This window comes from Prionailurus viverrinus, chromosome E3 (assembly GCF_022837055.1).
Source record: "Prionailurus viverrinus isolate Anna chromosome E3, UM_Priviv_1.0, whole genome shotgun sequence".
Lineage (NCBI taxonomy): Eukaryota > Metazoa > Chordata > Mammalia > Carnivora > Felidae > Prionailurus > Prionailurus viverrinus.
This window is the reverse complement of record NC_062576.1, coordinates 41,712,121-41,987,740: the sequence shown is the minus strand read 5'-3', so window position 1 is coordinate 41,987,740 and position 275,620 is coordinate 41,712,121. Positions and strand designations below refer to the sequence as shown.

General features: G+C 53.4%; 16 protein-coding genes across 44 annotated transcripts in view; 11 read left to right on the top strand and 5 right to left on the bottom strand.

The window, feature by feature from the left end:
- Positions 1-3,441, top strand: part of SNRNP25 (small nuclear ribonucleoprotein U11/U12 subunit 25) — a 3,553-nt gene extending 112 nt beyond the window's left edge. Inside the window, exons 1-5 of the mRNA XM_047837477.1 lie at positions 1-282; positions 1,485-1,575; positions 1,815-1,920; positions 2,472-2,546; positions 3,001-3,441. The exon at positions 1-282 is cut by the window's left edge and continues 112 nt beyond it. Coding sequence (XP_047693433.1) covers positions 241-282; positions 1,485-1,575; positions 1,815-1,920; positions 2,472-2,546; positions 3,001-3,058 — 372 coding nt within the window. The 5' untranslated portion in view covers positions 1-240 and the 3' untranslated portion in view covers positions 3,059-3,441. The remainder of the gene's footprint in view (positions 283-1,484; positions 1,576-1,814; positions 1,921-2,471; positions 2,547-3,000) is intronic.
- Positions 3,442-3,887: 446 nt separating this feature from the next.
- RHBDF1 (rhomboid 5 homolog 1) lies at positions 3,888-18,330 on the bottom strand. Of its 3 annotated transcripts, XM_047837464.1 has the most exons (18): positions 18,113-18,317; positions 10,889-11,029; positions 10,689-10,819; positions 9,527-9,740; positions 8,887-9,096; positions 8,691-8,813; positions 8,461-8,618; positions 7,708-7,965; positions 7,482-7,593; positions 7,284-7,358; positions 7,031-7,192; positions 6,328-6,428; positions 6,102-6,165; positions 5,602-5,696; positions 5,271-5,346; positions 5,097-5,197; positions 4,827-4,980; positions 3,888-4,589 (listed from the first exon to the last, which is right to left on the bottom strand). In XM_047837464.1, the coding sequence occupies exons 2-18, from the start codon at positions 11,003-11,005 to the stop codon at positions 4,170-4,172; spliced, it is 2,571 nt and encodes an 856-aa protein (XP_047693420.1). In that variant the 5' UTR covers positions 11,006-11,029; positions 18,113-18,317; the 3' UTR covers positions 3,888-4,169. The 3 variants fall into 3 exon arrangements, with proteins under 3 accessions (XP_047693420.1, XP_047693419.1, XP_047693421.1); XM_047837463.1 differs by having other exon boundaries at positions 10,689-11,029; positions 18,113-18,325; XM_047837465.1 differs by having other exon boundaries at positions 4,218-4,365; positions 10,689-11,029; positions 18,113-18,330.
- On the top strand, positions 17,711-30,734 carry MPG (N-methylpurine DNA glycosylase). 3 transcript variants are annotated; one of them, XM_047837474.1, is made up of 4 exons: positions 17,711-17,892; positions 26,297-26,530; positions 27,381-27,585; positions 30,302-30,734. In XM_047837474.1, exons 2-4 carry the CDS (start codon positions 26,309-26,311, stop codon positions 30,694-30,696), a joined length of 822 nt encoding a protein of 273 aa, XP_047693430.1. In that variant the 5' UTR covers positions 17,711-17,892; positions 26,297-26,308; the 3' UTR covers positions 30,697-30,734. The 3 variants fall into 3 exon arrangements, with proteins under 3 accessions (XP_047693430.1, XP_047693429.1, XP_047693431.1); XM_047837473.1 differs by lacking the exon at positions 17,711-17,892 and adding an exon at positions 23,570-23,726; XM_047837475.1 differs by lacking the exon at positions 17,711-17,892 and adding an exon at positions 23,823-23,919.
- NPRL3 (NPR3 like, GATOR1 complex subunit) lies at positions 30,679-73,828 on the bottom strand. Of its 7 annotated transcripts, XM_047837466.1 has the most exons (14): positions 73,316-73,828; positions 68,048-68,117; positions 62,969-63,007; positions 59,513-59,642; positions 57,462-57,536; positions 50,826-50,979; positions 48,744-48,825; positions 41,315-41,452; positions 40,187-40,343; positions 36,343-36,449; positions 35,747-35,876; positions 33,279-33,468; positions 32,386-32,578; positions 30,679-31,620 (listed from the first exon to the last, which is right to left on the bottom strand). In XM_047837466.1, the coding sequence occupies exons 1-14, from the start codon at positions 73,431-73,433 to the stop codon at positions 31,455-31,457; spliced, it is 1,749 nt and encodes a 582-aa protein (XP_047693422.1). In that variant the 5' UTR covers positions 73,434-73,828; the 3' UTR covers positions 30,679-31,454. The 7 variants fall into 7 exon arrangements, with proteins under 7 accessions (XP_047693422.1, XP_047693423.1, XP_047693424.1 ...); XM_047837467.1 differs by lacking the exon at positions 62,969-63,007; XM_047837469.1 differs by lacking the exon at positions 30,679-31,620 and having other exon boundaries at positions 32,411-32,574.
- A 7,492-nt stretch (positions 73,829-81,320) lies between these two features.
- LOC125154424 (hemoglobin subunit zeta) lies at positions 81,321-82,788 on the top strand. The gene is made up of 3 exons (XM_047838735.1): positions 81,321-81,478; positions 82,265-82,469; positions 82,632-82,788. Exons 1-3 carry the CDS (start codon positions 81,384-81,386, stop codon positions 82,758-82,760), a joined length of 429 nt encoding a protein of 142 aa, XP_047694691.1. The 5' UTR covers positions 81,321-81,383; the 3' UTR covers positions 82,761-82,788.
- An 8,371-nt stretch (positions 82,789-91,159) lies between these two features.
- LOC125154773 (hemoglobin subunit zeta) lies at positions 91,160-92,688 on the top strand. Its single transcript, XM_047839387.1, has 3 exons — positions 91,160-91,317; positions 92,104-92,308; positions 92,468-92,688. Exons 1-3 carry the CDS (start codon positions 91,223-91,225, stop codon positions 92,594-92,596), a joined length of 429 nt encoding a protein of 142 aa, XP_047695343.1. The 5' UTR covers positions 91,160-91,222; the 3' UTR covers positions 92,597-92,688.
- Positions 92,689-93,330: 642 nt separating this feature from the next.
- HBM (hemoglobin subunit mu) lies at positions 93,331-94,156 on the top strand. Its single transcript, XM_047839388.1, has 3 exons — positions 93,331-93,491; positions 93,652-93,856; positions 93,963-94,156. The coding sequence occupies exons 1-3, from the start codon at positions 93,400-93,402 to the stop codon at positions 94,089-94,091; spliced, it is 426 nt and encodes a 141-aa protein (XP_047695344.1). The 5' UTR covers positions 93,331-93,399; the 3' UTR covers positions 94,092-94,156.
- Positions 94,157-95,741: 1,585 nt separating this feature from the next.
- Positions 95,742-96,583, top strand: LOC125154772 (hemoglobin subunit alpha). Its single transcript, XM_047839385.1, has 3 exons — positions 95,742-95,902; positions 96,013-96,217; positions 96,361-96,583. The coding sequence occupies exons 1-3, from the start codon at positions 95,808-95,810 to the stop codon at positions 96,487-96,489; spliced, it is 429 nt and encodes a 142-aa protein (XP_047695341.1). The 5' UTR covers positions 95,742-95,807; the 3' UTR covers positions 96,490-96,583.
- Positions 96,584-100,200: 3,617 nt separating this feature from the next.
- On the top strand, positions 100,201-101,042 carry HBA1 (hemoglobin subunit alpha 1). The gene is made up of 3 exons (XM_047837390.1): positions 100,201-100,361; positions 100,472-100,676; positions 100,820-101,042. The coding sequence occupies exons 1-3, from the start codon at positions 100,267-100,269 to the stop codon at positions 100,946-100,948; spliced, it is 429 nt and encodes a 142-aa protein (XP_047693346.1). The 5' UTR covers positions 100,201-100,266; the 3' UTR covers positions 100,949-101,042.
- Positions 101,043-102,777: 1,735 nt separating this feature from the next.
- HBQ1 (hemoglobin subunit theta 1) lies at positions 102,778-103,938 on the top strand. 2 transcript variants are annotated; one of them, XM_047837709.1, is made up of 4 exons: positions 102,778-103,052; positions 103,215-103,419; positions 103,510-103,676; positions 103,903-103,938. In XM_047837709.1, exons 1-3 carry the CDS (start codon positions 102,958-102,960, stop codon positions 103,636-103,638), a joined length of 429 nt encoding a protein of 142 aa, XP_047693665.1. In that variant the 5' UTR covers positions 102,778-102,957; the 3' UTR covers positions 103,639-103,676; positions 103,903-103,938. The 2 variants fall into 2 exon arrangements, with proteins under 2 accessions (XP_047693665.1, XP_047693664.1); XM_047837708.1 differs by lacking the exon at positions 103,903-103,938 and having other exon boundaries at positions 102,781-103,052; positions 103,510-103,713.
- Positions 103,939-114,976: 11,038 nt separating this feature from the next.
- Positions 114,977-161,306, bottom strand: LUC7L (LUC7 like). 4 transcript variants are annotated; one of them, XM_047837703.1, is made up of 11 exons: positions 161,007-161,304; positions 151,992-152,217; positions 149,983-150,077; positions 143,558-143,656; positions 128,869-128,979; positions 128,020-128,163; positions 122,327-122,503; positions 119,052-119,140; positions 116,977-117,006; positions 116,354-116,521; positions 114,977-115,327 (listed from the first exon to the last, which is right to left on the bottom strand). In XM_047837703.1, the coding sequence occupies exons 2-11, from the start codon at positions 152,050-152,052 to the stop codon at positions 115,186-115,188; spliced, it is 1,116 nt and encodes a 371-aa protein (XP_047693659.1). In that variant the 5' UTR covers positions 152,053-152,217; positions 161,007-161,304; the 3' UTR covers positions 114,977-115,185. The 4 variants fall into 4 exon arrangements, with proteins under 4 accessions (XP_047693659.1, XP_047693661.1, XP_047693662.1 ...); XM_047837705.1 differs by having other exon boundaries at positions 149,983-151,127; positions 161,007-161,303; XM_047837706.1 differs by lacking the exon at positions 161,007-161,304 and adding an exon at positions 151,057-151,127 and having other exon boundaries at positions 151,992-152,152.
- Positions 161,307-161,620: 314 nt separating this feature from the next.
- Positions 161,621-183,900, top strand: FAM234A (family with sequence similarity 234 member A). Of its 7 annotated transcripts, XM_047837693.1 has the most exons (15): positions 161,639-161,756; positions 161,995-162,106; positions 166,630-166,729; positions 167,270-168,031; positions 174,476-174,776; positions 178,009-178,125; positions 178,429-178,620; positions 179,622-179,752; positions 180,313-180,445; positions 180,715-180,844; positions 181,199-181,339; positions 181,669-181,744; positions 181,972-182,133; positions 182,610-182,712; positions 182,804-183,900. In XM_047837693.1, exons 5-15 carry the CDS (start codon positions 174,509-174,511, stop codon positions 183,013-183,015), a joined length of 1,665 nt encoding a protein of 554 aa, XP_047693649.1. In that variant the 5' UTR covers positions 161,639-161,756; positions 161,995-162,106; positions 166,630-166,729; positions 167,270-168,031; positions 174,476-174,508; the 3' UTR covers positions 183,016-183,900. The 7 variants fall into 7 exon arrangements, with proteins under 7 accessions (XP_047693646.1, XP_047693650.1, XP_047693647.1 ...); XM_047837694.1 differs by lacking the exon at positions 161,995-162,106 and having other exon boundaries at positions 161,625-161,756; XM_047837689.1 differs by lacking the exon at positions 167,270-168,031.
- RGS11 (regulator of G protein signaling 11) lies at positions 166,113-196,619 on the bottom strand. Of its 8 annotated transcripts, XR_007147656.1 has the most exons (18): positions 196,504-196,619; positions 196,041-196,137; positions 195,911-195,961; positions 195,607-195,713; positions 194,885-194,936; positions 194,417-194,771; positions 194,163-194,244; positions 192,463-192,531; positions 191,388-191,465; positions 191,241-191,302; positions 191,005-191,118; positions 190,779-190,894; positions 190,545-190,632; positions 190,310-190,448; positions 186,321-186,403; positions 179,155-179,373; positions 173,432-173,575; positions 166,113-167,174 (listed from the first exon to the last, which is right to left on the bottom strand). XR_007147656.1 is itself a non-coding variant. In XM_047837699.1 (17 exons), exons 1-17 carry the CDS (start codon positions 196,546-196,548, stop codon positions 186,104-186,106), a joined length of 1,443 nt encoding a protein of 480 aa, XP_047693655.1. In that variant the 5' UTR covers positions 196,549-196,619; the 3' UTR covers positions 185,431-186,103. The 8 variants fall into 8 exon arrangements, 5 of the variants coding, with proteins under 5 accessions (XP_047693655.1, XP_047693652.1, XP_047693653.1 ...); XR_007147655.1 differs by lacking the exon at positions 166,113-167,174 and having other exon boundaries at positions 172,621-173,575; XM_047837699.1 differs by lacking the exons at positions 166,113-167,174; positions 173,432-173,575; positions 179,155-179,373 and adding an exon at positions 185,431-186,227 and having other exon boundaries at positions 194,417-194,493; positions 194,713-194,771.
- Positions 196,620-199,212: 2,593 nt separating this feature from the next.
- Positions 199,213-201,889, top strand: ARHGDIG (Rho GDP dissociation inhibitor gamma). The gene is made up of 6 exons (XM_047837707.1): positions 199,213-199,643; positions 200,751-200,930; positions 201,040-201,123; positions 201,210-201,286; positions 201,369-201,432; positions 201,522-201,889. The coding sequence occupies exons 1-6, from the start codon at positions 199,571-199,573 to the stop codon at positions 201,719-201,721; spliced, it is 678 nt and encodes a 225-aa protein (XP_047693663.1). The 5' UTR covers positions 199,213-199,570; the 3' UTR covers positions 201,722-201,889.
- Positions 201,890-202,036: 147 nt separating this feature from the next.
- PDIA2 (protein disulfide isomerase family A member 2) lies at positions 202,037-205,726 on the top strand. Its single transcript, XM_047837702.1, has 11 exons — positions 202,037-202,244; positions 203,416-203,622; positions 203,691-203,824; positions 203,906-204,043; positions 204,115-204,231; positions 204,315-204,440; positions 204,512-204,709; positions 204,815-204,935; positions 205,016-205,197; positions 205,375-205,485; positions 205,598-205,726. The coding sequence occupies exons 1-11, from the start codon at positions 202,046-202,048 to the stop codon at positions 205,640-205,642; spliced, it is 1,578 nt and encodes a 525-aa protein (XP_047693658.1). The 5' UTR covers positions 202,037-202,045; the 3' UTR covers positions 205,643-205,726.
- Positions 205,727-206,010: 284 nt separating this feature from the next.
- AXIN1 (axin 1) lies at positions 206,011-270,128 on the bottom strand. 2 transcript variants are annotated; one of them, XM_047837686.1, is made up of 11 exons: positions 270,069-270,128; positions 265,266-266,223; positions 230,466-230,606; positions 226,175-226,271; positions 219,428-219,565; positions 214,352-214,881; positions 213,571-213,741; positions 210,746-210,991; positions 208,816-208,923; positions 207,052-207,219; positions 206,011-206,885 (listed from the first exon to the last, which is right to left on the bottom strand). In XM_047837686.1, exons 2-11 carry the CDS (start codon positions 266,141-266,143, stop codon positions 206,759-206,761), a joined length of 2,604 nt encoding a protein of 867 aa, XP_047693642.1. In that variant the 5' UTR covers positions 266,144-266,223; positions 270,069-270,128; the 3' UTR covers positions 206,011-206,758. The 2 variants fall into 2 exon arrangements, with proteins under 2 accessions (XP_047693642.1, XP_047693643.1); XM_047837687.1 differs by lacking the exon at positions 208,816-208,923.
- Between the last annotated feature and the right edge of the window lie 5,492 nt (positions 270,129-275,620).

The window sequence follows — 275,620 nt, the reverse complement described above, 5'->3', positions numbered from 1 at the left end:
CTCGTGGCGGCCCCGCCCCTCGCAAACCCCGTGACTGGGCTGCTGTCCCCGCGGGTGCGCGCCCCGCCTCCGTCGCGTACCCCAACAGGTAGTGCGGGCCGTGCCTGGGGACTAAGAGGCGCCCTGGAGCAGGCGGGGGAGGAGGTGGCTGTGCGGCCCGAGACGCCCGAGGACGATGAGGACGAAGAGGAGGCGCTGCCACACTCCGAGGCGGTAGACGTGTTCCAGGAGGGTCTCGCCATGGTCGTGCAGGACCCGCTGCTATGCGATCTACCGATCCAGGTGTGCGCGGGCGGGGAGCCGCCGGGGGTCGTTCCCCGCCGCGCGGTGCTCCCGCTGACGGACCTCTGGAGGCCCTGATGGGGAGCTAGGGGAAGGCGCCTCTGGGCTCAAACGAAGGTCTTAACCGGGGCGGGGATGGAGGTGGGGGTTGGGTGGGCGAACGAGGCTCTCACCTGGCGAGCAGAATTTAAAGGGGTCAAACAAACCACAAAAAAAAAAAAAAAAAAAAAAAAAAAAAAAGTCAGGCTATATGACCTTTTAATACACTGTTTCAAAAACTCGAAGGTCATGTGAATAAGTCTGTGATAAACAAAACAGTGAAATTTTATGCAAAGACCAGATCAGCATTGATGGGTTTTCACTTATCAGCCTTCAGTGTGCCTCAGGACGGTCCTGTCTTTAAATCCTTGTAGCAGGAAGAACAATGTCAGTTGAGTCTGAGAGCCCCTAATTACCAGGATTCAGGCCAGGGCCCAGGACAATGTAGACATGAGTCAAGTGTGCAGGATTTACCAGGACACCACAACACGGTAATGATAAAACATTGTAATACAACTAAAGAATAATACAATTAAAAAATAAAACTCCAATATGAGCAAAATAACAAGGATGCTAAAGGTAAAGGTAGACTCACATCTACGCTGTCCTGGGCCCTGGCCTGAATCCTGGTAATTAGGGGCTCTCAGACTCAGCTGACATTGTTCTTCCTGCTACCCAGCCCCAGAACCCGGATCTGATCCTCATCCTCCTGTTTCTGCACTCCTCTTTCTCCCGAGATCCTACCCACTTTGCACATCAAATACAAACACGTGGGTGGAACTGGGGAAAACCCTACCATACAAGCAGGAAATTTTGTTTCTTGTTCTTCATAAAATATGGTACTGCTGGGGCGCCTGGGTGGCTCAGTCGGTTGAGCGTCCGATTTCAGCTCAGGTCACAATCTCGCGGTCCGTGAGTTCGAGCCCCGCGTCGGGCTCTGGGCTGATGGCTCAGAGCCTGGAGCCTGCTTCCGATTCTGTGTCTCCCTCTCTCTCTGACCCTCCCCCGTTCATGCTCTGTCTCTCTCTGTCCCAAAAATAAATAAACGTTGAAAAAAATATATGGTACTGCTTTTTGGACACTATCAGCTTGCTTTCTTTTGTTGTTGTTTGGGATGGTAAAGAGAGGCAGGGATCCCACTTCCACCCTTGGTCTTTTTGTAGGTTACTTTAGAAGAGGTCAATTCACAAATAGCACTAGAATATGGCCAAGCAATGACAGTCCGAGTGTGCAAGATGGATGGAGAAATAATGCGTAAGTGCTCCCTTCTCCTTTTGGACCATGCAGTCTGAGTTTTCACACAGGTAAGATGCTAACATGGCTGCTCAGTGGGAGACTCAAGGGCCACGTCCAAGGATACTGGGGCAAGCACAAGCCTACCCTACCCAGATCTGAATCTCCATCCAAAACCATCTGGACAGAGCTTCTGGGTTCCTTTCCTGCCATCCGAGGCCGTGGCTCCCCGCCATGGCTGTTCTCCTTTTGTGTTGCAGCTGTGGTTGTGGTACAGAATGCTACGGTCCTGGACCTGAAGAAGGCCATTCAGAGATACGTGCAGCTCAGGCAGGAGCGGGAAGGAGGCATTCAGCACATCAGCTGGTAAGTGGAGCCACAGGAAGGGCTGGTGCCGCACGAGCACCTGCTGCCTGTATGCTGCAAAGTGCCAACGGGGTCTGAGCTCCCTGTCCCAAGCATGGAGATGTGGTGGCTGCCTCCATGCCTGGGAGTCCTGCCTCAGCTGCTCTTTCACGCTCTTTCACCTCACCTAGATAGCATTTCCAGTGGCCGGAAGTGGTCTCTCTGGTTACGGATGGGGCAGCTTTCAGCAGCCCCACCCCATCTTTACGTGGGTGCTCTCCTCACTCCCACTAGGTCAGATGTCTTGTTGCCTGTGTGTTGGTATTGCCGCCTGTTTTGTTAATAAGGTGTGTTTGGCTCCCAGCCACCCCACACAGCCCGTTGAGAGCAGTGCTTCCTTAGAGCTACCTCATGCGCGGTGCATACGTGGTGCAGGAAAGGCCAAGAAGAGGCCACCTGCCCTGGGCCCCCATGACTGAGCACCTTGAGCTCATCTCACACACAGCCCCTGCATCCCAGCTGGCCAGTCACCGTGCTTGTGGTCTACCTGAATCCCCATCTGAATCTTGCAGGTCCTATGTGTGGAGGACATACTACCTGACCTCTGCAGGAGAGAAGCTCACTGAGGACAGGAAGAAGCTTCGAGAGTAAGTTGGGGCCACATTTTGAGCTGCATCTAGTGTGTTGCCCTCTTGTTCCCCAAGCCCTGCCAGAGGGCCGGGGCCTCTTCCCCGGAAGGAGGAGTCTTAAATCACTTACCGGGGAATAACCAAGACCAGCACAGTCCCTGGATGGACTGACTCCTTCCTGCAAGGAGCTTCCTGGGGGCCCTTCCTACCGGAACGGGAGGCATAAGCACGGTGTGAGCACTGCTCACTAGTGGCAGGGTGGGGCTTCCCACAGCCAGAGGAGGGCAGTGAGAGCATGTGTGCAGGAGAAAGGCTGCCCGCTGGCACAGTGTGGGCTATGGGGCGATGGCCACTGCCACTTCCTCACCTTCCTGGACACGGTGCTCTTCCTATTTGTCCTTTCTTGGTCCCTGACATGAGTCTCTGGTGAGGAGTCACAAACAGACCTCACACTACAGCCCTCCTCTTTCAGTTACGGTATCCGGAATCGGGATGAGGTGTCCTTCATCAAAAAGCTGAGGCAAAAATGAACCTCCAGACAAGGACAACTGTGCTACTGGCCAAGCTCTCCCCACCCCCAGGAGGAAGCCTTCGACAACTGTTCCCTTTTTGCAGAAGAGTGTTGAGGTGGCCTGCACCTAGCTGGAACACCCTAATCATGTGGCAGATGGGCCTGGCCCTCTGTACAGGATTCATCCATTTGCTTCTTAGTTTGAAAAGTAAAAAAGCCACAGTACTTGGGGCAGGAGGGACTGGTGCTGCCGAGTCCCAGAGGGGAAGCAAGGGCAGAGAATAGTGCAAGTGAGTGCTAAGGTGGAGGACGCTTCACCTGAGCCCTGTGGCCACCCCCTGGCCCTAGGACCCTTTTACTGTGATCTCTACAGCAAGGGGAAATAAAGGCAGAGTGGCTGGCTTTCTGTTTGTGCTTATGGGGAAACAGGGCCTGGGATCAAGAGTATGTGGATGGGGCCCCCAGCCTCGGCTCACAGGGTTCACCAGTAGCAACACCTTCACCCTTTGGCTTCCGGAAAGGGAGGTAGCCTGGGGCTGAACTTTGAGCTGCCGGCTGGGTAGGTGGTATTGGGGTCGGAGATGCTTCTCATTGGTTCGGGGGGTGGGAGGGTGGGGAGGAGGGCAGGGGTGACCGCACAGCTATGGGTTCTTCTTTCATTATCAGCTGCCAGTTACTGTAAGGAAGGGGGACAGTGTACTCCCATCCATCTGACTGAGAGACTTCACTGGAAGGTATATTTGACACTTAGTTCCCTGTTGTGGGGAACTGTAAGCAAGGTGGCCAGTGGCCTGAAGGATCTCCCGCCACAGCCCCCAGCCAGAAGCCAGAAAGACGAGGCAGCTCCGGTAAGTTAGTGGCAGCTAAAACGCTCCCGGTCCATTTATTGGCCACATGAGGTGGTCGTCAAGAGACTAGTTAGAAGGTAATCGCGGGAACTAGTGTAATAAATGCCCTGAAGTACGAGAGGTTCACCGCTGGTGAACAAGGCACGAGAGGTCAGTGTTCAGGAAACAGGCAGGGCAGCACACAGGGCTCGAGACTCGCGTCCTGTGGCCTGTGAGGCCTAGGGGAGACCATGTGCCTGGCTCTGGCCTGCTGGAGCGCGTGGCCCCAGCGCCCCAGCCAGCTCAGTGGAGCTGAGCATCCAGCTCGTACTTCTCACAGAACTTGTCAGTGAAGGGGATGCAGGTGAGGAACTCACACCACTCACAGCGGACGGGGTAGAAGTAGAAGAGGACCACCAGGCCGGCCAGGAGGCCCAGGAAGACCACCTGAAAGACGATGATCTGGCAGCGCTTGCGGTACAGGTCAAACTTGCCGAAGCTGATGTAGGGCAGGAAGGCAAAGGAGAGGAAGAGGCCGCTGATGAAGCCCGAGATGTGAGCGAAGTTGTCGATCCAGGGCAGCAGCCCAAAGGTGAACAGGAAGAGGACCACAGCCGACAGCTTGAAGAAGGCACGCCAGGGCCTCGCCAGGACCTGCCAGCTCTGGAAGAGCTCCACGAACAGGCAGGCCAGGATGCCAAACTGCGAGCCGGCTGGGCCCACCTGGCGGCAGTGTGGGTGGCTGTGAGCTGGTGGGGCTGAGCAGACCCGCCCCAACCCAGAGCCGCATCTCCCCGTCCTGCCTCCCGTGGCCTGCAGCACACTGAGATTAAGGAGCCAAAAGGAGATGCTCCCAGTCTGGACTCTCCAGGGCCCCAGACTCCGTGCTGGACGTGGACTCGGTTTACGACAGGCGGCAGGTGCACATGGGGGAGTCCCCACTCTGGGTGACAGTCTTACCTCTGCCCGGTATGGCAGGAAAATGGCACTGGCCAGGTTACCAGTGACACCGCTCAGCAGGTAGATGATGGCTATTCGGTGCCAGCCTGCCAACTTCTCCAGGTCCCGCAGGACAGTCATCTGGAAGCAGACTGACACCAGGCAGTGCAGGATCCTGTGGGGTGGGGGTGAGGGGGTACTCAGCAAGGAGGCCGCCCCCTTCACCATCTCTGGCCATCCTGGGGTACCTGGGACCAGCCCCCCCTGCTCAGCCCACATGGTATCACTTGCCCAGCGTGCAAGAAGAGGGACAGCCACAGGCGGTAGAACTGGTCAGGCACCTCAGGGTTGAGAAAGGGCAGGAGCCCACACACGTCATCCATGCAGTGCACCTGTGCAGAGTGGCCCGTCAGCACCCACAGTGGCTGGGGGGAGAGGGGAGGGACACTCACCCTGGAGGCCTACCTGGGAGCACAGTGTGGCCTCCTCGTGGAAGTAGCCCCTCATGAAGTCACAGTACTCCCGGGAGGTAATCTCACACCTGGAAGGTCAGGCCAGGATTGCAAGGACTTGTAGGGTGGCCCAAGGGCAGAGGCACCCGACTATGCCAGCCAGGCCCAGCTTTCAGCCCTACTTGCCCACCATTGTTGGCTCTGGACAAGTCCAGGCAGACCCCTTCTCACCCCAGGCCCCTCGGAATCTTGGGTTATTTTGGAACTTGGTGAGGGAGAAGGGCACAGCCCCAGGGCAATCTGCACCCAGGACTGGCTGCACACACAAGCACAGGCACACCCACCTGCCCTTTGTGCCGATGCAGCAGGGCCGGCCCGTGATGACACAGTCCATGTGAGGGTGGTTGGTGTGGTTCCCGGCGCTGTTTTTGGTGCAGATCTGGGTCACAAATGGGGGTGAGTTGGGTCAAGGCCTCCCCCAACCCTGGGACCCACAACCATGCTTGGAGAATGGGGCAAGGATGGACAGGCTCCTAAGGTAGGAAGCCAGCCTCCCTGGACTTCAAGCTGGCTACCACACCCCGAGACACAGATGAGCCCTCTGTCAGGTTGGAGTAACGTCCCTTGACCTCCTAGGCTTCCACCTGGTTCTCCTGTTCTGGCTACCTGCTCAGAGAGGCAGGTGTTTGGTAGGTAGACAGGCTGAGCAAAGGCCAGAGGCACAGCGTCTGAACACCCAGGGTGGTCCCATGATGGGGATCTCTGGCATCACTAACGGGTGGAATGTGGGTTCCTCCTTCACAAAACAGGGCGACTCACAAACAACCCCTCCACTCTGGCTCACCGGCCACTTGGTGATGTCATCTGGCCACTCGTGGGGGTCCTCGGAGGAAGGCTCATCACACACCCTGCATGAACCCAGGATGTGGTCAGACCCTGCCTTGCACCCTTGGTATCCATGCCTCCCCGTCCGACTCAACGACATGTGGGGCAGCTATACCCTCTCCCCCCCACACACACCCCATGGAGCCATTGACAAAGGAAGTAAGGGAGGGTCTGGCAGGACTGACCTGGGGTCCTGGTGGCAGACAGAGCCAAACTGCCTCTTGCGGCCCGCAAGATCTGGGGCACTGGGGTGGAAGGGCCACTTCACCCACACTGCCAGCGTGGACTGTGGGAGGACACAGGGTCAGGCCCTGGTCAGAGCCCACCCCTTAGCCAGTGCAGTCTCCAGGAGGCAGGAATCAAAAGTAAAGTCACTGAGTCCCTCACACCGACCCACGACGCAATTTCAATGAAATTACGCTCCACAAATGCGCAGGCGTGTTGGGAGACTATTAAAAGCTCAGCAGCATAATTCCTGTTAGCTTAACAATAGAAACAACCCGTGTCCAAAACCAGAACTGGTATAAACGCCAGCACCTCCACATGAGATGATGTGATGTAAACTTGCGTGAATCTTTTTTGGTTTTTTCTTGAATTGTTTGGTGGAAAGAATAAGGCAACACCACTTGTGTAAACTTAGGACGTGTGCCCAAAAACAGGACCGACGTGCAAAAAGAGCACACCCAAATCAAAGACTTGCTACAACTGTCCTCTGTGACAGGAGGAGCAGGAAATGGGGGGAGCAGGGGATACAAGGAATAAATGCGAGCGGAGGGCCCTCGCACGGAGGGACGCCAAAATATGCACGGAACTAGGGTAGTGATGACTCAACCGGCTCTATCTGAAGTCCCAAGGTAACCGCAAGCACACGGTGGTGGGGGCACAAACCGAGCACTCCTCCTCCGAGGTCTGCACACAGCCCGACCGGTCATTGCGCACGCAGCAGGCCGAGTGCTTCTCACGCTCACGCGCAGCGCGGATGAAACTGTGTACCTGCGGGTCCTGGCGCATGCAGGGCGAGAACTTGGCACCCAGGTGAATGAGAGCCTCCTGCGGAGGATTGGGATGTGCAGCTGCAGAATCCGGCCCCCTGCGAGCCCAGGGTTCCCACCCTCCGGCACCCACAAGGCCCTGCCCTCACCGAGCTGGGCCCGATCCAGAAGTTCTCCTGCTGCACGTACTTGACGTTCTCATAGACCCCGCGGTTCCGCAGTACCTGCAAGGTTGGGGAGAGAGATCAGACAGAACCCGCTCCAGTCCTCTCCTCACAGAGTGAGGAAAGACGGAGTCCAGAGCCCAGACTCCACAGATCCGGGCCGGGCAGGGTGCCAGGGCTCACCGAGTCCACAGTCTCATGCTGCGAGAAGCCCACAGGCGCGATGCCGTAGATGCACACGGCTAGAATGGTGACGAGTGAGTGCACGAAGGTGAGCCAGTAGGTGAAGAAGGGCCTGCAGGGCAGAGCGTCAGCAGAGACCGCGTCTCCAACCCAGAGGACCCACCCCCAACCTGGAGCCTTGCCTGCTGGAAGCTGCATCCCCCCCACACTCCCACCCCATGCCTACCTGTGGTCGTCCATGTCCTCAATCTGGCGCTTGACATAACTGTCGATACGCTTGCGGTAAGTGCGGTTGGTCAGCCGGCCCACCATGCCCAGCCCATACGGCCGCTTCTCCCTGGCAAAGAACTTGCGCACGGGCATCGCGATGCGCTGGCCCCGCCGCTGACCCGCCGTGCTCACTACCTCCTGCCGCAGCCGCACCTTGGGCTGTGGGGCCGCTGCGCCACCCTCCTTCTGCTTCCTCCAGCCTCGTTCCAGGGGCCTGGGGGAAGGGGCACAGTCACCTCCCGCCCTAGACTCCCAGCCCGCCTCAATCCCTCCCAGCAGGACCAGGATGGCCTCTCCTCTCTGGCTCCCATCTAACACTGAAAGCGCTGTGCAGTCATCCACCATCAGCCTCCTCCTCACCAGAAAAAGAGCAATCCTGAGCCCCCCTGGGGATTGCAGAGGTGGAACCTGACCTATGTGAGGCTCCCTGGACGATCTACAAGTATGCATTACAACACCCTCCATCTCCCCGCTAGATTCTGTCCAGCCTGTGGACCCTGGGATTCCGTTCCTGTCCCACAGGTGGGCAGCCAAGACCTGAATGGTGCCCAGCCCTGGGGTCCCACAGCCATAGTGACCAGGCTGGGCTCACAATCCACAAGATGACTCCTTCCCCCGGCCCTCCATGGCATCAGTGCCCTAGGGCCCAGATGCTCCGGACAGCCGTAGATCCCGCCCTCCCCCCTCCCCACTGTCTGGTGGCACTCACAGCATCAGGTGGCTGCGCTCCAGCTCACTGCGGTCCAGGGCCCCACCCGTGAGGTCTGCCTGCTCTGTGGCTTTCTCCCAGTCTTTGAGTGCTGCCTCCGAAGGGGACTCAAACACCTCGTCTGGGTACGTGGACAGCTCCTCGTGGAGGACTCCTTCCTGAGCAAATACGCACGGTCAGGGCGGGATACGTAGGCGGAGGGGTCTCAGGTGATGCCCCTGTGCTCTTACCCGGGCAAAGAAGGACGTGTCCAACTCGTCGGGGAAGTCAGCTGTGTCCTCCTCCAGGAAGCTGGCGGGAGTGAAGCTTCGGCGCTGCACCCGGCGCAATGTGCCATCCCTAACAGAGCGGCCCTACCAGCGAGGAGGTGAGCGTGCGGTGTGGTGGCCAACTTAGTTCCCACCTCACCCCAGCCCCTGCACCCACCTTCACCAGGGCTGCAGCTGCCCGGAAGCTCATCTTGGCCACCGATTCACGCTTGCGTCGCCGCGGGAGCCGGTTGAAGCCCGAGCGGGAGCTGGAGAAGGAGCAGAGGGAAGCAGCACCAGGCGTGACAGGTGTGTGTGGGGTACTCAGGCCGTCAGCCGTGTCATCTGCCACTCGGAAGGCCCGGCCCCGGGCCAGAGGATCTATGATCTGGCAGAGGGAAGGAGATGTAAGAGTCAGGGACTGGGTCATCGCTATGGGGGGGGAGGGGGGGGATCCTTTTCCACCCTATACTCCACTGCAGAGAACACAGCTGCTGGTCTTCCCACTCCCCAATGGGTCCCTGGACAGCTGTGTGGGTGCCCAAAGAGGCCCCCATCCTCGCCTGTAGTGCCTTCACACTGCTGTTCACCCTGCGATACTCTCCCACCTAGAGACTGGCCCATGGTACAATCCCAGGACCTTGTCCCTTGCCCCTGGCCCCCATTCCCAGAGTATCTTGGGTGCCTCTATGGAACCATCTGACCACCCTCCCACACCATGAGCTCTGAGGAACCTCCTCTGCTCAGGCTGGCTGTGTCCCCGGTCCCAGTCCAGGGAGCAGAGTGAGAAGCTGGTACGAGGCAGAAGGTGGGCATACCTTCTGCATGCCCAGCTGGCATGGCCCCACGTACAGTGGCGGGGGCGTCTCAGTGCTGGTCAGAGACACGTTGTCCTGGCTAGGCAGGTCTAGCTCCCGGATGACCTGCGGCTTCAGCTTTCCATAGCGCTGGCTGCAGTGGCGGATGCTCTTGCGCTGCCATTTCTGGGTGCTGTCGCTGTCCTTGCTCACTCCGAACCAGTCAGCTGTGCCCCTGCCATAGGAGGGTCTCAGCAGGGTAACGCCAGGTCTTCCGCCCACCCCAGCAGGGGCCTCAGAGGCTCTCCTCTTGTGCAGCATGCCCCAACCCAAGCCTCCAATCACTCTAGGGTCCAGGGTCCAGGTGGGCTTGGTGTAATTAAGGGGATGAGTGGGTTCCAGCCCTGGCCACCCCCTAAACAATTAGCCAACTCCAAATTCCTACTAGAACCGCAGACAGTAGGCCTTGCCCAAGTGAGTATTTTACACAGATCCTCAACCCATCATGGAGGGGGGGGGGTCCATGGGGGAGACATCGAGTCCACAGATGGCACTCAGAGCTCAGCCCTTAGCCACAGAGCTCGGCCCCAGGTAGCAGCCTGATCTTGGACACCACAGAACTCAGGCAGTGGGCACTGCAAGCCCAGGAAAGCTGCCCATAGCTCTTAGACATGCAAGGAAAAACACTACCGGCACCTGCTGTTAGGAACCCCAGGGAACACCAACTGCACTGGCAACTCCCGAGAGGCCACAAGCCATGCACACGCCAGCTAAAGTCAACATACTCATGCCCTGCCCCAGGTACCTGAGCAGGGACCGAGAGAGAGACCGGCGCTGTGGGAGGGCCCTGCGGGCACCAGGGGGACCCAAGAGGGGCAGAGTGTGGACACGCCCAAAGCGCACCTGTCGGCTGTTCAGGGGCCAGAGCATTGGGATGGGGGAGACAGAGAAGGAGAGAGCGAGTGCTGGAGGGGAGCAGAGAAGGCAGTAGGTGAGAGCAGTTGGTCCCCAGAGCGGGAGGAGGACAGGGTGATGTGGGGAACAAGATCGAGGAGAAAGCCAAGACAGGAAGGACCCTTGCTCCGTTCCCAGCCCTAGTATCCAGAGGGGACCCTGTATGATTGCCTCTGTCCCCCCAGCCCCCCAGCCCCCCACCGGCGGAGCAGCCGAGGCAATACAGTACCTGCGGATGGTCTGGGTGATGGACGTCTGGCGCTGCAAAACTGGCCGCCGGACCTCATGGTGGGGCGAGGGGATATGGGCTGTCTCAGCCGGCATACTCACACTCCGCAAGAAAGCCTGGCGTCTCAGGGGCTGGACAGTGGGGTCACGGTGAGGAGGCTGGATGGAGTATACCCACAGCCTCTCCTGGCCAGGGCCTACCTGTAAGAAGCTGGGTTCCTCGGTCACTGGGGGCGCTACAGCTGGTATGTCCAGCTTCAGCCAGGGTGGCTTCTTGCGCTGCAGGCTGCTCGTGCTGTCCCTGCGGGCCTCACTCATGGTTCCAGGTGGGGCAAGGCAGGCCTGGGGGGTGTCATGTGCTACTCAGTAACGGTGCTGACAGAACTCTGAAGTATCGCTGGGCCCAGGGATGGTCCTGGTCCCTGATGCTGAAGTCCTACTCCATGCTCAGCACTAATCTGCTGAGTGCCTGCTTCACTCATCCCTAGAGACGTTGCAGGCATGAACTAGGTCCTCAGACAATATACATGCATTCATGTCGAAAGATATAAATTCGTAACAGATATTTGAGCATCTACTATGAGTCACTCCTAGGTGCTCAGGGACACATTGGTGGGGAAACAAGGAAACAAACACGGACAAAATCCCTGACTTCCTGGAGCTTAGAGTCCAGACAAACAATAAACCTATAGATACGATGTGTTAAAACATGGGAAGTACGATAGGGAAAACAGCACATTCCAGTTGCCGGGGCACTGATGCCTCCCTGTAAGGTGACATCTGCCAAAGACATGAAGGTTGTGATGAGGTGAACGAGGCCAGTGGTTGGCGGGCAAGGCTGTTCCTCACACAGGGAACAGCCAGGCTGGGGGCTCACTCCAGTCTGTACGCAGGGCACGTCTCACGTCTGCCTGACCCATACCTCACCGTCCTACCATCTGCTACAAAGACAAAGGGCCCACTGCATCCACAACAGGGGTGCGTGATCCCTCCATCTCAAAGAGGAACGGCCACATGGCTTGCAGCGGGCCACGGATGCCCCCACCAGCAGGGGACCTACTGAAAACCAGTGGCATGCGGATGCTGCCATGACCACCAGGGGCCGCTATGCGCCCAAAAACCAGATGCACTGCAGTGCGGAGGACTTCCCTCAGCATTTGAGACCCTGCCACAGCAGGAGGGCCCAAGCAGAGTAGGGAGGACCCAGAGCAGAGGCCACGGCTTGATCAGGGTCTCCGCTGCGTGGCCAGGTGACAGTGAGGCAACGACCATGTGACCATTGGCCTCTTGGGCACTCTATTCCCCCCTTACAAAATAGGTCAATTTCAGGGCAGATCTGGTTGTCCCTCCCCAAAGGACCACAAGGTGTCTGGAAGCAGGACATCCAAGTTTGGAAGGGTTCCCCAAGCACACTGTGGGGCATGGATAGCAGGCGAGTGGCCAAGCAATACTGAGAGGGCGGAGACTCCAAACTCCCTCCGCTACATCAAAGAGCTTCAGACCCAAACAGACTCTGAAATGTGGGCTTGGGAATCCACCCACGAACGCCTCTAGAAATAGCCTCCCTTGCAATCCCCTGAAGGAGATATAGAGAAAGCCCCGTCTGTACTTTACAAATAGGAAGACTGAGCCCTGGGGAACAGGGGCTTGACTTGCCCAAGGTCACATATTCAGGGAGCGTAACTACAGACAGCCCCAGGATGCTGCCCACAGCTCCCACTGGACTCACACAGAACACGGAAGGTAGGAACTCTGTTCAGAGCAACTCCCAGCTGTATACCGACCCGGGAAAGTCGAAGGATGTTGTTCTCACCCCTACACAGACCAGGAAGGGCATGGGATGCTGAGCACTGCCCCTCCTGCCCCTCTGCAAAACAGGGGTAGCCCCAGGTACTGCTCACAGATCCTTGTGGCCCTGGACCAACCGCTGGGAATCCACAGGCCTCTCCAGGAGCCTCCCTATACTTTGCCAGCACCTCCAGCTGATATGAGCCAGTTCTCCACTTAGGAGCACAAGGAACCTCTGCCAGCCGATTGGCTTACACCACCACACACATCCATGACCCTCCCAGCTCCCACTGCCCCCATGGCCTCTCCTCACACCCAGCGGCCTCCCATCTCAGCACTCTAGTCACGCCCCAGCCTTGCACATGCATTCTGCCCCAATCCCCACATGTTCAAGGACCCACAGCCTTAGTCAGGCTGGCCCCACCCCTGAGAGGTGCTCCCAGACCTGGATTCCCCCGGCACGGCTCAGGAGTTCACCCACGTGTATGCTCTCCTGTTACCACCGGGTCTGCACTGGCAAGACAGGCCTGCTCCAGAGCCACTGCTCGGTCAACACTGGCCATTTCTGAGCATGGACTGGCAAGGGCCCATCCTCATGATCTGGAGGGAGGAGGGGCTCCTGAAAAAGACCCTTCAATTGCGTCTGGGAGGAGGAGCTGACCACAAGGCCGGGTCAGGGCAGCCATAGCACAAGCAAAGAAGTGGGAAAAGGGTGGTAAGGTACACAGGAAATCTGGCATTCCCCAGCCGCTGCTAGCCTGGGCGGACAGTCAGCCCCAGGAACACAACAGCCGTTAAGTTCACGAGGGAGGTACCAGGGCCCTGCCTGTACGCCCAGATCTCCCAGTGTCCCTCACCTCCACACAAACCCCTCCTGTGTTTGGGGCAGAACCTGGAGGGTGCTCTGTAACCCACAGGGTTCCAGGATCCCCACCCTGCCCCCAGTGCTGTGGGTTCCTGGTCTGCCCCACCCCTCTGTGCACAGTTCCCCATCTGGGCCTCAAGTGGGTGGGATTCACAAGGGGGGGGAGTGCTCCATAGTGGGCCCCAGGGGTGTGGAGGAGAGGCAGGCCCAGAAGACAAAGAGTCTGGGCTGGGGAGGGGCACAGTGCCTACGCAGAGGACACAGTGGTTCTGTGTCCAGGCCTCCCCCAGGCACACAGTGGGCTCTTGTTCCCAGACAGCCCCTCAGGGGGGAATCCCGACAGCATCTCTGCTCTGCTGACCCCCTCAGTGCAGGAAGAGACCGCAGCCCAGGGAGGGCCTGATTGCATGGGGCCACATATTATCTGAGTCACTCTGGCAACAATCAAGACTGCCCACCCGGGGCCCAGCCCCACCAGGAGACCCCCAAATGGGCATCCAGAAGTGGAGTAGAAAGTGCTGGCAATGGCTTACCAAATGCTAAGGGTGGGGGCCGAGCCCAGCAAGGGGACACGAAACAGGGGTGCACATCAGGTGCTACACCTCCAGGCAGCGCAGGACAAGTGCAGGGCCCGTGATGAGGGCCCGAGATGGGGCTGAGGCACAAAGGCCCCACAGGGTCACAGGACCACTAGGGCTGATTCTTTTTTCTTTTTTTTTTTTTAAGTTTATTTATCTATTTTAGAGAGACAGGGAGGGAAAGTCGTCTTCTTTTTTTTTTTTTTAAAGTTACCACTGGGGCTGCTTTAAGTGCAGGGAGAGGGGTGGGAGTAGCTGCAGCCTCATGGCAGAGGGCTGGGTAGGGAGCCGGGCCAGGTCCTACTGAAGCAGGTTCCTGCTCTGGGGATGAGTGGGGACCCTCATCACGGTGCACAGGTACAAGAGGGGCCAGGAAGCCAATGGAGGGAGGCCCGTGGGGGACAGCCTGGCCTGAGACACCGGACAGACCCTTCTCACCTTCACCACCTGCAACCCTCTGCAAGCATCAATTTTTTCATCTGAAAATCAGGGGCTGTAGCAGTGCCTGGCACACAGCTGGTGCTTGAGAAGCAGCAGCTAACGCAAACACCAGGCTGAAAAAGACCCTGCAATTGAGTCTGGGAGGAGGAGCTGCCTGCTGGCTCTGTGGAGCCCCCTGAGGACAGCCAAAGGAAGGGGCGGGGGGGGGGGGGGGGGGGGGAGTAGGTGGGCCACAGAGCATGCACCACCAGAACAGCAGTGCAGGGCATGGGGCGGGGCGGGGGGGGGGGGGGCACCTGGGGATAGGACCCTTCAGAGATGCCCAATTTAGTAAGGTGTAACCAAGAGGCAGGAGGAGACTGGGGAGCAGTTCTGGCCTGCCCTGGCCTGGGCAGTGGCCAGAGCCATTGTGAGGCTGGATCCTCAGGTGTGAGCAGCAGCCACCAATCCACTCAGGCCCGCTCAGCCACATGGCAGGACGATGCCAACAGGGGCGGCTGGAGGCCTAGTGGATAGCCCGAATGGCCCAGCCCCAGGACAAGACCCGCCAAGCCCTGGCCCCACCCTGCCCAGGGGACCGCCCACTGCCAAGGTCAGCTGGAGCAATGGGCCCCACCCCAGGACACCTGCCCAGACGTGTCCCCAGCTCACCTGAGCATGATCCCAGGAGGGGCCAGATCCTCCAACCTCCACACTAGTGCCCTGATCTCTGACCCTCGGTCTTCTGTTTGACTCCTAATCTGATGCTCATCCCCAGAAATCCCTTGGGAACAGGGATCACCAGCTGTCTGGCATCCATGCCAGAATCCAATCCTTCAAACAGGCTACTGTGTGGCAAAGCAGAATTCACCTGGCCTCTCTGTGCCTCTTTGTCTCCTGTATAAATGGCATAATGCTAAGTAATGGTAATGGCCAGGCCCGCCCCCCTCCTCAACCCTCCCAAATCTCACCACTTTTCTGTGCAGGAAATAAGGTCAGAGAGGAACAGGGCAGGCCTGAGACCCAGCTAATAGCCTGCACAGTGCTCTCTGCCCATCCCCAGGAGGATACATCAATCCCTCCTTCCCCTTGTCACCCATCACCGGGCAGATGTCACCCCAGACATGTATGTGGAGGGCCCATAACAGAACAACAGAAGGCTCCCTGCTACAGGAGGCCCCCAAAGGCACAGGAATCCCCAGTAATAATCATACTCTGGGACCTAACCAGGGAGCGTGGTGCACAGGGAGCACCAGCCCTGGGGAGAAGTACTGCCCAAAGTTTCAGCAGGCGTATATGACAACCAAAGCCCGAGCCCCTGACCCCACTGGCTCTGACAAGGGCTGACAGGGTGGATACACCCCGGGCTGGGGAGCCCCAAGGCTCAGAGAGGTTGAAGGTCCATGCCACACAGTCAGTCAGCAAGGGCGCAAGGGAACAGACTGAGCTATAGCAGATTCTGGCTGAGACTTAGGTGAAAGCATCCCTCAACCTGCAGACGGGAAAGGCCCACATCCTACCAACCTGCCTGGCTCTAGGGCAGATGAGTCGCCTGACCACCGATCAGAGCCCCCAGAAGCTCCCCCCTGAGACGCAGGCGCTCCCTGGTGCCTTGACACCCTCGGGCTTAGTGACCTCCTCCCAGGACAGGCCAACCGCTGGATAGTACTAGAGAGGCCCCAGGAGGGGAAACCAAGTCCCAAAGTCTGTTCGAAGAGCAGAAATGGCCTGTCATCAGAAGCCTGGCACACCTGCTGACCTATCACAACCCGTAGGAAAGGGTCCTCTGTATTCATCTTACAGATAAGAAAACTGAGGCTCAGAGAGGCCGGTCACCACCTGAGGTCACTGAGCCTCCAAGGGAGTTCAAAGCCTTGGGCAATGTCTGCCCAGGAGCTGGGGTGCAAGAGACCCGTGTGCCTGCCTAGCTGGCCCTGGCCAAAGTCCCCCAGGGGTAGGGACAGACCATGTGGGTCCCTCAGGCTGTGGAGGGCTGTCAAACCCATCCCCCAACTTCACGCTATCCTGACCCGGAGCATCTCCGTTCAGGGAGAAGGGGTTCACCTTCAAACACATCCAACCCAGAAAATAGGCAGGAGCCAAGGAATATGATCCTTGGGCAGAAAGTGGATCCTGTCACAGACACCGAGGTGGGGGAGCTGGGGCTGGCAAGGGGAGCACCTCATCCAGAGAAAGGAGCAGAGGGGTGTGCCCTGAGCAGTAGCTGGGAGCTGAGAAGACCCCGAGGGAGGGCCCCAAAAGGCAGGGGAGAACTGGCTGATCCCCTCTGAACAAAGGATATGACTTCCCAAGGGCAGCAACTTGGCCACTAATGCTGGATGAGGAACGTTGGTCACAGCAATGCTCCAGCTCCGCTGCCCTCACTTGGGCCGTCTGCACAGCGGGAGGCTGGGCGGCTGCTTGGAAGGGTTGGAAAGGGGCCTGGGGCCTGGTACCTTCAATTTAGGGCCAATCAACTGTTGTGCCCACCTACTAGCCTCTGTCCCGTTCTCAGGGTAAAGGACCCAGCTTGCCCAGAATGACCCCTGGTGACAGGGGGGGGGGGTGTAGCCTTAGGGACCTCTGGGACCCCAGCCAGGTGGCGGGTTCCTCACCTTCCTCCTAATCTCTGGGGACTCTCTAGGGGCCTGGGACTGGCTCCCGGTGGGGGGGGAGTGGGGGGTGATGGGGGAGAATCCAGCTTCTAGCTGGGCCAAACCTGAAAAGCTGGTTTCATCCTTGAATCTTCTCAGCTGGGAAGTCCCAGGGTTGGGGAGGGGGGCTCCCAGCACAAGGTTAGGGCCTTCAGACCCAGGACCCCCGCCCACCCAAACAGACACAGAGACACAGGACCCAAGCTGCACAGAAGGAACTCTGCTCAGGAACCAGCTGAGCCTTGGGCAGGCATGACTGTGGGATCCCCTGCCCATTCCCCACCCAGCCCCACAGACTTGCCCCCAGCAGGACAGACAGCCAGGCCCTCCCCCAGTCCCCTGAGCCCCTGGGGTCCTGCCATCTTCCCTGGAATAGAAAGCCAGCCTCTAGGCACGCCCCCACTCCCCCACCCCACCCCCTGCTGCTCTTGGTCACTAAGCACAAGATAGGGGGTGTCTTTGGGAGTAGATCCCAGGGCCCCGCAGCTCCAGTATTTACAGATTAGGGAGACAAAGGTTGTGAAGCGGGAAGTAGGGTCAGTCCCCCGCCCCCACCTCCCCAGCTACTGCTATTATTGGTGATATTATTCCCATTCACAGTGACGACGGCTGCGACAGGGATGATTCCCGAGGAGTCCCACCCTCGGAGCTGGAGTTTCGACTTGGAGCACCACCCACCGGTGGCGGCCGGGAAGGAAAACGTCAGGGGGGGAGGGTTACAGCTTGGAGGAGCCTGGGGACACCCCCAGACTCCGAGCCCTCCCCAGGACCCTCAGCTGTTGGGCGGGGGCTGGAGCCGCGCTGTCCGGCCGGATCAGGCCGCTGGGACGTGCTAATCCGGCCATGGGCTATTTTTGCGCCGCGCCGGGTTAGGAATCCCGGGCTGGGCCGCCTCCGCGGGTGAGTCGGGAAACTCCGGGAAGGGAAGTCCGGCCGACCGGGGCGGGTACTCGCCGGACCCGGGACCCAGACCTGGAGCCCTCAGCCAGCCCGACTCCGGTCGCTCCCGGCGGCTCCGGCCACGGCTGGCTGAGGACGGGCCCCGGGGGCGGCGGACGCGAGCCCCGGAACCCGCCCGGCCCGCGGAGCCCTGCGCCCCGCTCCCGGCGCGCTCACTCACCGCAGCCGCCGCTGGCACCGAGGGTCCTCGGGGGGTCCTGAGGGCTCCGGGGAGGGGCTGCCACCGCCGGCCCGGAGGGCGCCCGCGCCGAGTCCCCGCCCGCGCGCCTGTCCGGCCCGCCCGCCCGGGAATGCCATGGAGCGAGGGGCGTGCGCGCCGGGGGCGGGCCCGGCCGGAGGGGGCGGCCGCGCTGACTAAGGGCTCAGGAATGCGTGCGGCCCGCCCGGCTCGAGTCACCTCCTCCGGGAAGGCCCCTGGGCTCCGCTCTCTCCGTGTCCGGCCGCTCGGACACCTGTGGCCTGGGGGGAGGGCCGGAGGGGGGGATGGGTTTGGACGCCTCGGCCGGGGAGGGAGGGCCTAGGGGCCCAACCGGACAGAGCCTCAGCGTCAAGGGCAGTCCTGTGTTCCTCAGCCTCTCCCAGACTCTAGAGTGAATCCTGACCTTATTCCTCCTTGACTTGTGCTTGAGAAAGGGGGGAAGGGGCGGTGTGGGACAGTGTCCCTGGGTCTCCTGTAAAGCGAACCACCAACCTCCTCCAAAGGCCCACACTAAATCCCTCTATGTTCACCCAGACCCATGTGAGCACTCACACTTACCCACGTTCCCGCTCGTGCATTCAAGCACGTACACACCCACGCGCTCTAACCACTCTCCCTGACTCACATATTCACACACACCTGTTTACAGACTCACACACACACCTTCACACACACACACAAAACTGTACACACCATATCAACTTGCACATATTACACACATGCACACAACCACAATTGTACACTCCCATCTGTGTGTTTACACACTGATGCACACCCTCACATCAAAGGATTAGAGCAGTTACCCCCTCCCTGGACCCCTGTGCTCTCCAGCAGGCACTCCCAGGCCAGGCTGGACCTACGACCCCAGAAACATTCAGAGCAGAGGCGACACTGTGGCATCCACTCCTTGCTCTTCCCTCTTTCAGAGCCTGCCCACTGCCCCTGATAGGCTCATCTCTGCATTGTCTGAGTTGGATCCAAAATGACCCATCTGCTTGAGGCTGACGGGAATTTCCCAGAGTCCCTCTCCCTCGACATCCCAGGAGTATGTGGGGTCGAGAAAGACCTGGAAATGGGGGGGGGGGGGGGAGTTCCAACAGCAGGGCATAGATAGGGCTGACCAGGTCCTGTGAGTGGTGGACGAGCCTAGGCTTCCTTGGGGTGGTCTCTCTTACTGCCTCAGAGAAGACATAACTGGGACCACAGGTCTCCTAAGGACCCTTTCACCAGATGCCAGAACACCTTGGGGCACATCTGGCCCAGCACATCAAGCCTCACAGTGTCCTACAAATATGTCCTCAGGCCCTTTGCTGGTCTGGGACCAGGTGGCACTGGCCTGCCCCAAACAGAGCTGCTGCCACCAGTGGCCAACCATGCTGGGCCTGACCGCAGACTTGGTTCCTGACCACACAGAAAAGAGAGTTGGCAGCTTGAGGCGGCAACCAATGTACGGGCTCTGGAAACTGGGCAAGGGACAGAACCCCTTGATCATGGCCTCACCTGTACCAGGGAACAAAGTGGTGCCGGCACATACTGGGACCTCTACGAACACAGGCGTGTCAACACAATTCCTAGGTAGAGGGAGACAATGAAAGCTTTGGAAGGGCTACAGGAGGACTCCTCCATGGGGTGAGGGTTGGGGGGGTGACTACAGGTGCACTGGGGACACAAGGCAGGAGGGAGGCTGCCTGGTGCCCGATGCTCATGGCTCCTGCAGCCTACACGTGCCACTCCTCTCATGCCAGGCTCTCAGCCAAACAGGACAGTCTCTCCATACCAGGCATTCTCGACCCCTGCCAGGGGTAAGCAGGCCCCGCCCACCTGGATGCCCAGACTGGGCTGGCAGGGCCAGCAGCGGTGTCAGTTCTGGAGGCCGGGGCCCGGGCTCACGTCCAAAGCATGCCACGGCTGGGCATCCGGTGTTGGCAGGTCCCCCTCCTGCAGTGGATGCTTCAGGGTGCCACTCCATGACCCGCTCCGTGACCCAGACACTCATTCCCAGCTGCCAGGAGTACTGGCCATGGCTGACCCACAGCTGAAATCCCCCTCCAAGGAGTCACCTTCAGTGGACAAGAGCCGCCTTGCCAAAAATCATACTCTTTCCCCAGAGAGGGTGGTCTATGTGTTCAGTGACAGGTAAATGGCCTCCCCCTGTGTTCATTTAAGCTGTCTCCGAAGGGCCCTCTCAGCACTGGGCTTCAGTGGGAGCCCCAGCAGTCTCTGTTGCAAACCCTCGCCCCTCACAGGTGTTGATCCCAAGGCATGTCTCCGTATACCCTGGCAGGCCAATCCAGGACCCCCCATGATCTCAACCCAGCTCAGCATCCTGAACAAGGACCTTGGAATCAAAGGGTGGTGCGAGCAGAGGCCTGGACACATGAGTGCTCAGGCCTGGACCTAGCCCACAGGGACCCATGTATTCACGTCTGTATGTTCTGCTTCGTGTCTGTCCCACTGCCCTGTGCTCTGGGGAAGGAGCCCCTACAGGGAAAGCCGGCTGCCAGTCCTTCTCTTTCCTCCTCGTCCGAGCCCTAGAGAAATGGAAACCAACTGCAACTGTGGACAGGTGACTAGGTGTGGATGGATATCTGGACCACCCCCATGGCTGTGGACCTCACTCTAGGACCTGAGGGGGTAAGATCCTGACCGACAGCAGGAGTCCCCATCAGCTACCCTGGAATCCTCAACTCAGCAGGCCAGTTCCTGGGCTTTGGGGAGCCTGTATGGGCCTGGCACCGGCCCCTGGCTATTTGGGGAGGAGACGGAAGTGGGCCAGGCCGGCCGGGGGCCTGAAGTCACTAGCTATTTCCAAGGCAGCTGCCTGTCCCTGTGTCTCAGTGCGTGGCAAGGGGTCCTGTAAAGTGCCTCGGGCCAAGGCTCAGCAGCATTGGCGGCACAGCCCCAGAAAGGGAGGATGCAGCCCCCATACATCTCCTTGGGCTGCCTTCTCTTCCCAAGGGGGCTCTGATCCCTCTGCCCTGCCCAGAACCCGTCAGATTCAGAGCGCCTCGGAGGCCACTTGGGATGCCAGAACCGCTAAGAAGCTGCCAGGGGGCTGGCCCTCTGCTATCTGCCGTGGAGTCCACTGGGCCCTGACCCAACTCTCCCTTCAACAGTGTCAGCATCCCTCCATCAGAGAAAAGGACACTGAGCTAGTGTGCTGGGTGCTCTGCAAGAGTGCTGCTGCTGGAACTGTGGCCTCTGTGCTGTCCCTTCAGGGCTTTAGTCACGGCCCCTCCGTGGGCTGGCCCAGCCCCAGCACCGACTCCTTTCAAAGCATGGAGGGTGTCCTCAACTCCATCTCGCACTGACAGCCTCCAGCACGTCTACCGGCCCAGCAGCAAGGCACACTGAGGACAGAGAAGGCCCTAGGACCCTCCTCCCACCGGGACCACCTTCTCTGACCCCCAGCCAGCCTGCCCAGCAGGCCACAGTGGGAATGCTCAGCCCACCACTTCCAGCCTGCGGTGGGGCCTCAGACCACTAACCAGGAAATGGGGGCGGGCCGGTGGAGGGCCCACCCTGGAGAGGTTTCGCAAGCCCCTGCACTCAGGCTGAAACATCTGGAGAAGTACATTGCTGGCACCGGCCCTGCCTCCTCCTCCTGGGGGCCAGGGCTGCGCTCGAGCCTCTCTCTCCTCATCCTCAAGGTGGGGATAAAACACCCCTCGGGGAACAAGCAGGCTCCTCCCCGGTTTCTATAAGGACCATGAGCCATTTGTAAAATGAGAATAAAAATTAATACAAATGGCATCCACCCTGCCCCGGCCCTCACCAGGAGGAGGGGGCCCAACTGAGGCCTCACTTTCCCTCCTGGAGAGAGGGAGGTTGGAAAGGGAGGAGAGAAGGGGGGCTGGACACAAAGGAGGGCAGGAAGGGGGAGTTATTGTTTGGGCAGAACGGCTGCAGGGGGTAAGGAGGAAAGAAACGGGTGGGAGTCACATCTAAGCCTGCCTTACAAGCATGGATTTATGACACATTGCCCACCCCCGGAAGGAAGCGGCACATAGTGCCACAAACAGCTGGGTGGCTTCCAGCAGGCAGCTGGAAGGCTGCAGCCCTTCCCTCCCCAGGAAGTCCTGATGGGAGCCCTGAGGGGAGGGGGCCAGCAGTACTGCTGGCCCAGGGCCCAGGCTGAAGTTCAGCTCCTGGGCTGTTCAGAGGAGGGGCCTAGCTGGAGACCAGAGTCCTCCCAGCTGGACTGACCCTGTGCTCATCCAAGGCCTATTCACATTCACATGGCCCATCCGGGCACTTCCCACCTGACATCATCCTATGCCCAGTCGCTGAGGCCCCATAGGTACCCCCTTCCAGGGCCAGGGTCACAGAAATCAAAGCGTAGAGGGCGCTCCTCAAGGGTTTTTCCAGAGTGGGTGGTACAGGAGGGTGGGACTGTGCCAGCCACAGCAAAGGGGACCTGCAGGGGAAGAGACCCTAGAGCTACAGAGTGTGTGTGTGGGGGGGGTATTCTGCTGGGTGTTGAAGCCCGTACCCTCCTGGTCCACTGAGCCACAGGAGCCAGCGGCAGTGTGCCCCTCCCCGCCATGGTTGTCCCCAGCCAACAGCCCCTGTGCTTGAACACTTCCCACTCATGGCCCTTCCTTCCTCTGGATCAGGCACTGCCCTCCCCAGATTCCCCTCCCCTCCTCTTCTGGACTCCAATCCGACTTGAAAGGTTACAGGCAGGGTGAGCAACATCAGAGGTGGAGGGCCGCACGTTCCCCATACGGCCCCCAGCCGCCGCCCTTCCCGGCTGCAGGCTGCAAGCGCAAGCCGGGTGTTCCCGGGTCCCCAAAGTCCTAGTCCCGGCCTCAGCCTCTAGAGGATACTGGCCGAGATCCAGCAAGCCCGTTCCAGGGCGTGGGCAGGCTCCTCTGGGCATCTTTGGGCAGCAGAAGGGTTGGAGGCTACACTGCAGACAGTATTCTCAGACCCGCTAGCGATGATGACCCCGGCAGGGGCTTCCGGATACGCCTGGCGTCCGCTTCCTGGACAGTCTTCCTGGCCCACTCCCCATGTCCTCTCCCCACAAATGCCCCCCGGAGGTCTGGAGCAAGTAACACCCCTCCCCCGTCCAGGAAGCGCATTCCGAGGACCGGGACTCAGCCACCACCTCCCTAAGGCGCACTCCGCATCACCCCACCCCCTAACCGGGGCCCCTCGAGGGCCAGGAAGACACAGGATGGACCAGTCCTCTTGGGAGTCTGACTACTGGCTGGCGGCCGTGCACGGACCACGGTGCACACGGGGGCGGGAGGCCGGTCACTGGGAGAGGCACCAGGCTGCGGGGGTGCTCGCCCCAACCCCAGACGCCTTCTCCCGGGTCTCACGCCACGAGAGTCCCAGCCGCCCCGGGCCTATGTCCAGAATGGGCGGAGGCCCCCTGGCTCCTCCTCCGCGGGCGGATCCGCGCCGCGCTCGCCGCCACTGCGCCGGGCTTCCGTCCTCCCGCGCGCAGGCGCCGGTGGCACTTCCGGGGTCGGGTCGGCGGGGCGGGTGGGCTCCACGCGCTGGGGGTCCCCACGCCCGGAACCCCGGCCCCAGCCGCGGGATGCCCGCGCGCGGGGCGGGCCAGGTGAGTGTGCGCCCACGTGAGCGCGCTTCTCGCTCCGCGCGCGGCTGCCCCGCGCTACGGCCGAGCAACGGTCTCCGGGGCGATCATCCCCCCCCCCCCCCGCCCCCTGGAGTCGTTCATCCGGCGGACCGCTGAGCGAGAACCCGGGGGAAACCAGTAACGCGGGCCTCACTTCCCACACAGGCGCCCACCGGTGTGTTGGCCCTGGCTTGGCTGCTCCATCTGCCAGTAGAAAAGCTGAGGCCCGGCCGAGGTCGCCAGTGAAGTCTGGGAGGAGACCCCGACACCGGTTTCTTGGTTAAATGTTGTGCACTCAGACCCAGCTCAGACATTCCCTCCCCAGGGGCCGGCCTGCTACAGAAATGACCCTGGCTTGGCCCAGGGGGCCACTTTCTCACGCTCCTCGCTTCAGTGCCCGTCACAGCCGGATAAATGGTCTCTATACTTACTAACCTCGTGTTTGCCCACGTTGTGATGGAGGGCTGGTGGGCACCCACATCCAGGCCAGGCTGTTTCCTGCCCTCCGCCGGGCGGACCTACTGTGTGACAAGAGACCCTTGTCCCCAGGTTTTGCCTGGAGACATCCCAGGTGGAGGGTGTTTCTTTTTAATCTTTTAAAGTAGATTTATTTATTTTGAGAGAGAGAGAGTGAGAGCGAGCCGGGGAGGGGCGGAGAGAAGGAGAGGGAGGCATGCAAGCAGGCTCCAGGGTGTCAGCTCTGAGCCTGCGGGGGCGGGGGGGGGGGGGGGTCGATCTCATGGAACCGTGAGATCCTGACCTGAGCCACCCAGGCGCCCGAGGGCGTTTCTTCCTAACATTCTTTGAGTGCTCGCTGTATGCCAGCCGACTGCATACCTGACTTCTCTCATTTTATCCTTGTAACTTTGTGTGGCAGATATTGGTTACTTTTCTACAGATGAGGAAACAGAAGCACAGCCACTTTAGGTGATTTTCTGGGGCCCCTTGTTCAGGGAACCGTCATTTCTAACCGGTGCCAGGGAAGCATGTGAGGTGCCCACGTACAAAGTTTGAGGCAGTGCTCACTCTTGGGTGCAACAGCAGGGGCACCCCGCTACTTAGCCCTGGGCCAGTCCATCACCACAGAGGCCTGTGAGGCAGGTTCAGGTTCTAGGTCTCTGATGGGGAAACCGAGGCCTCTCTCTCAGCCTCTGTCCCTGTGCAGCTTTATGAGTCCCTCCCCACCCAGGGTGGACCAGTGCTGACCCAGAATGACCCAAGTGCCATGAGGCAGGCAGGGGGCCAAACTCCCAAGTGGCAGCGTCCCAGCGCCTGAGCCCATGGCGGGTATTGGCAGATGGGCTGGGCTGCAAAGACGGTCACGTCAGTGTCCACTCTCAGTAGACTGGCGGTCTCCTTTTGCCGTGGAGCGTCAGCACTTATGTTAAAAATAATGGGTCTGTCACATGCCAAGGAGATGTGGGTACTACTGAAGACCAGCGCTTGAGCAGGGTGTTTCCCAGGCCCCCGTGCTCACCTGCTCCCTTCATCTTATCCCACTTGCTGGAGAGCAGCTGGTCTCAGAACAGCTGAGCATGTGTGGTCGGGTTTCTCAGGCTGTGTGGCAGCAGGTGGGAGGCTGGGTCTCGTCCCTTGAGAGACCTCACCTTTGCCCCGCTTGCTCCTTATCATTATGATATCCCGGGTCATGAGAGGGGGTAGTTGGGGACTCACCAGGGGTCATGCCTCAGCCCTTGGGGTGGAGCAGAGAAGACAGTCAGCAGGTGCGCATCCACCTGTGTGTGGCCTTCTGAGCCATTCTGAGGAGGGGATGGTACAGTGGGAGCCCTGCCAACGTGTCAACAGGGTGGGAGGGGAGTGTGGATGACACAGCAACACAAAACCCATTCCTTGGCCAGGCCCCATCAAGGTCATGGCTGTGCTTTTAAACTCCTGGTTAGGGTCAGTGCAAAGGGCTGGGTTCAAGAAATAAGATCAAAAGTTCGTTTGGGGGTGGGGTGGGGAGGGGGCGCCTGGGTGGCTCAGTCGGTTAGGCGTCCGACTTCAGCTCAGGTCATGATCTCACGGTCCTCGCGATCGAGCCCGTGTCAGGCTCTGTGCTTAACAGCTTGGAGCCTGGAACCTGCTTCGGATTCTGTGTCTTCCTCTCTCTCTGTTCTGCCTCCGTTCGCCCTCTCTCCTTTTCTCAAAAATAAATAAACATTAATAAAAAAAAGTTTGGGGTCCACATGATGAGTGGGAATAAGGGTACCAGCCCTCCTGTCCTAGGCTCAGATGCCCACTCTCCCCTCCCCAGGCCCTGCAGCCCTTTGCCACCAGGCTGTGCATCCGCAGCACGTGGAGGGCGTGTGGATTAGAATGGCTACCCTGACCCTGCCACCGACCGCCTGTCCTCACTTCCCAAGGCTTCCTGGGGCCCAGCATGGGGCTGAGTATAGCATTCTGCTTGCACTTTGCAACAACCCACCAGGTGGCTGCCTGCCTCCATTTTGCAGGTGAAGCAGGCAGTCAAATATGGTCCTGGAACTCCACCAGCCTGACTTCACCACAGAACCTATTCAGAATATTTATTTTGTCTGTTTTCATCACAGCTTTCCCGAAGAATGGGGCAAAAAAAGCAGCGACTGTTGGAGGCACGACGGCGTCAGAGCCTAACAGACGGAGCCCAGATGCCTTCCACCATGGAGCCCTGCTTGGGGCCACCTGCAACCCTGGGACCCCAGCGCAGCATCTATTTTTCAAGCCCCAAAAGCCACTCTGCACAACTGGGATCTGAGTTTTTCGACCAGCCTGCAGTCCCTCTGGCTCGGGCATTTCTGGGACAGGTAATATAATGTGGCCAAGGAATAGGTGGAAAGGCTTCAGGCTGAGAACTCCGTTCCCTGGCACATTCAGCACTTCACAGGCCCTCCCTGGTTCCACTGCGGCCTGAGCTCCTCTCCTAGGTGCTCTGTTGACCTGAAAGCACCGCCCCTCCAGTGATAGCCCCTGGAAACTGCCCCCTGCCCTGTCCTCAGCCGGCGCCCCTGTCCCCTCTGGGTGCCACCCCTGGCCCAGGGTACTGTCTGAGCCAACCACAGCCAGCGCATCTTCCTGGCATAACGCCTACACTGACCCCCTCCTTGTGGAGCTGACTACACCCAGGGCTGTGGTCCAGGCCAGGGGTGCTACGGGCACCTGTCTTGCTGCTCAGAAATGCCTATCAGAGCTAGGTGGGTGGGAGCGAAGTAGGGTGGTCCTTTGTGGGTTAGTCCAGGTGGAGGGGGCTACACAGGCTCTGGGGGTCCAGCTGTGTGGGAAGAGCATGGGGGCCCTGTGCCCCCCACGCTGCCCTGCACTAGGCTAAGCATTTCAGTCCAAGGGGGACTTGGAGGGGGGAGGAGGCAAAGAGATGGAGGCCTTACCAAGAAGACTTGGAAGTGTGTGGTTGCAGTGGTGCCGACTTTCCAGCCCAACCCCGGGCCGGAGCTTGAGATTGCTGCTAGCTGTGGCCAGGACACTTACTGAGCAGGGCCTGTGGTCCGGGGGGTTGAGCAGGACAGAGGGGACAGCAGGGGACCCGGCTGGACCTGGGTGCCCTGGTGCATCCTGAACCGGGGCGATGAGGCCCAGGCTGTGAGCTATCACAGTTGAGTCTCTGCTGCTTGCTGCTCTAAGCAGACTGACTGCCCACAGGTCTTGGTTCGGCGACTTGATGATGGCACAGAGCTCCGCGGCCGCATTGTGGAGACGGAGGCATACTTGGGGCCCGAGGATGCAGCTGCTCATTCGAGGGGTGGCCGGCAGACCCCCCGCAACCGTGGCATGTTCATGAAGCCAGGAACCCTGTACGTGTACATCATCTATGGCATGTACTTCTGCATGAACGTCTCCAGCCGAGGTGAGCAGAGTCCCCTTAGCTGGCAGCTGGGAGACCCATGGGAACACCAGGCTGGGGCAGGTACCTGAGCAAGGAGGTGTCAGTGCTAAACTAGGGTGCAGTTTTAGGAATCCTGGCTACACTGACAGGATGGTTAGAGGTGCCAGAGGCCCCCACGGGATGGAGGTCATCGGTTGACCTGAACACAGAGCAGACAGGTTCCACAAGGCCGCCCGTGGTCACAGAGCTCAAAGGTGGCGTCCCCTGTGGCCCAGAGTAGACCTGTGGGGGGCCGGTTGTGGGCAAACAAGGGTGAGATCAATTTGGGTTGAGTTGGGCTCAGGTCAGAGCCTCGCCAGAGGTCAGTTACAGGGTCTGAACCTGTCGTTCTCAACGTGCTACTGGCGTCTAGTGGGTGAGGCCAGGCATGATGCTGGATAGCTCACAGGCACACGTTGGCCCCCGTCACACAGAATCACCTGGCCGCAAACATCAGTAGTGCCCAGAGATGCTGGTCTAGAGCACCCAGGAGAACCCATTCACCCTGTGGGACCTGCCCTGGGGCGGCTTCTGTTCTTCCTGAGCAGGTGGCTGCTTTCTGGAAGGCCTGTGCTCTGAAGGAAGAACCCACAGCGTCGTCCTGCCAGAGGCACCACCGACCAGGAGCAGGGTCTGCCTGGCCCACTCTGACTAGCCAGTCTCAACATCTGTATGTGTGTTGAGCTTCCTCCCTGACCATCCCAAGAAAGCAAATGCTTGAGGAGACCACAGAGAGGCGTGGGGTCTGGTATGCTGTGTGTTACACATGATTCCAGTGGCCTGGAAGTTGTGATTGCGCAGAGTGGACAGCTGGGCCTGTCCACTGTCAGAGCCACATGGGCCCCAAGATTGGTCCCATGCCCGGCACAAAGCAGGTGTTGAGCGAAGCTGAGTGACTGGAGATGAGAGGGTGGTGGGGACCACCCCAGAGGGTCGGTCCTCTTACCACCCTGGAAAACCTATCTTGGCTGTCTGGCTTTTCTTTGGCAGTAGAACCGACCCTCTCTTGTGAAGTGGGACTGAACTCGGACAAGCAGAGACATTGAGTCTGGTGATGCCTGGGGCTATGGTCAACAAAGAAGGGGAGAAGCCTGGAATTTCTAGGGTCGGGGGGCAGGGGGAGGGTGGGTACAGTGGACAAGGCAGACACGGGAGGTAGCACATTACTTCCTGGACACATGACCAAGATGCCCCGGAAACATCCAGGTCAGGGGGGCAGGAAACCACATGGGTGCAGACAGGGCCAAGGGTCATCCAGCTAGAGGGAGGAAGAGGGGAGGCCAAGGACATGGTCGTTGCCTGCCTGCCATCAGTGTGAAGGTGCCACAGAAATGACCAGGAAGGCAGGTGGTATAGACAGAGGACTAGCGGGTGAGGACGGGTAGACTTGGTGGGAAGAGGTCATGCTTTCATCAGGACGTGGGACTCAGATGCATTCCAGGAAAGGGGCGTGGGGACAGAGGGATAGGGTCCTCCTTCACCCCGTGTGCAGGGGCTCATTGAGACACTGAGGGACATGTGAGGCATCCATGGGGCACCCTGAGGATGGTGGGCTAAGAAGGGCCCAGGAAAAACAGAGGCTCAGGAACTTGAGGTTTCGCTTGCTCCCAAGAGATACTTTAAAAAATCGGTTGGTTAAGGGACATCTGGTCACAAAACCCCCAACACTTGCCAGGTGCTGGCTACAAGGGAGAGCATGGCTGCTGTAACCACTCAGGGCTCCCAGGTGCCGATGGGAAGAACCTTGTGGCCAAGGTCCAAGAGTGGAAACTGGCCTGGCCACCTGAGCCTCTTCAGACCCCCTGGTGGTGGGGGTGGGCCAAGTCGCTAGAACAGCCTTGCTGGAGGGTCAGGGCTCCTCTGGCCAGGGTCATCACTGTCCCCAGCCATGCAGGACTGAAGGAATTTGGGGAGATGCATCTTCCCGAGTGAGCCCCTGGGCCCAGGGTATCCATTTGCGGTCTCCGGTCTCTAAAGTAGCTTCGCCTGAGCACCTCGCTGGCTGGAGAATTTGACTCTTGCTCTCAGGGTTGTGAGTTTTGAGTCCCATGTTGGATATAGAGATTACTTAAAAATTAAAAAAATAATAAATCTTCAAGTAGCTTGGACTGCTACACGAAGAGCCAGGGCTGGAAGGAGGTGAGGGGCTATGTTGGCATCTCTTCCCACATGGTCTCCTGTGTTGCTGGGTGGGGCTCCCCCAACATCACGAGCACACTGGTGGCTGCTCTGAGCCAACCTTTCAGCTTGCCCAACAGATTCCAAGTAGGTGAGGTGAATGGGGTGCCCTGGGACCTGGTCAGAATCTGCCAGGTCTGAGGCTTCCTGCTTCCTGGTGGGTTGGCCATGCTCACAGACACCTGGCTCTCTGCGGTTTCCTTTGCCAGCCTCACAATTGCTGCCAATCACCAAGCCAGAGGAAGCCAGAGAGGAGGCGGACTACCAGCACCCTCCGGGCTTTTTTTGAGATAGGTTCTCCCTAACTGGTGCTCAGGCATTCAGGCTGCATGGGGGAAGCCCCCACCTGGTGACACAGGTCATGTGTGCAGAAGGTGGAGGTAGCCGAGTCTGGACACCGAGTGCAGGGGCGCCCAGGAAGGCAGCTGCGTCACACCCGTAGCGCTGCACGCACCCTGGGGTAAGGAGGGCAACCGGCCTGGGGAGACCTGGCTTTCTAGGCTGTCTGTCTGTCCCACAGGGGATGGGGCATGCGTCCTGCTGCGAGCGCTGGAGCCCCTGGGGGGCCTGGAGACCATGCGGCAGCTTCGCAGCACCCTCCGCAAGGGCGCCGCGGGCCGAGCCCTCAGAGACCGTGAGCTGTGCAGCGGCCCCTCCAAGCTGTGCCAGGCCATGGCCATCGACAAGAGCTTCGACCAGCGGGACCTGGCCAAGGACGAGGCTGTGTGGCTGGAGCGCAGCCCCCCGGGCTCCAGGGAGCCGGCTGTGGTGGCAGCAGCCCGAGTGGGCATTGGCCAAGCAGGAGAGTGGGCCCAGAAGCCCCTGCGCTTCTACGTCCAGGGCAGCCCCTGGGTCAGTGTGGTAGACCGAGCAGCCGAACAGAACTCACAGGCCTGCTCGGACAAGGCTTTTTAATTGTTCAAAGACCAAATAAATGCTTTATGTCTGGAAAAGGGTACTGCTTGTATCTCTGCCAGAGCTCCTCTCGGTAGCCAGCATAAGCTTACAGTCCTTCCTCCAGGACGGGACACTGGGGGCCGTGTGTGGGCAGGAGGCTGAACGCATCATTCCTCAGGCCTGCACGAGGGAGGGGAGCGTGTACCAGCGCAGACTCACCTTGAGGATGGGGATCAGCCCAGTCCCTTGTGTATCATCAGGTGTCAGAGAGGGAGTGACAGCTTGGTCATGAGCCTGCTGGCGGTTAACGCAAGGGCTGTGGTGAGGGCAGGGCCACTCAGGTGTTCCTGGCCCCCGGAAGGGCGGAGGGGTGGGGGCAGACGTGTTTCCGTGTATCCCCCAGGGTGACCAAGGGAAGGCAGCAGTGGAGGGGGTCAGGGGATGAGGACGGGGTTGGGAGGAGGGTCCGACAGAAACGCACGGCCCGAGTTTGCGTGTGGAACGAAGGCAGCAGGCCTCCCTCTGAGGCATGAGTCCTGCACACTCCCTCCAGCTGGAAGCCTCACCTCAGCTCGGATACTGAGGCTGCCTCCAGGACCAGACGAGACCGAGAACCTGGAGTACAGCAGGCCCAAGGCTGCCGGTGGACTGTAGTCCGGCTTCAGGCACCAGAGGGCTCCGCCCGGTGTGGGGGTGGGAAGCCCAGGGCTGGGGAGAGCCCAGCAGCCCCGCCACGGGCAGCACCCTCTCTCCGCCTCCTCGTCTTCGGTCTGGTCTCAAGGGAGCAGTGCCTGGAACACCGCGATGACTGGGTCCTCATGGGTGGTCACCACCAGCACACTGCGGAACTTGTCAAAGAGCATGAGCAGCTGGGAGCGCCGTGTGTTCTCATTGTACATGATCTCCTCCAGGTGGTGGCGGCCCCGGAAGTAGTGCAGGAGCCTGGGGGGTGGGGGAAGGACAGCATGAGCCCAGGTGGCCTTTGGCCTCACAGCCGCTGGTGGGGATCTCAGGGTCTCGGGGAGGCAGCCACCCACACCTCCATCCCCAGCAGAGGCAGGAAAGGTCCCCTCAAGTGGGTCCGTGAGGACACACGGCTACTCAAACCCTGGAGCCACACGAGCCTGAGGGCCATTCCCGCCCTCGGCATCCTGACGTGGGTGGGGAAGTCCCATATGGCTACGGACCCAAACAGGATCAGTGCTCTAGGGGCCATCTGTGGCAGGGCTGGCGTAGGAGGCCTGGACGTGGCTGCTTCAAAGAGTTGCCTGGCATGCGGTTCGTGACTGAGGGTTTCCTCACCTCACCCAGAAAACCATCCACCTGCAGAGCCCCCCACCCATCCCAAGTCAAAGCCGGGTCTGACAAAGCGTGTCACCAATGATCCAGGGAGGCCTGGAACCCCTTCCCCCCACTGCCTGGGCCAAGAGCTTTCCCACGTGGGAAAAATCCCTGCCAACCCCCGTGAGGAGGAGAACGTGCTGCTGCTTCCAGAGAGGTGACAAGAGACACTCAGGAAGTCCTGGAGGGACCCCAACGTCAGAGGCACCCCAGGTGGGGACACCACAGTGCCTGAGACGCCACCTCAACCAGCAACTGCCATTTGTCATCGATGGATTTCAGTTGGGATTGTGTTGGTTAAGTCCCCATCCACTTTCTGTTCCGACCCTAGAACTGAGCCAGCCCCACTGGTCACCGCGCCCCCACCTGGCAAACATGCGGAGGTCCTCGGGGTTCTGGGCTGCAGGCACGCTGAGGATGGCCGCCCGCTCGTGCTCCGAAAGGCTGGCCAGCAGGCTCTCCGTCATCCTCTTGTTCAGCGGGGAGTCCCCACTGGGGAGAAGCTCTGCACTGGAGTTGTCCATGCTGGGGCTCGTGAGGGTCATGTCGTCACTGCTGGCTGTGGGTGGCCATAGGTCAGGGAGCAGCCAACCCCCCACACATGCCCCTGTTGCGCCATCTGTGCCCACCGGGAATCCACTGCCACGCCCTCTGGTCAGGCCCCCCCCCCCCCCCCCCCCCCCAGCACAAGGCAGGCCTGCCCATCCCACCCCTCCTACCCGACATGGACAGGGTTCTCGGACTGAACCTGAAGACCAAGGTCAGGCCTGAGTTGAGGGAGCCTTCCAGCCCTTCATCTGCCCCGAGCCTGGGAACCTGGGGCACGCTGTGGCCACAATGGCTCTTTAAAGAAGGGGCTGTGACAGTCACTTTCTCTTCACAGGCCCTGGACACAGCAGTCTCAACTGTGACCTAGTGATGGTGTGAAATCTGCTCTGATCCCAGGCTGCTCTTGACTCGAGCTCAGGAGCCCAGAGGCACGGCTTTCTCCTCAGAGCCACAGAAGTACAGGGAGGTCAGGGAGAGAGGTCTCCTGTCCTCCTTCAAGGGAGAGCCGCTCAGCAGGGGGCAGGGGCTCTCCGTGCGAGGACCCAATTGCCCACACAAGGTGTGGGTGTGCGCGCGCACGTATGGCCATGCGCAGGTGCTCCAGTCACTCCCAGCCGTGCCTATGTCGGGATCCTGGCCGCCACTCCCAAGCACCCTCCTAAAGGCTACCCCCACCCACCAGACACATGCCCTGGGCAGGGGGTTCCTACTTGGGGAACCAAAGCTGAGGGCGTTGGGTGTGCTGAGGCTGCGGCCGCTGACCCTGGTGGTGAAGGGGACATCGTCCTCTCGAGGGTGGGGCTCATCCTCATTGGGCGAGGCCATCAGGCACACGTATGTGTGCAGCTGGACAAGGAGCCTGTGCTGCAGCATCCACACGACCATCTGAATGAGCTGGGTCTGCACAAGACACAGTGTGAGACCCAGGGTGGTAGGCGGGGTGGGGGGAAGGCTGGTCCCCCACCACCGCCCTGCTCCCCTCTGGGGAGGATCCGGGAGCCACGACCTGAGACACGGTCCCCACAAGTCATCCCAGACGTAAGGGCCACATGAGCTTCAGGGGCCCAACCCTAGAATACAAGGCTCCACATCTCAGAAAAGGAGCTCTTGGCTGCTGGCCGGCCTGCAAGCCCAACTCCCTGCTCCAGGGAAGGCGGCAGGGCCACAAGGGCACTGGGCTTACACCTGCACTGCTCCCACCACACACCTGGGTTTTCGTGCCCAGAGCCGAGGAACAGGACTGATTACATGGAGGCCCTTGCTCTGCCTTGTCTCCCCCAGGCCACTCAGGCCTGTCGCCCAAGCCCCCTACCGCACAGAGCCGGGCCCACTGTGGCCTGGACACCGTTCACAAAAAGGCTGCTGCTCTGAGAGCAGGAAGTCCTCTCCTTGGGTCAACCTGGAAGCCTGCCCAAGGACAGGGAGCTGTAATGCAGTGTGCAGTCCTAGGGCGTGGAGTCCACCCCTCCCTCGGGGGCTGCCACCTGACCGGGGGCAGCGAGGAGGCCTGTGCAGGCATGGCTCGCGCATGCCTGAGCAGGAAGGTGCATGTTCGCAGACACACACATCTGCCTGATCAGATCTGCGGGGGTCCCCTCCCGGGAGGGGATGGCTGCCCAGGCATGAAAATAGGGACCTGGTCAAACCAAATAAAATTGAAAAGGACTGTAACATAACTAAACTTAAAGTTAACAAGTAAAACAAAGAGGCTTCTTAAGACCTCAAGAACACACTCCAGGCCCCGAAACCGGAGGTGTGACAAGAAGGCGGACTCAGGGGCACCTGGGTGGCTCAGGCGGTTAAGCATCCAACTTTGAGTCAGGTCGTGATCTCACGGTCTGTGAGTTCGAGCCCCATATGGGGCTCTGTGCTGACAGCTCGGGGCCTGGAGCCTGCTTCACATTCTGTGTTTCCCTCTCTCTCTGCCCCTCCCCTGCTCACACTTTTGTCTCCCTCTCTCTCTCTATAAAACATAAATAAACAACAATAAAAAGAAGCAACAGAAGAAGGAGGAAGAGGAGGGGAGGGGGAGGAAGAAGAGGGGGAGGAGGAGAAGCAGCAGAAGCAGCAGAAGCAGAAGGAGAAGCAGAAGGAGAAAAAAAAGGCCTCAGCCCGGGACTCTGCAGGACCAAACCCAGCTCCATCTGGGCCCTTGACAAGGGACAGGGTGGCCCCCCCAGGCATGGCTTGGAAAATCCACCCACCATCCAGACCATTAGGAAGCTTCTGCTGGGTACAGATGCAAAGCGTGTCTTTTATTCGGCTGGCATGGCCTGGCACAGTTCCCGGAAACCAAAGGCCCCATGAAAGGCGGCCTTTAGAACTGTCACACTCAGCATCTAAATGAACTCAAGAACCTGGATCTCCATCTCATTCACAACTTGAGAAGGGAAAGAATTTGCTTTTAAGGACTGGTTTAACAGATCTGTCGCTTATTAAAACAAATACTTTGGAAGACAAAGCCTTGAGAACACCCAGCCCCATCTCCAACACCTGCCTCATCTTGGCCCTGTGCTGGGTCCCTGCCCAGAATTCCAAAGCTCCAGGCATTCAGCGGAGAGGAGGCAGGCAGAGCCTTGTTCTTGGGTCTAGGCTGCACCTGGACCACAAGCCCCATACCTCCCTGGATGAGCCCTTGCCACACCCAGCAATCCCACCTGGCCCTCACTTTGCCCCAGGCCTAGTGGGGCCTGTTCCAGGCCTGTCCTCTCCAAATCCTCTTGGATGAGGAGATTCTGGGGACCAATGAGCCCAGAACTTAGACCTATATACCCTGTGGCCACCTGAACTGTGGAAGGGGAGAGAGCAGGAGGGCAGGGCCCAAGTTCAATGAAAACAAAGCCGATTCTACACACACACACCCAAACCCAGGAAAGGTCACCACTCTCCTGCCATCTGGGCCTCTTAATTCTGTTCTACCCCAAGAACCACTCACCATAGCCAGGGTGGGCTCCACTGGACTGGGGGTGGGGGGACTTGGGACTGCCCAAGTGTCTGCAGGTGGCCTGGCTGGGGAGCTAGCTTTTGACCACCTTGGCACAATATGTGCCATCTACTCCCCAAAGGAAGCCCCCTCCTCCCCAAAACCAAGGCTAAGGGTATAGCACTGAGGACTCTGGGATGAGAAACTGACACCAGAGGAGTGGTTCCTGGGCTCCCCAAGACTCCTGTGACTTACCTCCTGTACCGGCGGGGCGAGGGGGTTTCTGAATTCTGACAAGGAGACGGGCAAGGAGAACTTAGCAAGGACAGATGGCAGGTCGTGAGCTGGAAACTGACGGGAGAACTGCTCAGCCAGTGGAGAGTACCTGGGGATGGGTAAGGTGGGCGTGCCCGTGAGCTCAGCAGGCTTCTCCATCATCTCATGACATCTGTGCCCTCACCATGAGCCCAGGGTGGGAAGCAGGAAGGCTCAGCATAGCTGGTGGCCGAGGATGGGTGCAATGAGGACAGAGCCCAGATGCCCTCCCTCGAGGGGCAGAAGGAACAATGGGCACAGGCCACAGCCCCTCTGCGCCCCCAAGTCTAGACCAAGGCTCCCAGCCCCCACCAGGCACCCCGTCCAGACCCCACTGGCCCGCAGACACGGGGGAGCACAGACCCTGTATGGAAACTTTGAATGCCAGAAGAGCACACGCCCAGGGCAGGCCACGTGGTCCTGGACCAGGCCAGAATAAGAACCTGGACAGAGCAGAGGCCAGTAACCAACTCCAAGTGAGGTCCTGGCTGAGCAGAGGAGCACGGCCCTGGGCTCTGGCAGCCAGAGGTACTCACAGACACACGCTGGCGTTGGGAGAAAGCATGTAGACGTTGTTCTCACACAGCGGGTAGATGATGATGGCCTTGCCCCAGTACACCAGGTGAGCCGCGAGCTGGAAAACCTGTAGGCAGAGGGAGCTGACGGCAACCCCCCACCCGGGGGCTTGGCACGGCAAGCACACAAGCCTTTGTATCACCGGTCACTGTGTGGTTTGGGACAGTCACTTCCCACGGGACCCGGTGTTGTCCAGGCTGGCAGTAAGGAAAAGTCCCACGAGCATGGGGACATATGAGGTGCTCAGGACCATGGGGTCAGCTCAGCTGAACAAGGGCCTTGTCTGAACAAGCTGGCAGAGGCCAGCACCCTGCTCCCACCAGGAGCCCAGCATGGGGATGGGTTTCCACATGGTAATGGATGTGGGTCAAATGAACCTGTCCTACACCTCTTGCACTCATCCCTGTGTGCCCCAGTATCCCGGGACCACATTCCACTGCCCGGCTCTCCTGGACGCTCAGACAAGACGGGCCAGAGACAGACTAAGATGCCAGAAATTCCTTCCAACTTCAAGAGGGGAGCCCAGGTCTGAGGGTACGGCACTGGACACTTCCTTTTTTTGTTTGTTTTGTTTTAGTTTTTTTTAACGTCTATTTATTTTTGAGACCTAGAGAGAGACACACACAGTAGGGGAGAGGCAGCGAGAAGGGGAGACACAGAATCCAAAGCAGGCTCCAGGCTCTGAGCTGACAGAGCCCGATGTGGGGCTTGAACTCACGAACTGTGAGATCGTGACCCGAGCCAAAGTCGGACGCCTAACCGACTGAGCCACCCAGGCGCCCTGGCACTGGGCATTTCTAATTCTGCATCACCCAGGTGAGCCTGCTGCCCCTCCGTGCCATCACTATGTGTCCCCAAGTGGGCAAGACACCCCGACCCACATGCAAGGCCAGGGACACTGCTGAGTCCACCTCTACCTCATCTCGGCAAACAGGACCTCCAGTGGCACCACCAGTGCCAACGTAGCAGCAACTTCAGTTCCTTCACTGCCACTCTTCTCTCTCATCCCAAGTCCTACTGAAGCTCACTCCAAAGCAAGGACACACCCACTTTCCTCCACCTGTCATCACCCTCACCCGTGGCGTCCACCCCCCACCACTCCCTGCAGCCCGAGCACCGTCCTGGGGACCAGAGGTCTGAACTCGGATCCCAGGCTGCAGTGTCTGTCAGCAGGACGACTCTCTCCAGAGTCTCCGCCTCCTGTAGTGGCAGCCTTCCTTGGCCTGTGCGTGTGGCCACATCCCTCCAGTCTCTGCCTCCAGGGTCACATCCCCTGCCCACTTCTTACAAGGACAATCCAGGGTCACCGCCCATCTCAAGATCCTTTATCGCCTCTGCAAAGTCCCACGGGAGGTTGCATCCACAGGACCTGAGGGTTAGGTTGCAAAGGTCTGTGGAGCCATTACTAAGCCAATCATAAGGAATGGACACTGTGAGCAAAGATACTGTCCTAATTTATACATACAGAAAATCTGGAGGAATCTACTGTGTTTACCTCTGAAATACAGGATTGCAGGCACTCTCTGTGCCTACGATTTGTGAGACATATCAATTTGTATATGAAAGAGCATATCGACTTTATCACGACAAAAAAAGCCCCAAACAGGGGAGGTAGGTGGGGTGAAATAGTGAAGGAGATTCAAACTACACTTATCTTGATACGGAACTGCTGACTCCGTATACAGCACGCCTGAAACTGTCGCTGTGTCTTATTTATAAAAACAAAGGGGGCCTGGGGGGCTCAGTCAGTTAACCATCTGACTCGATTTCAGCTCGGGTCATGATCTCACGGTTCCTGAGATCGAACGCCATGTCTGGCTCTGTGCTGACAAGAGTGGAGCCTGCTCGGGATTCTCTGTCTCCCTCTCTCTCTGCCCCTCCCCCGCTCGCCCTCTCTCAAAATAAATAAATTAAATAAAAATAGATTAGATTAAAACAAAGCCCGGGGTGCCTGGATGGCTCAGTCGGTTAAGCGACAGACTTTGGCTCAGGTCAAGATCTCACGGTTTGTGAGGTGACAGCTCGGAGCCTGGAGCATGCTTCCGATTCTGTGTCTCCTTCCCTCTCTGCCCCTCCCCCACTTGTGCTCTGTCTCTATAAAAAATAAATAAATCTAAAAAAAAAATTTTTTTAATAAAAAATAAGAAATAAATTAAACAAGGCCCAAAATATTTACTTTGCCTGGGATGGAACAGGAGTTATTTAAGATTTTATTTTTTCTTCAGTAATCTCTATACCCAACACGGGGCTCAAACTCATGACCCCAAGACCAAGATTCACACGCTCTTCTGACTGAGCCAGCCAGGTGCCTCAGGAACATGAGGTAAGCTGACATCTCTCTAGTGGGGCCATCCACGCTTGAGGGTCCAACTAGGCTCAGCCAGACTCTGCTCCCCTGCTCTCCCAGGGGCCTCCACTGGGCCACCTGACCTGCCACAGGCAGCAGCAGTCCCAGAGGCCAGGGAGGCTGGCCACGCCAGCAGGAAACCCTGATTTGAAGTGAGCTCAGTGGGGAGGGTTATGGAAGGAAATAACAGCCTCCCCATGGCAAGGTGGGGGGCGGGGTGCGTGAAGGGGTTATCATCAAAGCTTTGTCTTTGCCCAAAGAGACCGAGAAACTTGAAAGCTTTCACAGCTCAGTCTGTATTGATCAGAACACAAGCTCTGCAGTGTATACAAAATAGCCAGAACATTTAAGGTTCTGTCTTGTGGATGCTACGAAGGTGACTAGGATGTGGTCCTCATTGGGTCCCATCTAGTCCGTGAGCCCATATGACACACAAAGGCAGATCGGATAAACTCTCTGGCCAGGTAAATGAAGGTCATGGGGAAGGACTTATTCTGGATGGCAGAATCTGAAACGGCTGCTTTGGGAAACAGAGGCCTCAGAGTCAAGCTCCTGCACCTTGCCAAGGACCACAGGCCAAAGACGTGCCTCCCAGCGGGCCCAGGTAGGCTCGCGTCACACCTGGGATCCTCTTCCTCAGCCCATCTGAGAAAGCGGCTGCTCTGCAGCCAGGTCCTGCTGCCCCCTGGTGGCCACATGGTGCCCACCGTTCTCGCCCTGGGGCTGTCACCTGGAAGGCACCCTGTCCCAGGGCCTCCAACTTCTCTTTATGCTTCTCTTCACTCCCTGGCCCCCACCCAGACTCCAACCAGATCGCAGCCAGGGCTGAGATCATCTCATCTCAGAGATGATCATCTCAGATCATCTCTACCCCATCAGAAACTGCAGCCCACAAGCACGTGGCTTGGCAAGAGGATGGCACCTCACACAGAACATAGGCCTGGGTGCACATGCAAGGTCGAGGTCAAGGCCACGAAGCTAGGTCCTGGTTCCGCACACAGGCAGGCTCTCAACCCAACTTCCCGCCCTCACCTCCCACACTGGCAAAGCGGAGCTGTGGTACTGGCTGCTCACACGACGACACTCTGCGTGCCCCTGCAAGCCCCTAGCCCTGCCACCCCATCCTTCAGAGCCCAGTAACCCAGCACCCGGAGGGCCTCATGCCTCACAATCCTTGGACACAGGGGTTAGTACAACGTTAGTCCCAAAGCCAGTTCACAAAGCCCGCCCCGAAGCCAGGCCTGACTCGGATTCCAGAACTTGGAGCCGACCCAGGGACTACCCATCCCACCACGGCAGGCCACGTAGTGGACCTGGGTACATGGCACACAGGCAGCCTGCTTTCCTGACACCCTGACCTCCCACCTTCAACCAAGGGCGGCCTGCTTTGACGTGCCCACCCCTCCCTCCCCCATTCCCCCCTATTTGGGGTGTCTCCCCAGGCCCCCCGGGGTTACCTGAAGCAAGGCCAGATCTGCATCCTGGGCCAGCTGCTGTAGGTTCTTCACGGCAGACGTGGTCTTGATCACGCGCACCAGGGCCGGGGAGCAGTCGAGCGGGAGCTCGCCCAGCAGGGACTTCTCATCACTGAGAAGCAGCAGGGCGTGGTAGGGGCTGCGGAGTAGAGTCACGGGTCACCAGAGCATGCGAGCCACAGGCCTCCCCAACCAGGCACACGCCTCGAGCACACAGACACTGAACCCCGGAGAAGAGGCCGCCGGAAGGATGAGAGAGGCCCAGGGGCCTTTAAGAAGCCACCAGGATTGCAGTCACCTTCAGAAGAAACTAATTAGAACAAAGCTGAAGAAGGCCCAAGGACCCGACTCCATCCCCACCTCTGGGATTGCCCTGCAAATGTTTGCTGACTGAAAAAATGCGTGACTCTTTTCTAAGGAAAGAGTCCCAAATGCGGGAAAAGCAAAATCCTCACCACAGACTATGAACAGAACCACATTAAAACGTACTCAGCAAGGAAACCCAGGAGGAAGGACGTGGACTTGAAGGCAAGGACTAGGCGAAGGAGGGAGGGAGGGCGGGCCAGGGGGTGCCTTGCTTTCTCTCACCCCCAAATTTGCTGTCATGTGCCCACATTTCTTTTTTTAGTTATAAAAGTCTCCAGGGAAACGGGAGACTTGGTGGGATGTGTGTGTGAAAACTGAGCTTAGCTCTTTCCTTGCAGGAAATCAGTTAAGTAACTGAGTTCCCACAAGCTCTGATTCAAATGCAGGAGGTCTGGTGAACAAACACTGTAAATAAAGACAAAATCCCTCCTGTACCCTGGCTTCCCGCCAGGATGTCTGACCCCTACAGCCCTGCCCAGGCCTGAGGTGAAGACCCTTGGCGCAGGACCCCAGGCCGTGCCCGAGAAGGCCCAGGGGAATCCTGGGGTTGGTAATTTCTGGACCAAACCAGACCCCAAAATGTGTGTTTTTACTTCTATCAACAGTAGAGCCTTACCTGCCAGTTTCTGTAGCAGGAAGAGGAAAAGACAGTTCTTGGGAAGAAGTAATTGGTAAAACCTCAGACAGAAGCTAAAGAGAAGAGCCCCCGAGGGGCGAGGGGTGTGTGCAAGGGCAGGTGCTCACCGGATGGCTTTCAGGCTCCGCTCGATGGCCTCGGGGGGGATGAGGCTCGCAGCAGCGTAGTGGATCTTATGCGGCAGGCAGAAGCCCACCTCCAGCCAGCTGTTGATGTGGAGCCGCACCACGCCGGACGTGCAGAGGCTGCAGAGAGCAGGCGCGGCGACTGTCAGGTGCTACTGAGAATCCACACGGTAACTTGTGACCAGACACACAGATCACACAAAAACCCCTGAGGGTGCTTCTTCCAGGCACACTGCCAGTCAGAGGAAACTGCAAGCGAAGCCCTCCGGGGCAAGCAATCATCTTTGCACATCTCAGTATATTCAAGAGAAGAAAATGCATTAGGAACGCAGAACTGTATCCCTGGGTAGCCCTGGAATCTGCAGTCCAAACAGAGTGCCAGGGCTCTGTGAAGGCCTCCTGTGCAGAGGGGAGAGAGCCAGGCCCCCTGCACACCTGCCGAAGACCCCACCACACATGAGCAGCCAGGCAGGGCAAGGCCTGTCTCCAAAAAGGAGAGGTAGGCAGGACAGGAAGGGCGGGGGGGTGCCAAGTCCCCCCGAAGCGTCTTGTTCGGGAGGAGCACACGGCGCCCACCTTGCTGTGGATGCCAGCACCGCCCAGGTGTACTGCGGCAATGGCCTGAGCTGGCCTCGGCCTCACCTCATCAGTGACGGCAATCTGGTTCTTTCAGGGCCGAACACCGCAACCCTGTCCCTGACTCCTCCTTTCTCTTATATCCCGCCTCAACCATCCCACCTGCAGGGAAGTACAAAGTCCAGACCTTCCCTGCACCAGCCCCCATCTGCCCTCCGCACTCAGACCCCCACGGCTCCCATCCCATCTCGGCAGTCCCAGCCTGAAGCCCCACGTGACCTGCTCACTTTTCTCTGATGCCCTCTCCTACCGGAGGCCATCTGGTCCCCCGCCCTGCAACCGTCCCCACAACTCCGCTGTTCTCTGACTCAAGCGCTCCCTCCAGGTGACCCGGCTCCTTCCCTGTCTCAGGTTTCAACTCAAGCACTACCTTCTCCGGGAGGTGAGCTCTGACCTGGCCCTAGCCCCAGATTCGTGTGTCTTGAGCACCTGACCACAGGATGCAGTTTCCCTGACCAGAATTCAGTCACCAGGTGTGCCCGTGTTGCACTAACTGCTCCTCACACGGCTGGCAAAGTGTGGGGTACTTGGGGGGCACTGAGAACCATTTCGTGAACGGAGGAAGGAAAGGGGCCCAAGGAACATGCTACTGACTCTGGGTGGACTATCTCTCAGTGAGCCCCTGCCGGGAGAACACGCTCATGGGGGCCCCACGGCAGGCACGTGGCCCCATACGCCCTGCACCAGAGAACCACACACAAAAGACTTGTTTTCAGCAGGGGTTTCTGAAACCCTCCAGCGAGAAGCCAGCCGGAATGCGCCCACAGCCCAGTGCACAGCCCCGGGGCTAAGTGCCAACAGCACTCGGTGTCTGACACGGAGAGAAAGTGGCTGCTTGGGCAAAGCCCCCGTGGCTGGTGCTCACCACGCCCCTGGCAGGTGGACAAGAGAGGGGATGTGTCCCCACTGCCAAGGCCTGTACTGTTCTGACCCAGCTCTTCCCATCACATTCCAACCGCACTCTGCCATTCCCAACTGGCCGGAGAGGCCACGATGCCCACATCTGGCCCAGTGTGGGGAGGCCGTGGCTCAGGGGGAGCCCTGCGTGGTCTTACACCTCCCTCGGGGGCACCAAACGCACAGTGCCGGCAGGAGGCGCTATGGCCCTCGCTGCCCGCACCCACAGGCTGTTCTTACCATCTCTTTCCCGAAACGTCAAGCAGCAGACCAACTACCACGAGCTTCCCCGTGGGTCCGCCCAAAGAGCCAGGAGCATCGTGGCCATCAGGTTTCTCAAACAGGGAATGTGCAGTGAGAAAAAAGTGTGAAGAATGCAGAGCACATCTGTGACCTCCACAACCCCTAGGATTCCTGCCAACACCACTGTCTGCTCACTGCCAACCACCCCAGAGCTCCAGAACACCCTCAGCTTGCCCTGCCTGGAGGTGTCAGGAAGACCCACGCCACACTCCCAGGACACCTGCGCCACCGAGTGGTCCCCGGAGGGAGGGTCAGAGCACCCCTGGCAGCAGGGGTGGGGGCCACAGGCTGTGGCTGAGTGTGGAAGGTGAAGGTTGGGTCACTGCTGATGCCACACTCCCTCAGGGTGAACCCTGTGTCAGGATCTAGGGAAGAGACCCAGGGTCCCTCCCCAAGGTCCCAGAGGAGGATACTACTCTTGGGTTCTTCGAGAACGGAGTGCTAATAAGTAAATATGAACAGATGGAGACTCCCAGAGCCTCACCAAGTTTTGGGCAAGGGTCTTTGCAGGTGGACAGCTCCCATCAACCTCTGAAAAACAGCCTCTTACAGAATCCAAGCTCACACGATGAGAGAGCGCTCCAGTGGATGAGAGTCTCAGCATCCATGAACAAAAGGGAAGAGAAGAGTGAGGAAAAGCAGGGCTTGCAGGGAGAATGAACTGACAAAGCTACATGTGCAGACCCCTCCTCCGTTTCACTATGTACCTGGACAAAAAGGCTGGTGGACTGAAAATAGAGTCTTTTTATTTCTGAGCTGTCCTCTTTAGGATGTGGCTCAAAGTAGCAGTTGGAACACCACAGAATCAGAATTCAACACTGAGATTCCTACCATTTCAAAGGTAGCTGTTTTTGCTCCCCCAGGAGCTTGGCAAGGCCATGTACATGCCCACACTGGCGTGGGGTCCTCTTCTCCGGGTGGGAGAGACGCTCCCGTGTTGGTTCCCTGGTTTTCATGTGGATTTTACTCCACTTTTCCAGGCATCTGTTCACCCACTGGCAACTTCCATCCATGGAGTACTTCGCACTGGGACGCAGTGTGAAGAATCCCTGGAACGAGTCGGGAGGAGGAGCACACCCACCCACCCGGAGCCCCCAGGGAAGCCCCGCAAGTGCCCCTGCAGCAAGACAAGAGCCAGGAGCGGCACTGAAGTCTGCCAAGAGGAGGGAAGAGAAGGTCGGGCTGTTTTCAAAGCACCCTTTGTTTTTTTCCTAAAGCCTCCAGGGTAGAGGGAGCCCACCCTCTGAAAATCTCTGAGGCTACAGTTCATTTATTTATTTCTTGACTTTGAAATAGAGTTGACGCACATTGCTGTATCAGGTTCAGGTGTTTGAAGGTTCTCTTTATCACTCAGTGTTCACCAGCACAAGAGCAGTCACCACCGTCTGTCACCAAATAACATGATTCCATTATTAACGAGTATATTTCCTATGCTGTATAAAGTACAATTTCAAGACAAGCGTTTAGCAGAGCAGGGGTCTGGGTTCCTGCTATGCTTGTACTTCTATTTCCAGGGCAGTCATGTTTGGTCCGGAAACACCGTGCAAAAAGCACCCCCCTCCCCCCAAGCAAGGCTTATCCAGCCCGTCCCACAGCTCTGGGCCAGATAGGGTCGCCTAGCCCCATCTGCCACGCGAGATAGATGCTCTTACCAGAGCCCCGAGTCCTAAAGCGATGACTGTGCATATCCTTTAAGGCACGCTCTTATCTTTCCTATCCCAGGTGGAAATGTACTGTGTACAAGCTTGCTCCATTACCCTCACACCTCACTGTCCGAGGACAAACTTTAGCCAAAACACCCTTGTTTGGTCTCGCAGGCAACCTTCACCCTGCCAGCCCAGCACCTGCTGGCCACTCTGGTCCCAGACACAGCCAGGCTTCCTAGTCCACGGAGCGGATGCTGCTCACAATCCAAGAGGTGCAAGCAGGCACCAAGTGGCCCGCCGTGACCCTTCAAACAGAAGTTTTTATGTATGTGCTTTTTACAGGCAAAGGGAGTAAAACTCCCGGGACATTAGCAGAGGTGTCTGGGGGCCAATCTCTGCTCTGGAGGGGCAGCAGTGGGAGGCAGCAAGGAACAAACTCAGAGTCCCCAGTGCCACCTGCCTGGCCAGGGCCCGGACAGCTCCTCCAAGCTCTGAGGACTCTTGGCCCCACCACAGGCCCCATTAACTCTGAAAACGGTGCAACAAACACTTCATCAAAGCACGGAATCCACAATCACACGACTCCTGTTTGTTCATTCCTTTGACCACCAGTGGACAAGCCGTGCTTCCCCATGCGCCAACCACAAGGTCTGTGTTACAGAAAGTGAAGGGGTATCCCTGACCTCATGTCATGGGACACACCACCTAACAGTCACACAAAAGAGTGGGACACTGTCACTGAGATCACCAAGCTCCATGGAGAGACACAGGTGCTAGAACAGTCAGGGTAGGCTCCTGAGGGATTCATGCTGCCAGCCTATACTCATGGACACTTGGGTCCCAGGGCACAAGGCCACCAGGCTAGTCGGCCACACCACAACCCTGGATTTTAATTAAAACAGCAAATCCAGAACCACTCCTTTGAGAAGTTTCACCCCAACCTCTAGCCTCCATATCTCACATCTTCCGGCCTCTCACTTCTGCTTGGAGAAAACCCTCCCTGGGGTTTTCTGGAAATCTGTTGGGAAGTTGACAACAGGAGAAGGTGGCTCTGTGATCTGTTCTACCAGATCAGTCATGTAAACTCAAGTCTCCCTTCTTAGCTCCAAAGTAAGCCTACCCTACAGCAACAGGCCAGGCCATACCTCAAGGCAAAGGGAAGGCCGCAGGCCAGGGGGGCTCCTGGGTAGTCACAGAGCCACTGCTGTTGCCAGGCTGGGACAGGGTGCAGGGGGAGTGCACCACTGTCCCTGGGACCCCCTCCAGACAGGCACTGTTGCCAGCTTACCTGAGGTGGGCCCCAGGACCCACAACCTGAGCAGGGTGGGGTCTGAGAACAGAAAGGGTACATGGGGGTTCACCCCGAGAAAACAAGATCCTGAACACTAACACACCAGGGTGCCTGGGCTAGAGGAAGGAGGGCAACTGCTCAACAGTGGGACCCTGGGAGCCTTTTCTTCCCCAGAACAGATTCCTTTAAAGGGAATCCGGTCCAGAAGGACCTTTACAGGGGCCTTCTCCTTTAAAGTAATGTCCACCAGGGGGCGCTGTGCCACCTCAAGCTCTGAGTCGCTTCAGGCGGGCCAACTACCCAGGACTTCATTCCCTCCAACTTGCGGTTTAAACATCAGAAATTGCAGTCCGTTCTTTCTTTAGACATAGTAAGTGTGGTTCTGGTTTGACGTTTACTTTACCTCCAGGTTAGGCTGAATTTTGCTTGTGGTCTAACCCTAGCTGAGGTGTAGAGAGTCCCACTCAGAAGGCAACACTTCTCACAGAAGGGGTTTCTGGCACCAGCCAACCCAAGGCCAGAGAGCAGCACTTCTCCTACTGCAGAGACAGCTTCAACGTGATCATGAGCGGTGTCATGAGAGAAAGGGACGGGGTGGCTACGACATTAGAGACCCCACTTCCTAACGCCCCGAGGCCCACACCCAGCGGTCACCAAAATCAGGACAAAGGAACTGACTGTGTCACAGAGGACAGCTCTGCCTCCTTTATGAGGGCACCCTTCCTCCCAAGAGAGAGATGAGCTGGGATCTGGGCAGAGCTCAGAGAGAAAAGGGAGATGTGCGAACTTGTGAAGACGCAGACAGCTGTGCCAGGACACCATTCTCCACCCACTACGCCGGTACGGTCCAAAAGTTCACCAAGACTCTGTGCCGGCAAAGCCAGAGAAGAGGTATCTCCTGTGTTGCTAGTGGGGGGAGGGTACAGCCTGAGGCACAAGCCCCAACGGGGAAATACACCAAAATTACAAGTGCATTTTACCTCTTCAGCCCGGCCATTCTACTCTCGGGAATTTACCTCGTAGATACATAGGCACACGTACACAGTGACATGTGCACGGAGCCGACCAGCAGGTCTTATGGCACCAGAGGCTGGTACCAACTAAATGCCCAAGGGAAGGGCTGGCTGGCTATGCAGAAAAAAAAAAAAAAAAAAAGAGTCCCTGAGTGACTCAGTTGGCAGAGCGTCTGACTATCGATTTCAGCTCAGGTCACGATCCCAGAGTCGTGGGATCGAGCCCCACACCGGGCTCCACGCTGAACATGGAGCCTGCTTGGGATTCTCTCTCCCTCTCCCTCCGCCCCTCCCCGACTCATGCGTATGCTTGCTTGCGCTCGCTCTCTCCCTGTCTAAAATAAAAAAATTAAATTAAAAAAAAGAAAAATGAAAAAGTCCTTCTTGGCCAATACAGAGAGAGTCTAAGCTACATGGTTCAACTACGAAGGCAAAAGGCAGGCCGCACGTACAGCGTGAAAGGAGAAAGGCTGTCTGTGCCCACCTGTGTGTGCCTCAGGCCCACCTGTGAGGGACGGCACAGGACACACGGCTGTCTGCTTAAATGCATCCTGCCACCAGAACGGGAACTGGTGGTGGTACAGCAGGAAAGAAACTCAACACTCTGATTTTCAAACTTGATGGATAGGTGGCCTTTCAAAAGCTTTGGTTAAAACGGCAAAAAGAATGAACATTTCCAAAATGCTCATAACAAGTATCATTGGGTATGGGACTACAGACGGGCTTTGTTTTCTCTTTATTTTTCTATATTTCCTAAGTATCTACGATGAACACGTATTATTGGTAAGATCGGGAAAATTATTAACATCAAAAAAAAGGAGAGGATGCTGGACAAGCCACCTTTTCTGCGCTCCAATAACATGTGGTATCGCCGGCCACACTCTTAGATCCAGCACACCTCCGGGGGGTGGCATGGAGCCTACCAGGATGGAACGAAGCCCCAAGAAGGCCAGGAGAGGGCACTGGGCTGCATGCAAGGACACGGCCCAGAGAAGACTGCACCTCCATGCCGTCTGTGCAGCAACATGCCTGGCACTAAGCGGTCCCCTCGGGTGTGAGTGATGGCTCCTCGTGAACCAACAGTCCTGGAGTAGAGGGGGAAGGCAAAGCTTTCAGGGGAACTGTCACTTGGACACCTGCCCAACCCCCACTCTCCACCTCCCACCTGCATTGCAGACCCAGGGTCAAGGAGTGGTGGACCCTCGTTAAAAAGAGGTTCTTTGCTTGTCCACAAAGAGACTGCTGCGAACACCAATATAATTGGAACTGTTACCTTCTGCTGTGTCTGCAAATGTCTGCTGCTCTCCTACACTCAGGCCCCAAGCCCCAAGTCCCTCAGAGCCAGGAGGAGCACCCTCTGACCTTCAGTTTCCTCGTGGGTGAGGAGGTGACAGTGACACCGTCTTAGAGGACAGACCCAGAACTTGGCACTGTGTCATGCTGACCCTGCATCTAATGATGCAAAACACTTTCAGGCTCTCCCACGTGACTTCAGGTTCAGTTCTGGGAGGGACTGTCCCAGCAGAAGGGCTCTCTCACCCCCATCTCAGTGGCACCACAGGACAACGGCTCAGGCAACAAGGCCCACAGGGAGATGCACCAAGCATGCCACCCACCTGTCTTACCTGTCATAAGCTTCCTTAAGGTCCCTGGCCAGCTTGCACTTGGGCAGAATGTGATGGAACGGGGACTGAGGACCATCGTTTGCTGCAAAAATCGTAACACGGAGAATTCAGAGACTCCAAAGCAAGAAAACTTGCCAAGGTTGGAATGGAAAATACCTTTAAAAACAAATTTAACTGAAAATAAATTGTAAGTCATTTTAAACCAAATATCACACCATTCCCTACTGCTTTTTATAAAATCTGTGCATCCAGTTGAATGAAGATGAGACTCAGGCTGCTTTGTTTGCAGTCTTTATATGGAACTTTTGTGTTTAAACGTCACCACTGGTGCCCCCTGAGCCTGCAGCACTGGAACAGTCCAGGTCACTGGCAGCCCCCAAAGCGTCCCCTGAGACCACCAGAGCCACCTTCCACTTGGTGAGTGGGGGCTGCCACAACTCATCCTCCTCACTCACACTAACGCAATTTTTTAAAGTTTACTTATTTTGGAGGGGCCAGAGAAGGAGAGAGAGAATCCCAACTTGGTTTCAGGCTCCATGCAGAGCCCAACATGGGGCTCGATCTCACAAATCGTGACACCATGACCTGAGCTGAAATCAAGAGTCAGACATTTAACCAACTGAGCAACCCACGCACCCCTAATGCAATTTATTTTTATGATCAAAAGTCTTTCATTAATCCTTTCTCATAAATGCCTTAAAAATATGTAGTTAAATTGAATTTTTACAAAATTTCCTGTGATAGGGACGTCTAGGTGGCTGAATTGGTTAAGTGTCCGACTTTGGCTCAGGTCATGATCTCACAGTTTGTGAGTTCGAGCCCCGCGTTGGGCTCTGTGCTGACAGAGCCTGGAGGCTGCTTCGGATTCTGTGTCTCCCTCTCTCTCTGCCCCTCCCCACTCATGCTTCGTCTCTCAAAAATGAATAAACGTTAAAATTTCCTGTGATAAAGTCGCAGACCCTAAAGAGAATGTTCTTTTAAAAACAGAACTTCTAGGAGCGTGTGGGAGGCCCAGTCGGTTAAGCATCCAACTCCTGATTTTGGATCACCTCATGATCTCATGGTTTGAGAGTTTGAGCCCTGAGGTGAGCTCCACACTGTTAGTGCAGAGCCTGCTTGGGATTCTCTCTCCTTCTCTCTTGCCCCTTCCCCACTCATGCTTGCTCGCTCTCTCTCTCTCTCTCAAAATAAATAAGTAAACTAAAAAAAAAAAAACCCTTCTGGATTGTTATTAACATATAACTGCCAAAACATAATTATACATTTTGATAGCTATCAAATATAAAAAGCAAATTTTCACTGAAAATGCATGTGAGCTGGACACTTCACGTATGGTGATCGTTACTTTTACTTATTGCTAAAATTAGACTGGGTTCACCTTCAAATCTATTTCTACTTTCTCTCTTTATACAGGCGCTGACCTGAGATGGACGTGGCATGTGTAACAGGTAGGCCTTTCTCTGTGCTTTGAGGTATTTACAAAATACCAAAATCCACAAAAAGATCTACTGGCAAAAAAAATTTTTTTTGAACTTTTTAAAGATTTTTCTTTCGAACCCCAATGTGGGGCTCAAAGTCACAACCCCGAGATCAAGATTCACGTGCTCTACCAACTGAGCCAGCCAGAAGCCCCTGGCAATTATTATTTTTAATTGGTCAGCTGATAACTCAATCAGGTCCTTCATCAATTTAGTTGAAAGCAAAGAACTGGAAACCACCCTCTTTGCCAGCTCGATGATCCCGCTGGCCCCTCTGCGTGTCCTCCCACCACAGGCGAACATGGCCAGCGAGAGCAGGGCTGGGTGGGCAAGGCCCAGTCTGCACGAAGAGCCATCCCGCAGCAGCTGGGGCAAGGGAGGGAGGCAGTGGAGGCTGGGAAATCCATTTAAGTGCATCAGGTCAGGAGAGCTGCTTTCCAACTGTGATCCTTGGGGCACCCTCCTGTGCACCCCAGGAAGATCACGTGAAGGTCACATAACCTCCTGGTGCCTCAGTTTCCACATCCGCAAACCTGGGTCAGGGTCCCTGCCTCAGAAGGCTGCCTGCTCTGCTGTGTGGGGGAGAGACTCCTGTCACACTCACCATCAGCTACCGCGGACACCTCATCCTGCAGCGCCAGGATCAGCTTGGCCTCTCTTGTGAGATACTGGCAGCGGCGCTCCTCGTGCTGCAGCACGGTGGCGATGCGTCGGGAAAGGCTGTGCAGGCAGTTTATCACTGATGGGTCCGCGTTGGCCTGCAAGAGAGGGCGCACGTGACTCAAACGTAGCACACGTGCACAGCCGACTCAAACCATTAAGAACTCTGTCCAGGTTCACTGCTGTCCCCGGTTTCCCGTGTCCCCTCTAGGGTCTGTCCCCAGGAACACCAGTGCTCTGAGCACCCTATCCTGGGGATCGATGCCCGGATGGTAACGCAGAGACGGTTCTGTGGGGTCCCCCGGCTGGTGGGGCGGGGGAACGCGGGCATTTCCTATAAGCAGAGAAAGGCTCCAGTGCTACAGGGCCCCACACCAGGGCCATCCAGGACGGCACAGTACGGATCAGGCAGCCACTCCAGGCCGGACAGAGGTAGCCCACTGGGGCAGCGGAAGGCGCAGATCCACTACCCACCTGCTGCGGCATTCTCTCGAGTGGGATTCTCTCGGGTTAGAGACAATGCCCGACAGCGGTACCTCCCTCTCCACTTAGTTTGAGAGAGCCTACCCAGAGCACAAGCCCTGGCAGCGTGTGGTCACCAGTGTGCTGCTGACTGTTGGTAGACGGGACCAGGCTACGTGATCACACAGGTGACATGGGGTGTACTAGACAGAAGCACTACACCGACTGTTCACTAACCACGCTGTCTGCAGGAAAAGAGGCTCTTTCCAGCAGAAATAAGCATGGCTCACAGAAGTCGTCGGCAGGATCCAGGCCACCCATTCCCCACAAGCTCCCCTGGCACCCCTGTGCTAACTCTGGAACCTATCAGACACGGCAGCCAGGCCAGGCAGGCACACCCACCCGGGCCAGGGGTGGAGCAGGCAGCTGTAGGGTCTCTGAAGATGCTCCACAGAGCAGATAACTGGCCAACCATGACTCAGTGTTTCAGGAGGCCGAGAGGGCGGCTGAGTCATCTTAGGGGTGGAGGTGGGAGAAGGGACGCGTGGTACTGCTGATTAAAACCTCTGGAACTGCCTCCCCTCCTGTTTATCTGGCAGGCAGGGCCCTGCCCTCAGGGTGTTCACAGCCTGCCTTCTGGACCAAAACCCAACCCAGACTCATCACCTGGACTTGGAGAGATTTTCGAAACTCCTGGCAGATTTCACGCTCGCAAAGAGAACGCACACCTGGCAGCACACCTGTGATGGAGAGAGGACTGGACACTGCTTTCAATGCTGGGCAGAAGCCCTGCCCCTTCGTGTCAAGGACAGCCCCTCAACAATGTTCCCCCACAAGATTACGGAACTGGAGGGCCTAGGTTATAAAGTATGTACACAGGCTTTAAAACAACATAGACTTTTAGAAAAATCCATGTCAAAATACTCTTAGCGGCACAAGAGAAGAAGGGGAATGATCCTGAGCGCACGGCTGTTCCCTTGAAGAGTAATCAACTCACACCTAAGAGCCTGACCCTATGCTCAAGATCCCACTGGCTGGGACAGGACCGTGTTTTAAGTCAGATGTCCAAGCCCACCTGTGCCATATTCCCAGGCGTGCGAGGGGGTGTGTTCACCCAGGCGAGGCCGGATGACCTACACTGACAGCGTGTGCTGGGGGGTCCTGTTTGGCTTCACAGGCCGGGTACCACTCCAGGTACCTGCACAGCCCAAGGCTATGTGGCCACAATGGGAAAGCGAGCACCTCGGAATTGCCCGGTCTTGAGTGGGAGCTCTGAGAAATGCCACATTTGCCCCACAGGTGATGTGAAACAGCAGGAAATTTAGGGTATCGCCTGTGAGACTTTCTTGCTCCCCAAAACATGTACCCAAATGTAATGAGGCCTTCGGAGCAAATGTCCAATTTGCAAGCAATACATGAAATGAAGACGAAGCAGGATGAGATGAAGATGAATCCCAACATGGAACATTCAGTGGGACAATGTGAGAGGAGAGTCCTAGGCTGGCAGAGACCTACAGGTTCTCATCCTGGTCCAGGCCCACTGGAAAAATATGGCAACTGAAGAAAGTTTCGATAGACTAGGCACCAGGTGACAACAAACGATGGCCAATTTTGTCAGGTGTGAGAGGGTATCGTGTTATAAAATAAATGTCCGTACTTTACAGAGATGTTGTCCGAAGTACATAGAAGTGAACAGACATGAAGTCTAGGACTTGAAACACATGAGCAACAGGCGGGGTAGAGAAGCCAGGGTGGCCGGGTGACAGCTGTGGGACAGCAGAGACGGGTGTAAGAGGGTTATCAAACTACTGTCACCGATCTGGGGTTTGTTTAAAACTTTTCAAAGTAAAAAACAAAAGTATACATTTTTATAAGACTACTAAAAAGGAGGAAAAAAACCTGTCTACCCTACAATACCAAACCTTTACATTACTGAAATTTCCTCCCATTCTTCGACATCATGGCCTAGGCTACATGAAGCCCTGCACCGCCTCGTTTCCTGCTGCTTCTACCCGGCAGCAGTCCTCTCTACTCCTCCAGGCTCGGGCCTCCCCTACTCCTCGACTCTAACAGCCCAGCATTGCCAGGAAAATAATCGCCACTTTGTCGAACCCTTCCCAACTACCGGACATCAGAATGAACCTCCGGCCTCGTTTTTATTACAAAAGCCTTCACACAACTTTAAAACCGGCTTGTTTTCTTGACTGCTATATCCAAGGGTGTCACACATTCTGCTAGCACGGGCTGTTCCCCAGAGAGGAGGGCCCGCCTGCCCCTGTCCAGGGCGGGGCCGTGGCTGCTTCTCACCACCCATTTCACAGAGGCTGCCGGTACTGACGTGTGCAGAGCATTCGCCAGGATTTTTGGTCTTTGGTTTCTTACTTGAATTCTCTCTCTGGATGTCTGCATTATGTCATTTCGCAAGGCAGACCCTTGTACTACTTACACTGTGAAAATGCCAAAACTATAAAAATGAAAGTCTCCTCTTAGCACCTCACACCTCAGGGACAGCCACTGTTAAGCAATCATTTTGTCTTAACATGCAGGTTTTTTTTTCTTTTTTTAGTGTTTTATTTTGAAAAGAGAGAGACAGACAGACAGACAGACAGACAGTGCAAGTGGGGGAGGGGCAGAGAGAGAGGGAGACACAGAATCTGAAGCAGGCTCCAGGCTCTGAGCTGTCAGCACAGAGCCCCATGCAGGGCTCAAACTCACAAGTGGTGAAATCATGACCTGAGCCAAAGTCGGATGCTTAACCAACTGAGCCACCCAGGCGCCCCAGAAGGCCTGTTTTAAAAATTAAGCTCCGGGACGCCTGGGTGGCTCAGCCGGTTAAGTGTCGACTTCGGCTCAGGTCATGATCTCGTGGTTTGTGGGTTCGAGCCCCGCATCGGGTTCTGTGCAGACAGCTCGGAGCCTGGAGCCTGCTTCAGATTCCGTGTCTCCCCTCTCTCTGCCCCTCCCATGCTCATGCTCTGCCTCTGTGTCTCAATAATAAATAAATGTTAACAAAAAAAAATTTTTTAATTAAGCTCCATTATAAAGGAGCTTTTCTCTGACATTATTTTGGTTTTGAGCCATTCATGCAGTGAATGTGGTATGGGCTACACACACAAAAACTCTCAACATAAAAAAGCACCTCGAGACTTAGAATGATACCCAATTTTACAGGTGCCCTCTCTGCTCAGCCTCATTTCTGCCACTCTGAAGGTTTTCTGTTTTCTTTGTCACTGAGAACCAGTCACTTTGGTCTGGGACACTTCTGTAAAAAGCCATCATGCAGATTACATGGGCCCAGACAGAAAGAACTACTGAATATTTTGGTGAAAACAGATAGTGAGATATTTCAGAGAAATTCCATTATCTAATAGTTACTAAATATAAATAAATTTTCTAGGTAATTCAAAGTCCTTTCATAATATTAGCCAGTTTCTACCCAGGAATGCTTTTTATGCTTATTTGGATCCCTTATATTTTGACAGCTTTATTGAAAAGAAATTTCCTCTGACACAACTTCAGACAGCACTGGCAACTGCCTTAAGAAACTATCAGTTTCGGGACGCCTGGGGGGCTCAGTCAGTTGAGCATCTGACTTTGGCTCAGGTTACGATCTCACGGTTCACGGGTTCGAGCTCCCACATCAGGAGCTGTACCCTGGCAGGGGAGGAAACCCAAACACCACAGCCCAGGGACTCAGTTGGGAAGAACTTCTAGGTTCTTCTGTTCAGGTGAAGCTGACCGCTTGGGTGAGCTGACTGGCCATCCCTCCCTCCATCACAGTGAAGCCAAAGAACAGCAGGTTAAGGAGGCACCAGCAGGGCGAGGAGAGGCACTAATGCACAAGACCAGCGATCTCAGGCCTTCCCCTTCCCTCCTCCCCATCCACTCCGCAAAGGGGAAGCAACTACATGGGACAAAGGAAGACGGAAAGGTAGAAAGAAGGGAGCAAGGCAAGAGAGGGAGGAAGCAGACAGAAGCCGCACAGGATGGTTACCTGAGGGCAAGCTCACCTGTATGGGAGGTGAGCTGGGGGCAGCACACAAGGACTAAAGGAAAGGTCCTGCATCTTGTGATGAGATGTCCTCATCACAGGGTCCACCAGCCCCCGCACAAGTGCCAGACGAGGACTCACAAATGGTGAAGGAACTCATCACCAGCAGACCGCCACCGCAAGAAGTGTAGTCTTTCGGGCAGAAGGAAAATGACAGCAAACGGAAATGTGGATCTGGAATGTGGATCTGGAATGTGGATCTGGAATGTGGATCTGGAATGTGGATCTGGAATGTGGATCTGGAATGTGGATCTGGAATGTGGATCTGGAATGTGGATCTGGAATGTGGATCTGGAATGTGGATCTGGAAATGTGGAAGCGAATGAGCAGCGCAAATAGTGACTGCACGGGTGAACACGTGATTCTCTTTCTTGTTACGTATGTCTCTCAACAGTTAATGCCAGTATCCGGTGGGGTTTACAATACAGGCAAAGTAAAACGCAGGACAAGGTAGCACAGAGAGCAGAGAGGAGAAACGTGCGAATACTGTTGTAAGGTTCTTATGTTACATGTGAAGTTATAGATGGACCTCTGAAAAGGTGATCTTGGTAAACTGAAGATGTTTACTAAAACGTTAATTAAAGGGGTGGCTCAGTCGGTTAAGCATCCGACTTCGGCTCAGGTCATGATCTCGCAGTCTGTGAGTTCGAGCCCCGCGTCGGGCTCTGTGCGGACAGCTCAGAGCCTGGAGCCTGCTTCGGATTCTGTGTCTCCCTCTCTCTCTGCCCCTACCCTGCTCATGCTTTCTCTCTCAAAAATAAATAAACATTAAAAAAATTTTTTTAAAGAAACTATCAGCTTACATATATATATATATATATATACACACACACACACACAAATACATATATACAGATACATATATACATATACATATGTGTATACATATACATATACACACACACACACACACACACACATATATATATATATACACACACACATAAACATATATACACATAAAGGAAAATAACAATGTTGGTGAGGAGGTCGGTAAGTTGGAATGCTCACACATTGCTGGTGGGATTAAAACAGGACCACCCCGGTGGAAAACAGTCTGGTGCTTCCTCCAAAGGCTATCATATGACCCTGGAATCCCACTCCCAGGTGTGCACGGTATACCGAGGAGAAATGAAAACATGTCCACGCAAACATTTGGATACAAATGTCTATAACAGCACTGTTCACAATACTGTATTGTTGAACATATATTATTCTTTTATTTACTTATTTGAGAGACACAGAGAGAGAGAAAGAAAGAGAAAAAGAGAGAGAACGAGCGGGGAAGGTGCAGAGAGAGAGAGGGACAGAGGATACGAAGTGGGCTCTGTGCTGACAAGAGAAAGTCCGATGCGGGGCTCGAACTCACAAACCACGAGATCATGACCTGAGCTGAAGTCAGATGCTTATCAACTGAGCCACCCAGGCACCCTGAACATATATTGTTCTTAATGGCTAAAAAGCAGAGACAACATAAACATTCATTAACAGATGAATGAGTAAACTGTGGTTCATCCATATAACACAATACGATTTGGCCATAAAAAGGAAGAAAGTCCTGATACATGGTACCACATGGGTGAAGCTCAAAATCATTATGCTAAGTGAAAGAAGCCAGATACCAAAGGTCACGTATTATAGGACCCAATTTATATGAAAATGCAGAATAGGAAAATCCACAGACAGGAAGTAAACTGGTGGTTTCTAGGGGCTGAGAGAGGAGGGAAAATGAGATATAAGTGTTCTCCTTTTAGGGCAATGAAAACGTGCTGGCACTGACAGTGGTTACAAAACGTGGTTACTAGATGCCACCAAACCACACTTTAAAATGGTCAAAATGGTAAATTTTTGTTATGTGTATTTTATCCAGAAAAAAAAAAAGGGGGGGCAGCATACTAAGGGTAAACTCTTCCAGCAGCTCAGGAGGAGCTTGGCAGTAGCTGGATCAGCTCAGCAGTCTGAGCTCGGAGCCAACCACTCACCAGAAGTGAGCTGCTGCTACTCTTCCCTGACCCTCCTCCCTGATCTACCCACCTGTGCTCTTCAGCCATTTGCACACTCACTCACCCTCAGGGCAAACACCACATTAAAAAGAATCATGGTGGGAGCTTCCCTCTTTGGAGATGGATCTGTTTTTGAGACCTGTAGAAGAAACGTAATTCTAATGAATGAGAGTTACCATGTTCCAAGAAATATCTTGTTTAGTGCTATTCTTCAGGCATGGGAAAAGGTTCCAGAATATACCCAACCCTGAGAAAAACAGAGCCCTAGGGTCTTGGAGAAGTGATCAGCATCCCTGTAGAGGCAAGCACTGGCGGCATAGACAGACTGAGACACAGGTGAGACAAGAGTGGGAAGGTCAGTGCTATGACCCAAAGTGACAAGACCACCCCAGTCAATGGAGGTGAGCTGAGGTGTCCACACGAGACAAGATGGGGAGAGGCTCAAGCAAACGGGGTGTTCTCTGCCAAGACTCTCCGTCACTCAGTGGTGTTTCCAGTGTCAACCCGGGTCCTCCCAGGCTGTCTCGGCCCGGTATGGCAACCACTCAGGACAATTAAGAGACAAGATAATGCTCAGAGCCAGCAAAGACCAAGCTGCCGCTCTGTCATCCAGCCAGCCAGCCCAGTTCACAAACACCAAGGTGAATACCAGTGTTGCCACCAGGGGGCATAGGAGTTCGGGCGGGGGAGGGGAGGGAGTGCACATCCCCCTGGGTCATCCCAAATGGGCTCTTCATCCCTGCTTGCCACTCCAGTTCTGTAGGGTATAACACCTGACAAGCTGTCAGATCTCCCCTCTGTCACTCACAGGTCATCAGTGGGGACTGAGCCCTGTCTCCAGGGGCCTCGGTAAAGAGGAAGGATGCCACCCGTGGGGCCTGGTGCATGGCCCCACATCCCGGCACCCCCAACTGCCTCAGAAGCTCCTTCCATGGGCTGATTCATGGAAAAGATTTGAGGACTGCAATTTCTGGGTCATATAAATGGAGCTAAATCTTATACTGTCTTATCAAAGACCTGATTCTGCCTGAGTGCAAAGGACCGACTGGCAGGTTCTGGTGTGCAAATTCCCTTGGGTGATGGTACATTGGATCTTGTTAAAACCCCTCAGTACTGTACCATTTCATTCATCACAGAATGCACATAGAGGGTTTAGCACAAGAGAAAGAACTAAACTAATAATATTTGCTATGGTATCATCTAAGAGTAAGAAAAAATACTTGCACCACTTTAGAAACAGACATCTGAGATATAAAAGGGAAGGCCACATTCAGGAGAGACCCCGAATGGGGCAAGAACTGAAACCACAGGAGGCCTGTGAGAGTGTGCAGCGGACAGCAAGCAACAGGTCAGGTCTGCCGCACAAAGGCTGCCTTCACCGGAGCCAGCGTGGGCCACAGGCTCCCCAAGGGCCTCAGAAACAGTGTGGGCCATGTCTGCCCGGGGAGAACCTTACCTGCCCAGGTAGGGCCATACCTGCCTGGGAAGGCCATACCTGTCCGGGGAGGGCCATACCTGACCGGGGAGAATCCTACCTGCCTGGGGAGGGCCACACCTGCCCGGGGAGAACCCTACCTGTCCGGGGAGAGCCATACCTGCCCGGGGAGAACCCTACCTGCCCAGAAAGGACCATACCTTCCCGGGGAGAACCCTACCTGCCCGGGGAGGGCCGTACCTGCCCAGGCAGAACCCTACTTGCCTGGAGAGGGCCATACCTGCCCAGGGAGAACCCTACTGGCCCGGGGAGAGCCACACCTGCACAGGGAGAACCCTACCTGTCCAGGGAGGGCGATACCTGCCAGGGGAGAACCCTACCTGCCCAGAAAGGACCATACCTTCCCGGGGAGAACCCTACCTGCCCGGGGAGGGCCGTACCTGCCCAGGCAGAACCCTACTTGCCTGGAGAGGGCCATACCTGCCAGGGGAGAACCCTACCTGCCCAGAAAGGACCATACCTTCCCGGGGAGAACCCTACCTGCCCGGGGAGGGCCATACCTGCCCGGGGAGAACCCTACCTGCCCGGGGAGGGCCATACCTGCACAGGGAGAACCCTACCTGCCCAGGGAGGGCGACACCTGCCCGGGGAGAACCCTACCTGCCCAGGGAGGACCATACCTGCCCCAGAGCATGCTGCAGCAGTGTCGGGTGCCCAACAAACCGCACGTTATCAATCTTCAGTTCAAATTTTTGGCCACACATTTCAGACTTGGTTGCCAAAATTGTTGCCAGAATGACATCCGAAAACCTTAAAATTATAAAAGGGTAGAGTGGAAATAAGTAAACAAAGCGTCACAGCACCACACCCACCTGCCCTCAGAGAGGAAAGGTCTCAGGACATGGCAGCTTCGTGCGTGGAGTGGTCAACCCCCACTGCTGACTGGGAGATTTCTATCAGTTTCCCTTTTGAAGCAATCCCCAAGATCAGGGACATAAAATCACCAGAATTACAAGGTAAAAGGCATGAGAAGCATAGGCTGAAGGCACATGCTGTCATTTCTCGGCATGCTCTATGAAATTCAGGACAGAAACGAGTTGCAGTTTGCTTTTAAAGGGAGGACAACAGCTGGAGCTGGCACTGCCCTGAGAAGCCACTCACTGAGGCTCACAGTCGTATTGGGGGGTTCCCCCAACTGGCCCAGGTTTGCCAGGCTGCACCCCACAACCCCCAGGACCTCCCATCCCCAGGTGTGTGAAGGGCGAGGGGACAACACTAACTGCAGTGTGTTAATCACCTTCCTCACAGCACGGCTGTCTGGCTGTTTCCTCATCTGGGTTCTTACTAGGGATGAAACTTCTAAGATATGCAAAATATGCAGAACCAACAATATGATAGAAATGTGGGGGCACACAGGACTGGATGCCATGGAAAAGGAGGAATGGCTGCAGTGCGACAGCAGCTCTGGATACAATCTCTGTAAAACTGCAGAGCTCACTCCTTTTCAAGATGCATCTGCACCCTTGTGTCTCCCCACCAGCGGCCCTGTTCCTTCCTGCCCCAAGCGGTCCAGATAAGGGAAAGGCACCACAGGGAGGAGACTGCTGGGGGGTGCAGTGTCGAGTCTTATCTCAGAGCCCAGGCTGCAGGGGCCTGCACTCTAGAAACAGTGATGAACCATATATGATCTGGAGCCAGAAGGGAGACAAGACTGGTGCTCATTTCTCCACCTGGAAAAAGCATTTCTAACATCCAGGTCAGAAGGGCACACTGTGTTGGGGAAGGAGGCTCCACCTCCCCCAAGGCCACACTCTACCCCTGGGCAGGGAGACCCCTAAAGTCCCGAATAGGGCAACGAGGACAGACACGCAATGTGCATCCTGGACCTTCAGAGGAGCTACGGTGAATCAGGGACTGCACCAGATGTCTCTCTCCTGGAGGAACCACAATGGGGGGAAGAGACTAACACCTTAACACTCCAAAGGGGAAGGTCTGCTGTGGACTGCTGCTGCAGTTCAGCCCTGAAAGAGCAAATGACTTTGATATAAAATGATCTAGGAAGGGGGGGCGCTGCCTCGGGCTCTTTACACTCGGCAGGCCTCAATGTCTAACACTAGAGGCTAACTTGGAACCAGCCTGGAGCAAGAACCTTGTGGTGCTCAACCACCACGCGGACAAAAGCAAGACAGGCAGCACCTCCGCAGCAGGCAGGCCGGGGCTAGCACTGCCAAGGGGGGCTGGTCACGGTGGCTTCCAGCCTTCCTCCAGGACCAACACGGTCCTCCAGGTACCCACACAAACCAGATGCAGGGGGGTTGGTCAGAACGGGCTGCCTTGCCTCTTGCACAGTCAGGACTGCAGCTGGACCTCCTGACACCGATGTTGTCAGAAACATTCTGGCAAACTTGGAACCCAGAGCCCAAGCCCTTGGCTGCCCAGCGTGCGTCGCTCCTTCCCAGGAATACCGCTCTCTGGAGTGAATAAACCAGAGACGGCAGATTCCAGAGCATTAGACCAAAGGCATTATTACATGCTTTCTTCAAAAACTCTAAATGGGTCACTCTGCCCTGTAACTCCCACCTGAGGGTTACAGTGACGGTGAGGGAGGGCTTCAGAATGATAAACCCCTAACAAATACTTCTGCTCTCGTAACTGATTCAGTGCCAACACTGCACACCCTATGTGAACAAACACTACCCCTCCACGGACAGTGATAACGGATAGGAAAACAACCTCCTGCCATTCCAGAAGGTTCGCTTTTTCTTGTGATACCCACAATCTCCACTAAAAACCTCTGCTCTGTCACAAAGAGCCACAGACAGGCCTCAGCCCTGGCCTTCAGCCACCAAACCAGGAACCTAAGTTTGGCTGTGAGGTGAGTCCCGAGATTCAGAGGCAAACAGTAGTGGCCCAGTTCACATTTATAAATATCCAAATCCAAAATGTGTCTTTCCAGGAGCCAAATAAAAAGCACTTCCCCCTCTAGATTCAGAAAGGACAGAACAGAGGGAACCAACTGGAGAGCCACGTACTGCTGAAGTTAAAAGCCACACTGCGCTGAGTGGCCCTTCGAGGAGGCTTCTCTAGGGTGGCGCGTGAGAGGGTGTTAGGCTGCTCTGCCTGACTGAGCTAGTCTGGACCACACAAGGATCCGCTCACTACAGCCTAACATTACACATTTATGATTTTAGCAAATGCTTGAGGGGCTTACACTTTCTGTACTGTGTGTGCTGACATAACATGCCCAAAGTCACAGAGTCTGTCATGAGATTTAGGGGAAGGGGACACAACTGACATAAATAGCAAAGTAAAACAAAAACAAGTGACAATATTTGTTTCCAAAAATAAAAGCACTTAACATGAATTAGCCCAGCTGGAAAACAGGGAAAACCTTCTATTTCTGCCGGAATATTCAGGAGCAGGACTTTTTCTCTGCCTTGGCAAAAAAAAAAAAAAAAAAAGAGAAAAAGAAAAAGGGCCAGGGGGCGGGAGAGGCAGCATAGAAGGGAACTCAACTCTGCCTCCTCCTGTCTTGGGGGGCTCACGGATATTCTATGCACCTCCAACACCCAGGGGGATGCCCCATCAAGGGGACAGAGGGACCCACTTACCCACACCATCCTGGAGAAGTGCCATATAAACTCCACAGGAACATTTTTGCCTCTAATGGGCACACACAACAGCATCTAAGCCCAAGGACCACATTTAGCACCCAGCCCTTGAGAGAGGCCTCCTGTAACTCCTCTGAGAAATGAAGGGAAGAAGCAACGATCAGAGGTCTCTCTTGGAGGCTGGCTAGGGAGAGGAGGAGCCTGTTCCTGCTTGCCTACCACCTTCCTGGGGCCACTGGTGCCTGCCTGGAGGAGGGGAGGTCTACGTGCATGCCTGGTCCCAGAAGTCTCCCTGGTACCAGCCAAACTCGCCTTGGCCTCTCACGTAATGTGGAATAGCTAAATAACTCCAGGTGGAGAAAGGGCAGGGGCACTCATGGGGGATCAGGCAGTGAGGTCCAAGCCAGAGCCTGTGTGCCTCGTTAGTCATTTTTCAACACTGAGGGCAATCAGTTAAGCACAATTATAAGAAGAGAAGGCAGCAAGAATCAAGACAGAAAGGTGGCGGAGAAGTCTTGGGCTTACCCTGCAACCAATCGCTCATCGGTTGGAGGACATGGCTCGCTGGAATGGGAACAGGACCATCAAGACCAAACAAACACACTGATTTTAAAAATCACGAATAGTTACAAGGCTGTTTTATTAAAACAAGTGTTAAAGTCTAGCAAAAGTACCACCATAAGCATTAACTGCTGAAGGCAAGGCTAAGCAACTTACCGGACAAGAAAAAAGACACAGACACTCGCCAAGTTGAAGACTTACCACAGTTTTCTCACAAAAGCTCAAACTCCCACGTGTAAACAGAGCCTGGGCACAAGTGAGTGTCTGTCTTCAGAAGCAAGAGCAAGGCTGGAAGACCCGGGTCAGAGCCCAACACCACACGTATTCACTTGACACCCATGCGCGAGCATTTAATCTTTCTGATGAAACCATCTCAGTAAGATCCAGGGAGATCGCCACAGGGAAAAGCCTTATAAACACTGTAGAATGCAGTGAACATCGCAGCCCCACGTCTTGAGATGCCATAACTGTCTGCAAAACCAAACTCAGCATGCCTCTGCACAGCACAGGACGGCAGGCCCTTCGGCAGCAAATCTGTACATGATGGATGAGGCCTCTGTGCTATGAACTTTAGTTTTTCAGAGAGTATGTTTAAAAGAGTCAAGTTCGTCTGCAGAGGCCTGTGTTCTGGGACATGCTGCTTTCCCAGTACCCTGCAAACAGAGAGTAGGCCAGACCCCAGAGTGGACACAACACTGGAGGGACAAGAGCCTGCCACAGTGCTGTGCCACCCTGCTGGGCCTGCTGCTCCCCACGGCTCTCACTGAGAAACGCCTAAGACCCACACCACAGAAACACACAACCAAGAGCCCCTTTTTTCAACAGCTCCCAAACTTCAGCTCATCAGTTTACATAGTAAGAAAGGGGTAAGATGTTTTGTAGACTTTCCAAGATCGCCCAGCAAGTCAGAAGCCCTAGAAGCCCTAGTGCAACTCCTACCACCTTTATCTTCGACGATCAAACAGGTCACAACGAAATCCCTCTAGTTTCAAAAGAGAAGAAGCATCTGGGGCTTCCAAGTGTCAGCAGTGCTCTATTTCCACCCTGGGCTGTGGAGGTGACAGGTCAGACCCCGCTGGCATGTTTCGTTTTGTTTTTTTTAAGTTCATTTATTTATCTTTGAGAGAGAAAGGAACGTGACCAGGGAAGGGGCAGAGAGAGAGGGAGAGAGAATCCCAAGCAGGCTCCACACTCAATACAGAGCCCGACGTGGGGCTCGATCCCACAAACTGTGAGATCATGACTTGTGCCGAAATCAAGAGTCAGACACTCAAACTGAGCCACCCGGGTGCCGCCCTCCCCCCGCCTCCCCCCTTCAGTGGCGTATCTTATGAACTTGTGTCTGCACCTCTGAGGGAGGCAGAGCCACCAACAAGTACTCTCCCCAAGGCACAGATGTTCCCATGATACCCAGACCTGGGAGGGGGAGGCAGAGGTGCCCTGCCACCCTCAGCATCTTACAAAGAGGCAAAACTGAGGCTCCTGGTCTAAGAAACATGCCCAAGATCATACCGTAGGATGCAAAATGAGAGTCACACCTGGAACCCAGAACCTGCACTTGTCCCAACACGTTGCCTGCAGGCATGTGCCAGTGTGGACACACCAGTGTAGACTCAGTGACTGGGTCAGGAAAGGGGTGGGGGATGCCCAAGCTTGGGGACAACACTGCTTATCCACATTCCGTACACTGACCTCAGCTCTAGGAAAGAGGGGCACCTTTTTTACTTACTTACTTACTTACTTACTTATTTATTTATTTATTTCGGGGGGGTGGGGGAGAAAGCAAGAGCAAGGGAGGACAGAGAGAGAGAGAGGGAGGGAGAATCCCAAGCAGGCTCTGTACTGCCAGCACCAGAGCCCAATGCGGGACTCGAACCCATAAAACCTAAGACCATGATCTGAGCGGAAATCAAGAGTCGGACGGTTAACCGACTGAGCCGCCAGTCCACCTGCACAAGGGGCTTCCAAGCGTCAGCAGTGCTCTAACACATGTCCAGCTGCACACTAGTAGAAGCAAAGCTGTCGAGAGGGGCCCGGTGGAGCCCCGTGTGCACCTGGTGTAGAGGACCCAGCTTGCCTGGCTGAGGTCCTCATCCAGCTGAGGGTGCGAACATGCCAAAAAGCTGGACCCACTGCTTAGAGAAAGGTGGCCAAGGCTGAGGAGGGCAGCAGTGCCATCCGATCCCACCACTCCCTCAAGGCCAACCGAGAATCAAAAGGTTTTACAGTTCCGAGGTCTTCTGGATGATGTCTAAAGTAAAATGATTTCTGGGGCGCCTGGGTGGCTCCGTCGGTTGGGCGTCTGACTTCGGCTCAGGTCATGATCTCATGGTTTGTGAGTGTGAGCCCCGCGTTGGGCTCTGTGCTGACAGCTCAGAGCCTGGAACCTGCCTCAGATTCTGTGTCTTCCTCTCTCTCTGCCCCTCCCCTGCTCACGCTCTGTCTCTCTCTCACACACAAACACACACACACACACACACACACACACACACACACACACAGACAAACCATTTTAAAGTAAAATGATTTCTGAGTGTTCTGAAATAAAGTCAACTCTTCTCCAAGCTACCAGCTTCCCCTTCTAAGACGGTGCCCAGAACACTGCACGTTGGGAGGGATCGTGCCTTTGTGACAGACTCCAGGCTTTCTCCAAGACCTCTCTTGATGGTTTTTGCCCTGCCAAGGTCGGGGCTGCATAATGCAATGAAGCATGACCTCCGTGGTCCCTAACTCTCATCCAACAGAAACACTACAACGTTTCTAAATCTGAATTTCAAACCTTAAAGATAATGAACAATATCCATTTTATTCTTCTCTTCCTACTGAAGTCTATATAAGTTTTTGTTAACCTGACAATTAATTTTTATATCCTGAAACACATCTTTTTTTTTTTTTTCTTAACGTTTATTCATTTTTGAGAGACAGAGAGAGAGCATGAGCAGGGAAGGGCAGAGGGAGGGAGACACAGAATCTGAAGCAGGCTCCAGGCTCTGAGCTGTCAGCACAGAGCCCAATGCGGGGCTTGAACTCACAAACTGTGAGATCATGACCTGAGCTGAAGTCAGACACTCAACTGACTGAGCCACCCAGGCGCCCCTGAAACACATCATCTTAATGATTCACCTTATAAAACCAGCACACACTCTAAGCCAGTGCGGTCCAACAGAAGTTTCTACAGTGGTGGAGATACTCTAAATCTGAACCATTCAGTACAGTAGCCATGAGTTGCCTGTGGCCCCGGAGAATTAAAACGCAGCTAGTATAATGGAGGAACTAAATTTCATTTCATTTCAATTTAAATGATGACTTTAACACAGGGCACCAAAGGTCTACATTCTCACTTCTCTGAGGCCGTGGACGTCTTCCACCACATGCACACATCACACAAGTGGCCTGTTAACATCGTTTCAATCTAGCAAAACAATGCTCAGGACCATTCTCATGGTTTCAGAAGAAAAGCCCCTTCAAGAAGACAATCAAGGAGAACACAGACAAAAGGTACGATGCACCTTAATTGTACTGCTTTGGAAGATGTGTGAGCCACAGCAGGGTTCCCCCAGGTGTCAGGGTCCCATTGGCTTTGGCAGGCCAATGGGACAAAAAAAAGCTGGGTATTAACCAGTATCTCTGAAAACACAGCAGGTGGGAAGTGCTGTCATGTGCTAAAATCACCAAATGAAGTAATTCTTAAGTTTAATCAGACAGAGTATAAGGAACCAGCTCTTCTTACTGAACAAGCTTATCAGAGAATTCTGATAGACCCACAATGCCTCACTCCCTTCCTATGGTTTTTCCCCTTCTGTATGCTACATATGAAAATAATTCCCTAAAAAACATCTTCTTAGTCTTTTATTACAGGCCTCCGAGAGCTAACTCCAGGGCTCAGGGGCTGCCAGCCTCCTAGGAAAGCCACACAGACTGCTCCAACGGCACTTTCTGCTTCAGCAGCCCAAGCCTCAAACCTATGGAGCTTGGAGGGAGAAGGGCAGGCCAGCCCTGCTCTAAATGAATCTATGCTGCAAGCAGAAGACAAAATGCACCACGAGAAGGAGCAAAGTGCTTTCTACGCACCTGTAACAAACCAGAGTTTGTTCCAAGTGGCCGACCTCAGAGGACAAGAAGACCACAGCCTTCTACATCAAGCAGAACATGGGATGTCCAATAATCCCCCACACCCCCTGCCCTCTCCTGCTGGTCTCTCTTCCAAAGCTTGCTCCCCTCAGAGACAGTCACTGGCCACGCCAGAGGCCCCATATACCCTCACAAAAAAGGGTAAACACCACAATTGTGGAACTGCGGATATGGTGTCTTGTCAAGAGGCCTGAGGGAGATAGCGCTAGCTCACTCCATGGCAAAGGCCGAGGAAGGGACCTCAGCTATTCTGCCATGGAACAGTTGAGGCTGAGTCCTTTACTGCATGCAGGCCCCAGCTGTGTTTAGAGGCATTGAGGGCAGGCAATTTATAACCCTCCTTTAGCTGGTAGTACCATTTACTAAGCCTTAAAATGAATGTAAAGCAGACGTGGTCATTTCTTAGGTTTGCCACCCTGACGGCATCTCCAGGACAAGCAGGGGAGCACACACAGGAAGGACCAGCACCTGCCTTTCATCCGTGCCCTAAAAGAGCAAGGGTCACATCAGCCCTGGCTCTCAGCCCACATCACCCCATGAGCAGGCTGGGCTGCCCCAAGCACCTACATGTGCCCTCTGGGAACATGCTTGAGAAGTCAAGTCTGAGGACAGCACTGGGGACTGATTTTCTCCATCTTCCTCTCATGGTAGATAAAGTTCCCTCTAGCCTCATCTGTTTTCCAATCTCCTTGAGCAACCAACCAGTCCACAGCTGGAACATGGAACAAACTACGCAGCAAGACCGAGACTGGCAACACAATCCCAGTTCTGCACAACCTGAAACCCCCGCAAATGGAATAAAAGGACACCAGCTTTGTCACAGGAGAAAACCTCTGGGTCAACAGGAGGTAGGGCTTTGCCCAGGCCAAGGGGCACGACAGCCCCATCACGGAGTGACTGTAAAGCCCTTACCTGGAATCACCATCCTGGTCGTCGGCATGGTCTCCAGTGTTGTTGACGGCATATCTGCTACGAGGCTTATCTGAGGGCAAAAGGGGGAGAGTGGCTAAGAAAAGAGGATCCATCCACACGCAGGTTTGTGGATACATTAAAAGTAATGGTCTCTAACTACTGGGACCTCATCAAAATAAAAAACTGCACAGCGAAGGAAACAATCAGCAAAACTAAAAGGCAACCGACAGAATGGGAGAAGATATTTGCAAATGACGTATTAGATGAAGGGTTAGTATCCAAAATCTATAAAGAACTTATCAAACTCAACAGCCAAAAAACAAATAATCCAGTGAAGAAAAGAGCAAAAGACATGAACAGGCACTTCTCCAAAGAAGACATCCAGATGGCCAAGTGACACATGAAAAAATGCTCAACATCGCTCATCATCAGGGAAATACAAATCAAAACCACAATGAGATACCACCTCACACCTGTCAGAATGGCTAACATTAACAACTCAGGCAACAACAGATGTTGGCGAGGATGTGGAGAAAGAGGATCTCTTTTGCACTGCTGGTGGGAATGCAAGCTGGTGCAGCCACTCTGGAAAACAGTATGGAGGTTCCTCAAAAAACTAAAAACAGAACTACCCTACGACCCAGCAATGGCACTGCTAGGCGTTTATCCAAGGGATACAGGTGTGCTGTTTCAAAGGGACACATGCACCCCCATGTTTATAGCAGCACGATCGACAACAGCCAAAGTATGGAAAGAGCCCAAATGTCCAACGATGGATGAATGGATAAAGAAGATGTGGTATATATACATACAATGGAATAATACTCGGCAATCAAAAAGAATGAAATCTGGCCATTTGCAACTACGTGGATGGAACTGGAGGGTATTATGTTAAGTGAAATTAGTCAGTCAGAGAAAGACAAAAATCATATGACTTCACTCCTATGAGGACTTTAAGAGACAAAACAGATGAACATAAGGTAAGGGAGACAAAAATAATATAGAAACAGGGAGGGGGACAAAACAGAAGAGACTCATAAATGTGGAGAACAAACTGAGGGTTACTGGAGGGGTTGAGGGAGGGGGATGGGCTAAATGGGGAAGGGGCACTAAGGAATCTACTCTGAAATCACTGTTGCACTAAATGCTAACTAATTTGGATGTAAATTTAAGAAAATAAAAAATAAAACAAGTAAAAAAAAAAAGTGATGCCTTCAAAAACGTGGCATATATACACACAATGGCCATAAAAAAGAATGGAGTTTTGATAATCTTAAAACATGGAAGAACAAGGGGCGCCTGGGTGGCACAGTCGGTTAAGCGTCCGACTTCAGCCAGGTCACGATCTCGCGGCCCGTGAGTTCGAGCCCCGCGTCAGGCTCTGGGCTGATGGCTCAGAGCCTGGAGCCTGTTTCCGATTCTGTGTCTCCCTCTCTCTCTGCCCCTCCCCCGTTCATGCTCTGTCTCTCTCTGTCCCAAAAATAAATAAATGTTGAAAAGAAAAAAAAATTAAAAAAAAAAAACATGGAAGAACTTGAAAACATTATGCTAAGTAAAAGAAATCAGACACAAAAGGACAAATACTACACTTATATGAAATACCTACAGTGGGCAAAACTCAAGAGAGACAGAAAGTAGTGTAGAGATTACCAGAGGCTGAGGGCAGAGGAAATTGGATTATTGCTAAATGGTTACATATTTCAGTTTGAGGTGAGGAAAATTCTGGAAATACACAGTGGTGATAGGTGCATAATGCAGTGAATTAATCATGGTGAATGAAACTAATGCCACCAAACTGTAAACTTAAAAATGGTTAAAATGGCAACTTTTATAATATGTATATACACTTGTATTTTAATATATTACCCCTTTTGTGTGTGTGTGTCTATTTATTTATTTTGAGAAAAAGAGAGACACTGTGAGCAAGGGCAGGGACAGAGAATCCCAAGCAGACTCCATGCTATCAGTGCAGAGCCAACTGTGGGGCTTGATCTCACAAACCCTGAGATCATGACCTGAGCCAAAATCAAGAGTCGGATGCTTAACCAACTGAGCCATCCAGGTGCCCCACATATATATTTTTTACCATAACAAACATTTTTTTTTCCAAAAGTTACGGTTTCCAAGGAATTATAACATAGGAAATGTTTTTGCTACCACTACGTTTAGTTTAAAAAAAAAAAAAAAAGAATCTCACACATACACACACCCTCTCAGTATACGATGACAACTAGGTTGGAAAAAGCACAGGCTAAAGAAAAAATTTTTCAATGTCCACATACCAATATCCTTCACATACCTTACCAGAGTAATACAGTTTAAAGAACTTGGGATGAACTTAAGAAGTTCCTTATAGGCAGGGCACCTGGGTGGCTCAATGGGTTAAGCAACTGGCTTTGGCTCAGGTCATGATTTCCTGGTTTGTGAGTTCGAGCCCCGTGTTGGGCTCTGTGATGACAGCTCAGAGCCTGAAGCCTGCTTCGGATTCTGTGTCTCCCTCTCTCTCTGGCCCTCTCCTGCTCACACTCTTGTCTGTCTGTCTCTCTCTCTAAAATAAAATAAACATTAAAAAAAATTTTTTTTTATTATTTGAAAGTGGATCTTTAGGGGTTTTTTTTTGCATTTTTTAATTTTTTTTTAATATATGAAATTGTCAAATTAGTTTCCATACAACACCCAGTGCTCATCCCAAAAGAAGCCCTCTTCAATGCCCATCACCTACCCTTCCCTCCCTCTAAAAAAAATTTTTTTAAGTTCATTATGGGCAAGTGGTCCATGAGGAAATCAGAAATGCTAGCAAGGGAGAGAAGAATGAAAGCAAACATGCTATGCTCTTGAGTAGGGGGACTCAACACAAAGATGTCATTTTTTTGCAGTTAACCCATACATTTGAAACGATTCCCACAACACCACCAACAGTCTGGGAGAAGGGCCCAGTATATTCGGTACTCATGTTCACCGGGAACAGTAAGCAAGAACAGCCAGGATAGTGCTGAAAAAGAGAAGTAACGATAAGCGACTAATCCTATCTGAAAGTATAACACAGTGTAAAGTTACAGTAATGCAGCAGTGTGGAACCCACATCGCTGGGAAAGATGAAAGGTCAAAAATAGACAGGGAATTCAGTATGCAAGAAAGGCAGCAGAACCAGTCACTGAGAGAAGAGACAATTATGCTGGCTCTTGAAGCAACCACTCTGCAGCCCCAGGTTCCCACATCCTTCCTCACCCATCATAGCACCTGCTTCAGAAGGCTCCGGGAGGTGCACACACAACTCACTCTCGGCAAGTGTGCAGAAGACACCAACTCCTACCAGGAGCGTCCAACTTACACCAAGAGAAACACATTAAAAAATACATATATAGTAAATATGAGATAGGAAAACACGAGACAGGTCTTGTTTCTTTCCATTAACCTTGAGGAACAGAACGCCTTTCTACATTTAACAAAACTCAGAAACTCCAAAAGAACAGACTGAAAACCTGACTCCATAAAAATCAAAATTCTATACAGCAAGAACCACACAGAAGCAAACTGGCTACGAATGTGTGGCTTTGTCGCAGAAAAAGGCCTATTTTATCCTAAATATTTAAAGACCTCCTTCAAATCTATAAGGAAAAAATAAACCCAAGATGAAATTAGGCAAAGGTTATGAGTAAGTCATTCACTAAAAAGGAAATCCAAATGGCTGTGAAAAGAGGAAAACATGCTGTCATTAAGACAAAAGCACATGTAAATCACGATCAGACACTTCACCCATCTCACTAACAATGACAGAAAAATCTGATCTACTGAAGATCAATATGTTCATTTTTCCCTAGATCCAACCATCCCACTGTGGGGAATTGACCCTATATTCTGAAAAATGATAATGTATACAGAAAAGACACTCACACTGTTTGTATTAGCCAAAAGCCTATCAACAGAGGCCTAAATGAATAAATCACAGTGTGTTCATCCCATGATTCTGATCATTCTGAACCTAAATCCAAGATGTAAAGTGAACATGAAAACAACATGGCAGAAAAGTGTGCACAGTGTGTTCACTTCTGCTTAGAAAATACAACATGTAGGAGCACCCAGGTGGCTGAGTCAGTTAAGCACCCATCGCTTGCTTTCGGCTCAGGTCATGATCTCATGGTTCATGAGATCAAGCCCCACACCAGGCTCCACGCTGACAGTGCAGAGCCTGCTTGGGATTCTCACTCTCCCTCTGTCCCTCTCTCTCAAAAATAAAATAATATCAACTTTAAAAAATAAAATAAGATAAAAATAAAATAAAATAAAATAAAATAAAATAAAATAAAATGTGTGGGTACACCTGGCTGGCTCACTCTGAAGAACATGGGACTCTCGATCTCGGCGTCCTGAGTTCCAGCCCAACATTGGGTTTAAAGATTACTACAAAAAATAAATAAATAAAACAAAGAAAAGAAAATGTGTGTATATGCTTATATTCACACAGAAGGTTCTGGAAAAATACACAGGAAAATGGAAATAGCAGCTGCCCCTATAAGGGGAAATGAGTGGCTAGGGATCGATGGTGGGAAAGAACTTTCTTTTCATCATCTATACCCCTCTGTACCTTTAAAACTGTGTACCATGTTAACAAATTTAAAAGTAAACTTAAAACAAAATATAAATCAGGAACTGCACATTCATGATAGTGAAAAATTGCAAGTAACCTAAATGTCTATTATGTTCTTATGTGCAGCTCTATGAGTGAGGGTGATCTCTTTTTAAACTGGAAAAGTGCTCCAAGGAAGATGGTTTAGTGGAAAAAAGACCAACTGCAGAACAATGTATCATGCGGGGGGAAAGTCCCCAAGACAAGGCACTGTTTTTCTCTGCATACATATCTGTACAGGAGGGACAACCGCCAAAATGGCAGGTGGTTATCCCTGCGATAGGGAAGGAACAGAACTGGGGAAACGTCAGATGTACCTGTCATTTCGTGTTTGTTCCAAGCTGAATACATGCATACAGTACTTCTACATATTCTTAAAAGGCTGGAGGTACTGACGAACGTTAGCAATAATGCCTTTGGCATGTTGAACTGAGTGAGTTTTCTCTGCTTTTACTCTTCCGTACTTTTCAAATACTCTAATGAGTAGGCACTGAATACATGATCAGGAAAACAAAAAGATCAACGACTTCAGTGTCAACGTGCGAGGCGGGGAGGGAAGGGAGCCGCCTCCGAGCGCTGCTCCGATCCTGCCGCCGGGCGCACGCCCGGGAGCGCCAGTCCCTCTGCCGGCGCTCACTTACTTGTCTGGGACGCCGGGTGCTCCTGGCTTCTCTGGAAGGGATACCTGAACAGCAGTTTATTGCCCCTGCTGCCCGAGCTCACCAGAATCACGCTGATGGGGCTGGTGTTGTCGCCCATCCTGCGGTGGGCGGAGACGGGGTGGGGGCTCCGAGGAGGACTGGCTGGGACCGGGATGGGGGCCGGGGTGGGGGAGGGGCCAGAGGGCCCGGGGCGGAGGCGGGGAGCGGGCTCCGAGGAGGACGGGCCGGGCCCGGGATGGAGGCCGGGGTGGGGGAGGGGCCACAGGGCCCAGGGCAGAGGCGAGGTGGGGGCTCCCAGGAGGACCGGCTGGGACCAGGTAAGGGTGCTTGAGGAGGAGGCTCCCAGGACGGGGCTGAGGGGGCTTGAGCAGGACGCGCCCGAGGTCGCAGAAATGCGGGGCGCCGGGAGCTTCCACACCCACGAACCACCCGGCGCGTCTCCCGAAGCTCGCAAGGCCTCGGAGTCAGGGCCAAGGAACAGCTCAAAAGGAGCCTGCGCGCAGATGGGTGCTGAGTGCGCAGGCGCAGGCGACCTTTGCGCAGGCGCGAGGCCTTCTAGGGAAGCAGGGCGCACCCTGCAGGCCGTCTGTTTGTCCAGAGTGCGGACGGGGCCCGCCCACCAGCGTGAAAGGGAAGGTGTGGCTGGGGTGTGCCTTTGGGGTTCAAGCAGGCTGTATCAAAATGTTGCATTCTTTTTTTTTTAATGTATGTTTGTTTGTTTGTTTGTTTGTTTGTTTGTTTGTTTAGAGAGAGAGAGGGAGGGGGAAAAGGGCAGAGGGAGGCAGAATTCCCAAGCAGGCTCTATGCTGAGAGTAGCTCCTCTGACCACAGGGAGACCACACCTGAAGTGATAATTAGAGTCGGATGCTCAACGGATTGAGCCACCCAGGGCCCTAAAATGTTGCTTTCTTCACTCTAACACTTGCTTTGGACAGAAAGTTCAGACTTAAGACTTGTAAAGTAGTAAAGTCCGAAAGTAAAAAAATCTCTCACAAGGATCATAGACCTAAGTTAAGAGCTAACAGCATAAAACTCTTACCAGAAAACATGGGAGTAAACCCTCTTGTCCTTGGACTAGGCAAGAGTTTCTTAGATAAGACACCAAATGCACAAGTGGCTAAAGAAAAAATTAATTGGAGTTAGCAAATTAAAAACGTTTATGCCTCAAAGAGCACCACCAAAGAAAGTAAAAAGAGCACCCACAGAATGAGAGAAAATATTTGCAAATCATATAAGGGAATTGTATCCAGAATGTTACAAAAAAAAAACAAACAACTTACAACTCAAAATAAAGACAACCAGAGAGGTGCCCGGCTGGCTCAGCAGGTAGTGTGTGACTTGATCTCCAGAGTCCTGAGTTTGAGACCCATGCTGGGTGTAGATATTACTAAAATTAAATAAACTTAAGAAAAATGGGCAAAGGATGTGAAAGGACATTTATCCAAAGAATACAGAAAAATGGCCAGTGAATTCATGAAAAGATGCTCAACATCATTACTCATGAGGGAAATGCAAATCAAAACCAAAAACAGGTTCCACTTCACACCCCCGAGGATGGCTATGATCAGAAAGACGAAATGCCAAGTGCGGACCAGGATGTGGAATTGGGATCTCTACGTGCTGTTGGTAAGAATGTTCCCACATGACCAAACTGACTCTTCTACTCCGAGGTACATCCCCAAGAGAAATGAAAACATAAGATCACACAAGAGCTTGTATGTTCATAGCAACATCATTCGTAGTAGCCAAAAAGTGGCTCAGTTGGCTCCTGGGTGGCTCAGTCGGTTAGGTGACTGACTTCGGATTGGGTCATGATCTCGCAGTTTGTGGTTTCGGGCCCCGCGTCGGGCTCTGTGCTGACAGCTCAGAGTCTGGAGCCTGCTTCAGATTCTGTGTCTCCCTCTCTCTCTACCCCTCCCCTAGGGGCTCACGCTCTGTGTCTCTGTGTCTGTCTCTCAGTAATAAATAAACGTTAAAAAATTTTTTTAAAAGTGCGAACGACCCAAATGTCCATTAGCTGATGTGGGATAATCCACGCAAAGAAATAGCGTTCAGTTACAAAAGAGAATGAATTACTGATACGTGAACGAACCTTGAAAACACACAAGTTGTATGATTCCATTCATATGAAATGTCCAGAACAGGGATATCGATAGAGAAGGAAAGTAGCTTAGGTAGTTTAGACACGGGGACTTGGAGGGTGTGGCTGCTAGGGTATGGAGTTTCTTTGGGGGTGATGAAAACATTCTAAAATTGATTGTGGTAATGGTTGCACAATCCTCTGAATATACGAAAACTGCACACCTCTCCTGCTCACAGTCTCTCTCTCTCTCAAAAAAAAAAGGCTTCTGAGTTCTCTCACAGTTCCCAGGAATGGCCCTGAAATGGGAATAAGGGCACAGAAGCAGGAGGCGAGGCTGAGGAAAGGAAAGGGATTTGTGTCTGGGGGAGTGGCCAGCTGTGGTCATGGGGGCCTGTCCACAGGGGCCCTTGGACTCTGCCCAGTACTCACATGTGAGGTCTAGGACTCTGTCACAGGCCCCCTTCCTCCAATTTCCCTAGCCGTGTTGCTGCCCCCATTGGGCAGTCTCTTGACCCCAGAACTCTGGGGGAAGTCCCAGATTTGGAGGAAACTACCCTTCTCCAATCACCCCCTCGGGGCCTGCTTCCTGCTAGCAGCTTTCACAAGAGCATTTGTTGTTTATTTTTCTGGCTATATAGTTAGTGTCTTATCAAGTAATGAGTACTGGGATCCATGAAAGGTAAAGGGGGACCACTAGGACCCAGGCCACAGAGGTCCTGCATGGATGCCTTCCCAGGCTGCCCTAGCAGGGCTCGGGTGCAAGGCTATCCAGGGCTGGACTGGAGAGAGCAGAGGTCCGAATTGCACACCACCCTCACTGGCAGCATCTCAGAGTCCACATTGGCCTGCCTCATTGGGCTGTTACAGAAACCAGAGCTCATTGTCACTTCCTGGACAATCCGGCAGGTGCCAGCAGCTGCAGGGACCCGGGGGTAGGCTGGCCCTGCTTTGGGCCTCCGCACCTGTAACAGGATTGGGAGCAGGTGGTCTCTAAGTGGGGTCCTACCTCAAAGCCCTCACAGTTTCCTGGACAATGATGTGCCCAGGGCCAACCTTTGCTCACATCTCCCAACTCTTCCCTGCTAACACCCCACACCTCTGTGCCCTCATTATACATTTAAATAATTCTGTTTAGGGGCGCCTGGGTGGCGCAGTCGGTTGGGCGTCTGACTTCAGCCAGGTCACGATCTCGCGGTCCGTGAGTTCGAGCCCCGCGTCAGGCTCTGGGCTGATGGCTCAGAGCCTGGAGCCTGTTTCCGATTCTGTGTCTCCCTCTCTCTCTGCCCCTCCCCCGTTCATGCTCTGTCTCTCTCTGTCCCAAAAATAAATAAACGTTGAAAAAAAAATTTTTTAAATAAATAAATAAATAAATAAATAAATAAATAAATAAATAATTCTGTTTAGTAACCTAATTTTTGAAGACAACTCGATTCTTGGAAATGAAAATTCCAAACCCGTACACCCAACCTGGGTCCCCTCTGGCCAGGGCCAGGAGGCCTTATCAGTCCTGCCACTTGTTCTGGGCCCAGTGGAGCCGCCACTGTCTGTCAGAGAGCCAGGCAGGGCTCACACACCCTATCTCAGACCCGCCTCGACCCCTCCACCTTCTCGGCAGCAGTGTTCCTGCCCAGAAAGAATCACCCACTCACAGTAGTAGCTACGAGAACCTTGAATTCACGCTGCCGCGTTCTGCGGTCCTATGGTGACAGATTATCCCTCCTAGCAGTGAGGTGGGGGCTATTCATATCCCACCTGAGAGGTTGCAAATGTAGAACTGGGGTTTACAAGGTTAATTACCCTGCTCAGGGCCAGCCAGGGGCTACTCTCGGGAAGGGTCTGTGGACCCCATCGCGGCCTTCGGCTGAGTGACCAGGATCCTCTGAGCTCAGCCCCAACTACACAAGCTCTGAGTGAGCCCAGGGCTTGGAGTTCAGCCAATTCCAGCAGGTCTCAGCGTCCAGCAGGAGCACTGCCCAAGCTCGGGCTCCTTGTGTCACAGGCAGGGGAACCGAGGCCCAGAGACAGAAGAGACTTGCCTGAGCCCCAAAGAGCCTGCAGTCTGGCCCGCACAAAACTTAGGTCTCGTCTACCCATTGGGGTGTTTCCCTCCTTCCCTGAAACTTTAACATTTCGTAACTCTCCTGTGCCTCGATTTCCTTATCTTAAAACATGTAACGATAATAAAAGAAAGCTTCTCCCACAGAGACCTGTGAGGGCAAACACACATGGAGAGTGTCTGGTGCTGTATCCAGAACGCAGAAGGCAGGTGATCAATGTCAGTGAGAACCACGGCACTTCTCATGTCCCAGGTCGACTGTTGCCTGACTTAAAAGACTAAATGGTGAAGTTCTTAGAAAGCTAGCACGGAAGTTTCTCTTCACCTTTGCCCAACACTTATTTCACTTTGTAGAAAACTGGAGCAAAATTCACACAATGCAAAATTAACCATCTCACAGTGAACAATTTGGTGCCATTTTTTATGTTCACAATGGCATGCGACCATCATCACTGTCTGGTTCTGGAGTATGTCCATTATCCCAAAAGGAAACTTAGTACCCTTTATGAATTGCCCCCCCCCCCAGCCCCTGGCACCCGCTCATCTGCTTTCCTGGCATTCCACGCAGATGGAATCACACAGTATGTGGTCTTTGCTGTTTGGCTTTTCACTGAGTATCATGTTTTCAAGGTTCACCCACATTGTAGCAGGTGTCAGTGCCTCATTTTTATGGCTGAGTAATATCTCATCGAATGGAAATATCAGAATTCGTTTACCCATTCATCCATTGATGGACACTTGGCTTTTCTAAATAGAAAGATGCAACATTTTTCTTTTACAAGAGAATCTCTCTTCTATTTTAAGTTTATTTATTTATTTTGAGGGAGAGAGAGAAAGCACGAGCCAGGGAGGGGCAGAGAGAGAGAGGGAGAGAGAGAGAATCTCAAGCAGGCTCCACACTGTGAGCACAGAGACCAATTTGGGGCTCGAACTCATGAACCGTGAGATCATGACCTGAGCTGAAGTTGGACACTTAACCGACTGAGCCACCTAGGTACCCCGAAAGGTACATTTTTTTAAAAGTTTGTTTGTTGGGGCGCCTGGGTGGCACAGTCGGTTAAGCGTCCGACTTCAGCCAGGTCACGATCTCGCAGGTCTGTGAGTTCGAGCCCCGCGTCGGGCTCTGGGCTGATGGCTCGGAGCCTGGAGCCTGTTTCCGATTCTGTGTCTCCCTCTGCCTCTGCCCCTTGCCCGTTCATGCTCTCTCTCTGTCCCAAAAATAAATAAACGTTAAAAGTTTGTTTGTTTATTTAAATGTTTATTTATTTTTGAAATAGAGCACATGAGTGGGGAAGGGACACACACACACACACACACACACACACACACACACAGAGACAGAAGATCCGAAGCTGGCTCTGCACTGACAGCAGAGAGCACGATTTGGGGTTCAAACTCACCAACCGCAAGGTCGTGGTGCTGAAGTCAGATGCCTAACTGACTGAGCTAGCCAGGCACCCCGAATTCATTTATTTTGAAAGGCAGAGGGTGAGAGCATGAGGAAGGGAGGGGCAGAGAGAGAGAGAGGGCGAGAGAGAATCCCAAGAAGGCTCTGCACCGACAGCCGGGGAGCCCAACATGGGGCTTGGACTCACAAACCGTGAGATCATGACCCAAGCCGACATCAAGAGTCAGATGCTTAAGTGACTGAGCCACTCAGGTGCCCTAGGTACAGCATTTTATTTATTTATTTATTTATTTTAAATGTTTATTTATTTTTGAGAGGGAGAGACAGAGCCTAAACAGGAAAGGGGCAGAGAGAGGGGTAAGATACAGAATCTGGAGCAGGCTCCAGGATCTGAGCTGACAGCACAGGGCCTGATGTGGGGATCGAACTCAGGAGCTGTGAGATCATGACCTGAGTGGGTCTGCCACCCAATCGACTGAGCCACCCAGGTGCCCCCCAGCATTTTTAAATAGGACCAAAAGATAACGAAATTTGACTGCTAACTAAATAAATGATACACTTGGGGCACCTGGGTGGCGCAGTCGGTTAAGCGTCTGACTTCGGCTCAGGTCATGATCTCACGGTCCGTGAGTTTGAGCTCCGCGTCGGGCTCTGTGCTGACCGCTCAGAGCCTGGAGCCTGTTTCAGATTCTGTGTCTCCCTCTCTCTCTGCCCCTCCCCCGTTCATGCTCTGTCTCTCTCTGTCCCAAAAATAAATAAACGTTGAAAAAAAAATTAAATAAATGATACACTTCTGTTCAACCAAGAACAGTATTAAGAGAGTGGAGGCAAACAGCAGAGTTGAGGAAGATAATGACAGAAAACTGACCAGGAACTTACATCCAGAATATATTTTAAATTCCTATAAATCAGTAAAACTAGCAACACAGTAGACAAACAGGCATGACTTGGATACTGCAAAAAACAAAACAAAACAAAACAAAAAACAACAGGGAAATCTTATGCCTGGAACTAATGCAATATTGTGTGTCAACTACACTCAAATTAAAAAAAATTTTTTTTTTTTTTAAGAGGAAATTCAATTGAACTGCAAATGTGTGAACAGGGGCCCAACCTCACTGGTCACCAGGAAAATGCAAGTTAAGACCACAGGAGACACTACTACACACCCATCAGAAAAGCCAAAAGCTAAGGAGAGCGGCAGACCAACCACAGGAAATGCTTGGAAGGGTAGCCCATTCCACAGAGCATGACTCAGCGATAAATAGAACTATTGGCACACGTAACAACACGGAGAGGTATAAAGGGTATCACGCTGCGTAAGAGAAGCCAGTCCTAAAAGATAACGCGCTATAGACTTCAATCATATGTTATTCTTGAAAAGACAAAATTATAGAGTTCAGGTGTAAGGGGGGTGAGATGGCAAAGGCCCCCAGCATGTGGGAGTTTCTTGCGGGGGGGATAGAGCTGTTGTATGTCCCGATTGTGGCGGGGGTTGAATGAACTTACGCATGTCAAAACTCACAGAGCAGTATACTAAAAAAAGTCAATTTTGTTTGATGTTAAAATAAAGTAAAAAACGGGGCGCCTGGGTGGCACAGTCGGTTAAGCGTCCGACTTCAGCCAGGTCACGATCTCGCGGTCCGTGAGTTCGAGCCCCGCGTCGGGCTCTGGGCTGATGGCTCAGAGCCTGGAGCCTGTTTCCGATTCTGTGTCTCCCTCTCTCTCTGCCCCTCCCCCATTCATGCTCTGTCTCTCTCTGTCCCAAAAATAAATAAACGTTGAAAAAAAAATTTAAAAAAATAAAGTAAACAACTATTTGCCTCATTATGTCACAACGATGATATGGTGAGCAGGACGGCAACCCCTATGAGCACAGATTACAAGAATTCTCTTTTATTAATCTGATACTTCATCCAGCTCTTCAGAGGGGGTCAGTCCATCTCTCCTCAGCAACACGTGGACAAAACCATTGCTTTCTCAGAGGCAACCCAGGGATCACAGAGCCAGAGGGAGAGGAGACTGACATGTGGCCAGGCTGGGCTAGCCACAGAATCCCACTAAGGAGCCCGGCAGGCAGAAATGGGGCCTGCTCCAGCCCAAGGACAGTGTGTTGAGCTAACGCTCTGGTTTGCCCCATTCTGTGACTCTGAAGTGCAAGAGGATGGTCAGAGCTGGGCTATAAACCCAGGCATGGCCTCCTGGGCTGGCTGGGCCCCTATCTCTCCAGGACTCTGGTCAGGCTGTGGCCAACATCCCCTCTAAGGCCGAAGGGGAGGGTGGAGTGATAGCCCCTCACCCCACCAGTCCCACCAGGGACTGGTGACCACCCATCCTCACTGGGCCTGATAAGAGACCCCACCCCCACAGTCCTCTCCCCTCTCCAGACCAATGGCCACAGCCTGGCCCCCACCCCGGCTCTGTGTATATAAAGGGATCCCGGGGGGTGAGCACACAGAGGCCAGTCCTGGGCACACCCGGCTCCAGCTCAGCCACCACCATGTCTCTGACCAAGGCTGAGAAGACCATCATCCTGTCCATGTGGGGCAAGATCTCCACTCAGGCGGATGCCATTGGCACCCAGGCCCTGGAGAGGTGAGTGCCAGATGGGCTGGGGTGGAGCCCCGTAGGTGACAGTGTGGAGTTGGTGAGGACAGGGGCCAGTGAGGAGAGGGCTCTCTGCGGAAAGGGTCCCTAAGGAGGGGTCAGCGAGGTGGGGGTTCTCTGAGAAAGGGGTCAGTGAGGGGGGCAGATGACTTGCACAGACTTCTGATGGACCCTATGCTCACTGAGTCCTGAACAAGCACAGGCCCAGCATCTCACCAGAGGGGTGTGGATGTGTTTCCCCCAACACCTGACATGCCTAAGGAGGCAGTCAAGCATCTACAAGCACCAGGGTCTCTAATCCTGGGGCAAGGTGGTCCCAGGTGGTTTCCCTTCGAGCTCTCCCTTGCAATGTGCCTGCAGGTGGCATTATTTCTGGCAGACGGTAGGTACCGCAGGAGCCCGGTCAGGGGTTGGGAAGGAGGTTTTTGTGGCCGGAGGAGAGGCGAAAACGGGCTGGAGGCCTACGGTGGGTGTGCAGGGCCAGCTGGGAGCAAGGAGACCCTGGAAGAGGGCTGAGGTGGGGAGCAGGGGCGAGCCTGGGTGCTGGGAGGGTGTGGAGGCAGAAGGCCTTGGGACCATGGGGTGCAGCTTGGGGGAGGGGCAGCAGTCAGAGCACAGCACACCTCAGGAGGTGGTGCACCTGCTGAGCTGGAAGGCCCCAGGGCGGTGGTGAGGTCGCACTTGGGTCCTCGAGCTCGGAGAAGGACGCAGGGGTCGTAGAGAGGTGGACGGGGGCCCACGTTCCTCCAATGCTCAGGTCCCGCCCTCCCGCAGGCTCTTCGCCAGCTACCCCCAGACCAAGACCTACTTCCCGCACTTCGACCTGCGCCCGGGCTCCGCGCACCTGCGCACGCACGGCGCCAAGGTGGCGGCCGCCCTGGGCGATGCGGTCAAGAGCATCGACAACATCGCGGGCGCCCTGTCCAAGCTGAGTGAGATGCACGCCTACGTTCTGCGCGTGGACCCGGTCAACTTCAAGGTGCGCGCGGGGGCCGGGGTCCTGGCGGGGACCAGGCGGGGGGGGGGGGGGGGCGGGGGGGCGGGACGGGGCGGGGTCTCGGCCGCCGAAGGTGCTCCGCCCACCCCAGAGCCCCCGCAGAGCACGCCGGCCTCGCGCTGAGCCGCCCTCCGGGCCCCCCAGCTCCTGTCCCACTGTCTGCTGGTCACGGTGGCCTCGCACTTCCCCGCTGACTTCACGGCCGACGCCCATACCGCCTGGGACAAGTTCCTGTCCATCGTGTCCTGCGTCCTGACCGAGAAGTACCGCTGAGTGCCGCCGCCAGGCCGGGGGCCGGCTGCGACCTCTCCGCGGCTCCAGGCTTCTCCAAACCCTCTAGCTTCCCCCTGAGACGCCAATAAACGAATGCACGCCCACCTCGCCTCTTGTCACTGGGGCCATCAAGGGGGCGGCAGAGGTGGAGGGGGGTGGCGGGGAGGCACAGGGACACCTGGAGGGCTGCGGGAACACTGCGCACTAACCCGAGGGTCTCTCCGACCGCAGAGGGCACTCCGGGGGCGTGGTGTGTGGGGCTAGGGCACTCGGGGTCCGGATGGGGTGACAGAAAGTGCACCCCTCGGCCTTTATTTCTGGGGTCAGCGCCGAGCCCACCTGGCCGCACTGACTCTGCTGGGGCGCACCATGGGATTCCTCTGGGATTGATCCTATTTCCTAGTTTATGCTTGATCTTAGCAAGAAAGGAGGAATGAGTGTACCTAGTCCCTCATTTATTCTTCCACCCTTCCACTAAACACACACACACACACACACACACACACACACACACACACACACATTTTTGATGCACAGGACGCCCAAGCATTTTTGTAGACTCTAATACAACAGCCAGAAAAAGCAAAGCCCCCTGCCCCATGGAACTGACAGTCTAGTCCCGGATACAGATGTGATATTCAGTCAGATCGCAGCTCACAGAAAGAAAAAAAATCATTTTGCTCATTCTTAGAGAAATACAAATTAACACTACTAAAAATGAAACCTCACTGATATCCAGACTTTGACCACACTGTACTGATGGTCCCTGCTACAATGCAGTCCCTTCTACCACAGAGACTACACAAGCTTAGCTTTCTCAGCACTAGAAAACCCCAGTCCATCATCAGGCATTGACTGAATGTAGCACGAAAGGTCACACAGCAGAGAACTGTGACCTGAAAAAAGAATGGAGACAATTTGTAATAGTGGCCGTGATGTCCAGGATTTATCAGGTAAAAAGGAAAAGAAAAAAGAAAGACGCAGAAGTGTGTGTGTGTGTGTGCGCGCGTGCGTGTATCATGGTGGCTTTTCTGTTTTTCTGTAAGAAAGGAGTGGAGGGGGAGTCTGTAGAGCATGTGACTCTTGACCTCTGGGTGGTGTGTTGGAGTCCCACACTGGACATAGAGTTTACTTTAAGAAAAGAAAAGAAAAGAAAAGAAAAACAGTGAGAGGAGATACAAATGCGTGTGTGCATTTGTGTGTACTCACAGGTGTGAGTATGTGTACATTTTGACACACATGTATGATTACGATCATAGCTCTTGTGTGTGCACTTGTGAGTGTCTATAAGTTTGTGTGCATTTGCTCTTTTTTTTTTTTTTTAAGTAAGTGCTATGCCCTGCATGGGACTTAAACTCAGGACCCTGAGATCAAGAGTCACACGCTCTACTGACTGAGCCAGCTAGGCACCCCTTGTGTTTGCTTAGTTTTGCAAAAGGAAATCCTTCAAGGATGAAGTGGAAATGATTGCAAATAATAACACGGATGGAGATAAAGAAGGGGTGAAGGGGCTCCCCCAAGTCTAACTCTCTGGATGGTGTTACTTTTCAATCATGTAAATCTTTTACATCACCAAAAATAGAATTAAAAAAAGCAAAAAATGACAACTTGAAAAACCCTGCTCGTTTTCCACGGCAGCTGCTCCAACCCACGTTTCCAGCTGCAGTGCGTGACGCGCTAGTCTCTCCACTGCCTCACCGATCCTTGTTCCTGTTTTTTTTATAGTATGTATCCCGTTGAGTGTGAAGCGGTACTTCCCTGTGGTTTTCAGTTTCGTTCCTCTAACGAGTAATGAGGTTGAGCATCTTCTCATGTGCTTTCTGTGTATCTTTTTTTAGAGAAAAATCTATTAAAGTCCTTTGTCCATTTTTAAATCGGGTTGTGTTTCACCCTTTCCATTGCCAATAATTTTTTTTTAATTTTTTTTCAACGTTTATTTTTTTTGGGACAGAGAGAGACAGAGCATGAACGGGGGAGGGGCAGAGAGAGAGGGACACACAGAATCGGAAACAGGCTCCAGGCTCTGAGCCATCAGCCCAGACCCTCACGCGGGGCTCAAACTCACGGACCGTGAGATCGTGACCTGGCTGAAGTCGGACGCTTAACCAACTGCGCCACCCAGGCGCCCCATTGCCAATAATTTTTAACCTGACTCTAACCAAGCCTTTAGATCTGACTTCCAGTGCACAGGAAATGCATGGATAAAGGCACTGTCTTAAAACAAACAAACAAACAACAACAACAAAAAAGCCTTCAAGTAAAACCATCAGACCAATGCAAAATGTAGAACATTCTGTAAGACAGCTTGTCTGGACTATCCAAAAAGTCACTGATATGGAGAAAAGGTGGGTGTGGGGTGGAAAGTTTCTGGAATAAGAGAATAAAGAGACAACTGAAAGCTATGTGTGAGCCTGGGTCAGATCTAAATTTGAATGATTGAACAAATTTTGGTGATGAGTGAGGACATGTGATGCGAAAGAATGTTAATTCACTTAGATTGGCGATAAACCTGGGGTTATTTATGCAGGAAAACCTTAGTCTAGGAGATGCGTGCTGAAGTGTAGACACAGAGCTTCAGGAGGACTGCTACACAATTCCATATTTTTGGAAGAAACGTAAAGCACACCCAGATATATTCCTACATGTGCTGATAATGCAAACATGGCAAATGTTCACAACTGTGGGACCCCAGTGGTGACAGTGAAGGGGACCATCGTTCCATACTGGGACACACTGGGATATAAAGGGGACCTAAAGGGGAGCCTGGGTGGCTCAGTCGGTTGAGCGTCTGCCTTCGGCTCAGGTCATGATCTCGCAGTTTGTGAGTTCGAGCCCCGAGTCGGGCTCTGTTCTGAGCGCTCGGAGCCTGGAGCCTGCTTCAGATTCTGTCTCTCTCCTCTCTCTCTCTCTCTCTCTCTCTCTCTCTCTCTCTCTCTGTCCCTCCCCCACTCACACTCTGTCTTGCTCTCCTTCAAGAATAAACATAAAAAAAAATTTTTAAGGGGCCCTATGGGATACTGTAAGATCTGACTGCTCCTGTCACCCTCACTCCGCCCAGTCATCGGCCTCCTGGTTTCTCTTGAACAATGGAGGCACAGCCCCCTCTCAGGGCCTTTGGGCTTGCCAACCCCCTCTATGTGCTGCGCACTCTTCCCCTGAATGTCGCATGAATTACTCTCTGAACTACTCAATACTTGCTTACGTTTGCCACCTCAGTGACGTCTCCCCAGGCCACCTCATCTACAACTGCACCCCCTCTCAGCACTACCCACCATGCTTCGCTGTCATTTTCTTTCTATGGTCAATGCCATCCAGCCAAAGAGACCACTGGGAACACTCCTGTAGTCAGAGTTGGCTTTGTCAACTCATTGCCACGGAGGAGGCCGCCCACCACAGGGAACTGTGGTTCTGTGGGGCCGGCATTTAGCAACTTGGGCTCGAGGAAGCAGGACTTTGCCCTGGATTGGATGCTGCCAAGAGGTGGGAGTAGCCCTAGGATCTAGTAGCTTCATAATTACTCTCTAGAAGGTGAGAAGAGCAAAAGGAGGCTGGAGCCACCGTTGCCAAAGCAGCAGTCGCCCTCAGCAGCCAGGATGGGGGTGTTGGGCACTCCCGTGGCTTCTCTGTGTTCACACGGGGTTCCTCTTTGTCTCAAGCTCACAGTCCGAGGAGAAACGCGGGCTTTGCAGCAACAGCCCAGGTACCGGGGGCTGCTTTCCTCTTTCTCACTGCTGTGCTCACCTCCTGCACTCACTCTGTCTTGCAGACCTTCCACACCAGAACATCAGTTCCAGAGAGGAGGCATTTCTGGGTGTCCCCTGCTGTGTCTCCAGCAGTTAAAGCTGGCCTGGCCGGGGATAGGCGGTCACATGTAATCCATGAAGAGTGCACGGAGCTTCTGGGGGGTTTCAGGAGCCTGCCTGAGATTGCTCCTGCTACTTGCCTGACATTAGGGTCTAGGGTTCTCGGTGCAGGAGAGACTCTGCCCTGGAGGAGGAGCCCAAGTTGGGACCCCCTTCTCCAGCGAGGACTCTGACTCAGAAGGACTCCTGCCCAGGAGCGTGGGTGTGGGACACGAGGTGTGGTCACGCGTGCCTGTCTGCCAGGAGCTGGGTCTTTGGCATCAGCCTCGGAGGTGCCCAGGGAGAGACGTGAATCTGAGGAGTCTCCTGAGGCCCTCACCCCGCCTCCAATGGGCTTTGTGACTGTGGCCAACCTCTCCTCCACTCTGGGCCTCGGCTACCCCAAGGCCCCAGATGACACCAGGGATCCTTCACGTTCCAAAAAACCAGTGCCCATCTGTTCTGGTGGATCTGAAGCCTCGAGCGTGTTGTCAGCTCCATGAAGACAGGAAGCCAGCCTCCTCGTCCACCATCGGGCAGGTAGTGGCCGAGCGTTTCTGCTGCTCCCAGCCCCGGGCTCTGCATCCGGGAGGCAGGGCCACCGGCTCAGGGGGTTGAGGACCATTAATGCACTCAAGTACTTTTGGGGAGCTTGCTCTGGGAAGTCCTGGTTGTTTAAGAAGCTTGGAGTAGACCAGGAAACAAAACTAAAACAAAAATTCTCTGCCTTCCTGATCTCATAGTCCACTGAAAAATGAATAAAAATGTTCTTTCTGAGGGGGAAAAAAGTAGAGCAGGCAAGATAGTGCACAGGCAGGGGTGGGGGGTTGCAATTTTTAACGGGGTGGTCAATTTGGACCTATTAGTAAGGTGACACTTAAGGGAGTGACCAAATTGGGGAAGGGCCTTCCGGGGAGAGGCCCCAGTCAGGACTGAGGAGGACAGAAAGTGGGGAGCAGGGCTGGGATGGCAGGGAGCGGGATGGGGGCAGGAGACTTCGGCTCACTCGCAGAGGATCAGAGACCACAGCAGTTTTCAGGGATGAGAGAGGAACGTCCAAGAGGACTGTGGTTTCTGGCCCGAGCCTTGGCAAGAGAGGATGGTGCTGCTTGTCACCAGGCCCCGGGGAAGGGCAGGAGCAGGGAGGAAGAGGCTTTGAGGGAAGATCGGGGCCTCATGCGAGATGCACGGGTGAGGCCGCGAAATACTCCCTGGGTACAAGTCTGAGCTCAGAAAGGACATGTGCACGGATGCCAGCAGGAGTCCCAGGTCACAGATGGAAGTTAAGGCCATGAGGTGGACGGAGGGCTGGCAGAGAGGGGGACAGGATGGGGGCTGCAGCACAAGTTTGAGGGCTGAGGACACAAGCCTATCCAAAAGAAGAAAGGAAGGGTAGAAAATGTTGGGGGGGGGCAAAGTGTACTCCCAGCTGCACTAACCACTCGGGTAAAGACTGGGAGGTGTGTCTGGGACGGGCTTGGGCATCCGAGGCCCCAGCCCGCAGGAGGAGGGGATTCTGTGGATGCCCTGGGGACTAGGAAAGAGTCCCTGTGCTCTGCCCTCAGGCCCTCCCTGGCTTCTCCCCTGCTCCTCTCAGCAATGCTCTCTTGGGTCAAGGGCCGGTCTCATCTGCAGTCCCCGCCTCTGCCTGAGCCTCTGGGGATTCGAGGTTGGAAGGAGGTCAGGGCTGGAAGCCTAAGACCAGTTTTGAACCAAGGCTGATTCCGTCCCAGGCCTGGTGCACTGAGAGTTCCTCCAATCCTCTCCCCACCCTCCATTTCGCTGGAGACCCTCTCCTGGGAGGAGTTTCCAAGGTAAGGGGCTGGCAGTCTCCTGTGGGTCCCTTTCTCACCCCAGATTTGGGCCCGAATACCGTCCCCATCTTCTGTCAAGACGTGGACAGGGAAATCATTTCTGCCGAACTTCAGACTTGCTTAGTGACAGTGATAGCACCCAGCCAGCAAGGGCACCCCCAGGGAGCCTCAAATGGCGACTTTTGGAATCATAGGTCAAGGCTTCCCAGGTGACTGGTTCAAATTCACCCAGAGCTGTGACAGGTACACCCGTGCTGAGTTGTAGGACGTAAAGATGCAATTTCGAGGGAGTTCGGCTAAGCAAGGAAAACAACCTTAAAACGTTAGTGTCAAGATACTCGTGATGTCCATCCACCTCCATAGTCTGTAGACTCCTTCAAAAGGTCTCAAGAACCACGTATTGTTTTACGAACAGGAAGGGTGGCTTTTAGGATCCCTTCGAGGACAGATGCTAACTGCCCCCCTCTAGAGCTGGAGGGGAGGACCCTGGCAGCCCTGGATTGGGAACAGGGAGAACCTCCCCCCACGTGAGTTCTCACAGGCTGGGTTATTACACACACGTGCACACACACTAGGAATCTCTATGCCCAGTGTGGGGTCTAAACTCAGGACCCGAGATGAGGCATCGCATGCTCTCAGCTGAGCCGCCAGGCACCCCTTATATGCATGTTCGTAACTTATCACAGAGTCCTAGGAAAATAATTAAAGGGTTATCTCTGAAGACAAGCAGGTGGGAAGAGACCATATTTTTGGAGAGAGAAAGAGGGAGAGAGAGAGAGAGAGATAAGCGGGGGAGGAGCAGAGAGAGATGGAGGGAGAATCCCAAAAAGGCTCTGCACTGACAGCACAGAGCCGCACTTGGGGCTCAAATTCACAAACCATTAGACCATGACCTGAGCCGAAATCAGGAGTCAGGCACTCCACCGACTGAGCCACCCAAGCGCCTCTTATGATTTTTAAGTGATCTCTACATCCAATGTGGCACTTGAACTCACAACCCCGAGATCAAGAGTCTCACACTCTACCAACTGAGCCAGCCAAGTGCCCCAAGTTTAATTTTTTAATTAACTCTTTAAAGGGGCACCTGGGTGTGGAGCCTGCTTAAGATTCTCTCTCCTGGGGCACCTGGGTGGCTCAGTCAGTTGAGTGTCCGACTTTGGCTCAAGTTATGGTCTCATGGTTCATGAGTTCGAGCCCCACATTGGGCTCTGTGTGAATAGCTCAGAGCCTGGAGCCTTCTTCTGATTCTGTCTCCCTCTCTCTCTGCCCCTCTCCAGCTTGTGCGCTCTCTCTCTCTCTCTCAAAAATAAATAAAAATGTTTTTTTAAAGTTAAATTATAACTTGATTTTAAAAGTTTAACATAATAAACATTTCCTCATAAGCACAGCTTTTTTGGAAATACAGGAATTTTTAATAGGAAGGGGAAAAAAGCAGGACATACCATCTGATCATGTTTTTTCTCTTTTGTTTGCTTGTGCCCATGTTCTCACTGGGCTCCCACACTGAGTACATGTCACTAAAACCATTATGTGCTGTGAGGTGGCAGCTGAGCTGGGCCATCCTGGACCTTGCCATCTTTGGATGAGCAAGGGGTTTCTCAGGGAGTGGGGGGAGGGCGCGCCGAGCTTCCTCAGTGGCTCTTCCTGTCACACTTTCCCTCACAGGGGCTTGAACGGTGCACTGTGGGCCTCAGCCGAAGTGGGACGATTAACCGACTGAGCCGCCCAGATGCCCCTAGCTATAATTTTATTTTTTTTTTAATTTTTTTTTCAACATTTATTTATTTTTGGGACAGAGAGAGACAGAGCATGAACGGGGGAGGGGCAGAGAGAGAGGGAGACACAGAATCGGAAACAGGCTCCAGGTTCTGAGCCATCAGCCCAGAGCCTGACGCGGGGCTCGAACTCACGGGCCGCGAGATCGTGACCTGGCTGAAGTCGGACGCTTAACCGACTGCGCCACCCAGGCGCCCCCCTAGCTATAATTTAACTCAAAATACATGCACCCTTTGCAAGAACACATACTAACTAAAGGCACATATTAAGCACATTAAAATGGTTGCCTTATGGTAGAGAGGGGAAAGGGAATAAGGTAAGAGGCAAAGAGATGTAAATAGTACAGGCTGTGACGGGATGTGACAGGTAGGAATGTAGGCTCGGGTGACCCCAGACTCTGTGTGAAGAGTCCAGCCTCCTCCCAGCCTGGGTGCCCAGCTTGGAGAATCCTCCCAGTCAAGCTGCTGAGGGACTTGGCCTGTGGGGGAGAAGAACCTTATCCAGGTGAGGAAGGCGCTATACACAGAGGCAAGAGCATCTGAAGCCAAGACTGTCACTCACACCCTGTGACACCTGGCCTCAGGTTCCCTCTGTGGACCTCCATTCACTCATCTGTAAGGTGATGCTACAGAAGCTTAAATAAAAGAAGGAGGAGAGAGTGCTTCTGTGAAAGCCTGCTACCTTCTAGATCATCCTAATATCACAAGGACAGGGAACTCGGAGACCATGATTATAGAGGTCAGTCACTGGACTGGGCCCCTACCTCCCTGGAACCTGGACTCAGGCAGTGGCCCAGTGCGGGCAGGGGGGAATGTTAGCCCTTCTTCACCCCACCAGTCCCACCAGGGACTGGTGACCACCCATCCTCACTGGGCCTGATAAGAGACCCCACCCCCACAGTCCTCTCCCCTCTCCAGACCAATGGCCACAGCCTGGCCCCCACCCCGGCTCTGTGTATATAAAGGGATCCCGGGGGGTGAGCACACAGAGGCCAGTCCTGGGCACACCCGGCTCCAGCTCAGCCACCACCATGTCTCTGACCAAGGCTGAGAAGACCATCATCCTGTCCATGTGGGGCAAGATCTCCACTCAGGCGGATGCCATTGGCACCCAGGCCCTGGAGAGGTGAGTGCCAGATGGGCTGGGGTGGAGCCCCGTAGGTGACAGTGTGGAGTTGGTGAGGACAGGGGCCAGTGAGGAGAGGGCTCTCTGCGGAAAGGGTCCCTAAGGAGGGGTCAGCGAGGTGGGGGTTCTCTGAGAAAGGGGTCAGTGAGGGGGGCAGATGACTTGCACAGACTTCTGATGGACCCTATGCTCACTGAGTCCTGAACAAGCACAGGCCCAGCATCTCACCAGAGGGGTGTGGATGTGTTTCCCCCAACACCTGACATGCCTAAGGAGGCAGTCAAGCATCTACAAGCACCAGGGTCTCTAATCCTGGGGCAAGGTGGTCCCAGGTGGTTTCCCTTCGAGCTCTCCCTTGCAATGTGCCTGCAGGTGGCATTATTTCTGGCAGACGGTAGGTACCGCAGGAGCCCGGTCAGGGGTTGGGAAGGAGGTTTTTGTGGCCGGAGGAGAGGCGAAAACGGGCTGGAGGCCTACGGTGGGTGTGCAGGGCCAGCTGGGAGCAAGGAGACCCTGGAAGAGGGCTGAGGTGGGGAGCAGGGGCGAGCCTGGGTGCTGGGAGGGTGTGGAGGCAGAAGGCCTTGGGACCATGGGGTGCAGCTTGGGGGAGGGGCAGCAGTCAGAGCACAGCACACCTCAGGAGGTGGTGCACCTGCTGAGCTGGAAGGCCCCAGGGCGGTGGTGAGGTCGCACTTGGGTCCTCGAGCTCGGAGAAGGACGCAGGGGTCGTAGAGAGGTGGACGGGGGCCCACGTTCCTCCAATGCTCAGGTCCCGCCCTCCCGCAGGCTCTTCGCCAGCTACCCCCAGACCAAGACCTACTTCCCGCACTTCGACCTGCGCCCGGGCTCCGCGCACCTGCGCACGCACGGCGCCAAGGTGGCGGCCGCCCTGGGCGATGCGGTCAAGAGCATCGACAACATCGCGGGCGCCCTGTCCAAGCTGAGTGAGATGCACGCCTACGTTCTGCGCGTGGACCCGGTCAACTTCAAGGTGCGCGCGGGGGCCGGGGTCCTGGCGGGGACCAGGCGGGGGGGGGGGGGCGGGGGGGCGGGACGGGGCGGGGTCTCGGCCGCCGAAGGTGCTCCGCCCACCCCAGAGCCCCCGCAGAGCACGCCGGCCTCGCGCTGAGCCGCCCTCCGGGCCCCCCAGCTCCTGTCCCACTGTCTGCTGGTCACGGTGGCCTCGCACTTCCCCGCTGACTTCACGGCCGACGCCCATACCGCCTGGGACAAGTTCCTGTCCATCGTGTCCTGCGTCCTGACCGAGAAGTACCGCTGAGCGCCGCCGCCAGGCCGGGGGCCGGCTGCGACCCCGCCCCTGCCCCTGCAACTTCCCTCAATTTTGCCCCCAATAAATGGATGCGGATGGAATGGGTCCTGCGTTCTCAGTATTGGCCGAAGGAGGGGAGAAAGTGAGGCATAGAAAGCGTAAGCCACAGGAACGCGGTGGACCCCAGCGTCACCACCGGCCTGGAGGCCACCCCGAGGGCGCTGTGGCTCGATCCCTGCGCCTGCGGACCCCAGAATCGGGAGAGAGTAGATCGGCCCCAGGCTGGTTCTCCAGGGTCCGAGGTGCGTTTGCTCCTGTCCTGCTTCCCAAATCGCCCAAAGATCGTCGCTTTACTCAGCGTGTCGCGTGCGTGTGGGGTGCGTGTCGGCACTCAGGGGGCTTTTCCTCAAAGCCTGACACCATAGGTCCCGCACTGCGGGGACCCACGATACGCTTCCCGTGTCCCTAGCGGAAAAGAAGCGTCCCTGCCCAGCGCTCTTTCTCCCAGTCCCTCCACTGGCTCCCTCCTGCAGAGGCTCTGACGCTGCCCGCAGGGGAGGCTCTCCCGATTTCGCGCAAGTCTGCAGCAAAAGCACGCACACACAGCGGCGTGAGTCGGTGCCGGTAACCCCCGGCCCCGCCCGCCCCAGGCCGTGGCCTCTGCAGCGATCGGGACCTGGGCTGGAGGCATTTCCCCGAGCTGGCCGAGGGTCCCGCAGATAAGGGCGGGTGGGGCGTCTGGAAGGCGTGGGGGCTGCTATAAGGAGGCGGGAGCGGCGGGTGGGGCCGCCAGCGCACGCCCGGCAGGCGCCATGCTCAGCGCCCAAGAGCGCGCCCACGTAGCGCAGGTCTGGGACCTGATCGCCGGCCACGAGGCGGCCTTCGGGGCGGAGCTGTTGCTCAGGTGGGTTGAGGCGGGGTTTCCAGGGTCACAGGGAGGCGGACACAGGGGTTGGGGGCCCGAGTCAGAGGGGCGGGCCAGGCTGGGGTTCCGGGTGTCTGGGAGGTGCCGGCGCCGGAAGGACCCCACGCGGCCACCCTCACTCACCGACCTGCTCCACCAGGCTCTTCACGGTCTATCCCAGCACCAAGATCTACTTCAAGCACCTGGGCGTCTGCCCCGACGAGGCTCAGCTGCTGACCCACGGACAACGCGTGCTCGAGGCGGTGGGCGTGGCCGTGCAACACACCGACCACCTGCGCGCCGCCCTGAGCCCGCTCGCCGACCTGCACGCGCAAGTGCTACGCGTGGACCCCGCCAACTTCCCTGTGAGCCCGCCCCCGCCGCGGTAGAGTTGGCGCCGACAGCCGGGGTTGGGGTTAAAGGAGAAAGTGGCTGCAGCAGACCCCCTCTCATCCGCCCCTCCTCCCACAGCTGCTGATCCAGTGTTTCCATGTGATGCTGGCCTCCCACCTGCAGGGCGAGTTCACCGTGCAGATGCAGGCGGCGTGGGACAAGTTCTTGACAGAAGTAGCCATGGTGCTGACTGAGAAGTACCGATGAGTCCCCTGCCCCACCGGCTTAGGTCTGTGCGTCTCAATAAACAGGCCTCAAATGGCCAGACCCTGCACGTGTGTGTTCTTTGGGGAGCAGGTGGGCCGAGAAGCTGGGCAGAAACTCTGGGTCCCACGCGCAGACTCCTGGAATCTTAGGGCGCCATCACGAACCCTTGCAGACCAAGAACCAGGGGCCCAGGAGCCGGTCCTTGGATCTCTCCAAACTCTGAAATGAGGGCGGTTGCTGGGCTGAGGGTGCTGGATCTTGGGCAGGGTGTGGACCCCTAAAGGCTTGAACAGAACAATTGCCCTCCTCTGCCGAGGAAATGGGAGGGGCAAAGTGGGTGCCAGGATGACAGGGGTCTTTGGGAGCAGTTCTCACCCAGCTCCAAAGCACGTCTGCACTCACCCACTCCTGTACTTACTCCTTCATTCTTCCTCCAACCCTCCCACTGGGAGCTGGGAGCCAGAATTCAGAATTCGCAGCTCTTTTGCAGACAAACATGGGCACCAGGCCCAAGGGTCAGGTTTCTGGCCTGAGGTCAAACAGACTTAGGGGTCAGGCCTCCTCTGACCCTCGGCGCCTTCTCCCCTCCCCGCGACTCTCAATCTGCAGCAAACCTTGCCCTGGCCAAGTTGGGTCCTTTCTCTGAAGTTCGTGGGGGGGGGGGGGGAGAGACTGGGGGGGGATGTCCCGATGGCCACGACCAGGCACACACAGCAGGGTTCCGACCCGGTTCACAGGATAAGCTCTGTGACACTGGACATGTCCCTGGGCCGTAGGAGCCTAACGCATCAATGTAAAAGCAAAGGAAGAGCAGACGACCAACAAAAAGCCCTACCTCGCTGGGTCTTTTGAAATAAGTTAAAAGATCATGAGGCAGGCTCAGTGCCTGGCAGGCACTTGGCCATCCAGCCCCACCTATGCCTTTCAGTATCTGCAAGTCTCCCAGCCAAGCCGTTCCTTGCCTGCTCTCCCCACCCCCGCCCTCGCCAGGGTCAATCTCTCCCCTCAGCAGCAACAGGGCAGGAATCTTAGCTCTCTGCTCAGAACCTTGGTGGACCAGGGAATAAGGCCAGGGCCCCTGGAAACTCTCCCAACTCGGAATGAGGAAGGTTCCCCAGATAGCAGTCTCGGCGGGTGCGGGGACCCGCTCCTGCAGGGAGCCCTGAGCCCCAGTGGCAGTCCACACTCAAGTCCGAAGGGTGCTGGAGCCTAAGCCGAACTACCCACCCCCATCCACGGTCTGCGCCTTCACCTGTTAACCCCGCGCTGCCTAGGAGCGCCGGCCCAACAGTGGCGGCAGGAGGGTGTCAACCCTCATTATCTCCTTCACCTTCACGTTAACACGGACAATCTACAGTCCTTGGTCCTCGGGAAAGTCTGGTGCGAAAGCAGCTCGTTTTACTTTAGAAAATAGCCGTGCTCCCCTTCTCGAGCGGCAAACAGCCCAGGTTGGGGCCGAACGTGGGTGCGCGACAGATGGGTGGGGAACCTGTGTAGCCTTCCCAGAATCACGGGGGCCGGATAGGAGAAGGCACCTCTGCCTGCGCGGAACCGGGAGAGGGAGGGCTGCCGCCGGCCCAGCGCACCTCCTGGCCCCGCGCCAGCCAATGAGCGCAGCCCGGGCAGGCGCGCCCCGCGCGCCCGGGGGCATAAAGGCTCCGCGCCCTCGCGGCCCCGCACCTTCTGGTCCCGACACAGACTCAGAGAGAACCAACCATGGTGCTGTCTGCCGCCGACAAGAGCAACGTCAAGGCCTGCTGGGGTAAGATTGGGTCCCATGCTGGCGAATATGGCGCAGAGGCCCTGGAGAGGTGAGCACCCAACTTGCCCCTGTGGGCACCCGGCACCCAGCGACCCCTCGCGGTCCTTGTCCTGCGCCGCCCCGCCTAACCGCGGCTCGCCCACCTCTTCCTCCCGGCAGGACCTTCTGCTGCTTCCCCACCACCAAGACCTACTTCCCCCACTTCGACCTGAGCCACGGCTCCGCCCAGGTCCAGGCCCACGGCCAGAAGGTGGCCGACGCGCTGACGCAGGCCGTGGCCCACATAGACGACCTGCCTAACGCCCTGTCGTCTCTGAGCGACCTGCACGCGTACAAGCTGCGTGTGGACCCCGTCAACTTCAAGGTGAGCACCGGGCTGGGGGACATCTGGGGTGGAGGGCTCGCCGGGCCCTGCTGGCAGGAGGGCAGAGAGTCCCCTGGGTTCCAGAAGGTGGAGTGCGGGCAGCCGCGTCCCCCGACGCCCCCTGACGTCCCCCCTCCCCGCAGTTCCTGAGCCACTGCCTGCTGGTGACCCTGGCCTGCCACCACCCCGCGGAATTCACCCCCGCCGTCCACGCCTCCCTGGACAAGTTCTTCAGCGCTGTGAGCACCGTGCTGACCTCCAAATACCGTTGAGTGAAGCCGGGGCGATCGTCCTGAGGGCCCGGGGCCTCTTGGGCTCCGGGCACCCGAACTTCCTGATCTTTGAATAAAGTCTGAGTGGGCTGCAGCCTCTGTCCGCCTCTGTCTTCTTTGTCGCTGGCCTTCGTGTGTCGTGTCGTGGAGGGGGGTGAGGTTGGGGGGGTGGGGGAGCGGTGATTCTCCTCCACTGGTACCAGGGACCTCTCTGACTTCGGAGGGAGAAGGCAGGGGAGTAAGGCTGATGCTTCCAGGAATGTGCTGAACCGTGTTCAGGCCTGGGAAGGGCCAGACTTCCAAGGGTCCCTTTCTGGGGTAAGAGGTAGGGGAGTCTTAAGATTGCAACCTTCTTTTGAAGTCTAACTCCCATTAAACAGTCTAGATCAAAACAAACCACAAAAACACAGCACTCCTGGTGCAAATGCGGGTGCTGGACAGTTTCTTGGAGATTCCCACCTCCTTCCTATCAGAGGCAAGGTGGGCTGGAAAGGGGGTTGCAGACCCTCCCACCCTTCCTGGGTCACAGTAACCCTCCAGGGGACGGCAGGGGTGGGGTAGAGTCGGGGAAGAAAAGTGGGGCAATGAGCTGGGGGAATGGTCAAGGTGCACTTGGGGAAGCCCTTTAGCAGAGCGCCTTGCTCCCTTGTCCTGCAGGTTGTGAGGCACACTAACAGCTCACTGTTTGTGCAGCCAGGTGTCCCCCAGCTCATTGCTCCCCCTATTCAAACGGCCAAGGCTCCTGGGGCCTCCCAGAAGTTCTGCCTCGGTGCTGTGAACAATATTTGGAAAGTCCCCTGGCGGCAGTGCTGAAGCCCTGGGCTCAACTTCACACACCCCACCTGGGCTCTGCAACCGTCTTAGGGACCCCACCAGGGCCTCCAGCCCAGTCTGAGCTCAGGGCAGCCCGCAGTCCTGGGTTGTCTCAGGACAGTGACAGAGCCCCTTGCTCCACACTCTGGACAGTGGGGGTTGCCTCTCCTCCTGCACTGCACACCCTTCCTTCGCCCCAGAGCCCAATTCACTTTTACTTAAATATAGAAAACACTTAAGAAGTAAACTAAGGGGGCACCTGGGTAGCTCAGTAGATTGAGCGTCGAACTCTTTATCTCAACTCAGGTCTTGATCTCAGTGTCATGGTTGTGAGTTCAAGCACCCTGTTGGGCTCTGTGCTGGGCATGGAGCCTACTATAAACAAATAAACTAAAATTCGCCCATGCTTTCACACACAAGCCACGTGCACATGCACACCCACATACACCATTTTTGTGTTATTCAAAGTTGGGAAAGAGAGTCGCTGTGCCCTGTCCCACACCTCTGCAGAAGTAACACAGTTATCAGTTTGGGACTGAGCCCACTGGCTTCTATCCTGTGCTGAGGGGACACAGCTACATCTATGACTACATTCTTCTTTTTGGTTACAAGTATCGTCATACCCTAGATATTTTTCTGCAACCTGCTTTTCTCATGGAACTGTGTCTCCACTACATCTCTTCCAGCAGCGTATCCAGCTCTTTCTCATGTCACAGATTTATTGGTCATTTCTCCATTTCTTTTTTTTTAATGCCTATTTATTTATTTTGAGACAGAGAGTGAGAGAGAAAGAGTGTGTGTGGGGGGGGGGTTGGGTGTGGGTGTGGGTGGAGGAGGAGGAGAGAGAGGGGGAGACAGAGAATCCCAAGCAGGCTCCTTGCCATCAGAGCAAAGTCTGACATGGAGCTTAATCCCATGCAACGTGAGATCATGACCTGAGCTGAAATAAAGAGTTGGTGGCTCAACAAACTGAGCCATCCAGGCGCCCGGTCATTTCTACATTTCTGTTAATTTCCTGTTAATATGCTTTGTCCATTGTTCCCATTAGTCATTTGTTTCTCCCTTTTATATATATGTGGGAGCTCTGGCCATGTTAAGAATGTAAGCCATTAGCTGAGATATGTTCCTCAGTCTTGCCTTAGAAGGACTCAGTGGCAGAGGGATTGGAACAAGATGAAGAAGGGGGGATTGTCCCTGGCCTGGGAGGTGGGTCTTGTATGCCTCTAAGCCCCCAGTGTCTTATCCTTTTTGGGGGGCCAGGAGAGGGCCTCTGGCTCTGACAGAATCGGGAAAAGCGTGGAGGTAGGAAGGGAAAGTGGACTGAGCTAGGGGGAGGGTCCTGTGTAAACAAAATTAGAGGAACAGACACCAGGAGGTGGAGCAGAAGGGGGAATTGCTGAGACTTGTCCAGAGCTTCTTTCTTCCCAGTCTGACCATTACTTCCTCCTGGACACACAGGGAAGGTCTTGCGGGAGGGCCCTAGGAGAGGGATGGGGGCAGAGGGTGGTGCCCCCCCACCCGTCCCCAAAGGGAAGTCTTCTTCCCAGGAAAGGACGTAGCGGTGGCCCCTCCCTCCCTTTTCCCCTGGCCAAGCTCTGATGTTCCGCCTCATCGTGCCCATCACACCACCTACTAGCCCAAGGGACTTGTCACCAGCTGGAGTTCCTGCCCCTTCTTACCACCCCACCGGAAGCTCCTCCCTTGCCCCATGCTGTGGGGTCTGACCAGCCTTATCACCCCCGCATCTCCCACCCCCATTCTGCGGCCACGGAGGCCTTCTCTCCCCTTCCCCTCCACCAAGTGATGGGTAGCTCCCCCTGAACTCTACTCTGCCTGTTACTGACTCATCTTCCAGTCTTACTTCCTCAGGGAAGCCCACCATGATCCCCAGACTAACCCTGATGTCCCTGAAAGCCTCATCCACTCTCTCCATGCTTCCTTGGGTCCTTTAACAAGGTTTTCCATTGTATGTGTACTTGTGTGATGATTTGGTCACTGTCCCTAACTAGGCTGGAAACTCAGGTCTTGTCCAGCCATTCGCTTTGTTTATCAGTTCAACTACTATTTGCCTCATGAGTCTTGTGTCAGGCACAATTTACAGCACTGGATGTGTCATCATGACCCAGGACAGCAGGGGAGAGAGACAGCCGTTCACGCAAGGTCTCAGATAGGAGAGGCCTGCCTCTGTGAGTCCCTGACTTGGGGTGCAGCAGCCACCACCCTGGAGGAAGGAGCCTGAGCCTGGAACTCTCCTACCCAGCCCTGCAAACTCTGCCCCTTGGTATTTGCTCCTTCTGCGATCGGCACTCAGTGGCAGTCGATGGCTGTTTGTGTAAAGAAAGGGGGTTGGGAGAACCAAGTCTGAGGGGAGCAGAAGGGCTATTGTTGGGAATTCTCGAGTACATGTGAGGAAGGACCCCCTCGTGTGCACATCTCTTTCCGCCCTGGGCTAGGAGAGGCCTTTCTTTCCACGACGAACCGCCCATTCTTTCACTGATTCCGCCCAAGTTAATACACGTCCGGGGAGTGCCAAGCCTAGATCAGGGTAGGTGGCACAAACTGACTACTCCCTTCCTATCCTCAGGAGAGCACAGCCTGGGGATAGGGGCGCTCGGGGACCCTGAAGGATGTCACTGAGCTCACGTGTTGGAAGAACGGGCATCGAGCCACCTCAGCAAACCGACCCCCACTAGCTGGGGTCTAGGATACCACTGCCATGGCTGTGAAGAGGCGGATGGGAGGAAGACACCCGAACCCTCTACAAAGCCTGGAGCAAAGCCCCCACCGCGCCAGGCTGGCGCTGGCCGCTCGCTGGCGCCCCCTGCCGTCCGGCCGAGTCGGCCCCGCGCCAGCCAATGAGCGCAGCCCGGGCAGGCGCGCCCCGCGCGCCCGGGGGCATAAAGGCTCCGCGCCCTCGCGGCCCCGCACCTTCTGGTCCCGACACAGACTCAGAGAGAACCAACCATGGTGCTGTCTGCCGCCGACAAGAGCAACGTCAAGGCCTGCTGGGGTAAGATTGGGTCCCATGCTGGCGAATATGGCGCAGAGGCCCTGGAGAGGTGAGCACCCAACTTGCCCCTGTGGGCACCCGGCACCCAGCGACCCCTCGCGGTCCTTGTCCTGCGCCGCCCCGCCTAACCGCGGCTCGCCCACCTCTTCCTCCCGGCAGGACCTTCTGCTGCTTCCCCACCACCAAGACCTACTTCCCCCACTTCGACCTGAGCCACGGCTCCGCCCAGGTCCAGGCCCACGGCCAGAAGGTGGCCGACGCGCTGACGCAGGCCGTGGCCCACATAGACGACCTGCCTAACGCCCTGTCGTCTCTGAGCGACCTGCACGCGTACAAGCTGCGTGTGGACCCCGTCAACTTCAAGGTGAGCACCGGGCTGGGGGACATCTGGGGTGGAGGGCTCGCCGGGCCCTGCTGGCAGGAGGGCAGAGAGTCCCCTGGGTTCCAGAAGGTGGAGTGCGGGCAGCCGCGTCCCCCGACGCCCCCTGACGTCCCCCCTCCCCGCAGTTCCTGAGCCACTGCCTGCTGGTGACCCTGGCCTGCCACCACCCCGCGGAATTCACCCCCGCCGTCCACGCCTCCCTGGACAAGTTCTTCAGCGCTGTGAGCACCGTGCTGACCTCCAAATACCGTTGAGTGAAGCCGGGGCGATCGTCCTGAGGGCCCGGGGCCTCTTGGGCTCCGGGCACCCGAACTTCCTGATCTTTGAATAAAGTCTGAGTGGGCTGCAGCCTCTGTCCGCCTCTGTCTTCTTTGTCGCTGGCCTTCGTGTGTCGTGTCGTGGAGGGGGGTGAGGTTGGGGGGGTGGGGGAGCGGTGATTCTCCTCCACTGGTACCAGGGACCTCTCTGACTCCGCGGGAGGTGACGGAAGGGGAAGGGAGTGGGGCCGGACCTGCTGCCAGTAGGGATTTGCAGGCCACCCTCCATCCCTCTCTCTGGAATGAGTGCCATTTCCTGCGTTTCACTTCAGACCTTTCCATTGGAGCTCGGATTTGCTCGAATGATCAACTGATTTTCCATCTTTACGTTTTATGGCACACACTTGGGCTGAGAGCTGGTGGGCCTCCAGCCTGGACCTCTGAGCTCTCCGTGGCTCTTCCTGAAGTTGGGCGGTGGGGAAGACCAGAAGTTACGCTCCTCAGAGTCCCCCGCAGTGCCCCCACACCTGTCAAGCGCTTACAAAACACACATGCAATGCCGATGACATTGTGGCAGGCAAACAGTGCAATGGCAGTTGGCAGGCAATTTCCTGGAGGCATCTCTTTCACTGGTGTCACTTCCAGGACATTCACTCTGCAGATGATGACGGCCTGGGGCACCATGGATCCAGAGGCCTGGTTTTGGGCCCAGCTCAGCATTTACTTCAATGCCCAAAGGCTGGCCCTCCTGAGGCCCACCGACTCCCCCTGGCAGGGCACAAAGAGAAAAGCCAGGGCCTGGGAGCCTGCACTCTCACACTCTTCCCCCCCTCACGGCAAGCCGCTAGTGCTTAGGGGTCTGGTCCTGGCAGCCATCCAGGCCTGAGCCCCCAACTAACAGCAGTGTCCTTTCTTTCCAGTCTAAGAGTCATCCTTGGAAAATGATATGGCAGGTCTCTGCCTCAGTTTGTGCTACTTTTAACAGAGCTGGTGGCACAGTGTGAGCTCCCAGTAAGAGGCAGTCTCCTTCTTTTATTATTAGGGAAAAACGAGGGCCTGGGCTAAAGGTGGAAACAACCCAAATGTCCATAACGGGATGAATGGAGGAATCAAGTGGAGTCTCTCCATACAGTGGAATATTATTCAGCCATTAAGAGCTATGGAGCACTGACACAGGCTACAACGTGAGCGAAAACATGCTAAATGAAAGAAGCCAGACACAAAAGAATATACAGTGTGTGATTCCACATAGAGGAAATATCCAGAATAGGCAAATCCATAGAGACAGAGAGCAGACTGGTGGTTGCCAGGGACTGAGGGGAAGGGTTGTGGAGCGACTGCTAATGGGCACAAAGTTTCCATTTCGGATGATGAAGTTCAAGAACTAGATAGTTGTGGTTGCACAACATTGTGTGAATGTGGTTAAAGACACTGAATTGTACACTTTAAAAATGGCTACTATGGTAAATTTTATGTTATATGAATTTTCCAAAAAAAATTTTTTTAATGCGTAGAGTGGTGCCTGGCAGGTATCATCACTGAGATACAGTGGAGGAACTTAATAAATGTTCACTACCCTGAAAGGAACATATGCCATGAGCTTGACAGTTGTTATCTGCTTAATTCTCACAGCAACCTTGGGAAGAGGACATTTTTATGTTCCTTTTTTACAATCAGTGCGAAAATAGACTCAGAGAGATGTCATAATAGGCTGGGGAGGAAGGGAGGGAGAATAAAATTCAGTGTCCCCTGATGATAATAATAACAAATATTTAGTTTCCATGTAATAAACAGTACAAAAATGGGGCCGCGGGGTTCATGGCAATAGGGCAGGTCCCAGACTCTGGGACCCCTCAGCACCGGGGCCGGGACCCCTCAGGACTATTCTACGAGCAGAAGCGGGGCGCGGCCGCGGCGTGGCGCCCCCTGGAGGCCGCGGGGACGCACCAATCGCGTCCGTGCTGCCATCTGGCGCGGAGCGCTCGCCGCTCAACGCCGGATCCGCTATGGTGCTGTCCGCCGCGGAGAGGGCGGCAGTGCGCGCGCTGTGGACGAAGCTGGGGAGCAACGTTGGGGTCTACGCGACCGAGGCCCTGGAGAGGTGCGGGCGAACAGGTCCCGGCGCCCCTCCGGCTCCCCGCCTTGGCGCCTGCCGCGCGGATGCCGTCCCCCGCCGCTCCTGGTGCCCTTCCTCCCCAAGCCCCCGCCCCCCCCCCCCCCCCCCCGCCCTCGGATCGCACCTCACTAGCCATTCCTCCCGCAGGACCTTCCTGGCCTTCCCGACCACCAAGACCTACTTCCCCCACTTCGACCTGACCCCCGGCTCCGCCCAGGTCAAGGCCCACGGCCAGAAGGTGGCCGACGCGCTGACGCGGGCCGTGGCCCACCTGGACGACCTGCCTACCGCCCTGTGGGCCCTGAGCGACCTGCACGTGCGCCAGCTGCGTGTGGACCCCGTCAACTTCAAGGTGAGCACCGAGCCAGCGCTGGGTCAGCGGTCGCCGAGAAAGGGGGTGGAGAAGGACGGCCCTGGGCGGGACGACTGCCTTTCTCCGCAGCTCCTGGGCCACTGCCTGCTGGTGACCCTCGCCCGGCACTACCCTGGAGACTTCAGCCCGGCCATGCACGCCTCGCTGGAAAAGTTTCTGAGCCACGTGATCTCGGCGCTGGCCTCCAGCTACGGCTAAACTCGGAGAGGGGCGCCCGCCGCCCAGCCGCCCCTCCCGTGAGTTCCAGAGTTTGAGTAAAGTCCCCGCAAGAAAGCCTCAGCCTGCATGCGCGTGTTCTCTCTGGGGGCGTGCGCGGGTCTGCGGAGTGGGGGGGGGGGGGGGGGGGTGTCTCGGAGACGCCGGAGTCGCACCCCACCGTCGTTAGACCCGGGCGCCCTGGGCGATCGAGGGAAGGTTTAGGTCGCCCCCACCCTCAGCGGGCGAGACCCGGACTCCTTCCAGGTGCAGGAGAGCCGGCCCGGACCCGCCGCGTGGCCCCTGACCCAACCAGGACCGCGGCCCGTCCCGGCCTCTGGGAACGTGAGGGAGCGGCGCCCCCTGCCGGCAGAACCTGCGCAGATCCCGACCCGTGGGCTGCTGGAGGGGCCTGGGGGCCTGGGGGTCCCGGGGGCCTCGGGGGCCCCGGCAGGAAAGCCCCTCCTCCAGACTCTGGACCTGGTGGGAGGAGGCGGGTCCTGCCCCAGCACCGGTGAACTGCCCATTTGTGTCCGTCCCTATTTTCCTGCTGTGGTATCCGTCATCAGATTAGCCCACAGAAGCCTTCCTCTGGAGATCTGTAGACGACTTTTAGTTCATCTTATGCACTGAAATTACTTGCCCATTTTTTCCGTCTTTATCTGGGGGGGTGGAGGGGAGAGCGGGATACTTCTTCCAGACACGCTCAGCTCCTCCTTCAGGGCTGTGGGCCTTGTCAGTGCTCCAACACAGACTGCTCTGAGCAGGCATTTCCAACCTGGAACAGAGGCCACAGTTTCACTTCAGCTAACTACAAATACTGGACAAATGGTTTCAATGGGTTTTTTTTTGTTTTTGTTTTTGTTTTAACGCTCTATATCCAGGGGCGCCTGGGTGTCTCAGTTGGTTGAGCCACCGACTTCGGCTCAGGTCATGATCTCACAGTTCCTGAGTTCCAGCCCCGCGTTGGGCTCTGTGCTGATAGCTCAGAGCCTGGAGCCTGCTTCAGATTGTGTCTCCCCCTCTCTCTGCCCCTCCCATGCTCATGCTCTGCCTCTGTCTCTCAATAACAAATAAACATTAAACAAATAAAAAAAAATAATAAAGCTCTATACCCAATGTGGGGTTTCAACTTACAACCCTGAGATCAAGTGTCATATGCTCTATTGACTGAACCAGTCAGACATCCAGATTAAATAGTCCTAAAAGCATCAAAGAGCAAAGAAGAGGATAAGGAACCTTCTGGCCAGAAACCAAGTAAAGGCGAGGACTCAGAGAGGGAGAGGTTATCACAGCACCTAGACTACTTGGGCCCTGAGGTATTTGCCAAAACTAGCAACATTGGGCTAGAATTTTCTTCTTCATAGGTAAAAAAGGGGGCAGTATAAGGTGATGTGCTCCATAGGTGACTCTTCCCCATAAAGCTCGGGCCCCAAAAGGCTACACCTACTGGAGAATTCTCTCCTTTCCCCAAAAAGGGGGCCTAAAAAAAAATACCTTGGTGGTAAGCAGAAAAGGGAACATCTTTTCCTGATAAATCGAAATTTGATGTTGACACTCCATGGCTCTGCAGCCCAAGTTTGTATCACCTGAATGGTCCCCCAAAATCTCAGTCTATGGATCTCATTTAAAACGATCCTGGACTCCCTCATAGGCACCTGGCAGTAGGAAGTAAGTCCTTCCTAGATAAAGGCACTTTACTATAGGCCACAAAGGGCAGGGCACCTGGGTGGCTCGGTTGGTTAAGCATCTAACTTGGGCTCCGGTCATGTTCTCACGGTTCGCGGGTTCAAGCCCCGGATTGGGCTCTGTGCTAATAGCTTGGACCCTGGGCCTACTTCAGATTTCTGTGTCTCCCTCTATCCCAGCCCCTCCTTGGCTCACACTCTCTCTCTCTCAAAAGTAAACATTAAAAAACATTAAAAAAAAAAACCCAAAATCCCAGGGTGCCTGGGTGGCTCAGTTGGTTGAGAATCTGACTCTTGATTTTGGCTCAGGTCATGATCCCACGGTTGTGGAATGGAGCCCTGCATCAGCCTCCATGCTGAGTGTGGAGCCTGCTTGGGATTCTCTCTCTCTCCTCCCCCCCCCCCCCCCCCGTACATGTTCTCTCTAAAATAAAATTTTATTATTTTGAAAAGTTTATTTTTGAGAGAGAGAGAGAGAGAGAGAGTGCATGGGGGGGGGGGAGGGGCAGAGAGATTGGGAGACAGAGCACCTGAATGGGGCTCTACTCTGACAGTAGAGAGCCCGATGAGGGGGCTCAAACTCATGAACCACAAGATCATGACATGAGCCAAAGTTGGCCACTTAACCAACTGAGCCACCCAGGAGCCCCTAAAATAAATTTTTAAAAATTTAAACATTAAATAAATATTCAATGGCTAAGTTTAACAGATAAAACATAGTCACAGAGAGAAATAGTGAACTTAAAAATAGATCTGAATTAAATTCTCCGGATCCCGCCTCACCCTATCCTGACTCTATTAAAGGATGCACTTCAGGCAGAAGGACAGTGAGCCTGGGGAGAAGCCTGAGATGTAAGAAGGAATGAATAACAAACAACGTGCTAACACAAACACTGATTGTATATAAAATCACATGAGATTTAAAAAAAAAAAAAATCACATGAGATTAGAAAGGAAAAAAAAAAAACCCTACAGACATAAAACACCAGATATTAATAACTAAGTCAGAAGTGAGTCATGACTCAATGGCAGTTAAGTGCTCTTAAGTCCTTATGTCATCTGGGAGGGAAACATGTTATTAACTTTAGATTTTGCTAGTTGTATTACTTTCCTATTGCTGGCTAACAAACTTAGTGACTTAAAAGAACACAAATTTGGGGCGCCTGGGTCACTCAGTCGGTTAAGTGTCCAACTTTTTTTTTTTTTAAGTCTTTTTATTTGTTTATTTTGAGATACAGAGAGAGTGCATATGGGGAAGGGGCAGAGAGAGGAGAGAGAATCCCAAGCAGGCTCCGCACTGACAGTGCAGAGCCCGATGTGGGGCTCAAACCCACAAACCATGAGATCATGACCTGAGCCAAAGTTGGACGCTTAACCGACTGAGCCACCCAGGTACCCCAAGTGTCCAACTCTTGATTTCAGCTCAGGCCATGATGTCACAGTTCCTGAGTTCGAGCTCTACACCCAGCTCCGTGCTGACAGGAGCCTGCTTGGGATTCTGCCTCTGCCCCTTTCTCCTCCTCCCCTGCCTGTGCTCTCTTCCTCCTAAAAATAAACAATGGGGCGCCTGGGTGGCTCAGTCGGTTAGACGTCCGACTTCAGCCCAGGTCACGATCTCGCGGTCTGTGAGTTCGAGCCCCGCCTCGGGCTCTGGGCTGATGGCTCAGAGCCTGGAGCCTGCTTCTCCCTCTCTCTCTCTCTGCCCCTCCCCCGTTCATGCTCTCTCTGTCTCAAAAATAAATGTTAAAAAAATTTTTTTTTAATAATAAAAATAAACATTAAAACAACAACACAAATCCATTCTCGTATTACAGTTTGGGAGGGCAGAAGTCCAAACTCAGTCTCACTATGCTGAAGTCAATATGTCAGATGGATTGTGCTCCTCCTTCAGGAAGCTCTGGGGGGAAACCAATTTCCTTGCTTTTCCAGCTCCTAGAATTGCATTCCTTGGTTCTGGGCCTCTTCCTCCATCCGTAAAGCTAGGAGTATCTTGCTTTCTTCTGTAGTCACATATCCCCTTGCCTGCCTCTAATAAGGACCCATGTGATCACAGTAGGCCTATCTGGATAATCCAAAATAATTTCTCCATCTCAAAAATTTAAAATTTTTTTTTTCATGCTTACTTCTGAGAAAGAGAGAGAAAATGAGATGGGGCAGGGGCAGAGAGAGAGGGAGACACAGAATCCAAAGCAGGCTCCAGGCTCCCAGTTGTCAGAAGAGCCCAACATACAGCTCGAACCCATGAACCGTGAGATCATGACCTGAGCCAAAGTCAGACGTTTAGCCGATTGAGCCACCCAGGTGCCCCTCCCCATCTCAAAATTCTTAATCACGCCTTCCAAAGCCTTTTGCCATATAAAGCCACATTCACAGGTTCCAGGGATTAGGACCTGGATACCTTTGGTGGCTATTATTCAGCTAGCATACCACAATACACTAAGCACGTACGTTGTCAATTCTGGAGCAACCATGAAATAGAAATGGAATGTCTGACTTCCAAAGTAACGGAGAGAAAAAAGTAGGAAGTTAAAATACTCTAAAACAGGGGCACCTGGATGGCTCAGTTAAGGTCCAATTCTTGGTTTCAGCTCAGGTCACGATCTCAGTTTATGGAATCAAGTCCCATGTTGGGCTTTTTGCTGACGGCACAGAGCCTGCTTGGGATTTTCTCTCTCCCTCTCTCTCTGCCCCTCTCTTGCTCACACACACACACACACACACACACACACACACACACACACACTCTAAAAATAAATTTTAAAAATAAAAAAATAAAACACTGAAGCACATGGGCGACTCAATTGGTTAAGCATCTGACTTCAGCTCAGGTCACAATCTCACAGTCCTTGAGTTCTAACCCTGTGTCGGGGTCTGCGCTGGGGCCTGCTTTGGATTCTGTGTCTCTGCCCCTCCCCTGCTTTTGTTCTCTCTCTTTCAAAAATAAGTAAACATTTGTTTAAAAATTAATAAAATGATTAAAAACTATTCTAAAACAATCCCCTCAAAAAGGGGCAAAAATGGGGGCACCTGGGTGGCGCAGTCGGTTAAGCGTCCGACTTCAGCCAGGTCACGATCTCCGGGTCCGGGAGTTCGAGCCCCGCGTCTGGGCTCTGGGCTGATGGCTCAGAGCCTGGAGCCTGTTTCAGATTCTGTGTCTCCCTCTCTCTCTGCCCCTCCCCCGTTCATGCTCTGTCTCTCTCTGTCCCAAAAATAAATAAACGTTGAAAAAAAAATTAAAAAAAAAAAGGGGGGGCAAAAATGGAAATAGAATGGGCATGGCAAGGGGAAAGCTCAAAATAAGATGGTGTCAACAAGACCAAATATGTTAACTATATTGACCATAAGTGACTTCACTGATCCCGGCAAAGGATAAAGACTGGACACATGGACAGAGACAAAAAGCACAGACTCAAAAAGTGTCAGTGAGAAAAGTACCTCAGGATCCCCACCTCCTGGTGTTCATACCCTTCTGTAGTCTCTCCACCTCCTTCTGAATGTGGGTTTTGCTGTTTTTAATATAAACAATAAATAAAACAAAGTTAACCTTTAAACCACTTTAGGGCATACAATTCGGTGGCATTTAGCACATTCATACTATGCAACCAACACCACTGTCTAGTTACAAACCTTTTCATCGCCCCAGAAGCCCTGTGCCCCATTCCTGCCCCAGAACCTCTGAAGATCATTTATCTACTGTCTGTACGGAACTGATGCTAGATAGCTCATATATGTGATCTGTTGTCTCTGGCTTCGTTTTCACTTAACATAATGTTCTCAAGGTTCATCCATGCTATAGTATGCATCAGAATTTCAGTCATCTTTATGGCTGAATAATATTTCATTGCATGAAGAGACCACATTTTGTTCGTATATAATGCTGCAAAAAACACTGGAGTGCAGAGAGCTCTTCAAATCAGTGTTTTCACTTCCCCTGGATAAACACACACTAGTGGAATTATTGGATCACATGGTATTTAATTTTTGGAGGAACCTCCATACCGTTTTCTATATTTTGTCTTCTGTCTATCCATCCAGCTGCTGATGGATATTTGGTTGTTTTCACCCTCTGGCTATTGTGAAAAATGCAGCTATAAACGTGTGTACACAAGTATCGGAGTTCTTGCTTTCAGTTCTCTTGGGTGTGTATCTAGGAATGTAGTCGTTGGGTTACAGAATTCTAACGCGTTGAGGAACTCATTGCCGGACTCTTCTCCACAGTAGCTGACCTATTCTCTGTTCCACCAGCAGTATTTAGGGTTCCAGTTCCTCCACATCTTCACCGGCAATTATATTTTCTTTCTTCCTTTTCCCCTTTTTTTCTTTTTTGAACTGTGGCAATGCTAGTGGATGCTACGGCTTGCTTTTAACCCACAAAATTCTGAAAGGGGACTGGATGTCGCTTCCATGATTAATAACGCCTCTCTTGCTTGGAGACGGTCTTCCTTGCTGGCTTGAAGCAGCAAGCTGCCATGCTGTGGCTGCCCCATGGAGTGGACCTCTTGTTGACGCCCAGAAGGTAGCTAAATGCTGCCAGCAACCATGTGAGTGGGGACCCTTCTCCAGAACAGCCCCAGAGGAGACCCCTCGATTGCAGCCTGTGAGGGAGAACTTGGTTGAGCTGTGTCTTGACTCCTGGTCTTCAGAGACCAATGAAATAACGAATGTGTCAAAGACTGCCACATGTCGGGAGGCTGTGACCTCTGGGAAGACAGAGGGGCCGCGAAGGAAAGACGGGGGTTTCCCAGGAGCTGAGACACCGTTCCATTTCCTGACCCAGGGGGACATGCAGAGCTTGCTTCTTATTCTCTAAACTCTTCCGTGCCCTCTTCTGTAGGGAGAGAGGCTGGGCCCAGCCAGTAGCTGACTCGTCTGGAGTCCCAGGCACGCTGGACCTTCAGAGCTCCAAAGAAGGTTCCGGCAGCCTCAGAAAAAGGCCTAGGAATATGTAATACTGCATTGTGTATTATTACATAATTACATACACAGTATTCCACATACAGTAAGCATACTGTATTATATATTACATAATATACAGTATTATAGTTATATTTATATATAATTGCGTCATATATTTACATGCATCTATTACAAATATATATACTTCACTGTATTATAGGTTATGTAATTACATATACAATATTATGTATAATGCTATCCTGTATTGTTCCATAATTACATGCATAGTATTACATATATAATACTGCACTGTATTATATGTTACCTAATTATATATATACACAGTATTCCATATATAGTAATTACATATGGCATTTTATACAGAACACTTCATTGTATTACATATCATTACATTACATATACAGTATTATATATAATACTGCACTGTATTATACTACATAATTACATACAGTATTATGCAAATAACACACTATATTATTACCTAATTATATATACCAAATTATATATACAGTAACATGGCACCATATTACATATTATTAGTTACATATACAGCATTATATATACAATACTGCACCTTATTACATAGTTACATTATTACATATACAATAACACCATAGTGTATATTTGAAAGCTGCTCAGAGTACAGCTTAGCGGTCTTCACCACCAGAAAACAATTTGTGAAGACATGTTAAGCAGACTTCCCGTGGTGACCATTTTGCAACATATATGTGTGTTGTTGAAATTAACAGAACACCATTTATCAATTATATCTCCATAAAAACAAAAAGAAGGTGTCTGGGTCCAGTGGTGGGGGCAGTCTTCTTCACCAGCTCTCACCAGTGCTCCTCCCCTGGCAGTGACCCCTGCACAACTGCCTTGGGAGGGTAGCCCCAGCCCACAGGCTCAGCTGTATTAGCCCCAGGGAGGGAAAAGAGTGAAGGGCAGGAACAAAGGGCCAGAAAGCGCTAGAGAGCTTCAGGTGCGCAGGAAATCCGGTGACCCCCAGGGTTTCCCCTCAGCCTTCCCTGTGGATCTGTGTTATGCAGGGAGCACTGGCACTCCTGTGAGGACGGTCAGTCCTCCTGCATGGGCTGGGTCAGGGACCATGGCCACCCACCAGACCTTGTGCCCATCCATTAAGTAGCCATCAGCTTTGTCAGCAGTGACAGAACATGCAGGGCGACGTGGCACCACATAGCCTCATGTGCCAGAGGATGCCCAGGGCATGTGCGGAAAGTAGGGGAGGGATTGTCTGGGGTGCTGGCATACAGACTGTGCAGTGGACAGAGGATTTAACTGTGTCATCAACTGAGGACATGACTCCTCAACCCCCCTTTCCTAAGGTCCAAGTATTACCTTTGGCGTGTGCCCTGATGCCAAGAGCTGGGGCCCCTCTTTGAGTCAGCATCTCACTTCACATCCCAGAGAGGTCATTCAGGGTTTGAAGCTGGTGCCACTCCTGGCCCCCAACACTCTGCTGCCCCCATTCCAGCTCTCGAGGGTTACGTTTATGGTACGGTGCGGACCATCTTGCAAAACACTATGCTCAGTGAAAGAAGCTAGTCACAGGTCACTTACCGTGCTTTCACTTACAGAAAACGTTCACAACAGGTAAATCGACAGACATGGCAAGTAGAGGAGCGATGGTCTAGGGCTGGGTCAGAGAGAGTGACTGCCTACTGGTAACTAGGTCTCCTTTTGGGGTGATGAAAATGTTCTGCAACTACATAGGGCTAGATAGCATAACATTGGGAATAGATTATAAACCACTTTCAAGCGGTCAAAACGTTGAATTTTATGTTAACTAAAAAAAAAAAAAAAATTGACCTACAAAATAATGAAAATACATTCTTTCTGGGGCCCCTCCCCAGAAAATCGAAGCGGGGAGGCAGGGTAGCAACCTGTTTTAAGGTACCTGTTAAAGTCTAAGAACCACTCAACTGTCCCAAGCTTACCAGAGCGTAACCATATGCGGATCCCAGCCCTCACTGTGGCCACCATCCCATTTCTAGGTTAAGGGTCCCTTCCAAGGCACTCTGGTGCACAGCCCCTCTCCCCCTTACGCCAATCACAGATGGGTACCACCTTGCCCAGGGAGCTCTCCTAGCTCCCAGGCCCAGCCAAGTGCACCTCATTACCCTAAGGGAGGATCTCCACATATCCACAGAATGCAGTGAGAGCCCAGGACCTGCCAGTGAACCCTGGGGTGGGTGCTCCCCAAGGCTGGGCCCTGCTGTGGATCCTATGGGCTCCCATGCAGGGAACAAGGCCAACAGATTCTCTCCAACCCTCCCCTCATCAGATGGCAGCCCTCGACCTGGCTAGAGACCCCCATTTTGAGTTTGGAAGGTAGCCCCAGACCTCTACGCAGTAAGGTGCCACAACCCACACTAGGTACTGGTCACTCTGTCCTCCGCCAATCGACAGGACTGTGTGTGTAGTGGGGAAATCCTCAAGGAACAGCAACTGGGAGGGGCTGAGGGCACCACACAGCCCTGGGGTGGTCCCAAGGAACATGGATTCCACTATGACCTTGGGGTCCTGGAGGCCCTGCACCTGCTGGCCTGGCCCACCCAAATCTCCTCAGGGACTGCAACTACCCCCTGACCTGCATCCCTGCTTCTCCATAAACATTTCCCACATTTTTGTATTCTTAGCAAGGACTCAAGGTGGGGTGGTGAACTCTGGTCCCAGCCACTTCATGATTTATGGGTGACTTTCTCTAGGCACCCTCCACATCCCCCCGACCAGGAGCTCACCTCTGTTGAAACCCACCTGGGATGAGCTGTGGAGCTCTGGGAGTGTCGTGCGTGGCCTCCATCAATATCACCTCCTCCTCTCCACCCACCTGGAACACAGGACGGTGTGTCCGCTGCACTCCTGCACACGGGAGCTTGGTGAACCCTTGAAAGCCACGAGGCTCAGGGGCCTGGGGTGCACCAGAGGCAGTGGGCGCCTCCAATAACGAGGTTGGAAAGTCAAGCATAAGAGCTCCAGACTCCTTGCTCCGCTACAGACTGGTGAGCGCCCACACGTGAAGGGAGCAGCTGCAGCCTTGACCTCAGCCTCATGCTCGTGGCTGAGATCTCACTAAGTCCAGGGATGCCCTTTCAAAACCACCCCTCCATGGATGGTGACACACTCAATACCACTCAAATGCACACTTCAAAATGGTTGAAATGGGGCACCTGGGTGGCTTAGTCGGTTAAGCATCTGACTTCGGCTCAGGTCATCATCTGGTGGTTCCTGAGTTCGAACTCTGCATCAGGCTCTGTGCTGACAGCTTGGAGCCTGAAGCCTGCTTCGGATTCTGTGTCTCCCTCTCTCTGCCCTCACCCCTCTCGTACTCTCTCTCAAAAGTAAACAAACAAACCAACAAAAAAGGTTAAAAAGGTAAATTGCGTGTATTTTACTACTGTTCTACAGTTTTGTTTTTCTTTTGTTTTCTAAAGCCTAACCCTCCAGGAGATGGGGGGTGTAGGCAGGAGGTCCTTCTGACACTCTGCCTCCTAGCAGCACACCCTCACGCTGTCTGAGCTAGGGTGTCCCTGCCTGCTTCAGACCATTCTCTGCATTCCCCACACGGGACTGCAGAGCCGAGTCAGGCACCCAGGACCCCAGCCCTCATTCCCTCCGCCCCTCCCCTCCTAGGACCACCCTTAACCCATTCGTGGCTTTGCACCAATCTGCCTCTACTTCCCAAACCCAAGACGCACCTCCACCACCCAGCCTGCTTGGTGTCTACGCCACCTACCAAGCCGACGTTTACCCCTTGCTCTCTGGCAGCCTCCCACTGGATGTTCCAGCAAGGCCCCTTCTTCCTGGCTCAGCCTGGGCCCCAGACAAGTGCAGGACACGGACACCCTACTGACACTGCCCTTCCTCCCTGTGGAGACAGGGGGCCAGGGAAAACCTATGCTGCAGGAGTACCCACCTATCCACACATCTTCCTAGAAGGGGACAGACTGCGATACCAGAGCCCACAGCACGGCTACCAGTCACTTCCCGGTGCTGGTGGCACAAGATCCAGACCCAGTGACCATGTGCCCACTGGGCCAACCTCTGCACTAAGGGGGTGGGGATGACAGTTTTCACAACTTGGCCATCAGAAGCTCCCTCCTAGAATAAACCAACCCAAAGGGCTGATGGGCTGATTTTGGTCTCTGAGTTCGTGTGACAGAGCAGCTGAGAGCATGAGAACACCACTAGCCTCTCCTGAGTGTGAGTCGAACTACAACCTGATCCCAAATCAGTAACCCCTGCCTCTGAGGACCCTGTGGCTGCCACGTGGATGCCGTCCAAAGGCCTTTCTTTGTCCTTAAGTAACTCCTGAAGAGGGAACTGCAGTGTGGTTCACTGGAGCCAGGCAGGCTGAGGCTATGCTAACAGCACACTAGACCGGCAGTCCTTCCAGAGAAGTGGATGCAGGATGGGGCACCTCCCTCCTCCCCCGCAGAGCCTGCTGTGGTCTGCACTGAGGGGCGGGGCCGGGCAGCTCAGACCCTCAGAAAGGACACATCCAGCCCAGCAGGCAGACAACTCTGCACACCTCGCTCTGCTTGGTCAGGGCGGCAAGGCATGTCAGATGCCAACACTCAAAGCGATGTCTAACAGTAGGTCAGCATTTCTGAGGGTGAATAAAGCTCACGGAGAACATCCAGCGTGTCATCAACCATGGAAGGCCATGGTGAAGTCTCTAGAGCACAGGAGGGACAGCAGAGACCCCACCGCAGCAGTAAGGAGGCCGTCTGTCAGATTTATTTATTCCTACTCAACATAACCCCAGAACACAGGAGCAACTCTGTACATCTCTAGAAACTCACAGCTAGCTCCAAAACAATAGAAATTGTAAACTACAAAAGATGAGGTGTATTCAGCAAATATAAAGGGGTACTTTAGGCTGTGTCAAACGTTTAACAGACTATTTACAGGCCCAGATGTAGGCTCAGATCTCGCCAGCCTCCTTCTCCTCCGATCTCCGTGAAGCTGTCTTCCCGTTGGAGCTCTCCAGCCTCCAGTCAGCGGCCCCTCGCTCACTGCGTCCATGCTCCCAAGACTCCTCCCTTGACACCCGCTCTCTGGAGAACCTGGGAAAAGAGAACCAGAGGCTCAGAGGAGGCTGGCATCCCCCTTCAGGCTGGCTCCTGGGGCGCTGACAACTCGGATCCTCAACACCAGGTTAGGGAAGGCCAAGACCCAGCACACCCGGGGAGGCCCACAGAAGGCCAGAGGGCAGCCGTCTAGTGCCCACGCCACAAAGGAGTGTTAGGCAGCCATGAAAAAGTAACATGTGCAGAGGTTTCTCCCAATAGGGTAAGCTTTCGCTTGAGTGTAAATGGAGCAAAAAACAAGAGTGCATATGAGAAATATGACCCGTTATGTAAACGTGATGGAAAAAAGGCTACAATCAAGCACACACAGTGCTTATCTTGAAGTGTGAGTATGAATGGTTTTTAATTTGTTTTTCCTTGGGGTGCCTTGGTGGCTCAGTTGGTTAAGCGTCTGACTTCTCTCAGGTCGCTATCCTGTGGTTCTTGAGTTCAAACCCCACGTCGGGCTCTGTACTCACAGGGAAGAGCCTGCTTGGGACTCTCTCTCCCCTACTTGCCCCTTCTGTACTTGTGCATGTACACGTACATGCTCTCTCTCTCTCTCTCTCTCTCAAGTAAACTTAAAAAAAAAAAAAAAAACCTTAATTTGTTTTTCCTCAAACAAACAACAACAAAAACAAAATAAAACAGAGGCAAGAGGCACCTGGTCAGGACACAAATCTCAGGGGTTCTGTGTATGGAGGTGACACTGAGTGTGCAGCAGGTCACAAGAGGGAGCCATACCCATGTAACCACCCCCACAGCCTCTCAACTGTCCTGGCCCTGAATCTACCCGCTGCTCTCTGCTTAGAGCTCCCTGTTCCGTGGGCCCCATTCACAATTCTCAAGGCTCCAACACTCAGTCCCACAGATGCCCAGCCAGGCTCCTGAGGCAAAAGCCTCAGACCCATCCCTACCGGGTATGGCCAACGGGCCCCGATGACAGACCCCCAGCAGACCCTGGGAACACAAAGAGAAGGGGCTCACTCCGGTTGCAGCTACTGAAGGAGTCAGAGTAGTTACTTGTATTTCGCACTCCGGTCCCTGGAAGCCCGGCGGTGGCCCCGGCTGTGGCTCCGGGAACGGCTGCGGTGGCGCCGGTGTCTGTCTCGGGACCGGGACCGGGATGACTTCCGTCTCTCTCTGGAGGTAGATCTTGACCTCCTCCGACGCCGGTCCCGGGAGCGCGACCTGCAGCAGACACCCAGACGGCTCTGAAGGCTGTGATGGCCCCATCCCAACAGCCCTTCTCTCTCAGCAGGTCCGACCTGATGCTTCCCTGTCATCTCCCCTTCCCTCCTACAAACATACAACTGGGGTTCACAAGAGTCCCCCCAATCAATCTCCGGTCAAAGAGAATTATGGCCTGATGCTCCCACTGATGCTTCCCGAAAACATCTTGCCAAGAAACACTCACTGCCCATAGGCCTCAGCAATCCCACCTGACTTCTCTCATTGACAGTGGGTCCCTCTGCTGCACTAAGCCCCAACCAACCTGACGAAGACAGACAGGGTTTGAGTGTGTCCCCAACCAGCCCTGCCCACCAGGTAACAACTGTGAAGCTATAATGGTTAACTATTAAGGAAAAAATGCACATGGAAAAGGACATTTGACTGAGAACACATTAATGGATCTGCAAACCTACCTCCTGCGATCTCTGGTTCTTGAACCAGACCTGAAAGAAAAAAAAAAGATGAACAATTTCCCCCAAACTGCTCCACCCCTCACATATGTATGAGGAGAGGTGCCCCTGGTCTACAAGGTGAAGGAGAGTCAGCTTCTCGGAGACTTGGTATTTTCTAGTTCTCAGGCCTTAGCTCCAAGTGCCCCTTGTATTTCAGTTCAGTGCCTTGATTTCAGTTCAGGTCACAATTCCAGGGTTGTGTGGGAATAAGCCCCGCGTCAGGCTCCGCACTGAGCGTGAAGTCTGCTTCAGATTCCTTCTCTCTCTTTCTCTCTTCCTCTGCCCCTCTCAACAACAGGAACAAAGAAACTGAAATCACTATCTTTTTTTTTTTTTAATTTTTTTTTTCCAACATTTATTATTTTGGGGACAGAGAGAGACAGAGCATGAACGGGGGAGGGGCAGAGAGAGGGGGAGACACAGAATCGGAAACAGGCTCCAGGCTCTGAGCCATCAGCCCAGAGCCTGACGTGGGGCTTGAACTCACGGACCACGAGATCGTGACCTGGCTGAAGTCAGACGCTTAACCGACTGCGCCACCCAGGCGCCCCTGAAATCACTATCTTGAAAAGACCCCTGTGCCTCTACGTTCATCACATCGTTATTTACAAGGGCCAAGACATGGAGACCGACATATGGACGGATAAACAAGTAAATACACAACGAAACACTACTCAGCCACAAAAAGGAAGGAAATGCCGCCATCTGTGACAACATGGACGGACCGTCAAGGCATGATGCTAGGTAAAATAAGTCAGACAGAGACAAATACTGGACGATCTCAGTTATCTGTGGAACCTAAAAAAAACCCCAAACCTCACAGATACAGAGATCAGACTGGTGGCTGCCAGAGGCAGGGGGTGGGAAGTGCAAAAAGTGTGAAGGTGGGGGAGGAAAAAAGGGTAGTTAACCTTGCCACATCACTATAAGAGCACTGTGTATCTGTCAGGAGCACCCGTGCTGGGGGAAGATCTCAGAGGTGAGGCAAGGGTCCCACGTGCTTCCGCACACACAGACACACCCCACCGGAGTAGTGGTCACCTTCAGGTAAAAAGAGACTTACATGTTTTGCTTAATACATTTTTATACTAAGTGAGTCTCTTTACAATCACAACCTGTTAGATGATTAAAGTAATGAAAAGAAACACAGAGAAAACTATAAACGTGATCTGTCCTTTCTGAATTACAAACTAAGAAATTCCTCCAGGAATCCCAGCATCCAGGCCTTTCAAGGAACAGCGAGCTGTGCCCCACGAGAGCGTGGTCTGGCCTCTGGCCTCTTCCCTGAACTCTGACCAGATGTCTCCTAAGCATCTCAAAGTGAATACAGTCAAAGCCAAGTCCTATTCCCCGCAGCGCCTTCTCACCCCATACACCGGTCCCAGTCTTCTCCATTTTCCTAAGTGGCCACGCCAGGCCAGAAAGCAGTGAGGCCGACTTCAATCCCCCTCTGCTTGCCTCGCCACCTCGTACCAGCAAACCTTATCAGCTCTACCCCCACAACACACCCACACCCTTCCCACTCGCACCCGTCAACCAGCAGCTCCTTCGCCTGGTTCTCCTAGGTGGCTCCTCACAGTTCTCACTGCTTCCGCCCCTGTCCACTGGCCCCACAACCCTCAGTCAACACTGGAGTCTACTCAGCCCTAAGGCCCTTTGGCGGATTCCCCCTAGGGCAGCACGGCTGTGTGACAGAACACGCTCCAGCTCCACAAAGTCTCTGCTCCTGCCCTACCGGTCCGCCCTGACCTCGTGGGGGCGCGGCAGGTGCCTCTCCCATTGCCACCGCTCAGCCCTCCCTCACACCTTTCCAGGTACAAATGAGGTTGTCACAACTGCTCCTGCAGCTCAGGGTGGCCGTGTACGCACCGCAAGGCTCCTACCACGCCAGCCCAAACCCTGCTCTCCGAAACATGTTGCACATTGCTTATTTTGCTTTTAAGGGCCACTGAGATCCGTAGCTGAGCTCAAGTGCTATGAGCCAGACTGAAGGAAGGAGCAGGGTCTCCCTGGGTGTGGATCCGCCGTGGACTCACCTCCTGCTCAGCCGCTCCTCCCGCTCCCTCTCCTCTCTCCTCCTCAGTCGATCCTGATTCCTCTTCTCCTGCTTTTCAGCCACAGTTTTCTAAATAAACAAGAAATTGGAAAATGAGAGAAGAGCAAGTTACACCAACTAGAGTGTGAATGCTGTTTAACAAAGCACTTTTACGTAATCTCAATATTGATAATTTAGAAATCCAATAGAAACTCGTAAGAAACAGGAACACAATCACCATTAAAGCTTCTTAATGGGAAACACGTGAAAATAACGCTTTTATCATTATATCTTACAAATTCAGTGACGTGTATATTCCAAAAGATGCTACAGTTCTAAGTCACAGAAATCTATCTTTTGCCTCACACCAATCCAGAAAGTTATTTTTTTACCCAAAGGAGACTCCACAAACTTTATGGTAAAAAAGAACACGTCTCTAACCAAACATATCCTGCTGCTGGTCCCTGGGGTGCTGCATGCTACACTGGCTTTAGACCCAGCCTCATGGCGACAGTAGGCCAGGGGAGGTAGACCCTGAACCCTCAATACTTGGCCCATCAGGCTGGATTGTAAACACGGAGCAAAGGCAATGCACAGACAGGAGGAGACCTTGAGAAACGTTACTACCCGAACACAACTGACACAGCTTAGCTCAAAGCCCTGGGATCAGTCTGCATACTCCCCCCCAAGGTCAACTCAAAGCCTTTTGGTGCCCCCACCTCTCTGCTGAGTGGAACGAAGCCCTGTGTAGAGTGGAGTAGGGAGACAAAGGGTCATCAGTGTTTTCGTGCTCATGATGGCACAAAGGATGGTCCCACCTTGCTACAGACTACAGCCAGACACTGCATGAGAGGCGTAGCAAGGACTGAGAGAGAGGGGCCAGCTGTCCTCAAAGCACTCCCAAGGCACGAGAGCCTTCCTGTCTGGTTGCTTCTGGCCCTCCACCCCTGGTTTCACTTGTCCTACACTTGAGCAGGCACACAACGATGGACAGGTTACGGTTAGGGTTAAGGATGGGAGTTTCAGCCCCTTAACTTCCTAAAGGGGATGTGACCGAGCATAGGCCTATGGTCTGGCATTAACTCCTTTCCACATCTCCCTACTTCCTAGACACTATGCTTCCACCCCTAACAAAGAAGGTCTTGCCTCGCTCTTACCCTCAGTGTGTGGCACACCTCTGGGACCAATGCAAGAGACGCCATCTCTGATTAGGGCCCAGAACTCCACCCCTCCCTACTGTTAGGAGGTGCACTTACAAATAAATTTTCTGTTGTTAGTCTAACAGCTATTATCAAAATACATTTATGTTGCTTTGGTCAACGACATGCCACTTGTAACTTCAATGATAAAACATGCTTTCTAGATCAAGTTAATACTTAAGTTCTTAAGGTTTTAGGGGGAAAATTTTCAATATACTCTCATCTCCGTTGGAGAAATATGTGTTAAGAAAAAAATAAAAAGTTTTCAGGTATTAAAAAAAAAAAAAAAAAAAAAAAAAACCAGGACAGGGGCACCTGGGTGGCTCAGTCAGTTAAGCGTCCAACTGTTGATTCTAGCTCAGGTCATGATGTCATGGTTTGGGAGATCGAGCCTCATGTGGGGCTCTCTCTGTGTTGAGCCTGCCTGGGATTCTTTCTCTCTCTCTCTCTCTCTCTCTCTCTCTCTCTCTGCTGCTCCCTTGCTCACGCTCTCTCTCAATATAAATAAATAAACTTAAAAAAAAAAATACCAGGACAAAATTATGGGATGATAGAAAATGGAAACGTAATTTAAAGGAGAAATGTAAAAGTGCCATTTCCAACTGCTAAGTAGTACATTTTTAGCGGGCATGGTAGTGGACACCAAACTGCTATTTATGTTCTATTGGCGGGGCACCTGGGTGGCTCAGTCAGTTAGGCGTCCGACTTCGGCTCAGGTCATGATCTCACAGTCGTGGGTTCAAGCCCTCTGTCCGGCTCTGTGCTGACAGCTCAGAGTCTGGAGTGTGCTTCAGATTCTGTGTCTCCCTCTCTCTCTGCCCCTCTCCCGCTCATACTCTGTCTCTCAAAAATAGACAAACATTAAAAAAAGTTTTATATTCTATTGGCGACACAAATATTTTTACACCTTTCATATCCATCAACTTGCAAGGACAAAATTCCAACTTAATAATATGTGACAGAGTGTATCACTTTTCAAAATTCTATTGGGGGGCGCCTGGGTGGCTCAGTCGGTTGGGCGGCCGACTTCGGCTCAGGCCATGATCCCGTGGTCTGTGGGTTCGAGCCCCGCGTCGGGTTCTGTGCTGACCGCTCAGAGCCCGGAGCCTGTTTCGGATTCTGTGTCTCCCTCTCTCTGACCCTCCCCCGTTCATGCTCTGTCTCTCTCTGTCTCAAAAATAAATAAACGTTAAAAAAAAAAAAAAATTCTATTGGGAGCACAGAGCTGAATGTTTCAAGAGCAGAGGCTGCCACCCCAGCCCCACCTCTGCTGGTGAGTTCACACCGCACCTGCTGGCAACCCCTCTTCAGGGGCAGAGCTCTGTCCCCCCTGCTCCTTCTGGGGACACACAAGGCTCTCTACCCCGATGGTCACAGGGTCCCAATCAGGGGCCATATGTCTGTCCCTCTATACCGAATTTCACGTGCGTGGAGGGAAGGCCTGCATAGGAGGCCTAGTATCCCATCCCAAAGGTCTCCATACGCAGCAGGGAGGACTCCACCAGTCTGAAAAACAGTTCAAAGTATCTAAAACACGCTCATCCCTACTTCTGAATGTTCTGCACCCATGATATGTTTTAGAGCCTAACCTAGGAAAATGAGGAGTCTTGGAGAAGAGACAAAGGTGGACAGTGGTGCAGCAGCACCATCCAAAAAAGCCCCACCACATCCGCATCCTCCAGAGAAGGCTCAAAGGCAAGGGCCGGGAAATGTGATCTTCTGTCTAGCCTAACCACTCTCCACACATCCACCTCTGCCCAAGGAGAAAAACAAGACTACTGGCTCTTCCGATCTCTAACCAGAAGTTACTTCAGAGGTGGGCAAGAGCGGTCTGTACCTGGGGACGAGACTCTTTGTTTCCTGTAAACAAGTGCAGACTAAATAAATATCCAAGGTCCCTCTGGATTCTAAGACCTTAGATCTCTTGTGTGAACAAAGTGATGAAATCAGAATACTTCACTATAAAACTCAAGGCACGTTCTTGAGAGAGGATAAAAACGCAAGGTTTTCTAGAAGTCAAGAAACATGAGGACAGTCAAGAGACTTGTTTCTCCAGAAACACAACACATTAACGTACCCTCAATTGATCAAGCTTCTCTCGAATCTGAATGAACCCCAAGTGTAACTTGCCCCCGAAGTGGTCTGCAAGGCGACGGTCATTGTCGTGGAGACCAAGGTAGGCTGAACAGACCTCACAGACGCGCAGCTTCTGCTGTTGAAAACTGGAAGCGGGCATGGAATTTCTGTATTCTTCCTGGACAACAGGAACAGATCAAGGACAGTGAGGTACCCAGCACCACAACCAAATATTCAACCCCAAAATGGATACATTTCAAGGGACTATAGGGATGACTTTTAAATAAATAAAAACTACACCACTTACAAGCCTCAGATATTTGTAACCAACTCAATTTTCATCGTTTATTTACAAAATGAACTAACCAATTCAATTTTCGTTTATTTACAAAATGAACTAACAGTCATGATTCCAAAACAGTAAGAACATTTAAATCTCTGACAAGCAGGGTGCTGGTCTCAGAGGCCAGCAGAGAAGGGGTTTCAGCTACGCACAGAGGAGAGTCTAGGAGGGCCAGAGAAGCCAGAAGGGAGAACCTTCAAAAGGGGCCTTTGAAAAAACAAAGCACAAAACCCAAACCAAATAAACCAGCAAAACATACAAGAGCCACTCATAGAGACTGTGTCCCAACATCCAGAAAACTGTATACCAATGCAACCCCAAAAACTAAAATGTGGAAGGACAAATACATTAGACCCTCTCTTCAAAGAAGGAAGTATATAATAGAACAGAGCAAACTACACCACCTAGTGCAGCCACTCCAGTCCGAATCCTATTATAAGGAGTAACTCACTCAGCTTCAAGGTGGAATGCATGAAATATAAAAGAAAAAAAAAAAAAAGAAAAGAAAAGAGGGACATGGCTCCTGCCGCTTGTGCCAAAGCTAAAACACTCTTTCCAAACCCAGGTTTAAGAAATGCATTCCAACAGTCACTGACCCTTACTTATGGGATCTTCCATTAATTCACACGTTCAAAATTCCCTGGCAAATGGAGATTAACGTAAGTTACCATGTCATTCATTCAACTGGTGGGCACTCTCATACGCTGGCGGGGAGGAGACTAGGTTGGTGCAACTAACAGGTGGTGCAATTGAATAATCTGAGAGCAAGACAGTGCATGCCATTACCAGAAATTCTTCCAGGCGTACGTCCTAGAACACGCTCATACACGTGCCAGCAAACAAGTGCAAGGGCACTTGCTGTGGAGCTGTCTGTAAGATGAGAAACCGCCAACGGACAGTAACACGTCTGTGAAGCGGAAGCCTTACAGCAATAACCTGAAGGAAGTTGTATGTAGCAACAAGGAGAGACCTTACAAATAGTGCTAAGTGAGGAATGCATGTGAGAGATGTGTATAGAATGGCAGCATTCAGGGGCGCCTGGGCGGCTCGGTTGGGCAGCCGACTTCGGCTCAGGTCATGTTCTCAAGGCCCGTGAGTCCATGAGTTAAAGCCCCACATCAGGCTCTGTGCTGACAGCTCAGGGCCTGGAGCCTGCTTTGAGTTCTGTGTCTCCCTCTCTCTCTGCACCTCCCCCATTCGCGCCCTTGTTCTCAAAAATAAGCAAACATTAAAAATATTTAAAAAAAAAAAAAAGGCAGCATTTATTTGGGACTTTTTATTTTTATTTTTTTTAACCTTTATTTATTTTTGAGACAGAGAGAGACAGAGCATGAACAGGGGAGGGGCAGAGAGAGAGGGAGACAGAGAAGCTGAAACAGGCTCCAGGCTCTGAGCTGTCAGCACAGAGCCCGACACAGGGCTCAAACTCACGGACCGTGAGATCATGACCTGAGCCGAAGTCAGACGCTTAACCGACCGAGCCACCCAGGCGCCCCTATTTGGGACTTTTTAAACGCACAAAGCACACAACGCAGACACACACACACACACACACACACACACACACACACACACACACACACACACACAGAGTTTACAGGCGGTACACATGCGTAATACCAGACAAAGACAAAACTGAATGCACAGTAATGTCTGCCTCTGAGGAGGGAGAGAATGGGACTAGAGGGGGAAGGACTGGGAACCTGAATTTCCATTATGATGTGCTATAACTTTTTTTTTTTAATGTTTTTATTTATTTTTGAAGGAGAGAGACAGAGAATAAGTGGGGGAGGAGCAGGGAGAGAAGGAGACACAAAATCCGAAGCAGGCTCCAGGCTCTGAGCTGTCCGCACAGAGCCCGACGCGGGGCTCGAACTCGCAAGCTGTGAGATCATGACCCAAGTTGAAGTTGGACGCTAAAATGACTGAGCCACACAGGTGCCCCATTGCTAAACAAAACCAAAAACCTTACTCAAAAACATAAATATGCTGGGCATATCACAGAATATCTGTGATATTCTGTCCCTTTCTAGTTTCAAAACTTTGAATACCACCGCCTCATATCTTTCAAAATAAACTCTATGCCTAGTTAAAAAAAAAAAAAAGCCAATCTCAAAAGGTTATGCACTGTATGACTCCATCTACATAAGATTCTTGAAATAACCAGAATATACAGATAGAGGACAGATTGGTGGTTGCCAGGGGTCAGAGAAGTGGGTGTGGCTACAGAAGGATCGTGGGAGGGATCTCAGTGGTGATGGACTTTTGACTATCAACATCCTTTGTGATACTGTACTACAGTTTTTCAACATGTTACCACTGGGGGAAACTGGCTAAAGGGTACATGGGATCTCTCTGCATAATTTCTTGAGACTACCCAACACACCCACCCTTGTCCACTACTAAAAGCAGAAAGGAACCCACAGGTGCCTTATTACCTTAGGTCAGCACTGCCCAGACCTGCCCAACACCACCCTGTCTTTCCCAGTGGTTTTAAGAAAGTGGTGCTGCCTCCTGGAGGCACCCTCAGTGATGCGGATGGAGGACAAATGGCCAGGGCAAGGATGCTAGGAGTCCTGGGCTCGAAGAGCCACGCATGCTACATTCTGCTCCTGTGTGGGCTGTCTGCAGACATGCACACGATGAACCCCACATCTACAATTTTTTATGCCTACATACAAATCTCTGAGCCATCCCAAGGATTTCTGGTGTTTGCTCGGCTCTTAGAAGCTGAAAGAGCTGGGCCACAGGACGTACCAACAGGCGACAGAGCTTCCCACTGGACAGAGCTGTCAGGACTCTCCTATATGTACACAAAAATTTCCCATTTCAATATACATCGGTTTAGATCCTACGTAAGGACGTATATACGTGATTTACATTTGTATAGATACTCAGGGACTTAAATCCTGTGCAGAATGCAAGATTTAAATATACATGCAATTTCCTGGATATGGATCTACTCTGTAAACCAGGAAAGACTGTTTGGAACTCTACCAACTCATACTAACATGGCAATGCCACTCAAGGTAACACCTGCAACTGTCACATTCGCAACCCATCCATCTTTTACCTTGAATACATCTAAGCATTTACATACAAAACATCCATCTGGGGTGGGGGGTGGGGGAGAACGCCTGGATGGCTCAGTCAGTTGAGCATCTGACTCTTGGTTTCAGCTCAGGTCATGATCTCACGGCTGGTGAGCTTGAGCCCCATGTCGGGCTCCGTGCTGACAGTGCAGAACCTACTTGGGATTCTCTCTGCCTCTCCTCTTCTCAATCTGTCTCCCTTAAAATAAATAAAAATGCTGGGGAAAAAAAATTGTTTACAAAACATCCATCTGGGGGTACCTGGGTGGATCAGCTGGCTAAGTGTTCAACTTTGGCTCAGGTCATGACCTGGCAGTTCAGGAGTTCAAGCCCGAAATTGTACTGCGCACTAACACTGCAGAGCCTGCTTGGGATTCAGTCTCTCTCTGTGCCCCTCCCTCACTTGTGGTCTCTTTCTCTCAAAAGAAACAAACTTAAAAGAAAATCCCTCTGTATTGTGAATTTTCTCCCTCTCATGTTCAAGAATGGACCATATCAGCTATGTATGTCACTAAGCAGGTGCTGTCCTGCCAGGGGTATGAGGCATTATCTTGGCACCACCTTCCAGGAGATACCTTAAAAGTTGGAGATGACCCCAACCCCAGGACAGCCCTGTCCTGAGTAATCCTTCTGCTCCCTGTACTGACTACTGCCTCAGTGGGCATCGCTCTAACACCAACAGGTCCCTGGCACTATCCATGCATTCAGTTAGTTAGTCATTACCGAGCTCCTACTGCGTGTTCATCACCATGCTGAGCCAGGGGTGTAGAGAGATAACCAAAGGGGACCTGACAACTACATGCCATCTGCTCACCTCTACCGGCCCCCACCACTCTAAGAACCGTCTCAGTTCATAGGTCTCCACTAAGGGGACTCCCAGGACCAAATTACTCTACCTGGAGACCCTTGGCAACACAAAGTCACTCTCAAACTCAGACCCCATTTCTTTTTTTCTTCTTTAAAGAATTCTTTTATTTATTCTAATTTTTATTTATTTGTTTTTTGAGAGAGAGATGGACAATCTCAAGCAAGCTCCATGCCCAATATAAAGCCCAACACGGGGCTCGAGCTCACAACCCTGGGATCACCACGTGAGTTGAAGTCAAGAGTTGGACCCTCAATGGACTGAGCCACACAGGTGCCCCCAGACCCCACTGCTTCTAAGCACCAGATTTCCTCAGAATGAAACGTATCCATCTGTTCACATACTCTTCTCTCTGCACCCCCTCCCGCCTCCAGCACTGTCTCCACAAGAAGGGCATCCTCTGACATGTTCACAACCAGAAAGTATCTGGCACAGAGCTGGAGCTTAATGAGCATGTGTTACAGGAACACAACCATCCCACCTCCCTCTGACTCTACTGTTCCCACCATTCTCAAAGCCGACATGAGCCATTTCCCATTCCGGGGGTAAGGACTTGAGATCCAAAGCATATCTGATGGATATAATAATCTAGGAAGAACACGGTTGTCAGTGATACAAACAATGAGTCCCTGACTCATTTTTTCCACCGCACATCCTGGCCTGGCATCCCAGCCAACACCACTTGGATGCTACCCTCAGTCTGCACAGGTTCTCCCTACGAGAGATGTACTGTCGCCAAGGACACCCAGTTTTCATTCTCCAGTATAACTCTGACCCGCTCATGCCAGCTGAGTAACCACCACAGCCCAGCAACCTCCTAGGGAGCCAGAGGATCAGAGAGTAAAATGACACCACTCTGGGGGTGCCTGGGTGGCTCAGTCGGTTAAGCGTCCTACTCTTGGTTTTGGCTGAGATCTGAGATCATGATCCCATGGTTGTGGGATCGAGCCCCACAATGGGCTATGCATTTACCATGCAGAGTACAGCTGGGACTCTCTGTCCCTCCCCACTTATGCTCGAGGACTCTCTCTCTCTCTCTCAAAATAAATAAATGAACATTATAAAAAAAAAAAAAAAAAAAAAAAAAAAAAAAAAAAAAAAAAAAAAAAAAAGAAGACACCACTCCAGTGACTTCACTCTCAGGACTGCATTCTGCATATAGGTGTTATGCTCAGGGCTGGTAAGGGACTGGTCTGATGTCAAACGAGTGTCACAGGGGGGCAGAGCAAAGGCACAAACCCAACTGTGCACAGACTCTAAATCTACAATCCTATCCATACAGCATCTTATTTCCAACTTCTTTCCAATATTCAAAAAATTGAATGCTTTAGCCCAAATGGTGAATCTTCTGGGGTTACTAAGCTTCCTCTTTCTTAAAGACATTTCCTACTAACCTCAGCTTCTTTTTTCTTTGCACGGACTTTTTCCACTTCCATAAGAATTTTCTGGGATTCATCAACATTTCCTTCAGCTCCCAGCTGCTCAGCTTTAGCAAGAAGTTTTCCGATTTCTTCATTCAACTCATGTACTTTTTCTGCCTAAGGGAAGACAGAAATAATCAGGTAAGCAGACATCTAAAACCAAAAGACTAGAACAAAGAGAAAGTGAGTGGTTGTCTCGCTGTTCTTCTGTTCCGTTCCACTGGAATTAAAGAGAACAGCAAGGATCCTCACTGAACGCATGCAAAATATAGAAATTTTGACATCCTTATTAGCACTGTTGTGACCCTGACCTTAAACTAAACCTGGCCACTGCATCCCAGTAAGAGCATGTAAGACAGTAAGAGCATGTCTGTCACTTCCAACGTGGTGGTCAGGGTCATCACGGTGGTCATTTTCTGGGCTGTCTCTTCTTACTTCTATCACAACTCAACCTTCTGGGTAAAGGCCATAAAACATCCAGGTTTAAAGGTATAAATTTGTACTGTAAGCAAAATGCCTAATCATTTGGAATTTAATTTTAGAAATAAAGTAGCACCTTTGGTCCAGTTATCAACTGCATGTATCTTAAGTGATGCCTTTACAAAACTGAAAGTAAAGGACACCACAGAGACTTAGTTGTGCTGAGAGAGGGGGAGCAGAGGAGGGATGAACCGATAGGCCAGTTACACAAAGATCTACCTTCTTTATTCTGCGGTATAGGTGCCCCACAAACTAACCATTTCTCAACTAGCTTTCCCCCGTTTCCTATTTTACGTGGTGATGTTAAAAAAAAAACCAAATGTTAATGTCTCCCAGGCATACCTTCGCAGAAACTTCTGCACTGATCTCCTCCTGCGTCTCTGCCAGTCGCTTCTTGGCAAGCTCAGTTCTCCGATCACACTCGGCAATAAAGGACTCCAAGTGATCCATTGCCTAGCTCAGGAGAAGCAGTGAGCTATGATCAGTTACATGTAGGGCCTTGGAACCCATTTATTCAATAGGACATACACTCCTGGGTTGGTTTCTTAAAAGCCTGTAAGTTCAGCGGGAAGATCTTAAACTACAGTATAGCCAGCACGTCCATAATCACATTAAACCAAGGGGCTTTGTTAAACCAAGACTCAGAAGCATGGTCTTCTCATCTGTTTATTTCTAAAATTTGTAAAAGGACCCCCATCCCTCAATAACATTTCCAGGAATTTTTTTAATTAAAACACTTGGCCATAATTAACAGCGTTCTCTGAGGGGCAGGAAGGGTGGACTGAGACTAGTAACAGAGGCCCTCTGCTGGTGAGCTGTGGGGGATGCAGATGATGTACTCACTGGTCTGTGTGAGCCACGTAAATATTATTCCCTCATGTTCTGAGGGTAGAGTTCCCCCTTCCACCTCAAAACAAAACAATAGAACAAATATTACTGAGAGCTGTGAGTATGGTTAGTTATTGCCTACGGTCTAAAGTAGCAGGAAAACTGGTTACTACTTACCCAAAGAGATAAAGGAAAAGAAACTCTAGATACCTAATTGCTCACTCTGAAGAGTTTGTGGGAAACACTAAAATACACTAATTAATAAGCTGCTTCGTAGGTTTTAGGCAGTTAATCTGTCATGACCAGTCAAAGGCTCCAGCGTAACTTCAGATAAACACACAAACAGATGTGTCAGGCTATGACCAGTGATTAGCACCTCCTAACTCACACCCACAAGTCAACTTGCAAATGTCAGCATTGTGTTAAATATGACAGCAACAGAGTTTAGAACAGGATGACATGACTAGACCATGTGAACTATCACCAAAAAATACAGGAGAACAAACTCTGGGTAGAGTTCCTAGAAAGCAGATGGAAGGCCAACAGACCAAGTGGTGAGAATCTATATCCCTCTGCCCAAAGATGGCCAGGGGAGAGTAGGTCAGCTGTCAAGAAACCACTGTACAAGGATCAGTGCCACAGTGGGATGGATAAAAGGGACACTGGAGAGGGTTACTGTCTCCTCTAGAAATCTTAAATACTCTTTTCAAACAAATGCTTACTTGGAAGTAGGTCAAGACAGAGAAGAGGCTCTGTGACGATGCCAAGCCCCCCCAGGTGCTGAAGAAAAGTTAAAGCCTAATCATCCACTGAGGCCAATTCCCAATTTCACTCCATGATTTTGGAATTCAGGACCTCTTTCGTGTTGTTGGCCATCCAAATATTCCCCGATGTTTCGCTACATTTCAATCTAACAATCAGGAAAGCAAATGATCATCATGTGTCTGCATGCAGTGTACTTCCTGGAAAGATGTAGAGTTGACCAACTCTGCTGACAGGGTGGTAACTTACCAGGATCAAAGTGCCAGCAATCTGATACAAGTCCCATGCCACCTGTGCTCACATGGGATAATGGATCCCAGTAGACCATCCTGAATCGCCCCAGGTTCACCCACACAGAGGTGTCAAGTCTGTGGTGTAGTGTCCCTCTGTTATATACCCAAAAAGAGCAATCTCCCCTGAAACAGACCCACGAATCTACACATCAGGGGTCAAATGGGCAAGAGACATCTAATAACCCTGCCAAGGCCTTACCAATTAAAGCAACCAACTGCAGCTTCAGCAGAACCTCAATTAGCTACAGACTCAGACATCTGATAAGCTAAAAACTATATAGGAAACCTCACAACCCAAAATAGGCAGACCACAGGGACATTCTTTAACTGCCACATTCTTTAAAAGACGATGCTTTGTTCTACTGCTTCTCCTCTTCAAAGTGCTTGTCAAATTCAGATTGATTCCTAAAATATATCAAAGAGGAGATTTAAATAATTTTTCTTAAAAAAAAAACAAAAAAAAAGGTACCCAAGTCTAAAAATTAAGTCCTAATCACAGCCCACCATCGACCAGAACGTGACCCAACCTCTGTGGCTTAGGAATGGTACGAGGAAATATGAACTACTGAGGGTACCTGAGCACAGGGCTGGTGTACTATTGGCACACAAGTCTGACTGCTGCTGAAGGCTATTTGCTGCTCCCAGCCCAGCAGAAATGACAGTGGCCAGAAACAAGCATGTGCCATCAAGGAGACAGGTCACAGCACACATGTGCCCCTGTACTGTGTGACATGTCCACACATGCCTTTAAAGAGCTGGACAGAAACTCTGAAAGTCTCCATTTCCCAGGTGAAAAAAACTGAGGTACAGTTTCCAAACTACTAAGTAATGGCATCAGGGTGCAAGAACCCTTGTGGCTTGGCTCCAAAGTCCTTACACCCAATCTGCACAACTGTGAGGTGGTCAGTACCAGCCCAGTTCACAGGTGAATAGAAAAAGTTAAAAGAACTTGCCCAAGGTCACAAAGGGATTCTAATCCAGAATATCTGACTTAGCAAATACAACTGTTACACTGTCATCTGTAGCTAGAAAAAGTAGGTATAATCACAACTGGTCTCCTATGGGATATTAAAGATAGCTTGGAAATTTAGTTGATATGGTGTGTAGTTTTTGGAAACCTGTGAAGTAAAACATCAAAAAGCAAGACAAAGGCGCCTGGGTGGCTCAGTCAGTTAAGCATCCGACTCCTGAGGTCGGCTCAGGTAGTGGTCTTGAAGTCATGAGATGGAGCCCTGTGTCAGGCTTTGCACCGGTAGTGTGGAGGCTCCCTGGGATTCTTCGTCCCTCTCCCTCTGCCCCTCCCCTGCCCCTCTCCCACTTGCATGCATACACTATCCCTCTCAAAATAAATAAACTTAAAAAAATTTTTTTTTAAATAGGAAACAATTTGGGGAAAAAATGATCTCTACTGAATTTAAAAAATAAAATTTTTTGTTTTTTCAATATACGTATGCTAAAGGAAAGTGTTGCTCTGTAACTTTTTCATCGGTGAATATGTTAATATTGCGGTTTATTTGCCAGTGTTCAAGTTGAGAAATGTTATTTATAGAGATGACCTAGTAGCAAACATATTATATACCCATTTCCTAGGAAATTTCTGAATAAAACACTTTCAAGAAGTCAAGGCCTGGCCCTGGCATGTCAGGCTGAGGCTGTGGTAGGCTGCGAGCCTGTGGTGAGAATGGGGAGGCACCTTCTCCCAGATAAACTCCCAGAGGCTCCAGCCATCAAGCTCAAGCTGAGGGTCTAGGCAGGATATACCTACACAAAGAAATGCTTTTACAACAACCCCATCAGGACCACAAATAAATACCTTTTTATACCTCTGACTGGCAAAGTCCCCAAAATTTGGCCACTCACTGTTGGCAAAGATGTGAAATGGAACTCTTCTACACTGCTGGTGGGAATATTCATCCCTCCGGAGAACACTATGGCACCATCAAAATGAAAGATACCCTTCTGATCCAACAGTTCTGCATCTAGGAATCTCTCCCAGATACATGTATACAATGCCAATGTGTAGTGCAGCACCATGATCATCAATAAGGGACTGGTCACATAATGTAGATATCCATGCTTTGGAATACTACGTACCCACAAAAAGGAATAAGGAACTCTATACAAAGAAACACTAACAAGGAGAACAAAAAAAAAGGGGTAAGGATAGAATAAGTGTATAGTAGACTGCTATTTGTGTAAAAACAAAACAAAACAAAACAAAAGAAAAAAACAATGGAATACAGACATACTATCTGCCTCAGGTATGCACATAAACTCTAAAGGAAACAGAACACTTAACTGGTTACTTCTAGAAGCAACCAGGTGACTGAAGAACTGAGCAGGAGAGCGGTTTCACAATGTACCTTCTATACTTTAAATTTTTGAACATTATGAGAGTTCTACATGTTTTTACATTGCTAAGAGATGCTGCACCTTAGTGAAGTAACTGATCTAGGCAACTATCCTCAACTGTGCTTAAAGCATCAGGCTAAAGGCTGAAGGGGACCTTCACGACCAAGAGATAAAGGGTGTCTGTACCGACCAAGCCCACAGATCACTGTGCCAGCTGAGGTGATACAACAGGAAGGGCAAAGCTCTACCTCTGAAATCCTCCAGTCACAAAAGAAAGTAAATCTGATTATCAAGCCTCCAGATCTAACTCCTAGGGTACAGGAATTTCAAAGATAACATGTTTTAAAACATGTTAAAAAAACATCATGAGGATACAATCACCAAAGTTCAGGAGGAGACTTTAAGAAAATTAATTTCTTCAAAAAGATTTAAAAAGACTTAGAAAAAGAAGTAAAAAGACTTACAAAGCACTCTAATGTGTAGCCCTTATTCTGAATCCTAAATCAAACAAATAAAACTGTAAAAGAATCCTTTCTGAAGCAATCTGGGAAATTTGAACACTATCAAATGGTATATTATTTTTTAAAATGACTGTTTTTAATAAAGTCTTCAACTTCTAGATATATTCTTGCAGTATTTACAAATGAAATTCCATGTCTAGGAGTTACTATAAAATAATCCAGTGGGGGCACCTGGCCGGCTCAGTTGGTGGAGTGTGCAACTCCTGATCTCAGGCTTCTGGGTTCAAGCCCTATGGTGGCGGTAGATATTACTTAAAAAATAAAATCTTGGTGTGCCTGTGTGGCTCAGTCAGAGAGTGTCCAACTTTGGCTCAGGTCATAATCTTGCAATTCGTGGGTTCGAGCCGTGTGCTGGGCTCTGTTCTGACAGCTCAGAGCATGGAGCCTGCTTCTGATTCTGTGTCTCCCTCTGAATCTGCCCCTACCCCACTTGTGCGGTCTCTCTCTCTCTCTCTCTCTCTCAAAAGTAAACATTCAAGGGGCGCCTGGGTGACTCAGTCGGTTAAGCGTCCGACTTCAACTCAGATCACGATCTCGTGGTCCGTGAGTTCGAGCCCCATGTGGGGCTCTGGGCTGATGGCTCAGAGCCTGGAGCCTGCTTCTGATTCTGTGTCTCCCTCTCTCTCTGCCCCTCCCCCGTTCATGTTCTGTCTCTCTCTGTCTCAAAAATAAATAAAACGTTAAAAAAAAAATTTAAAAAAAATAAACATTAAAAAATAAATAAATAAATAAAATCAAATAAATAAAACCTTACAGGCATCTGGGTGGCTCAGGCGGTTAAGCGTCTGATTCTTGGTTTTGGCTCAGGTCATAATTTGTTCGTGAGTTTGGGCTCCATATCAGGCTCTACACTGACAGCGCGGAGCCTGGTTGGGATTCTGTCTCCCTGTCTCTGCCCCTCCCCTGCTCACTGGCTCACTCTCTCTCTCTCTAAAAAAAAAAAAAAAAAAAAAAAAAAATTAAAAAAATAAAATCTTTAAAAAAATCCAGTGGGGAACACAAGAAAAAAGATGAAACAAGAATCTTCATATCAATAATCACTGAAAGAATTGTTGCACAGGAGCTGCACTGGGAGACAGAACCCAGAAATTTCATTATAATATTCTGTTCAGTTCTGTATCTTTAGAACGTTCCCTTACCACATTTTAATTTTTATTATTTAAAAAAATTTTTTTAAGTTTATTTATTTTGAGAAATACAGAGACAGCGTGAATAGGGAGGGGCAGAGAGAGAGAGAGAGGGAGGGAGGGAGATTTGGAAGAAAAGTTAAGGCAAGATGAAACAGCTGGCAGTGAACACACCATTCCCAAGGCTTAGTGAGGGGTACAAGAAAATTCACTATATGATTACATCTACTTTTGATAATTGAGATTCTCCGCAGAAGTTTAAAAAAAATTCCCTGGTAAATCAACCTTTGACTTTTTTTGGTAGAGAAATAATCCATTTAATCATAACTTTAAACTGTTAGAAGTTCGATGAGCAGGACTCACTACCTCCTTTTGGCCAGCAGAGCCTCAGAATTCTGACCCACAGCAAACCCTTGACACACAGTCTTCCAGCAAATGCTCCGAAACAGTCTGCTAAAAACCTAACCCACCAAGGTCAACTTGTGCCAGTTAACCAGCAAGCTGTCCCTTTTGAGGCGCCTGGCTAGATTAGTCAGAAGAGCATGCGACTGAAGTAGGGTATAGAGATCATTTAAATCAAAACAAGAAACGAAAGAACCAAGTTGTTGCTTTTAAAGTGTTTGCCTCCCCGCATTTTGACAGATAAGAGACTTGAGAGGCAGAGAGAGAGGGGGAGAGAGAATTGACAGTGTGGAGCCTGATGCAGGGCTTGATCTCAAGATCAAGGATCAGGACCTGAACCAAAATCGAGTCAATGATTAACCAACTGAGCCACCCAGGTGCCCCTGCTTCCCTGCATTTTAAATTTTTTTTTTTTTTCAACGTTTATTTATTTTTGGGACAGAGAGAGACAGAGCATGAACGGGGGAGGGGCAGAGAGAGAGGGAGACACAGAATCGGAAACAGGCTCCAGGCTCTGAGCCATCAGCCCAGAGCCTGACGCGGGGCTCGAACTCACGGACCGCGAGATCGTGACCTGGCTGAAGTCGGACGCTTAACCGACTGCGCCACCCAGGCGCCCCTTCCCTGCATTTTAAAGCAGTACTAAGTGACTGCCTCCAGGGAGGGGAGGGCACACTCTGTGTTTTAAAAGCCAGATCTACCAATTCTCTGATTAAGCAGTATGTGTTCAATGAGACCACAAAAAAAAAAAAACAAAAAACAAATCAAACAACCCCCCCCGGCCCCCCCCAAAAAACTATAGATGAACTCTCTAGTATACACAATTTTGTACCTTTGTCTTGCTCGTGACATCATAGCAATTCTAAGTCATTAAATAGATTTTATACAATTTCGAGGGCAGTCTATGACATGAGTTCTGTGTCCAATTTTCCAATCTTATAAACAATCCTACCATATTTGTTTACCAATGCCTGCCTATATTTCTAATTACTTCCTAAGAATGGAGATTTGTAAAACTAAGTCACAAGGTAGAAATACACACACACACACACACACACACACACACACACACACACACACACATTTTGTTAAGATCTTCGTTTTGAGGGGTGCCTGGGTGGCTCATTCAGTTGAGTGTCTGACCACTGATTCTGACTCAGGTCATGATCTCACGGTTAGTGAGACTGAGCACGGAGCCTGCTTGGGATTCTCTCTCCCCGCTCTCTCTCTCTGCCCCTCCTCTGCTCACAGATGCTTGTGCTTTCTTTCTCAAAATAAATAAATAAACTTAAAAAAAAAAAAAAGATTTTATCTTTGGGGGGCCTGGGTAACTCAGGTGAGCGTCTAACTCTTGATTTCAACTCAGGTCATGATCCCTGGATGGTGGGATAGAGCCCTGCATCAGGCTCTGTGCTGAGTGTGGAGCCTGCTTGAGAGTCTCTCTCTCCCTCTTACCCTCCCCCCACTTACTTAAAAAAAAAAAAAAAAAAAAAAAGATTTTATTCTTAAGTAATCTCTATATCCAATGTGGGGCTTGAACCCACAACCCCAAGACCGAGCTGCACACTCCACCAACTGAGCCAACCAGACACCCCAAGATAAAAATAGTTTTATTTATTTATTAACGTTTATTTATTTTTTTGAGACAGAAAGACAGAGCATGAACAAGGGAGGGTCAGAGAAAGGGAGACACAGAATCCAAAACAGGCTCCAGGCTCTGAGCTGTCAGCACAGAGCCTGATTCCGGGCTCAAACTCACGGACCGCGAGATCATGACCTGAGCCGAAGTCGGCTGCCCAACTGACTGAGCCACCCAGGCGCCCCTAAAAATAGTTCTAACTTTTCATTTCTGCCTATTATTGTGTTAGCTAACTGGACCTAATTACTATATGTGACACCGAAAATGTAATTTTTTCTTCTCTCCTCCCACAAGAAATAATCACTTAAGAATTTGGTATATACTGGGATGCCTGGGTGGTTCAGTTGGTTAAGCATCAGACTCGATTTCTGTTCAGGTCATGATCTCATGGTTCATGGGATCGAGCCCTGTGTCAGGCTCTGTGCTGACAGCAGAGCCTGCTTGGGATTCTCCCTCCCTCTCTGCCCCTCCTCCACTCGTGAACATGCTTGCCCTTTCAAAATAAACAAACATTAAAAAAAAATCTGGTGGGGTGTCTGGGTGGCTCAGTCAGTTAAGTATCCGACTTTGGCTCAGGTCATGATCTCACTGTGAGTTTGAGCTGTACTGACAGCTCAGAGCCTGGAGCCTGCTTTGGATTCTGTGTCTCCCTCTCTCTCTGCCTCTCCCCCACTCACACTCTGTCTCTCTCTCAAAGATAAACATTAAAAAAAATTTTTTTTTCTTAAAAACTGGTATATACTTTTATTTAAAAAAAATTTTTTTTAAACTTCATTCATTTTTGAGAGTGAGACAGAGCATGAGTGGGGGAGGGGCAGAAAAAGAAGGAGACAGAATCAGAAGCAGGCTCCAGGCTCTGAGCTGTCTGCACAGGGCCCTATACCAGGCTCGAACCCACGGACTGTGAGATCATGACCTGAGCCGAAGTCACACGCTCAACCAACTGAGCCACCCAGGCACCCCAAAAACTGGGATATACTTTTAAAAATTGCATTAAGATGCATATACAAGAACACAATTTTCATTCCCACCAAACAGGACAATTTGGTAAGTTTCCATTTTCTTCTTCACATCATGTATCTTCTATGATCTACAACTGTGCAGTATTTCACTTTATTGTGACACAACTACTTTAGCCCCTCCAAAAGCATCCATGTTTGGATATCTCCATTTTTCCACTAACTCAAAATGATGCAATGAACACCTTCCATCTTCTCATACACACGCAATGTTCTTGTAGGACAACTTGCTACAAATTGCTTAGAGGTGACTCAAATCTCTAAGCGCTTTAGTTTAATTATTTTTAAGGTGTCTTTATTTTTGAGAGCGAGACAGCGTGAGCAGGGGAGGGGCAAAAAGAGAGGGAGACACACACACACACTCCTTACATAACAAAAATCGTTTAAAATAGAACTCAAACACCTGTTATCTTTAATATATTTGATAAAGTTTTCAACATTAAAACAAAACACATGTTCTGAGTTTGTGGTCAGTTTTCCCCCAACAGGCCTACTGCAGGGAGTCTGACCCCTCTGCCAGCACCATTAATTCTGGCAAATAACAGTGGGCTTCAGACACTTCCAGAGATTTTGGTAAATGGTTGGCCTATCTAATTATTGCCAACATGGAGATTCTACCAAAACACTGGATGAGGTACACAAAAATATAAGTTACTAAGAAAAAGCAGAATAAAGGATGCCTGGGTGGCTGAGTTGGTTGAGCATGTGACTCTTGATTTTGGCTCAGGTCATGATCCCAGGATTGTGAGATCGACCTGCACATCAGGCTCTGCGCTTAAAATTCTCTCTCCCTCTGTCCTGTTTCCCACTCTTGCACACACACATTCTCTCTCTCTCAAAAAGAAAAGAAAAAAAAAAAAAGAAAAATCAGAACAAATCATGGATTAGAGGTGGTTTACAACCTATGACAATGAAACCCGTATTCATCTCCTAACAGTGATGACCACACCACACTGCAGCCTTTCCAGAAACCAACCTCAAGATGGGCACCTGGGAGCCATTGGTCCCAGGCCTCCGGCTCAGATAGTGCAGGGGCCGAAAGACAGGCTCGGAGGCCAGCACCACCATCAGGTCTTCAGAGGGCAGCAGCAGAACAGGGACAGCAAGAATTAGCATACTGACCATATTTGGCCAAAAAGCTTCTGAGGGGTTCTGCTTCTCAAAATTGCAATTCTGACAAGAAGTACCACAACTAGCCTTTCTGATAAATCTATCTGTTCATCTTGAATCAACTATCTTTAAAAGATCAAAGTGACCTCCGGAGAGAGCTACTGGATGGCTGGTCACAGAAAGGGGAGACTTTTCACCAGAGCCTTTTAGACTTCTGGAATCTCCCACAGTAAACATGTATTACCTACCAAAGAGATTTAAAAATTGGTTTTCATCAAATTAACGTAATAAATCTGTATTTTGAGAAAAGCCTTTATCTTCCCTAAAAAGTTTATACTATAAAACTAAGGAGATGAGAAGTTATTTTAGGGGCGAGGCGCCTCTGTGGATAAGTTGAGCATCCGACTTCGGCTCAGATCATGATCTCACAGCTCGTGGGTTTGAGCCCCGCATTGAGCTGTGTGCTGACAGCTCAGAGCCTGGAGCCTGCTTCGGATTCCGTGTCTCCCTTTCTCTCTGCCCCTCTCTTGCTCACGCTCTGTCTCTCAAAAATGAATAAATGCTAAAAAAAAAAAAAAAAAAAAAAAGTCATTTTACAGGCACCTGGGTGGCTTAGTCAGTTAAGCATCAGACTTTGGCTTAGATCATGACCTCACAGTTTTCAGTTTCATGAATTCAAGCCCTACGTCGGGCTCTCTGCTGGAAATGCAGAGCCCACTTTGGATCCTGTCTCCCTCTCTCTGCCCTTCCCGCTCCTCAAAAGGAAAAAACATTTTTAAAAAAGTTATTTTAGCTTGGTATCGTAAAATTAGGCCACTTTTAATTACTTTACTTAGAGTAATCCGTTTACATCCAGTGTTGATATGTATAAATTAAAAACTCAAAAGGTGGGGCATAGGCATCATTATCTTAAAACTAATGAAGAAACTTTTAAGGTAAAATCTCCCTCTTCTCCCTAACACCTAGAGGTGTCTTCTTAGCTTCACAGAACAACAGTCCACTGTGTGACAGAACAATATATTTATTTTTTTCTTTTTTAAGAAGATTTTATTTTTGTGGGGCGCCTGGGTGGCTAAGTTAAGCGTCCAACTCTTGGTTTTGGCTTAGGTCATGATTGCGCAGTTTGTGGGTTCGAGCCCCATGTCAGGCAGGCTCTGTGCTGAGAGCGCAGAGCCCCTTGGGATCCTCTCTCTCTCTCTCTCTCTCTCTCTCTCTCTCACAAAATATATACATAAATAGATTAAATAAATACACACACACACATATCCAATGTGGGGCTTGAACTAACAACCCAGAGACCAAGAGGTGCACACTGTATGGACTTAAGCCACCCAGGCACTTCGTGACAATTTATATAACTAATTCTCCATTAATAGTTGCATTACTGCCTCTTTTTTTCCCTTTAAAAAAAAAAGTTGCAGTGAGCATCTTTTGCGTATAAATTTGCACGTATCCCTAAGATATGTTCCCAAGAGCATAGTTTTTTAAAGTTTTTTATTTTGAGAGAGAGAGAAATCACACATGTGTGCATGGGGGAGGGGTAGAGAGAGGGGGAGAGAATCCCAAGCAGGTCCGCACTGTCGGCGCAAAGCCCGATGCAGGGCTTGATCCCACGAACCATGAGATCATGACCTGAGCCAAAATCAAGAGTCAAACGCTTAACCGACTGAGCCACCCAGGCATCCCCTGGCTATCAAACATTTTATTTATTTATTTAAAAAAAATTTTTTTTTCCAATGTTTATTTATTTTTGGGGCAGAGAGAGACAGAGCATGAATGGGGGAGGGGCAGAGAGAGAGGGAGACACAGAATCGGAAACAGGCTCCAGGCTCTGAGCCATCAGCCCAGAGCCTGACGTGGGGCTCGATATCACGGATCGCGAGATCATGACCTGGTAGAAGTCGGACGCTTAACCGACTGCGCCACCCAGGCGCCCCATCAAACATTTTAATTTGAGCCACCTGTAAAATCAAAAATTATTTTTAAGGAGTTGGGGGGAGGGGTAGTTTCCTTTTTCACTGAAAAATTCCTATGTGTGATAAATTTTCTCATAGCACAAAAAAGTCTCTTGACCCACTCTAGCCCTCCAAGCAAGTTACGAGTGTTCATAATCTCTAAAACACCTCTCTGCACATCTAAACATGTCAACAAGTGTACACCACCCTTCCCTGTTAAAAAAAAAAAAATACACACTATGGAGGGGTGCCTGGCTGGCTCGGTCAGTAGAGCATGCAACTCTTAATCTCAGGGTCATGAGTTCACGCCCCATATTAGGCACAGAGCTCACAAACAACTAAATACTGTATGCGATTTACAACAGCGTTTAAAAAAAAAAAAAAACCACACTATGGAAGCATCGTATCACACTTTGCTTATCCACTTAATCTACCTTGCAGATAAATTCACTTCAGTGATACAGTGAACTAACTCAATTCTCTTTTCACAGCTCTACTTCATTCCATCCTAAAGAGCAACTATGATTTAGCCAGTCCCTTATTGAGGAAGTCTACTTGGTTCCTGTTTTCTACAGTTACAAATGCTGTAGGAATATTCCAGAACAAATTTATCTTTGTACGTATGGGAAGTATTACCAGTGAGATATAATCTTAGAACTGGCCATCCTGGGATGTGCTTTCACATCTTCAGATGTTGAATTACCCACGAGGTGTATTATCAGGATTACTTAATTCTTCATCTCTTCAGTTCTGAATGAGGGAGAGCACCTACCACAGGATTAGATGCCCGCTAGGAAATGTCCTTTTCCATTCTTTACCCATTTTCTATTGAGCCACTAATACCATTCTAGTCAATTACGATGAATTTTAACATAGAACTAGCTTGTTGTCATCCACACTGCAAATATTCTATCCCAGCTTATTCTCACTGTATGTAAGGCAATTTTTTTTAGTAACCTCTACAACCAACGTGGGGCTGAAACTCATGACTCAGATCAGCAGTCAGATGCTCTTCCAAGTGAGCAGGCCAGGCACCTCACATATGGGTATTTTTGATACACTAAATTTTTACGTTTTTACACAAATGCACACATCTTTCTCTTATAGCTTCTAGACTTTATAGCACCGAGATGACAAAACAAAATCCATTTTGGGGGATCCTCCTGGGATGTACTGGTTGGTACATAGTTTACTGTTCGTTAAAAACAAATCCAGTTTCTCCATACTGGCGGAACACACCTCCTTCAAAATACACTACATGACTACGTGTTTCAGCCTGTTTCCAGTTCTTCTACTAATCTATTTCGTAGTTGTAAATTCATCAGGTCATTTAAAAAAATGCATGGACATTCTGATCTAGCAGAAATGCTGAGACTTATGATCCAGAAAACATTGCTGAAACTGAGATTTCAAACAGACACTGGTGTACATACCAGTTTCTGAAACCTGACATCCCAAGATAATGGCCTCTTCACATAAGCATTTGCAGTTTACTGAAGAATGAAACTCACAATACAGAAAAATTCCCTTTCTGAGCCTCTTCTGTTAGGTGAGCTGTTGCTAAAGGCATTTTTATTTTTAGTTAATTCCAAGATTCAACACTGAGAACACGCTGTGGCTAAAGAATGAATCCGAAAAAGAATTGTTGATTTTCATCACTTTAAAAGCTACTGGATTAAATAGAATTTACTCAAGTTATAATACATCCTTCAAAATGGCCTTTGGTGAGGAGGAAATGCCTTTCCTTGGGTTTTATTTTTCCCTGACTCCCTCACACCAAGTTCTGTCCCTTCCCAGTCTTCACTCAGAAACCATTCTGAATGGCATCAACGCCACCCCACCCTTTAGTTATTTAGAGACAGACAGTGTATGAGTGGGACAGGGGCAAAGATAAAGGGAGGCGCCAGTGCAAAGCCCAAAGCAGGGCTCGAACTCACAAAACTGTGAGATCATGACCCGAGCTGAAGCCAAGAGTTGGCTGCTCAACCGACTGAGCCCCTCAGAGGCCCCTACATCAAACCCCTTCATTGACCTCTAGTCATACTAGCGATGGATGATTAGAGAGAAGAAAAAACTTAAATAGAGTGACTCTAAATCCTGCATTCTCAATGGAGAAAGGGGTGAAAACGGCTTAAAGGATGAAAAAAAAATCTTAGATATCACAATGGTTTGTGGCCTGGAAATGACCACAGCACGTAAGCTAATATGCAGGGTATCTATGGTAACAAAATTTCATGGAGGGAAGGGACAGACAAATTAGGAATAAAGGTCTAAAAGGGCTCCTTTGGGAGGCAACATTTTTTTTTAAAGTTGCAAAGTTCCATTTTATTACCACCAATTGCAAAAATTTAACACTAAAGGGGTATAAACTGGTATCATGGCTTCATCAACAACAGAGTAACAATAAAAACAACATACAGAAAAAGGACATTACAGAACTATCCTGCAAGGATCAACACATGTATCCCCTACAAGCCAGCAATTTCCTTCCTCGGAATAGACCCTAGATAAATCCTAATACGTGTGCACCAAAAAGATATTCAAGAACATTCATAATACTGTTTGTAACAGCAAAAAAAACCTAGAATCAACCTGTCTGTGAATAATGAATGGAGTTTGGGGAATAGTCAAGCAGCAATGAAAATAAACCATATCCAACAAAATGGGTAAAAAGAGACATACTAAATGAAAAAATAAGATTACCAAGTATCTATATTACGAAACAATTTTTCTAAAGCTTAAAAACAGGCAAAAATATAATGTTCAAAGAATCATAATAATACGTAATAAAAAACACTTTGAAAAGGAAAGGATACATATGAAACGCACAACAGTGTCGGGGTGGCAGACATACAGGTAGAGACCAAATGATACTGGCCATGTTCTAACTCTAAGGGAGAGTGGTGGCATAGTAAGTATCTCTTCGATTATTTTGCTTCATAACTTACAAATCTCACGTTATTCTCATTAGTTGATATTTGGCTCTTCACAGTAGGGATGAATTAACACCAAAAAAAACTTACATCTAATTCAAAAAACAGGTCCCTTTCTTTACTTGCAATCTCATAGTCTGCTCGGAGGGCCAAGTCGTGGATTTTGGTACATTCTCCTAAATCCATGCGCTGTAAGAAAGAAACAAAAATTTACACATGAGCATCTACTCATTGTAGAAAGCACATGACCTGGTGTTTCAACTGTCACCAAAACAAACAATACCTCTTTGAATACTAAACTAGAATAAATAAATTAAGAAACCATACGTAGCCAAGAAGCCTTACTTTTCTTTCACCACGATTATGTGACACTTGTATGCATTTAAGTGTGAAGGTTTGTATCTCTTTCAAAGCCAGAAACAGAGTAACAATGAAAACCATATTAATTAGCTTTTGCTAGTTTTATTTTTGCATCAGTCATAGAAGAAACGTCTATTCAGTGAATATCAGCATGGGGGAGGGGAAGGTGGCAAGGAAAAGGCCAGAAAACAAGATGCCATCAATACAAATTTCTAGACATTCCTTCCTATAATCCTCACTACTCAAGATGATCAATGCTTCGGGTGCAGAGATAAGGAAAAGGCAAGAGCAGATAGCAATCAGGTTTTGGCAATTCTAACAGAACCTAACGCTTAGTTTTGTGTAGCTCTTTGTATACCAGAAGGCATAAAGCAGAATAGGCCAATTCAGAGCCAAAAGAATCCTCCAAACATTCTCCTAACCTAGTAAATGACCCTTGACATAACTGGGGACATAGATTGCGCCACAAAAGGCTCTTTTACTAAAACAAATGATTTGTGTTACCGGTAACATTAGCCTGACGTGACATGCTATCATGTGTTGTACACATATGTAAAACAAACAACAGGGCACACTCCTTAACTAAATTCGGAGTGTGGGACTCTGTGATGGCACCCTCCACCTCTGGCCATCACGAGAGCACAAGGAAAGTTTGTATGCTGAGGATCATGCTATCAAGTCAGACAGGGCAAGTTAACAAAAGCCAATACCACAATGAGGAGACATCTCTGAAATCCAAGCACTTGGGACAAAAGCACAGGTATACATAACTAGCAAACAAAGAATGATGGGAGTCCGGGACCTCCTGTAAGCTCAAACTACAACTATGTCCAAAATGAGTTCAAAACCTTCGTGGATTATAAAGTCCTTAACGTCTTAGGCAAATTAGGGAGTCTCGCGGTACCTAACTCTTGAACCGCAGTCTCACAGAAGGTGCGTGCCATGCTCACTAACGAAACGTCCTTTAGAATCAACAGTGAGAACCAACAGTGGGCTCCCTGGTGTAGAGCTTATCTTCATTTGATCTTCATTTTGATCATTTAAATGCTGATGACCTTTTTTCTCCTTCATTGTTATTATCGTGAAGTCATATGTAGCTCACGTATGTTGGTTCACAGGGGCATCTAGAGGCAGGGCAATAGTAGTTCTAGAAGCCAAAGTTGCAAATAGAATTGCTGTCCCTGTACTGCAGACAACTTTTGCTTCACTCACTCTTACGTATCAATCCGATTTTTTAAAATATAGTCTCCACAAGAGAAGGTAAGCACTATAGCTGCCAAATAACTGGCAAACACGAGGAATACTTAAAAGCTAATGCAAGTTCTGTATCTCAAAGAAAACCTACCATCAGAGGAAACACTAAAACCTGAAGTACTAAGCCTTCAGTACATGTAATGTAATATAATTTCAGGAATAGAATTTACTCATTCTACTTATGTAGAACACCCAGCGCTCATCCCAGTAAGTGCCCTCCTTAATGCACATTGGCCATTTCGCCCATCCCTCCAACCAACACCCCAGGCAGCAACCCAGTTTGTTCTCTGTATTTAAGAGTCTCTTATGGTTTGTCTCCCTCTCTGTCTGTTTTAATCTTTTTAAAAATTTTTTTTAATGTTTATTTATTTTTGAGAGAGAGAGAGAGAGAGAGAGAGAGAGAGAGAGAGAGAGAGAGAGAGAGAGAAAGACACAGAGTGTGAGCAAGGGAAGGGCACAGAGAGAGAGGGAGACACAGAATCCGAAGCAGGCTCCAAAGCAGAATCTGAAGCTGTCAGCACAGAGCCCGATGCCAGGCTCGAACCCACGAGCTCTGAGATCATGACCGGAGCCGAAGTCAAACACCCAACCGACTGAGCCACCCAGGCGCCCTCTCTCTGTTTTTATCTTATTTTTGTTTCCCCTCTCCTATGTTCATCTGTTTTCTTTCTTCAATTACACATAGGAACGAAACCATACAGTATTTGTCTCTGACTTATTTTGCTTAGCATAATACACTCTGGTTCCATCCACATTGTTGCAAATGGCAAGATCTCATTCTTTTTGATCATCCGATGACATTCCGTTGTATGTACACCACAGCTTCCTTATCCATTCATCAGTAGATGGACACTTCGGCTCTTTCCATATTTTGGCTATCGTCATTAGTGCCGCTATAAACATTGGGGTGCATGTGCCCCTTCGAATAAGCATTTTTGTATCCTGTGGATAAATACCTAGCAGTGCAATTGCTGGGTCGTAGGATTAAGTACTAAGCATCTTAAGTACAAATCAACCTCCATTCTAAAAATTTAAATTGTCACGGGGTGCGTGGGTGGCTCAGCTGGTTAAGCCTCTGACTTCCGCTCAGGTCACAATCTCACAGTTCATGAGTTCGAACCCCACAATGGGCTCTGCGTGAACAGTGCAGAGCCTACTTGGGATTCTCTCTTTCTTTCTCTCTCTCTCAAAAAATAAAAAATAATTTAAGAAAACAAAAATTTTAATTGTCAGGAAAATTTTGACATTTGTGAACCACACAGGAAGAAATTCACTGCTGTCTTCCTTTGGGTGAGAACTCTCAGGCAGCCACTGCTAATGCAAGCAGTGGACAGGGCTGGGTTCCATGGTTACTCCCTGTCTATATATTTTCAGCTTTGCCAAGGAGGGAACAAAGTACTGGCTAATTTCCCTGGCAGCTGAACACCAAGCAGAGCTGCAATGTCACATTAGGCCCTTCCAGAAGATTTCAAATGGCTGTTAAATCCAGCTTGTCAGATCTTTTTTACTGAACAAATATCTGTGTTCGCTACCTCCTAGTGGTCTCACACTGGGCAGGGAACTAAACACACAGGGCAGGGAACTAAAGGCTCTTTCCAGAACATGTGGAAAACAAGTTCTTCCACTGAAGCAAGTTACACTACCTTCCCTCCAGTTATCTTACTCTCCCAAACTTAACAACCAATACTGTATTTTCCCATTAAGCTGTTTTTTTCAAGTTTATTTATTTTGAGGTGCCTGGGTGGCTCAGTCAATTAAGCGTCAACTCTTGGTTTTCACTCAGGTCATAATCTCACGGTTTCATGGGGTCGAGCCCTGCGTTGGGCTCTGCGCTGGTGGCATGGAGCCTGCTTGGGATTCTCCCTCTCCCTCTCTGCCCCTCCCCCATTTGCACTGTCTCAACCTCTCTCAAAATAAATAAACTTAAAAATTGGAGGGATTGCTCTTGCTGCTTGGGATTGGAACAGAGGGAGAGAGGGAAAATTTATTTATTTTGAGAAAGAGAGCACGAGCAAGTGCACGCACACACTAGAGGGAGAGAGGGAAAAAGAGAATCCCAAGCAGGCTCCATACTGTCAGCACCAAGCCTGATGCGGGGTTTGAACTCATGAACTGTGAGATCATGACCTGAGCTGAGATCGAGTCAGACACTTAACTGATTGAGCCATCCAAGGGCCCAATAGCCTTAACAAAACTGTAACATCCATTCCACCTTGCCTCAGGCCTACTAATGACAGGAGATGGTTCTGAGCAACAACTTGGGCCTGGAGCAGCCCATGGAAGACTGAAGGTTATAACCACCTTCATTCAGCCACTCTAATTTTTTTTTTTACATGTTTTATTTTTGAGAGGGAGAGGATATGAGCGGAGAAGGTGCAAAGAGACAGAATCCCAAGCAGGCTTGGGAACTGTGAGATCAAGACCTGAACCAGAGTCGGATGCTTAACTGACTGAGCCACCCAGGCACCTCTAGCCACTATATTTTAAATAATCACATTCATTCCATTATAATTTGACACAAAACACAAACTCCTCAGAAGACCCATCATTCACCTCTACCCCTCACTTCCCACTCCGATACAGTCCACACCAGTGAGGCCCAACCTTTACAACCACTTTCATCCGATTTTCCAACCCTCATCCTAGTCGTCCCTCAGCAGCCCCTGACATTTGTTTATTTGCATTTTCACAGTACCATGGATTCTCCTGGGTTTTCTCCTCCTCCTTAGTCTGCTGCTTCTTAGACTCCCCTTGCAGAGCCGCCCTTGGCCAACTCCACCCAGGAGTGACCCTGCTCATTCCATGCCTTCTCATAACTCATCTGATTCGACAGTCTCTGCCTGCCTCTCCCCCTCACTCCCACCTCAGACACACCAGCAGCATTCCCACTGTCCTTCAGTTCCAACTTCCACCCAGAGCATTATAACCCCCAACTGTGCAGGTGTTCCTTCTCACCATTCAATGTCCGGAGAAGCCTTTCTTATCACTCTACCTAAAACCATCCATTATCCATTTAATGTCTGTCCTCTTCCTCCACTGGAATAAAGACCCTGTCTTACTGGTACCATTTCCCCAGTGCCTGGCACACAGCTGGTGTCCAATAAATACCTGGTGAGTTAATCTGTACCTACCACGATAAACACTTGTAAGAAACGTGCTCATTCTCACTATTTTTCTCACTGGCATTCAGGAACAATGCTACCCAGGGATCTGACCTCCCTGCTCAAAGTTACTCATGCACATCCATCCCCCTCTGCTCCTTCTGGCTTCTCCCACTAAGATCAGTCAACAACTCCAGGTTGTGATGCCCCCCCCCCCCCCAACAGGATTTTCCTTCAGCTGAACTACTTTTAACTACTGGAAACCATTAATCTACACTGACGGTACCCAAAACAATTAGCAGAAAAAGGTATCTCTACCCAGGTCAAACTACAGGTAAAACCTCAGATAACAAAAGCACAGGGTTTGACATTCATTTCTTCTCTGTTCTCTGAAGAGTGAGCTTGAGAATTTAATACATGAGTGGTTTTCCACAGGCTGCTCCCCCCACAAGTGTAATAACAAAAGTAATCATGAAGAAAATGTTCCCTAGTGGATGCACATTTGACCCTTAAAATGAAAAAATAATATAAAATGAGTACAGTTTTTATATTCCATAAAGTAGCTATGCAATCTAAAAATGGTGGTCGTCGGGGCGCCTGGGTGGCTCAGTCGGTTAAGCATCTGACTTCAGCCCAGGTCATGACCTCACAGTCTGTGAGTTCGAGCCCCGAGTCGGGCTCCGCACTGACAGCTCGGGAGCCTGGAGCCTGCTTCCGATTCTGTGTCTCCCTCTCTCCCCGCCCCTCCCATGCTCACACTCTGTCTCTGTCTCTCTCTCTCAAAAATAAACAAACATTAAAAAAAAATTGAAAAAAAATAATAGTAATAAAATAAAATAAATAAAAAATAAAAATGGTGGTCATCTTTATCGGACTCCTTTTCTGTAAGTAGCTGAATCACGGCAGGTAATTGTCCACTCTTTAGTCTTTTTCGATCCTATCTGACTCTGAAGAAACATACATTCCGTAACACTAGCATTTATTTGTTTGGGTTGTCTCAAGTGCACATAAAACTTTAGGGTTTATATTCACTGGAGCATGCACTGATTTCTTGAGAGGGTAGCATAACACAAGCCTAAAACTCATATTCAAACAAAACGCTAAAACCTCAGTGTTAAACCAACTGATTTTTTAAAAATCTAAAAATTTGGGGGGTACCTGGGTGGCTCAGGGGGTTAAGTATCCTGCTCTTGATTTCAGCTCAGGTCATGATCTCAGCGGTTTGTGAGTTCAAGACCCACATCGGGCTCTTTGCTGACATCACAGAGCCTGCTTGGGATTCTGTCTCTCTCCCTCTCTCTCTCTGCCCCTTCCCCACTTGCTATCTCTCAAAAAAACAAAACAACAACAACAACAACAACAACAACAAAAAACAAAAAACAACACACACACACACACACACCTAAAAACTTGGGGGAAGAAATGTACCTTGTTGTACCAAAAATTTACCAGATGTCTGATGTGAAAACAAACCAACCCAGAATTTTCCAAGTATAGGCTGACCTGAAGCATACTTTCAGGTTTGGCCAAATGACACTAGTCACAGTACTTAGTTATGAATATCTCCATATAAATGATTGTATGAAAATCTGCTAACTTACAAAATGAACTTTATAGCAATAACATATGTCTCATAACATCAAATGTCACCAAACTAATGCCACGAGTCTATCATTTGAAGGACAATAGATGATTTCTGCCTGGTAAAGGAAAAGAGAATTCAAGCTGTAAGCCCTTCGCTGCCTGCACAGCCCTCATCTGAGTGTTTGATGATATTCTCCCAAACCCAAATACACCTACCGTCCCAGCCAGGATATCATGGGGGCAGCAGTCCAGAAGGTGACTCTTGCAGACACGGTCATCTGTAAACTTGACCCTCTGTCTGGTTTCGTCTCCTGAAATTCATTTGTGGTTTTAAATAAGACAATATTATCACGTTAAACACAAAAGCATATCTGGTACAACAATTCACCTGGATGATTGGCAGACTACCAAATATAATGAAAAGCTGATCTAGAGATAATTTACAACTGGAGCGGAATACAGATGTTTTTTGATGCTGAATGTATCATGAAGAATCACACTTAATGAGATCTGACTCCATCATTGTGCCAAAGAAGTCAAGGAATCTGAAGTAAGAGACTGAGCACCAAAAGGCCATTAACCCCGCACATACATGTGGGGAATGATACCAAAACCCATGCTACTCAGAGGGCCATGAATCACCACATATGACTTATAGCTGGTAGTTTCTCCACCAACAGAAGCTACATATTAGTCTTATCGTTTTGCTATGGACAAATGCATAGGCAGTATTTTGCCCAAAGTCACATGAAGGAGAAAGCTTTCAAACTCTACCACTGACTGATAAATAACCTAGACCTAGTCTTCCTATGCCCCGTCACCCCCACCCTTAAAAAAGAGAGTTGGCACCTGGGAGTCACTTTTAACAAGACAATACCGAAAAAAAAAAAAAAAAAAAAAGGAACTAGGTTAGTCAATACACACTGTGAGTTCCAACACATACTGTACCCATCTGCATTCTTCAAGACCTCAGCTGCAGAATTTTATGCCCGCTGTTGAAAAGTTTTAAAGGAAAAGTTTTCTTGCCCAACCTGCAGTAAGGAAGTCAGGGGAATGATACATAAAAGTAAAGGCAAAGTGGAATGTGACAAATTTTAAAGCTAATCTGTGTATCCACAGAGCTGTGTAATACTAAAGGAGGAATATATTTTAGGATTTGCAAGCATCCAGGATTAATGTTGTGTCTTTTTATTGAAAATGTTTTCTTTCTAAACTACACTTTTAAAGTTATTTGTGAAAAAAAGCAAACACTTTTTTGTTATAACAGCTTAGAAATTGGTTGTGACTCACGGCTCGATGAACATGAGGCTTTTCTGCAACTCCCTTGCAGATTGATGTAGGCAGGCAAAGATACACTGAACCTTTATAAATAAAATAGAGGGGCCACAATTGTTCAGTTTGTATGAAATAAAAATATGGGAAGCAATTCAAAAGCAACTCAATATACAAAGAAAGCTAAAAGAGCACTTATTCACCTATGAAATAAAGTGCAAAGAATCTGCACAGCCCTGCGAATGTGTCCATGTGAACTTACAACTTCATTACTTCAGTAGAAAAGAAAACACAAACCACAGCAGGTATACACCTTTGCGAGGTGCAACCCCTTTCTCCTGAAGACAACCATCATGATCTTTCACTCCTCCCTACGACAATCATTGCAAGACCTACCTAACGACTGCCAAGCGCTGGCTGAACAGAGGCTCTCCTGTGTGACTAGGGGGAAAGGGGGCTGGAAAAGCACTCGGCAGGAACCCACGTTAGAAAAGCTCAATTCACAGCTCCCCTTGGTACAGAAGAGGAACGGCGGGGGTTTCAAGGCCCATCCGGCTCGCTCGGGTGTATGTAGCTTCTTCCCCGAGGAGCCTCGGAGGAGCTCCACCACCCGGCTGTCAGCGACCTGGAGCCCACGCTGGCGCCAGCCCTCCGCCGACTCCCCGGTTCGCGGCGCGGGGCCGCGGGAGCGGGAAGGAGTCGCGCGGCGCCGGCCAGGGAGAAAGTCGCAACCGCAAATGGGGAGGGGACCCATCGCCAGCCAGGGAAGGCCCGGCCGCGGCCGCCTCCAAGGCGAACCGGCTCAGACAAAGGCCCGGCGCCGGCGGTCGGCGCGCGGGGGAGGGAAGGGTGCCCGGCGCAGGCGCAGACGGTCGCGGCCCCCGCCTCAGGCCGCCCGGCGGCCTCGCCTCACTCCTGCCCAGCCCCTCGCCAGGCCTGTCGCCCGGACTCACCGTCCCGGGCCGTGCCCATGAGCTGGTCCAGCAGGGCCCGCATCTGCGCCTGGGCGGACATGATGGCCGGCGAGGGCGGCAGGGATGGCCGCGACGACTCCTCTCAGCGCACGGGCAGCGGTGGCGGCAGCGGCGACGAACGCTGGTCGCGTCGGCCTCGAGCCCACTTAGCTCCTTCCCGCCGCGGGGGACGCCGGGAGGAAGTGCGTCAGTGCCGGTGTTGAGCCTGCTGGGAAATGTAGTTTCTAAGGCGGGATAAGGAAGGAAACTCCGCCCCGTAAGAGACAGGTGGGAGGGGTCCAAACAAGTTGCCCAAAAGGGGAAGCCAAAAAAGTCCCCACCCTGATTTTATTCTAGGGCCCAAGACCTATATGTTCTACTGGGACTAAACTGCAATAAAATAATATGAATATGGACAATACAAAACGAAAAAATACATCTTATGTGTTTTCTTGCTGGCGATGAAACCCTTTTACTCCCAGACTCCAGTTTTTCTCTACTGTGAAATGGGGATTCTAATGGTGCCTGTCCTATGACTTGTGAGAGTTAAGTCAAGCCTGGTATTAAATGTTAGATTCTGTGATTACAATTTTATGGCAGTCTATCTGTGAGGTCAGTCGGCCATCCACCAAGGCTATTCTATTCTAGCTCCAGCCACACCAGAGATTGGCCATGAGGTACTATTCCTTGAGTAGAACAGCCAGTCACATGAAGGTAGGTTGATTACATTGGATCCTTTTTACTCTAGGCGGACAGTGATTCATCCCTATGGAACTGTCAACTTACACAGATACGTGTTTGTTTTAACAGACAACAGTGCCTCTACACTAGCACACACATCCAAAAGCTTGCAGAATGCCTGATTCATTGACATGGGATCCTGCACAACACTGCCTCATATCAAGAAATATGTTTCATGGTAAAGCAGATCAGGTATTTATTTCTGTATAGCAAGCCACTTAAAAAACTTAGTGGTGGGGGCGCCTGGGTGGCGCAGTCGGTTAAGCGTCCGACTTCAGCCAGGTCACGATCTCGCGGTCCGTGAGTTCGAGCCCCGCGTCAGGCTCTGGGCTGATGGCTCAGAGCCTGGAGCCTGCTTCCAATTCTGTGTCTCCCTCTCTCTCTGCCCCTCCCCCGTTCATGCTCTCTCTCTGTCCCAAAAATAAATAAACGTTGAAAAAAAAAAAAAACCTTAAAATAAAAACTTAGTGGTGTAAAAGAGATGATTTATTATTTCTCATCATTCTGTGGAATTCAGGCAGGGCTTAGCTGGGCCTAGGTTCTACTACTCTAGGTGGTGTTGGCCGAATTCACAAAATTGCTTGTATGGAACTGGGCTAAGGTCCAAAGCTTCATTGATATGTCTGGTTCCTCTGTAATGCTCCACATGGCCTCTCTCTCTGTACAGAGATCACGTCACTCAAAAGTCTAGCACAAGCTGCTTTATAGTATGGCAGATGGGAAACAAAAAAGCGAACATGTAAAAATTGAAAAAACACTGCCTGTATAAAATGATAATGATAATATTAGTTTGTGGGATTTAGCAAAAGAGTAATAGGGGCACCTGGCTGGCTCAGTCAGTGGAGCATGCAACTCTTGAACTTGCAGTTATGAATTCGAGCCCCACATCAGTGTAGGGATTACTTAAAAATAAAACCTTGGGGTGCCTGCATGGCTCAGCCCAGTAAGTGTCCCAACGCTTGATTTCAGCTTGGGTCCTGATCCAAGGGTCCTGGGATCGAGTCCCATGTCAGGCTCTGGGCTGAGCAGGAGCTTGCTTACGATTCTCTCTCGGGGCACCTGGGTGGCTCAGGTGGTTAGGCCTCCATCTCTTGATTTCAGCTCGTGTCATGACCTCACGGTTTGTGAGTTCAAGCCTCGTGCTGGTCTCTGTACTGGCAGCATGGAGCCTGCTTGAGATTCTCCCTCTTTCTCTGTCCCCCCCCCCCCCACTCACACTCTCTCTGTCTCTCCCAAAATATATACACTTAAAACAAAAAGATTCCTTCTCTAAAAAAATTAAAATAACTAAATCTTTAAAAATAAATATTTATTTAAAAAATGTTGTAATGTTTATTTATTTTTGAGAGGGAGAGAAGAGAGAGCTCAAGCAGGGGAGGGGCAAAGAGAGAAGGAGACACAGAATCTGAAGCAGGCTCCAGGCTCTGAGTTGACAGCACAGAGCCTGATGGGGGGGCTTGAACCCAAGAACCAGGAGATTATGACCTGAGCCCAAGTCAGAAGCTTAACCAACTGAGCCACCCAGGTACCCCTCCAACTCTTGGCTTCGACTCGGGTCATGATCTCAGCGTTCGTGGGATCAAGGCCCCCAGTTCGGCTCTCTCTCTGCCTCGCTCCCATGTATGCACACACTGTCTCTCTCTCTCCAAATAAATAAATAAACTTAAAAAAATTGTTTAAATTTAGATTTGGTTAAATTAAATATTCATTGTAAAATTTCAAGGATAATCACTTTAAAAATATAAGTGGATTATAAAAATTGCAGGCAGGTAGATGGGAAAAAATGGAACAAGAACATTAACAAAGTTAATCAACCTGAAGCATGCAAGAGGTATTGAAAAGTGAGACAAATAAAAATTAAAAATGAGGGACGCCTGGGTGGCTCAGTCAGTTAAGCGCCCAATTTCAGCCCAGGTCATAATCTCACTGTTCCTGAGTGTGTGCCCGGCATTGGACTCTCCGCTGTCACCACAGAGCCTGCTTCACATCCTTTGTCTCCCTCTCTCTGCCCCTCCCCACCCCTGCAGGCACCATCTCTTGTCTCCCTTTCGAAAATAAGAAAGAAAAAAATTAAAAATGAAATGGCTAGGGGTGTCTGGCTGGCTCCGTTGGTAGAGTATGGGAGTCTTGATCTCAGGGTTGTAAATTCAATCCCTATGTTGGATGTACAGATTACTTACGAATAAAATCTCAAAAAAATCTTCCTTAAAAAAGGTAGTAAGGGCACCTGCATGGCTCAGTTGGTTGAGTGCCCAACCGTTGACTTCGGCTTCGGTCATGATCCCAGGGTTTGGAATCAATCAATACCCTGTTGGGCTCAGTGCTGAGCATGAAGCCTGCTTGAGATTCTCTCTCTCCCCCCTCCCTCTCTCCCCCTCAGCCCCTCTCTACCACTTGCTTTCTCTTTCTCTAAAATAATAATAATGATAATAATAACAATAATAAGGCTAAATGCAAATTGGCAGCCTGGATTAGATCCTTGAACAGAGAAGGGACAGTAGTGGGGTGCCTAGGCGGCTCAGTTGGCTAAGTGTTCAACTTCGGCTCAGGTCATGACCTTGTGGCTTGTGGGTTCAAGCCCATGTTAGGCTCTGTGCTGACAGCTCGGAGCCTGGAGCCTGCTTCAGATTCTGTGCCTCCCTCTCTATCTGCTCCCTCCTTGCTCATACCCTGCCTGTCTCTGTGAACAATAAATAAACATGAAAAAAAAGGGGGGGACAGTAGTGGCAAAACTGGTGAAACTGAATAAAGTCTGTGATTTAGTTCATCATGAAGTACTAATATTAATTTCTTAGTTTTGACAAATGTACCATAGTTATGGAAGCTGTTAATCTTAGCGGAAACTGACTGAAAGGTATACAGGAACTCTTTTATTGTCTTTGCAAGTTTTCTGTCAAATTATTCCAAAATATAAAGTTTATTTAAGAAGCAGTATGGTGGGGCACCTGAGTGGCTCACTTGGTTGTGTGTCCAGCTCTTGGTTTTGGCTCACATCATGATCTCACGGTTTTGCAATTTCAAGCCCCATGTCGGGCTCTGTGCTGAGAGTCTGCTTGGGACTCTCCCTCTCTTTCTGCCCTTCCCCCTCTCAAGGTCTGTCTCTCACAAAATAAATAAATAAAGGTAAAAAAAGAAAAAGGCAATACAGTATAGGGTGTCTGGCTGGCTCAGTGAGTACAGCATGTGACTCTTGATCTCAGGGTCCTGAGTTCAAGCCCCTCAAGCCCCACATTGGGCTCGGATAAATGTAAATAAATAAATAAACAAACAAATAAATAAAAATAGCTAAATAAAAATAAGAAGTAGAGGCGCACCTGGATAGTATAGTTAACTGTCTGACTGTTGATCTCAGCTCAAGCCTTGATCATAAGTTCAAGCCCTATGTTGGGCTCTGTGCTCGGCGTAGAGCCCACTTATAAAATAAAAAACGCACAAACCTCGAGATCATGACCTGAGCAGAAGTTGGACTTTTAACCAAGTGAGCCACTCAGGCATCCCTAAGCTTTTTTTTTTTTAATGTTTATTTATTTATTTTGAAAGGGAAAGAGAGAGAGCACGCGCGCCCACACGTATGAGTGGGGGTAGGGCAGAGAGAGAGAGTCTCCAGAAGGCTCTGCAATATCAGATATCATGAGTCAGATGATTAACCAACTGACCCACTCAGGCACCTCTAAAGGGAATACTTTCGGGGCGCCTGGGTGGCGCAGTCGGTTGAGCGTCCGACTTCAGCCAGGTCACGATCTCGCGGTCCGTGAGTTCGAGCCCCGCGTCGGGCTCTGGGCTGATGGCTCGGAGCCTGGAGCCTGTTTCCGATTCTGTGTCTCCCTCTCTCTCTGCCCTTCCCCAGTTCATGCTCTGTCTCTCTCTGTCCCAAAAATAAATAAATGTTAAAAAAAAAAAAAAAAAAAAAAAAGCTTTAAAGGGAATACTTTCAATTCCTGCCTATTTTTGCTCCTGTAGGATTTTTTGGTAGTTATTTTAACAAGCTAGCAATGTTACCTCCTATTCTTTTTTTTTTTTTTTGAGAAAGAGACAGAATGTGAGTTGGGAGGGATAGAGAGGGAGACACAATCCGAATCAGGCTCCAGGCTCTGAGCTGTCAGCACAGAGCCCCACATGGGGCTTGAACTTGTGAGCCAGGAGATCATGACCTGAGCTGAAGTCGGACGCTTAACTGACTGATCCACCCAGGTGCCTGTTTCCTTGTATTCATAATCTCCTAAAACTTTTTACATCAATGTGCATTGAATTTTATTGACTGATTTTTCAGCATATCTTGAGATGGTTTTGTTTTTTTCCTTTAAGCTTTTAATGTAGTAAATGCCATGAACTTTCTAATGATAAATGGTCTTTATATTCCTGGAATAAAACAATTTGCTCATGGCTTGTTTCCTTTGTGCATATTGCTAGATTCCATTTGCTGATATTGTTTGGGATGTTTGCCTCTGTGTTTATAATTGGATTATAAGGTCACTTTATTTTACTAATCTCTTCTAGTTTTGATATCAAGGTTAAATTGACCTCAAATTTAATCTTTCCCTATTTTTTGGATGTTTGTATAACATTGGAATGATCTGTTTCTTTAAAAGTTGGTACAATTCACCAGTAAAACTATGTGGGCCTGATGTATTCTTTGAGGAAGAAATTTAAAGTAAGATTTATCGTGGTGCCTGGATGGCTCAGTCGGTTGAGTGTCCAACTTTTGATTTCAGTTCAGGTCATGATCCCAGGGTCATGGGATTGAGCCTTCAGTCAAGGCTTGGCTCAGAGCCTGCTTAAGATTCTCTTTCTCTCCTTCTGCCCCTACTCCTGTGAGCATGCACATGTTTTCTCTCTCAAATAAAATAATCAATTAAAGTAAGATTTATGATGATCTTAAAGCTGGTGCATAAAAAATTAGCTTGGAGCGCCTGGGTGGCTCAGTCAGTGAAGCGTTGTACTTTTGATTTTGGTCAGGTCATCATCTCACGGTTCACGTGATCAAGGCCCGGGTCAGGCTCTGAGCTGGTACTTAAGAGTGTGCTTCGGATCCTCTCTCTCAAAATTAATAAACTTAAAAAAGTATTCCCTTTAAAACTAGAAACAACGATGCCCACAATTGCTTCTATTTCACAGTCAGCTCGGAAGAGCAAGAAAAAGAAATTAGAGACACAAGAATTGAGGAGGAAAAAACAAAATCGTCTTTTTTCAGACGATGGTTATGTTGATAGAGAACTCAAAAGAATCCACCAAAAGACGTTAAAAATGAATTTAACATGGTTGCTGGTTAAAAAACAATGTATGGAGGGGCGCCTGGGTGGCGCAGTTGGTGAAGGTCCGACTTTGGCTCAGGCAATGACCTCACAATTCGTGAGTTCCAGCACTGTGTGGGGCTCTGCACGGACAGCTCAGAGCCTGGAACCTGCTTCAGGTTCTGTGTCTCCCTCTCCCTTTGCCCCTCCTCCACTTATGTGTACACACTCTTTCTCTCTCTCTCTCAAAAATAAACATTTAAACATTTAAATAAACATTATTTAAATAAACACTTAAGTAAATAAATACACAAACCAATGTATGGACCCAATGTGGGGTCTCCTGATCAGACGGGGCCACCACAAGTGGGGCATCCCAATAAGGTAGGGGCCGGTAGCACAGGCAGTGAAAGAATTCACCCAAGGGGCCCCTGCGTGACTCTGTAGGTTAAGGGTCTGACTCTCGATCTCAGCTCAGGTCATGATATCATGATCATGAGATGGAGCCCCGAGTCAGGCACCACACTGGGCCTGGAGCCTGCGTGAGATTCTCTCTCTCCTTCTCCCCCTGCCCCTTGCACACGCCCTTTCTATGTCTCAAAAAAATAAAAGATTCACCCAAAGCAGAACAAAAGAGATAGAAGTTTATTGAATTTGTTGAATACACCACAAGGGAGCAACAGGTGGGACAGCAGAGGAGAGACTGTCTTCAAGGGAGGTGGTGGAGGCCACAGGTGGAGTGAGAGTATGGGAATGTGTGGAATTTTCCCTTTTTGGGTAATCTTAGGAACTGTGCCTGGTTGTTATTGGTCAGTTAGGGCCTAAGGCAATTTCAAGGTGGGTTGCATTATTAACAAGACTGTTTGCATGGTCTGTTTGCAATCAACTTGGTGGTGGTCGCAGTGGGCCCTTTCACCTTGATCAAGTTTCCACTGCTCAAGCCTGTTGACTAAAAGCATCCTCTACAGAAAGGTATACACTATTTCCATGTGACAACTACAATGAAAAACATTATTTTTTTAAAGACATCATTTTCTTCTTTTTTTTTTTTAAGATTTTAAGTAATCACTACACCCAACATGAGGCCTGAACTCAAAACCCTGAAATCCAGAGTCCCATGCTCTACTTGTGACCGAGTCAGCCAAGTGCCCCTAAAGACACCATTTTCAATAGTACTGAGAACCACAAAATGCCTACGAGTAAATCTAACAAAAGATTCAAAAGACTTGTATGCTGGAAATAAAATATCTTACTGGAAGGCATCACAGAGAGCTTAAATTAAGTGGATGGTCAGTCTGTGCTCTTGCTTAAAAATACACTATCTAGGGGTGCTCGGGGTGGCTCGGTCGGTTGAGGATCCGACTTCGGCTCAGGTCATGATCTTGAGGTTCATGAGTTTGAGCCCTACACTGGGCTCTGTGCTGACAGCATGGAGCCTGCTTTGGATCCTCTGTTCCCCTCTCTCTTTGCTTCCTCTGCTCGCACTCTCTGTCTCAAAAACAAATAAACATTAAAAAAAAAAAAAAAACCCTAGGGGCGCCTGGGTGGCGCAGTCGGTTAAGCGTCCGACTTCAGCCAGGTCACGATCTCACGGTCCGTGAGTTCGAGCCCCGCGTCAGGCTCTGGGCTGATGGCTCAGAGCCTGGAGCCTGTTTCCGATTCTGTGTCTCCCTCTCTCTCTGCCCCTCCCCCGTTCATGCTCTGTCTCTCTCTGTCCCAAAAATAAATAAAAACGTTGAAAAAAAAAATCCCCCCAAAAAACATATTAAAAAAAAAAAAAAAGACGAAAACAAAAAACAAACCCTGTGGAGTTATTTTGTTAAACTTGCCTGATTGTAAAATTTTCCTCAAGAATGGCTAAAGCTCGTTAACATAAGAAAAAGGTGGAGGTATCTGTCCAACTAAATATCACGAGTTATTATAAGGACACTGTAACTGAAATTGTATAACTGAGATTCTCTTTAGCACAAAGATGGAGAGAACACTAACAGAGTAAAGGTCCCAGAAAGAAGCTATGGGGAAACTCCCTCGAGTTCCCAGTGCTCCTGTAAAAAGCCCTGGTCTCCTTAGACCCTTCACCTACATGAGAATTGAGAATTCGATCTGCAAGCATTTACTTGTCCAGTTAATTACTCTGCTCCAGAAGTATAACTTCCTGTATCTCTCTGAGAGAGCCAAGTGGCTAAACCTTGGATTAGGTGCCTAGGTACTGGGGGGAACAGAGTGTCCTCTTTCCAGTTATTTACATTTCAAGGAATGAGAACCAGGAACTTGGAGACAGCTCCAGGTCCTAAAAGTCTAGACAAGAGACAGTAGGGCTCTCTGGCCCCTGGAGAAACTCATTTACATGGATTTACAAGGACTGGAGGAGGGAGGAGACCCCTTTCTAGAGGGGAGGAGGGCATCTACCTCTTCCCCTTAATAAAAGCAGAAGAGTTACTTTTCCTCATCCCTCACCTATGTTGCAGGGCCACTCCTGTAAGAAAAAATTCCATTGGTTATCCTTGTATTTCCCTGGGGGGGTAAGGCTTGGAAGGAGGAGGTGTGAGGGACTCAACATGCTTATTATTACAAGGGGGTAAGTAGTAAGAAATCTTATCTGATCCAGAACACCTCCTGTGAGCATTAGGATGAAATTAATTAATAAAGACACTCGTGCATATCCAGATTTTTAAAAAATATGGCCGGTGCCTCTGCACATTGCTGGGGAAAAGAGACACTAACTCAATAAATGTCACTAGAACTCCAAGTTATCCAAATGATGAAGAAAATGAAATTACCTCCTTACACCACACTAAATCTATTCTAAATCGAGTTTAAAACTTAAATGTTAAAATGAATACTTTAAAACCATTAGAAAAAACGGGGAGACTTATTGGGGGTAGGGAAGGGCTCCTTAAACAAGGCACAAAAAGCACTAATCATAAAAGATTGACACATTTTTCTATATTAAAATAGAAACTTGTGGCCACCAAAGGCACCATAAACACCAAGACGCCAACGGCGACATTCACCACGCGCATCAAGGGCGGAGGCTTCTTACCCTAAACCCAGCGCAACGAAACCACAGAGGAAGCCGCACAAAAAGTGCAGCAACGGCAAGAGCAGGCGCTGCAGGGGAAACGTCGTGGCCAGCAGAACGTGTGCACAGATACTCAAACCCGACGAGGCAGAATAAAGCCACGGGAGGTCCCACCTCAAAGCCAGGGACCCACGAGGCCCGCGCGGCCGCGGCGCCCGACCCCCACGCGAGCCGGCTCCACGCGCGGCCCCAGGCCCACTCGACTCGGCCGGGCCGCGGCCATGACCCGTTGCTCCTCCACAGCGGCCCGCCGCAGCGTCGGAAGCCGGTCGACGCACTTCCGCCTCCGCTCCGGCCGGCCGGCCGGAAGTGACGTCAGGGGGCGGGACTGAGGAGTGCGCCAGCAGGTGAGTGAGCGCGGCCTCGTCCTCCTCGCGCGTGCGCGCGGTGGGGCTCGCGCGGGGCCCCGCCTCTTCGCTGGCGATCGCACCTCTCCGCCTCGGCGATCGGGCCCCGAGAGACTGCAGCCCAAAGGGACCCTGCCCACGCTGTGGCCCGCCTCTCTCAGCATCGGGCCCACGCGTGTTCGTGCAGCGGTGTGGGTGGAAAGGCTGCCGCCGGAGCCAGCCAGCCCTCCAGTCCTCCCCCCAGCGGGTCAGCAGGTCCGACTCCCGCAGCCCGGGCTTCAGTGGCCGTCAGCTCAAGCCCCAGTTTTCCTAAAGACAAGATTTGCTCCCAGTAAGAAACTGCCCGTCCCACGTTGGCGGCACAGTAAGTAAGCCAGCCTTTACTGTTTGCGTTACTGAGGGTGCTGCATCGGTTGCCTGAATATAATTAAAAATACGAAAACAGAATGGGCGTGAGAATTCTCTCACCAGAGTCAGAAATCCCCTAGGTCCTCTCATCAGGACCTGCCTGTTAGACCGGCAAAGTAACCCAAAGCTTAGCTGACATCTACCCTTGTATGGGGGAGGTCACTCACCCAGACCCCATCTGTCTTACTGAACAGAAGAAGCAAAGCACAGTTTGAAACGGAAAAGGGCACTGCGGCTGTGAAAGAGTTCCTTGCTGCCCTGTGAACCGACTGGCGGTGACAGTCTGACCTTGAGCACACTGATCAGGTATCAGAATAGGTCATTGCAATTACTTTCGGGTGCTGTTAGAAATCGTGTGATTTCAGCTAAGGAGCTTGTGTTATGCGCTCACCTCCACGCAGTGGCTGGCAATGTCTTTTCGACGCCACCACCGGATTGCCCCACTTCCTTCATTGGAAGGATCTCACGGGGAGCATGCAGTTAGAGCAGCTTCTATTAACAAATACTGAGTGCCTGTTGGGTGCCCGGCATTGTTCTAGGTGCTGAGGGTGTAGCCCTCAACGAAACAGAATTCCTGCCCTCAATGAGCTCCATTTCTACGGAAGGATACAGATAATAAGCGAAATATAGAGCATGCTAAAGACAAAATACAGAGCAGAGAAGGATGAAATGGAAATGCCCCGACTATCGAGTGGATGTTTGTGTGTTTTACCCGTTCTCTGGTCCTTTTCTGCACTGGTTAGAATGCTTGTCCTGCCTGGTGCGGCAGTCAAAGGAAATAAAATCCACCTTAGAGTTCGGGAAAAAGGCTGCTCTGTGCTATTTTCCGGACAAACTATAAAAATTATTTTGTGTAATGGTTACTTGTCCGAAATGCAGAGAGGTGTTGACCCTTAACTTATACTTAGGAGGCACTGTGAACTGTGCTGAATCACTTTAAAAATCTGTGCGGTTGTGAAGGAAGGGACCTGTGTGTGGAGGCTTGTGCGCGCTGACCGCATATGCTGTGATACATTTGCCTTTATCCGGGAACTGTGACCTTAAAATTTGTTCTCATTATAAGATGAGTGAGGGCCTGTTCTGGGTTTTCAGATTGCTTACTTGGTGAAGAGAGGAAATACTTGTTCATCTGTAAACAACAGAACACTGGAGCTGTCATTGTCTCCCTTCTGCTTGGCTCAGCCAAACATTCCATGCTGCCTGGCTGGATATTGTGGGTGCCTCTCAAATGCCTCATGCTGAACTGCTGCCAGAATATTTGGCCCACTCTTGGCCATGACACAGGCTCCCTAATGGGAAAGACGTTCGTAAACGACTTGTGTGTCTAACAAGCAGCTTTACGGACACTTGGCTATAGAGTTGGTTAGCGATCACAGCCCCTGAAGCCTCTGCAGAGATGGTCCCTGAAATACAGAAGACAGTCGTGCTGCATTACCGCCTCTTCTGGCCCAGGGACGGGGCCCACAAAGAGCTCCCATCCCATCTAACTGACCTTTGCTGCATCTACCGTGTGTTTGTACGGCGAGTGCCACAGAGCCTTCCGGCCCTAGAAGGTTCTCCGTCTGCCCTGGGGGCATCGTGAGTGCTCTGGGGTGGAAGGCGGCTAACCCGGATCAGTGGTGCTCACATAGAACTTCCTAAGGCTAGACGCTGGTCTAGCTGGGGCTTGGAGAGAGAGGGCTTCCCAGGCAGGAGGACCAGTGCATGGGAAGTGTTGACAATCAGTAACCCTTCCTGGTCAAGTCACAGCACAAGCCAAGAGGGCAAAGGCAGTTCACAAGCCAGACAGCACAAAGGCGCAGTGAATATGTGACGAGATACAGAATATTCTGTTCTGTATGATTCTTACCTTTAAGATAATCGAACGGAGGGTGTTTGGGTGGCTCAGTCGGTTAAGTGTCCGAATTTGGCTCAGGTCATGATCTCATGGTTTGTGAGTTCGAGCCCCACGTCGGGCTCTGTGCTGACAGCTCGGAGCCTGGAGCCTGCTTCGGATTCTGTGTCTCCCTCTCTCTCTGCCCCTCCCTGCTTGCACTCTGTGTCTCTCTCTCAGAAATAAACATTAAAAAGAAAAAAAATTTAAGATAATCTAATGGAGCGTGAATTAGGGCAAGAGGGCCCTAGCAGAAAGACATGAATGTACTATACTCCCACCCAGACTTTAAGAGCAAAAAATCCCAGTGATACAGTGGTGGGTGATCTTTCAGTTTCTTTTAAGCCATCCATTTTACAGATCCTTTCAGTTTCTGTGACTGGTGAAGCTAGATGGTAAAGTCAATCTATAATCAGAGCTTTTCCCCAAGTTTTCCCTACATGCTTTCTTCATTTAAAAAGCTCATCTGAGGTGCCTGAGTGGCTCAGTCAGTTGAGCATCCAACTCTTAATTTCGACTCAGGTCATGATCCCAGGGTCATGGGATCAAGCCCCTCATTGGGCTCGGCACTGACAGTGTGGAGCCTGCTTAGGAATCTCTCTCTCCCTCTCTCTCTGCTCCTCTCCCACACGGGGGGCTCATTCTTGCTCTCTTTCTCTCTCAAATTAAAAAAAAAAAACAAAACAGAACAGAACAAAAACTTATCTGTTCCCTCGAAGCCTCTCCTCTGCTCTCTGAAATGCATTTCTGTCTCTCTCTTTCTCTCTCATTGTTTAATGTGCCAGGACACTTTCTTCCTTTTGTTTTATTTATTTAAGTTTGCAGATGCCCTTGATTAAAATAATGTCCCCTTTGTAAAATTGTCACCCTAGTGAGGCTGAGTAATGGCAGAAGGAGATACTCTTCTGAGTGATGGGCGGCATGCGTTTGGCTGTGCTAAGTTATGGCAAATGGAAGTGGCCCTCACTCTTCCTTATTCCCTCGCAGAGACAAAACTGTAGTACCAAGTTATTCTCAAAATTCTCCTATAAAACCAAAGTTATGACTTTAAGACATGCAGTTAAAACTAAACAAAAATTTTACTTAGTTTAAAACGATTTTTTAAGTGCACCAACTACCTTTTAGACCTGAAGCAGAAATCAAGAGTTGGCCGCTTAACCTACAGAGCCACCCAGGCGCCCACGCCCTTGCCAGAATTTTACTGCTTTCTTTGTCCATTAAAAAAACAATTAGGGTGAGACTTTTCTAATTTAAGTTTTCTTTTCTCTCTGACTCAGCAAACTGTTCCTAGAGAAAGAGCCTTTGCAGGATAAGGAGGCGCCTTTTCTGCAAATACTGTAGTTTTCCTGCCCCCTTGAAATGTTGATGATCTGCCTGGACTGTTGTTTGACTTCATTCTTCCCTGTGATCAGAGTTTCCACCTGGATGGAAAGCCCGTGTTCAGGTGGAGGACAGGGGTGGCGGCCACGGTGGCCTTAAACAGACACACCCACAGTGGCTCCCTGGAGCCACGAAAGTGATGTGTGGGAGAAACCAGACATGTTCATGTCACTCCAGGCTGTCCTAGAGTACCTTCTTCCTTGATGTGTCTCATATTGATACATTTTCTTTTTTATCTCTCACATTTCTCTTCGTTGCTTTGCTTTTTACTTGAAATTAAATTAAAAAGTAGGATTCTAGTTACCATGGATAACTCAGAATTTATGGGAGAAAATTCCAGTCAATGACAGTCTCAAAAATACTGTGAGTCATTTTCTGTTTTCTGTCCTCAGGATCAGCAACTTGTTAGAAGTAGCAGAAAAGAATATTGGATGCAAATGAGATAAAGATTCAGATCTCTTCTTGTGTTTTTAATGTTTATTTATTTTTGAAAGAGAGAGACAAAGTGTAAACAGGGGAGGGGCAGAGAGAGAGGGAGACAGACTCCGAAGCAGGCCCCAGGCTCTGAGCTGTCAGCACAGAGCCTCCGACGCGGGGCTTGAATCCACGAACCGTGAGATCATGACCTGAGCCGAAGTCGGACGCTTAACCGACTGAGCCACCCAGGTGCCCAACAGCTTTTATTTTAGATAAAAGGGTCTTAATTCCATTTTGGTAGCTGGAAAGTGTTCATTTCATTTCTCTCTCTCACACATACGCACACAAACATGGAATGTTTTCCTTTTGAATTTATTGAATCGGTGCTAACATATGTTAACAGTCCCCAAGGACTTCCCTTCTGCTTCTCACATTTAATTTCACTAGCATATAGATGAACATTTTGACCCCAGGTGGGACTTGGCAGAGGCCTCTGCTAAGTGGGTGTGGTTATTTAAAACCCATCAGTCTGTGCTAGCAAATGAGAAAGAGAGAGGGGCGGGGAGAGAGAGAGAATCCCAAGCAGGCTCCATGCTGTCAGCACATAGCCCAACACCGGGCTCAGACTCACAAACCGTGAGATCATGACCTGAGCCGAAATCAAGAGTTGGACACTCAAATGACTGACCACCCAGGCACCCCTCTTATTCTCTCTTTATGCGGAATTTAACAACAGAGGTTGCATTTTGAAAAAGGGAAAAAAACCTGGAGTTCATAGACATACACAGTTTGGGGAGAAATCTTGGGCGCTTTATTTTTCAGTCTGTTCCGATCAGGGTGGCACTTTGAGCCACTTCTCCTACTTAGGTCGTGACCAGGTGTCCCACAGTGCCCCAGACTCCGAGCTGGGAGGGAGGAGGTTTGTCCTTCTAAGTGGGCCTCTCGGCTCCAGCGTTGTCCTCGGCGCTCCACAGGTGACACGCAGACCCCGCCCGGCACTGCCTGCCGGTGCTTTGAGACTTCTCTGCTGACCCTGCTCCTAAAGGCAGGCCAGAGTGAGTACACGCGCTGCGGAGTCCGGAAGCTTCTCTGCTTCCAGCAGAGAAGAATCTTGTATCGTATTCCCGGATCCTCCACCAGATCTCTGTTCGCCCTGCAGGTTCTCCAGGTGGCGGAGGGCTGAAGGCACGGCTGTGTCAGGGAAGGGTGCAGGTATGCAGTAAGACGAGGCTGAAAACCAGGCGGGGCGTCCGGTTGGGGTAAGACTGCATCGAGAAACATTATGTTCTTTCCTTTGAAAGTTTTCTCCTTCTGCACAAGAAAGACTGAGAAGTGTACAGAAGTCATAGGAATGTGCAAAGTACTCACTCTGGGACCCCACCCATACGTCATGTTAGGATTACACTGGGATTGAGAAACCTTTTGGCTATTGGCTTATGCCTGATTTTAATCTTCCAGAGTGCACACACTCTTTCTTTCTTTTCTTTTCCACACCTCCTTTCTGAAGCAAGCCTTCGTGTGCTGGGTAGAGGATGCAGGATACTCAGCAGCGAAATCTCGCGTCCTTTGGGCACTTACATTGTCACTATGTTGTTGGGCTTTCATGACCCTTACGAACTCCGGCATTTGCTTTGTGCTCTGCGTGTTTTGGGGAACCTCTGTAAGCGAGTTAGGCTGTAGAACTACACGTATCTTCCTTTGCCACTGTGGGAAGGGAGAGGGTTGCTTGCGGTGGTTTTCAGAAAGCTGGGCATTATTTTGTTTTGTTTTTGTTTTTGTTTTTGTTTTTGTTTTTTTAGGGCATTGTCTTGAAATAGAGAACTGTGGCAGGTCAGAGATTCCGCTCTTGGATCAGAAGCACCGCAGAACTCCACTGCTGTTGACATTCCACCAAAACCAAACCAAACAAAGCACAGAGACTTCCCTGGCGTTAGAACAAAAGAGCTCCACATAAGGGAGCTTAGAGGCGTCACCACTGCCGCCTGTGGGGAAGCTGGCTCTTCCTCTTGGCCTGTATGATGCTCTGACCCCCGCCCTCTTGCCAAAGGCTTTCTTTTTTTTAACTGTTTGTTTTGAACTAATTATAGACGCACAAAATGTTACAAAAATCATGCAGAGTCGTCCTCATGCCCTCCAAAGGTCTTACATAACTGAACAGTTATCAAAAGCAGGAAATTGACCTTGGCACAAAGCACTTAGCTAGGGTGCAGACCTCCCTCCCTCCCATCTCACCAGTTTTTACATGCACTCATTTGTATGTGTGTCTGTGCGAATTTTTATCACCAGTAGGTATCTGTGCAGCCAGCAGGACAATCCAGATACAGAACTGACCCATCAGGACAAAAGACTCCCAGACCACTGCTCCATACCGGCTCCCCCATCCCTTCCTAGTCAGCCAATTTCTGCACGAGGCGGCTGTGCCTGTGCTGTGCCCTAGAGACCCCAGCTCAGCTCCAGGGTTCTAGAGGCGAAGAGCTGCTGGATGTAATTTACTGTCATTTCCTGAAAGAGTCGATAGTGGGGTTATCCTCTCTCCATCTGTCCACCTCAGCTGTTTTTAGGTAAATAAACTTACATTATTGGGTTGGGTGTGTGGTCCCTACTTAGTTTTCTCTCAAAGAATGGAAACCTTCAGAGAAGGATCACAGTATCTTTTATTTGTTAATGAAGTGGTTTTTTTTTTTTTTTAATTTATTTATGTAGAGAGAGAGAATGTGTGTGTCTGCAACCGGGGGAGGGGCGGAGAGGGAGTGGAGGGGTGCCAGGAGAGAGAGAAAGAGAATCCCAAGCTGACTCAGCACTATCAACACAGAGCCCGACATGGGGCTCTATCTCACAAACTATGAGATCATGACCCTAGCCGAATTCAACAGTAGGACACTTAACCCACTGAGCCACCCAGGTGCTCTTGTTATAAAGTATCTTTAATTTCACTGGGACAAAGTCTTGGAACTCTATTAATGATTAAGAAAAGAAGAAGAAAGAAATTGTTCAGAGTAATCCAAGGGAGCCGGTGGTTGATATAGGAACATCCAGCGACTGCTTGCTCTTAAAGAGATGGCAGCTGGAGCCGGTTCAGCCTCGAGTCATAAAGGATTGGGGTTGGAATGTCCCGGGACATTCCAGCCAGGTGGTCCCGTCACCCTGCACTTGAACCCTCCATTCATAGCTGCTTGTGTTTCCTCTGCATTGGCCCCAGCCCTACCGACACCCGTTCCATACGAAGCCTTTTGAATTTTCAAAGATGTCACAAGGCGCATTTAAATCTCACTTTTCAGGACTGTTTGTTATTGATATCAGTATAAACATAACCCTGGTAACCCTTTGCTCAAGGTGAGGCCTTGGTGTTGCTCACAGTGTAACAATGTCGTCAGGCAATGAGGTGGCTCAGCCTAGGACTAGGTAGCCCACATGTAACATTTTTGTGTTACTTCTCCACATTTGAAAGAAGTTTTTCCTTCCGGATACCAGATAGGGTTTGTTCTCTTTTTCTGTAGGACTTTGTGCTGTGTGTGCCTGCTGCCGGGCCTCACTGGGGCCCAGGTGAAGGCATGGGGGGAGGGGAAGGGCACCTGCGATGCTGGAAAGCCCAGCCTGAGACGTGCAGAGCCGATGGTTTGAGGGGTGCCCAGCCTGTCTTGGGAGGAGCCCACAGTGAGGGGCCATGCAGTGTCCGGGGGCCAGGGAGCCTTTTCCCAGCTGGACCGCTCCCGTGGCCGTGGTCTCATTGTGGTCTTGGGCACCTGGTGTCCCTGGATGTCCACTCATGTCCTGAACGTGGTTCTCCAGTCTTCCCATCAATCTGGGTACAGTCCAGTCTCTTTTCAACAAAGTGCCTTTCTATCTAAATTTGCTAAGATCTCTTGAGCAAGGAAGAAGCTTGCAGACACAGAGGCTAGGTAATATGCCCCAGATAGGGGGTGAACCTCCAGGTCCAGCCGCCCCGCTGGACTGTGCCCTTCCTCGTGACTTAAATTAAGAAGAAAGAAATTAAGGGGCGCCTGGGTGGCGCAGTCGGTTAAGCGTCCGACTTCAGCCAGGTCATGATCTCGCGGTCCGTGAGTTCGAGCCCCGCGTCAGGCTCTGGGCTGATGGCTCAGAGCCTGGAGCCTGTTTCCGATTCTGTGTCTCCCTCTCTCTCTGCCCCTTGCCCGTTCATGCTCTGTCTCTCTCTGTCCCAAAAATAAATAAACGTTGAAAAAAAAGAAATTTAAAAAAAAAAAAAAAAAAGAAGAAAGAAATTAATTCTTTTATTTTGGTGCTAATAATCTTTCTCTTTTTTAAAACTTTCATATTGGTTTTATTTTTGTCATTGACAACATGCACAACACTGGAATTGTGTTATTATTTTACTTAATGTCCATAGATATGCACTAAAAATGTTTACATCTAAGAAAAATCACACATTATGTAAGTCCTATGTAAACATAACCCCTTTTCAATATGTTTTCCTGCTTTGTTTCACACATAAATAGCAGTTTACAAAGTTATAAAACTATCAGTTTTTTAAATTTTTTTAATGTTTATCTATTTTTGACAGAGAGACAAAGCATGAGCAGGGGAGGGGCAGAGAGAGAGGGAGACACAGAACCCAAAGCAGGCTCCAGGCTCCAAGCTGTCAGCACAGAGCCCAACATGGGGCTCAAACTCATGAGCCATGAGATCATGACCTGAGCCAAAGTCAGACGCTTACCTGACTGAGCCACCCAGGTGCCCCAAAACTGTCAGTTCTTACGGCCCAAAGTATATACAGGTTCTGGAGCATGACAGAATGTTCTCTTTATGATTATGATTTGTTTTGTTTTGTTTTGTTTTGAGAGAGTGAGAGCATGAGCAGAGAGAGGGGCAGAGGAGAGAGAGAGAGAGAGAGAGAGAGAGAGAGAGAGAGAGAGAGAATCCCAAGCAGGCTCCATGCTTAGCATGGAGCACAGTGCAGGGCTCAATCCCACGACCCTGGGATCATGACCTGAGCCAAAGTCAAGAATCAGACACTCTGACTGAGCCACCCACGAGCCCCCTCTCTTTATGACGATTTCATAACTAGCAACATGTACTGTTACAGTGCTTATCTCAGTCCAATGACTTATAATCAACCACAAGAGGTTATTGAGCCAGTATCACCAATAATAGACCCATCAATGCACTTGCTGAAAGATACATGTGTTTAAAAAGTTAAAATAGGGGGCGCCTGCATGGTCAGGCAGTTAAGCATCTGACTCTTGATGTCAGCTCACGTCATTGTCTCGTGGTTTCATGAGTTCAAGCCCTGTGTTGGGCTCAGCACTGACAGTGTGGGGCCTGCTTGGAATTCTCTCTCTCTCCCTCTCTCTCTCTGCGCCTCCCCAACCCCTCAAAATAAATAAATAAACTTAAAAAAAAAAAAAACGGTTTTTAAGGGCACCTGGTTGGCTCAGTTGGTGGAGTGTGTGACTCTTGATCTCAGGGTCGTGAGTTAGAGCCCCATGTCAGACACACATTACTTTAAAAAAAATAAAAATCAAAATAGTCAAATGGCTACATTTTAAAACCAACAGCAGAGAAAGCTGCTGGCTGTTTGTTTGTTTGTTTTATATAGACAGAGCTGGAGAGGGGCAGAGAGAGAGAATCCTAAGCAGGCTCTGTGCTGTCAGTGTAGGGCCCAACGTGGGGCTTGAACTCATGAAACGTGAGATCACGACCCAAGCCAAAATCAGGAGTTAGATGCTTAACCTATGGAGCCCTCTAGGCACCCCAGTTTCAGACCAGTTTGTGCCCTTGCACATGTCTTAGTGGCTGGTTCAGTTTTAGACGCCAACATCTGTCATTTCAAATGATGCTTCCCACAAAAATGTCTCCTACAGCTGCTTGCCTAGCCCACAGCGGTAATGGTTTACTCCCAGCTGAGCCTCTGGGGAGGGGAGCTCACCTCTGGAAGCCCTGGGCTCCTGTTCCCGCGTCTCTGATGCACGGCCAGGTTGTAGATGCCGACAAGAGGCACATCACCCGACCTCCTGTTACTGGTGACCATATGGAGGTTTTTTTTCCCTTTCTGCTTCTAAGTCTTGTCACGGAAACAGGCAGTGGTGTGGGGGAAATGTGCGTTCTTTCAGCTGGGCTCCCAATCAAAAGCCAGGTCATTGAGAAAATGGCAATATTCCCTCTGTTCTTGCCATGAGATGCACCATTTGGTCTCATTTAGCAACGTAAACCATGCAGGGGAAACAAGGGAATAGTCTGGGCTTAGTTTCCACATAATTTTCGGATTTATCACTCGGCTCTTCTAACCAACTGAGCTAACAGGCCAACTGCTCCAGTCACATTTTAAAAACACACTTTATGCCTGACAGTGCACAGAATATTTCTGGAGGGAGCCGTAAGAAACCAGTAGCACGCTTCCCCTCAAGCCTGAGGGCCACGGAAGGGAGTGAGCTTTATACTTCTGCACCTTTTGGAGATGTATCATGTGTATTTACTGCTGACTTAAAACTCCAAACAACATCTATAATCATTGTTTGCCACTGTCTTCTGTTGTTAGTCTTAGGGACCCCTGTAGCTTAGGGATTCAGAGACTGATCAGGGAAGGAGCAGTCCAGCCTCCTAGGCTGGGGTCTGCATCTGGATTTGCTCTACTGAAGCTTACCAAGAATTCCAAGGAAAAGAACGCCCAGAAAACACCGTCCAGCAATGTGGTTGAAGGGAGAAGTCCTTCCCCCTTTGCTGTGCTTTCCCTCCAGGCTGGCAGTGGGAGGTGGGGTCTCCCTCTGCTTCAGGGGCCAGAAGACAGGAGACAACATCTCATTGTCACCAGTGGCGAAGGGGAGTGACCAGAGCCAGAGAAAGGCAGACTTCGTGGCCAGTACTGCTCCACTTGGCTGCGCTCTGGGATCTCTTGCATAGCATTTAACCACAGCTCCTGCCTGGAGCCACTGCCCAGATTGATTTACTCGGGGTGTGGTCGGGGTGTGGCATCAGGATTGTGAAAGTGGTTCTTAGGTGGAACCACGGCCAAGAACCAGGGCCAGGGAGGACCTGCGTCCCTCAGCCAGAGCATGTCACCAGCGGCTTCATGCTCCTTAGTCGCCTGGGCTCCTGAAAGCAGTTTCCCTGGGCAGACTGGTCAGCAGTCGGGCCCATGGCTGTCCAGAGGCTCCTCCCACAAGGTAGGTCTGGGAAACCAGGGCTGTAGGCTCCCTGTGAGTAGTTGTGTCACTCTGAATGGAGGCCTCGCTCTTACATTGTCTTGGGGTGCCTTCCCACTGTGCCCTGCTGGACACCCTGCTTCTGACAGATAAGGGCAGCTACAGCTCAGAGACCCTGAGCTTCCTGACCTGTGTGTTAAAGCTCTGAAGTAAGAGAACGTCACAGACAGAGCTTGTAAAATGGAGTATTTTAGCATTCCGATCTCTCATTCGGTTTTCTGTCCTTTGCCAAAGGAATGTGTGTTGTAAATGCGTCCACTATCCTTCCCTTGCAGACACAGCATCTAGATCTTTCCCGAAGGTCAGGCCTGATCCCAGGTTCTGCTTCCGCTCTTTCCCTAGCTACTCCTCCAGACGCTCCTGCCCCACTCCCCCACCCCATGCCAGCTGTTTGCGTTTAATGAGGTCCTTGGTCATGAGTCATTGTTTGATTCTCTTGTGTCCAACTCATTACCTTGGACAGGCACACCTTTTCTGACTTCCAAGACCTTAAAAATCATGTCTCTACACTAAGGAGAATGCACACAGATTCGTTTGGTTTCTTATTTAAATTGTGGCAAAATACACTTAACATTTAACATCTAAAATTTACCATTAGTGACATGGAACACATTCACAGTGTTTTGCAGTCATGGCCACCGTTTTTATCACCCCAGTGGGAAACCCTGCACCCACTAGCAGTCTTCCCCTGTTTGCCTGTCCCCAGCCCTGGTACCTAGCCATCTCCTTTCTGCCATTATGGGTTTGCCTGTTGCGAACAATTTCACGTAAACGGAGTCATACCACGCGCCGAGTCTGGAGTCTGGGCACCTCACGGAGCCTCGATGTTTCCAAGGTTCATCCATGTCGCCACAGGCGTCGGTGCTGATTGCTTTTTACCGCCGAAGACTATTCCATTGTGTGGATTTGCGCGTTTGCTGCATCCATCTGTTGAGGGACATTAGGGTTGTTACAAATAACGAAGCCATGGACACTTGTTTACAAGTTTTTGTGTGAGTCTGGTTTCGGTTCTGTCGGGTGTATACCTACAAGTGGCATTGCTGCATCATAGGGTAACTCTGTGTAGACGTCTGAGGAGCTGTCAGACTGTTCTCCACAGTAGCTGCACCGGGTCCCACGTTCTCCACATCCTCACCGACACTTGTCATCTTCCTTTTCTTTTCTTTTTTAATGTTTACTTATTTATTTTCAGGGAGAGAATTCGGGAGTGGGAGGGGCAGCGAGAGAGAGGGGGAGAAAGAGAATCCCAAGCAGGCTCTGCGCTCAGCGTGGAGCCCGGTGCCGGGTCCGATCTCATGACTGCGAGATCACGACCTGAGCTGGTATCAAGAGTTAGATGCTCAACAGACTGAGCCACCCAGGCACCCCTCTCTCTCTCTCTCTTTTTTTTTAAATTAAAGCTACCCCAACCTTCCCACATGGGCCACCATTTCCATCGGTACCTCAGGCTGGTGGGAGGCAGGTCGGGCGTGCCCAGACCTGCGCTGGCCAGGCTTGTTAATGTGTGACACATGGGTTTATTATTGTCAGCCTCGGCCCCGGCCCCGCCCTGCCCTCCCTGGGCTTGCCGCGGCGTCAGCAGGCAGGAGACACTGGAGTGTGAGGGGTGAAAGTTTTCCCTGCCCGCTGGCTCCACACAACCGGTCTGCCAATTAAAGATTTTCTTAGGTGGGATTTGTGACACCCTAAACATTCGTGGAGCTTTTGTTTCTTGGGCCGGTGGCCCGCAGTCACGGCTGCAACCGGGCTGAGAGGCCAAACGCAGCGGAGCCCCGGACGGCTGTCCGGTGCGGCAACCTTTTGACTGTCCCTGTTTTGTTGACGCAGTGACCAGGAGCGGCACTCTGGGATGTGCACGCGATGATGGGCAGCAAGGACTTAGAAGCTGAAATCCATCCCTTGAAGAACGAAGACAAGAGGTTGCAGGAGAATCTGGGAAGCCAAACGACAAAGGAGGACAACCTGAAAGGCTTGCCTCGGCAGCCCGGCCTCTCCGGCTGCCGGACAGTGGCGTTTTTTCTTTCACTGTTTGTCTGCCTTTTTGTGGTGTTCGTGGTCTCGTTCATCATCCCCTGTCCGGACCGGCCCGCGTCCCAGGGGACATGGAGGGTCTACTACAATGCAGCAGGTGTGCCTGGGAGTGGGCGGAGGGGAGCGTTGAAGTCCAGGGTGGCCTGCAAGCAAGAATCAGCCCGAAGCGGCTGCCAGTCCCGCGTCCAGGTTTTTCTTGGGACCGTAAGGCCTGTAGAGCAGCCTCTCGGCAAACGTGGGGCACGACCCTGGCAGCGTGGTGGCCTGCTTTCATTTTAGGAAGGATGGGTTGGGTCAATCAAGGAAAGCCGCCCATTTGGTTACATTTTGGAATTTTTAAAAATTAATAAAACAGAGCACCGGGCAGCACAGATAGAGGGGAGGCCGTGGTGAACTGAAATCCTCAGATCTGGGAGCCCGGTCTCCTGAAGCCCTCCGGCTAACTTGCGGGCGGCTGAGCCGGATCCAGCACACTCGGTGTCTCTCATGAAATCCACAGTGTGGAATCGTGGCCTTTATGAAAAGCCATCGAGTCAGCCCCACTCGACACTCTGCCTCATCTCACGGTGGGGGCGCCTGCAGTGTGCACACGAGTGGGCACCGCCAAGGCTCCGTGACCGCGGCCAGGGGCGGAAGAGGGGGTTTCTCATCTAACCCCCACAGCCCGTTTTATTCAGGTTTCATGCTTCATTTTGAGAAGGAGGAATAATGTATGTCTCTGTGTTTATTTTTGCAGCTTTTGTTGAGGTATAATTTATATGTCAAAAGATTCACTTGTTTTAAGTATAGGACTCAGTGATTTTTAGTCAATTCACAGAGCACCTGTGCACCTATCAGCACATTCCAGTTGTAGCGGATTTCCCTCATCCCGACAAGATTTCTTGTCCTCCCCACTCCCCTTCCCCCAACGTAGGCAGCCACTGTTCGCTGTCTGTGTCCACACACTTGCCTTTTCTGGATACTTCACATGAACAAAGCCACTAGACCTGTATCTGGGAGCCTGGCCTCCCACACGGAGACAAGTCTGTCCCCCTATTCACGGCATGTCCCCCTGTTCTTTCTGGTGCTGAGCAGGGCTCCTCCATGGGGGTGGGCCGCATCGTTCATCTGTTCACCCATTGGTGGGTATTGGGTTGTTCATCGTTAGGCTTTGCTAACGCTGCTGTGAACATTTACGGACAGTCTTTGCACGGACACGTGTTCTCATGTCTCTTGGGTGGGTTGCTAGAGGTGAAACTGTTGACGCTGATGGTAAGTTCATGCTTAGCTTTCCTGGTAAATGTCGAGCTGTATAATTATATAGGGCTGGAGAGGATTCTAGATTCTCCACGTCCTTGATAATACTTGTTGTTATCTGCCTTTCTGGTTCCAGCAGAGGATATAAAGTGGTATCCCGTCGTGGTTTTAATTTGAATTTCTCTCGTGACCAACGATGCTGAGCATCTCTTCACAGGGTGTCTGCCATTCTTGAATCTTCTCTGGTATACGTCTATTCAAACCTTTTGCTCATTTGAAAGATACGATTTTTTAATTTTTGAGTTATACAAGTTCTTTATATATTGTAGATGCAAGTCTTTTATGAGATACATGATCTGCAAATATTTGCAACCAGTCTGTGGCTTGTCTTTGCACTTTTGTGAAGGTGTCTTCCAAAAAAGCACAAAAGATGTAAATTTTGATGTAGTCAGGTATATATTTTTTATTATGGATCATGCTTTTGGTGCCAAGAACTCTGCTTAATTTAAAGCCGTGAAGATTTTTTTTTTCCTGTATTTTCTTCTAGAAACTTTATAGTTTTAGCTCTTCAACTTAGGTCTCTAGTCCACTTTTCCCCCTAAAGTTTATTTATTTATTTATCGAGAGAGAGAGAGAGAAAGAGAGAGAGAGATTGAGAGAGAGAGAGAGAGCAAGCATGCGAGCAGGGGAGGGGAAGAGGGAAAGGGAGAGAGAGAATCCCAAGCAGGTTCCACATTGCTGGCATGATCACAAACCTTGAGATTATGACCTGAGCCTAAGTCAGACACTTAACCAACTGAGCCACCCAGGTGCCCCTTTCCAGAAGTTCTAATCATCTCAACAGAAACTCTGTACATACAGTATTTTCCCTTTTGTATCTGGCTGCTTTCACGGAGTGTAATGCCCTTCGAGCTTGTCCGTGTCGTAACAGGTGTCAGAATCTCCTTCCATTTTATGGGAGAATCTTATATACTGTGTGTGGACTGCGTCTGGTTTATCCCTTCTTCTCTTGGTGGACACTTGGCATGTTTCCACCTGGTGGCTGCTGTGAGTAATGCAGTGAACTTGGCTGTGTGGGAATCGAGTCCCTGTTGTCCGTTATTTTGGGTAAAAGTATGAGGTAGTGTCTCCTTATGGTTTTGATTTAATTTCCCTAATTGCTGCTGATGTTGAGCATCTTTCGGGTGCCATGGCTATTTCTCTCTCTCCTTAGGAGACGTGTCTCTTTGAGTCCTTTGCCTGTTTTTACACTGGGTTGTGGAGTGACAGGAGTTCTCTCTCCTGGGTATCAGTCCCTCATCAGATAACTGATTTGCAAATATTCTCTCCCACTCTGTGGGTTGTCTTTTCACACTCTTGCCAGTGTCCTTTGATGCACAGAAGTTCTAAATTTTGATGAACTCCAATTTGCCCAATTTTTCTTTTGTTGCCTGTGCCTTTGATGTCACATCCAAGAAATCATTACCAAATCCAGTGTCAGGAAGACTTTTCTCTATATTTTCTTCTAGGAAGCTCTTAAATTTAGGTCTTTGATCCATTTGGAGTTCATTTTTGTATATGGTGTAGGAGAAGGGCCCAGCTTCATTCTTTCGGTGTTTGATTTGAGTCCTTGAACGAAGGGAAGACGTAGACCCTGACGAGTAGTGGGGTGCGGACTCCTGGACCCCAGACTGATGTCGGGAGGGATTCCTTCCTGAATAAAAGGTGTTCAGAGGACGCATTTGTGCACCCCAGCGTCCTGCTGATGCCTGACATTTCATCTGTCGTGTTCGTGAAGGACATGTGTGCTCGGAAGAAGCCGCTGCTCTTATGGCGGCCTCATGCTGGCAGGTGCTAACTGGCGCCAAGCCTCAGGGAGCCCAGAAGTAGGTTGAGCCAGGGGCGTGCAGCTGGCTCAGTTGGAAGAGTGTGCGACTCTTGATCTTAGGGTTGTGAGTTCAAGCCCCAGCCCATGTTGTGCGTAGAGATGACTTAGGAAAGAAAAGAAAAATTAAAAAAAAAAAAAAAAAAAAGGAAGTGAGTCATGTCAGACTTGGCCTGGCCTTTACACCGGGCACGGCCTGAGGACTATACTCTGTGGTTTTCTTTCTCAGTCACCTATGACTTTCTGGCTACAGAAGACATAAACAGGGACAGGATCCAAGACGTTCTCTTTCTGTATAAAAATACCAACAGCAGCAACAATTCCAACCTGTCCTGCGCTGACGAAGGTAACTGTTTTTATCTGAAAAAGGAGGAACTTGCTGTGGGTGGAGGGATCCTCCCCCCTTTGCCACCTTTGAGGAAAACAGATGGTGGCGTTTCTGTAACCCGGCACGTTGCCCTTCCCAGCAGGACTAGGAGGAGACAAGGGGGCAGCCCTGGTCCCAGCACCCTGGCCTCCGTGCGGCTCCTGACCCCATGGGGCCAGCACTAGGGTCCCCGTGAGCCCAGTGGTAGCGGCCTGGGCCCAGGAGTGGGGTGTGGGGAAGAGGGCCTGTCACGCCCCACAGAGTTGGGTCTCTCCCCTCCAGGCTTTTCTTCCCCCTGCACCTTTGTGGCCGCTGTGTCAGGGGCCAATGGCAGTGTGCTCTGGGAGAGGCCCGCAGCCCAGGACGGCGCCCTTGTGCAGTGTGCTGTCCCACAGCCACAGGGCAGCAGGACATCGTCTGCCTGCATTCTCGTGGGCAGACCCAGTTCCTTCGTCGCTGTGGACGTGTTCACAGGTAGGCGGCTCCACACGGGAGGTCCCACACCAGGCAGCCCTCAGGAGGTTCAGCCGTGTTCTCGGGGCCAGTGGGCGGGATAGGGAACACGGTTCCCGGAGTGGGAGGGAGCCTCCGTGGGGACACCGCTTCCTGGCAGTCACGCCCTGCTACCCTGATGTAGCCGTCACGTTTCACCCTGTCTTGGCACCTCCTGGTTCAGTCTTGCCAGGCCAGCAGAGATGGGGAGCTCAGAGGGGCTGCCCTTCGCAGCACCCAGGCCAGCGCCTGGGTTGAGCCCACAGGGGAGGTCCTGGCCTCCCAGGGCTCTGGATGCACGGTGTCTGTACCCGGGCCTTAATGTAACAGGCTGTGGTTAGCCCCATCCCTCACCGGGGACTTCTGGAATTCTGCGCCTTGACACTAGATGTGCTGAGCATTAGCATTTCCCTTACCAGTTGTGGTTTTGAGGGTATAGAGGAAAACAAAGAGCAGCCTGGAAAACTTTAAGAACAGAGGAATTCGTCTTAAGAAAGAGCGTAGACAGGATTGTACCTGGGTAAGAAAGAAGCTGTTCTGTCGGAGCTGGGCTTCTGTGGGTCCAGCCATAAGCACGCACCTTCCTTCTCTGCCTTCTGTGCGCAGGCGCCTTCATGGAGGCCAGGGGTCCACCTGTGATCCCAGCGGTAGTCAGGGGTCCTGAGGCGCTTGGGAAGTGTCGAGGTCAAGCCCTGTCCATCCAGGCGGGAGGGTCAGGATTGGCCTTCAGATGTTCTAGAACCAAACGTGAGAAGACATGGATGAAAAACAAAGGAAGACGGAGCTCTTTGGTTCCAGAAACAATGCTTCTGACACCCTGGTGCGTGACCGCATCTTGGACAGCCAGTGGTGTGCACGCTGCCCTTGCCTTTGGCTTCCCACTGGCGGGCGTTTCTGTTTCTCCGTGTGGGTGCTGTGCGACTGCCAGGACGAGGCAGAAGGGGATTTGGAGGCCAGCGCTCAAGCGACGTGTTTGGTTTTAGGGGAGACCCTGTGGAGCCACCCCAGTAGCTTTGGAGGGAACGCTTCCATCCTGAGCTCTTTACTCCAACTGCCTGACGTCGATGCTGACGGGGCTCCAGACCTGCTGGTTCTCACCCAGGAGGAGAAGGAGGTACCGCTCCCCCCACCAGCTGGCTCACCGCGGCCCACTCACCATCAGGCCTCTTCTCTGCCCTTGGTCCGCTTTCACTTTTTTTTTTAATTATTTTTTTTTTAACGTTTATTTATTTTTGAGACAGAGAGAGAGACAGAGCATGAACAGGGGAGGGGCAGAGAGAGAGGGAGACACAGAATCGGAAGCAGGCTCCAGGCTCTGGGCCATCAGCCCAGAGCCCGACGAGGGGCTCGAACTCGCAGACCGCGAGATCGTGACCTGAGCTGAAGTCGGACGCTTAACCGACTGAGCCACCCAGGTGCCCCGGTCTGCTTTCACTTCTTGGCAGAACTTGGGTCTGACCATTGGTCAGGGGCCTCACTCAGGGCCCTGTGCTCTTGGTACCTGCCGACTGGCCGGCTGGGGCGGCTCTGTCCCTGTTGGGCAGCTTCTGGGCCTTCCCAAGAATGGCAGAGCCATTTGGACCAGCGCAGCCTTGGGGGTGGGGCCCTGTAGGCTGGCATGGGGCTGCCAGCGTCTCCCAGGAAGGTTTTACCCCCCTCTCCTCTGTGTTACAGGTTAGCGGCTACATCTATTCAGGCAGCACTGGTCACCAGATTGGCCACCGAGGCAGCCTTGGTGTGGGTGGGACCAGTGGCTCCCTCCTCCATGTCACCAGGATGGGTGCTCACTACATCCTTTTCCCTTGCGGTATGTCGTGCCTGCCGTTTCCAGGACTGTCCCTCTCACGGAAGCCACGCCCCTCTGAGAAAGCAGATTGGGGGTGGGGTTGGGACCGTGGGGAGGCATATCAACTCCTACCCTTACAGGAGAGACACGAGTTGGTCACTGACAGGCTCAGAAACCAGAGGGTCTCCGCACCCAAGGCTCAAGGAGGACACCTGTGTCCCGGCAGCAGGGCTCGTGAGGGGACTCCTTCCTGCCAGCAGCAACTCGAGGCACTTCTGTGTTTCCAACAGCAAGCTCCCTCTGTGGTCGCTCTGTGAAGGGTCTCCATGAGACGGTGACCGGGAGAGGGAGCCCACTGAAGAGAGACCCGCTCTGGGAGGGCATGCTCAACGCTACCACCCACGGGCTGCTTTGGCACAGGTTGGTCTGGGTGGCGGATGGCACAGGTGGTCCCGTCCCAGTGCTTGGAACCGTCGAGCAGGCCAAGGGGCGAGGCCCTGGCTGGTGCTGGGCTCCAGGGCTGCCCTGGGCTCAGACTCAGGAAGCGGGCCTACAGCATCTCAGACAAGGCCAATGGGGAAGGTAGGTCCCCGACAGTGGGCTCACCCTCATCTCTGTACACAGCCAGGGTCTTGACTCCTCTTAAACCAGAGAAGCAGGGAGCGTGGGCTGAGCTGGGAGCTGGAGAGACTCAGCCCAGCAAGCAGCCCATGGGGGTGGGTCCTGCCTACCTCTGTGTCCCAGCCGCATGCCTCTGGCTCTCTCCTCCCTTAGCCCTGGAGCCATCCGCTACCTGATGACCGTTCCAGGGAAAGTGGGTGAGGACCTCCTCCTCGTGAGTTCAGAAGCCTGTGTGCTGTTGGACGGGCAGGAGCTGGCACCCAGGTGGATCTTCAGCGCAGCCCGGGTCCTGAGGTACAGTGTCTTTCTCCAGGAACCGCGCAGCGATTGCAGGCCAGGCGCGCTCAGCCTGTCCCTTGGTTGCAGCCCTGGGACGAGGCCTGCTGTTGGCGGGGGGATGCCTGTGTGCTTCTGCCCAAAGCCTCTTGCCCATCACCTGGTGACACCGTGTCACCCCTCTTGCACTGGAGGAGCTGGTGCAGTCCTTTCAGCCCTGGCCTCAGCCTCCGTGCTGGCCCTGGTGTGGGCAGGTGTGGCCAAGGGGAAGACCGGGGGGTATACCAGTTCCCAGGTGTTTCCTCACAGAGGTCCTGTGCGAACTCTCCTGCCCTGTCTTCTTGCAGAAGACCCATCCTTGGCTACTACAAACCTGACACCTTGGCTGTGGTCATTGAAAATGGAACCGGCATTGACAGACAGGTTGGCTGCACCTGCTTTCGAGGCCCCACCTTTGTTCATAGTTGAGGGACATTAGTCTGCACAGCCCACGGGGCCGCTCTGGAAGACTGAGCCGGAACAGGAGAGGCCTCAACGAGATACCTTGGTGGCCCTCGGGGAGTAGCTCCTCCGGGGCTGGCCTAGCTGGGGCCCGTGGGCCTGTGCAAGCCCCACCTGCAACCCTCTACACTGTCCCCCTCCCACCCTAGATCCTGCTCCTGGACCTCAGCACAGGGGCCGTCCTATGGAACCAGGCCCTCCCGGGCCTCCCCGGGGACCCGCAGTCCGCCAGCCTGCCAACCGCAGACCACCGCTCAGCCTTCTTCTTCTGGGGTCTCCACGAGCTGATGGGCACCAACCAGACAGTACAGGTGGGGCAGGCGCAGAGGGGACACGCCCATGCCAGGGCCAGAGACCAGAGGCCAGGCTTGGGTGCTGCCTTGAGGCACCCGGGAGCTAAATGGGTGGCTGCATGTGCACACATAAATAGAAGCCATGGGACGGTGGGTGGGCCACAAAGGAGGCCAGGGCCAACGTCAGCCTCAAGCAGGTGATGGGGATTGGGGAAGAAGCGGGGGTACGTCAAGGAGGGCAGGCGCAGATTTCCAACCAGAGCATTCCTGAGAAGGATTGGGGTCAGGTCAGAAGAAAAGGAACGGAAGGTGGGTGCAGAGTGGAGGACCCTGTGGACACAGCTCTGGGCAGGGTCGCTCTGTCACGGTGTCCTGTGACGGCAGGCACAACATGGCCCGGCAGTGAGCCCAGGACGCTTAGTTTCTCCGATCTGGCGCTGGTGACAGCCACGGGCCTCATCAGCTTCACGCTCCATTGCCGTTTCTTGCTCTAGGAGCCCGGAGACACCCAGCACAGCCTGTACATGTTCCACCCCACTGTGCCCGGCGTCCTGCTGGAGCTGGCCAACATCTCCGCCAACATCGTTGCCTTCCAAGGTGAGCGCGGCCTCGTGTGGGCCGAGGGCCTGCCTCCTGTCGGGTCTCCTCTGGCTGGTCCTGATTGCCGCGACGGCTGTGTCTCCTGTAGCGGTCCTGTTTGAGCCAAGCCGCCACGCTGCCTACGTCCTCCTGACGGGCCCCACTCGCCAAGACGCTCCTGGCGTGGTCTCTGTAGCCAAGCACAAGGTGCGGGACCTCGTCCCGAGCAGTAGGGTGGTTCGCCTGGCCGAGGGCGGGCCCAACAGTGACCAGGCAGTCCGGGACCGGTTCTCCCGCCTGCGGTACCGCAGCGAGGCCTAGACGCCTGGTGGCCAGCGAGGTGCGAGAGGCTCCAGCTGCTGAGATTAAACACCGTGGGACATCGGTCTTTCGCTCGGTTTGCACGCTGACCCCTCTCGTCTCCGTCGTGCCCAGGGACGTGCGTGGGTGAGGGGATGGCCGGGCCTCTCCCTCACGCGCCGCACACCACGTCCCCGCAGGTCCTCGCTCTGCCCCACTGGGGTCCTACTCATGGCCGGCTGCCTTCACCGTGGCCTCTCTGGGCTGCCTTGGGCACAGCTGGGCCCTACAGCACCACTCTCACTGGTCCACACCTGGCTGGAGGGGCCGGGGCTTTGGGAAGAGCCCCAGCCTACAGAAGTCCCCTCCCTCGTCCCATCTGCACCCACCCTGTCTGCACATCTCCCTGGGGCCTGCAGTGGCCTCAGGGCAACAGCCGGGCCCTGAGGCCATTCCAGCTTCTGGCCTTTCTCAGAGCAAAGGGGGGGTTAGACTCTGGTGTGGTTGGTGGACACTTGCTCTGGGGGCCCCTTTGACAGGCCCGTGAGGAATGGGATGCCTTGGAGCCGTGAGGCTGGCCTGCTGCTCATGGATGCGCTGAGGGGCATTTTCACCCTTGTGCTGTGAATGTCATGAGGAACCGGCCGTAAGGCCCACACTGGGGTCAGTCTGTACCCCCTCAACACACACTGGAGCTGCTTGTCCCTCGGGGGTCCCCACACCCCTGGCCAGTGCCTGGCCTCCTCCTGGTGCTCAGAAGTCCTTGGCTGGCAGTGTCACCTGATGCAGGACTCACCTCTGTGCCTTGCTGTGCCCCAGGCCTACCGCGGTGCTCTGTGGGGCTCAGTGTGCCCTGATGACCCTGAGTACCACCGGAAGAAGCCGGAATAAATGATTTGCACTGTCTGAGAGCATGCGCCTCATGTGTGTCTGCTCCAAAGGGGTGAAGGGGATTTGGTGCTCGTCAGGCTGCTGGATCACGGAAGAGGTGGGGGACCCTCTACCCAGTTCCCGTCCAGATCAGCAGTGGGGGCACGAGGAGCTTTGCTTCTTGGCCTGTAAGTGCAGCTCAGGTTTGAAGACCCCTCCCTGGTCTCTCCAGTTCAAGTCAGGAACCCAGCCTGTGGACGTGGATATGCCCCCAGCAGGACAGGCAGGGTCCCCTGAGCACCCCTGTGTACTCCAAGGGCAGCTGTGCAGGCGGCAGGAGCCTGGGCAGGGGGGGCTTCAGGGAGACACAGCTCTGGAACCGAGGTGAGAGTGGTTATCCGAGAATCCTGCGGGAAGCTCCTGTGTGCACGTAGGTATGGAAAGCCCGTTTCCCAGCTGCACAGACAGGAGCCTGGGAGGGACAACGCGGGGGGCACCCTCTGCCACGGAGCAGGCCCCTCGTTGCGGAGAGAAGCCGCCCAGTCCGCACAGCCTCAGGCCCCGCAGGGTTGTGGTGGCAAGTCCACGGACGAGAATCCCCGAGAGTGGTGCAGGGCTGGAGGCCGCCCGCAGCAGTGCCGGAGGAGCCTGAGCGGGAGGGACCCCCGCCCACCCCCCATCCCCCATCCCCGCAGGTCCCGGGGCCGGGGGCAGGGGTTAGGCGCGGGCTCCAGGAGAGGCCCGCACTGGGGGGCATCTCGCTCCACGGACTTGTGCCTCCGATCGCTCTGGGGCCCTGACCCACGCCAGGCTCCCTGGGACTCGGGCCTGGCCAGGAGTTGCTGACCGGCACCAAGGGCCCGCCCTCCCCACTGGAGCACTCGGCCATCCTTGTCCTGCCAGAGCACGGACGCCGTTCCCCACCGTCTCCTCTGAAGACCCCCGAGTCTGCGCCTGAGTCCTCTGCTCCCCACGTGGGACCCTGCGTGCCGACGTCTTTGACGCCTGGACGTTCCCCCCCCCCACCGTCCCCCGCCACTGCCCGCCTCGCAGACACCTCACGCGCCACACGCCTCACCGGGTACGCCTCTCCGACACACCTGACCGGCACCCTCACGCACACGCCCCACGTGCACGCCCCACCGACACGCCTCGCGGACACGCCCCACCGACACGCCTCACGGACACGCCTCGCGGACACGCCTCACCGGGTACGCCTCTCCGACACGCCTGACCGGCACCCTCACGCACACGCCCCACGTGCACGCCCCACCGACACGCCTCACGGACACGCCCCGCGCACACGCCTCACCGGGTACGCCTCTCCGACACGCCCGACCGGCACCCTCACGCACACGCCCCACGTGCACGCACCACCGACACGCCCCACGCACACACACGCCTCACTGGGTACGCCTCTCCGACACGCCTAACCAGGCACCCTCACGGACACGCCCCACCGACCTACCTCACGGACACGCCCCGCGGACACGCCCCACGCGCACGCCCCACCAGTGGGCCTCACAGCACACGCTCCACGATTTGGACAATAAAGGGGGCTCAGAGTGAGAGCTGAGGGTCTTTTATTTCCGCGTCGGGCGTGGGTGGGAGCAGGAAGGGGGGCGCCGCTCCCTCTGGCCCCACAGAGCTGCGCTCCCAGAGGACCAACTGTCCTCCGCCCCGGGTCTGGCGTCCCCTCCTCCCCCAAGGGCTCCACCCGCCCCTGCCGGCACCAGTTGTCACCAGGCTGGGGCCGTTGGGGCCGTCCCTGTGCAACTCTGCTGGAGAAGCCACAGCCTCCAGGACACCGGCCAGAGGCGCCCCTGGGCCATGAGGCCTGGGACGTGCACAGTGGCGGCCAGAGTGTAGGCGAGACGCGGGAGGATGGCTCTAGGCTGGCTGGAAGGCTGAGGCGCCCCCAGCAGAAGCGGGGACGTGGTGTGGGGTCCCCACAGGGTCACACTGGGCGGAGCGCCCCGGGGAAATCCACCCGGCGGCCTGCATCTCCTCCTATGACAAGTGCCACCTGCCGGAGGCCCACCTGGCATCTGCCAGCAGTTCATGGTTCTGGAGGTGGGGAGGCGTCGAGAGGGCTGGACAAGGGCAAAGGGGGGAGCCCAAGAGGTCTGTGTGCCCCACAGCAAGGCCGGGGCCTCTGGGCATGAGGGGACGCCCGTGCCAGGGCTCTCAAAAGTGGCCAGGACCCTGGGCAAGAGGTGAGGGTGGCGCTTATGCCCACTTAGGCGCCCCCCTCACCACACTCAGGGCCACCGGCGGCAGCCGCAGGCTCCCCAGAGGTGGCGGCAGGAAGCAGAGCGGGGCTGGGGCTTGAATGCGGCAGCTTCCGCATAAACGGGAACACCCTGTGGGCAAGACGGGACCTGAGCACGGGGCAGCCGTGAGGTCCTGCCCGCCTCACTGCGGGTCTGCACTGCTCCGGGCACGGACAAGCTCACCGTTTCTTGGCTTCTGGGGGAATCACGGCTTCGGCCAGCAGGTCTTTGTAGGCGGCAGACTTCAGGAACCTCGGGTAGGAGTCCTGCAAGAGACCGCGCCCAGACGGCTCCCCCTGCCGGTCCAGCCTGCCACTGCCGGGGCCTCGGCCAGCCCCAGGTCCCCCCCACCCCGCCCCAGCGGACAGTGCTGGAGGCGACCACCCCAGACCTCCCCAGAACAAGTCAGACGGACTTGGGGAGACCTAGGCTCCTATCCAGTTTACCCACAAAAGCTGGGCAGGAGCCGGGTGCCCATGCTAGGAGTGAACCGTGGTACCTACAGCGGGAAATGCCAAGTGGTGCCCCCCCCCCCCCCCCGTTCTCTGTGTACCCCGAGAGTGAGGGGGAGGACACAGAGCAAAATAAAAAGCAAGGTCGAGAAAAACTGTAAAACTGCATAGTATACAATAAAGAGGGAGAGAAATCTATAAACCCAACTGCTTATTATATTTAAAAGAAAAAAATAAATTTCAAATAGTTAATTTTAGTGGGAAGAAGGGAAGACAGCGGAAGGATCAGGACAGAACCACATTTACTTGAATGTACCTTCTTTGCTGATTGGATTTTGAAACTGTGTAGACACTTTACATAATTATAAAATAAAACAACAAATAGTCAATTCCCAAACACTGGAAGTCAAGTGGGACAAGTGAGCCAGGCACCCAGTCGGTGACACCACCCTGGCCACATGGAATATAGCTGCTGGAGGGGGCGTCCCCAGGAGGGTATGTGCAGAGGACCAAGCCGAGGAAAAAGTAAACCATTTTCAGTGACTGTATGGTAAATGGTAATGCTGTGTTGTTGAGACTCCTGAGTGAAATGTGAGAAAAAAGCAAGTGAGTCATTATGTTAGCATCGTCGAGAACCAAGATTTTCAGTGGGTTAGTGAGGAAAGAGATGGAAGTCAACAACGTTAAGGAAATTCTCTAATCCTGAACCTGAATTAGCAGCGTCACGAGACGCCTGCGCGGATCAGTAGGTGGGGTATCTAACTCTTGATCTCTGTTCAGGTCATGATCTCATGGTTCGTGAGTTCGAGCCCAAGTCAGGCTCCATGCTGACAGCATGGAGCCTGCTTGGGAGTCTCTCTGCCCCTCCCCCCACACGCACACGGGCACACGCTCTCTCTGTCAAAAATAAATAAATACACCTTTAAAAAAAAAAAAAAGTAGAGGTGCCTGGATGGCTCAGTTGGTTAACCGTCCGTCTGACTCAGGCTCAGGTCATGATCTCACAGTTCGTAAGTTTGAGCCCCACATCAGATGCTGTGCTGACAGCTCAGAGCCTGGAGCCTGCTTCAGATTCTGTGTCTCCCTCTCTCGCTCTCCCTGCCCCTCCCCCACTCGTACTGTGTCTCTCTCCCCCAAATAAACTAAAAATTAATAATAAGAAAAGGAAGTGTCAGTACGAGCTCCTGATGTATCCTGTTTAAAACACTGATACTCCTACTTCTGTTCACTGAAAGGGCCCGAAACAGTTCAGGTTACAGTGGACACATCAGCGTGCGCGTCAAGGTTTCTAAACACCCTTGAAAAAGAGCCAGGGCTTCCTATGGAAATGGCTGACTCCAGTTCCGGCACAGGTGGAGCCGGGGACAAGCCACCACTCCAGAAGGCAAGAAAGCCAGCACAGATTTCAGAACACATCAAATGCCCCAGGAGCCAACAGCTGGCAGGCTGGACCTCTGCACGGGAATTAAGGGTAAGAACCAGAGCGGAACGAAACCCGTCATCTGATGACAGTGTGGATTTACATCGGGGTTAAAACTATCTCAGACTTACTGGCCACCCTTGGCAGACACCGTGGGTACGATGCATTATTGTGAAAACTGGTGACTAAAAGAAGGGGTCAAGCACTGATCCTGCCTTCCCTGGACGACTGTGCCACAAAGAGCAGGTGAGAAGAGGTGTCTCAGAGCAGTGTCCCCCCTCTTAAACAGAGGCAGGGACGGGCCAGCTCCTTGCCTGCACCGAAGCCACAGGCTGCTCCCATCACAAAAGGAGAGGCGCCCGGGCCCCACGTACCTCCCGATGGGAGAACACACCGAACACCATCTCTGAAGTAAAAACCCTTGGCAAAACCAAATACACGAAAAAACTGAAGATGAATCCGATCAAGTCTTAAACGTAACTACCAATCTGCAGAAACACACAAGGACACCACGAGGGCGCCATTAGTAAAACCCAGACTGTGGGAAATCACAGCACAAAGGACCTCCAGTTTCTTTAAAACAAAACAAAAAAAGAAGAAAAGGTAGAGAAGAAGCCTCTGCTTTAAAAAGAGGTTTATCGGGCTCTGGGCTAATGGCTCGGAGCCTGGAGCCTGTTTCAGATTCTGTGTCTCCCTCTCTCTCTGCCCCTCCCCCGTTCATGCTCTGTCTCTCTCTGTCCCAAAAATAAATAAACGTTGGAAAAAAAAAATTTAAAAAAAAATAAAAAGAGGTTTAAGGGGCACCTGGGTGGCTCAGTCAGTTGAGCATCCGACTCTTGATTCTGTCTCAGGTTACGATCTCGCGGGGTTCAAGCCCCGAGGTGGTCTCTGCACTGAGTGTGGAGATTGCTTGGGATTCTCTCTCTCTCTCTCTCTCTCTCTCTCTCTCTCTCTCTCTCTCTGCTTCTCCCCTGTTCACGCGCTCTCAAGATAAAAAAACTTAAACAATAAAAATAAATAAATAAAAGGGGGTTTAAGAGATTAACCCATTCTGACATATGGACTTCGTTTGGACCCAAATTCAAGCAAATTGAAAAAACAGATAAGTTTTTGGCTGTGGCATTCAGAGGGGAAGATGCCAAAGATGTCCATACCCTAACCTCTGGAACTGTGATGGTGTCTCTTATAAGGCAAAGGGATTTTGCAGATGTGAGTTAAGTCAACGATCTTGAGGTGGGGAGATGTCCTCAATTGTCCAGGTGGGCTCAGTGTCACCACAGGCCCTTATAAGTCAAAGAGGAGGCTGCAGGAGGACCAGAGACACAGGTCAGAGATGTTAGACTACTGGCATAAAGACGCAGGAGGAGGAGGTGCGAAGGAAGGCAGGCGTCTGCAGAAGCTAGAAAAGGCAGGACATGGGATTCTCCCCCTGGAGATTCCAGAAGGAACCAGTGCCACCCACACCTTGACTTTACCCCCAGGAGACCTGTGTCAGACTTCTGACCTCCAAAACTTTAAGAGAATAAATTCATGTTGCTTTAAGCCAAGTTTGTGGTGTTTTTTTACAGCAACAACAGGGAACTTAACACAGATGCCAAGTGAGGAAGTTTTGACCCCGACTGGCTCTTTGAGTGATCCTGTGTTCAGTATGTGATACTGACATCTGGGGTCACGGTGAAAAGGGAGGGAGGGGGTCCAGGTCTTTTAGAGGATCCTGAAGTATCTACAGATAGGAAGTCTGGAAATGGCTTTAAAGTCACGGGGTGGGGGGCAGGGGGAAGGGATAGACAATGAATCAGGATAGGCCCTGAGCTGTTTTTTAAGCCAGGCAGTAGGTATGTGGGGGTCATTTTACTATTTTTTGTTCATGTTTCGGATTTTCCATGTTAAAATACTTTTCTTTTGAGGAAGAGAGCATGAGCATGAGTGGGGGAGGGGCAGAGAGCGAGAGAGAAACAGAGAGAATCTCAAGCAGGCTCCATGCCCAGCACAGAGCCTGACATGGGGCTTGATCCCATGACCCTGGGAGCAGGACCTGAGTCGAAATCAAGAGTCGGATGCCCATCCAACTGAGCCACCCAGGCGCCCCATATTAAAACCCTTTCTAAAATCACGACTGGACCTCTCAGGCCTGTGGCTTGGGCAAGCCCTCAGCCCTTCTGAGCCTCAGTTTGCCCCTCTGTGAAAGTGGAGCCTGGGCCGCAGGTCTAAGCATGCCAGCAGCCGGTGGGAAGTGGGTGTGCAGACCCAGCTGTCACGGGGCCAGGCACTCCCCAAGCCCTCCCGGCCTGCACACTCACCTTCTTCATCAGCATGTAGATGTGCAGCTGGGCGTCATCCAGCACGTAGCGGTGGGGCTGGTGCAGACCCTCCAGGGTCCGCTCCATCGTCCGGCTGTCGATGTTGACCCACCGGGCAGCGCCAGGGGCCAGGAACTGCCTGTGTCGGCAGAAGGCGGATGGGAGACAGGCCCTGTGGGTCCAGGTTCCGCACGCAAGCCTAGCGGCCAGCTGGCACCTGCCCCTCGGCACTCACTGGTACACGGCGTCCACCATGGCGCGGACCTGGGCCTGCCCTCCGTGGCGCAGCTCCTCGCATGCCTCCCAGAAGCTCAGGTTCTCAGCTAGGGGTCCACACGCCAGGTCAGGCCAACCTGAGCCTTGGCCATGCCGGCAGAAACGTGGCAGGGGCGGGGGGGGGGGGGCGGGGGACGGTCCTAGGCAGCAGCATCCCTCACAGGGGCCTCGAGCAAGGCAGGGGGCTTCTCACCGCTGAACTCTGTCCCGAGAAAGGCCATGAAATGCGCCCGTCCCACAGGGTCTTCCAAGAGCTCCTGGAAGCTGAAGCCCCATCGCTCCACGCGGAGCTTCGTGGGCACAGCCACGCTGGAGGGACAGGGCACAGGGATGTGCCGGCAACAGGGGGGTGGGGGGGGGGGAGTGCCCCAGTGGGAAGGGAGGTGGGGGGCAGTGCTCCCTGCCCCCCCTGGGCTTACCTGGGTGCGTTCATGGTCCAGTAGGTGTCATCGTCTGTGACCCAGGGGTTGCCAGGCAGGCACCCTGACATGATGGGATCATGCAGCTCACGTTGGCTGCTGAACTTTAGGTACCTGGGGAGCGGGGGGACGGTGCCAGGGGCCAGTGCAGGGACAGGCTGTGGGGACAATGGCACTCGAGGAAGGGTCTGGGCTCTGGACGGGGGTCCCCAGCCGGTGCCCTTCAGCCCACTCACGCCTCAAGGCAGACAGAGGACTTCACCCGGGCCCTGCCCAGGGCTTTTCTGCACAGCTCCATCTAGGACGTGAGGCCTATGAAGTGGGGCCTGGCCTGGGGGTCAGCCAGCCCAGGCCCCTCTCTCCCACCCACTCCTAGGACCTACCTCCCGCTTGTAGAAATCTATATTCTTGGTCTGGAAAGGGCCGGGCGGGCTGCAATTAGAAGGCAGGCCCTGTGGGGACTGAAAACCCACCGTAGTTCAAGAGTCCATCCCTGGGCTGATAGAGAATGGCTCAGGCCCCCTGCCTTGCCCCTTGAAGCCCCCTCCTCAATGGAGGGGTCTGGCTTTCCAAGAAGCTTCTGGGGGCCTCTAGTCTAAAGGTTTCCAGAATGTTCCATGGAGCCCTCAGGTTTCCAAAGTTACCTTGCAGTTCCCCAATTGTCACTATTTCATATTTTCGAATGTATATAGGTCTTTTTTTTTTTTTTTTTAACAGCAGATACATGAGAAATACTGCAACAGAATCCCACTCAGGAAGTCAGTCTGGCTAACTTATGCTCCAGGGTGATCTCAGCCTGTTCAGAGCTCAGAACCTGCCTGCCACATCTTCCGGGCCAGGTGGATGGACTGACCCTTCCCAACACCTGCGAACCCTCAGCATGCCCGAGATCTTCAATTTTCACCTCGGCTCTCTTCGGCTGACTTTATAACAAGAAAATCACAAACCCTAACCCTAAACTAGGACTTTGAAGTCAGGAAAAAGTTTCATCTGTAAGGTACTAGATGTGGGATATTTTGCATTTTGTGGAACTGAAACAGAGGGCTCGGCTGCCACCAAGTGTGGCCACATCTGTCCTGGCTCAGCTCCCTCTGGTTCCAGAGGCCACTGGAGTCCATGCAGGGTGTTGGCTGGCTCGGCCCAGACCCCTCAGGCCTGTGGCCCCACCGAGGGCACACCTCCTACTCCCCCGGGTTCTGATGCTGTCCCGGCCTGGGGAGGAGCTCCCACTCTTCCCAGGGCCCCATTGCACTTACTTGCACCCAGTGCAGCAGGTGGGAGGCAAGAGGTGAGAGTTAGCAGAGGCCTGGGAGCGGGGGTACAGGCAGTGGGGCATGACGGCAGGGTCAAGTGCCATTTGAAAAAACGGATGGATGGGTGAGCAGCCCCCAAGTTGGGGTGGGGGAGATATGTGTGCAGGGTGGGGAGCAGTCTGGGGGTATGGTGTGGGGTCCTCACCATCTGCGCTTGCCCGGCAGTGCAGGAACTGCGCTCTGGACCCTGCTCCAGGACGCTGGGGACCCCTGGCTGCAGAGGGGAGGCTGAGATGAGGTGAGGGGTGCAGCCCAAGTGAGCTGGTGAGACCTGTCCTAGTCTTGTGTTCCTGCCCCCCACCAGCTTCATATACGGAAGCCCTGCACCCACACGTCCTCCTTCAGTGGAAACTACAGGGGACCTGGGGGGGCTCCGTTGGTGAAGCGTCTGACTTCAGCGGAGGTCACGATCTTACTGTTTGTGAGTTCGAGCCCTGCGTCAGGCTCTGGAGCCTGCTTCAGATTCTGTGTCTGTCTCCTTCTCCCTGCCCCTCCCCCACTTGTGCCCTGTCTCTCTCTCTCTCTTAAATAAATCAAAAAAACAAAACATTAGAAACTGTCATTCAGAGAAAATTAAGAACCTGAGTCTCCAGTCCCTAAGCCTGCTCTCTACCCATCCTCACCCCCATGATTACCTCACCTCAGCTGAGCTCACCTCCCTGCTCCTGACTACTCAAACCACAAACCTGAAAATCCTTTTTTTTTAACATTTTTATTTTTATTTTTTTTTAACGTTTATTTATTTTTGAGACAGAGAGAGAGACAGAGCACGAACGGGGGAGGGTTAGACAGAGGGAGACACAGAATCTGAAACAGGCTCCAGGCTCTGAGCTGTCAGCACAGAGCCCGACGCAGGGCTCGAACCCACGGACCGCGAGATCATGACCTGAGCTCAAGTTGGACGCTTAACCAACTGAGCCACCCAGGCGCCCCTCCTTTTTTTTTTTTTTAAGCAGGCTCTGTGCCTAATAGGGCTCGAACTCACTACCCCAAGATCAAGCGTCATGTGCTCCATAAACACACAAACGTAGCTGGCCAGGAGTCCCCTCTTAACCATCCTTCTCGAGATGCTCACCCGCCCCACATCTTGCTGCCCTAGCCTCAAATGCATCTGCACGTCTGGTCTCTTCCTCACCTCGGACCAGGCAGAGCCCTCATGCCCGTTCGCCCGGAGGCCCCCGCTGCCCTGCCCTCAGCCCGTGTGCACAGCCTCAGGGCCACGTCTGCTCTGCCTTTCCACCTCCCTATCCTGCCCACCTGGCGCTCAGGTGGAAGAGGAGGAGTCATTTCCCAGAGACACCCCCCCCCCCCCGAAACAGACACACACATGATGAGTTATTGGCCTGCGGATCGCTCTCATTTTTCTTTTCCATGGGTTTTTCCCACAAGAACTTGCATTCATGCTGGCTCTGACCGCCCCCACAGACCAAGATAGCCGGTCAGCCTCGTCTCTCCACAGCAGGGGACTAGCACACCGCCCGCTCAGACCGCGGTTCTGGGTACAGCCTAGCTACAGGCCAGCACCCCCCAAAATTCTTGGTCTGTGACCTCAGTTCCTCAGAGCTGTAACTAAGCCTGACTCCACTTTGCCTCCTCCCTTAGACCCAGAAAGAAGCTGGTTTGTCCCGGGCTGTGTGGATGGGAGGCGGACGCAGGCCCGGGCCTCAGTTCTCATGGGCCCCAGAAATAGAACTTACTGCTGGGATCCCGAAAGCCGCATCCTTATCACAGGCTCAAAATGCAGGTTCAGAGCGAGCATTTGAGGGAAACACACTGCCTTCTGGCAAGATCCCACTGCTATACAAGGAACTGCCCCCCCCCCCCAAACACACACAAGGGTATTACCGGAGGCCTATTCACCAGCCAGTACGTCTGCTCCTGGCACGCCATGACCAGCCTGTCCCCCTTCCTGCGCTGCTTAGCTGCCCTGGAGGGAGGGCAGGTGGAGCTGGGGGACAGGGTGCCCACAACAGCACCTCTTCTGCCCTGTCCCCACCCTCAGCCCAGAGCCGGGGAAAACAGCCAGGGCTTGGTACTGCTGGGCCTCCCGGGCAATTCCCACTCGATGCCCACAAGTCATGGGTGGGGCAGGGTCTCACCGAAGCTGCTCTCTCGCTTGCATCACCACCAGGTCCCATGCGTGGTTGATCTTCCTGTGCAGCTGGCCATAGTGTTCCTGGAGGGTGTTGAGGTCTACCCTGGGCAACCCCTCTCCTGTCCAGCTCTGGGTTAGGGACCACCCACATCCCCACTGAGACATATAGGGATCCCGTGTTTGTGTCTGCACCATCCTGGGGCCTGGGCTGTGTGTGTGCTCCAGGGCAAACTGAGGCCCCGGGGTCAAGAGCAGGGCTTGGGTTCCTCTGGCTGGCCTCAGCCTAGGGGAGCGTCCCACCTTCTCGTGGCCGACCAGGGCCCCCTGCTTTCGGATGTTCTTCTTCGCCAGGTAGATGGCTGGAAGGACAGGGGGCCAGGCTGCAGAGGAGAAATCTCTGCCCCTCGTCCCTTGCGACATCACTTCAGAGGGCAGGAAGCTGTCCCAGGTTAGCCTGCTCCTCCTCACTCACCATAGTCCAGCTCAGTAGCTGGCCACAGCGTGCTCGTCCAGAAATAGGGCGTCTGGTATGGTGCAAGGATAGAGTTTCTGGGACCTGCTGGACCTTCCTCACCCCAGGAGTTGTCCCCCTCCCCAGGCCCCTTGGGAAGAGACTGGGCGGCCTCAGAATCTGCCTGTCTGCCCACAGCCTGGAGACTCACACACCACTGGCCATCTTCCCCACCTGGAACCAAGCTCCACTCACCCCTTGGGGCCCCCTGCAAGCACTGCCTCCTGGACCGGGCTCCCTGAGTCCCTGCCTCCTGGTGGGGGGTGGGGGTGGGGCCTGCTCAAGTCTGTACTAAAGACTATGTGTGAGGACTGCCAGGGAGGCCAATCAGGACAGGTCCGTCGTGATTGAGGTTACGCACTGAGATGCTAGAATCCTGTCCTCAGGCCCCACACAGACTTCTTCCTGGGTAGGGGTTTAAGGATTCTCAGGGAAACCATCAGAATCCTCCACAGGTGCTATACCCTTTATGGGTCCCCTGCTGCGGCCTCAGAGAAACTGAGAGTCTCTCCCCTTATCCTGGTCCTCCTATCACAGTGGACCACTCCCCAAGGGCCTGGGGGAGGGGCAGTGGACCCAGACCTGTGGTGACATCACCACGCCCTACTCCAACCCCTTCCACAGGTCCCCTCTAGCTGGGCTGCTGGGTTTGTGCTTTCCACCTGCTCCCCGTTGCACCTGACCTGAAATCTGTAGGGTGTGTCGTCTGGCCGGAGCACAAGACAGCGGGGGTCTCGCAGCGGGTACAGGTAGCCGTGCTGCACCAGGAGAGTGCCCAGGTGCAGGGCCTCTGCGGGCGGCAGGGTGGTGAGTGCTCAGCCTGGGAGAACCAGTCCCGGGGCTCTCCCTCCCCAGCACACTTGGCTTGGCCCTGACACCTGTGAGCCCAGCCTAGGCCATCAGCACAGCGACCCCAGGGCAGGGGGCAGGGGACAGGAGGCGCGGCAGGGGTGGGGCACCGGATGAGCAAGGGGCTGACCCCCTTACCCTCCTCTGAGATGCAGTACTTCTGGATCAACCACTCCACGAGGTCGCTGCCTGCACAGCAGAGATTGGCATGGGGTGGGGGTAGGCTCGGGCAGGGCCTCCATCCACCCCAGCCCCCGCGGCGCCTCACCAGCCACCATGTGCGGAATGACGGTGATGAGCAGGCGCTGGCTCCGCATCTTCACGCCCTGGTCGGGGTCCTGCATACTCACGACCACCCGCTCCATCTGGGCGAAGGGGGGCCTTGAGGGTCTGTTCCGGCCCGCCTCCCCCGCCCCGCCCCAGATCCCGACTCCCCAGAAAGGGCCGAGAGCCCGGGACCAGTGCGCTCAGAGAAGATTAACGCGCACGCACGACGGTGGCATCTGAGGCCGCGGCGGGCGGCGGAGGAGTGGGGGCGGGGGCGGAGGCTAGAGGCGACTCCCGCCCCCGCAGCCCAGGTCCCCGCCGCCTCGCCCCGCCTGGCCTCACAAAGCGCTGTCGCCCCCAAACCCGCGGCCACACTTGCGCGCACCCACGCCCACCCCTCTTCGGCTCCCGGCCTCGGATGCCGGGAAATCGAGGGTATGGCGGGACCCCCAACCGGCACCCACCTTGCTCAGATGCGGCATCTGCGCACCGGCGCGAACGCCGGCCATGGCGGCGGGAAGGCCAGATGGCGGGTGGGGGCGGGAGCCGCCCCCCCGCCCCCCGCCCCGTGGTCCGCACGCCCCACCCCGCCCCGCCCCCACGCCCCGCAAGACCCGCCTCACGCCCCTCTCCGCCCACGCCCCGCAAGACCCGCCCTCACGTCCTCGCAAGACACGCCCCTCCCCACGAGATCCGCCCCCGCGCCCCGGAAGACCCGCCCTGCGCAACCCCCGGAGTGGTTGCGGGGGAGGGGGGGGTTGCCCCGGCAGTGTCAGCCCTCAGGGCACATGGGGTCTGGGGTCTGAAGTCTGGAGGAATCTCCCCCTACGACGGGAGAAACTGAGGCCTGCGCCTGCGGGAGGGGCCGCGAGGTGGGCCGTGGAGATGCCCGCCCTGGGGCCATGGCGCGGAGGTCAATGAGGGAATCCGGGCTCAGCTGGGACAGGGTGGGGGGGCTCAGGGAGAGGAGGGTCTCCAGGAGAGGGTCCTTGTGGGTGGGTGGGGACAGCAGTTCAAGGTCTCTTGTAATCCCTACCCCCCCTCCCCCAGCCAGCCCACGTGTGACCTCCTCAGGATGCGGCAGCCCCAGTGGTGGAGGGGGCTGTGAGGTCAGGGCAAAGGGCTTGACTGTCCTAGGAGTGTGTTTCTGTGATCGTGACACCATGCGTCACACCATGTTGGTGCCTCAGGTTGGCTGTTGCAGGTGTGCTGGGTGGGGGAAAAGGTGGCAGAAGGCTCACTCTCCCCCCAGTTGCACAGAGGCCTGGGCAGGACCAGTTGGGGAACAGGCAGAGACTCCACAGATACAGGATATCTGAGACTGTGGGAGGGGACCTTTACTGGGGAGGGGGGATCTCAACACGCCCGCCCCACTCATGGTTCCCTTGCAGCCTCTAGGCTCAGGGCCCTGTCCTGGACCTTCCTCCCCCTATGCCAGCCAGCAGCTTGGCCACTACACCTCAGAACCCCTTTGCTGGACATTTATAAGAAATTCAAACAAGGGGCGCCTGGGTGGTTGAGGCCCGGGTGGTCAAGGTCCGACTCTTGGTTTCAGCCCAGGTCACGATCTCACAGTTTGTGGGATCGAGCCCCATGTGGGGCTCTGCGCTGACAGCATGGAGCCTGCTTGGGATTTTCTCTCTCCCTCTGTCTCTGACCCTCCCCGACTTGAGCGCGTGTGCTTGCTCGCTCTCTCTCTCTCTCTCAAAACAAATAAACTTAAAAAAAAAGTCCAACCAAGTCTATCTCTGCTTTTTGGAGATAGAGTCTCTGTCCTCCCCTCCTGCCTCAGAGATGCTGGGGACAGAGCAGGATGGGGGGTTGGCCTTTGTCCTGCAGCCTCAGACCGATTTATGACCACTGCTAGCAAGGCCAGGTCCAGGATGGGTTGGAGAGTCCTGCCTCCACCAGGGATCTCCCTCAGATCCCAGTGACCTTCTCCCAACCATCCCCACCCACACAGGTGGGGTCAGGCTGGTGCCTGGCCTGCCCGTCCTCTCTGGATGAGTGGGCATCCACAGAAGCTGAAGGCCACCAGAGGCCATAGCTGTGCACCTGGGGACAAGTCGTTTCCCTAACCAACTACCCCTGCCACAGGGAAAGGGCAGCAGGGGTGGGGCCCTAGAATGGCCTGGGCCCCAGCTGGGGGAATCCTGCCTTGGGAAGATTGTGGACAGATGGAGCTCCAGAGGGGACAGTCCCCACCCAAGCCCAAGTGCCCCTAGCATCCATGGTCCTTCTCTGTAAATTTTGGGGGTGCAGGTGGGGAAATTGTCACATGGTCCCCCACCTGGGCTCTGGTGGGGGTACGGGGGCTTCAGCAACAAAGGAGCCAAGCATGGGCAGGCCTGTTTGTGAAGCCAGGGTGGCAGGGACACTCTCCCTCTTGTTTTGGGCAAAGGTGGGTCTGATCCCTGGGTATTTTCAGAAATGGGGTGTGGGGCAGAAAGGCATAAGGAAGAAGGGGGACTCAGGCCGGTGTTCCGTCTCCTCCACGTGCTCCACTCACGTCTCTTGGATCTAGCTGTCGTCCCCAGCCTGAGACCCAGCTCACCCTTGTTCCCTGCACTGGCTGCTCCCATCTGCCTACCCCAAAGTTTGTCCAGGCATCAAGACCAGAAGCCCCTTTTATGCCCCCATCTCGGCTCTCCACCACCAGGACTCTACTTTGGGTCAGTGTCCTTTCCTCCTCAAGGACAGGGCCCTTCCTTACGGCCTGGGTGCACAGAGCCTGCAGAGACCAGGGCACATTCACACAGCCCAGTCCATAAACGCTAGGGGAATGGCTGTGTGCCTCCATGTTGCATCTCGCTCTGTGGGTGGGACATCCAGTCTCTGGGTATGCGGACACGGGTCCTCTGTGAGCCTCTGGGATGTGGAGCCAGAAGACTGCGCAGACACAGACACACACACACACACACACACACACACACACACACACACACACACACCAGCTCCCCAGGCTGGGCAGACTCCAGGAGTCCCCTCTGCCCAGACAGAAGATGGGTGGGGGTGGGGGTGGGGTGGGGGACTGTGGAGCCCCAGGTGCGGCCTGTACCGCCTGCAGGTAACGAGAGCCTGGGGACCTGGGGACCTGGGGGAGGAGGGGCACGCCTGCTCCACTGGGCGCCCCCACCCCCACCCGCCCCTCCCAGAGGGCTTCCCCGGAGAATCCCCCAGGCTCTCGCGGGCGCCGTAGGGGTGGGGCTGCTCTGACGGACAGAGCGGGGTGCAGGCTGGGCCGGCGGCTGGGTCCGTGACCGCGGCGGCTGTGCGGGCTCCTGGTGCGCCCACGGCGGGGACGCCCAGGTGCCGGCGCCGTGCGGGCGACAAGCGCGTCTCTGCGGGGCTGCGCGGGGTCCGCGGAGCGGCTGGGGGCGCGCGGCGCGGGCGCGGCGCTGGGCGCGGGGGGCGCTCCCGGCCGGGATGAGCTCACCGCAGTCGCGCCGGGGCTGAGCGCCGAGCCGGGCGGCGGCGGGGCGGGCGGCGGCTCCTCGGCGGCTCCGCGGCGGAGCCGGGCCGCGGGCCACCATGCTGGGCCTGGACGCGTGTGAGCTGGGGGCGCAGCTGCTGGAGCTGCTCCGGCTGGCGCTGTGCGCCCGAGGTGAGCGGGCTGGGCTGGGGCCAGGGCGGCCACGTGGGCGGGGGTCTCGGGCGGAGGGTGGGGTGAGGAGGCTTCGGCCCGGGGCGGGGGCTCGCCCTCCCCCGCGGAAACTTTGGGGCACTAGAGGGGAAATCGTGGCGTGGTCCCCCGCCTGGGCTCTGGCGGGGTGGGGCGGGGGTGGAGGGCTTCGTCCAGGGTAGACCTTGGCTGGGGGAGGGGGGGGGAGGCCGGGGGGGGGGGGGGAGGCGGAAGAAGGAGCCAAGAGTGGGCGGGTCTGTTTGTGAAGCCAGGGTGGCTGCGAGACCCTCTCCCCTTGGGAACCTGCCCCTGAGATCCCCCCTCCCTTGGGTGGGGCGAGGGCTCCTTCAGGGCGTGTGGTGATCATTGAGGAGCCTGGAGTGCAGAGAGCATGGACTGGAAAAGATCCTGTCCCAAAACACTGTGGGAAGGGGTTTAGCGAGACCCCTGCTGCCAGGCACCATGGGAAGGGGCTCGAGGAGACTCTGAGTCTGAAGGCGCCCAGGGAGGTAACCTCAGAGCATGAGCGCAGGCAGGGGTTTAGAGAGAAGCCCCTCTGTGCCCCAGGAACACTACGAAGAGGAACCCCTGGGACAGCAGGAAGGCTTTCCGAGATGTGAAGGGCAGGGCCTCTGCCCCAGGGAAGACCTCGGAGGTCGCCACTCCACAGTGGTGGCCTCCAGTCCTTGGGGCTGTGCCCCATTCAGGATCTTCCTTCCCCCCACCTTTGGCCTCAGAGTCAGGGAGGAGCCCCGGATGGATGGGTTGCTGGGCCAGAAAAGGCAGCTGGTGCCTCCGGGGTGTCGCTTGGCTCCCTCTCTCAGGAGCCTTCTCCAACCCCCCAGCCTCCTCCTAAAAGGTTTGGGTGCAGATGCTGCTCTGTTTCTTCCCAGACCACCTCTCTTCCCCGACACCCCATGCACCCCTCCCTCTCTGAGCACACATCCCTTTCCCTAACCCACCCCCCTCCCTGAACCAAGTCCCTCTGGGCACTGAGAGGCACAGCTGGCCAGGTGGGGGGCTTCGGTTTGATGAGTGAATGCCAGGGTCAGCTGGTCACAGCTGCTCATGCACCTCCCCAACCCTCAGTCCTCCTGACCGACAAGGAGGAGAGACAGCTGTCGCCCGACGAGGCACTGGATGAGGCCGTGCCTGAGTACCGGGCCCCGGGGAGGAAGAGCCTCCAGGAGATCCAGCAGCTGGACCCTGATGATGAGAGCCTGGTCAAGTACAAGCGGGCACTGCTGGGGCCCCTGCCACCCCTCGTGGGTATGTAGGGCTCTGGGCCCGGAGGGGAGGGGCGGAGGCCGGGCAGCTGGGGCGGGGCGGGGGTGGTTGGGGGGGGTAGCCGTCCTGGTGACTTCCGGTTTCTCCTCAGACCCGAGCCTGCCCAATGTGCAGGTGACCAGGCTGACGTTGATGTCTGAGCAGGCTCCAGGGCCCATCACCATGGACCTCACAGGTACTGCCCCCCCCCCCCCGTCGCCCGCCATGGGGCTCCTGGGGCAGGGTCTCCACTGTCACACTTAGCTACACTGTCCCTCGCAGGGGAGCTGGCTGCACTGAAAAACCAGGTGTTTGTCCTGAAGGAGGGTGTGGATTACAAAGTGAAGATTACCTTTAAGGTGAGGGCAGCTGTCGCGGGGGACACCTGCCAGCACAGGGCCAGCCCCCCCAGAGGGGCCCTTAACATCCTCTGTCCCCCAGGTCAATAAGGAGATCGTCAGTGGCCTCAAGTGTCTGCATCACACCTACCGCCAGGGCCTGCGTGGTGAGGGCAGCGAGGAGGGCTGGCCTGGGGGGCTGGGGGGGGGGCGGCTGCGGCAGAGGGTGGCCCCTGACAACCTCCCCCTCCCCCAGTGGACAAGGCGGTGTACATGGTGGGCAGTTATGGCCCTAGCGCCCAGGAGTATGAGTTTGTGACCCCGGTGGAGGAGGTGCCTCGAGGAGCCTTGGTGCGGGGTGCCTACGTGGTCACGTCCTTCTTCACTGACGATGACAGGACAGACCACATGTCCTGGGAGTGGGGCCTCCACATCTGCCAAGACTGGAAGAGCTGAACGTCCCCTACCCCGGGGGCTGTCCTCAGCCCACCTGGGGTCCTTGTTTCCCCTGCCCCTGCAGCCAGTGACCACACCCCCACACCCTCTGCTCCGGTCCTGGGACACCCCCTTCCTGGGCTGGCACTGTGCCCTGAACAGTCCTATTAAACGTCACCTTGTCTCGGTGCCCTTGGTGTTGCCTCTGTCTGCCTCCCCTCCCCCGGGGGTGGGGGGAGCCTCGTGGCCTTATCTTCCTGGGACTAGGACTGGGTGCCACGTGGCAGCTGCTGCTTGGCCCCCGGCCCCCTTATCTGCCCCCCGCCTCGTGGGCCCAGCACTGCCATGGACGGCCAGCTCCTGCTTGTGCTGCTGCTGCTGCTGCTTGGGGCCTCGGGCCCAGAGGGCCAGGGGCCAGGGCCCAGGGAGCCCGAGGAGGAGCCCCCCAAGGAGGAAATCCCTGAGGAGGATGGGATCTTGGTGCTGAGCCGGCGCAACCTGGGCCTGGCCCTGCGGGAGCACCGCACTCTGCTGGTGCAGTTCTGTGAGTGCACCGGGCCAGAGGGCTGGAGGACCCACAGGGGCCCCCCGGGGCGGGGGGGGGGGTTCAACTCCCCACCCTGTGTATCCCGGGCTTGTGCACACGTGGCCCGTGGGCACTTGGCACTTGGCACTGTGGGCACTTGGCCCCCCGCTGTGCTCCTGGGGCTCCATGGAAGGGCACCTGAAGCAAAGCCCTGGGACTGAGCTGGGCCTGGGGGCGGCCAGCCTGAGCAGGGGAGGGTGGGGCTGGGGAGGGAGGCACAGGTGCAGGGAAGACCCTAGATCACCATCTATCTGCAACTCTTTCTGTGAGGGGCCACATAGCATTCAGGCCTATAGCATTCTGCTATGGATTAGAAAAAGAATAGGGGCGCCTGGGGGGGCTCAGTCGGTTAGGCGTCTGACTTTGGCTCAGGTCACGATCTCACAGTTTGTGAGTTCGAACCCTGCGTGGGGCTCTGTGCTGACAGCTCGGAGCCTGGAGCCTGCTTCGGATTCTGTGTCCCCCTCTGCCCCTCCCCAACTTGAGAGTGCACGCGCTCTCTCTCTCTCGCTCTCTCTCTAAATAAACATTAAATAAATAAACATTAAAGAAGACATGTTTTTAATGTTTATGTTGAGAGAGCAAGCACGTGAGCAGGAGAGGGGAAGAGAGAGAGAGAGAGAGAGAGAGAGAGAGAGAGAATCCCAAGCAGGCTTTGCACTGTTATCTCAGAGCCCGATGTGGGGCTCGATCCCATGAATTGTGAGATCATGACCCCAGCCAAATTCAAGAGTCAGACAAACAGTCAACTAATTGAGCCCCCCAGGCGCCCCCTCTTCGGTGGATTCTTGCAAAACTTTACACACGTGAAAGCCATTCCTAGATGGCAGGCTTCCGCAAGCAGGCACAGGTGGTCCAGGCAGCTGGAGGGTTCTTCTCAAACTCACTGTTAGGGCGGTGCTGGCCGCTGCACGCCCCCCCACCCCCACCGCCCCCCGCCCCCCGGTGTGGGACCTTGCGTCTGGCTCTGCTGCAGAGGGTCAGATGGGCCCCCAAAGGATTCGGGAAGCGTGGATAGGAGTGCTCTCTGCCAGACCTGACTGATCCCAAGGTTCTGGCCGGGAGGGAGCAGGAGCCGAGGCTGGGGCTGTGGAGGCCGGTCGGGGACACTCATGGCCCTGTCCCCCAGATGCCCCATGGTGTGGGCACTGCAAGGCACTGGCCCCCGAATACAGCAAGGCCGCAGCCCTGCTGGCGGCAGAGTCAGCCAAAGCCAGGCTGGCCAAGGTGGACGGGCCTGCAGAGACAGAGCTGACGGAGGAGTTTGCTGTGACCGCATACCCCACGCTCAAGTTCTTCCGCGATGGGAACCGCACACACCCGGAGGAGTACACCGGTAGGGGGAGCGGGCACGAGGGGGGCAGGGGTGGGGGGCTGGGCCAGGGCTGAGGGGACTCTTTGCAGGCCCCAGAGAGGCTGAGGGCATCGCTGAATGGCTGAGGCGGCGGGCGGGGCCCAGTGCCACCCGGCTGGAGGACGAGGACGGTGCCCAGGCACTGATCGACGGCCGGGATGTCGTGGTCATTGGCTTTTTCCAGGTGAGCTGGTGGTACTGGGGTCCAGGCCATGGGAGCAGGGCCCGCGGTGCCAGCTGACCTCACAGGCTTGGGGCTCCTTAGGACCTGCAGGACGAGGACGTGGCTACCTTCCTGGCCCTGGCCCAGGATGCCCTGGACATGACCTTTGGCCTCACTGACCAGCCAAAGCTCTTTCAGAAGTTTGGCCTCACCAAGGACACCGTGGTGCTCTTCAAGAAGGTGGGTCAGGGCCAAGGTGGGGGTCGGGGCTCAGGGCCGTGGCTCCTGCTGACCCCCGCTGAGTTGTCCAGTTTGACGAGGGCCGGGCAGACTTCCCAGTGGACGAAGAGCTGGGCCTGGATCAGGGCGACCTGTCGCACTTCCTCCTCACGCACAGCATGCGTCTGGTCACAGAATTCAACAGCCGGGTGAGTTGGACTGTGGGTGCATTTGCAGGGGTGGGATCGTGTCCAGGGGAGCCAGCCCCCGCGAGTGCGGTTTGCCCTTGCAGACGTCGCCGAAGATCTTTTCGGCCAGGATCCTCAACCACCTGCTGCTGTTTGTCAACCAGACACTGGCCTCCCACCGGGAGCTACTGGCTGGCTTCGGGGAGGCAGCTCCCCCATTCCGGGGGCAGGTACCGGCCGGGACGGGGGGAGGCGGGGTGGTGGGGATGTGGGCTGACCGGCACCGACTGCCTGCCGGCAGGTGCTGTTCGTGGTCGTGGACGTCGGTGCCGACAATGGCCACGTGCTGCAGTACTTCGGCCTCGAGGCCGAGGAGGCCCCCACCCTGCGCTTCATCAACATGGAGACCACCAAGAAGTACGCACCTGCACACGGGGGGCCGCTCACCGCAACCTCCGTCACCGCCTTCTGCCACGCAGTCCTCGGCGGCGAGGTCAAGGTCTGCTGCTGAACTGCCCACCCGGGAAAGGGGGGGGGGGGCGGGAGGGGAGCAGCAGTGCCCACGAGAGCCCCCCAGTGAAGCACCCGGCCTGGTTTCCCCCAGCCCTACCTCCTGAGCCAGAAGCTGCCCCCTGACTGGGATCAGCGGCCGGTCAAGACCCTCGTGGGCAAGAATTTTGAGCAGGTGGCTTTCGACGAAACCAAGAATGTGTTTATCAAGTTTTGTGAGTGTAGCGGGCCACGGGTGGTGGGCAGCGGGCAGGTGGGGGCCTCTGCTGGCTGTGCCAACGCCCCGCTGTCCTAGACGCCCCTTGGTGCACCCACTGCAAGGAGATGGCCGCGGCCTGGGAGGCCCTGGCCGAGAAGTACAAGGACCACGAGGACATCATCATTGCGGAACTGGACGCCACAGCCAATGAGCTGGAGGCTTTCCCTGTGCACGGCTTCCCTACCCTCAAGTTCTTCCCCGCGGGGCCGGGTCGCAAGGTGAGGTAGGGCAAGAGACCCCGTCTTCCTCGGTCTGCGGCTTGGTCCGCACCTTCCTCGGGCCTCGGCCATGGCCAAGAGATAGGGCAGGGCCTCCAGCGGCAGGGCCTGGGAGGATGTGGCCGGGGTGCAGGGCTGGGTGAGGCGTGTTCTCCAGAGCCTCGTGTCCCTCCTTAGGTGATTGAATACAAAAGCACCAGGGACCTGGAGACCTTCTCCAAGTTCCTGGACAACGGGGGCGAGCTGCCCGCAGAGGAGCCCACAGAGGAGCCCACAGCCCCCTTCCCGGTGGGTGCCTCTTTCCCAAGGTTCCCAGTCTCTGGACGTGGCAGTGAGGGTGCCAGGGGCTGGGGTGAGTCAAGGGCACAGCTTCTAGCCGGGGCTCTGTGACCCTTTCCAGGAGACCCCAGCCAATTCCACCACGGAGCCCAAAGAGGAGCTGTAGTCGCCCCCCCCCAGCATCACCGTCTGGTGCCCCCACACCGGATGGTTCACTGAGGAGCCAGTGAATAAAGAGCTTTTGATCCTGCACGGTGTGTGTGGTTCCTGAGCACGGCCGGCCCCCCGGCCCCCCAAGAACCTCCTGGGCCCGTTCCGTCTTGAATGCGTCCTAGCCCTTGCCCCCAGCCCTTCTGGGTGGGTCTCTGACCCAGATCTGGGTCTGGGAACCCACCCTCTCCAGAGCTGTCAGTGTACCTCCACCGGACACCCCCCACACACAGGGGACCCTCAGAGGCCTGAAGTGCCGTGGTGGACGATGGCAAACAGGCCACCAGGCTCCACCCACAGAAAACAGCTGTCTCCATCGCCGGAGAAGGTTCAAAAATGATTTTATTCCATTATTATCCAAGTACCTTTGAAAAGATAATTGTACAAGTCAGCGCATGAAAAATGGGCTGGGGCAGCCCCCTCCACCCCGCTGGCCCTGGCCTGAGAAATGTACATATTTACACGGGCCCTTAAAGGGGAGGTGGGGGGGCCCGGGACCCGCTGAGCCCGCGCTCTGGAAACGGAGGGTGGAGGAGGGAGAGCGCTCCGGGCTCCGGCGCCGGATCCACACAGTGGCAGGCAAGAGACAAGCTGTGTTGAAGGCACTCGGTGACATGTACAATTTACAGAGGCCCCCGCGGGGCCCCTGGCCCCCCAGGCCCGGGCCAGGCCCGAGCGGGGCAGGGCGCGGCGGACGAGTCCCAGGGGGAGGGGCAGAGCCTGCAGTGTGAGCGCGGGGCGAGGAGCGGGCGGGCCTGCCCCGCGGTCAGCAGCAGGGCGACACGGAGGGCGGTCGAGGTGGCTCCGGGGCGGGCTCCCCGCCCAGGCGGACCGAGTATTGCTGAGGAGTGGACCGCGCACCCTCCTCGTCAGCTGCAGGATGGAGGCCTGTGGGACCCGCAGAGGGACCCCTGCCCGTCCGGACACAGACGGCCCGAAGAGGCGGGTGGCCTTCTGCCAGTAGTTGTGTTGTCTGCATACACACCACGCAGGTGACCCACAGGACCCTCGGAGGCCGCCCTGGCCCCTGCCCGACGAGGGCCCAACCTGGCGCGGAGGCCCGGCTGGCGGGTCAGTCCACCTTCTCCACCTTGCCGATGATCTTCTCCTCGAAGACCGGCAGGACGGCCTCATCTTCCCGAACCTCCTCAAACACCACGCCGCAGTCAAACTCGTCGCTCACCTTCTTGAAGTAGTATCTGGAGGACGCGGGCCAGAGGCGGCGAGAGGAGGTGAGGGCCTCGTCCCCTCCTCTGCTGGCCCAGCGGCCTCATCTCCCCTCCCGTGCACACAGACGCCGCAGGGCCCCGGCCGCCAACACGTGTGCTGCCCACCGCAGGGTCTCCCGCGCCGCCCGGCCCTCACCTGTAGTTGCCCTTCCTGGTCAGCAGCTCCTTGAACTGGCCCAGAGTGACGGCTCGGCCCCGCACCAGGGTCCGGTACGGGATGGGCTCCCCGCAGAAGTAATAGGCCACCACGATGCTGTCACACGGCTGGGCGCTCCCACTGCCCGCCTTCCTCTGCGACTTCGACCTGGGGGCAGAGGCGCAGCGGTGACCGCTGGGCTCGGGGTCACACAGGACACACCCCAAAGGGCTTCGGGCCCCCTACAAACAGGGGATAAGGACTAGAGAGGATGAGCCGGCCTGGCCGTGTGCAAACACCACGAGTGCGAAAGCCCGGATACCCCTCACCCGCAGGCGCCCTGTGGCCTCACTCCGTGTGGGGCCTCAACCAGAGGCTCCGGTCCGGCCACACTCTCCGAAATCTACAGCATGGATGCCAGCTCATCTCCCCTCGTGCCCGTGGCCTCCAGCCTCCCTGTGTCCTGAGCTGGCTGGAGCACGTCACCTCCTACCCAGACCACACGAACATGGTTTCTCAGGGCTAGAACCCATGGTGGATCCCATCGCGAGGCGTGGGAAAAAACGCAGCCCCCACCTCTAGGCTGGGCGACGCTACCTGTACCTTAGGAGAGGCCTGAAGCCCTAAAGCTTCAGAAACTCTGAACGCCAGAGGCTGGGCGAATGGCACCGTGTATGGGTCTGGAAATGAACCTGCCCGCCCCCCTACCCCCACCGCAGACAGCTGGTCTGAAGAGCAGAGGCAGTGGCCGGCCAGAATTGCAGGGAGGGCTGTGAGGCCTGCACGGTCTCCTGCCCGGGACCACTCCGAAGGGCCACCTGTCCTGATGGGTGACGAGATCGCACAGGCAGCGCGCCCTCCGTCCCGTAGTGGTCCCCGTCCCTGTGACCGCCCCGGAGCTGCCCAGGTGTGCTCGGACACAGCCCCTGGCCCCCACCAGCCACCCTGCCAGGAGCGGGTGCAGCGTCATGTCGGGAAGGCCTCCTGAGCTCACAACGGGACCCCCTGTCTCCCTGGTGCTCCAGGGGATAGAGGGGGCGGTTCCTTGGGCTAGCTGGCTGTCTGCTGCTCAAGCCGGGCTCCTGGGTGCCTGCTTTCCTTCCCTGAGTGCTGCAACCTAACATGGTGGCGGGGGTCCTCTGCAGAAGGGATGCAGGGCCCCTCCCCGCCCCAGAGACCACCCTCGAGGAGTGACCTGGTGGGGAAGCTCTAAGTCACTCAGGCATCCGGCTGGACGTGATGAGCCACTGTGTGGGATGAGGCGGGGGACCCCGTTTCTGCTCTGTTCTGAGCAGAGGCACAGGGGTTGGGTGGCTGGCACCGTCTACATGAGGTCCCCAACACCTGCCCTGCACCACGCCTGCCTGGGGAGCGGACGCGCCAAGCACCTGTTCCCACGTTCCACGCAAGAACAGAGCCAGACAGACTCCGTGTGCTCACGGCACCCGGACACACACGCCCGCGGTGCTGGGCCAGGAGAGGCACCACCAGTCGCAGACCACCGAGCCCCAACGGCTGGCCAGGAAGCTCAGGAAAGTAAAGGCGGGTGGGCACACGGGGCCAGAGTGGAGGCAGCAGGTCAGAGCTCCCTCCCTGGCCCGGTGGCCACGTGTCACACAGGACGGCCCACGTCTCCTCTGACAGAGACCGGAAGCTTGAGGCCGGCTCCAGCTCTTCCGGCGCGACGCCCCAGATCCTGGGAACAGTGGCTCCCCCGCGGGAGGCGGGGTAAGCGGTACCGAGACCCTCGGGGGGCGCACGTACTCTGTCTCCGAGAGCTCCAAGTCGGACACGGCTGGCACCACGCTCAGCACAGGTGTGCACGCTGGCCTGACACAGGAGCGCCCCCGCTGGATGACCTCCTGCACATACCTAGGGAACAACCACGGCGGTGAGCTGCGCGTGCTGGGGTCGGGCCTCTGCCAAGGCTCCGCCGTGACAGTGGGGCCACAGACAGGCAGACGGAGCAGGAGCCCCGGGGAGGGTCCGTCACCACCGAACCAGGCTCCCACCGTGTGGGGCGGACAAAACACCACACCACACCACACGACGGGGGCTTCCAGGGCTCCGTCGGGGCCGGTGAGGAAACACGAGGCTCCAGTTAATCCAGAGTTCCTGGACTCCTCGGCGGATGACACTCCGGGGAACCACCGACCCTTCCTCCACACTGAAAAGAGCCTTCGGGGACGGCCTGGCTCCGGCCTCGTCCGCGTGCTCATCCTCGTCCGCGCTCCTCTGCTGCTCCATCCCGAGCAGCTTTCCCAACAGCTGTCTGCCCCGGACGTGATGTTGTGCAGCCCTGACGGTGACTTGTCTTCCGCCAGCCGGGGCGGGGTGGGGGTGGGTCACCCCACAAGGAACTCGGACCTCCATCCGTGTCTGCAGTCGCTTACAAAAGGCCCACGTTCTGGACCGGCGACAAATGGAGACGCCGGAGCCGGTGGCCAAAACCCTGTCAGGAGCCTCACAGCCCAAATACGGATTCCCCAGAGGCTTGTGTGGACCAGTTTGGCGTCTCTGGCCGGCACGAGCACACACAGGGCCTGCCGGCTGCTGCGGTGAAGAGCAGACGTGAGCCCTACACCCCCAGTGCGTGGCAAGGACGACGTTCCCAGGCTCTGTGCAGCAGGGAAGACTTCCTACCCATATGCCCCAGCCCCTTCCCCGCCGGCCACTCTGCCGCCCTGTCCGCCTCCAGGTCACAGGCCCCGTCAGACGAAGCAGCATCCGCAGCACCGAGCCGGCTCTCTGGTTCTATGTTGACAGGGTCACAGGGTGTGAGACAGGTGGCCATAAACGTGGTCACACTCAATGACCAGGGGACGCAGTCAGGCTCCTGGCTCTGCCCGATAAGACAGGCAGCAGGGATGGCCTGCATCCTGACACCAGCCTCCCAAGAGCTGGACGGCCCCCCACACAGTGAGGTCCCCAGGAAACATGCCCAGTGACCATGACTGGGCAAGGGGCGCTGGCAACGTCCAAGAACAGGGCCACCGTGTGACCATGCTCCGGGGCCTCGGTGGAAAATGCAGATTTCCCGGATCTGTCCGGGAATTCCAACGCGCTGGTACATTTGGGGAAAAGTGACCTCAAGGCCCAGCAGAAAGGGCAGGGGAAGGCACATTCTGGCCTGGAGAGAAGACCGCCATCCACAAAGGGGTTCTCCCTAGGGTGAGCGGCAGGGCGTGGGGAGCCGCATTGGCCTGAGGCTGCGTCAGCAGTGGGCGGGGCCTCTCTGGCCCTCAAGGCCCAGGAGGGCATGGCACTGGGGACAATGGGGCTTGGGGTCCCTTGCAGAGAAGACTGTACCTCTACGCGTACTTCAGCAACATTCACCGTCCCACCTGTGCGTGGCACCGTTTATGGCTCCCCGCCCAAGGACCCCCCCCAGGACCCCCACTCTGTAGCCTGCACAGCGGCCAGGGGGATCCTGACCGTAGTGTCTAGAGGCTCCGTGGAGCCCCGGGGCGAGTGCACACTCACAGAGGGGAGACGGCTCCCTCTCTACCCCAGGAGGACCCTCCCAGCCCCTTGTCACACAGCAAGGCCACGTGCCGTGCCCCGGGTGGCGCTCAGTGAAAGAAGAAACCAGGACTGCTGGGGGGTGCCCAGGCCTCGGGGGGCTACAGCCCCAAAGCAGTGCCAAGGCAGCCCTGATTGGGGGTGTGGCCTGCCCTCCCCGCTGCCCCCCTACCTCTGCTTTGAGGGTAATTTGCTGGCTCTCTTCTCTTCCTCCTCCAGGCGCCTGCGGGCCTCCTCCAGCTGGGTCAGAGGGTTGGGGGCTGGGTTGGGTGGCATGGTGGGGTCTTGAACGAAGAGGTGAGAGGGCTGGACGGAGTTGCGAAGCTGAGCGCTGACCCAAGGGTGCACGGCCCCGGGACGCTCCACGGACAAGGGCCTGGGGCTCTCGTGTACCTGCTGCTTCTTGGCACCGGAAGACCTTTGGGAGCAAAGGAACGAGTGTGGCAGCATCTGGAACCCTGGCCACAGGCGGGGCCAGTGGAGGCCACCAGGGGCACACCTGCCACCCCTCCCACCACACCACAGGACACCGTGCTCCTCTGCTGCACCCTCCTTTTGTAGCTCATTTTTATTTATTTATTATTATTATTATTATTATTATTTTTTTTAACATTTATTCATCTCAGAGAGACAGAGCACAAGCAGGGGAGGGGCAGAGAAAGAGGGAGACACAGAATCCCAAGCAGGCTCCAGGCTCTGAGCTGTCAGCACAGAGCCCGACGCGGGGCTCGAACTCACAAACTGTGAGATCATGACCTGAGCCCAAGTTGGACGCTTGACTGACTGAGTCACCCAGGTGCCCCTGTAACTCATTTTTAAAGAATTGTTTAAAGGTTGTTTATTTTCAGAAAGTGTGAGTGGAGGAGGAGCAGAGAGAGAGGGAGACACAGAATCCGAGGCAGGCCCCAGGCTCTGAGCTGTCAGCACAGAGCCTGACACGGGGCTTGAACTCTCAGACCGCAAGATCACGACCTGAGCTGAAGTCGGACGCTTCACCGACTGAGTCACCCAGGTGCCCCTTTTGTAACTAATTTTTCACAACTTTACTGAACTATGTCATACCCTATATAAAAACTTCAAAAAAAAACCAACTTTTCACTGTTTTTAAAAAACATTTTAGTATCAAAATAAATGCTCTTTGTGAGAAAACTGAACCATATAGGAAATTCCAAAGTAAAAACAATCTAAAAATCTTAATTTAGAAGTACCTACTCTCATTATATTGGTATATTCTCCTTCCCGTTAAACACAATCACCGTAACTCTAAACATACAATTTTTCATTTTTTCAAATGTTTCCCCCGTGGGATCACACACCTCTCTCTGCCTTCATTACCCAACACAAAACGCTCTAGAGCTGTGCAGTACAGCTCTTTGCAGCACGGCTGAATTATACCGAAAACATCAGCCTCTCTTAGCCTTGGCTGGAGCCCTTGGAAAGGGGGGCTTTAGCACCAGGAGGGAACCCTGGAAGAGGGCCCCCAGGCTCAGTGCCCTCGCAGTCCCGGAACTGCCCCAGGAAAGATGGCATCTCCCTCCTAAAGAGCCCACGGGGCCAGCCACAGGGAGACCTTGGCTCTGGGGCCCACCCCCAGCCTCTCCTTGCCCCCCCCCCACCTCCCATCGCCTGGCCCCCCCACGTCCTCCCTCTCTCGCTGCCCCATGCCTCCACCCCCCTGCCTACCTGTTGTATGATGTAAGAGCAACAAAGACAGAGGCACACTGTCCCCCAACTCCAGGGAGGCCAGGGAGACCTGGCAGGGATACTGAAATGCCACCATTTAAAATGGCCCATCCTGACATCAAGCACCTTCCAACCTGAGACTGTTTCCAGATGGGCCTTTTATTCTTCCACCACAGAAACCCTCCATCTGGCGTGGGAGGAACGGCCAGAACAGAGCCATTCCTTGTGGAAACCCGAAAAGGAAATCCAGAGAAACCCAACCAAAGCAGGAGAGGGGCTCTGGAAAGACCCTCACCCAGGACAGGTTTTGTGACCGCAAAGGTGTCCGAACACTGGCGGGAGCCTTGTTCCCACAGTCACGTGGAGGCCAGACACAGGGACCCACGGGTGGAGAGTCCCACGTCTCTGCTCAGGATGGGCTGGCTGGCAGGTGGTTACCCACTTCTCCCTTTCTCCCCTCCCCACCCCGAGCCACCCCCCCCCCCCCCCCCCACCGCCGCCACACACGCGCACTCTACCGTCCCCAACCATATCCAAAACAGACAGTCAGCGAAGCGGGAGACTGAGGAAGGAGGGGTGGCCAGCCCACCCACGGGCACCAGCCCCACGGCCCAGACAGCTGGTCTGGGGGTGAGGCGTGCAGTCCGGGCCAGCCCCAGTCCCCCATGGTCCCCCCAAAACGGACGGACCCACGCGAGGCGGCAATGGCACGTCTGGGGTCCTGGCTCCACACCCTCCAGAGCAGCCTCCGGCTCTGTGGGGCCAGTACAGAGTTCAGAGGGTGCAGACACCACCGACGGCTGGGGGGTGACCAGGTGCGATCAGAGAAGACTTGTCCTGCGCGGTCTGTCTGGAGTGGCGTCCAGGTACCTGCCTGACTGCCCCAGTAACTTAGGTCACTGTCGTGTGGAGGCGTCAGCCACCCAGAAAGCAGCTCGTGAGGGCAGCTGTGTGAAAGCGGGGCCCCCCCTTGGCCGGCTGGGCGCAGCAAGAGGAGGTCAGGCAGAAATGTGGTGACTTGAGAACGAGCTCAGCAGCGGACGCTCCTGCCCAGGACACCGAAGCTGTGTCAGGACCCCAAGGCCGGCACAGGGCCCCACTCGGGGCGGGAGTCAGCAAGCTCACACGGCCACGGCCACGGGGTATAAGGACAGGTGGGTGGGGCCAGGCCGCAGCTTCAAAGACCCTGGCGGAACCGTGCTGTAGGCTCGTCAATTAGTGCCACACGCTGGTGCCCGCGCCACCCAGGACGCCGGGTGCCTTTTACCCGTGGCTTGTGTGGCCACACCCACCCGGGACACCGGCGCCTCTCACCCGTGGCCGGCCTTGCGGTGCCGGCTGATCTCCTTCTCCCCCTCGATGATCCACTGCATGATCTTTTGGTTCTTCTCCGCGTCTTCCGAGGGGCCAGGCACCTCGGCTCCCGCGCTCTTCCCTGACTCCGCCTTCTTGGCGTTTCTTCTGGAGGCAGTGCCAGACTTCCCGCTACAAAAGCAAGGGGCCGGGAGTCACCTGCTGCCTTTACTTTGTGGCCTGTTGCCGGAAAGCGGCTACCTGAACGTGGTGGCTTTGACAGAGCTGTGTGTCCTCGCGGGCTCCGCCCCAATGCCAGGGGGTTCTCTGAGGTTAGGCTGGTGGGGAGCACAACGCGTCCACGCAGCACCAGCTGGGAGGGCAGGAGCACCTGTCCTTCGCCCTCCCAGCCCTGCCACCCACCTGGTGGCAGCAGCACCGGGACCCAGTCACCCCTCACCCAGACGCCTCCCCCGAAACAGGTTACTCTCTATCCATGCACCCTTCAAAGGCCAGAGCCCTGGATGGCCCGGGACCCCAGGCAGGACCAGGCACTCATGCTGGGCGCTGGGGCCCTCTGGCCACCACATGCCCACGGTCTGTGCAGGCAACCCCGGCTGGACGACTTTTAAAGGGGAACTGTGGCCCAGAAAACTGAACAGAACCCTCAGGAGACACAGCCTCTCACTGTGACCCCTTCCTCCCCGGGAAGGCGCACGTGGCCCTTACTGATATAGGTTCAGGGATGAAGAAACCACAGCCCTGATCCCAAAGCAAGGCCCAGGCTGCCACAGACACTCACCTGTAGGCCAGGCTGTCGCTGGCATTGGGGGCGGTGCCCACGCTCTCTGAGTGGCTACGGGGCTTGGCTGTGTGGCCGTGCAGCTCCGGGCCCCAAGAGAAGCTGCCCGGGATGCGGCGGGCAGCCTCAGCCTCAGCCTGCTCCTTGGGCCTGGCCGCCCCGTGGTGACTGTGGTGGTGGCCGTGCCTGTGCAGGTGTGGGCCGGCTGCGTCCAGCTTCACCCCAGACTTAGGTGCGTGCTTACTGTGCCCAGGGGGCACGCCCCCTAGGACCCCCACAATCTTGGGCACGTGCCCGCTGTCAGGGGAACGGTGGCCGGGCCCCGGCGACTGACAGCCCGGCGTCCTCATGACCCGCTGCACATGCTCATCCAGGATGCTCTCAGGGTTCTCCTCGTGCGCGTCCCGCAGACCCACGCAGCCCACGTCTGCATAGCGGGGCGGGAAGTGGTGCCAGGCTGTGGCCAAAGGCAGCTTATGAGTGGCCCCCGGGGCACCAGAGGGCATGTCACCATCCTCACCTTCTTCCTCCTGCAGGACAAGGTCACGAGTCACCTCCTGGCACCGGCCGAGTCACAGAAACCTCGTCCTCGCGGAAACAAAGAAATAGGCCCGCAACGCTCCATCTCGGGGGCCGGAAGCACCGAGCCCAGGATGAGCAGGCCAGGTGAGGCGCTGGGTGCTGGGGAGCGTGAGAGAGTGAGCACGCCCACCACGCACCAGGAGCTCGAGGACCACAACGCCCACCCAATCCCGCCCACTGAGAAACCTCCAGAGGGACTTAGTTCTTTTACACTTCTCAATAAAGATATTTTTATTTCTTCAGTTGATTTTCCTAGTCCTCAATTTTATTTCCATGTTTTCCATTGTATTTCCTTTTGTTTGCTTTTAAAGTTTATTTGTTTTGGGGGGGGGGGGGAAGGGCAGGGAGAGAGGGAGAGACACAGAATCCTAAGCAGGCTCCACTCTGTCAGCACAGAGCCTGATGTGGGGCCCAAACTCACAAACCGGGAGATCATGACCTGAGTCGAGATCAAGAGTCAGACGCTTAACCGACTGTGCAACCTGATCGTCCCTTTCCCATTACATTTTCAAAGGAAATACGCCCTTGTACAGAAGAGCTCGTTTTCTGCTTAATTGCTCTGCTCTGTGATTCTGGGTCAACTGTCACACTAAATCCAGTTGGGTTTCTCTGGAGTCTCTGGCAGCCAACAGGACCCTATCTGTAAATATAACATCTGACCAGCCAAGTCTTGTATTTATTTTCTCATCTCACTGAATTGTGGACACCAGAATAACGGTGGGTACAGCCGGTAGTGACCAGAAAGGATGGGACAGCTACCCCTGTACTGTACCAGAAACAAATCTCACAAAATCCACAAGAAACTTTTCACTTATGGGAAAGCGTCTCCACGTCACCAGGACAGGCGGTCAGCTGCAGACACTTCAGTCCACGCTCAGGTCGCAGGTGGCACGGAGCAGGACAGAGGGCAGGCGCATGGCTGCGGGGAGGGTGAACACGCCCCTCTCGGGCACACCGGGGCCCTGGGCTCCCCACCCCACGTCCCATGCCGGACCCCCCACTCTGCCCTCGACGGACACTGACCCCTACGGTTAAGGAGGAGGGGCTCTTGCAGTCCCCGGGGGGCGGCATGGGGTGGTGACGGACAGCTTGGGCTGAGAGCCAGCTTGTCTCGGTGGCTCTGAACATGTAGGAAATCGGTTTTACGGTTTTGAAATGTTACAGGTTCACCAAACTGTCTAGCTAAGAATTTTCACTTTCTTCTTTGTTCTTATTTTCCGAATTTTACAACAAAACTCTTATTTAAAAATTTGTAGTTATTCGTCTTTAAAAAAAGACTATAGTTTATGGCATATTTATATGAGCCTTATTTTGTAAAATCATACAAGACAGGGACTCTCACGTCCACGCGGATTCCCTGTACGTACGTAATTAGAATTGACTTTCTCCTGTTTTGTTTTAAACACTCAGGGCATCCGATGGCACCGCACAGCCAGCTGTGGGGCAGCGAGCCCCCCAGGGTCCGAGGGAAGCCTATGGGGACAGAGTGGCTACAGGCCAGAGACTGTGACACGGAGCCTGGCAATCCTGTCCAGACGCCACCGCGGGCCTGCCGATTCGATCCCGAATCGATACCCAGGAAATGCAAGGGGCTACTCGTTTGAACATCTTGTGTTAAGTCACAGGCACTGGGCAACTCTCTGTGGCCGGGCCCAGCCCCCCGTGACAGCTCCTGGGAGATCCAGGCACAACCGCACGCCCTTGACAGGGAGGCCGCAGACAACAGGAGACTAAGACTCAGACATGAGAAAAATACACCGAATACCAATGGCTGTTAAAATGCCCGTCCCGCACAGTGACCTGCAGGGCCACGGGCACACCGAGCCACGAGGACAAACTTGACACAATTACCACAGCCGGGTTCTACGGCAAGAAGGTTTGAAAGTCTCCTTCCTTAAACTTCTTTCACAAACCACAGGGTACTTTTACTTCGTGAGCGTACTCAGGAGGCACTGACGGAGGCGTGCTTGGGCCGCGGACGCGCCATGGTGCCAGCTCCACGACGGCACGCAAACCAGGGCTTGGCTCCTGTAAAACCCGCCGTGCCTCATGGCAACTCTGTGTCCGACACTGATTTCTCAAAGAAGGTTACCTGACAGGCCATGCCCTGACAGTCCCTTCACTCACGGAGGCCTCTGCTGGACCCTGACGGGGAAGGTGGCCTCCGTGGATGCCCACTGAATGTCCGCCCCCACCCTCGCTGCAACCCAGACTGGCAAACAGGCAGCGGGTCAGCACACGCCCGGCGCCCAGGCCAGCACTGCGCTGCCTACACGGGAGTCACCGGGTCACGACGAGGGAGGAAGACAAGAAGATGCCGGTAAGAAAAACCTAGTGTCCCTGCCCAGGTGCTTAAAAATACTTTCATAGGGGCGCCTGCGTGGCTCAGTCAGTTGAGCGGCCGACTTCGGCTCAGGTCATGATCTCTCGGTCCGTGAGTTCAAGCCCCATGCCGGGCTCTGTGCTGACAGCTCGGAGCCTAGAGCCTGCTTCTGTTTCTGTGTCTCCCTCTCTCTCTGGCCCTCCCCCATTCATGCTCTGTCTCTCTCTGCCTTTCAAAAATGAATGTTAAAAAAAAAAAAAAAAAAACTTTCATGCGGGCTCCCTCTCGGAGAGCACACCATCTGGCCATTCACCTCGACGACCACCCCAGCCTTCCTGGTGCCCACCGCGAACCCCAGGTTTTGAAACGCTATTCGAAATCTGAAAAGTGTGGGGGGTGGACTGGCCCCTCATTTCAAACCTGGGTGTCATATGAGGGGGCTCCGGAACCCTGGACGGCAAGGGCACAGCACCGTGTGTGATGCATGGAGGGCAGGACAGGAAACCGCCAGGTGTGACTGTGGCTGGACCCCATGACAACCCTTGCGATGGCATCTCCAGACTTGGGGTGCACATGACTCACCGGGGGAACACGGAAGGTGAGACAGCAGGCCCCTCCTGGGGGTTCGGACAGAGTCTGAGCAGGGCTCAGGTCCGTGTTGTAAATGAGTATCGGGTGACCAGGTAGAGAAACAATTCCTTCAAGACAATCCTGTTTCGGGTGTGTGTTTCTTTGTGTTGTGTTTTGAGAGAGAGAAAGAGAGAAAGAAAGAGAGAGCAAGCCTGCAAGAGGCGCAGAGAGAGAGGGGAAGAGAGAATCCCACCAGGCTCCACGCTCAGCACAGAGTCCTATGTGGGGCTCAATCGCATGACCCTAGGATCACGACCTGAGCCAAAATCACGAGTCGGATGCCCTACCAAGCGATGCGCCAGGCACCCCCACAGCAGTCATGGTTTGGGTTTCAGGCATCGGGCATGAGGTATTGAGGGAAAAAGTGCAAGACGCCACTCGTTGGTGACTGTTTTTCCTTCTTCTTTTTTTTAAAGCAAACTCCACACCCAACGTGGGGTTTGAACTCACAACCCTGAGAGGAAGAGTCGTACGCTCCACCGACCGAGCCGGCCGGGTGCTGCCAGTGGTGACCTTTCTTAGTTTCAGAAGGAGATTCCTACCTGCTGGAGAAAAGCAAAGGCCTGTCTCCAGCGACACAGTGGCGCCTGGCTCCGGGAGCACGGGGCACTGGGGCCTCGGGGACACACAACCTGGTGAGGCGTGAGGAGCACGGGGAAGGCCGTGCTCAAGGGACATGTCTGTCATCAACATCTCAGGACGGAAACCCGAGCACACGTGGGAATGAGTCTTGCAGGATGACGCCCACAGGCCACATAAGCCACATGTCTCTTTGACAGCTACAGGCCGAGAAGTATCAGAGCAGGTAAGTCACAAACCACACGTAATTGTCCCAGCACTCCACGTTCTGCCCGGCAAGGCCACGGGTCAGAAAACAAGGCACAGGAGCCTATTTCTGAACGTGACCCTTTCTGCACTCGGGATGACAGGTGGGAGCCCCCAGGCCCCGTGCCAAGGGCACACTCTGCTCCACACGTGTGCCCGGCGCCCCTGGGACCTGGCGGGGCCGCGGGGGCATGTGGGACACGGGAGGGAGCGGGAAGGGGGTTGGGCTGAAAGGAGAGGTCAGTATGCACGTGGTACGCGTTGAGTCGTCTGCCAAAACTGCCTTCTTGAGCCGAGCCGATGTAGCTCCGGTGTGGCCACCGCCTGGGGATGACAGCAGGGCGTGGTCTCTGCCAGCCTCTCCACACGTCCCCAGAAGCAGGTGGCACAGGAACCCCAGCTCCCCGCAGGCCAAGGAGCGGCTGCTGAGTGCCTTACTGGTTGCTCTCAGACCGGGCTCGGGGTCCCCGCCAGGGGGACCTCCTCCCCAGGAGACGGTGAAGACCGCACAGGAGCGGTGGCGGCTTCAGACGGGCCCCCGTCACAGGAGAGCGGCCAGCCACCAGGGCAGGGTCAGAGGGCGTCGGGAGCCAGCACTCTGGGAGACCCAGGAGGGAGCTCGTGGGAGCCTGAAGCTGCCCTTAACTCCACCAAAACGCAGTAAGATCATCCAGAACCCGAGCCGCACTGTGGCCTCTCCCAGAAGGCTCACTCACCATCCGGACGCGTTTCAGCCGCTCCTCCAGCTTCTCCTCGGCCTCCCGTGTCCGCTGGATGGCCTCCAGGCGGTGGATGAGCTCCGCGGCGAACTTCTGGGGCTCCACGCGGACTTCCTTTGGCATTCGGTAAGTGCGCTGCAAGGAGACACTGATTAGCCAGCCACGTGCAGCCTTGAACTGCCAGCCCCGTCAAGATGGCACACGGGCACTCTCTGGGCGACCAGGAGGAGCCCCGAACGTGCGTTTTGTTTCGTTTTTTTCACTTGTTTTATTTTTTGTTTTTTTAAATTTATATCCAAACTAGTCAGCATGTAGTGCAACAGTGATTCCAGGAGTAGATTCCTTAGTGCCCCTTCCCCATTTAGCCCATCCGCCCTCCCACACCCCCTCCAGCAACCCTCCGTTTGTTCTCCATATTTATGAGTCTCTTCTCTTTTGTCCCCCTCCCTGTTTCTATATTATTTGTGTTTCCCTTCCCTAGTGTTCATCTGTTTTGTCCCTTAAAGTCCTCATAGGAGTTTAGTCATGATTTTTGTCTTTCTCTAATTTCACTGAGCATAACACCCTCCAAGATTTCATTCTTTTTGATTGCCAAGTAATACTCCATCGTATAAATATACATCTTTTTTTAAATTTGTTTTTATTTATTTTTGAGACAGAGAGACAGAGCATGAGCAGGGGAGGGGCAGAGAGAGAGAGGGAGACACAGAACCTGAAGCAGGCTCCAGGCCCCGAGCTGGCAGCACAGAGCCCGACGCGGGGCTCGAACTCACAGACCGTGAGATCACGACCTGAGCTGAAGTCAGCCACTCAACCGACTGAGCTACCCAGGAGCCCCATATATCGCATCTTCTTTATCCATTCCTCCAGCAATGGACATTTGGACTCTTTCCATACTTTGGCTGTTGTTGATAGTGCTGCTATAAACATCGGGATACATGTGTCCCTTTGAAACAGCACACCTGTATCCCTTGGATAAACGCCTAGTAGTGCAATTGCTGGGTCGAAGGGTAGTTCTATTTTTAGGTTTTTGAGGAACCACCATACTGTTTTCCAGAGTGGCTACACCACTTTGCATTCCCAGAAACCTGCGTTTTCTCTTAAAACGAGTGTTCACACTTGCCCCTTCTGCTGGGTTCCTCACTGCCCCCTTTTCTTGTCTAAGGTCTCCTTTACCCAGCACTGAGCCAGGAGGGACAACAGAGCCCTGGTGACCATCACATTAGGTCTGTGTTAGGTCACTACATGTTTTAAAAGTCTAACATTACTGTTACCTAATCAGGCCTTATTTTAATTTGATCAGCTGTCCTAACAATATCTTTTAGCACAAACGTGTTTTAAAAATCTAAGCCACTTGGGCGCCTGGGTGGCTCAGTCAGTTAAGCATCCAAACCCTGATTTCAGCTCAGGTTCCAATCTCATGTTCAATCTCATGTTCTCAGCTCAGGTTCCTGAGTTCAAGCACCACACTGGGCTCTGTGCTGACAGCGGAGAGCCCAGCTTCGAGCCCTCTGTCCCCCTTTCTCTCTGCCACTCTCCAGCTTGCACTCTGTCTCTCTCTCTCAAAAATTAAAAAAATATACATATTTTTTAAAATCTAAGCCACCACCCCCCTGTTGAGGGGGATGGGGTCACCGGGGAGCTGCCAAGAGGAGGGGAGAGAGCCCAGGGGGCTCGGACAGGGCAGGAGGGCAGACGGAGGAGGGAGTAGCCCGAGACAGGGTGACACACAGGAATCCTCTCTGATCTCCTGGATGGATAGTGGCGATCTAGAACCCTGGACTTCAGATGCACAGCAAGCTGAGCAGGGAGGACTCCGTGTGGGGCAGGAGCCTGAGCGGGGGCAGTGCCCCTGGGCACAGTTTTGACTCTATGTTTCTCATCTACAAAACGACAGAACCTCAGAAACAGGTAAGCTTAGGTGAGAAAATCATGGGAAGGGCTCGGGGACAAATGCCCACGTGTGGGGCTATCACTGGCCTCGATGAGCTCAGGGGCGGCTGCAGAAAGCTCGGAAGCGTCCGGAGAGGGAAGCAGGGGAGGGCAAGCCCAGGACACAAGCTAACACTTCAACAGAGAGAGCTGGTGCGGAAGGTCCGGGGGTGCCCAGTGTTCTCAGAAGAGGCTGGGCAGTAGGGACAGCCATGAGGTCGAGACCCGGAAGGGAGTCTTTGCAGACAGCATATCCCAGTGGACAAGAAAGGCCCGAGGCCAGCAGGCTGGCTTCTCCGGGGACTGAACTGAGCAGAGGGCAGTGACCTGCATGAGACTGAGACAGCAAGGCCAGACGTCCAGGTGGCAAGCGCTGAGCAGCGCTGACCGTGAGACGGCACACGCAGAGAAAGGGCAGAGTGAGAAGTCCCCACGAGACGGAAACGCACCCACGTGGAGTGAGGACGCGTGCGAGGCTCGGCCCTGTGGCGGATGCCTGCCCCCAAGCTCAGGTGTTCTGGAAAAGAGCCTCTAGGCTGCACGGCTATGCTTCTGAAAATGGGAAACTGTCAGAAATGACAATAATTACCAGCTCTGTGGAAAAACGGGTAACGTTCCGGCTGTGGAGGAACAAAAGAAGTCACAAAGGAAAAAGTCCTAGTAATTACAACTGTGGACCTTCTGGGGAGTTCAGATGGCCCCTCCCTCGGGCATCAAGGAGTAGACCTTTCATGACTGGAAAGTCAGCGGGGTCCCCCACGTGGTGGTGCCTCTGTGCCCCTGCACCGACACCCACACACAGCCCCTCGTCCTGGCCCTGATCCCCTGGAAGTCACACAGCAAGGACCACCAGGCACAGCCCACCCGCCTACCTCGGGGCAGCACAGCGTCTGCCTCTCGCCCGCGTTCCCGGACCTGCCTCCCCTGAGACCCACCCCAAGTCTCCGGCCCAACGACAAAGTAGACACGCACAGGTTCCTGGGGCAGGCGGGTGTCACCAGCCACAGAAGAGACACCCAAATCACAGGACTCCACGACCTCGGCCGAGATGGGAAACATTTTCTTCTGGTTTGTTAGATAAAAAATGTTGCCCTTAAAAATAAAAGTCAGTTATTCTACTAGCAAAAATGGTTTTATTTAGGAGTAACAAAGAACTGCAACTGGGGACAAGCATTGTATGGCAAAAGTGATAGACTACTCCCACGAACAAAGGCAAAGACGTCATCTTACGGAGAAGGGGAGTTGGGAGGGCTGCTGTGAATGGAAGTCCACTGGAGAGAAGCAAGCGTCTGGGGCGACAAAGGCTTCTCCTTGGCTGAGCTGCAGGGGTGGGACGCAGTGGGTAGGGGACGCAGCGCGTCCTTCCCTGTAACGGACGCTCCTGCTGGGTTGGCACGAGAGCTCCCCCCACTGGCTTCCCGACTCCCCTTCGGTGAGTTTTCTCCTGCTTCATTTCCACGCCGGACAGAACGGATGCAGCATGCCCTCTCTTCGCTCTTAACTCCGAGCCACGTGCTGGCCTGTCTGACCTGACCACACAGCCAGGCTGGGCTCCAGGCTGTGCCCAGTGCTGACGGCAGACGCCAGCTCACCCAGGGAGTGCTTCTGCTGCTGAGACCCCCCCCCACCCGCGCCCCACCGCCTCAACGGGCTACCCAAGCACACCCCCGCCAGGCCCCTCTGCTGAGCTATCAGACAGATGCAGAGGGGCCCCTGGAGAGACCATGAAGCTCCCCACGCCGCCGAGAAGCACGCGGGCGACATCTTCTAACGCTGGTCCCCGGAAAACGAAGCCCAGGCGGGTGAGGAGGCCGGTGACCTCTGCCCCCCCCCCCCCCACCGCCCCCGGCATCTGCACCAACCGCCTGGCCGTGCCCAGTCCATCCCAGCCACGACCTGTTCCCCTGAACGTGTGAACAGCTCAAGGAGCAGGGCTCATTAAGCCTCCCCTGGAAGGTAACCAGCACTCAGAAGTCACCAGGACGCACAGGACTCCTACTTTCAACGAATGGTCGCACAGGGTCAGGCCCGAGGGTCAGCGTGGTGCCCAAGAACGTTCTTAGCCCTGCCGGGGGGCTGGGCGACCAAGGCTGGAAGCCCGTGAGCCCACAGCACTGTCCACACCACACGGTAAAGCCAGGCTCTCGCTGCCATGCCTGCCTCTCTCAGCTCTGCCTTCACGCTGACTTGGCCAGGACCTTCCAGAGACTGAAGATGCCTTGCTTTCCTCGATTCTGGAACATTCCCCCAATGACACTTCTGACTCTTGTCTCTTCCTGATTCTCTGTGCCGCATTCTGAGACATCTTTCCAGGTCTATATTGCAGCTCACCAACTTTCTCTTTTGGTTTTCTTGAATATGCCGTTTAATTGCTTGAATCAGATCCTATCGCCAGAATTGGTTGGTAGGCGTCCCACAGAGGAGGGCTCCCTGACACGAGCATCCCTGGACCCGGAGGCCCCACAGGCCCTGCACGGCCACAGCGCTCAGCTGGACCGTTTCTCTGCACTCCCTCAGTCTGGAACGAGGCTGTCTCCTCTGGACTTATGTGACCCTGTGACTTTTGAAAATTTGAAGCCAGTTCTTGGGCAGGGTGGCCCTCAACGTGGGCTGTGTCCTGCTGATTTCTCCGGCAAGAGGCCCCGGGCCTCTCATGGTCCTCGAGGGGGCAGCATCCACAGGTCCCCTCACGGCTGAAGATGGCACCCCTGCCCCAAAGTCACTTTTTCCCATGGGAGCGACAGCTTCACCTGGGCCGGTGCAGGTGTCCTGCTGTTCATCACACTCCCGGTGTGTTCAGTCCGTCAGCAGAGACGCGCACGCTCCCGCCTCACCGCCACTGACCCTCACGCTTTGGTGGCCTGGTGGGAGGGAGCACCTCCACGTGGCTCCTGTGTCCACTCACCCCCTTCCTTTCTGGGACACAGGGTACCCAGGCACCCCTACTACTCCCCCTGCCCAGGCCCAGTCCTGAGTTTACACATCCATGAAGAGAGGAACCTGGGGGGTCAGTCAGTTAAGCGTCTGACTCGGTACCGACTCAGGTCACCATCTGAGACCGAGCCCTGCATCAGGCTCCGTGCTGACAGTGCAGAGCCTACTTGGGATTCTCTGTCTCCCTCTCTCCCTGCCCTTCCCCCACTCCCTGCCCCCTCTCTGAAAATAAATAAATAACCCTTAAAAAAACCACAAAACACAAAGAACAAAAAAGATCTCTGAAGAGAGCTAGGAGACACACGCACCAGCCTACAGCGAGGTGAAGATGTGTGCAGGCCCCGGCTGCGCTCCGACTCCGGCTGGTGCTCCCTACGGGGGAGCCCTGAGGGGCCCCGGCAGCGTACACGCACACGCAGGCACACACGCGCACACAGACCACCGGCAGCAGCATGCACTCCTCCCGAGCACACGCTGTCGGCGCCTGGCTTAGGTCAAGTCTGTGCTGGGAGGTGACAAGATGCTTGACCAGGCTTTTCTGTTTTTTCCTTTTTTTTTTTTTAAATTTTTTTTTTTCAACGTTTATTTATTTTTGGGACAGAGAGAGACAGAGCATGAACGGGGGAGGGGCAGAGAGAGAGGGAGACACAGAATCGGAAACAGGCTCCAGGCTCTGAGTCATCAGCCCAGAGCCCGACGCGGGGCTCGAACTCACGGACCGTGAGATCGTGACCTGGCTGAAGTCGGACGCTTAACCGACTGCGCCACCCAGGCGCCCCTGTTTTTTCCTTTTTTTAAACATGTATTTATTTATTTAGAAAGCACGCAAGCAGGGAGAGGCACAGAGAGAGAAAGAGAGAGAGAGAGAGAGGGAGAGAGAGAGGGGGAGGAAGAGAATCACAGGCAGGCTCCGCGCTGTCAGCACAGCACAGAGCCCGACACGGGGCCTGACTCCGCCAGCAGTGAGGTCATGACCTGAGCCGAACCTGAGGTCATGACACTGAACCGACCGGAGTCCCCCAGGTGCCCCTAACACTGACCACCCATCCTCTTCTCAGAAGCAAGAACACACCCACAACCTTTCTGCTCAACCATAAAAATCACCTTTCTTACCTGGAAATTAGCTAAAAGACTCTAAGCAAAGAACTGGCCACGGATGAGTGTGCGGTGACCCCGAGAGACGTCCCCTTCACCTGCACAGGAACCGCGGACAGCTGCTCGCAGCACCAACGGTTTGAGACTCCTGCAAGCCCTCCTTCTCTTCCCTGAGAAGTCTTTCCCGTTCGGTCGGCACGCCAAGATAAAGAGATCTCTGCAGGTGGGGGCAGGCTGCCTGCCTGCTCTGCGAAGCCCCCCCTCCGGCTCCCACAGTCGGGGGGACTACTGTCACCTCACTATTTCCTCCCAGGAGGCGAAGCTGAGGCACCCCCCACAGCAAGCGCTCACAGTAACTTGGGATCAGAGGCGCTGAGCCTCGCCACCGTCAGGCTTCCGCATGGAGCCACAGTGAGGTGGCCCGTGCAGGGGCCGGGCCCGGTATCGAGCCAGGGACAGGGGTTCAGAGCTGCTCTCCCACATCGAGGAGCAGCACGTCACTTAGCAGGACGGGAAGACTGCACAGCAGGTGCTACGTGAGGCCCTCCCTGCCCCTGTGAAGGGAACGAGTGGGCCTACAAGTCGCCCACGCTGTCCTCGCCAGCCTGCAGGGCGTGACCTCGTGTTGACCACACGCTATGCCTGGACATGAGCTGAGCCCGCGGGAAGCAATGCCCTTCCCGCTGCTCAGTGCCACAGTGGCCGGGGGTGGAGGGAGAAAGGGTGGGCATGGTCCCAGAGGGCCCAGGAGACAGGGCGCAGGGCTGCGCGGCCAGAACTTACAGGGATGTGAGGTAGGGGCACCCGTCCGTTGACCTGGACGCTCTCTTGCATCTCCCGGCGGTGCTGCTTACGGGTCCTGTACGGCGGGACTCCATCCCTGTCCGGAGGAGAGAGAGCCCGGCGTGAGTGCAAGACAAACAGCTCAGGGAAGTGCAGCTGGCGAGGCCTGCTATCTACGGCCGGAGAGCTAACAAGGGTGTCTCCGTTTTCTAAAGCAGTGGACAAGGGGCACCTCGGTGGCTCAGTAGGATGAGCGTCATTTCATTTTATTCTTCATTTCGGCTCAAGTCATGATCCCGGAGTCGCGGGATCGAGCCCCTGTCGGGTCCCACACTGAGCATAGAGCCTGCTTAAGATTCTTGCTCTCTCCCTCTGCCCCTCCCCCACTTGTGTTCTCTCTCAAAACTTGAAGGGGAAGGGGCGCCTGGGTGGCTCCGTCGGTTAAGCATCTGACTTCGGCCCAGGTCACAATCTCGCGGTTTGTGAGTTTGAGCCCCGCGTCGGGTTCTGTGCTGACAGCTCAGAGCCTGGAGCCTGCTTCAGATTCTGTGTCTCCCTCTCTCTCTGCCCCTCCCCTGCTTATGCTCTGTCTCTCTGTCTCAAAAATAAATAAAAACATAAAAAAAAATAAAATTGGGGGTGAAGAAAAGCAGGAAAGGAATATGTGACAGAGACCGTATGTGGCCACAAAGCCTGAAACATTCACTGACCTGTCACTGAACGCCCAGGTGCCTGTCTGGCAGCAGTGCTGTAAACAGACCAAAACACGGACAGCCAAGACAATTTAGATCCCACTGGAACAGATCTCCCAGGTTCTATATTACCTGCTGTCTTCCAAGGTAGACTGGAAAGGCAGCGTTCTCTCTCTGAGGGTACACAAATTAGCTTCCTTGACGTAAGTTTTAGTTATAAACCCTCTTAAAGATTGTAATAAATGTATGAATCAAATCACATGTTGTCTGTACATGACTGAATGTACCTACTCAAGACACATGCCAGCTCTAACACCTCACCCACTGCACGGACCCGATCCCTCCAGCTCTCCAGTCCTCTCCGCACTTTATATCTACGCTAAGAAGCACAGTGGCCAACAGGAGCCACTGTGACGTGACGACGCCCGCCAGAGCAGGATGCCTAGAGAGAGTGGCTCCTCTGGGTCCCCACCTCTTCCTCACTGAAGAACTCCTGAGCGGGTTCCCAGCTCTGACAGCTGGAAGGGAGGGGTCTGTAAACCATCTGGCTGTTGAAAGACCTCGGCCTCCCTGGCCTCCAGTGGGTGAAGATCTGCGTCCCCTGGCCTCCTTCCCGAGCACGGCCCAGGGAAGGGGGTGTGGGGGGACAGGGCTGGGGCGCTCTCAGAGCAGTGCTCCTACTTGCCAGCAGGATCCACACGTGCACACAATTCTGATCTCATTTCTTAACTGCTGGGCCCCCAGCTCGGCGGCTTTGCTTACAGGCAGGGATGCAACATTCTCCTCTTAAAATCATATTCCTGAGAGCCCTGGCCTGGGTGGAAAGGGTAGACTTTGGCTGAATGAGGCAGAACGAGGCTGGGACAGCCCATCTCTCCTGTCACTGCCTCGGTGTCCCGGCTATCAGGGCACCAGCTGGGTGTGCAGTGTGACTGGCTCAGCACTCCAGCAGGGGCACCTCAGGGGACAGCTGTCAAGCAGCAGGCAAGTCAAATGCATTAAAAGATGTCGTCATCTGCCCGGAGGGTTTTGCCCAGGTGTCCCGAGCCACCAACTTGTTTCTCATACGCTTTGACCAGGCACTGGTTAAAGGTCCCACATGCCTCCGGATGAGGCACTGTCTTTGGACGCCCACGTCCAAAGTCTAGTGAGCCATGCCACCGTTTTTACTGTGTGGTTGACGTGCCGAGGGCAGCTGTGCCCAGGAGAAATAATGTAAAGAAACGCACCGTGCTACTTTTTGCCTCTGACGTATATTCAAATACATTCTAAATTTATTCCTACGTTTTTTTGAAAAAAATTTTAAAAAAGCATATATTTATTTATTTATTATTATTATGTTTGTTTGTTTGTTTTTTACTTGAGAGAAAGAGGGAGAGCACACACACAGAGGGGAGGGAGCAGAAGGAAAGAGGGGGAAAATGTTTTTAATGTTTATTTTTTGAGATGGAGAGAGGGAGACAGGGAGACAGGGAGACAGGGAGAGAGGGAGTGCACACAAGTAGGGGAGGGGCAGGGAGACAGGGGGCCACAGGATCCCAAGCAGGCTCTGTGCTGTCAGCACAGGGCCCAACACGGGCTTCAAACTCACGAACCATGAGATCATGACCTGAGCCAAAGTCGGACGCTTAACCAATAGCCACCCAGGCGCCCCTACTATTCCTATGTTTCTCAGTCTTAGAGTAAGCCAACATGAACAGAATATCAGGAAAAAAATACTTTAAAAACTTTAGATCTTCCCTTTAGCAAACATATGGCCTTTTCTTACAGTGAATTAATAGACTTTACGAGAAAAATGTGCTGGCAAACGAATCTTCATTGTAGTAACCAGTTTCTGGGAGGAGAAAACCAAACAGCACGAGAGCACGATCCCGAGCCGTCAGGTGCGAGTGGGGGTCACAGTGGGCACAGCTAAAAGCACAGTCATTTCAAGTAAGAAACTGCTAAAAACACGTCAACATTTTATCTTAAAGATGTGATGCAAAGGGGGTGGCTGAGGGCTGAGGGGCTCAGTTGGTTGAGCCTCCTTGGGATTCTCTTTTTCCCTCTCTCTGCCCCCCCCCCCGCTTGCTCTCTCTCTCTCTCTAAAAATAAACTAAAAAAAAGGGGGGGGGGGCACCTGGGTGGTTCAGTCGGTTGGGCATCCGACTTTGGCTCAGGTCACGATCTTGTGATTTGTGAGTTCCAGCCCCGCATCAGGCTCTGTGCTGACAGTTCAGAGCCTGGAGCCGGCTTCAGATTCTGTGTCTCCCCCTCTCTCTGCCCCTCCCATGCTCTTTTCTGTCTCTCTCTGTCTCTCTATAATAAATAAACGTTAAATAAAAAAAAAAAAAGATGTGACACAAAGAAGGATGAAATAGTCAATATACACACACAAGTTGAACCCAAAGGGACAGACCCGTCTTGTGACATCACCACCATGTGGCCACCAAAGAGGAAAAGAGAAAGGGGCCCTGGATGCGCGGCGACACAGGGTAGCCTGCAGAAGCGGCGAGTGCACACCACAGGCAGGGGCGTAGGCAAAGGGGAGGCAGCAAGTTTGAAAATGGTGCAGAAAGTGGGACCACAAATTTAAAAAAGGGTTTAGTAACCCTTTTTTTCTTTCTTATTTAACCCTACCTGATTTTCCAAAATGTTTCCCGTGAAGAAACAAGCTGGCTGGGGAAGAAATCCCCCAGCAACTGGTTGACAGTTGCTGCCCACCCCCCCACCCCACCCCCCGCCCCACTGGTGGTCCTGGCCCACACCCCTGCAGCCTCTGTGCGGGGAGGGTGCCCGCGGTTCGGCCCCCAGCCCCTGGCCCTGGCCGGGACTTGCCATCAGTGGTGGTCAGATGGCGAATGGCACACAGTCTTAGAGCTGGGTACGTCTGATGTTCATGGGTGGCCAAGACCCCACATGACGTTGATAGGCTGGTTGGGCAATGCCCTGATATAACAACAGGGTGTTTTACACCACTCTTTGGGTGGTCCCAAAAAGCCACCTACCAAAGCAAAGGAAGAGTGGTGGAAAATAAGTACTTTCTCACAAAGGGAGGGCTTCCCTGGGGAGGACGATGGGAGAATACGGTCCACTGTCACGACCGAGGGCCGCTAAGGCTCAAGGTGGTTCTTGATGGTCACTGAGGCCTCAGAGATGTGTTGCAGCCCCAGTAGCTGTCCCTGAATCGACCAGGGAGTGGGGCTGGCCCGGAACCAGCTGTAACGACTCCCCTCCGGCTCCTGTCTTCCCATCCCCTATGCCAAGTAGGTGACAGGGAGTAGATTTTGAACAGTGACAAGTACGGAGAGGCACCCCTGCCCAGGAAGCAGCCCTGCCACAGGAGGCCTGCACCCCCACCTCCCACCCTGCTCGGCCACCTGTCTGTAAAGCGAACCCCAGACCGAACGCCGAAGACAAAACTGAAGCACGGCATGAGAATCTGGGCAGCTCTGGAATCTGCTTCCTTAGTTTCTTCTCTTTCAAAGGTCCCAGCAGCCTTGGCCTGGGGAGAAGCAGTAGCTGCAGCCCCGGGACCATCAAGGACACGTCCCGCAGCGCGGACTCTCCGTGCAGCAGCGGGGGTCCTGCCGGGGTTCGCCCAAGAAGGGGGGACTCACACGCTGCTGTCGGTGAGGGACAGGCTGTCGGCATCACTGGATAGGCTCTGCTGCTCACTGTCATTGGCACTGGTGGCCGGGGCGAGGGCGTAGCCGGAGCTGACGTAGTAGGGGTTGGCAGGCTCCCGCCAGGACCCGCACCTGTAAACAGGGATCAAAGGTCAGCAGCAGCCCAAGGACACGTGCGCAATCACCCACATCCACGGGCGAGTATCCGTGCAGATACCGATTTATGAACGGCGCATGTAAAGAATCCAGAAAACACAGCACAAGGGGCCGGTGCCTCCGTCCTGCCTCCGGCCCCTCTGCTCTTCCCAGAGGGATCGGTTAAGCCCCGGGCATCTTCCGGATCTTTGGCGTGCATTTAGGCAGACGTGTAAGTGCGCACACACTTGTCACCTCGGTTTGCGCTTTTATGCACGTCACTACAAACGGGACGTGTGCCATTCTGCTCTCGGGCCTTCTAAAGAACGCTGCTGGCAGGCTTACTTGCCGCACAGCGGGGCGCACCTCCACCACCAGCAGCAGCGACACCGGTGCCCCTACCCCCGCTGCTTCTCCCCAGAGTCTGAGGCCACAGGAGGCCACGACCCCTTCAAGGAGCCAGCCGGGACTCTGGCGCACGAGTGTGACAAGGCTCACGGGACGCAGGCGGGAGCCGGGGGTGAAGGTAAACGTGCGTCTACGGAGGCTGCAAGCTGCCCGCCGAGTGTGGAGTTGGACGCTCAATGGACCGAGCTCCCGGGCACCCTCGGGGCCAGTCACACCGCAATGACTTCTGGGGGCAATGACTTCTGGGGGCCGTGCTGTTCTCCTGTCAAGGTACCCCCCCCCCACCACGCCCCGCCAGGCACCTCCTCCTCCCAGATTGCCCTCCGGTAGCGACGAGGGGCTCAGGGAAATCGAAGCTGTTCTGTGATGGCTGCCGGGATATGGGGGCCTCGCAGGACCCGCCCGACTGCCGCCCCGTCGGGAGCCCCGGCCTCACTCTGTCGAGCGCACCACGACCCACAGTGCCCAGCGTGCGCCAAGCGCGGGGACCTGGGGCGCATCACGGTGGCCCTCAGACTCCAGTGTCCTCAGTGCAGAGAGGGAGAGGAGACCGTCTCTACGGGGACGGAACCCCTGTGGACAACCATCGCCTCACCGGGCCCGATTCGTGCCACGCACAGACTCAGAAAAAGGTGCCCTAACGAGACTGGGGACCAGGCCCCTCGGTACCCTGAACACCCATCATGCAGGACGTGCAGGGCCAGGCAGCACGGCCAGAAGAGAGGCCCGATCGAAGGGGGACCAACTCCCCGGGGGCCTTGGCATCCGGTCTCAGGAGAGGTGGCACCTGAGGCCACGAAAATGAGAAAAGTGCCAGCCAGGTGGTCCTCCTATTCTGGCCAATGAGGCCACAGCACCGGATGGAGACACAGCCACCGAAGTTCTGTGCTGGCTCAGGAAACGTGCTCCACGTCCGTCTCCAGAAAGGAGTAGGTCACCGTCCAACACCACGCAGTTTCTCTGACCCACCCACCCACAGCCGCCAAAGCCTCTGGGGAGGCCACTAACGGGTTCCAGCCAGCTGGGAGCAGGGGCAGGGCCCAAAGGCTCCTAGTACACAACATGTCCCGTCCAAGGGCTCATAGGAAGGGATGGGGACGAGGACAGAGACACCGATGCCTGTCCCTGGTCTTGTGCCTGTGTACATTTCCTTATCTAGATCATTCCTACCGTGAAGCAGACAGAATGATGAGAGCCTGCCACATCAAAACTCTTTAAGAATCATACAATTTCATTTTTATTACTTTAAACAATTTTTGTAAAAAGTAGGCTCTACATCCAACATGGGGCTCAAACTCATGACCTGGAGATCAAGTGCAACGACGGAGCCAGCCAGCCGTCCCACTATAAAACATTATTTTTAAATGACACTGTTATTCCTCTTCTATACTTAAAAACATAAAACCACCAATATCGTCACCATAATAACCACAGCACTGGAATCCAGATCACAGGCTAAGTGCTAAACTGTTTTTTCAGTTTCACCATTACGAGTAAGGAATATTAAACTTTGGTTACTTTCTGTAAACACTCATTTGGTCAAACGAGAAAAAAAACTCCAACTTAAAGAGGAAAAGGCATCCCGGCTTGGAAGCCCAAGCCCGCAGAGCACGCGCTCCACCCCTGCACCTGCTCACCTTTGCCCTCCCCCTATGCAAGAACCCCGTCCAGCAGGACATAGCCTTCGACTCCGATGTGTCCAAGACTGTGTGTCTTACGCCTCAGACAGTTCCCCAGCGTGCCTCCCACATGTATAAAAAAGTCCATCTTGGGGTGCCTGGGTGGCTCAGTTGGTTGAGCATCTGACTTCGGCTTGGGTCATGATCTCACAGTTCGTGACTTGGAGCCCCGCGTCGGGCTCTGTGCTGACAGCTCGAAGTCTGGAGCCGGCTTCAGATTCTTTGTGTGTGTGTGTGTCTCTCTCTCTCTCTGCCCCTCCCCCAGTTGTGCTCTGTCTCTGTGTCTCAAAAATAAATAAATGTAGGGGTGCCTGGGTGGCGCAGTCGGTTAAGCGTCCGACTTCAGCCAGGTCACGATCTCGCGGTCCGTGAGTTCGAGCCCCGCGTCAGGCTCTGGGCTGATGGCTCAGAGCCTGGAGCCTGTTTCCGATTCTGTGTCTCCCTCTCTCTCTGCCCCTCCCCCGTTCATGCTCTGTCTCTCTCTGTCCCAAAAATAAATAAACGTTGAAAAAAAAATTTTTTTAAATAAATAAATAAATAAATAAATAAATAAATAAATAAATAAATGTAAAAAAAAAAATCAACAAAAAAAGTCCATCTTTAGGTGAGAAGCAAGAACAACATGGTTTAATGTTCCACAGCCTGCAGCACAGAGCCAAGCCCACTACGTACATGAGCTCTGAGTCCAGATGACAAAGGGAAGAAAGAAGAAAGAGCCACACCAGACAGAACAGAAGAGGAAGGGGTGCCTGGGGGGCTCAGTCAGTTGAGCGTCCGACTTTAGCTCAGGTCATGATCTCGCGGTTCCCGAGTTTGAGCCCAACGTCGGGGTCTGCACTGACAGCTCTGAGCCTGCTTAAGATCTCTCTCTCTCTGCCCCTCACCCTCTCGTTCTTTCGAAATATATAAATACATTTTTTAAAATAATAAAAAAGAAGAGAGGAAGAGTTATCGGTTATCTTTTCCCCTTTTAAACTTGTAGACAATAAAGCTGGCTCTTGGAATCAAGACCGTTAGTGCCCTGGGCCTTCGCTGCAGGCTGACACCACAGAAAGTTCTGGCCAATGACCTGCGAGAGGAAATGTCATGTGGGGGAGCCCATGTCTCTACAAGACAGCCAGAAACGGAGACAGGGAGAGCGTGCGTGTGCTCACACACACGCACACACACACACACGGGCACAGCAAACGTAGCCAACCTCCCAGGTGCTGCGGCCAGAAAAATGCCCACTGCTCTGTCCCTTTCGATGTTCTCAGAATAAAACCTGGACGGGTCCACATATGCCCAACCGGGAACATCCTGCCTCTGTGCTGCCTTTTCTCCTGGGATGCCGTTTGCAGGACTTGGGTTTTCCATCTTTTCATGTTTAACTTGTTATTCTACTTTCGTGTGTCTGCTGGGAAAGCTAGCCTTGTTAAGATCCAGCTGGACAATCTTTCTTCCAATCAAACAATTTGGTCCTGCTGCATCTGGTGTGACTACTAAGGGAACAGGGGTTGTCCACCACCTTGTTATCTGCTGTCTGTCCTTCTAGTCCGTGTTTTTTGCTTCTTTCTTGCCTTCTTCTGGCTGTTTATTTTCCATCTCCTCTCTCTAATAAAGTAACCCTTCGGTCAGTAGTTCCTGTAAAGATCACAACACAATCCCAGGATCATGGCATCAAGCCCCGGGTCTGGACCAGAGATCCGTCCCCCGGGGACACCGGGAAATGTGGCCCACTCCACGGAAGGCCAGGGGCCTTCCCAGGCTGGCTGCCGGCAGCCTCTCCCACTCCCAGCGCTCAGGCCAGGCGCACACCAACCCCTCGCCCATAAGGCCTTGCTCCCTGCGCTGAGCCCAGACGTGCCCCCGGAACAGGGGCAGAGGCGGTTCAACACCGACATGACGCGGCCTGCCGACCCAGAAGACAAGCTCAGATGTGTTTCGCTGCCCGGTTATGGACCGTAGAGTGTTTTTCTCCCTCCTGCCTCCTTTAACCTGGGCCCTCGTCCTTACCAACACGACGTTCTCAAGAGTCCAGGCAGTTACCCTACACAACGGTTCACTATTTCCTTGTGGTGACACTCACTGGGCACTCTTGGGCAGGAATGTCACAGAAGTGATGCTGAATCACATCAAGAGCACCAGGTGGGTTCGTCCCAGTACTGGTAGCAAACCAAGTGCCAGCCAATTTTTTCCACTTCATTATTTTTCTTTTGTTATCAAATAGGCAACTGCGGGGAGATACTGAGATACATACGAATTGTTACCACCCGGTGATTTTCCAACCCCTTCCTTTGGCGGCACACCCACAGCTGGCTGGTGTTCTACCGTAAGGAAGATGTTCTCTCCATCTGCATTCATTTACATCCGTGTGGACCTCAGATGGCTTCATCCAATGGATTACAACCCATTCATTTCTTTTCTGCTCATACTCGGCACGGCCCTGTCGGCCTAGGAACGCGCCCGCACTCTCTGGCACTCCCTGCCCCAGCACTGAGATTTTCACCAAGAGGGTGTCTGTTAACTGTGTTATCTGGATTCCCGTGGTTTTCTTTCTTTCTTTTTAATGCTTATTTTTGAGAGAAAGAGAGAAAGAGAGAGGGAGACCCAGAATCCAGAGCAGGCTCCTGGCTTGGAGCTGTCAGCACAGAGCCCGATGCGGGGCTCGAACTCAGGGACCCTGAGATCGTGATGTGAGCCAAAGTCAGATGCCTAACCGACTGAGCCCCCCAGATGTCCCCTTCCCTCTCTTTTTATCATCCCATTGTTGTATATCCCTGAGCACATGGTTATTTTTCATTCAGTATCTGGTTATTTTGGACAGAGGGCCAGACACTGTGTGGGAAAACCCTTCCACCGCGGCAGCCAGGGATGACACATCCTTCTCCAGAGCACAGACGTGTGACAGGGCATGTGGCTGGGGCACCAGGGTCCCCAGCCACCTTAATCCACTGTCAGGAACTGAGAGATGCTGGGTGAGGCTGCAGACCGGGGAGGCGGGAGGGCTCGCGTCCTGCAAGTGTGTCCCTCCTCGAGGGCAGGGCACCTCCCTCCTAGACAGGCCCCGGCCTGCCGGGGCCCAAGAGCCATACTGCCAGGCTCGCCCATCTGGGCTCCCTCCTCCCTGAACGGGGCTGCGCGCCTTGCTGCTTGGGTAGCTCTGCGAAGCCTTCAGCCAGATAAAAGACAGAAGAACAGGGGTGCCCGGGTGGCTCGGTCGGTTGGGCATCCGACTTCGGCTCAGGTCATGATCTCGCGGTCCGTGAGTTCGAGCCCCGCGTCAGGCTCTGTGCTGACAGCTCAGAGCCTGGAGCCTGCCTCAGATTCTGTGTCTCCCTCTCCCTCTGCCCCTCCTGTTCATGCTCTGTCTCTCTCTGTCTCAAAAATAAACAAACGTTAAAAAGAAATTTTTTTTTAATAAATAAAGACAGAAGAACAAAACCAGGTCTCAACATTTCCAGTTATGCTCAGTAGGATGTCTGCCCTGAACGGCCTAACTTCTCCGCGTAGGGAGACCTCTCATCTCCTAGAAATCCTGTGATGAAGGATGTCCCCTAACTAGCACTCTCCCCAGGCGAAACGTGAAATGGAGATTAGGCCTGTCCCCCTGCCCGACTGCCCGGAGCGTAAACGTGCGCCCTTGCCCCACAGGGAAGCTCCCGTCGACCTCAAACGCCCCGAGGAAGAGGCTTGTGATTTTTACTCGGAAGTGCAGGTGCACACTGCATTCTGCTTCACGTGACGTGCCCGTCCGTGGAGACACAAAGGTAACGCCCTGAGTGATTTAGCAGTGAGTCCGCTCGGTGCTCCAGAGGAGCGCTCGGGTGTCTGTCTGGCCACAGCTCTGCCGGCTCAGGTGGGGAGGCAAGACCGCCACGCTCCTGTGACCAGCTGGCCCCACTGTGCCTCCTGTGTCCACACTGGTCTGCAGGGACTGTCGGGGGCCAGACACGCACACCCCACACGGTCCTTCCTAGCGAGCCAGGAGGTCTCTGGTCAGCTGCTGAGGTGACAGATGGGCCTCCCAGCTAATGAGTCAAGGAGGCCACACGGGCTGGCTCTCTCCTCTGTTGATTTTCTTCATCTGAAATGACGCTAATCCTTGTTACGGCCCCTGCTCCGACCCCCCATCCACGCTGGCTCACTGGCTGTGTGCTCGGCAGCGGCCAGCACAGAGACAATAAACAAGCCGTCGGTACCAACCGCGGGTACCAAGCACCATGCCACCCACCTCCTGACCCCGGTCAGCTTGGCGTCTATGTCTCAACCTGAAAGCCCTCTGTTCGGTGCCACCTGCCGGGCTTGGCCAAGCCCTGCCCCTAGCAGGGCCACTGCTGTGTCCAGACCTGTCCCTTTGCCGAATACCTACACCCTACCAGCTCAAGCAATTCTAGACTGCGCGCACAGGTCAATCAGTAGAGGAGTTCTACCGCCACAGAGATCAGAGCAGAGGTCCTCCCTGAGCAGACGGTGAAGTGGGCTGGTGCCCCGGCCTTCTCCTTCTGGGCAATCCTAGGGCCTCAAGGCAGCGTGGCAGCATTGACTTGTGCGCCCCCAGCTGGCAGGCAATTGCTGCAGCACAGAATTTAATTCCCTGTGGGTGTATCCTTAAGCCCAAGACATGAGTGTAGTGACCTATACGTTTATTAGTTCTTACTGACCCGCGCTGACCACTTCAGCACTTCAGGTGTCCGCTGGGGGCCTTTCAGTCGGCGCGCGGTATCCTCCGGCACCGTGCACAGAACCCTCGTGGCCGTGGCCATCCTTCACTCCCAAGTGTGAGACCAACCACTGCTCCTCGAAGGTCTTTTCTTCCTCCGCGGCTGGCGTTCTCCGACGTCGCTGCGCGCCCTCGACGTGAAGACCGATCCATCCTTCTTCTTCCCTGCCACCTTGAGGATCATTTCCTCTGGCTCACCCTCTTCCAAGTGACTCATCTGCTGAATCTGTCCATGGGACTTTTATGACGGCTGTTGTCGATCTTAAGTTCTTAAATCGTCCGCTGTGGTGGATACTAGCTTCATGTGCTACTTAAATTCAATCAAAATTATATACGTTGAAAGTGCGCCTCCTCAGGCACACTGGCCACATTACGGGTGCTCCTGCACGGTGCGCCCAGGGCCGGTGAGCCGGGCGGCCGGCGAGGACTGCTCCACCCTCACAAGGCACCGGCCCACAAGATCTAATTGGCTGCTTCAAAGTTGCTGCATCACTGTTTCCTGTCCCCTGGAGAACCTGTCGGGTAAACTGTGATCTTCTGGACTTGAGAGCACTTACATTTTACAGGCTGTCTGAGACCCCCTGTCCGGAGCCTTCCCGAGGGTCACTCTGGCCTCTGCTTCCGGTGGCTCACCCTCTGCGTACCTGCTCACCTGTCGCTGCGGACTGGCTGTTTTGTTACAAAGTTTTCTGCAGGAGTCGCTATGGGCTAGGATAACGTGCCTTCTGCCAGAAGCCAGACTCGCCTGCACCCAGTTTGAGGCCCGTGCTCCTGGGGTGACTGTGGCTTTGAGTCCATGCTTCTGGGCCGCCCAGCCCAGTCCAGAAGCATCCCCGGTCTGAGGCTGGGGTCTGTGCCACCCAGCCCTGTGAGGTGACAAAGGAAACTCCAAAATGTCCCCAAATTTGACCTCAGGGTCAAAGATCCTCCCTGATACTTTGCTTGTTGGATTTTCCTCTATATGTTTAGTCTGATCAGTTCAGGAACACATTGTTTTTTTTTAACGTTTATTTACTTTTGAGAGGGAGAGACAGACAGAGCGCAGGATGGGGAGACAGAGAATCCGAAGCAGGCTCCAGGCTCCGAGCCGTCAGCACAGAGCCCGACACGGGGCTCGAACTCACCGACCACGAGGTCATGACCTGAGCTGAAGTGGGTCACCCAACCAACTGAGCCAACCAGGCGCCCCTACAACACATTTTTTTTTTTAATGTTTATTCATTTTGAGAAAAAGAGTGAAGGGTAGGGGCAGAGAGACAGGGAGACAGAGGATCCCAAGCAGGCTCTGTGCTGTCAGCACGCAACCTGATTCTGGGCTCGGACCCACGACCTCGGGATCACGACCTGAGCCAGTATCGAGACAGACGCCTAACTGACCGAGCCACCCAGACGCCCCGAACACATTTTTTATCCTAGGAAATGTCGACCTTGTAGACAAGTAGACGGAACAGTATGAACCCAAGGCTCACCTCCACAGTGACCGCTTCACGGCCAGCCTGTCTCCCCTGGCCCTTGCACACCTTGCTCAGCCCTGTCGCCCCTGGGGGTGCAGAGCCCGGCCACGCGCATGCCCTCAACTGCTGTAGCCGTTTCAACAGAAGGGAGGTCAGGAGACCTGGCCCCGGCTGGAAGCACGAAGTCCTGCGGTTGTGCGGGCGGGAAGCAGGGGCCACGCACACCTTCTCTCGGGTGTCTTCCCTCATACTCCGCAAGGTGTAAGGAAAGCCAGAAGACGTCATCATTGTGTGAACAGCGGCCAACGCCGGCTTCCTCCCCTGCGTGGCCTGCTCACACACAGCCGCGCGCGTGAGGGCAGCTACAGCCTGGAGCTGGGGCCCAGACAGCGCTGGCTCTGCCCTCTCCATTTGCAGCAGGACCTTCCCCGCTCACCCTCTGCTAGTCCTGTGGCCGGGCCTGGTTTCCTCACCTGCAAACCAGAGACAAAACACACGCAGGCCTCACAGGCCCACACACACGGGTGGTGGGAGCAAGTTGGGGCCTCACCCCCTCAGGCCAGAGTGCTCCTGGGAAAACGCCCGGAGAGAAGTGGGGATTTGGTTTCTGTTTCTGTGCTCTTTGTTTTCGGGGGTTTTTGTTTGTTTCTGTGTTTCTAAAAATTCTGCGGAAAACTGAACAGTGACAGAAGTTCTGGGAAGGAACAGTAATAATGGAACAAGTGGAAAGAGGAGAAGGTGGCAGGCTCTGGCGCACTGCTTCTGCCCCAGAGCTTTCCTTCGTAACACAAGTGTACGGTCAAAAATAAGAAAGGTTAAGAACGTAAGAAGATGTACTCCCTACATAAACAGGTACGTTTATCATCCCCATTCCAGAGACGAGGAACTGAGACTAAGGGAAGTTAAATACCTCAGGTGCCAAGGCCCGTGAGACACTGAAGAAACGCAGGAAGCGGGGGGTGGGGTGGGGTGGGGGGGTCAGAAAGTTAGAAGGCAAAGCCCAGGCCAGGCCCTCCCACCAGGGACCACACTGGGGGCTTCACTTTTTATTCTGAGCGCAATGGGCCTCACCAAAGAGTTTGGAGATGTGGCTTCTTATATGGAAGTGAGAGCAGGGGACAGAGTGAGGTGGGGTGGCCTGGCCTGGAAGGCGTGAGAGGCCGGAGACCCGGCAGCCAACAGCGGGCAGGTGGAGAATGGAGTCAGGGAAAGTACTCACACTTGAAAACAGTCGTCTCTTTATTGAATGGAAAAGCCTTCTGACAGGCAGGAAGGGCCAAGGAGGAGGCCTGGTGTCAGCTTGTCTGCCTCGCTCTGACAGAGCTTGCCCCCCCCGCGCCCCCCCCCCCCCCCCCCCGCCGTGTGCGTCTCCCCTGTCCTCGCGTGAGGGTCAAGCCCTGACCCAGAGCGCTGCCTGGCTGTGCCCCTCGGTGAGGCCTGGAGTCGAGGCCACTCGCTGACCTCGGTGAGGCCACCACACTGGAACGGCCAGCATCCAAGGACTCGCCGTCTGTGCCTGCACTCAGGTGGCTCACAGACGACACGGGCAGCCCGGGCGCAGACGGCTCCTTCGGCCGCCGACCTGGGACAACGTCTTGACACCCTGTTCACCCGCTCCGGGGTGACCTGAGCCGCCTCCCGCCTGGAGCATCCCTGACTAAAGGGTGAGGACGTGACCCGCCGAGAGAGCCTGACGGGGCTCATTCCCACGCCAGCACGCTGCGCGGGGACGGCCTTCGGGGCCGCGACGCGGGACGCTCACCATGGCCGCGACGCGGGATGCTCACCATGGCCGTGAGCCCCACGAGCAGGCAGATGCTGCTGGCATGTGCGGACACTCTGTCCCTGCTCCAAGCTCCCTCTGCCCTCTCTCAGCATCACTCGCTGGTCCCAAACACTCTCAGCTTCCCCGGTGACCTTCTATTAAGAATTCATGGGGCGCCTGGGTGGCGCAGTCGGTTAAGCGTCCGACTTCAGCCAGGTCACGATCTCGCGGTCCGTGAGTTCGAGCCCCGCGTTGGGCTCTGGGCTGATGGCTCAGAGCCTGGAGCCTGTTTCTGATTCTGTGTCTCCCTCTCTCTCTGCCCTTCCCCCGTTCATGCTCTGTCTCTCTCTGTCCCAAAAATAAATAAACGTTGAAAAAAAAAAATTAAAAAAAAAAAAAAAAAGAATTCATGAGACGGGGCGCCTGGGTGGCACAGTCAGTTAAGCGTCCGACTTCAGCCAGGTCACGATCTCACGGTCCGTGAGTTCGAGCCCCGCGTCAGGCTCTGGGCTGATGGCTCAGAGCCTGGAGCCTGTTTCCGATTCTGTGTCTCCCTCTCTCTCTGTCCCTCCCCCGTTCATGCTCTGTCTCTCTCTGTCCCAAAAAGAAATAAAAAACGTTGAAAAAAAATTAAAAAAAAAAAAAAAAGAATTCATGAGAACAGTCTCCACCCTGAAAAATACTTGGCAAACTGTTGTCCACCTGCTGTCAGTGAGCTGCAGAGGTGTGTGCGCTCAGTTAAGGGGACTCACAGGCCACATCCTCTGGTTTTAAGCTTGCTTTATCTATTAATCTATCTAACATCTAGCATCTAGCATCTATCAAAAGTAAGTTCAAGGCCCAACGTGGGGCTCAAACTCATGACCCCAACTTCAAGAGTCGCTGCTCCACTAAGCCAGCCAAACGCCCCCATCAGCTAATTCTAATGAAAGTTCAGCACAAATGAACAAATGCCTAAAATGATTCCGGCAAAGTAAGAACACACCAGGGAGCTCAGTCAGTGGAACGTGTGGCTCTTGATCTTGGGGTTGTGATTTCAAGTCCCATGTTGGGCCCAGAGCTTAACTTAGAAAGTAAGTGAAGGGCATCTGTGTGGCTCAGTCAGTTAAGGGTCCGACTTCAGTTCAGGTCATGATCTCACCACTCGTGAGTTGGAGCCCCACGTCAGGCTCTGTGTTGACAGATCAAAGCCTGGAGCCTGCTCCGGATTCTGTGTCTCCTTCTCTCTCTGTCCATCCCTCACTTGTTTTCTCTCTCTCTCTCTCAAAAATAAATAATTTTTTTAAAAAAGCGAATAAAAATAAAATAGAAATTGAGAAATAGGTCAAGCTTCAAGCCATTCCACAATAGCCCTTAAACACACACCCATAAATTCAAGAGGTTTTCAGCCTTTAAAACCGCATGCCTGGAAATCAGGCCTTTCTCATCAAATACTTGAAGAGAATACTGTTAAGTTCATTTAAGGATATAAAAATTAATGGCAAAAAAACTTAACAGCAAAAAGCCAAAAAATAAATGGCCAGCCCACTGCCCCTGGGTGTGAGGGGGGCCTCTCAGTAGCCAGGGGGAAGTCTGCTCCCTGGGTATCGCTACCAGCAGTGTCCAGACCTTACCCTGCCCCTCCCCCTCCCCCTCTCTGCCTCCTGTCCCCAAGGCTCCCCCCCCCCCCCATCCTCAGCAAGAAGCTGCTGCCTGCCATGCCACTTCAGTGGGCGGACAGCGCTGCGGAGAAACAGCAGACCATGTGCCCAGGACAGAGTGTCACTGTTTCCCTAAAGCACTCCCAGCCATTCTGGAGGCAGGTTGCCTTCCCCTGCTGCTATTCTGAAACCTGGGCTCTGGAGTTAACAGTCAACTTTCCTAGAACGCTCACCTGTGAGCGAGCACTGGAAGACAGGTCAGGGATGAGCTGCGGCCACCACGGCAGTTCCCAGGACACGCGGGCGCCCAGACCAGACGGTGAACACGGGCCTCTGGGAAGACCACGCGCCCATGTCCACGGGAGACGCCCCCTTTCCGATGAGCACCTGTGGAGGCAGCCCCGGCCCCTCACGCCTCTCTTGCGGCTTCTGCCTGAGCTCTTTCGCAGGCCTCGGCCTGTCACCGCGACCCGAGCCCGCGACCTGAGCTCTGCCACGGGGCTAGGGGTGCCGGGGGGCTGGCGGCAGCAGGCCGCAGTCGGCCCATGTGTGCCCCCCAAGCCGGCCCCTTCCCAAGGCCTGTGAGCCCCTCGGCAGCCTCATCGCCCATCCCCAGACGTCTCCGTCCCAGGGGACCCTGGGACCTGTCAGGTCAGAGGGATGCGATCACAGAATTGCCGGCTGTGACATGTCAGCGTTCTGGCACCCAGAGAGCCGTGGCAAGGACAGGCGCCGTGGTCAGAACCCCACTGTCCGCAAGACATGGAAAACCCGCCTTCAAACAACACAGGCAGAAAGGGGTTTGGCACAGAAGGCAGGTGAGTGGGTCTGGAGAAAGCTGATGAGCCCACAGCCTGCTTCTTCCTGAGCACTGGCCTCAGACCAGTTCCTGCCCAAGCCTAGAGCCCGCACTCGACCTCAGTTCACAGACGGGCCTCAGCCACGTCCCCTGCCTCACAATCCCCCCACCCCTGGGGTCCAGGGAAAGGGCTCTGGCAGCAGATGGGCAGTGAACAGTCACGGGGCAGACAGGAAACCATGGACGCCACCACTGCTGGCTTCCAGAAGGGCAAGCCAAGGGCTTTGGCGTGTGTTGTCCCGTACCCCAGAAGGCATAACGGCCTTCATCACCTTGAGGACAAGGGGGAACAGGCATAAACTGCCCTAACTCCATCAACACTGTGGAGCAAAGAGCCCGAGTGGACGGCCAACCCGTGGGGGGCCGAACCCACAACGCCCAGCGCCCTCTGTACTAACCAGCAGCCTCCACAGGGTGGAGACTTTCAGGCAAGTGTCAGAGGTGGTGGTGTGGTGTCTTTTGGTGTTTAAATCTGTTTTCTTTAGGGGCACCCGGGTGGCTCAGTCAGCTGAGCGTCCGACTCTTGATTTCGGTTCAGGTCACGATCCCACGGTTCGTGGTACAAGCACTATATCAGGCTCTGCGCTAACGGTGGGGACCCTGCCTGAGATTCTCTCTCTCCTCTCTCTGACCCTCCACCACTCGCTCTCTCTGTCCAAATAAATAAATAAGCTTAAAAAATATACATATATATCCACATATTAAACCTTTTTTTCTATTTAAACATAGTTGACACACCACGCTATAGTAACTTCACACGCACGACACTGTGACTCCACACGTCTACACGATACGCTGTGCTCATTACGAGAGTAGCCACCATCTTCACCATGCACTGTGCCTTTGAACCCGGTGACACGTTCATCCCATAACTGCAAGCCTGGATCCCCTACTCGCCTTCACCCATTTGGCCTGTCCCAGCGGGTACTTCTTGGTCATATCCTGGCTCGGTGCACACACACACAGCCACGGCCCCAAGGATGCTGGTTCCATCGAGGGTACTTCCCGGGTGAGCCTCCCTGAGCCTCCTGGGGAAGAGGGTGGCGGTGTGGACACACGCACCAGGGGGAGGCTGGAAAGCAGCTAAGGAAACAAGCCATCACCGGAAGGAGACACAGGCACAAAGCGCTACTCAGCAGAAGGTCCTCTGGTGGACCTGCAGGGACCACGTGACCGTGGCTGGGTCATGACCAGCAGCTCCCAGATGGACTTGTCCACGGCAGCTTAATACAAACAACTGGAAACGACGTCAACACAAGTTTACACTGTGAGGTCACAGAACCACAAACCACACATTAGGTTATGAGATACATCAATTCACCTGATAGCTATTGTGAGAAGACAAATAATAATTTACACCAGAAACAAAGCAACGCGTCAGTGTTACTCACTTCACCTCTGCAGAACCAAGGGGAGGGACGACCTGGCTGAGCCCTGACCCTGCCAGGGCAGACACCAATCTGCACCCTCGGAGTCAGCAGCCCACAGTCAGGGCAGGCGAGGACAGCAGGGGCACGCTACCGAGCAACCTCCTGCCAGAGGCCACAAGCAGCCTCCCGTGTCCCCGGCCCCTCCGTGGAGCCTGGTCCTCACCAAGACCCCAGTGACAGCGGCTGCGCACAGGAGCCCACGCCTGTCACAGTCCTGCGGAAGCAAATGGGTGGGCTCTGCCCAAGCCCTTCCACCTTCGGGTACTGCTGTCCCCCCGGGTGTGAAAGCCTCGTTCCCTTACGTGAAAGCACGTAACAGCCATACGAAGTGTGCCACACAATCCACTGCACGTAATTAAAGCACAGAACGTAATGGCTTCTGTGACGTGTCCACACCCATGAAACCATCAGCACAACCAAGATCATAAAGGCACCTATCACCCTGAAGTTTCCTTGTGCCCCTCTGGAGCGCCTCTGTTCAGTCCCTCCACCCCCGCCGTCACCAGTGGGCACATCTGTGCCCCTCTGGAACTCCTCTGTCACTACTGGGCACATCTGTTCTGAGATCTGTGCAGGCTCTGCTCCCATCGGTAGTCTGTGGGTGACACTGCGTGGCACTGCGTGACACTGTGTGGGTGACACCCTCTGTGGGTGACACTGCGTGGCACAGAGGCCCCATGGCTTGTTTCTACACCCGCCTGGCAAGGGCCACCCTAGCTGTTCCCGCAGTGACAGAGGTTCCTTCTGCCAAAGAGCAGCACCCTCCCCAAGGCCTCAGTTTACCGAGGGGAGGGAGTGCGAGTCTAGAACCGCATCTGAGCAGGAGGCCACCAGCAGACTCTGTTCCGCTGCCCTGAAGGAGCCACCCACCGAGTGAGAAGACCATCACCCAAACCCAGAGTGACGTGGCTGGGCCCCTGGCCCAGCTTCTGCCCAGCGCCCGCCTGGCACGCACAGGGTCAGCCCTCAGGAAGAAGAAAGGAGGGCCGGCCTCCTAACAAAGCGGTAACAGCTCTGTCTTCTCACGCTACAGAGACTTCAACACCACAAAGAAATGACCAAGACAAAGGAGCGAGAAGGTTTAGGACGGACGTTTCCTCATTTCAAATCAAAGTCTTCACAAACTGCAGCGCACCGGCCCCCAGAAATGACACATTTCTGTGTTTCTGCAGCCGCAGACACCATTTCAGGGCACAGGGCCCACACTCACTCACAAAACAAATAACTGATCTTTGCATCCAAACATCAAAACGTTTATATTAAAAATGACAGAGGGACTCCTGGGTGGCTCAATCGGTTAAGTTTCTGGCTCTTGAGTTCAGATCAGGTCACGATCTCATGGTTCATGGGATCAAGTCCCATGTCAGACTCCATGCTGAGCATGGAGCCTGCTTAAGAGCCTCCTTCCCTCTCTCTCTCCCCCCTCCCCTGCTTGTGCTTGCTCTCTCTCTCTCTCTCTTTAAAAAAAAAAAAAAAAAAAAAAAAGAGAGAGAGAGAGAAAGAAAGGAAAGAAATAAAAATGACAGAAATCAGGCCAATGTCAGCTATAAAAATCTCTATCTTACATGCTCTGTGCAGAAATCAAACAATCAGGAATTCGGTCTCTACACAAACCATGAGCCAAGGTTAACGGCACCCTGTGCTGGCTCCTACACTCCCCAACTGACACGCCCATTTCGAGCTTTAGTGTCAGGCACCTGGGGCACCACTGGGGGCAGGAGCAGGTACAGTGAGGGGCCACTCACAGACCATCAAGCACATGCACTGCCCCTGACAGAGCTCAGAGGGAACAGGGTGGGAGGAGATGACAGCTAACTGAGTCACCTGGCAGGACCAGGTAAGAGCTTCCTGATCACTCACTTTGCTACCTGTGCATGAGGTGGCCCCTGCTCTCACATTCCTGCAGGCATTCTATTTATTTTTATTATACAGCGGTGCGCCCCGCCCAACACTGTGCACGAACTCTGGACTACGTAACATATAAAAGGCCCTTTTGGTCAGAATCAAACAGTGAGACAGGGGACGTGCGTTCTGTGGCACAGGCACACTGGTGGCCGCTGGGTGACCTCTCCACTTGCCCCCCACTGCCAGGCGTGGACACAAGAGAACCCTGACTCTAGAATGGTCCCCGGGGCCAAATCCCACCTCTCCACCACTTGTCTGACCTTGATCAGGTTGCCATTCATCCCCTGCCAAGTACAACGACAATGGCCACTCAATTCTTTACAAAGGTTCCGAGAGTCGGGGCACCTGGGTGGCTCAGTTAAGCGTCCGACTTCAGCTCAGGTCACAATCTCACCGCTCCTGGGTTCGAGACCCACCTCAGGCTCGCTCGCTATCAATGCCCGCTTCGGATCCTCTGTCCCCTTCCCTCCCCCTCCCCTGGCTCACACTCCCTCTCTCAAAAATAAATAAAACATTAAAAATATATTTAGGGGCGCCTGGGTGGCTCAGTCGGTTAAGCGTCCGACTTCAGCTCAGGTCATGATCTCACAGACCGTGAGTTCGAGCCCCGCGTCGGGCTCTGGGCTGATGGCTCAGAGCCTGGAGACTGCTTCCGATTCTGTGTCTTCCTCTCTCTCTGCCCCTCCCCCATTCATGCTCTGTCTCTCTCTGTCCGCAAAATAAATAAACATTAAAAAAAAAAAATTTTTTTTTAAATATATTTAAAAAAAATTTAAAGAATAAAGGTTCCAAGTGTCCTAAGGAATAGTACTCATAACGCATCTGCTGGGGGCTAGAATATGAAGCAGAAAGCCGTCAGGAGAGACCACAACCATGCTGCCCTCGCACCGTGCCCCTCGCATCCAGAGACAGAAGGACTAGATGGTAAAGCCCGCAGGCTGCAGTTAGAACCCACGATTCCACCTAACTTACTTATTAGGAGAGTCAATACGAACGCTGAACAAACCAGACTCAAGGCTCTAAAGTCAGAAGAATCATGCTCACGGGAGCCCAAGTGCTCATGAGCTGGAAAGGCACAGCAAGACTCCCAGCTGGAAAGACAGATTCACACACAGATTCACAGAGGAGGGGGCAGGCAGGGCAGCCCTCCCCCGCCCCCCCAAGGCATCACTTCCTCTCTGCTCCCATCTTACGTGTAGTTGTGCTGTTGAAACCAGCTCTTCACAATGACTGCTGGAGACACACATTGTGGGTAACGTGGATTAGGGTCCCATCTTCCTGGGGGAAAACAAAGATTATGTATGTGCCAAGATCTACAGGGATCTAGACAGAACAGTGCCATCTCTGAGCAGTGGGATATTACATCATTGCTCATTTGCTCATCTGTATTTTCTAGTTTTCCTGCCCTAAATGTATTTCTTTTTACTCTTTTTCTTTCTTTCAGAGACAGTGGGGGGGGGGGGGGGAGGGGAGAGACAGAGTGAGAGAGAGGGAGGGAGGGAGGAAGGATACTAAGCAGGCTCCACGCGCCTAGGGCCATGAATCACGACCTGAACCAGTAATGTCAAGAGTCTGAGCCACTCGGGCGCCTCACCAAATGTATCTCTTATATAATTTTGACAACGACGTGTCTCAATATATTATCTCTGCAGAACAGTTATTGAAATGCGTAGAACAACACACACGAAGAATGCTTTGACAACTGTGAAACAGGACACAGAAATCACTGATGGAACTTCCCAGTGAGAGCTCCCGCATGATGAGTTAACAAAACCGGAGACCCTGATCCTCTCTGCTCAGCATAAATCAGCTTTACCCTGCTCGCTGCCAGTGTGTTACAGGTCAGTGCAATTCTCTTCAGGGCCTAGACTTACATAAATGTTTCACAACTGATTTTAGATTCTCGTGGATCTGAGGAAGAGAACGCTGAGGTAGTAGTGTTTCAAAAGTGGAGAAAAAACATTTTACAGAATCTCCCATTGTAGTTTTAAATCAATCTTTCTCAGTGCAACGGTGCACTGAGGCAGGTCAGCCTGCCTGGTAGTGCCTTCTCCCGGAGACCCCAACCCCTTACTCCAGCCTTGAGCCCTCAAACCAGAGCTCCAGCGAATTTACCAGTTGCCAAGAAGAAGTGCCAATCACACTTCACAAACTCAGTAGCAACAAACATTTAGCAATAGCAACTCCCAATTAATTGCAGGTCATTTAGAGTAATCTACTGTGATACTATCTGTACCTACCCCCCTAAGGTCTTTCAAACATGAGCTAGAGAACTACAGGACACTCTGGACCTGGGTCCTTACTGCCGTCAAAATGGCAGATCACGCATCGGGACTGATAATCTCCTTAGCACAGGTCCAACCAGTCAATAACCCGAAACGAGGCGCGGAGGCTTATGTTGCAATCCTACGATCCCACAAAACTGCTCAGCAGCCCGGTTCTCAGCGCTGGAGCTACAAGCCCGGAACAGTGGCTTTAGAAAAACAAGGCTTATTGAAAATCACCTTTAAAAAGCACTTAGGAGTCTAGTCGCAAATTCTGTTCCCTTGAAGTGACTTAGTAACCACTAAGGACTCCCAGCCTCGGGTTGCCCTCTTTACTTCTTCACGTCATCGGGTAACCCTCAAGACCTTCTCCGAGCTCACAGGTCGCCTGACAGTCCCCACACCTGCAGGACACTGGTCTTTCCTTGCCTGAGCACAGAGAAGCAGCCTCCGTGCAAAGACTGAAAACCTGGAGGAGAAACAGAGAACCTCTGGGTAGCCTGAGCTATTTGATTTCTCTGCTTATGCGTTTTCTTTCACAATGTTTCAAAAGGTTTTTCTTTTTCGAGGGGTTTTACTTTACCCAGATGAACTTAGCATGACCACCTGTGCAAAAGCCGAACCACAAAGGATCCATCCCATGTTTCCGTATGTAAAGAGAACGTATAGTGATAACTGAGCATGTGAGAGCACGGCCTGGGCTGCTTTCATTTGCCAGTCTTTGTTCACCACGCAAATGGGGTTGTCTTTAAAGTACCCCCGGCGCAGCCCCACGCAGCCCCACAAAACTTCACATTCCAAACCGAATGAAGTTTCAAAGGACCAAGGTGCGAGCCCCCTCCGTCATCGGGATCTCCATCGAGGCATCCGTGCTGCTGGCCTCACCCCACACCGATCTCTGGCTCAGAAGAGAGCGCCAGGGCTGATAAGGCCCGACTCGACGCTGCCACTTCCACACCCGTGAACTGCAGAGGCCGCCTGGAAGGTGGGACAGGGCCGCAATGCCGGGCTCCACAGACGAGTGCTCCAGGTAAGGATGGGGAGGACTCCATCACAGGTGTAGCTGTGGGCCTCTGTCTCCTGCGCCCCCGGCAAGGCGATCAATGACACGTAGCCTGCTGCGGAGAACCAAAAGCCGAGCCCTGCATCTTCGCGTGGTGGCGTGCACACACGCCCGATACACACAGGACATGTGGGGCTGAACCTCCCTCGCCTGTGTTTGCTGGGCAAGCCTACACATGCCAAGCCCCTGGGCACGCTCCTCATTTAGGCCGGCCAGCTGTGTCCGTCCTCTTCCCCTATAGCGAACCTGGCCACTGATCCATCCAATCCCCTTTGTCACATGGGGAATGGGGCAAAAACTAGGTGCATAAAAGCTACGTAATTCAAAACACAAAGAAAATCCTAGAAACATTTGCAGTAATTAGTACAGTCATCTTTGTAACTGAAAAATGAACACATATTCAATAGATCCAGAGTGTGTACTCGATACATACCATACTCTCTGTGAACGATCTGATTATTTTCGGCCATATCCATTTCTTTTTTTGTTTTTTCTTAATGTTTGTTTATTTTTCAGAGAGGCATAGGAGGCACAGAGAGAGAGAGGAACAAAGGATTCAAAGCGGGCTTTGTACGGGCAGCAGAGACCCCAACATGGGGCTCGAACCCGCTATGAGATTGTCACCTGAGCCGAGGTTGGATGCTTAACTGGCTGAGCCATGCAGGCACCCCAGGTCATATCGATTTCTCATATGAAAATCTCAATGTTTTTTAATGTTTATTTATTTTTGACAGAGAGATAAAGAGACAGAGAGTGGGGGAAGGGCAGAGAGAGAGGGAGACAAAGAATCTGAAGCAGGCTCCAGGCTTCGAGCTGTCAACAAAGAGCCCGACGCAGGGCTCAAAATCACGGACCATGAAATCATGACCTGAGCTGAAGCTTAGCCGACTGAGCCACCCAACCGCCCTTACTTTAAATTTTTTTTTTGACGTTTATTCATTTTTGAGAGACAGAGCGCAAGTAGGGGAGGGACAGAGAGAGAGAGGGAGACACAGAATCCGAAGCAGGCTCCAGACTCTGAGCTGACAGCACAGAGCCTGACGCGAGGCTCGAACTCACGAACCGCAAGATCATGACCTGAGCTGAAGTCGGCCGCTTAACCGACTGAGCCACCCAGGCTCCCCGAGAAAATCTCTACTTTAAAGTGTATTAGGTATTGGGGAGTCTGGGTAGCTCAGTTGGTGAAGTGGTCGACTCTTGATTTTGGTTTAAGTCATGATCTCATGGCTCTTGAGTTCAAGCCCCACATCAGGCTCTGCGCTCACTGCACGGAGCCTGCTTCGGATCCTCTGTCTCCCTCTTTCTGGCCCTCTCTTGCTCACGCTCACTCTCTCTCAAAAATAAACATTAAAAATTTTTAAATAAAGTGTATTAAGTATTAAAAATGTAATATGTTTGGGGCGCCTGGGTGGCGCAGTCGGTTAGGCGTCCGACTTCAGCCAGGTCATGATCTCGCGGTCCGTGGGTTCAAGCCCCGCGTCGGGCTCTGGGCTGATGGCTCAGAGCCTGGAGCCTGTTTCCGATTCTGTGTCTCCCTCTCTCTCTGCCCCTCCCCCGTTCATGCTCTGTCTCTCTCTGTCCCAAAAATAAATAAAAAACGTTGAAAAAAAAATGTAATATGTTTATGTTAATACGAACATGCGTAAAGACATTGTGGAAGGACACCCAATAAATTACTCACATTATTTACCTCCACGCAGTCAATCCTTGCAGGGCAGGTAGGCCAAGAGTGATGAGGGTGAGACTGGGGAAGAGGAGGGTTCCATCTTTCGAAATATATTTGCATTTTACAAACTGTGGGGCATAGACTTCAGTGCCTGCTCGCGTACCTGACCACAGCAGGCTATGACACAGTCTGCAGAAGAAATGCCACTGAAGACAGCTCTCAGGACGAGAAAGATAGTCACTGCAAGGCTGAACAGCCTCCCTGCCCAGAGGCCATTTCAAGTCACATCCAGAGAAACAGGCACACCTATCAGCACCCGCTCATCTTTTCAGACTCTTCTCTTCTGACTCCTACCTAGTTCAAAATCACACAGAAACATCTAACACGAGGGTTCATCAAAAATAAGCTCTAGGGCACCTGGGTGGCACAGTCAGTTCAGCGTCCGACTCTTGATCTCGGCTCAGGTCATGATCTGACAGTTCATGAGTTCAAGCCCCGTGTAGGGTTCTGCACTGATGGTGCAGAACCTGCTTGGGATTCCGTCTCTCCTTCTCTCTGCCCCTCCCCTGCTTGTACGTGCACATGCTCTCAAAATAAATACATTTTTAAAAATAAATAAATAAAAAATAAATATAATAATAGTAATAAAAAACACAATCTTGGGGCGCCTGGGTGGCTCCGCCGGTTGAGTGTCCAACTTTGGCTCAGGTCATGATCTCGTGGTTCGTGGGTTCGCGCCCCGTGTTGGGCTCTGTGCTGACAGCTCCGGTCCTGGAGCCTGCTTCAGATTCTGTGTCTCCCTCTCTCTCTCTCTGCCCCTTCCCTGCTCATACTCTATCTGTCTGTCTCTCTCAAAAGTAAATAAAACATTTAAAAAAGGAATATCCATATACAAAACCATATCCAGCTTATAAAAGAAACAACTTATATACAAGAATATAGAAAAATTAAAAGTAAAAGATTAGAAACACAGTCATGCATATATTAACAAAAGAAAATTTGGGGTAGCATTAGCAATATCAAAGTAGATTTTAAAACAAGAAGCTTTGTCAGACATAAAGAGAGAAATTTCATAATAATAAAAAGACCAGTCCACAAGGAAAATATAATGACTCTAAATTTGTATGCATGCAAACTACGGGTTCAAAACACGTAAAGCAAAACCTAACAGCAACAGTACACCCGAAACTAATAAAACACTGTGTGTTAATTATACTTAAAAAAAAAAAAAAAACTAACAAAATCAGAAACAGACATTCACATTCATGATGGGAGATTTTAGCCCATCAATTCAGCCTCAACACTCACTAGCAGTGGTACATACAAGCCACGGCTTGTTTCTGTACACTTAGTAAATCAGACAGAATTTCTGAGTTTACCTATTTTTTAAAAACATGTTGACTTCTTTATCAAAAGTGAAAGGTCCAAAAGGTAAAACCAATGCAGAGGTTGTGGCTGGCCGTGACTACAAACCACAATTTGGGTAGCAGCTTCCTTAATAAAAGATAGGAACCCAAAAGACAATGTGACAGCAATGGCTCAAGTGCATAGGGCTATCAAATCCTGCAAGTCCCGCAAATGATTTCTAATGGCTACAATCATTTCAACTCAACACATATCTATCAACAGCAGACCTGCAAACCACTATTTTAAGCCAAGAGACAGAAATAAGGCAAAGGTACAGTCCCTTCTCAAAGGGCTTTGAGTTGTTGAAAGTTAAACTTGAAAGTTGTTTCAATATACCTTTACCATTTCCCACCACCATCACCCCCACCCCCACCATCACTACCATCATCACCCCCCACCCACCCCTCCCCACCCCACCCCCACCATCACCCCCACCCCAACTCCCCCCACCACCCCCACCACTCTCACCATCACCCCCACCCCTCCCCACCCCACCCCCACTCTCACCATCACCATCACCCCCACCCCCCCATCTCCCACCACCACCACCGCCACCCCCCCACCCCCCATCTCCCACCACCACCCCCACCCCTCCCCACCCCACCCCCCCTCTCACCATCACCATCACCCCCACCCCCACCACCACTCTCACCATCACCACCACGCCCACCCCCACCAGCCAGAATCACCCAATAATCTCCACATTGTTAAACCTCATGACTATCAGTCCCCATCTCACTTCACCTACCGGCAGCATTTGATAGCTAATCATTCCATCCTTCCATCTGGCTTCCAAGGCACCACCCTCAACTGGTTTCTTCCTACCTCATCTCCTTCTTGCTTCCTATCCATCCCCAAAGCCTCAGCCGTGGAGTGTCACTTGACTCCTGGGGATGTCAACAATGCTCACAGCTCTAGATACCATCAATACACTGACGACCTGAGAGAGAGGCCAAAGCAGAAGCTGCAGTGGCTTTTCTAACCCCATCAGAATGTCCCATCACCTCTCTGGGCTCACCTCCCCACGGCTCTCCCTTTGAGTGCTCTGCTCCGGCCATGCTGCCCCGCTTGCTTCCCCTCTTCTTCCTCCTCCAGGTACATGGTTTGTGCTCTCACTTTCTTGAGGTCTTGCTCGGAAGTCATCCTCTCAAATGGGACCCTCTCTGGCAACACTTTGTTAAAATCACAACGCTTCCTCTGCCCCTTACTGCCCTTTCCCCTCTTATACCTCACCACAGTACTTGTCACCATCTGGAATATTCTATGTTTCATTCATCTTTTACTGCTCCCTGTTAAAAGAAACTGTAAGCTCCGCGGGCGGAGGGATTTTTGTCTGCTCTCTTCGCTGGTGAAACTCTGGCTTCTAGAAGAGTATCTGACACAGAGGGCACTCAACGAATGAACGTGTCTGTATTTCTGTCAACTCTCCTTTCAGAGGGGCAGCGCATCAGGCCACACAGTAGAAACATCTGTTCCCATCTGCTCACACGCAGCTTTTCTCGGACATGCGTGCCCCACGGTGTTTATACTCTCCTCTTGTTCTCCAAACACCACGATCGTATCATAGTCCACCAGAACAGGGATCGATTGTCCTGAGATGAACCAAGGGTCCTCAAGAAGGTGCAGTAAGAAACCCAGTCACACCAGAGGGAGAAACGGTACCCACATCCCCCCCAGACACCAACCCCTCCAGCTACATTCAGTACAGACAAGCCTCACACCCGGGATAAACGTTCCCCCGAGAAGATCCACGTCCACATACAACTTTTACCCACTGAGTGATCTCAGATTATTAAAGGTGTCCTGAATGAATTTGTATTAAAAAAGAAAGAATCCTTTCACGATGCTGCCACCTCCACATTACATATTTCAAGGTAATTACATCAGACCTCCCCCAAACAGCAGGTTCACATATCCTTCATGGATTTCTTCTCAGAGTTCTCTTACCTGTGCAAATAAGGCCCAGCTCTACAGAAACAAGGAGCAGGCTTCCCCCACACATGTGCAGGACTTCTTGGCAATAACCAACCGTACCTCCCTACCGAGGGCTGGGTAGAGGGCATAATGCTAAATACAGGTTGTTGAGCACCAGTGAAGGGCTAGTTAGACCTGGAGGGCCCGGTGTGAGGACCGGCATGAAGACACAGCATGAAGACACAGCCCTCCATCACACACTCCTGGAGGACGCTGGACAAACAGTCTCTGTAAAAATGAAGATGAGGGGCACCTGGGTGGCTCAGTCGGTTGAGCGGCCGACTTCGGCTCGGGTCATGATCTCGCGGTCTGTGAGTTCGAGACCCGCGTCGGGCTCTGTGCTGACAGCTCAGAGCCTGGAGCCTGTTTCAGATTCTGTGTCTCCCTTTCTCTGACCCTCCCCTGTTCATGCTCTGTCTCTGTCTCAAAAATAAATAAACGTTAAAAAAAAAAAAAATTAAAAAAAAAATGAGGGGCGCCTGGGTGGCGCAGTCGGTTAAGCGTCCGACTTCAGCCAGGTCACGATCTCGCGGTCCGTGATTTCGAGCCCCGCGTCAGGCTCTGGGCTGATGGCTGGGAGCCTGGAGCCTGTTTCCGTTTCTGTGTCTCCCTCTCTCTCTGCCCCTCCCCCGTTCATGCTCTGTCTCTCTCTGTCCCAAAAATAAATAAGAAACGTTGAAAAAAAAATTAAAAATAAATAAATTAAAAAAATGAAGGCAAAAGGCTCCTGATCTGGGGAAATCAGGTACAGGGAAGACATTAGGGGGCTCAGGACCGAAAACTGAGAGACTAGGCGAAAGTCTGTATTCTCACCTGGGAAACCCCAAACTCCTGTACCTACTTAGCGCCAGAATCCAACAGACAGCCCCCACAAAAAGGAGACATGAAGCATCCCTGTCAAGGAGAAGCAAATGACCCAGAGAAAAGACCACAACAAAGTCCACAGGTGGCGTGAACACTCTGAGCACACTGCTCCAAAAGGCCGCCTCGCACACAGCTTTCAACCAGCATCTGTAGTGCCTCACTGTGAAACACGAAGGAACAGCCAAGGATCACCACTTGGGTAGAACTTCCAGCAAGGAACACAGGAACCACAGCAGACCCATAAGAAAGGAACTCAGAGGACACAGAGACTACCTTACCCAGAAAGCTGGGCAAAACAATAATTAAGAAGTTATAACTGACATCTCCAGAAAGATTTTTAACAGATGTTGACCCATGAACACAACAACAAAGACAAATGTTTTGTTTTTGTTTTTTTCAGAGTGTGCATTCAAAAAACAAGGGCAGAAAAATTTAATAGATCAGAAAACACAACAAAAAGAAATGGAAAATAGGAGAAAGATTTAGAATTTAAAGGCTTGTTCCAGATGGTCCAACATCTAAATAATAGGAACCCTGAAACAAAGAAACCGTGAACGTGGAAAATAGGAAATTATCAAAGAAGTAACATTTAACAAATTCCCAGAATTGAAGGACTAGTTTGTTCAGCACAACGAAGCAAAAACCACAGAGCAGGCATAGTGCGATGAGAAAGCGCTGCTGACGGGGCGCCCAGAAATGCTCCCAGAGAGGGGACCCACGACCAAGGGTTATGAATAGAATGGACTCAGGCTTCCCCAGCACAAGGCCCTAAGAAAGAAGACGAGGCGCAAACCCTTGAATTTCTGAAGGAGACACCACCGCCCCAACTGGAATTCTAAGCCCATTCGACCTCTCCCCCACTCACGGCAGTCACAGGGTACCGCGCCCCAGTCACACGGCACCACGTGGCAGTCACACGGCAGTCACACAGCAGTCACAGCAGTCTACACAGCAGTGAATGAAGAACCACCTGAAGGGAAGTGGGAAGAGGGAGGGTTTTAGGAGACATGTCTCTTGGAGAAAAACAGTTTGTCTGACAGGTTTTATAATGCAGCGACATATATACGCAAGGCATTTCTTAAGCTGATACAGAGTAAGGGAAAATGTACATCACAAAGTGAAATAACTAATCGAAGGGAAAAATGCAGCTCTTAAAATTCAAAAAACACAAAAAAGTGATACTTCTTAACAATAAAAAACGTTTAGGGGCACCTGGGTGGCTCAGTCAGTTAAGCCTCTGACTTCAGTGGCTTCACTTCACTTCAGTGGCATCACTTCGTGATGATCTCATGATTCATGGGTTTCGAGCCCCACATCAGGCATTGTGTTAATGGCTCAGTGCCTGGAGCCTGCTTCAGATTCTGTGTCTCCCTCTCTCTCTGCCCCTCCCCCGCGTGCATGCGCTCGCCCGCTCTCTCTCTCCCTAAGAAATAAACATTTTAAAAATTAAAGATTTATTTTTTATTTTTTTTTTTCAACGTTTATTTATTTTTGGGACAGAGAGAGACAGAGCATGAACGGGGGAGGGGCAGAGAGAGAGGGAGACACAGAATCCGAAACAGGCTCCAGGATCTGAGCCATCAGCCCTGAGCCTGACGCGGGGCTCGAACTCACGGACCGCGAGATCGTGACCTGGCTGAAGTCGGACGCTTAACCGACTGCGCCACCCAGGCGCCCCAAGATTTTTTTTTTAAAAGAAAGAAAAAGCTTGGCCCAGCTCAGCAATGAATACACCAAATATGGATGGAAGCCAAACCTAGGGTGTACCAACAAATGGGGTGGGTGGCAGGGAGCCAGAACCCTAACAGAGATGGTCTAATAGCAGGTGGCCTACAGACAGCAGTAGGGACACAGGACTCAAGGCGGCTGTGAGGGCCTGAAAGCCTACATCACCCCAAACCCTATGTTGGAGTCCCGGCCCCCGGCATTTCTGCATTTAGAGGGGGTGCCTCTACGGAAGTTGTGAAGGCTACACAAGGTCGTAAGAGCCCTGACGACAGGACTTAGCACCCCTTACTCGGACACAGCGGGGGGGGGGGGGGGGCCTGCTCCCTCACCACCCACAGGGTGAAATGGTGAGACAGTGGCCCTGCTGGGGCCTTGATGTGGCACCTCCAGCCCCCCACACTGAGAAATAAATGTCTGCCATCTAAGCCCCAAGTGCACGGTGTTTTGTTGTGGCGGCAGAGCGGACACACAGGAGGCTCAGACACAGACGGAAGTGGCCGCCCTGGAGAGGCTGGGAGGAAGGACATGGGACTGCTAAGGGTTTTGGGGGTCTTTTTTAAGGTTTTTTTAAGGGGGCGCCTGGGTGGCTCAGTCGGTTGAGTGTCTGACTTCGGTTCAGGTCATGATTTCACGGTTCATGAGTTCAAGCCCTGCATCGGACTCCGTGTCTCCCTCTCTCCCACTCGCGCATGTTCACTCGCTCGCTCTCTCTCTCTCATTCTCAAAAATAAATAAACGTTAAAAAAATTTTTAATGACATTAAAAAAATAATATAAATAAATAAATAAATCTAAGATCATATTAAAAGGAAACATTTCATGCATCCTTCTTAAAGAAAATATAGACTTTTGAAAAGCAGATAATTCAGGCCTCCATGCAACCTGTTTCTATACACCTGATTTCTATAAATATGTCTTGAAGAAACTTGGAAAACGCAGTGAAGCCAAAAGCCTACGTTCTCCAGCTGTACAGACACAATCCCTGTGCGACCACCCGTGCTACTGGACATTCAAGTTACTCTGTTAGCTGTCACGAGCAGTGCTGCCAGCAACATTCTTTATGGCTTTTTTTTTTTTTTTAAGTAGGCTCTACACTCAGCGTGGGGCTTGAATTCACGACCCTGAGATCAAGAGTCACACGCTCCGACTGAGCCAGCAGGGCACCCATTACGGTTACTTTAAAATGTTGGTTCAAGAGAAGACACTGGCCCTACACCGAAGGTGAGTTAGTTAAGATCCAGAGAGGGTCAATGCCAAAAACAAACAAACGAAACCAAAAAGCATTTAAATAACTCAAAGTGCACAAAGCCGGATGAGCTGAGGGCTCGGGAACGGACCGATGGCGCCCACCAGACCACCTAACCACCTCTGTCCCCTGAAACTGGAAGAGCCAACCCCAGCTACTACCAGAAATTTCCCTGCCTCACAGAGAAGGCTCAAGGGCCAGCACTGGAACACAGCTAGCGATGGGGGGCTGCCCACAGGGGTGCAGCAGGCCCTGTGCACGGCCTCTCCTGTGAGCTCTCTGAAGACGCCGAAGTGGTTCACTTTAACAAAGTCAGGCAACCAGCCTGGGTCCCGGGAAGGGACTGAAGAGATACACTGAGTTGTTTATTCAGATCAACGCTTCTTGGAATTAACAGGCTCTAAGAGGACCCTGAGTGGCTCACAGAACCGACCACCTGTACCGATGTGACACAAAGGGAAAATACAGCAACGCAGACTTCCTTCCCCACACACAGGTATGCAGCCTCAAGCAGGCCGCAGACTTCAACTGCCCTTCTTTCCTACTGAACTACCTACCACTACTCACCCAAGTCTCCTTCCAGCAGCTGCGGGGTAAACTGATGTAATGCAGCCGGGATTCTAGAACAGATTAAGAGGGCTGGTGACTACGGTCAAATTCAAATCTCTGTGACACCAGGGCACAAACACGGGAATGCGCTGGTCACGGCAGGCGGCTGACCTATAGGTATGGCTCAGTTCCAAGAAGTGCACCCAAGCCAAGCACACCAGCCCCACGCTCTCCTGAAATCATCCTGAAATAGCGGCATGTCAGAGCCACGGGCAGTGCCGTCCGTGCAAAGGGTCTGGGCAACAACATTGCTCATGGGCTCTCTGCAAGCACTTCCCTGTCATAAGCCCACTGACGCAAAGGCCCAAGCAAAGGGGCCTCTCTATTCCAGAATTCTCCAGTCTGATGGCTATCTGCAGATACTTTCCCAGACTCTGTTGAAACCTGTCAAAGACCATGGAGTTTTACATGACTTTAGCGGACCAAAAAACACTTCGACTCTCCTTAACTCGCTTAAAAATTTTAATGGCCATGTACACCACTGACAGGTAGAGGAAATGCATACAGCATGATCGTGCCTCTGTGACGGAGCCCAGCACGGGCACACGCGTATCACAGGAGCTTGGGGTCAAGTCAGGTGCCGTGGGAAGCCCCGGCGGCGCTGGAGAAAGGGAAGACGTGGTCACACTTGCACTTAGGAGGGACTGCTTTGGTGCTGTGGGGAGAAGAGACAGAGGCCCAGACAGAAGGTTCTGTGTGGCCCAGGAAGAGGTGGTGGGAGCCAGCACGCAGAAAGCAGGAAGCAGAGGGATTCGACACACACTTGGTGGGGAACCAGGACTGGACACTGTACTGGATACACAGGTGAACAAAGCAGGGATCAGAGTGCTTGGTTGGCCTGGTAGATGCCGGTACCACTTCCGCAGGTTGCAATGGTTACGAGAGGGACAGGTTTAGGGCGGGAGGTACTATGCCTCCCCTGAAGGGAATTTTTTCTTTAAATTTTTTTTCAATGTTTATTTTATTTTTGAGAGAGAGAGGCAGAGCACTAGCAGGGGAGGGGGCAGAGAGAGAAGGAGACACAGAATATGAAGCAGGCTTCAGGCTCCGAGCTGTCAGCACACAGCCCGAAGCAGGGCTCAAACCCACGAACCGTGAGATCATGACCTGAGCCGAAGTCGGATACTCAACCAACTGAGCCACCCAGGCGCCCCATGAAGGGAATATATTATTAAAATCTGGACATGGCATTCCTATCCTTGAAACCATTTGTAATCCAGATACGAATTCCACCAACATCTAGCACTGTTGGTGAAATTCAGATGACGAAGGAGGGGAATGGGGCAGGCATAGGCCGCACCCCCAGGCGCGATCGCACGGGACCCCGTGACAACCTCATTCGGCAGGTATCACCTCATCCTCCCCAGCTCACACGTGAGCACAGAGAGGTACAGCAACTTTCCCTCCGTCACAAAACAGAAGACTGACCTCACAAGACACTGTCTAGTGGAGAAGTCACTAAGTGAGGAGTCATTAAGCTAAACCACCAAGCTTCACGTTCTCCCCGTCCAGCTGGCAAGGTGAGTGAGACGACGTGCAAACTCCCGACCCAGGAACCCACAGCTGCACACCAAGGGCTGTCCGAAAACGTCTCCAGTCACCTCCTCTGGGATCATCTGTTCAGTTAGAAGAATTCATCTAGTTGAACGGGTCACACATCTAGAAGATGATGAGGGAATGCCAACGGGCCCCGGTCTCTCCCTAAGCTTCATGCCCCTACTGAAAGGAACTACCAGCACTGCAGTAGAAGCAGGGGGAGGGCTTTAGGGAGAGCCAGACGCTCGCTACACTCCATAACAGATGGTCTAAAAATTCAATGGCGAAGAGAATTTGCTGGTGGTCAAACCGAACAGGCTCACTATTAAGCACACAAATGCACACACTGTACCCTCTGCAGCCAGGCCACCGTCCCCAGACTGTACCCTCCACAGCCAGGCCGCCGTCCCCAGAGCCACAGCCTGAACCACACCCCACTCCACTTGAACTCCAATCAGAAATCCAAAAACAATCTTGCTTTTCTGCATTCCGTGGAAATTATATACATTTGGAGCATTTCCTCTTCTTACATTTTTCTCTAGACCTTTTAAATACAGTCAATGAGGGGCGCCTGGGTGGCGCAGTCGGTTAAGCGTCCGACTTCAGCCAGGTCACGATCTCGCGGTCCGTGAGTTCGAGCCCCGCGTCGGGCTCTGGGCTGATGGCTCGGAGCCTGGAGCCTGTTTCCGATTCTGTGTCTCCCTCTCTCTCTGCCCCTCCCCCGTTCATGCTCTGTCTCTCTCTGTCCCAAAAATAAATAAATGTTTGAAAAAAAATAAATTAATTAAAAAAAAAAAAAATACAGTCAATGAGCCAAGCATCAGGACAGACAGTTCCTTAGTCAAAATATGAAGGGGCCCTGGAAAGGACCAGCTGTCTGCCCTTTAAATGTGGAGCCGCTCCTGCTATAAACGGCATCCACGGTCTACTCTCTGGCCATGACCATGATGACCAGCCCTGACCAGAAGCACCCTACTGGGCTGGCCCACCAGGAAGACACAAGAAAAAATGTGGGACCCTGTCCTTAGGGAACTTCCCACCGGATGAAGAAGGTAAGGGTAGCAGACAGAAACAGAAAGTGCTTGCCAACGTCAGTCATTAAAACCAGCAGTGACTGCGGGGGCGCCTGGGTGGCTCAGTCGGTTGGGCGTCCGACTTCGGCTCAGGTCATGATCTCGCGGTCCATGAGTTCGAGCCCCGTGTCGGGCTCTGTGCTGACTGCTCAGAGCCTGGAGCCTGTTTCAGATTCTGTGCCTCCCTCTCTCTCTGACCCTCCCCCGTTCATGCTCTGTCTCTCTCTGTCTCAAAAATAAATAAACGTTAAAAAAAAAACCAAACCAGCAGTGACTGCGAAGCGTGGGTGGTTGAAAGACTGAGGCAGGTGACCAACCAGGCCCTCCCACACAGTCCCTCAAGGCATCTGGGGGGCCAGCGCATGCTTTTCATGGGGGAGTAAACCTTGAGCCTGCCAGCTACTGTCCCACAGTCCCTGGGCCCTACACCTGATGCCAAATCATTCACACACCCTCTGCCACTTCTACACCAGTGAACACAATGGGTGGGAGCCAACCAAAGTCCTATTCAGAGTTCCACCAACTGTGGGCAATGAAGACTGGGAAAGTCTGTGCAGAGACACAGAGAACAGCAAGGGATTCTGGGATCCCGTGGCCCAGGGGCTCGAAATGGCCCCAGGTGAGCAGGATAAAAGCAGAAGGCCAGGGAGCACCGCTGCTTTCCCAGGTGTGACAGAGACCTGGGTAACGCTCATCTAACTTTCCTCAAGTTGCCTCCATGAGAAACAGCCACGTGCCCACACATAAGGCCAAGTGAGGACAGACACTCAGGCCTCCTATCGGGAAACAGGGAAAATGCTTACCTGGTCAGGGAGGCTGAACACCAGAGGGCACGCGTGGAGCAGCCCCAGGATGGTGAACTCAAGGAACCGTGAAGTTCTAGGTTCGGGAGAACCCCCAAGTCATCTTGTCCTAGATAGTGGCCCTGGTGACACACATCTCCAGGCACAATCAGTGCTTAGGAGAGGCACCTGTAGGGCACCTGGGTGGCTCAGACGGTGAGGCGTGCCACTCTTGATTTAGGCTCAGGTCATGACCTCACAGCTCATGAGATCGAGCCCAATGTCAGGCTCCACACTGACCGCACGGAGCCTGATTGGCATGGCGCTCACCCAGAGGAGGTGAAAACTCCCATCCGCACAAAAACCTGCACACAGGTATGTATGTACTGCAGCTTTACTCATGATTGCCAAAGCTTGGGGACAGCCACGACGTCCTTCAGCAGGTGACAGATAAATTAACTGTGGTCGATCCCCACAATGAACTAGTATTCAACCCTGGGGTGCCTTGGTGGCTCAGTTACATGTCTGCCTTTGGCTCAGGTCATGATCTTGTAGTTTGTGAGTTCGAACCCCACGATGCCCTCTTTGCTGACAGCGTGGAGCTTGCTTGGGATTCTCTCTCTCTCTGTGCCTCCCCCACTCGTGCTCTCTCTCACTCTCAAAATAAACATTAATAAATAAATAAATAAATAAACGTAGATAAAAGAAAAAGAAATGCTCCATCAAGCCATGGGAAGCCACGCAGGAAGCTCAAATGCGTGTTACCAAGTGAAAGACGCCGGTGAGAAAAGGCTACACTGTAGGGGTCCAACTACATGACATTCTAGAAAAGGCAGAACTGTGTTAAAAAAAAACAAAACGCAGTTATCTGGGGTTGGGGGAGAGGAGAGGCTGAATAGGCAGGACAGTGACACTACTCTGTGTCGCTGCAATGGTGGAAACCGGTCATCGTCCATTCATCCAAACCCACAGTGTCCAACACCAAAAATGGACCCTAACGTAGACTTTGGGTGGTGATGCCGTGTTGATGCAGGTTCAGCAGCTGTAACAAAGGTAGTGCTCTGCTGACAACGGAGGAGGCTGTGTGTTGGTGGGGGTGGGGGGTGGGGGTGGGGGTAATGGGAAACCTCTGGACCTTCCTCTCATTTTTGTTGATAACCTAAAATTGCTCTAAAATAATAAAGCCTTTGGGGCACCTGGGTGGCTCAGTTGGTCCGACTTCAGCTCAGGTCAGGACCTCACGGTTCCTGAGTTCGAGCCCCACGTTGGGTTCTGTGCTGACAGCTCAGAGCCTGGAGCTGCTCTGGATTCTGTGTCTCCCTCTCTCTCTGCCCCTCCCCCGCTCATGCTCTGTCTCTCTCTCTCTCAAAAATAAACAAACATTTTTTAAAAACTTAAAAAAAATAAAAACTGTGTCAGTTGCTAGCCTTACTCAGAAAAACTTCATGGTTAAGTTCTGTCCTAAAAAGCTTGCTATATCGACAGCATTCAGCTAAAGACAATGAGCAAAAGTCACACAAAAATTAGTTCAAATGGGGTATCTTGAATCCCATCACTTAAATGATATTTAAAACTTAGAAACATCTAATCCTGTGCTTATTAAGCAAGTAGCCAGTTTCTCTGCCACAGTGAGCTTGAAGGAACGATCCAGGTTTTGAATAACTCCACGGGAGAGCCACAGCACGAAGTTTCTGACTCCTGATTAAGTCAGTGTGGTCAGCAGGGTCACACAGATGCCACGCTTTGAAGGTTTCAGGGGCAGAAGTCCCCAGGACCAGCTACAGGGAAATGACGGGACACGGGAGTGGCCTACCAACATGTGCTAACATCGGCCAGAGGCTCCAACCCACGGCCAAAATCTCCAGTAACCGCAGGGGGAACCACCAAGAAAAGAGGATGAAGACACAGGTTTCCCAAGCTGTAACAACTTCTCGATTAACACCACTGGTGCTTCCAAAGTTGCAAGGAGCCTGTAGGCAAAGGCTCTCCCCACGACTTCACACTTCACACGATGCTGGGAACGGACCACACAGCAGCAAGAGGAAAAGGCCGCCCCTAGAATTCCACCCAGAGGACGTTCCCCAAGTGCTCTGATACTCTGCTGCATGGTAGTGTCCTCCCCCACCCCTCCCCAACCTCCAGGAAGAATCTCAGAAAACCCGTACAAAATGCAACAATCCAGAATTCTCTAAGGATTGATGCTTTCAGATGTTCACTCCTCTCCAGGAAGCCAAAAGGATTATGCCTATCGCGTAAATCCAACTTCTATGCAAGACGATACAAATTTCACTGCTAAAGGGTAAGTTTCAGCATCTTTCTGAGTTTCAACGATTTCTAAGACTTCCCACGTTCTCAATGACTTACAAAGCCACATATTTCAGACTGTTCTTGATAAAAGTCTCAACTTACAAATGTCAAACACATTTAAGGACAAATGTGCAGGTGTCACGAGTAAGGACTCAAACCACAAGTCACCCACAGCAGCAGGAGCATATCCACCTAGGGGCTGGAAGACAAGACCACTCCTTACCCACACCTCTCCCCTGCGGGTTCTCCGGGTCTCGGACGTGCGCATAGACACGGACGCCTGGTACCTGACTCACCTGAATTCTCTGCCTTCGCTGGACCGTCTACTTGAGGAGGCCCGCGGGGCAGCCGTCTCCAGAAGCAGCTTCTGCGTGAGCCTGCCAGGGGGAGCAGGGTCTCTGCCGCTGTCTTCGTGCAGGTCCTGGTCACACTTCCATTCCTCATCTTCATTCAAAGTGGGCAGGTATCCAGGGATGCCCTTCCCTGTCCCCGACCCAGAGCTCTGGTCACTACAGAGCTTTGGGCTCTCCGAGCCTGTCCTCGTATATTCCAAATAAATATCAGACTTGAGGAAGGAGGGGTAGGTGTTTTCTTCCATGGTGGACTGGATCTCCGTCTGGGCCTGGTCAAACATGGCAGGATCTATCAGCTGCTTCATGATGCAGTCCTTTATGAAGCTCTTGGTAGCTGGCTTAGTTTGCCTGGATACGATGCCGTTGTTATCGAGGATATATTTGCGGTAAATGGCTTTGGCCAACTTCAGCCTCTTTTCCTCATTCGAGTCACAGGGCTCCAGCTTCCTGAAGCCGCTGCAGGCGAACCAGAAGTCCAGCAGGTCAGCACAGTCCTCCTGCTTCAGGAAAGTCCTAAACAGGTTTATCCCATCTTGATCGTCCAGTAACGAGTGCAACGACTCAGCCCACTTCAAGTATGGCGGGGTGGGGGAGGCGCTGCCCTCAGGCTCATACCCCAGGTCCAGATCCGAGCGCCTTGGTGTGGCTGCTGAAGTCTCACCTTTAACCCCGGCACCCTTCCCGGAGCAGAAGCTGTGGCTGATGGGCCTGGGGTCTGTGGACACCAGTTCGCCCTCCTCACCAGGCACTGGGGGTCGGGGGGCATCTTCGGTGAAACTCGCTCCGAGGTCCAAAGGGAAACCCTGCTCTTGGATACTCATTGTGGGATCCTGCGTCACTGTACAATGAGCGCGGCACCCTAATAATCAGTACTTACAGCTCCAAAGTGAATCAATCTGTCCTGTTGAAACCATGAAGAGGACAAGGATTAGGAAAGGGGGGTCCATGGAAACATGACCACAGAGGTTTTCTCAAGACAAGACTCGCCGTGGTGCCCTCCCGCTCGAACTCACAGCCAGAAATTCGGTTTATGTTTCAATCACTGTCACAAGGTTTGTGCTACGTGAAAACCATTTCTGGGAACTCTTACAACTACAGGAATGCCTCTGGACGTAACAAATGAATGCCCAGGACAGGGGGAGCGCCTCTCCCGTCAAGGGTCGTTCTCCGAGAACGTTATGGAGACCGGCAGCCTGGGGACCTCCCGTCTCAGCCACAACCAGTCCTGCTCTGCAAGCTCCAGGGAGACAGGACTGGAGGAAGGAAACGTGCCCTGTAATCCTCGTGGCCGTGTAAACTCGGGTGAGGGCTGGCTCCTCACGTGTTGAGACGGGGCGGCCCCACCAGCACTGCAGGTCGCTGCCACACTCAGATACCAAAAGGTGGACACGTCACACAGCAGAAGCGGGGTGTCACATCTGCTCCCCACATTCCCTAGGCCCACAGCCACGACGCCTTCTGCCCACCCCATCGCTTCACACGTCGTGTGCCTCCTAACATGTGCAAACACACAGGCGTTCCCTTACTTCCCAACACACAACTACACGAACAAGGATGGGTCACCTTCGGTGCCTTCGCCCAAGTGATCCAAGGACACCCCCTCCCCCTCACAGAGCGGCCTTCTCATGTCACCAGTGTGGACAATCTTTAAAATGCTCCCACCAGAAAGCTGCACCTGACCTTGCTTCTAAGGAAAGCGTCCTTCTGACAGCAAGTGGCAATTTAGTACTCTGAGGAAAAGAGAAGGCGTAGGAAAAAAAAAACGAAATCCAAACACAGTTACACCTTTCAGCTAAGGAAGCACACGGCTCACGATTCCACTCCGTGAGCTCAAAACCAAACCACCCACCCCCTCAGAGACCGGAGTGTTGCAGGTGTTGTTGCTGCTGCTGCTGCAAGCCTGCCTCAGGTGCGAAGGAGGCAACCCTGGGTCAGAACTCGTCCGCGGCCTTCCGTCCCCGCTGCCGTACCCTACAGGAGCTCACAGAGCCCGCGAGCTGAGCTACACGTCCCGACCTGGCCGGACAGGTGACCACAACTCGGCCTACCAGGATCCAAGGGGTCTGGCTACAAGTGGGCTGGGGAGAAGCGTGTCAAGTCCAAACGCCGAGGGCACCAAACAAGCCAGAGGGAGAAAAATTAACTCCTAAAACCTGGTCCCTCACAAAGGGTGGCTCTTCCTGGCCACCACCCCACACTCTGGGCCACAGCCGACACGGGATCTGCCCCCATGCCTGGGCTGTCACGCTGTACGTACCGCACCTGCCCGCGGCTGCTGATGGCTAGAAGGCAGAAGGGAATGGGTCACAATAACGTGCCCCAGATGACATTTCTGCAGCTAATGACTTTTTACAAAAACTACTGGGGAGGCTGTAATCTCAGCAGGAATAGCCTGCTTCTTAAGGTCAAGGCCCGTGGGCTGTGGCACCCTGCTGTCACGGACCGCTTCAACTGCAAAGGCCCTTTCTTTGAGCCCCCTCAACATGAATGAGCACCTGTGGTGTCGTAGCTCCAGCCCAGCTCATGGACATCTAACGTCCTCTTGTCCAGGATGCCTTCTCAGGAAGGAGGGCCCATGCCTGGCCTGAGCCTTACCCTGAGAGATAACTCTTTAGTTCACAAGCCTTGACAAAGATCCGAGTCCCTGTGTTCCAATGGGACGTTAATTACATGTCGCCGTCACCTGCTCTGAAGACGCTGATGTCTCCTGTGTACATTATTAGCAGTACCTGATTAAACATTTTCCACAAGATCTGCAGCACCTAACACAAGGTCTTGCAACCAACAGGCACCAATGAATATTTAATTCATCGACATGAAGGCAAACGACAATTGTCAGAAAAGCCAAACGTTAGCCCTTCATAGATGCTGAACCATTGTGCTACAAAAACAGCAAGAAACTCAAGATTCTAGCCCTTTATTACCAAACTGCGGTTGTCGTTAAAAGCTAACGTTTTAATTCATGTATGAACAAGTCCCCCTAATCATTCTAAACTATTTTCCATTGTCCTGAAGAAACAGTTCTTATAATTCACATCTACTTTTGGCTGTCAACTGACAGAAGACGTCTGGTGTCCCTGAAAGGACGTGAACACCTCTCGGAATCACTGGCATTATCGAAACGCCCCCTAATTCCTGCAGTCTCTGGGTTCCCACACAGAAGCGCACCAGGCGTTCAGCGTCTACACACGTACATACCACACATAAAGCAGCTCTATTAATTCACAGAGTCAAATGCCCACAAGCACCGAATACGGCCAACAGCCTGTAACCACCATCAATAAAAGGATTCCATAAAAGTAATGTACAACTGTGATACCAGACTTAAAGTCTCCCGTAGTCACTGCGGAGGCAAACCCCTGGGTTCCACGGCAGCCAGCTCCATACCAGAGAGATATAGATGCTTACTTAATTCACTCCAATATAGCTTTTTAACTCTTAATTTACGTGCAGTGTGAAAATAACAGAGCGTGACTGTGACATTCTCCTAACTGCCCATCATTAAACTCGGAAAGGGTTAGGGCCACTGTTTTACAATGTAATCCATTCCTCCGCCACCTAAATTCTCAAATAGCCCAAAAAAGTCCACTTAGCTTTCCTGAGGCTAGAAACCCAAGAAACACCCACACCTGCTGAAAATCCAACAGAAACGTCGTATTCTGTATGCCTGTCCAACCCTGTCCCTCAAGAGAAGTTCTTAAAACTGAAACCCAAACACTGCTATCCTGAAAGGTCAGGTTGGACCATGTGTGTTCTTCAAAACAGGGCCTGTAGATCCAAGTATGCGTGAGATTCTTCTTTTAGAAGCACAGAGCATAAATGCAAGCAAATGGGAGGGGCTGAGATGCACGGCAAGGAGTCTTCTTACATTATCTTAGAGAGGAGCTGAGAAAAGTCCCCGGAGAACTGGTTCTGTGTGTGTTTCCTCTAACGTCCTCGGTGCCCAGCTAAAAGTTTCACAGCCCTGGCCATGCAGCTCTAGCTTCGTGGGGGACTGAATTCCAAAATGTGGGGTGGAGAAAGAAGCTAAGACCCACACCCAAAAGAGAGTTCTGGGGGCAAGGCATCAACCTGAAAGAGTACAGCCACTCAGAGCAGCCAAACCACAGCCTGGAACCAGCTCAGGCACCTCTGCCTCGGAGGGAGTGCCCGCCTTGGGTTTCAGACTCACTCATTCCTACTTTCTGCTGCGGGGGAGAGGGAAGGGATGTGCTACTGTCCAGCCTCCGTCCAGGGTCTCTGCACACGGCGGCTCCTCTGCACCCCACACACACCCGAAACAGGCTCCAGGCCCGCGACTGACACCAACCAACCAAACACATCAGCTGCGCGCCCTGGCCTCCTCCAGGAAGACCGTTCCCCACCCCCTCTCACACAACCCTGGTTCTTCCTTACACTCTTCCACTCACCTAGAGCAAGGGACTGCCCTTTCGGAACCGAACCCCGCACTTTTCCGGGTTCACACAGCCCTATATCAACGGCCCTTGCTAGCATCCCCTCTGACACACCTGCCCTCACAGCCTGGAACCCCACACACCTTCCTCGCACACCACACGGTCTGTACACCCGGCCCGCACAACCTGCTCAGTGCTGCAAGCCTCCCCACACGCGCCCCCAGCCCGCACCCTCCGAGCCCGTCTTCCGGGTCCCGCGCCGGGCCCGCCCGGCCCGGCCTACGCGGCCTACAATGAGCGGCCGCACGGGCCCGCGCCCCGCAGTACCGCGCGCCCGGCCCGCACTACTCACCCGCGCGCGTCGGCGGCGGCGACGGCAGGGCCCCGGCCCTGCTCGCGGAGCGGCGCGGCGCGGCCCATGCGCTCAGCGGCGGCGAGGCGGGCGGGACGGGGCGGGGGCGCGGCCCCGGGCGGCCCCCATGGCAGCGGCGGCGCGGCGGCCCGGAGGCGGGCGCGGGGCAGGCCGCGGGGGCGCCGCCGAGGCCGGCCGCCCGCTCTCACCCGCCTGCACCGGGGAACGCGGCTCCGGCCCGACTCCGGCCGGTCCTGCGGGCGGCGACGGCGGCCGCGAACGCTTCCCCGAGCGGGGAGCCCGAGCCCAGAGCGCCGAAGCCCAGGCCGGAGCGCCCCCGCCGGCGCCGCCCGGAAGTGCGGGGGCGGGGCCGGAGCGCGGGGCGGGGCCGGGAGCGTGGGGGCGAGGCCGGGAGCGTGGGGGCGAGGCCGACAACGTGAGGCGGGGCCAAGCGCGTGAGGCGGGCCGAGAGCGCGGGACGGGGCGGGGCCGGGCGTGCGGGGCGGGGCCGGACGTGCGGCGCGACCGGAGCGTGGGGCGGGGCCGAAGGCTCGAGGTGGGACCAGGACGCAGGCAGTCCCTAGACCGTGGGGCGGGGATGGAACGTGAAGCGCTACCCAGAGCGTGCGGCGGGCCGAAGCGCGGGGCGAGGCAGGGGCTTGGGGCGGGGCCGTGAGCGTGCGGCTGGGCCGAAGCACCAGGCGGAGCTGTATTGTGAGGCGGATCCCGGGGCTTGAGGCGGGCCTTGGAGCGTGGGGATGTGATACGGACAGGAGGCGAGACCGGGGCGTGGGGCGGAGCCGAGAGCATGGGGTGGGATCGAAACGTGAGGGCGGGACAGGGACGAGGGACACCGCCAGGAGCGTGGGGCGGGGCTTGGAGCGTGGGAGCGGAACCGAGACCGTGGGGCGGGCCGAGAGTGGGAGGCGGCGGGGCCAAGTCATGGGGCGGGGCCAGTAGCATGGGGCGGGACGGGGACGACGGGCGAGGATAGCAACGTGGGGCGCGGCCGCAGCGCTCTGGGTAGGGCCGGAGCGTGGGGCCGTCCGAGAGGGTTGGGGCAGAGCCGAGACCTGGAGCCTGAGTACTGGGAAGGGCGAAGAGCGGGAAGGCTATACCTGGGCGTAAGGGTGGGCCCTGAGCTCGGAGGCGGAGCCAAAAGCGTCCTGGAGGGCCTCGAGCGTGAGGCGGAGTCAAAGGAGTGGGTGTGGCCAAATTGCTGGTGTGGGTCCGGTGCCTCGAGCGTGGGGCGGGACAAGGACCCGGGAGCAGGCTTTGCGAAATTGCAGTCCCCTCCCAGCAGGGCAGCTGCGTCCGGGAGGGTGGTCTGTGGAGACACCCCTGCGAAGGTCCCTGAGGGACTGTGGCCACCAGGGAGACCTGGCCTGGTGCACTGAGCGGTCAGGCGGCTCTCTTGGGCACTGCGAGGCGCACACCACGTCTCAGCCCTTTTCTGCTGCCCACACGGGCGTCCACCAGCCCGGGTCTCCCCAAGTTAGCACCCACAGGCCAGGGCCGCACCCAACCGGTCTCCCACCCCTGCAGAGGGAGCATCTCGTGCATGGGCGGGCAGGGTGGCCAGGGGGACTGGAGACCTCGCTCGGGGACTGCCTGGCCGGCCCTGCACAGGAGAACCCTCGCAGGACGTCCAACAACTGCCCACAGCATTGAAGGAAGCAGGTGTGCGGGAGTTGGGCGGTTGGAAGGCACAGCCAGGCTGACCTGGAGCTGACCCTTGGTAACGTCCAGTCCCTCTGTCCCTCTGCTTGTTACCCCTCAGCTGGCCCAGTCCCTGAGAAAGTGGGTTAGGGCTCCACCCTCCCTTAGTCCCCAGTGGGTTTGGACTCGAGGCCAGGGCTGAGTGGTGGTAAATGCTGGTTGTCACTTGGACAGGAGCCCCCACCTGCAAAGAACTGTGTGCTGAGATTCCACCATGTTGGGCTTGCCTGCTCAACTGCTCCCAGGCACCATCCAGAGTGTGGACAAGGGCTCTCCTTCCTACCACTGCCTTCGGGTCACAAGCGCACAGGCCAGCCTGAGAGCAAGGGCTTCCTATACCCACCACACCTCTCCCCATCTCCCCATCCCTGTCACCACGGCAGCTCTTGCCTAACCTGCAAACCCAGCTGGCCCCTCCCTAAGGACGTGAGCACCAGATATTGATCACTGCCCCTAAGCAATTGCTTCTGGTGTCCCCCATGACACCCAGGACCCTGTGCTCCACGGAGCCACGCTGGGCTTGGTACCTCAAGAAATGCTCCCAGCAGCCCCCAGAGGGTGGCTATACCCCCATTCTATAGGCCAGCGCATCTTCTGGATACTGCTCGCCCTCACTGCCCACCCTCATTCTTCTCGTCTCCAGACCAGAGCAGAAGTCCTGACTGGGGGCTCCATGAGCCATGGGCCATCCTCCCACCCAACTGCCCACCGGTGGTGCCTTGCCTGGGGTGAGCAGGTATGGAGGGAGAGCCAGCACCCAGCCATTGCCAGCCTGCCAAGTCTCAAATAGCATCCGATACCCGGGGTTTTGTAGGAAAGGGGGGCAGCGAGGGATGAGGGCCACTGAGGAAGCATCCCCAGCCTACCAAGAGCCCAGGTCACCCAGGGCCATCACTATGCCTCAGGGCAGGCTGGGCAAGGCTGGGGCTGTAGATGAGGAGCCTACAGTACTGAATGCACACTGGCCCCACTAGGGTCATGGCACTGGGGGGTCACTCTCACCCACATCTAGCTGGGATGGCCCCAGGCTCCACCCTGCTCAGCCTAGGAGTCTTAGAGGAGACAAGGCATAGCGGGTGGCCTTCAAGGCACAGCAAGGTCTCTCTGGGGTGTGGGAGTCCTGGGTGGGCTGGAGAGACAGCAAGAATTCCCAGATATTGGCCCTCAGGTTGCCTCCCCGCTCCCAGGCACAGGTCCCCAGTGCTTGCCTTGGTTCTGCGGAGCTGCTGCTGTGGCCAGGCCAGGCTCCCGGGGCTGTGTCCATGTCCATCCTCCTCCTGGCCCATGGCGGCAGGTGTCCCCAGGCCCTGGGACCACAACAGGGCCCTCGGGCCCCTGGCTCCTTGGGGCCCCAGCCCTGCAGGGACAGGAAGGGAGTCAGAAGGCCTGCTACAGTGGATTACAACTGTGGGCATGAAGGGGAGATTGAACAGGGTGGGAGTGGGGACAGACCAGAGGAGGGAGCTCAGGGAAGGCTCTGAAGAGGAGGAGGCGGAGAGGGCAAAAGTGAGGGCCTGCGGTGGAGAGGGAGACCTGACGGGGACTGTGTCAGCCACCCACAGATGAAACCAGACAAAGAGCCACAGGGGCCTCCCTTCTGAAGGGCTGAGTTCCTCGACGGAGCACCCGCTTTTCGCTTTCCCAGTGAGGGGCACTGGAGTTTGCCAGCAGAGGCTTGGGTTTAACTGTGGATGATATTTGTTCAGGAGTTCCATGAGCCACGTGAAGAACTTAAGACCAGAAATGAAATTCTTTTCTTCAACTTAGACACAAAATGAATACTCTGAAATAAAGTGGACTTTGGCGGCTTACACGTGTGTGTCCGCTTGGCTGAGGAAGACCACTTATAAAAAGCGATCCAAAGAAGTCATCTAAGTGCACCAAGGAGTAGGCTAAGGCGCGTCCAGCATGGCCTGACATGGGATGAAAACCAGCAGCAGAGAGCAAAGCTGCAGAAATAGGGTACTGTGAGTGACACATCCCCATTGTCTTCCGAGAGGGGAGGACAGGAAGGATGGTTCTCATTTGGGCTTCTGGAGGGAGATAGGAGACTCAGGCTGAACCTCTTCTGGGCTCTCCCTTCTCTGCCCCTCTGCCTTGTCCACAGGTGTCAGAGGTGGCGGGGGGGGGGGGCAGGTGAGGCCCTGAAGCGGGGAGGGAGGCTCATCCAATTACGATGAGTGAGGCATGGACTCCCCTTTGGAGGCACAGCCCCAGCCGCACTGGCCAGCCACCTTCTTGGCCATAAGCCAAGCCCCTGGGTTCCATCCCTCTTCCCCAAGTGTCCTTTTCTCACCGGTTCTGAGCCCAGGAGGACGGCCCAGTGTTGTTTGTGTCCCCATCCCAAGCCCAAAGAAGGAGGCAGAGATGTGACAACAAGGCCGTGAGATAGAACACCAAGGAAAGGCCACAAGACCACACATACCGGGTGCCCGTTTTTGTGAACACAGAAAATGTGCACATAAAAGCGAGAAGACTAAAAAACTATTCCAGGATATTAATACGGGCCACTGTCGGAGTGCAGTTAGGGCTGGGTTCCGTTATCTTCTTTCTGCATTCAAGGAGACGTTCTGCGGCCATGTGACTGTCACCAACGCATGGAAATCACAAAGGTGTGCGGCAGACACCAGCTTCCTACCCGTGATCAGTGTAAACTAACCCAGGGGAGCGAGGACCCTGGGGGAGAGTGCAGAGCTGCCCGCTGGGCAGACTCAGGCAGTCCTGTGGCCCCAGGACCAGTGAGAAGGTGCCGAGTCTAGCTTCCAGGGCCGGCCAGCCCAGCTCGCTGTGGCCACTCCAGGCTGGGGCCCCCCTGGGCGCCGACTCCACGGCAGGCAGGCCCCCGCCTCTCTCCTCCCTGTGCACGCCTTGGGGCAGGTGTGTCGTCCACGCTGGCATTTCACACCCCTCTTCCTGTTTGGGGTTCTCTCACAGCTCTTCAGCTAAAGCTGCGTCAGGCGGACACCCCCGAAGTGACCCAGGTCCCAGTGCCAAGCTGGGGCAGTAGGGGGATATAAGGTCAGGGCTTTGCCTCAAACCAGCCGGCTCCAGAGTCAGCTCGGTGTTGACACCTGGCGTGACTGTCACCTTCTAACCCTGCTGCTGCGTGTCACCCTGGCCTGATGGTCCCTACTCCTAGGAGCCGTCATCAGCTGCATTCGGGGTTTGTCACACATTATTGTGCGCTCCCCTTTCATAGGTGAGGGGGTCCCATGGCAGAGGTGGGCAGAGTGAAACACTCAGCCATTGTCAGCCATGTGGCAGTCCCCTCAGAGACAGCCACTGTGGTCACTGTGCTTTTTCCCCACTTGCTTAGCATTCCAGGGTGCCAGGCCCAGCTGGCCAATGCTGTGATTGTCCCACGTCCCCTGCATAGACAACTCACCCAGCAGACCTGACACGGCCCCCCCACATCTCGGCTGGCCCCCATGTGTCAAGGGTCAGGCCTCAAGGCCACCAGGAAAGCCGTGGCATGGTAGCAGGCATGTAGCCCCAGGGCAGCACACTCCATCCCAGGGTGCCATCCACACCCAGCCCAACTTGGGTCTCACCTCCAGTGTCCTGAGGGGTTCCTGTCACTCCAGGCAGAAGGGCATAGCAGGACACCTTCCCATATTGCCTCTATGGAGGATTCTGACCCTTTGGTGGGGATGTGTCCTGGAGGCCTAGGACACAGTCGAGTAGGCTCATGATGAGAGGGCAGTCCTTGAGTGAGTTCCGAGTGGGCCCTGCCAGCCACAGGGGCCTGGGAGACGAGAGGGAAGAGCGCCTCACCAGTTTGGGAGCCTCAGGGACATAGGGGTGCAGCCAGGGCTGACCCAGCTCCCACCTCC

Coding starts and splice junctions, on each gene's coding strand:
- RHBDF1 (XM_047837463.1), bottom strand. CDS start 11,005: ATGAGTGAGGCCCGCAGGGACAGCACGAGCAGCCTGCAGCGCAAGAAG. Junction 8,814..8,886: donor CAGCTGCAGCCCTGGTGAAG/GTGGGTGCAGGG, acceptor CCTCGCTGGTAG/GGCCGCTCTGTTAGGGATGG. Junction 5,347..5,601: donor TGCATCGGCACAAAGGGCAG/GTGGGTGTGCCT, acceptor CTGACCTTCCAG/GTGTGAGATTACCTCCCGGG.
- MPG (XM_047837473.1), top strand. CDS start 23,703: ATGCCCGCGCGCGGGGCGGGCCAG. Junction 26,531..27,380: donor CTCGGGCATTTCTGGGACAG/GTAATATAATGT, acceptor GACTGCCCACAG/GTCTTGGTTCGGCGACTTGA. Junction 27,586..30,301: donor CATGAACGTCTCCAGCCGAG/GTGAGCAGAGTC, acceptor TCTGTCCCACAG/GGGATGGGGCATGCGTCCTG.
- NPRL3 (XM_047837466.1), bottom strand. CDS start 73,433: ATGGGCGACAACACCAGCCCCATCAGCGTGATTCTGGTGAGCTCGGGC. Junction 41,453..48,743: donor CTTAAGGAAGCTTATGACAG/GTAAGACAGGTG, acceptor TGCTCTCTGCAG/CCTCTGCACGTCCGGCGTGG. Junction 36,450..40,186: donor CAGATCTGGCCTTGCTTCAG/GTAACCCCGGGG, acceptor CTCTGCCTACAG/GTTTTCCAGCTCGCGGCTCA.
- LOC125154424 (XM_047838735.1), top strand. CDS start 81,384: ATGTCTCTGACCAAGGCTGAGAAGACCATCATCCTGTCCATGTGGGGC. Junction 81,479..82,264: donor GGCACCCAGGCCCTGGAGAG/GTGAGTGCCAGA, acceptor GCCCTCCCGCAG/GCTCTTCGCCAGCTACCCCC. Junction 82,470..82,631: donor TGGACCCGGTCAACTTCAAG/GTGCGCGCGGGG, acceptor CGGGCCCCCCAG/CTCCTGTCCCACTGTCTGCT.
- LOC125154773 (XM_047839387.1), top strand. CDS start 91,223: ATGTCTCTGACCAAGGCTGAGAAGACCATCATCCTGTCCATGTGGGGC. Junction 91,318..92,103: donor GGCACCCAGGCCCTGGAGAG/GTGAGTGCCAGA, acceptor GCCCTCCCGCAG/GCTCTTCGCCAGCTACCCCC. Junction 92,309..92,467: donor TGGACCCGGTCAACTTCAAG/GTGCGCGCGGGG, acceptor CGGGCCCCCCAG/CTCCTGTCCCACTGTCTGCT.
- HBM (XM_047839388.1), top strand. CDS start 93,400: ATGCTCAGCGCCCAAGAGCGCGCCCACGTAGCGCAGGTCTGGGACCTG. Junction 93,492..93,651: donor GGGGCGGAGCTGTTGCTCAG/GTGGGTTGAGGC, acceptor CTGCTCCACCAG/GCTCTTCACGGTCTATCCCA. Junction 93,857..93,962: donor TGGACCCCGCCAACTTCCCT/GTGAGCCCGCCC, acceptor CTCCTCCCACAG/CTGCTGATCCAGTGTTTCCA.
- LOC125154772 (XM_047839385.1), top strand. CDS start 95,808: ATGGTGCTGTCTGCCGCCGACAAGAGCAACGTCAAGGCCTGCTGGGGT. Junction 95,903..96,012: donor GGCGCAGAGGCCCTGGAGAG/GTGAGCACCCAA, acceptor TCCTCCCGGCAG/GACCTTCTGCTGCTTCCCCA. Junction 96,218..96,360: donor TGGACCCCGTCAACTTCAAG/GTGAGCACCGGG, acceptor CCCTCCCCGCAG/TTCCTGAGCCACTGCCTGCT.
- HBA1 (XM_047837390.1), top strand. CDS start 100,267: ATGGTGCTGTCTGCCGCCGACAAGAGCAACGTCAAGGCCTGCTGGGGT. Junction 100,362..100,471: donor GGCGCAGAGGCCCTGGAGAG/GTGAGCACCCAA, acceptor TCCTCCCGGCAG/GACCTTCTGCTGCTTCCCCA. Junction 100,677..100,819: donor TGGACCCCGTCAACTTCAAG/GTGAGCACCGGG, acceptor CCCTCCCCGCAG/TTCCTGAGCCACTGCCTGCT.
- HBQ1 (XM_047837709.1), top strand. CDS start 102,958: ATGGTGCTGTCCGCCGCGGAGAGGGCGGCAGTGCGCGCGCTGTGGACG. Junction 103,053..103,214: donor GCGACCGAGGCCCTGGAGAG/GTGCGGGCGAAC, acceptor TTCCTCCCGCAG/GACCTTCCTGGCCTTCCCGA. Junction 103,420..103,509: donor TGGACCCCGTCAACTTCAAG/GTGAGCACCGAG, acceptor CTTTCTCCGCAG/CTCCTGGGCCACTGCCTGCT.
- LUC7L (XM_047837703.1), bottom strand. CDS start 152,052: ATGTCCGCCCAGGCGCAGATGCGGGCCCTGCTGGACCAGCTCATGGGC. Junction 119,141..122,326: donor AGAAGCTTGATCAATTGAGG/GTACGTTAATGT, acceptor TTGTTTATTTAG/AAAACTGTGGCTGAAAAGCA. Junction 116,522..116,976: donor AGAACCAGAGATCGCAGGAG/GTAGGTTTGCAG, acceptor TGTCTGCTGCAG/GTCGCGCTCCCGGGACCGGC.
- FAM234A (XM_047837690.1), top strand. CDS start 174,509: ATGATGGGCAGCAAGGACTTAGAAGCTGAAATCCATCCCTTGAAGAAC. Junction 174,777..178,008: donor GGTCTACTACAATGCAGCAG/GTGTGCCTGGGA, acceptor TTTCTTTCTCAG/TCACCTATGACTTTCTGGCT. Junction 181,340..181,668: donor AGCGCAGCCCGGGTCCTGAG/GTACAGTGTCTT, acceptor GTCTTCTTGCAG/AAGACCCATCCTTGGCTACT.
- RGS11 (XM_047837696.1), bottom strand. CDS start 196,548: ATGGCCGGCGTTCGCGCCGGTGCGCAGATGCCGCATCTGAGCAAG. Junction 196,138..196,503: donor AGATGCCGCATCTGAGCAAG/GTGGGTGCCGGT, acceptor CCCTTCGCCCAG/ATGGAGCGGGTGGTCGTGAG. Junction 195,714..195,910: donor GTACTGCATCTCAGAGGAGG/GTAAGGGGGTCA, acceptor TGCCGCCCGCAG/AGGCCCTGCACCTGGGCACT.
- ARHGDIG (XM_047837707.1), top strand. CDS start 199,571: ATGCTGGGCCTGGACGCGTGTGAGCTGGGGGCGCAGCTGCTGGAGCTG. Junction 199,644..200,750: donor GCTGGCGCTGTGCGCCCGAG/GTGAGCGGGCTG, acceptor CCCAACCCTCAG/TCCTCCTGACCGACAAGGAG. Junction 201,433..201,521: donor CTACCGCCAGGGCCTGCGTG/GTGAGGGCAGCG, acceptor CCCCTCCCCCAG/TGGACAAGGCGGTGTACATG.
- PDIA2 (XM_047837702.1), top strand. CDS start 202,046: ATGGACGGCCAGCTCCTGCTTGTGCTGCTGCTGCTGCTGCTTGGGGCC. Junction 202,245..203,415: donor CACTCTGCTGGTGCAGTTCT/GTGAGTGCACCG, acceptor CCTGTCCCCCAG/ATGCCCCATGGTGTGGGCAC. Junction 204,232..204,314: donor TCACAGAATTCAACAGCCGG/GTGAGTTGGACT, acceptor TTGCCCTTGCAG/ACGTCGCCGAAGATCTTTTC.
- AXIN1 (XM_047837686.1), bottom strand. CDS start 266,143: ATGAGTATCCAAGAGCAGGGTTTCCCTTTGGACCTCGGAGCGAGTTTC. Junction 226,272..230,465: donor TCCCTCACCGACAGCAGCGT/GTGAGTCCCCCC, acceptor TCCTCCGGACAG/GGATGGAGTCCCGCCGTACA. Junction 219,566..226,174: donor TGCCCCTACCTCACATCCCT/GTAAGTTCTGGC, acceptor GTCTCCTTGCAG/CGCACTTACCGAATGCCAAA.